This window comes from Salmo salar, chromosome ssa20, assembly GCF_905237065.1.
Source record: "Salmo salar chromosome ssa20, Ssal_v3.1, whole genome shotgun sequence".
NCBI lineage: Eukaryota > Metazoa > Chordata > Actinopteri > Salmoniformes > Salmonidae > Salmo > Salmo salar.
In genome coordinates, this window is record NC_059461.1 from 22,566,775 (window position 1) to 22,842,935 (window position 276,161).

Below are 276,161 nucleotides of genomic sequence, written 5' to 3' on the forward strand. Positions count from 1 at the left end.
TTGTTTCTCCTTGGTCTGTCCATCTAGCAGTGTTGAATAAGTAATGGGGCTATTATCAACTGTGCTCAGGGTGAGTATAAGTTCTTATCCAACACATTAACATGTTATAATATGGAACATTTTATTCTGCTGCTTAGTGTCACTATAAATGACAATAATTTAATTTAATTTATAGTTAGACAAGGATGGCACATAAAACAGGTGTATCGCTGCAGGTCACTGCATTAGTGCCCTTGACTTGGCTGTCTCTCTGTCTGTCAAAGAAGGTGACATGGTGTTAAACATTTGACCTGCACCCTGATAGTGCTTGGTGCTGTAACTATGCCCCACTTTGGCAGATATGTTAACTGTGTGTGTGCGACTGTCATGTATGTGCCCTGACTTGACATTTGTGATGGCAGTGTCAAGAAAAAAGAAAATAAATGGATGTGGATGAATTTGAGTGTTTTAAATCAAACACTGGTGAATTCAGGTTTCTTTTTTACTCTAGTATACGTTGGAATTGTAGTTCCCATCCTTTATTACAGTTAAAAACCCAAACAACACTGACTTGAGTGTAATTGTAGTAGGCTGTATTGTTGTTACTGCATGCCTCAATCTCTGCCAGTGCGTTCTATTTGAAAGACTGAGGCTATAGCAAACCATGTGATCACCTTGTGGGTGGGGGAAATCCCTTCTGTCAAGGTTCAAAGACAGTCAAAATGAGTCACACTCATTTGATTCCCTGATTCTGGACATTCTGAAAATATACACTTAAACACTGCTATACACTGACAGACTTACCATCACACACTACTAATTTGACCTACAGTTTTATCAGGGCATTATAATAGCCTTAATTCTGTTCTTTTTTTCACCTAAGTGGTTAACTCTACAGTAACCTACAGTATTTGGCAGAATATGAAAGATTTGTGTGTATTGGGTATATGTTGTGAAATTGTTAGATATTACTTGTTAGATATTACTGCACTGTCGGAGCTAGAAACACAAGCATTTTGCTACACCCACAATAACATCTGCTAAACACCTGTATGTGACCAATAAAATTGTATTTTATTTTAGGTGACCAATATGATGTCATCCATCTGTCTTCTATCAGCAGATGTGTGTTTGTGTGTGTGTGTACGTACGTGCGTGCAGCAGATTCAGTCATTCATTATTCAATTAATTTCTGCACATCCCATTCAATATGTTGGATGAGTTGAAATAGTCATTTGATTAAATGTCATTTGATTAAATGGCATGTTTGATGATAAATGTAATATATTGCAATAACAGCAATACAATGGGTTTCCATAAATTATGATTGGGGAGATGAAAGTGTAGCCTACTAATGCATTAGTAGGCTGTGCGCTTTTGGCACACAGATATTTGAATAGTAGTATAACAGCCTCTCTCTCATTGGTTAGTACCTACTACAAGGCGTGGCAAGCAAGCCAGTCTTTAACGCGCGGTTTTGTTGGTGGAAACTGCAATGGGGGAGGAACCTATGCGAGATAGCTTTAAATCCCTCACAGCAATGACAGACTTATTTCCAGAAAGTATGGGAAAGCAAATTCAGATGTTCTCCACGAATTGATTAAACTCTAGGAAGAATATTGCTATTTTTACGCACAGATTAGTTTATTTTTTTTTCACTAGAATCAGATAAAAACAGTTGGACATTTTTAATGATGGGGGAATGTGCCATTGACGCACATAATCTTATCTCCATTTCTTTGCAGAAAATCCATAACTCCAGGACGCAGAGAGGAGGTATCAAGCTCCACAAGAACCTGCTAGTTACCTACGTCCTGGCGAACGCTAGAGACTTTTACATGAGCGTGGAGTTCGCAGGAATGTACAGCACACAGCAGAACGGGGAGATGAGGACTGTCTCTGATGAAAAGCAGGACTCATTTGAATTGACCAAGAACTGCGACGAAATAGCTGGTGAGTTTTGCTGCAACTACAGCGGGGATTCGTTGGACACTTACCACTGCGCAGCGCCACAGTCGGCTGGTTACCCAGCAATGGTGCCCGAAACGCACACTCAAACGGTACCTGCCTGTCCCATGGCTCCTGTGCGTCATTGTGACTCTAACCTGATGGACTCGGAAGTCAGCTGGGACTGTTATTCGGAACCTTACACATCCAAACGGGACATTCTTCTTTCAAACACACCCAACAATCAAAAGACTGTATTGGACTTGGACACACATGTAGTGACTACTGTCGATTATGGATATCTCCCCGCTGACCACTGCGCGTCTTTGAAACAACATGGTCAGTGCCTACAAAGTTCACCTAAGAAACGAAAAATTGACTCAAGTTATGTTTCTGATTCCGATTATCTGTCTGATTGTTTGCCCATGTCATGCAAACAGATTAGGTCTGAGGACGTTTATTGTTGTAGTTCCGAACAGCTGGACACAAATAACATCTCCAATCTCATGTCGGTGTTAGACTCGGGGTTTAATGAGCTGTTGAACTGGCAAACGGACTTGGAACAAGTAGGCCTAGTTAATGGACAAACAAACTGTTGCAAACAAGCATTGGCGGGCAGCGGTGCATGGACGAGAGCAATTGAAGCTTTTTGATCGACACACTTACTTTTTCTACACTCTATTTCTGGTCTCAAATAAAATATGTATTTTACACACTTAACTCTTCTCCTCTCATTTTAAAAGCTGTTGAACTCAATTTCACTTTTGCGGAGAGGGCCCTTTCTTGATCCTGCACCAGCATGTTGCCTTCATGTGATCAGCACGAATGTGTGACGCAGAACGAGCTCCACCATGCGACAATAGAACATAATTACACCTATTTTGCACACAGAATGTATAGATATCACTGCCGTGAAATGATAATAAAATTACCAGGTGTATTGTGCATTTTATAGGGCAATATAAGCTGTTTTAATTAGGCCTTTGAACACCAAGACCATATGTCTTACATCATTTCTGTGGCATGCCATCAAACTTAATGATGTCCCTACACAAAACAAGGTAGTATGTATGTATGTATGCATCAAGACCGTATGATTGAATATGGGCAACAGTGTATCCAGCAGTAGACATAGGCTATATAGTTTCCAATCATGGCCGGAGGGGGGCGTAGAGATGTCCGACATTACTCAGTAACTTCTCAACTGCTGTAACTTTAGGCGTGGGCTATGTCCTTGACATGACAGCTCGAGGTGTTTCTTTACACTAACAACAACCAAAGCCTCGCGGGGCCATTTTTATGCAATTATGTTGGGTCTTCTTTTGAGAGTCGTGGTGAGTCAAACGTTTTTATAATTCATAAATGCGCAGTTGTGCACCCCTAACTGAGAGCTGCGCATTCACTATTACTGCTGTAAATGTATGTATGTTTGTGGTGGGGGGAAATAACGTTTCAAGGTTCATGGCTATATCAGATCAATACTGATAACAATTCATTGAGGGACAGTGGGTTAAACTATTATGCAATATTTTAATATAGACTACAGCTTGCTTTTTATTTGTGTTTGCAGTGGTGGAAAAAGTACTCAACTGTCATACCTTGAGTAAAAGTAAAGATTCCTTAATAGAAAATTACTGAAGTAAAAGTGAGTCAATTAGTATTAAGTAAAAGTCTTAAAGTGTCTGGTTTTAAATGTAGTTAAGTACAGTGGTGGGAAAAGTAAGCTAGTTGTCATACTTGAGTAAAAGTAAATGCCGTGAATCAAATTCCTTATATTTAGCAAACCAGATGCACTGTTTTATTTTTTTCTTATTTTTATTTACTGACAGCCAGGGGCACACTAAACACTCAGACATAATTTACAAATGTAGTATTTGTGTTTAGTGAGTCTGCCAGATCAGAGGCAGTAGCAATGACAACGGGTTATATTGATAGTCTAAGTACTCAATTGGACCATATTGCTGACCTTCCTGAGCATTAGAAATGTAAATGAGTATTTCTGTGTGTCAGGGAAAATGTATGTGATTAAAGAATACATATTTTCTTAAGGAAATGTATTGTAGTAAAATTTTTCTAAAATGTAATTATTCAACAAAATTACAGACCCCCCCCCCCCCCCCCCCCTTCCAAGGAGTGTACAAAACATTAGGAACACATTCCTACTATTGAGTTGCACCCCCTTTTGCCCTCAGAACAGTCTCTGTTTGTTGGGGCTTAGATTATACAAGATGTCGGAAGTGTTCCACAGGGATGCTGGCCCATGTTGACTCCAATGCTTCCCACAGTTGTGTCAAGTTGGCTGGATGTCCCTTGGGTGGTGGGCCATTCTTGATACACATGGGAAACTGTTGAGCGTGAAAAACAGCAGCGTTGCAGTTCTTGACACACTCAAACTGGTGCACCTGGACCAACTACAATACCCCCATTCAAAGGCACTTAAATATTTTGACTTGTCCATTCACCCCCTAAATGGCACACATAGAGCTACTTGGAACCCTACTAATTCCCCGACTGGTCTACCACCATCGTATCGACGCCACCGCACGAAGAAGCAAAAACAGACTTACCCCCATCACGACGTCCCCCGGTCTGCTAACTGCTTGCTTGCTAACCCGGTCTGCTAATTGCTAGCTTGTTTAACCCCGGCCTACTAACTGTTAGCATCGGCCTGCTAACTGTCTGAATCGCCGTCTCCCCAGTCAGCCCAACCAATCACTGGACCCATATGTTCACTTGGCTACGCATGCCTCTCTCTAATATCAATATGCCTCGTCCATTACTGTCCTGGTTAGTGATTACTGTCTTATTTCCCTGTAGAGCCTCTAGCCCTGCTCAATATGCCTTAACCAACCATGTTGTTCCACCTCCTACATATGCGATGACATCACCTGGTTTAAACGTCTCTAGAGACTCTCTCTCATCATTACTCAATGCCTAGGTTTACCTCCAATGTACTCACATCCTACCTTACCTTTGTCTGTACACTATGCCTTGAATCTATGCTATCGTGCCCAGAAACCTGCTCCTTTTACTCTCTGTTCCGAACGTGCTAGACGGCCAGTTCGTATAGCCTTTAGCCGTACCCTTATCCTACTTCTCCTCTGTTCCTCTGGTGATGTCGAGGTTAATCCAGGTCCTGCAGTGCCTAGCTCCACTCCCACTCCCCAGGTGCTCTCATTTGTTGACTTCTGTAACCGTAAAAGCCTTGGTTTCATGCATGTTAACATTACAAGCCTACTCCCTAAGTTTGTTTTACTCACTGCTTTAGCACACTCTGCCAACCCAGGTGTCTTAGCCGTGTCTAAATCCTGGTTTAGGAAAACCACCAAAAACCCTAAAATCTCCATCGCTAACTATAACATTTTCCGCCAAGAGCAGGCGGTGTTGCAATCTACTGCAAAGACAGCCTGAAGAGTTCTGTATTACTATCCAAGTCTGTACCCAAACAATTCAAGCTTCTACTTCTAAAAATGCACCTTTACAGAAACAAGTCTCTCACTGTTGCCGCTTGCTATAGACCTCCCTCTGCCCCAGCTGTGCCCTCGATACCATATGTGAATTGATTGCCCCCCATCTATCTTCTGAGCTCGTGCTACTAGGTGACCTAAACTGGGACATGCTTAACACCCCGGCCATCCTACAATCTAAACTTGATGCCCTCAATCTCACACAAATTATCAATGAACCTACCAGGTACAACCCCAAATCCGTAAACACGGGCACCCTCATAGATGTCATCCTAACTCGCCCTCCAAATACACCTCTGCTGTTTTCAATCAAGATCTCAGTGATCACTGCCTCATTGCCTGCATCCGTAATGGGTCTGCGACTAAACGACCACCCCTCATCACTGTCAAACGCTCCCTAAAACACTTCTGCGAGCAGGCCTTTCTAATCGACCTGGCCGGGGTATCCTGGAATGACATTGACCTCATCCCGTCAGTAGATGATGCCTGGCTGTTCTTTAAAAGTGCCTTCCTCACCATCTTAAATAAGCAGGCCCCATTCAAAAAATGTAGAACTAGGAATAGATATAGTCTTTGGTTCACTCCAGACCTGTCTGCCCTTGACCAGCACAAAAACATCCTGTTGCGTTCTGCATTAGCATCGACTAGCCCCCGTGATATACAACTTTTCAGGGACGTTAGGAACAAATATACACAGGCAGTTAGGAAAGCTAAGGCTAGCTTTTTCAAACAGAAATTTGCATTCTGTAGTACTAACTCAAAACAGTTCTGGGACACTGTAAAGTCCATGGAGAATAAGAGCACCTCCTCCCAGCTGCCCACTGCTCTGAGGCTAGGAAACACTGTTACCACTGATAAATCCACTATAATTGAGAATTTCAATAAGCATTTCTCTACGGCTGGCCATGCTTTCCACCTGGCTACCCCTACCCCAGTCAACTGCCCGGCACCCTCCACAGCAAGCTGCCAAAGCCCCCACCATTTCTCCTTCACCCAAATCCAGATAGCTGATGTTCTGAAAAATCTGGACCCCTACAAATCAGCTGGGCTAGACAATCTGGACCCTCTCCTTCTAAAACGATCTGCCGAAATTGTTGCAACCCCTATTACTAGCCTGTTCAACCTCTTTCGTATCATTTGAGATTCCCAAAGATTGGAAAGCTGCCGCGGTCATCCCCCTCTTCAAAGGGGGTGACACTCTCGACCCAAACTGCTACAGACCTATATCTATCCTACCCTGTCTTTCTAAGGTCTTCGAAAACCAAGTTAACAAACAGATTACCGACCATTTCAAATCCCACCGTATCTTCTCCGCTGTGCAATATGGTTTCCGAGCTGGTCAAGGGTGCACCTCAGCCACGCTCAAGGTCCTAAATGACGACATAACCGCCATCGATAAGAGACATTACTGTGCAGCCGTATTCATCAACCTGGCCAAGGCTTTCGACTCTGTCAATCACCACATTCTTATTGGCAGACTCAACAGCCTTGGTTTCTCAAATGATTGCCTCACCTGGTTCACCAACTACTTCTCTGATAGAGTTCAGTGTGTCAAATCGGAGGGCCTGTTGTCCGGATCTCTGGCAGTCTCTATGGGGGTACCACAGGGTTCAATTCTCGGGCCGACCTCTTCTCTGTGTACATCAATGATGTTGCTCTTGCTGCTGGTGATTCTCTGATCCACCTCTACGCAGACGACACCATTCTGTATACTTCTGGCACCTCTTTGGACACTGTGTTAACTAACCTCCAGACGAGCTTCAATGCCATACAACTCTCCTTCCGTGGCTTCCAACTGCTCTTAAACGCAAGTAAAACTAAATGCATGCTAATCAATCGATCACTGCACGCATCTGCTCGCCCGTCTAGCATCACTACTCTGGACGGCTCTGACTTAGAATACGTGGACAACTACAAATACCTAGGTGTCTGGTTAGACTGTAAACTCTCCTTCCAGACTCACATTAAGCATCTCTAATCCAAAATTAAATCTAAAATCGGCTTCCTATTTCGCAACAAGGCATCCTTCACTCATGCTGTCAAACATACCCTCATAAAACTGACCATCCTTCCGATCCTCGACTTCGGTGATGTCATCTATAAAGTAGCCTCAAACTATCTACTCAACAAATTGGATGCAGTCTTATCACAGTGCCATCCGTTTTGTCACCAAAGCCCCATACACTACCTACCATTGCGACCTGTACGCTCTCGTTGGTTGGCCCTCGCTTCATACTCGTCGCCAAACCCACTGGCTACAGGTTATCTACAAGTCTCTGCTAGGTAAAGCCCCGGCTTATCTCAGCTCACTGGTCACCATAGCAGCACCCACTCGTAGCATGCGCTCCAGCAGGTATATCTCACTGGTCACCCCCAAAGCCAATTCCTCCTTTGGTCGTCTTTCCTTCCAGTTCTCTGCTGCCAATGACTGGAACGAACTGCAAAAATCTCTGAAGCTGGAGACTCATATCTCCCTCACTAGCTTTAAGCACCAGCTGTCAGAGCAGCTCATAGATTACTGCACCTGTACATAGCCCATCTGTAAGCAGCCCATCTATCTACCTACCTCATCCCTATACTGTATTTATTTATCTTGCTCCTTTGCACCCCAGTATCCCTACTTGCACGTTCATCTTCTGCACATATACCATTCCAGGGTTTAATTGCTATATTGTAATTACTTCGCCACCATGGCCTATTTATTGCCTTAACTCCCTTATCTTACCTTGTTTGCACTCTCTGTATATAGACTTTTTGTTTTCTTTTGTTCTATTGTATTATTGACTATGTTTTGTTTATTCCATGTGTAACTCTGTGTTGTATGTGTCAAATTGCTATGCTTTATCTTGGCCAGGTCGTAGTTGCAAATGAGAACTTGTTCTCAACTAGCCTACCTGGTTAAATAAAGGTGAAATCAAATAAAATGTCTCAATTGACTCAAGGCTTAAAACTCCTTCTTTAACCTGTCTCCTCACCTTTATCTATACTTATTTGAAGTCATTTAAACAGGTGACATCAATAAGGGATCATAACTTTCACCAGGATTCACCTGGTCAGTTTTGTACGCTCAGTATATATTCTAACCTGAAGAAGCTGTCAGGAAACTTGACAGCCAAGCACAGTCCAAACAAATAGTGTAACAACATACTAAACTTGACCGAGTTGCTTTGGTCTCAAGTTTCTTAGTCATAACATTTGCTCATACATTGCTCTAACAATCTATTGTTTGCTTTGGTTTTTGGATTCATACAGAATTATACTGATCACACCTGTAAATGCATGTTAATCACTTTGTTTACCCTTAATATGGTGTCTGCTTTATTATGTTCTGGTTTCCGTTGCAACGGCCCAGACCCTTTGGGCTCTATTTTCAGCTGGCGTCAACAAGCCAGCGCAATTGCAAATGCCAGACGGCATCCCAAGCCGCGTCCTAAGAGCATGCACAGGCCAGCTGACTGGAGTGTTTACGGACATAATCAATCTTTCACTATCCCAGTCTGTTGTCCCCACTTGCTTCAAAATGTCCACCATTGTTCCTGTACCCAAGAAAGTGAAGGTAACTGAACTAAATGACTATCACTCCATAGCAATCACTTCTGTAATCATGAAGTGCTTTGAGAGGCTAGTTCAGAACCATATCACCTCCAACTTACCCGACACCCTAGACCCACTACAATTTGCATACGGCTCCAACAGATCCACGGACGACGCAATTGCCATTGCACTGCACACTTCCTTATCCCACATGGACAAGAGGAGGACTACTAACGGAGGGCTGAGCATGCCCCCATCCACATCTACAGGGCTTTAGTGGAGCGGGTCGAGAGCTGCAAGTTCCTCTGTGTCCACATCACTAAGAAATTATCATGGTCCACACACACCAACACAGTCATGAAGAAGGCACGGCAATGCCTCTTCCCCCTCAGGAAACCGAAAAGATTCGGCATGGGACCTTAGATCCTCAAGCATCACCGCTTGGTATGGGATCCGACCTCAAGGCACTACAGAGCTCAGTACATCACTGGGGTGAGGCCGAGCTTCATTGGCATCCAGGATCTCTATACCAAGCGGTTTCAGAGGAACACACTATTTATATATGTACTGCTGTACTACATTTTGAAAATTATTTTAGACTTTTTGATTGTGTATTTGTTTGACATTTACTGCTGTGATTGATAGGAACTTGGAACATAAGAATCTCGCTGCACCCGCCATAACACCTGCTAAACGTGTACGCAACCAATAATATTTTATTTGGATAAAAATGTTGATCCGTTTAAGCTCTTCTATTTTCAAACCCTAGCGCCAGGATTTGTAATTTCTGTCTTATGTGAGCTCGCTCGCTCTGAGGTGGGAGGGGTGGCAATATCTGAGTTGTGCCCTTAAAAACGTGCACCAAAGTGCCAATTTCAGTATGCACTGGTGGGGATATTTAAGACCAACCAAAAGCTGGTCTTAGCGGTAACCCAGTTGGTTATGGCATGGATTTTGACATCGGAAGCGCAGCCTATCCAGCCGTGACACACAGTACCCATATGCACATGGAATTAGAGATGCACTACATGACCATAAGTATGTGCACACCTGCTCGTTGAACATCTCATTTCAAAATCATGGGCATTAATATGGATTTGGTCCCCCCTTTGCTGCTGTAACGGCCTACACTCTTCTAGGAAGGCTTTTCACTAGATGTTGCAACATTGCTGCGGGGACTTGCTTCCGTTCAGCCACAAGAGCATTAGTGAGGTCAGCACTGATGTTGGGCAATTAGGCCTGTCTCGCTGTTGGGATGAATTGGAACACCAAAGGTATTCGATTGGGTTGAGGTCAGGGCTCTGTGCAGGCCAGTCAAATTCTTCCACACCGATCTCGACAAACCATTTCTGTATGGACCTCGCTTTGTGCAAAGGGGCATTGTCATGCTGAAACAGGAAAGGGCCTTCCCCAAACTGTTGCCACAAAGTTGGAAGCACAGAATCGTCTAGAATATCATTGTATGCTGTAGCGTTAAGATTTCCCTTCACTGGAACTAAGGGTCCTAGCCCGAACCATGAAAAACAGCCCCAGACCATTATTCCTCCGCCACCCAACTTTACAGTTTGCACTATGCATTGGGGCAGGTAGAGTTCTCCTGTCATCCGCCAAACTCAGATTAGTCCGTCAGACTTCCAGATGGTGAAGTGTGATTCATCACTCCAGAGAACGTGTTTCCACTGCTCCAGAGTCCACCACTCCATCATTGAGCATGTTGATCTTAGGCTTGTGTGCAGCTTCTCTGCAATGGAAACCAATTTCATGAAGCTCCCGACGAACAGTTCTTGTATGGATGTTGCTTCCAGAGGTGTTTGTAACTCGGTAGTTAGTGTTGTAACAGAGGACAGACGATTTTCAGCACTCACCGTTCTCGTTCTGTGAGCTTGTGTGGCCTACCACTTCGTGGCTGAGCAGTTGTTGCTCCTAGACGTTTCCACTTCACAATAACAGCACTTACAGTTGACCGGGGTAGCATTAGCAGGGCAGAAATTGTACAAACTGACTTGTTGGAAAGGTGGCACCCTATAACGGTGCCATGTTGAAAGTCACTGCGCTCTTCAGTACGGCGATTCTACTGCCAATTTTGATCTATGGAGATTGCATAGCTGTGTGCTTGATTTTTATACACCTGTCAGCAACGGGAGTGGCTGAAATAGCCAAATCCACTCATTTGAAGGGGTATCCACATATACTTGTATATAGTTTGCTTTTTGTGCCCGTCAACCTTGTATTAAAAAACAAAGCATAGCCTCCTCTCCTCTTATTGAAGGCAGTTTTTTTGTCATGCCCAATGCATTGGCCAAGTAGTCAAGACTATTGATAAAGGGTTTGGCTTGTGAGGCCGCTTTGAAATATACATTTGTCACCAAAGCTTTATTAAAAGATCAAGTTTGGCAGCAGCGAACAGTGAGAGGACATCCCGGCTATTATATTATTTTAGCCAGCTCCTGGTATTATTTTGGATGTGCGTAAAATTCCCTCCATGTAGGCTATATGCCCATCATTGAATGAGAGATGAGATGTGACAGTCCTATTTCGAAACATGTACCTTATTTGTCTGTAACAATTGCTTGTTTTCCTTTTCGTTTGATTAACAAACAAACCCTTAGTAGGATACCCTTGCCCTGCTATTACAAAAGCTGGTTCTACAGCAATGGATCTGGTGTCATTCTTATGCTGGCCATACGTTAGCCTGCAAGTAGCCTATCCATAAAGGGTTTCTAAATGGTCTACTCTTGAGGCTTTTGCCGACATGCTTTTGCATTATTCACAATTCACATAGGTCTACCTGCTGTGCATACTCCATTCGGCTTGTATCCATCCCCATTTCCAAAGAGCGCTTCTTGTCCGGTTACCAAAGATGCGCTCCTCCAAACAGGCCTAGGCTATATCTTGCTTATTTAGAATGTGCCTCACACATACGGTACAATTTACGGGAACCTTGTCCTTTTTGTTTGAGGAGAAGTGCGATTCGTAAAGGCCTATACTTGTTGAAGCCAATTACAACAATGTTGACTATCAGCACTCTAAACATATTGAGAAAACCAAGGTTATTATAGCCATTTATGTGTTGTAGGCCTGTAGTTTGCCAAAAAACAATAACTTTTTGCCACTGGGGGACAGTAATACATAAGTTTATGGGCCAGAACTGTAGACTTGGATAGACATAGCATCTCTGTATCTGTATCATGATGGCATCTGTGAGAGCATGGGCAGCACCATTGAGGCCATCATCTTGAGATAGCCAATGTTCTTCTTCTCAAGTAAAATTCATTGGCTGATCCCTCCGATGACACAGCTGTCACGACTCCAACCGAGTCATTAGGTCATGCCAACCAGGTCATCGGGAAGGATCAGTCAAGGAAGTTGGAAGTCCCACCCAGTTGACTAAATCAAAATGGCGAAAGTCCTGAATGGAGCTGCCCATGCTAACACAGGCTTTTGGCCACTACAGGACTCCATACAACTTTATGGCCAGGACATAAATAATAAATCAATCGATTTAAAGAATAAGCGCCTAGACTGGTGCAATAAATATAGTGGAAGGAAACTCTCTTGCCCATGTTTACACCAATCTAAAGCTTTGTTCTAACATCTACTTTGTTAAAAATCAAGTACCTTTATCTGACAGAAAGGGAGAGGAAAAAACAACAAATGAAGTCATGGCACATTTGACATGTTACGTTTATGTAATATTAAACATGTATCACTGACTAACCCCTTTAAAAAGGGTTCATAAAAACAGCTGCAACAACAGCAAAAACATAAGCAATACAATATTTCTTCACAAAACTATCAGTTCACAGACAGACAGCCAGCTTGTGTGTGTGTGTGTGTGTGTGTGTGTGTGTGTGTGTGTGTGTGTGTGTGTGTGTGTGTGTGTGTGTGTGTGTGTGTGTGTGTGTGTTTCTCTTCAACCAAACAAGATTTTCTGGCTTATCTTCAAGAAGACTCTGCGTTTCAGAGAGGTGGTCATTCAGTTTCTCAAGCCTGATGACAGTTGCCCACAGACAGAGAATATTCTCTCCACAAACACTTAGGATGCAGTGGCAGAAACCAGATTCAGTGCCACAGGGCACAGTTTGCCTGGCAGAACTTGAGGTGACTCTGTAAACATGCCCCCCTTTACGTCTTCCAGGTATTTCCGCAGCTTACATGGGACACTTAATGCGCTGCCAGGTTGACCCTCCGGCTGGACAGTGACCTCAGACACAATCTTCGATGCGAGGAAGCTATATTTCTGAAGCACAGTGGTAGAGATACTATCTGGATTAATTGTGCTGGCATCTTCCTGGGGTCCTGCTCCACGGCTGTACTCACAGATTTTCTGAAGTACAAAATCATCTGCTTCCCTAATCAGGGGCTCCATCTCTGTTGAGCGACGTGCCAGAGACACACTTGGGTCCATCAGGCAAGCTGCTGCAGGGGTTGGATCAAAGTTGGCTGTCAGTGGATTCAATAAGCATGTGAAGCGCTCACACAGTGACTTCAGGAGGACCTGTGCCAACTGTTTTGCAACAGTAGTTGACAGCAAGTGTGCCTCAAGGTTGAGAAGGCACACCACCACATCAGACAGCGACTGGCTGTCAGTTTGAAGGTGGTCAGTGTGGATTGAGAACGGCTCCAGCCTTCTTCACAAGCTGCTATAGCTTGGCCCAGTCACTGGTCAGCAAGTTGGTCGATGTGGATTGCGAACAGCTCCAGCAACTTCACAAGCTGTTCTAGCTTGGCCCAGTTACACTCCATGCTCGCCCTTGGATTCTTCCATGTTAGCTAGTGATAGTGATGCACAAGCTAGGCCTATTTCAAACATTGGCATCTACTGGCAGCATTTACCCACCAGATTCAGAAGCTCGAAAACCCCATTAGAAAATAAGCTTAAATTAGATTTCTGTCCAAAGTAAAAAAAGGTATGATGGTTTTTATTTTGTTTTAGTTCGTTTTGCAGTCAAATATAATCATTTTAGCTTTTCAAATGTTTTAATTTAAAAAAATTATTTCAGTTTACTAAATTGTTTTTCCAGTGTTGGTTTTTATGTTACTTTCAATATTCGTTTACTATAATAACCTTGGAGCAAAAACATGATTTTTTTTTTTACTGTTGCTGTCACAACTCCGGACCTATAGCACTACCCCCAGCACTTAGATTTACCACTGCGTTAGAGGGCTCTATTTTAACAGACCTAGAGTATGTATCATGGTGTTGACAGTTGCTAGCCAGTAGGCCTACCAATCAGCTCTGTGGTGTTCACCTAACATTGCTGATATATTTTATATGCTAATGGGATTATCAACTTAATATTTCAGGAACTTAAACTAAATATCAACCTAGATACTGTACAGTATGTGTGGTATTTCAGTATGTCATATTAAATGCAAAACACATTCTTTATTAGAAATGCAATGACACAGAATGCATTTTTTCAGCTAAGGCCGGGCTTGGTGAAGCCATGTCGCCTGGTCAAGCCGATGTCAGTGACCATCCTCCCAGAGAGGTCCTCGCATCACCAGGACAATTTGCCCAAGCTGCCCGTGCCTCCACTAAGGCAGACATTTGAGCGCTACCTGTTGATGCTGGAGCCCCTGCTCAGTGAGGAGGAGATGGATCACACACGCAAGCTGGTCAAGGAGTTCCTCATTCCTGAGGGAGTGGGAGACAGGTTGCAGAGGAGCCTGGAGCGCAGAGCTAGCAACAAAGAAAACTGGGTGGGTACTGTCATAGAACAGAACCGGTCACATAGAGCAGAGATGGGTACTTAGTAGGGCAGAGCACTGGGTTGATCTGGGTTGATTGGCAGGAACAGATACCTGTATTATATCCTTTATTCACCTACAGTATATGTCATGTTGATGGTCTATAGCATTATCATGGCTGTTTGTGGATGTTTATGCAGCTCACAGAGTGGTGGATGCAGTCAGCCTATCTGGATTCCCGGATGCCTGTGGCAGTCTATTCCAGCCCTGGGGTGGTCCTGCCCCGCATGACCTTCCAAGATCGCCAAGGACAAATGAGGTGAGCAACAAGGAACCATGCGTGTCTGAGACCACTGTACCAGCCATTGCTGCGAGATTATACAGTAGATGCCCACCCTCCCTCCAGCACTAAAACATTTTAGGGCTGTCTATACCGATCAGTGAAAAGGACATTTTATAGGCTTACTGCTTAGTAGAAAAGTTCGTAGAAAGTGATTGACTTCAGTGTTGTAATCCGCCATAGCTCTGTTGAACTTGAGAATAAGCTTGAGATTCAGTTGACCTTTAGACAGACTCCCCTTTCATGCTGGCTATTTTAAGCACATTGGCTGCTCATAGCATTGCTCAGCTTTTTTGGACCGCGGTGACCCACGTACGCAATCAACATTGCAGACAGTGCCAAACACATGAAATAGAAGATGACACTAGAGCAGACTTCCATGTTCATATGAAAAGTCAATGATTCAACAATATACTGTACCGTAATGTACACCATCTTATTTGCTAGACTAGAGTGACACAGACAGAGATATAGAATCAAAATGGATAGATATCATGGTTCTGAGTTGGATATGCTAAGAAAGTCTGGTTGGAGATATGAGGACATGGAAAACAATGGTGTACTAAAGTGTATTGGAGTTAATTATGTGAATAGAACATGAGATGCTGGAGAGGTAAAAGGCTGAATCTCAGTTGGATGAGGAAATACCATATAAGGTATCATACTTAATTAATCAATAGGGCGACAGGTAGCCTAGCGGTTAAGAGCATTGGGCCAGTAAGCGAAAGGTCGCTGGTTTGAATCCCTGAGCCGACTAGTTGAAAAATCTGACGATGTGCCCTTGAGCAAGGCACGTAACCCTAATTGCTCCTGTAAATCACTCTGGATAAGCGTGTCTACTAAAATGTAAATCAATGTTTTCTGCTCAGGTTTGCTGCTAAATTGATTTCAGGAGTTTTGGACTTCAAACAAATGATTGACAAGTGAGTAATATTGATATAGAAAATATGATCTATCTTAATGATATACATCTAATATATATTTGTCACCCAAGTTGACTCTCTAACTCTGTGTCACAGTGAGACCCTACCTATTGAGTATTTGGGTGGGAAGCCTCTGTGTATGGACCAGTACTACCAGATCCTGTCCTCCTGTCGTATCCCTGGACCAAAGAGAGACACTGTGGTCAACCATGCTATCGGGAAAGTGGCCCCTACTCACATCACTGTGGTCCATAACTTCCAGGTACACTAGGGTGTGCTATTGCTTTGCTTTTCTCTCTTTGACGCTGCTTTATGTTGCTACAACACAAGAGAGGAAATCAGTAACATTGTTGCATTGTTAGTTTATTGTCTGTAACCCACTTAACCAGAAGCTCAAATGCTGATGGACCTTCTCCCTCTGTCCTTAGTTCTTTGTCCTGGATGTGTATAACAGTGATGGCTCCCCACTGACGGTGGACCAGATTTACATGCAACTGGAGAAAATCTGGAACTCGTCCCTGCAGAGCAACAAGGAGCCTATCGGCATCCTGACTTCCCAGCACCGCAACACCTGGGGCAAGGCCTACAACAACCTCATCAAGGGTGAGGCCAGGGAGAGCCTTGAATGCTAGAGAAGGGTCTTTGGAGCGCATGGAGTGACCCACCAAATAAACAAAACCCCAGTCATAACCCAGTCTTGAGCCATAACGTAAGAGTGACTGGATGCAACCTATCATTTTGCACACACTGTTTTAGACATATTGGTCGATGCTTTTCCTCAAGGTCCTCGTAGCTCGCTCATTGTATCGTTTTCTTCCTTAGACAAGACAAATAAGGAGTCTGTCCGTGCTATCCAGAAGAGCATATTCACAGTGTGTCTAGATGCCCCCATGCCACAGATGTCTGAGCAGCGCTACCAGAGCCGCGTCGCTGCCCAGATGCTGCATGGTGGAGGGAGTCGCTGGAACAGCGGCAACCGCTGGTTTGATAAGACGTTACAGGTGAGCTCCGAGACTAAAGCTGTAGAACAAAGGTTGTATCCTCACCGATATATGTTCATATTTTTATTCACAAGTCTCTTGCATTATTCTACAGTATTCATAAATATATTTTAAGTCTTATTATTATAACGTGTATTATTTCATCCCCAGTTTATTGTGGGTGAAGATGGTACCTGTGGTCTGGTGTATGAGCATGCCCCAGCTGAAGGCCCACCCATTGTGTTCCTAGTGGACTATTTGGTTGAGTACATGTAAGGCATAACAAAATATGTTTATTTCATTCATTGATTAATGGTACACAGTACTACCAAGGTCATTGTGTACTACAGATAAAAAGGTTTGCGCTGGTTGCTTTGGTTGCATTGGCCATTTTTCCAACCAGAGCAGGTGCATTATGCCTGAGTGTAGCAAGCATTTTGAAGATTCACTATTTGTCATGTTTAGATAGTGCCTGATCCATTTGAAAATGATTTGTACTACCATTTGAAGCCCACTGATCATGGCCAAGCTGGAATCATGATCCTGGCCTGCTACTGAATGTGACTCTGCCTCTCTTGAAGTATAATGTTTTGTGTTGTTTAAACAGGGGAAGGATGGAGGTAGTACGCGCTCCCATGATCCCTCTGCCCATGCCTCCCAAACTGCGTTTCAATATCACACCTGAGGTCAAGAAGGATATTGAGTCGGCCAAACAGAATATGAACATGCAAGTAGAGTCTGTTTGTGTTCCTAGCAGTTTCCATTCAAACATATCTTTGAAGTGTTTCTCACTCTTTGGCTACTCTTTCATTCACCAGAATGTCACATGATTTGGATGTGAATGTGGTCTACTTTGCTGACTATGGGAGAAATGTTCCAAAGGCTCACAAGATGAGTCCAGATGCCTTTATACAAATGGCTCTACAGCTTGCCTACTTCAGGTGGGTTTCATGAACAAAACAGTCAACATCTGAAACAGCAGTCGGGTTACCTTAATCTATCACTTTGAGACATATTGATGAGACATTGTTCTTTCATGTTTCAGAATGTATCAGATGTGCTGTTCCACCTATGAGAGTGCGTCCCTGCGTATGTTTGCACTTGGTCGAACAGACACAATCCGCTCCTGCTCCAATGAGTCTCTCAAGTTTGTCCAGGCAATGGAGGACCTAGCTAAACCGGTAGGTCAAGTCTGAAACCTGAACGTTGACACTAAATAAACAATAAACCCTGACTGTCACTCTACTGTAATGATGTCTGTTTATCCCATATGTTGACAGAACACAGAGAAGGTTTCTCTATTGGACAAGGCATGCCAAGCCCATGTAGAATACACACGCATGGTGAGGACTTGATGGAAATGAACATTTACTGTATTAATCCATGCTTGTCCCCACTCACTGCAATGTACATTTATTTTGTGTATGTCAAAATGAGCAGGCAATTCATGGCCAGGCCATAGACAGACATCTCCTCGGCCTGAAGCTGCAGGCGATTGAAGAACTGACGTCCATGCCAGAGATATTCATGGACACAGCCTATGCTGTGGCTGAGCATCCCAATCTCTCCACCAGCCAGGTATGAAGGCTGTTTATGTGAGCTATTTAGCATCCCAAAATACAACATATAACAGGACAAATTGTAGACAGTGGTTTGGTAATAATTTGTTTATTAGGTTTGGCCCACATTTGTACAGCTAAAGGTAATGTTTCACTGTCGCTCTTCTCCAGGCTGGTGCCAAGACAGACTGTGTGATGTGCTTCGGTCCACTGGTGCCAGATGGCTACGGAGTGTGTTACAACCCCATGGCAGACCACATCAACATTGCCATTACAGCCTTCAACAGCTGTGAAGAGACACATGCTGCCAACTTTGGCCGGGCTATGAAGAAGGCTCTGAGAGACATGAGGTCTCTGCTGGAGGAGACGGCTAAGGCCAAGCAATGAGTCCCCACAGGGGACATGGTGGCTCTTTATGGCTGTGTGGAACTGAACCTGTGCTGGAGGTAGTGGGGGAAACTGAAGCCACCCGGGTATATCTAGTGCTGTAACATGGAGAGAAGAGAAGCACTTTGCAATGCGTTAGGTGGGCCTTGGGAAGATTTTGGGCCCTTCAGGTAGATGTGATGGAGGGAAAATCCTGTAGGAGAGACAGTCCTGTAATAAGCAAAATAATATCAAGACTGTAAAGCAAGTATGATTGATGGAAAGTTATACATTTCATGTTGAATGAAATCCTTTTCCAAATAGAAAGCGCCATATGTCAAAGAAAGATCCACACCAGATCATGGCAGTGACTATACTCTATTACAGGTGAACTATCTTAATTTGACCAGTTTCTCACAGCAGGACAATAATCCTGCAGCAACAGGAAATGTGAATTATTATGTGTGTTATTTATTGGACATTTTTGTAGGGATTGATGAATTATTTTGTTAGAATAAATCAAGTCTGACATTTTTAAAGTGGAAATTGAAAACTTTAGAAAATGTTCTGCGACAACAGAGTGATTGAATTAAGAGATTACATCTGTCTGTTTTAGTTATATTTAAGTCATGCAGTATGTTGGCGCTGTCTTAACATTTATTTTTGTGGGATTCTATAGATGTGTTTTATTCAGTTTGTTTATTTACAAATTTGTTATTTCATATTCATAAAATAAGTTCTTTAAGTTCTGAAAATATGTGCCATACTATACCAAATGTGCCATAATAATGAGTTGCTGAGTGGTTCTGCTGTGATTTACTTTGGTAAATGTTTTCTATACAACAACAAAAAATAACAAACAAAATAAGACGGACTGCTGTCATTTATTTTAATGTTCCAAAATTCTGACAATACTGATTAAACTAAGGACAAATTGTTCTCCAGTAACAGCCTAAATTCCTGTCTTGTTAAATACTGTATAATAGAAATGCGAGCCACAGATCAAGGCTCCACGAATGAGTATTCAGCTCGGAAGCTTCCGTTGCTATGCAGGTACTCGCCATGAAATTCTATCTCTGCCATGTTTCCAGCTGATCGCCAGTCAAAAAGCTGTTGGCCCTTGAACACGTTGGTCTTCAAGACGTCTACATCTCGTATCTAATGGAGATGGTATTAGAGGCATAATGTTATCTACAATGGCATACATGTCAAGATTCATGGTTTAATGTATACTCAACTAGTTTGCATTGATGAATATACTGAAAAGCAAGGGAGAACAATCTCCCTCCTCCCTGACCATAATGAAGGTGGACTGGGCTGCTGTGCTGTTGACCACAGGGCCCATGCTCAGAGCCCGGATCCTAATCTTCACTGAGGGTGGGGCGTTGATGAGGACTCGACAGGTGTGACTGCCCAACGCTGAGGTCATCGTTGGATTCTCAATGACCCCGCTGGGAGCAAACAGCTGGACATCACAGTCTGTAGGAGCAACAGTAAGAAGCATGTGGGTATGTACTCAATTAACCAAATAATATGTCCTTCTAAAAATCTATTGTTCCAGCTCTGTAACACCATGCCACTCTGCCTTTTGTTCCAGCCAATACAGTAGCAGCTCAGTGTTACCCTGGTGGTGACTCTTCTTGTTGTTCTTCTGACTGCTGTAAGTGAGCAGCACTCCGTTTCCGGGGGACAAGAGATGCTGGCGTACCAGCAGGACGTTGGTCCTGGAGGTCAGTTCAGTGTCCTCAAGCTGGTCACACTTCCTGACCAGTACCAGCCTGTCATAGAACGCCACATACTCCCCTAAGTACGCACACACACACACACACACACACACACAGGGTTATTGTTGTCCATTTCGGTTGCCATAGATAGACAGTACAAAGGGTATTATAGCATTTCTCACTTTTCTTGCAGCTTAGGGAGCTGGACTCTACTTTCAAGTGGATGACCTCATCCAGGGGCCGACCTATTGACAGGATGCAGCGACCTGTCTCATGTCTCAAGTCCACTGTGCCTGACTCCTCCAGCAGAAGCTGCCCACACAGACCTAGATGGCGACACACAGTAGATAACTATTACGTTAGCTGATGGAGCTCTCTCAATGCTTTGTCTATGCCTTTTCTGATGAGCGCTAAAGAAGCAGAGAGTTCTGCCACCTTACCGGTTTTAGGTGTCACAGTGGGCATGGCGGTGGTGGTCTGTGGTGTGGTCAGTTCTGTTGCAGTCAGGGTTGTCTGGGTCAGGCTGAGAGTAGGAGACAGGAGTGGCTCCTCATCCGTGGGAGTGACTTCCATGCCCTGGGGACTGGGTAACTGGTCCCTGGTCTCTAGTGAGGGGGCGTTGGTGGTGTGTGTGTGGGTGAGGGGACTAGTCTTCTGTAAGACCCTGCAGTCGTCCATCTGGCAGCCCCGGATGGTGATGGGCTTGGGCATGTGCATGCAGAGCAGTGGGCTGAGGGGCTCAGGCTTAGTGGGTCCCATGCAGGACACTGCTCTAGACTGGATCCCATACCCACACGGCACTGAACACTGAGAGACAACAGAAAAGTTAGTCAACAGTACATCTACATAATTTATAAATCACCCATGTATGAAAACACCACTGACCACTGTACCTACCTGATTCCAGTCTTTCACGTCCCATCTGAAGGTGCACACCTGCACCAGACAGGGTACTGTGGTAGCAGGTTTAACGGCTGCATGGCACCTCTCCTCAGACACCTCCCTGTCCTCCCCATGGATATACTCAACACAGGAGACATGCCTCCTGGCTACCCCCAGATCACAAGACGTAGAACAGGCCCCCGTCCTCAGCACTCTCCACCTGGACAGTATTATCTCAAGTTCAAGTGTATTTACACCCAGCAATACATACAGAAATCTCTATATGGCACTGTCTGTTGACACTCACATTCAAGACAAACTGAAATCCATGGGTGGTGAATTCCACATTTAGAATCTCTTTTTTTACCTTGGTCTTCCAGCCAGTGTTCAGTGTCTGTGTTTACCGTTTACCTGGCTGGGCAGGTGTTGGAGTTGCATGGTTTACCTGACTGGGCAGCTGTTGGAGTTGCATGGTTTACCTGGCTGGACAGCTGTTGGAGTTGCATGTGACCACTGCTATGGGTTTGGTCATGTTACTGCACTCTGTATTGTTCACAACCACCTCCTCATCTCCCTCGGTCTCCTGGGAGCAGTATAGCACCCTATGGGCAACGCCTCCTCCACACGACACACTGCACACTCCCTGCTTGTAGCGCCACCTGCATGGGAAACACACTGCTGTTACCCTGCTATGACAGAGCTATCATTCTTGTACTTGAAAGGATGAACTCACATGGGAGGGCAAGGAGAAGGGTTGCAGGACTCTGTGTGAGGCTCTGGTTTGCTGGAGGCATCACAGTAGACCTCAGGCACTGCTAGCCTGGTCTGGTGGTCCAGACATGAAAACCACACCTGCAGGGTACCTACACATGTATAAGGCTTGTGTTGACCAAGGTACCACACTGTCTTTGTAAAAATGGAAGGGATTATCTGGTCTAACTTACCATTTCCGCAGGTCTTTGAGCATTGGCCTATCACAGGGCTCCAAACATACACTGTTAGGTACCTGGAGCGGTACCTTAAACCAGGGGATTTGTTAAGTGTTGGTTGATCCTGGTAAAGACAAATGAATGGATGTCAAACTTCCATCTTCTCCAGTATGATGTCTTAGAATTCGGTGTGCACATTTATGAGATGTATTATAGATCTCTGCAGTACCTGTCCCTTAGACTCCCAGCCAATTGGGCAGACATCGATCACACAAGACACTAAGACAGGTGGTTTGAAGAGCCCTGAACACAAGCTATGGTCCACCTCAACATCATGACCACCTTCGTACCGCACACATGTCACAATGCGTTTAGCCGCGCCGGGCCCACACACCGCTGAACACTCCCCGGCTTCTGACGCATTCCACCTGTCACACACATCCACCATTTTTTTTTAATGTCAATACTGTACTGGGCCATTAACCTACATGGTGCAACTTGGACCTTGTTTGCTTCATGTACATATTGTATTTGATCATAAATATGTATACCTTGCAGGGCAGGGTTGAAAGTTGCATGTATCCACTGATTGTGTGGCAGAGGGTTGTGGACATTCAGAAACTGCCACCTGTAGGACATCTGCTCCTTGCTTTTGAACACATCTCACAGGGCGTACTTTCTCTCCACCACCACACAAGGCACTGCAGGGCCCAAACTCTCCCATCTCCCAGCTGGAGAACACAACACAGGACATTGGTCAATCAGTTTGATGAAAGTTCAAGCGTTCTAGGTGTGACAGTGTGCAGTGAATGTAGAGTGGACCTGGGGGGACAGGCTGGGAGGTGACAGGTTGTCTGCTGAAGCAGGAGAAGGGGAGCTGAATCACAGTAGACCTCCTCCAGATGCTCCTTGGTGTCTTCATCCATACAGACATACATAGATTTCTGTATGCCTACAAGAAGAAGAGAGAACAGTGGCTCTATAAGAACAGTGACATTTGGAAAGCCCTAAAGTACTACCACAACAAACAAACAAAATATATTTATTCAACAATCATTTGTATAAATGATTAAAAATTCAAAGTGACTCTTACCAGAGCCACAGGTGACAGAGCAGGATGTTGTAACAACAGTCCACTTGCCCCTGGGTATCTCTTTTATAAAAGCATTATTACTAATGGGAGTATAAAAGTGGTAGGTGATGTTTGGATTGGTTTGTTCTCCATATTCTTTTCCATATTTCCGATAGACCTGTAGGAGCAAAAAACAAATGTCATTATTCATTTCTATTTTGAGGAGTCAGCAAAGTTCTATATGTGTGTGTACATAGTGAATGGAGATACTGTTCCTCTTCTATATGTGTCTCTCACAGTTATCCCCTCTGATATTTGGAGTGTCTGTTGCCATATCTAGGAATGTCTCTCTCCCTGCTGACCTGTATGTGTGTCTCCTCTGTAACAGTTCCAGGCAGCAGCAGCTCCTCCATGAGAGGCAGGAGGTCAGGGGTCAGGTACAGACGATAAACCAGACGACCGTCCTCCAGAGGAGAGGGGTGAGTGATGTTTAACGCAATGCTGCCACTCCCAGACACAACATACTGATTCCCAATCAACACCGCTATGGGTAAAAACACCAGACACCTTGCTTATTGTCCTTTATATTATTTGGGGTTTCTTTTCAAACCACCCAAGGTCACCCCAGATACTCACCCAGGTGAGTGAAGACAGGTGCCCTGTTGACAATGTGAACCTGAGTGGCGTTTACTGGCAGGGTCAGGAATGTGACGTACTCTGAGAATCAATTAAGCAGGGAAAATCTAATTGAATTACTGGAATGAGATGGAGGTAGAAATGATCACTCTCCAGACTGAAGAATGGGGATATTTGAGCAGTTACCTCTGGCCTGACCACCACTGTAAGACTGAGAGGTGAGACTGCAAGAGGAGCCATCCCCTCCACACACCCCACACACATCCTCCACCTTCCCAGACTTCAACACTCCATCACAGCCAAACAGCTAGTGGAAGAAATTATTGCCCATTAGCTTATGAGGACATGTCACGTCTAATAATAATTTCTCAAAGCATCACTAGAACTCTCTAAGGTGGAGAAACCGAAGCAGGCCTTTACCTGGCACGTCCCTCCTAGACAAGCTGTCGTGGCACCAAGGGGAGCTGGACTGTCTGGTTCACAACGAGTCCCATCCACAAACTGAGACCCGCGGCTCACAATGAAGTTCTCTCCCTTACACTGGCACATGTACCTGCACTGTTCATCCCCTGGTCATGGGGGGAAATAAGAGGGATACAGTGGAGTCAGTAATGTAGTAGTTTGTCCTTTGTTTATTGCCCTCCATCCCAATGACCCAACCATTCCCCATTGGCAAGGTGTCTTGGCCCACCTGTGACAAAGCCTACAGCGGGGATCCAGGTGTAGAGGGAGGCCGTGTTGGGGGACAGGTACAGGGGCTGTAGATCTGTCTGGGAGCACTGCTCTGCCATGAAGGCCAGCTGGGTCCTTTCACACTGCTACTCAGACAGCATAGTGTGAGGGGAAGAATGCCGAACATTGCTTGTTGTGTTCACACCCTATGTTTCAGTTAACATCCTTTTGACGAGCAATTGAACTTTCGATCATAATAATCTTTTGAAGAGAAGCCACATTTCTATTTCCAATTCAACTTCCCTCATTCTACTCAAAGCATGTGTATGAAGTGATTTCAGTGCTAACAGAAACTGTATTTGAATTACTTAGTTTAGGATATATATTTTTTTCTGTAATATTTTTTCATTGGTAATGCATACATTTTATCATATAATTCATAATTTGAATAGAATTTTATGAATATTGCATTCAGTTTTAATTTAATATTCAAATTCAATATTTATATATTCATCTTCAATATGGTAGATATTGCATTCATTGTCTGTGCATCAAGTTTACAAACTTTTATTTAAAGTCTATCAAAGTTTCATATATTCAACTTCTCGGATACATTCAGATGCAGTGTCACGACTTCCGCCGAAGTCGGTCCCTCTCCTTGTTCGTTCGGCGGTCGACGTCACCGGTCTTCTAGCCATCGCCGATCCACCTTTCATTTTCCATTTGTTTTGTCTTTGTTTTCTACACACCTGGTTTCATTCCCCAATTACATGTCCATGTATTTAACCCTCTGTTTCCCCAATGTATTTGTGTGTGATTGTTTCTATGTTCATTTGGTACGTTATGGCTGGTTTTCAACGGGTGCTGTTTTCATCCGTGCGTAATTGATCACCGTTTGTTGGTCAAGTGTATTGTTACCTTGTGCCTTTATTTTGAGTAAGTATGTTGCGCACTCATTCTGCTCTCCTACGCCTGACTTCCTGCACCAGCTACACCTACCTTCTGACATTCAGTTTTCAAATTCAGATCTCTCAATTCAAAACCTGAGACAGCCTCCTGGTACTTCGCAAGCCAGGAAAGGTAGAGGAGAAAATCTATAATCAAACGCTCTCTGTGTTTAAACAGAAATGACATGGGACTGCCAAGCAGAAGAAATATCAGCCCATGGAGAGAAGCACGAGATTGAATTTTACTCAACTTTCTAGAGCAGTGGTCACCAACCGGTCAATCGCGATCAACTGGTCAATCTCCAAAGCATTCCTAGTCAATCGGCAAACATTTCTGTAAAAAACCCGACAATATTTTTTTTTCATTAATCTCGGGCTGTTGGCGGTAAGTGCACCTGATTCAGCTGCCCTGTGTTCTGCGTAGACGAACTGTTGCCTTTTTGAACCATTTCATGTGTCTGGAGGTACCACCTCTGCCTTCCCGGCAGGCCGGAGAGCAAATCAAGTGCACTTAGGTCTACCGCTGGCCAAACGGATGGCTCAGATTATGGTATCCGCAGTAACATAACAGGCATAAAAGAAAGCTACAACAAAGTTGATACTGTGAGATTTCAAAGCGTTTAAAAGCTGCTGTTTTTATGAGTGAGTTCATGTTTATGTTCTTACGCTTCGAACACACTGACAGCGTCATTGCATTTTGGTACACCAGAATTACATTCATTTCCAATGAAACGCTGCGTTTGCCTTGCAGCATTGTGTTGCAGTGCATTCGGTGTGTTGCGTACGTGAAACTGTATGCATAGACGGCTTGACGGAAATGGGAGCAGAAGGTGAATGTTGAACTTTTGTTGCATACATATCCAGCTGGTGCTGCATACTATTTTGCGCAATGACGCTGTCGGTGTGTTTGAATTGAAGCGTTACGCTTCGATCACACCGACAGCATCATTGACCACTGTTCTAGAGTTTTCCCTGTTAACACTATCAATGTTTCCCTTTACTGTGGCAATTGTGATCGAATCAACGCAATATTAGCCACTTTCAATGCAAAATACTGAAACAAAATGAACTATGCAAGAGATTTTGTTGAAGGCAGAACGCATTGGAGTAGGACTCAGCCCGTACTCTACACAGATTGGTGCGGCATAACCATTCATAGCTGCAGTAGGCTTATATGCAAATGGACCATTGCCATATATGGATCTGTGCCATTTATTTTGAACTGGACTGTGTTTACAGCATGAGCGGTCGTGAGTAGATGCGCTTGTTTTGAGATTAAAGCGAGAGCTGCATGTAGCCACGTGTGCACATTTTGTTCACATCCTTTGCTAGTTAGTGAGTTATTATCTCAGTTATAGATCATTTGTAGTCAGCAATAGGGGAGTGATTACTTCCTACAAGAGCACAAAACATGTACATTTCTAGACATCTTTGAAAAGCAAGTCAGGTAAAGAGCTTTTTCTGTCTTAAAGGGGCAGTGTTGTATTTTGAGACAGGCTTGAATAAGCTAAATAGCCAATAGGCAGAGGGTAGCATAATTTGTCTGATTCTCTATATTAATGGTATGAGAATAATAATGCATCTTATTTTGTAAAGTGGTTTCTTGCATCAGAAAAGGACAAGTGGATAAATGGGTTAATGTCAAGCCCTGCATGTTTTTTTTTCAAAAGTCTCATGAAATGTAGGCCTACATTGAACACCACACATTGGCTGCTACTGTAGGCTGAATGATAGAACAGCTATTTCCATGTTAAAATGAGAAGCATTTTTCTCCATCATTTTGATCAAATAGTCACAGTAGCCTACTTGACCACTGTTAAAACTGTGACTTAAAGCAGGTGCTGCCTCAGTGTTCACGTAAACGCGACCTGGAAGTTGTACAGAATTTTCACAACGTTGAAGTTTGCGCTCAGGAGACCTGAAATTTGCTTAGTGACAAAAAAATTGAGGGAACATTGGAAGGGAGTGTCACAAAAACCGCAGTTTGGCCCCGACAAGAATATAGTGGAATAGCCCTGTCATAGCCCTTCTAAGGATAGCCTTTCCATTCCTTATTTAATCTTACTCTGACTGGGTTCAAACCAGGTCTCCTGCATGTCACAAGACTGTGTTAGCCCACTTAGCTAAAGCCCACAGGAATGAGTTCAGGAAGCTAACTCAAGTCTCCAGCAAGCTTACTCATCAAAAGAGCGTGGTTCATTGAACCATCTTGGTTATATTTTACCCCCCTTTGACCTCATACTTAGAGATCACGGCACCAATTGAACTAACTGGTTTCGAAATCAGGCCTACTGCACAACAAAACTTTCTGCGGAAAAAAAAAAGAAGCAGACAGATCTGTGCAACGCATTTAATGAGAGTGCAACAGAGGTGGTTTGGTGATCCATGAATATGATGAGCAACCTTGCCTGAGACCTGAAGACGTGTTAGTTTGACTGATGGGGTTCTATCCCAGGTCTCCTGTGCGCCAAATTCATAGGAAATAAAATGCATTCCACTGTCAGTTTACCACTATCTGTGCTCCTCTACCGTTCGTGGCTGGCAAAGTACCAGGAAGTTGTCTCTGGTTTTGAATCTGAATTTAGAGAACTGAATTTTGGGAATGTTAGTTTGTAAACTTGATACATAGAAAATGAATGCAATATCTACCATATTGAAACGGAATATATAAATATATAAATATTGAATTTGAATATTAAATAGAAATTGAATTGAAAAACTGTATGCTATATACTACATTCAATTAATTTTCAAATCATGAAATATGAATTCCATGATACAATTTGTGCATTACAAATAAAACAATGTTACATTGAAATTCAATATAAGTAAAAAAATAAAAATGTTAGCACTGAAATCGCTCCATACATGTGCATACATACACTTACAGTACTCACTGCACAGAATAAATGGTGCAACAATTTACCTTGTAAAAATGACCTACGGAGGCCACTGTAAACATAAACATGACCTGTGGAGTTTTACCTGCTGGTGACAAAGTTCAGCCTCTGTATCCCTGCCCTTGCAATCATTCCCACCAAATGCAGGTCTGGAAATTAAAACATTTTTTAAATGAAAATTATGAAGACATCCATCAAGAATGATAAACTGTTTGGCTAATCTCATTTGCCAGAAATGTACCACTTGAACTTGAGGAGTCATGAGAACTAGTGTTGTAATTGGGCCTGACTGTTGTTTCTTGTTACCGTGGGTTGTTGCATTGCCTGGTCCGGGAAGTAACGCCCCCACCACATATCCGTGAGCATGGGGAGAACTGGGACCAGCTGGACCAGGACCCGTGCACCACCACAGAGGAAGAGGGGCTGAGCTGGTCTGGGGACACACAGCGGCCCTTCAGGCACCACTAGAGGATGTACAGGGTTAGAGGTCAGGGCTGCTTTCATTTCAACCCAAATGTTGCATACTTTGACCAAACATAGTCATAGTGATTGAATGTGACTAGTGATAACATAAGGCTGTACCTGGTTGGGTGCACACTCTGTCCCATCCAACAGAGGCACCAGCAGGCGTTTACATGAGCTGTTGTCATCAGGTTTGATGTGGCAGGAGAGAACACGGCACACAGGCTGACAGGAGTAAAGAATTAACCAGACAGAGCTATAGATACTGTCAACATCCTGTATAACCAGTCTTATTTCTACAGAATAACCATGATAGTATAATCACAGAAGTGGCTACCATTAATGTCATAATGTGTCCCTTACCAGGTCAGTGTTGGTGAAGGAGCACGCCCTGGCGGTGCTACCAAACGCTATCCGGCACTGGTCGTCCACGCCATAGTAAAGGCCTGGCTTCCAGTCTTGCAGAGAGCCAACCAGGACAGGCAAGTCTTTCACACACTCAGCCTTGCCTTCACTGGAATAGCATTACAAACACATATCTTACTCTCATCACCAGCCTTCTACAATACTCACTGTTGTGTACAGTAACACTGACCATTATTACATTTCTGCAGAGTAATCTACTTATGATGAACAGTTCATTATTAAGAGTCCATGTGAGAAACAGCTGGCATGCTTACCTGAAGAATGTGTACAGCTGCTGTCTGCTGCACTGGGACCAGGTGAGATCCACACTGTTGTAGCCTCCATCAGAGGCCATCATATAGCCACTGCTGCTGCATGTGTTACCGGTCCCATCATGGTTTATACCAAAGCTGGGGGAAAGAAGTGAAGATTACTAACTGTAGCTCATCCCATGCTATTGACAATGTCTTACCTGTGGCCTATCTCATGCCACTCGGTCTTACCTGTGGCCAAAGCTTTTGATAGTTGCTTAAATAAAATTCAGTTTTTAATGGTGAGCGAGTGTTGTGCCTTTTTCCTTTTCAAATTACCTGTGGCCTATCTCATGAGCGATGGTGATGCCCAGATCAAAGCCTGTGTCCTCTGTGATTACACAACTCCATTGGCTAGAACATGCCCCGCCTAGCTGGGCCACGCCCCTCACCTGCTTGTTCCCATTGGGCAGCTCCAGATCAAATCTGGTTGAGGACAAACAAATTACAGTAAAGTAAAACCACAAGATTTACAATTATATAAATGTTCTAACTTCAGATTGAACTTGAAAAAAATAGCACAGGATAAAGTACAATGACCTACCTTGTGATGTATAACACAAGGTCAGCATGCAGGGGGTCTGTGTCATTAGAGGGGATGACCCTTCTGGCCCACTCACACACACTCCTCAGAGACGAGGAGATGTTGGTGGAGATGTTAATCTCTGGCTGAAAGTGAGAACATGGCACTCTGAGAGGGAAGTGTTCTTCTGGCTCCTCAGCCAGGCCTCCATGGCAGACTAGCCCACCCAGGTGTGTGTGGTGTGGGGTGGACAGACATTGTCAGACACTGACCTCTGGTTCTGAGAGGATGATCATGCGGACCAGATGCACTCTCATGTTGGCTCCCAGTGTCATGTCCCTCAGCAGCTCTGAGGCCTGTGGGAACATAACAGGACACACCAACACTGGATGACCACTTTCAATAATCATTTAGATGCCTGACGCAAACAATAACAAACAGACAAAGACAGGCAGGCAGGCAAACGGGCAGGCAGACAGACTCACAATGTTGAGGTTGGTAAGTATGTATCTCTCTGTGTCCTGCCTGTGAACCAGCTGCACGTCAGGCGCCACCACCACTAGCAGCTCCAGGTGGGTCACCTCAGGCATTATAGCTGACCTTCGGCTACGCAACCTCTTCACTGTCAGGATGAAGACAAAAAGAGCAGTATGCTAATAGAATGTGCGAGGATGAAGTATGAAACATTAAATACAATGCTATAATGCTTGAACACTGACTGTGAGAGTGTCTGGGAGGGCCTCTGGCAGTAAATGGCTGGTGGAACACCAGATGAGGTGTTCCTGGACTGGAACAGTTTCTGGCTTCAGTCAGATGAATGTGTTTTTGAAGCACTGGCTGAATGTATAGTCTCTCCTTCTCTTTACCTGCAACAACCAGGCCTTGCTGTTGGAAATAAAACAACATTTGCAATCCAAATTCATTTAAGAGAATTCTGAATGTTAAAGACAGAATAACAGTATAAATAAATAAGTAAACTGTAGAATTGTTTGTCTTAACTTGGAAAACATACCATTTTCCTGGCACAGATGGTGAGAAATCCTTTAGTTGAAGGAGGATGTAGAACTTTGGCCTGCTGACAACACATGGCATGCCTTTTCCTTATGATGTTGAGAGTGGTGTTCCGAGCTGTCTCTAATGTGGACTGACAGGAGAAGGACTGCTTCCTCTCCCCGAGCCCCAGCACAAAGCGCTTCCCTTCGGTCTCGAAGGAGCATCGCCAGGGGCCAGTGTGGAGCTCCGTAGAGGCACAGTCTGTCCAGATGAGCTGAAACTCAGGCACTGGGGTGAGAAAGGTTACAATACTGTACAGTGGGAAGAAAAAGTATGTGAACCCTTTAGAGTTATCTGGATTTCTGCATAAATTGGTCATAAAATGTTATCTGATCTTTATTTAAGTCCCAACAATAGAGCAACACAGTCTGCTTAAACTAATAACACAAACAATTATAATTGCTCATGTCTTTATTGAACACGCCATGTAACCATTCACAGTGCAGGTTAGAAAAGTATGTGAAGCCTTGGATTTAATAACTGGTTGACCCTCCTTTGGCAGCAATAACCTCAACCAAACGTGTTCTGTAGTTGCGGCTCAGACCTGCACAACGGTCAGGAGGAATTATTTGACCATTCCTCTTTACAAAACTGTTTCATTTCCACAATATTCTTGGGATGTCTGGTGTGAACCGCTCTCTTGAGGTCTTGCCACAGCATCTCAATCGGGTTGAGGTCAGGACTGACTGGGCCAGTCCAGAAGGTATATTTTCTTCTGTTCAAGCCATTCTGTTGTTGATTTACTTCTGTCTTTTGGGTTGTTGTCCTGTTGCATCACCTAACTTCTGTTGAGCTTTAATTGGCAGACAAATGGCCTTACATTCTCCTGCTAAATGTCTTGATAAACTTTGGGATTCATTTTTCCGTCGATGATAGCAAGCTGTCCAGGCGCTGAGGCAGCAAAGCAGCCCCAAACCATGATGCTCCCTCCACCATAGTTTACAGTTGGGATGAGGTTTTGATGTTGGTGTGATGTGACTTTTTTTCTCCACACATTGTGTTGTGTGTTCTTTCCAAACAACACAACTTTAGTTTCGTCTGTCCACAGAATATTTTGCCAGTAGCTCTGTGGAATATCCAGGTGCTCTCTTGCGAACTTCAGACGTGCAGCAATGTTATTGTTGGACAGCAGTGTCTTCTTCCATGGTGTCCTCCCATGAACACCATTCTTGTTTAGTGTTTTACGTATTGTAGACTCGCCAACAGAGATGTTAGCATCTCCAGAGATTTCTGTAAGTCTTTAGCTGACACTCTAGGATTCTTCTTAACCTCATTGAGCATTCTGCGCTGTGCTCTTGCAGTCATCTTTGCAGGACAGGCGCTCCTAGGGAGAGTAGCAACAGTGCTGAAATTTCTCCATTTATAGACAATTTGTCTTACCGTGGACTGACTTTTAGAGATACTTTTGTAACCCTTTCCAGCTTTATGCAGGGCAACAATTCTTAATCTTACTGTAGGTCTTCTGAGATGTCTTTTGTTTGAGGCATGGTCAGCATCCGGCAATGCTTCTTGTGAATAGGAAACTCAAATTTTGTGTGTGTTTTTTTTATGGGGCAGTGCAGCTCTAATCAAAATCTCCAATCTTGTGTCATTGATTTGACTCCAGGTTAGTTGACTCCTGACTCCAATTAGCTTTTGGGGAAGTCATTAGTCTAGAGGTTCACATACTTTTTCCAACCCACACTGTGAATGTTTAAATTATGTATTCAATATAGACAAGAAAAATACAATCATTTGTGTGTTATTAGTTTAAGCACACTGTGTTTGTCTATTGTTGTGACTTAGCTGAAGATCTGATCAATTGTTATGTCAAATGTATGCAGAAATCCAGAGAATTCCAAAGGGTTCACATACATTTTCTTGCCATGTATGTGAATTATTGTATCCACCATAATGGTTCAGTAGCTCACTGTAACCGTATGGAAACTGTGTCATTATTCAGTCATACCTGAGGTAGCAGAGTCAGTACCAAAATAAAACACCATGTCCTTTTGATCCAAGGAGTGCAGAAATAGCTGGAGAGGGGATACAAATTAAATGTTGGGGTCATTTTGTGAGCAGCAACATGAGGATTAGATTCACTAATCCATTCCTGGTTTGTATACAGTATGACAGATTACAGCAGGCCTATGTCCATGAGGAGCACAATCAACTGAACAACAATAATATCTCTACAGAACCCCTGAAAAATGTAACTTTTAAGTGTATCATACAACTGAGATCCTGTGAAACCTGTGATCTGCCTCTGTAGGTAGAGATTTCCGCAGGACGATAAACAGCGCAAGTTGAGGAGGTCAATGTACTTTGCAGATGTCACAAACAGAAGAATCACCAACCACATCCCTGTGTTTTCCACTTACCTCCTCCAATGGAGATCTCATTAGTATTGCTGTGGAGCCTGGCAGCACTGACAGCAGACAGAGCAGCGCCAAGGCTGCCATGTTTCCCCTCTCCTCTCCCTGTGGGACCACACCACACACTACCTGGCCTTGCTATATATCTATCAGAGTAAGAGGACCAAGATCTTCCTTCCAGGCGAGTCTGATAAGACCCAGCCAAATGGGGAAGTGGCAAACAAGTTTACTAAAACATCAGGGGCAGTAGTTGATAAGTGACAGACTTCATTTGTTGATTTTCACTGTGGGAGTAGGTGAAAAGAGCAATGCCAGCTGATTGGTTGGTTGGTGAACAGTGATGTTTATTCTATTGGTCACTGGATGTCACATTTCTCCACAAACTCACTCCTTGCTTGTTTCATGTACAGTATTTTGTTAGTGACGTAGTACTTACTGTAAGACGAAACGTTCCATGAGAGTTAATACATGGAAATGCCATTATGTGCAATGGTTATAAATAACCTTTTGAACTTGACAACTTGTTGATTATACCAATTTCCAGCAATGACTTTCTAAGTGTGTAAATCAAAGAAAAAATAAATTGTTAATTTGGCCTTGTCATTTTCACAGAAGCTCTAAACTGAATTTATACAAGTTCACACATACAGTATCATAAATGCTGCAGGTCATTTTTGTAAGTGTAATATAGTACCACCAGAGGACAGACAAGGCCCACTGTAACATTACAGATGTACTTTAGAAGGACTGAATGCTGCTTAGATTTTATTTAACTAGGCAAGTCAGTTAAGAACAAATTCTTATTTACAATGACAGCCTACCGGGAACAGTGGGTTAGCTGCCTTTTTCAGGGGCAGAACGACAGATTTTTACCTTGTCAGCTCAGGGATTTGATGCAGCAACCTTTCGTTTACTGGCCCAATGCTCTAACCACTAGGCAACCTGCTGACCCCTGTAGATGTGATGTCCACCAGCCTGGTCTCATAGACTAGATAATACCTAACAAAGTAAATTAAAATGAGTATGATCTGTTTGGTATGGTTACATAAGACAGGTTACTTAAGGTCAAAATCGAAAGGAGGGTGGTTGGTCAGGCTAGATGGGTGGTGTATAATGTGAATGTCTAGCAACCCGAAGGTTGCGTGTTCATATCTCGTCACAGACAACTTTAGCTAATTAGCAGCTTTGCAACTACTTAGCATGTTAGCTAATCCTAGCCTTAACCTAACTCCTAACCTTAAGCCCTAGCTAAAGTTAGCCTCCAGATATTGTAATTTGTAACGTATCATAAGTACTGCAAATTCTTAACATATGTTACGAATTACAATATGTAAATATCATAACAAATGGATGATGGACATCTACAAATTAATACATACCAAACGTAACATATCATACAAATGGATGATGGACATCTACAAATTAATACATACCAAACGTAACATATCATACCAAATGGATGATGGACATCTACAAATTAATACATACCAAACGTAACATATCATACCAAATGGATGATGGACATCTACAAATTAATACATACCAAACGTAACATATCATACCAAATGGATGATGGACATCTACAAATTAATACATACCAAATGTAACATATCATACCAAATGGATGATGGACATCTACAAATTAATACATACCAAACGTAACATATCATACCAAATGGATGATGGACATCTACAAATTAATACATACCAAACGTATCATATCATACCAAATGGATGATGGACATCTACAAATTAGTACATACCAAATGTAACATATCATACTCATTTGAGTGCATCTCTCTCTCTGTCCCTCCCTCTCCACAGTGGGCATAGTTTATCTCTATAAAGCTGGTCCCATCTGCCATTAGTCGGCTAGATATCTGCCTGTTGTCAGTCTGAATTAACAGCTGGGTATCAGGCCGTATACCAACAGAGCTGCTATATTGAAACCTGCTTCCCCCTTGGAATTGCTGCCACCTGCTGAGAGATTATCCTGCTGGTTTGGAAAATGGTGCTGTAGGCCAGGGGTTTTCAAACCTCAACTGTTCCATGTATTTGAACTATTTCACTTTTAACTATTCCACAGCTAGCACACCTGATTCCACCTGTCAACTATTCATCAAGCCCGTGAATAGGTGAATCAGGTGAGCTAGTTCAGGAAAAATAAGAACAAGTTAAACCTCTGGGGGTCCCCGAAGAGAGGTTTGAAAACCACACAGGCTACCTGTAAACCAGACACTGAAAAAGGATAGAAACAGGTTGACAACTTTAAGTTAACTGTGCTGAAGGAGTATTTCCCAGTATGTATGGTTTCCCTCTCAGACTGGATCTCCAACATTATGCAGAGTGGATATGGCCTGAATACAGTACCACCATGAGATACCTGTTTATTGGTTGTCCTTATTCACTCACTTGAAATCTGTGGCATCCAGCAAGTGCCTACTAATGTTTCTACCTCATAGTACATTAGCTTCATTATATGCCCTTACTGTACACTTAACATATACACTGTGGCTCACCACTGTTCTAATCTAAAACATCCTTTCCTAGTCAACTCTTTATGTATTTCCCTTTGAAATTACCAAATGTTCATGATAATTAATTAACTTTGTCCTGCTAAAGTAAATTGGCCTGGAGTCATGAAGTTCAATCTAACATACAAGATTGTAATTATTTGCCTTTCTCCTGGTGTTTTTAATTTCAGTATTTGCTGGTCTTTATTGATCTGCAGGCATTGCTGTGCTGATGGAGTAAGTCTGTCACTTGTGATTAATCAAATCTGCATTCCTTTGGAAAGTTTTCTCCTTGACTATTTATGAAAGTGCCATAATGATTGATCTGATGCTTAGAAAATGGTAGAGCAGCGCTTAAAAACATCAGCACTAATACCCTCAAAACATCCTTTTTGGATGTTTCCATTAATTGTTTTTGGGGCTTCGTTTTTTGCAGGAAGGTTGCTGTCTTTTCACAGTTCTAATGTAATAAAGCATCTGTAAAATCTGGCTTCACAGAGGGAATCTGTGCAATATTTCCCTCTATTGAAGGATCTTTTATTGCATCCCCCATGCTGTGCCAGGCATGGAAATTCAAGTCAATCAGTTACCATTTAGACAGGTTTAGCCATATACTGCTTCAATAGAACATCCAACAGATTGGGCTGGAAAATTATTACATTATTATTGTTGGGTTAAGATATTCACTATAATATACTATATGGACATGAAGAGTGTTGATAGTAGAGGTCGACCGATTATGATTTTTCAACGCTGATATTATTGGAGATAAAAAAAAAAGCTATCGATTAATCGGCCGATTTTTATATATATATTTGTAATAATGACAATTACAACAATACTGAATGAACACTTTTTTTATTTTAACTTAATATAATACATCAATAAAATCAATTTAGTCTCAAATAAATAATGAAACCTGTTCAATTTGGTTTAAATAATGCAAAAACAAAGTGTTGGAGAAGAAAGTAAAAGTGCAATATTTGCTGTGTTGGAAAAGAAAGTAAAAGTGCAATATTTGCCATGTAAAAAAGCTAACGTTTAAGTTCCTTGCTCAGAACATGAGAACATTTGAAAGCTGGTGGTTCCTTTTAACATGAGTCTTCAATATTCCCAGGTAAGATGTTTTAGGTTGTAGTTATTATAAGACTATTTCTCTCTATACCATTTGTTTCATATACCTTTGACCATTGGATGTTCTTATAGGCACTATAATATTGCCAGCCTAATCTCGGGAGTTGATAGGCTTGAAGTCATAAACAGCGCAATGCTTGAAGCACAGCGAAGAGCTGCTGGCAAATGCAGGAAAGTGCTGTTTGAATGAATGCTTACGAGCCTGCTGCTGCCTACCGCCGCTCAGTCAGACTGCTCTATCAAATATCAAATCATAGACTTAATTATAATATAATAACACACAGAAATATGAGTCTTAGGTCATTAATATCGTCAAATCCGGAAACTTTCATTTCAAAAACAAAACGTTTACTCTCAGTGAAATACGGAACTGTTCCATATTTTATCTAACGGGTGGCATCCCTAAGTCTAAATATTGCTGTTACATTGCACAACCTTCAACGTTATGTCATTATTATGTACAATTCTGGCAAATTAATTATGGTCTTTGTTAGGAAGAAATGGTCTTCACACAGTTCGCTACGAGCCAGGCAGCCCAAACTGCTGCATAAACCCTGACTCTGTTTGCACAGAACGCAAGAGAAGTGACACAATTTCCCTAGTTAAAAGAAATTCATGTAAGCAGGCAATATTAACTAAATATGCAGGTTTAAAAATATATACATGTGTATTGATTTTAAGAAAGGCATTGATGTTTATGGTTAGGTACACATTGGTGCAACGACAGTGCTTTTTTCGCAAATGCGCTTGTTAAATCATCACCCATTTGGCAAAGTAGGCTGTGATTCGATGATAAATTAACAGGCACCGCATCGATTATATGCAACGCAGGACAAGCTAGATAAACTAGTAATATCATCAACCATGTGTAGTTAACTAGTGATTATGTTAAGATTGATTGTTTTTTATAAGATAGGTTTAATGCTAGCTAGCAACTTACCTTGGCTCTTTGCTGTACTCACGTAAAAGGTAGTCAGCCTGCCACGCAGTCTCCTCATAGAGTGCAATGTAATCGGCCATAATCGGTGTCCAAAAAATGCCGATTACCGATTGTTATGAAAACTTGAAATCGGCCCTAATTAATCGGCCATTCCGATTAATCGGTCGACCTCTAGTTGATAGCGGTGGATATGATAACACAAATACTCTATATTAGTTGCCTTGCATAAAGTCTAGAGATTGGAGCACAGTTCAGATCTTGTGTGCTACACAACATGTCTCTCAGTATTAACATGGAATAATTCTTTCAAATTGCAACATTAGGTCATTATTTAAAATTATTCATGACCATATCAGTCATAATACAAAGATGCTGTGAGTTTCAATGAGAAAGAACCAAAAGTGGAAAATACTACAATATAATGTCAAAATGGTACTACTACTACTATTATCTTTATCTTTACAGCCTTCCCTGTAGCTCAGTTGGTAGAGCATGGTGTTTGCAACACCAGGGTTGTGGGTTCGATTCCCACGGGGGGCCAGCACAGAAAAAAATTTATGAAATTGTATGAAATGTATGCATTCACTACTGTAAGTCGCTCTGGATAAGAGCATCTGCTAAATGACTAAAATGTAAAATGTAAATCTTCGAAGTTTACCAATACATTGGCCTAAAGGTGCATTTATGCATTAGGAAAGTGAGTGCGAAAGGAGCCTCAAATGTTTGGTGAGGGTGATGGCTCATGAGGATGCAGGGCAGGGAGGGAGACCTTGGCAAGTGCTGAGAGACAGGCTGCACTGGCCTGGTTAAACACTCCCAACACACAGACTGGCAAAGTTATATGTTTGCCAAGTATTGGGCACAGTCAGGAACAAGGCGCACACATTCGCCCATCTGTCACCAAACACCTTATAGCATACTGCCCAGTGCACAGGCAGTTTATTATACTCAATCTATTCCTCTGAGAGTATACCTGCTATTTGTGCAATGTAAGAGACTGCGGGACTCCTCTTGTGAACACTAATAGGCTGTCCCGAGCCCCTGTCAGATACAATCGGGTTACTCTCTGTTGTGAATGTTAAGAGGATATGTACTGACTGCATCCAGCTTTCAGCCTTTCGTCAACCCAGTCCCCGTTCACTTAAAACCAAACAATTCATTTCAAATAAACATTTTGCCTGTAGCCCGCTGACAGATATGGAAATTGAAACTGATGGGGAGGTCTGTCCTGTTTATGTGTTTAGGGATTTTATCTGACCAGGGGTGCATTTCTGTGGCCCTAGAAAAATAATTTTACATTACTTTTTCATAAAATACTGAAAAACAACAACAAACCCAACTGCCAGAAAGACATCTCTCCTCTAACTGTCCTTTATTTTCTTACAATTCCCAATCAGGGGCGTCAGGCACCAATTATTTTAGAGGGAGGACAAAGTACACACATCTCAACCGGGGCGGACTGGGAACAGTCAATTAAGTTGCAGCAGTTTTTTCACCAGTAACCTAACGCAGCGCTCTAACCCATTAGTGGAAACCAAGACTGTTCTCAGGGCGGGTCTGACTAGCAGAAGTTACTTTTTGTAGCAGGTTAGGAGAATTTAAACGGGCAGGTTAGGATAATTAATGTGGCAGGTTAGGAGAATTAGGTTAAGGTTAGGAAAAGGGTTAGTGTTAGCTAAAATTGTCCCCAACCTGACTTGAACATATTGTAAACTGTCATGGTCAAAACATATAGATTCAATAGTTGTAAAGATGGGGAGAGGTCTGTCCATAATAAAGAGATGCTCTGCTTTTTTGACACCACAGTCCAAAAAGCAAGTCCTGCAGGCTCTAGTTTTGTCGTATCTTGATGATTGTCCAGTCGTGTGGTCGAGTGCTCTAAGGAAAGACCTAGTTAAGCTGCAGCTGGCCCAGAACAGAGTGGCATGTCTTGCTCTTCATTGTAATCAGAGAGCTAATATAAATACTATGCATGCCAGTCTCTCTTGTCTAAGAGTTGAGGAGAGACTGACTGCGTCACTTCTTTTTATAAGAAACATTAATGCCTTAAAAATTCCAAATTGTTTGCATAGTCAACTTACACACAGCTCTGACACACACACACACTTACCCCACCAGACATGCCACATGTGGTCTTTTCACAGTCCCCAAATCCAAAACAAATTCAAGAAAGCGTACAGTATTAAATAGAGCCATTATTGCATGGAACTCACATCTCATATCACTCAAATGAACAGCAAACATGGTTTCAAAAAACTAATAAAGCAATACCTCACGGCGCAACGCCTCTCCCTTATTTGACCTAGATAGTTTGTGTGTAGTTACTGATATGTACGTTACATGTGCCTTTTTAAATTGTTTTTGATGTAGTTCTATCCTTGAGCTTTTCTTGTCTGTTAATGTTCTGTATTATGTCATGTTTCATGTTTTGTGTGTACCCCAGGAGGAGCAGCTGCTGCTTTTGCAACAGCTAATGGGGTTCCTAATAAAAAACCAAAATACATATCTAGCTACAACCAGGCCTGCCCTGAGAACAGTCTTGGTTTTCACTGATGTGATGTTGCTAATGCAGCAGGCGTAAAACAAACGGATCCCCTGGTCTGATAGCTTCAAACTGATTGGCTGAACGAATGTATTGTCGGCTGCATCTCCCGATCTGAAATACCTCACCATCAAATGCCGACCACATTACCTACCAAGATAATTGTCTTCGGTCATTATCACTGCCGTGTATATTCCCCCCAAGCCGACACCGTGACGGCTCTCAAGGAACTACACTGGACTATGTGCAAACTGGAAACCGCATATCCTGAGGCCGCATTTATTGTAGCTGTGGACTTTAATAAAGGAAATCTGAGGAAAATGCTGCCACGAAGTTTATCAACACATCTCCTGTGTTACACGCACATCACATACCTTCGATAATCAGATCATGCCTCCATTCTTCTCCTCCCCACCTATAGGCAGAAACTTAAACAGGAAGCATCTGTGATAAGGACTGTTCAACGCTGGTCTGACCAATCAGAATCTATGCTTAAAGATTGTTTTGATCACACGGACTGGGAAATGTTCCGGGTCGCCTTTGAGAATACTATCAACGTACACTGAAGCTGTGATTGGGTTCATCAGGAAGTGCATGAAGGATGTTGTTCCCACAGTGACAATAAGAACTTATCCAAACCAAATATGTAGGATGGATGGCAGCATTGGCGCAAAACTGAAAGCGGGAACCACTGCATTTAACCATGGCAAGGTGACTGGGAACATAGACGTGCACAAACTGAACAGCTATGACCTCCGTAAGGCAATCATAGAGGCAAAACGACAGTACGGGGACAAAATGGATTCGCAATTCAATGGCTCAGACACGAGACCTACTGTATGTGTCAGGGAATCCAGACAATCATGGAATATAAAGGGAAAGCCAGCCACGTAAGGACACTGACACCTCGCTCCAGATGAGCTGCCGACACGGGCCTTCTTCGCTCCCTAGGACTGCGTGCTCTCGTTCTCCGTGGTCAACGTGAGTAAGTCATTAAAGCGTGTTAATCCTTGCAAGGCTGCCGGCCCGGACGGCATCCTAAACCGCATCCTCAGAGCATGTGCAGAGCAGCTGGCTGGAGTGTTTCCGGACATATTCAATCTCTCCATATACCAGTCTGTTGTCCCCACTTGCTTCAAGATGCACACCATTGTTTCTGAACCCAAGAAGGCAAAGGTAACTGAACTAAATGACTATCGCCCCATAGCACTCACTTCTGTGATCATGAAGTGCTTTGAAACGCTAGTTTAAAGACCATATCACCTCCACCTTACCCTAAAACCTAGACCCACTACAATTTTCATACTGCCCAAACAGATCGACCGACGACACAATCGCCATTGCACTGCACACTGCCTTATCCCACCTGGACAAGATAAATACCTACGTAAGAATGCTGTTCATCGACTACAGCTCAGCCTGAACCCCTCCCTGTGTTACTGGATCCTGGACTTCCTGACGGGCTGACCCCAAGTGGTGTAGGTAGGCAACAACACATCTTGCACAATGCTGGGGCCCCACAGGAGTGTATGCTCAGCTCCCTCCTGTACTCCCTGTTAACCCATGACTGCGTGGAACCACACATCTCCAACTCAATCATCAAGTTTGCTGTCGTCACAACAGTGGTAAGCCTGATTAATGCAATGCTCTACTTTCCGGCTACCCGGATAAAGCACTAAATAAACTTCAGTTAGTGCTAAATACGGCTGCTAGAATCCTGACTAGAACCAAAAAATTGGATCATATTACTCCAGTGCTAGCCTCCCTACACTGGCTTCCTGTTAAGGCAAGGGCTGATTTCAAGGTTTTACTGCTAACCTACAAAGCATTACATAGGCTTGCTCCTACCTATCTTTCCGATTTGGTCCTGCCGTACATACCTACACGTACGCTACGGTCACAAGACGGAGGCCTCCTAATTGTCCCTAGAATTTCTAAGCAAACGGCTGGAGGTAGGGCTTTCTCCTATAGAGCTCCATTTTTATGGAATGGTCTGCCTACCAACGTGAGAGACGCAGACTCAGTCTCAACCTTTAAGTCTTTACTGAAGACTTATCTCTTCAGTAGGTCCTATGATTAAGTATAGTCTGGCCCAGGAGTGTGAAGGTGAACGGAAAGGCTGGAGCAACGAACCGCCCTTGCTGTCTCTGCCTTGCCGGTTCCCCTCTTTCCACTGGGATTCTCTGCCTCTAACCCTTTTACAGGGGCTGAGTCACTGGCTTACTGGTGTTCTTCCATGCCGTCCATGGGAGGGGTGCGTCACTTGAGTGGGTTGAGTCACTGACGTGGTCTTCCTGTCTGGGTTGGCGCCCCCCCTTGGGTTGTGCCATGGCGGAGATCGTTGTGGGCTATACTCTGCCTTGTCTTAGGACGGTAAGTTGGTGGTTGGAGACATCCCTCTAGTGGTGTGGGGGCTGTGCTTTAGCAAAGTGGGTGGGGTTATATCCTGCCTGTTTGGCCCTGTCCGGGGGTATCATCAGATGGGGCCACAGTGTCTTCTGATCCCTCCTGTCTCAGCCTCCAGTATTTATGCTGCAGTAGTTTATGTGTCGGGGGGCTAGGGTCAGTCTGTTACATCTGGAGTATTTCTCTTGTCTTATCCGGTGTCCTGTGTGAATTGAAATATGCTCTCTCTAATTCTCTCTTTCTGTCTTTCTCTCGGAGGACCTGAGCCCTAGGACCATGCCTCAGGACTACCTGGTATGATGACTCCTTGCTGTCCCCAGTCCACCTGGCCGTGCTGCTGCTCCAGTTTCAACTGTTCTGCCTGCGGCTATGGAACCCTGACCTGTTCACCGGACGTGCTTGTTGCACCCTCGACAACTACTATGATTATTATTATTTGACCATGCTGGTCATTTATGAACATTTTAACATCTTGACCATGTTCTGTTATAATATCCACCCTGCACAGCCAGAAGAGGACTGGCCACCCCTCATAGCCTGGTTTCTCTCTAGGTTTCTTCCTAGGGTTTTGGCCTTTCTAGGGAGTTTTTCCTAGGGAGTTTTTCCTAGCCACCGTGCTTCTTTCACATGCTTTGCTTGCTGTTTGGGGTTTTAGGCTGGGTTTCTGTACAGCACTTTGAGATATCAGCTGATGTACGAAGGGCTATATAAAAATACATTTGATTGATTGATTTGATTTGATTACAAACAATGAGACGACAGCCCACAGGGAGGAGGTGAGAGCCCTGGTGGAGAGGTGCCAGGAAAATAACCTCTCCCTCAACGTCAACAAAACGAAGGAGCTGATCGTAGACTGCAGAGAGTGCACGCTCCCATCCACATTGACCAGGCTGTGGAGGAGAGGGTCAAAAGCTTGAAGTTCCTTGGCGTGCACATCACTGACGACCTGAAATGGTCCCTTCACACAGACAGTGTGGTGAAGAAGGCACAGCAGCGCCTCATCAAACTCAGGAGGTTGAAGAAATCCGGCTTGGCCCCTAAGACCCTTACAAACATCTACAGATGCACCATTGAGAGCATCCTGCTGTATCACTGCCTGGTACAGCAATTTGCACTGTCCGCAACCGCAAGGCTCTTCAGAGGGTGGTGTGGTCAGCCCAAAGCATCATTGGGGGCACACTGCCTGCCCTCCAGGACATCTACAGCACCCGGTGTCACAGGAGGACCAAGAAGATCATCAAGGACCTCAGCCACCTGAGCCACAGCCTGTTCACCCTGCTAGCATCTAGAAGGAGGAGACAGTACAGGTGCATCAAAACTGGGACCGAAAGACTGATAAACAGCTTCTATCTCCAGACCATCAGACTTTGAAACTGTCACCACTAGCCGGCCTCCGCCCAATACCCTGCCCTGAACCTTAGTCATTGTTACTAGCCTGCACTGCTTTGCCCTATGAACATACAGTCATTGAACACTGGACACTTTAATGTGTACATGCTGTTTTACCCACTTTACATGTATATACTGTATTCTAGTCATGGCTCATCCTATATAACTACTGCTGTACACACCTTTGCTATTCATATATTGTCCATACTGTTTATACACACTAAACGCATTGTATTAAATCAAGTCAAAGTTTATTTGTCGCGTAAACAGATTGCCAGATGTTATCGCAAATGCAGCGAAATGCTTGTGTTCCTAGCTCAATAATACCTAGAAAACAATACGCAAATAATCAAAAGGATGCTGGGCCATGTTGACCCCAATGCTTCCCACAGCTGTGTCAAGTTGGATGGATGTCCTTTGGGTAGTGGACCATTGTTGATACACACGGGAAACTGTTTGTAACGGCTGTCGTAGAGAGGGGACCAAAGCGCAGCGTGTTGATTGCTCATGATGAATATGTATTTTAACTCCGAACACTAAAGAAAAAATAACAAAGAGAAAACGAAAGCGCACAGTTCTGTCAGGTACAGAAAACTAAACAGAAGACAACTACCCACAAACACAGATGGAAAGAAACCCTACTTAAGTATGATCTCCAATTAGAGACAACGAGGACCAGCTGCATCTAATTGGAGATCATCCCCCCCAAAAAACATAGAAATAGAAAACTAGAACTCAAACATAGAAATACAAAACATAGAAAAACACAAAACACCCCCTGTCACGTCCTGACCTACTCCACCATAGAAAATAACATCTTACTATGGTCAGGACGTGACACTGTTGAGCATGAAAAACCCAGCAGCGTTGCAGTTCTTGACACAAACCGGTGCACCTAACACCTACTACCATACCCATTCAAAGGCACTTAAATATTTTGTCTTGCCCATTCACCCTCTGAATGGCACACATACACACAATCCATATCTCATTTGTCTCAAGCCTTAAAAATCCTTCTTTAACCTGTCTCCTCCCCTTCATCTACACTGACTGAAGTGGATTGAACAAGTGACATCAATAAGGGAGCATCGCTTTCATCTGGACTCAAATCAAATCAAAATGTATTTGTCACATGCACCAAATACAAGTGAAATGCTCACTTACAAGCCCTTAACCAACAATGCCGTTTTAAGAAAATACCAACAAAAAAAAGAAAGAGATAAGAATAAAAAATAATTAAAGAGCAACAGTAAATAACATTAGCGGGGCTATATACAGGGGGTACCGGTACAGAGTCAATGTGCGGGGGAACCGGTGTCGAGGTAATTGAGGTAATATGTACATGTAGGTAGAGTTATTAAAGTGACTATGCATAGATAATAACAGAGAGTAGAAGCAGCAAAGAAAAGGGTGGGGTGGGCAATGAAAATAGTCCAGGTTGCCATTTTTGATTAGCTGTTCATCAGTCTTATGGCTTGGGGGGTAGAAGCTGTTTAGAAGCCTCTTGGACCTAGAGTTGGTGCTCTGATAACGCTTGCCATGCGGTAGCAGAGAGAACATTCAATGACTTGGGTGGCTGGAGTCTTTGACAATTTTTAGGGCCTTCTGACACCGCCTGGTATAGAGGTCCTGTATGGCAGGAAGCTTGGCCCCGGTGATGTACTGGGCCGTACGCACTACCCTCTGTAGTGCCTTGTGGTCAGAGGCCGAGCAGTTGCCATACCAGGCAGTGATGCAACCAGTCAGGATGCTGTCGATGGTGCAGCTGTAAAACCGTTTGAGGATCTGAGGACCCATGCCAAATCTTTTCAGTCTCCTAAGGGGGAATAGGTTTTGTCATACCCTCCTCACGACAGTCTTGGTGTGCTTGGACCATGTTAGTTTGTTGGTGATGTGGACGGCAAGAAATTTGAAGCTCTCAACCTGCTCCACTACAGCCTCGTCGATGAGAACAGGGGCGTGCTCGGTCCTCCTTTCCCTTTGTCTTGATCACATTGAGGGTAAGGTTGTTGTCCTTGCACCACACGGTCAGGTCTCTGACCTCCTCCCTATAGACGGTCTCATCGTTGTCGGTGATCAGGCCTACCACTGTTGTGTCATCTGCAAACTTAATGATGGTGTTGGAGTCATGCCTGGCTGTGCAGTCATGAGTGAACAGGGAGTACAGGAGGGGACTGAGCACGCACCCCTGAGGGGCCCGTGTTGAGGATCAGCGTGGAGGATGTGTTGTTACCTACCCTTACCACCTGGGGGAGGCCCGTCAGGAAGTCCAGGATCCAGTTGCAGAGGGAGGTGTTTAGTCCCAGGGTCCTTAGCTTGGTGATGAGCTTTGAGGGCACTATGGTGTTGAACGCTGAGCTGTAGTCAATGAATAGCATTCTCACATAGGTGTTCCTTTTGTCCAGGTGGGAAAGGGCAGTGTGGAGTGCAATAGAGATTGCATCATCTGTGGATCTCTTAGGGCAGTATGCAAATTGGAGTGGGTCTAGGGTTTCTGGGATGATGGTGTTGATGTGAGCCATGACCAGCCTTTCAAAGCATTTCATGGCTACAGACATGAGTGCAATGGGTAGGTAGTCATTTAGGCAGGTTACCTTAGTGTTCTTGGGCACAGGGACTATGGTTGTCTGCTTGAAACATGTTGATATTACAGACTCAGAGAGGGAGAGGATGAAAATGTCAGTGAAGACACTTGCATTGTTCAGAATATTAGGGATCAATTAAAGAAAGCCATGTAAATACTAGGGCCGGGACAATACCAGTATCGTGATACTTGTTCGTGTCATGGCAAGGAAACAAAACATGAAGCGGATTTAACTTCTTTAGGAAAACAGACCTAATTTTAAAAACAAACATTTATGTTGTCATCCAGAATCACATTTATTTATTTTCCAAGCTATAGCACACATGATTTTACATCCTGCAGTTTTTTTAAAGGGCCAAAGAGTTTGGCCTGCTTCCTGTTTTTATTTTTGCTATGGAAAAAACATTGCGATACTGGTATCATCCAGGCCCAAGTAAATACAAGCATATTCATCACCTTTTCAGCACCAATTGGTAGATTTAAAAATACTCTAAATTTGTATATTATTTAGGGTTAGGAAAGTATTTATGAATAATAAACTTTAAGGACCAAATATATTGGTGAATAAAAAATACAATGGTTTAATTCATCCTGAAAGTTGTCATATTCAATTGTTTAATCCATGAAATATTGGAAGGTGAGAAAAGTGTACAATAGGGGTTGAACAGTAGTCCTATAAATCTACCCTAATAATCCTCACTAATCATGGAACTGTGCTGACAATGGTCCAGTCGTCGTGAACCGTGCACCAGGCTCCAGGTTTAAACTGCTATGTATGGTATGTGTTGCATAATGATTCAAATAGGCTACATGTCCTGAATTTTTCCACAAATTGTAACGTGTTAGCCATATAATCCACTATTGCTAGCGAACTTCGGGAACAATCACACAAATGTGACAGAGGAAAGAAAGATAAACGATGTAATGGAATGATGAACATTTTAAAGAAAGACTAAAGTGACAGACATAAATGTATGTGGGTATAACTGATGTTAGCTACTGATAGTGGCTAATATTCAGCACAATACAAATTGTAAAAAGTAGTCTGGGCATATAATTAAAACATTCTAGAAATCATAAATCGACTCGGGAGGTTTGGCGCTATGCTATCATTTGCACATCAGTTTGCTGCCATATGACTGGTTTCACAATAATTGTAATTTATATTTACAATCCCCTTATCCAAACGGCTTCAATTTACCTAACTCTCATCAATGGCTCTTATCAATTTGTAAACTACAGTGCATGGAGAATGGTGTTATTTCTATCGGGAAAATTAAAGTAGTGTTGTTCCACTTGGAACCGACAGGTTTCTCGAACATATTCACCTTTTCATCGTGCATAAAATGAGGGAATTAAGTCAAAATCAGGATATGGCGTATCTGTAGAAACACCTTCATTTCTTTGATCTCCACCCAAAACAAATATCAGGTGAATAGCATGCTATTCTCATGTTTAAGTTCAAGGTCAGAATACTCGTAGAGAGAAAAGTGCATAAAAAGGGAATTAGGACCATTTATGCATGCTTAACTCGTCAGAATTACCCCCAAAGAGCTTTGAGTCTGTAGCGTCTTGTCTGTAGTGTGGCGGAAAGAAGCGCAGGAAGCAGCGAACACTGTGTGGTAATTTTAATGGAACCACCTGTACAAAATAAAAGGTCTCCCAACAACAGGGAAAAATACAATAGACAAACGCAGTCGACACACAGAAAAACAATCCCGCACAATAGGGTGCGGGCCAGCTGAACTAAATAGCCCTCTTAATTGCCTAACTCAGGGCAGGTGAGAAAACATAAAAAAAAGGGAAAAACAAAAAGGGAATCGGTGGTAGCTAATAGGCCGGTGACGACGACCGCCGAGCGCCACCCGAGCAGGAGGGGGCGCCACCGTCGGTAGGAATCGTGACAGAGTCACCATCATTAAGTATTCACCGCCAAGTCAGTCATTGTGAGTCATCCCAGGTTTCAAAATCTCTAAAGTAGAAATAAGTCAGAGAGTCAGAATGTGTCAATTAAAATTGTATTATTGAATAAAAAAAATGTATATACACTAGTTTTTCATTTGCATGTATATATTGTTTTCCTTAAGGCCCCCACTATTAGCAAGATTGTCACGTTTGTGTGTAGAGAAGGACCAAGGCGCAGCGTGCTCTGAGTTCCACATTATTTTAGTGAAACTTTACAACCAACAACAACAAAAAAGAAACAACCAACAAACAACCAACAAACCGTGACGACAGAAGTTGCTTAAAAATACACAGTATTTGTTATTGACTGCAGTAGTAAAATAATCGCTTTCATTCAGACAATATTGTCTCAAAATAAGATCCCACAAACAGGTGGGAATTGGCTGCCTAAATATGATCCCCAATCAGAGACAACGACATACTCTGATTGGGAACCATATCAGGCCAACATACAAATACAAAACTAGAGGACCCACCCTAGTCACACCCTGACCTAACCAAAATAGAGAATAAAAAGGATCTCTAAGGCCAAGGCGTGACAGTACCCCCCCCAAAGGTGCGGACTCCGGCCGCAAAACCTAACTCTATATGGGAGGGTCCGAATGGGCATCTAACCTTGGTGGTGGCTCCGGTGCGGGATGTAGACCCCGCTCGCGGATCTGCCATCTGCGGTTGCGACTCTGGTGTGAGGATCGTCGCCGGAGGCTCCGGACCGTGGGTCATCCCCGGAGGAACCGGACCGTGGGTCGTCGCCGGAGGAACCGGACCGTGGATCATCGCCGGAGGCTCCGGACCGTGGGTCGTCGCCGGAGGAACCGGACCGTGGGCCGTCGCCGGAGGAACCGGACCGTGGGCCGTCGCCGGAGGAACCGGACCGTGGGCCGTCGCCGGGGACTCCGGACCGTGGGACGTCGCCGGGGACTCCGGACCGTGGGCCTCGCAGGGGACTCCGGACCGTGGGCCGTCGCAGGAGCTTCCGGACCGTGGGCTGTCGCCGGAAACTCTGGACTGTGAAAGCGGACTGGAGGCCTGGTGCGTGGAGTTGGAACAGGTGGCGCCAGACTGGTGACACGCACTTCAGGACGAGTGCGAGGAGCAGGCACAGGACGTACTGGACTGGGGAGGCGCACTGGAGGCCTGATGCGTGGGGCCGGTACAGGTGGCACCGGACTAGTGAGACGCACTTCAGGGTGAGTGCGGGGAGGATGTACAGGATGTACTGGACCGTGGAGGCGCACTGGAGGTCTGGAGCGTAAAGCTGGCACAACGCGCCCTGGACAGATGACCAACTTCGCACGGCAAGTGCGGGGGGCTGGCACAGGACGCACTGGGCTGTGGAGGTGCACTGGAGACACGGTGCGTAGAACCGGCACACATGGTACCGGAACGGTGACACACACCTCAGGACGAGTGCATGGAGGAGACACAGGACGTACCGGACTGGGGAGGTGCACTGGAGGCTAGATGCGTGAAACTGGTGCATATGACACCGGACTGGTGTCACGCTCCTCAGCACGCCCGCTCTGCAGCGCTCTCAACGCTCCCTGTTGAGAAGCCTTTTTGTCCTAGATTTGGCACTCCGGTACCGCTTGCCATGCGGGAGAAGAGAGAACAGTCTATGACTGGGGTGGCTGGGGTCTTTGACAATTTTTAGGGCCTTCCTCTGACACCGCCTGGTGTAGAGGTCCTGGATGGCAGGCAGCTTAGCCCCAGTGATGTACTGGGCCACACGCACTACCCTCTGTAGTGCCTTGTGGTAAGAGGCCGAGCAATTGCTGGACCAGGCAGTGATGCAACCAGTCAGGATGCTCTCGATGTTGCAGCTGTAGAACCTTTTGAGGATCTCAGGACCCATGCCAAATCTTTTTAGTTTCCTGAGGGGGAATAGGCTTTGTCGTGCCCTCTTCACGTGCCCTCTTTTCTCCCAGATTTGAAGGGTGCTTTCTCCCAACTGCTGTTTTCAGATCTCTCCACAAGTTTTCAATGGGATCTAGATCTGGACTCATTGCTGGCGACTTCAGAACAGTCCAGTGTTTTGTCTTGAACCATTTCTGGGTGCTCTTTGAAGTGTGTTTGGGGTCATTGTCCTGCTGGGAGACCCATGACCTTTGACAGAGACCAAGCTTTCTGGCACTGGGTCCGACATTGCGCTCCAAAATGCCTTGGTATTATCCTGATTTCATGATGCCATGTACACGTTCAAAGCACCTAGTGCCAGAGGCAGCAAAGCAACCCAAAACATGAACCCCTTCCATGTTTGATTGTAGGGAAAGTGTATTTTCTTTGAAGGCTTCATTTTGTTTTCTGTAAACATAAAGATGGTGTGCTTTACCAAAAAGCTCTAATTTGGTCTCATTTGTCCACAGGATAAGGATTTTGGCATGTTCAGGTGTGTTTTGGCAAATTGCAGTCAAGCTTTCTTATGTCTCTCTCTCAGCAGTGGGGTCCTCCTGGGTCCCTTACCTTATAACCCTCTTTCATTGAGTTGGAGACGGAAGGTGCGAGTTGAAACTGTCGTACCATGTGTCTGAAGGTCAGCTTGAATCTGTGTGGCAGTTGATCGAGGAGCTTTCTCCACCATTCAAACAATCTTCTGCTTGGCTACAGTGGCATGGGCCTTTAACTTCTTGTTAACATTATGTACAGTGGAAACAGGAACATCAAGGTCTCTGGAGATGGACTTTTAGCCTTGAGATTTTCAATGCTTGGCTACAATCTTGTGTCTGACCTCCACAGATAATTCTCTGGTTTTCTTTCTTTGCACTATACAGTGACACAAACAGGAGAATAAGTCCTTTTCTCTAATCAAACTGGTTGAATAAGTGATTTTCATATTGCAGGCACCTGCAACTCACCACATGTGAGTTCAATTCCAAAGTAAAGGAGAATCACCTGCATGAAACTGCATAACCTGCATACCTACTTCTAGAAGGTGCCAATAATATTGTCTGGGCCATTTTATGATTTCTTTGTGGAATAAGCTAACATTTAGTAAATTATTCTGATTTTTTGGTTTTGTTCAACTGCGACTCTGGTGTGAGGATCGTCGCCGGAGGCTCCGGACCGTGGGTCATCGCCGGAGGAACCGGACCGTGGGTCGTCGCCGGAGGAACCGGACCGTGGGTCGTCGCAGGAGGCTCCGGACCGTGGGTCGTCGCCGGAGGAACCGGACCGTGGGTCGTCGCCGGAGGAACCGGACCGTGGGCCGTCGCCGGAGGAACCGGACTGTGGGTCGTCGCCGGAGGAACCGGACCAAAGACATACATATGTGGATACCAAAATATTTTTTAATTTCAACACAACAGTTTTCTGGAAGAAATGGTGCAAAATTTGCAAGGGTGACAATAATTTTTTTTAGGTACTCTTTGCCTGGTCCAGTCAGAGTGTACCCCTTCTGCAAAATACCATTGACAGATCTTTTTGTAAATAATGATGATAAAACGTGTGATAAAAATGAAGAAATAACAAACCTGAGGGGGCACCTGCCCTTGTGCCCCCTATGGACATGACGTCACTAACTCTAATGACAAAGTCCCTCATCCAGAACATCACAGCACACCACTAGAGATGGCTCTCTCAAGGTGATGTTATTTAAAAGGAATCCCAGCTCCACTGCCGTTGTGCCTTTGACCAAGGCACTTAACCCCAAAATTGCTCTAACTGCACTGCTGCTGACTCTGTTCCCCATTGGTGTGTGTGCTGGTTAATTAAGGCAGAGAACGAATCTCTGTTTCTAACCAAATGGAAAATAAAGTATTGTAACGACCCTGGGTTTATAAGCGCGGAAATCGACTCTGCCGCTCGAGCATGCTTTTGCGGCACAGTCGATAGCGCGCCGGACTTCGGGCTTGAAGGTCGAGGGTTCGAGACCTGCTCCCTGCCTGCTGTTTCATTACAGTATCTATCCTGTTCTATTCTCTTACACTTAATTGCTGTTCATCTTGAATAATTTCACAATACCTCTGATTTACAGTTCGAGACAGACTATCGAAAATTGCACAGGAAATAAACGGTTAATAGCACATGTTGTCCTGAGATCCAGGACTGCGATGTCAGGCGCCTCTGAATCTAGCTGACGCCAGTGGAAGAGACCGGCGGGAGAAGCGCGCTCTTTAGACTACAGAAGCCTCGCGGGAAAAGCAGATAATTCATCCATTTACAGTTAATTCCGGATGCCTGTCTGAAAATGAAGGTGAGTGTTTCAAAAGAAATCTGTCATCATGTCTTTCTCTTACAAGGGTATTATTTGTCATAGATAGTGAAAGTAGCTTTAGAAGTAAACGAATGACAGGTAACAAACCGAAGAGCTCAGCCTTCACCGTCGCCATATCCATTTCTGTTTGTGTTGCTAAGCAATAGCTCTGAATCCGTCTCTGCTACTGGTATCCTACTTTAGCAAACTGGTAGCCTACTTTTTGACTGTTTCGTTATTGAGTTGTTATTTTGTTCTAAGAAACATCACACAGCCTGGGTATAGTAGAAATATTGTAGTGAACTCAAACCAAAATGCAATGAGGAGTAAAATTATTATATGTAATTTCGATATGTTATTTTCTTTGAGCCTGGCATAATGTCTTAATGTTTTTGGATAATTGATATGCTAGATTGAATGACATAGAGCAATTCCAAGGTAATGCTGAGACTTAGATTTTTCACTTTAAAATGTAGGCTATGTCAAACAAAAAAACTATGATTGCAAAGTTAAAGAAACCATACAACTCTATGCACAATGGACTACTTTTATTAATTACCACTGAACATTTTACCAAAGCACATGTACTTGAACAGTGCAGATGCAAAGTTTGGTAACAGAATGAAGATTTGTGCTGTTTGTTCCGTCATTCCATTACCAAACTTTGCATCTGCACTGCAAGAGCATTGTGAAGACTGCATACAGGAGCAGGGCTTTTCTCTCAACCCAATGAAGTCAAGCAAGTTGCTGTTTCAGTATTGTCTGTGAATGCTTGAGGAGAACTCGGCATTGAGAAGTGCTCAGCATTTGACACTGTCATTGGTGTGGAGTGGGTGAGATTCCAGGGATTAAGGCTTGCTGATGTTCACAGTAATCTTGCCCTCCTGGCACTGCCCTGACCTTGCAACTGCTGGTTTTTTTTTACAGTGTCTGGGTTACTCGGGACCATGGAGCTGAGCAAACACAAGACGATGATTACCGTCACCACAATCACATGCATAGAGAAGACAGTTCTGGCCAAGAACAGAACAAACACAGGCATAGACCCTAATGCTTAGTGAGGAAAGGTGCCGTATTGTCCTGTACTGTACTGAGACTCAGCCAGCTACTGAGGTAGCATCTATGAATGCCATCTCAGGCCTGTGACACAGAGCAATTCCATTATTCATCTCCTGGCCGCTGTGAAGCCAGGAAGGAGGGAGAATTATGAGTCAGAATGGAAGAGAAAAGAGAACTGTCACTCTATAAATCCCTCAGCCTGTAAACTCACTGGGACATTTTTATTTTCTCTCTAATTTTCGGTATTTTGCATTTTAAATGACAGTTTAAGTCGCAAAGACCTTTTGACTTTGTATTTTCTGCTGCTGTGTCTGAAGGAAGTCCTGCTGGGATCTGAGTTCAAGCCTGGGGTATAATTGAAAAGGGAGCGCATCTAAGGCTGAGCCCTGTTCATTGTATTTCTTTTTTACCCACCCCCTTATCTCAGCTGTCAAGAGGGAGGATTCTCTTATAAGTTACCCGAAGCCACAGAGACAGTGGTGGGAAAAGAGGGTGGGAGGAAGATAAAGGCGGAAAAGGAGGGGTGAAAGGAACAGTGAGCTGAGTGTGAGGGAGTGTGTACACACAACCCAGAGACTGAGTGACTCCTGTAACCAAGGACAAAGGTAGCAACGCATCACAACGTCACTCTCGCCCACTGAACATTCTAAAGAAAGGGGAGGCGAGCACTCAGACTCTGAATCAACAGTCTCCCATTATTCAGTTCTGAGCCCCTGGGGGTTGGAGTGATTGCCCTGGAGTGCTGAAGTCTGGGCACATCTTGGCCACATCCAAAGTGGACTGCACTGAACAGAAGCCTGGTGGGTGGATGGAGTTAAATTCTCTGCCAGAGTTTACTGTTCTCTTATTTCAGTGGTATAATTGCATTGCTTTCTTTAACTGGCCCATATTTGCATCTGTTTGACCAGCGAGGACTGAGGAGAAGACTGAGAGGGGTGTTCAGTGTGTGTCAAGGTGGAGCTGGAGGAGGCGTGGAGGAGTAACCCAAGGCAGTGAGGACAAAGGTACCCACCATGGGAAAATCAAACAGCAAGCTCAAGCAGGAGGTGGTGGAGGAACTCACCAGGAAGACCTACTGTGAGTGGCCTTTTTTTTATGTTATATCTTTTTTCAACTGGACTGAGATAGGATGTGGATTGTATAAAATGCAAATATTTCATGTTGGGATAACAAAATCATTGTAACATGGATTAATAAATAACCTATAATAATACATGCCTATTTCATAACTATGTAACAGCATTAAAACAGCATTATAAGAGCACTGAACCAAGTCTGATTTAGTGCTGGTGAATTTTCTAGTGTATTTTATGATGAGCAATATTGAATAAAATACTAAATGTGTACCTCATATGACCTGGTTTCCATGTAGCCTGTATAAGACATCTAGGCTTCTGTTTCTCTTAATCCTCAGAAACAACAGCACAAATTAAAGGCCCAATGCAGCTGTTTTATATCAATATTAAATCATTTCTGGGTAACAATTAAGTACCCTACTGTAATAGATGTATATTAACATGGGCAAAAATAGCTTTTTAAAAACTATTTCTCAAGCAAGAATTTTGCTAGGACTGTCTGGCAGTGGTCTGCGTGGGGAGGGGAAAACTGAAAACTAGCTGTTATTGGCAGAGAGGTTTGGAACCGCATGGTGATGTCACCATGGAAACTCCAGCCCATGCAAACCTGCTGATTAGAAGGTCCTGTGTAGATTGTATTTTTAACAAGCAACAATCAGGAAATAACACTTATCACATTTTTCACACTTTTACAGTATTTGTTTCATCAGCTGTTACAATATGATAAAAAACATAGGAAAACAGAAATTTTACTGCCCTGGGCCTTTAAATGTCATCCTCTGTGGATATAGCCTAGGCTTCATATTTTTGGCTTGCATAAATATTTCTATGGTGTCACAAATTGTGATTAGTTCAGGTCTTTGGATTCAGTCCACTGGGAAGGAGAGATATATGAATATGCAGATGGAGTTAAGACTTTGGATCAGCAATCAAGCTGGTGGTGGTTTGCCAAAAGTTAGCAAATATGGGCTTGATGGAGCTTTCATACATTGCCATTAGTATGCACATTTAGGCTAAGGTTCTCAAGTAGCAGGCGAAATAACACTATTTTCATCGTGTGCAATAGGTCACTTAGCCTAAGTCAGGCAAAGTGGACTGGAGGCATTTGCATCAATAACAAGATAATCACAATTATGTTAATTAGGATCTCTAATCACAGAATGAACATATCCACATACTGTTGAAGTCGGAAGTTTACATACACCTTAATCATCTCAACTCAACATCATTTCAACTCAGTTTTTCACAATTCCTGACATTTATTTAATCCTAGTAAAAATGTCCTGTCTTAGGTCAGTTAGGATCACCACTTTATTTTAAGAATGTGAAATCTCAGGATAATAGTAGAGAGAATGATTTATTTCAGCTTTGATTTCTTTCATCACATTCCCAGTGGGTCAGAAGTTTACATGAAAATGTTATATAGGATTGAGGTCAGGGCTTTGTGATGGCCACTCCAATACCTTGACTTTGTTGTCCTTAAGCCATTTTGCCACAACTTTGGAAGTATGCTTGGGGTCATTGTCTATTTGGAAGACCCATTTGCGACCAAGCTTTAACTTCCCGACTTATGTCTTGAGATGTTGCTTCAATGTATCCACATCATTTTCCTAGCTCATGATGCCATCTATTTTGTGAAGTGCACCAGTCCCTCCTGCAGCAAAGCAACCCCACAACATGATGTTGCCACCCCCGTTCTTCACGGTTGGGATGGTGTTCTTTGGCTTTGTCGTGTCTTTGGGGTACCATTAAACTGAAGACATGTTTATCAATGAACTCCCTGTAATTATTATCACGCGATCAAACTGATTAATCGTTTAATTGTAATTAACTAGGAGATCGGGGCACCAAGGAAAATATTCAGATTACGAAGTTATAATTTTCCTAATATAACTTTCCTATATTTTAACATTATATATTATATTATATTATAGTATAGGCCGATTATCTTCTGGTTTAAATGGTATATTTTACCTCGCGTCCAGTCTCATTCCAAACGTCGTAAATTGTTGTATCTGCACGAACCCAGTCTTTACTAAGAGTCATCCATACATCAATTGTCTTAAAATCATTTATTTACTAAACTAATTAATTCACAGAAAGTATACAAACAGTAATTATCATCACAAAGAATTGGTAGAGTAATGTGCCCTAGTGGGCTAAACCAGGCATGGCTGGTGTCTTGTTAACAATGGGTCATAAACTGTTCAGCTGAGGAGGTACACAGAGTTCATTAATATTAACAATTGACAATTGAACGCTCACTCATTCGGGAACAATTGCAATCAATATATATTTACGCTCAGTGTGTCGTCGGGATCCTTGTTGGAGCGTCGTTCTGTTTGAGAGTTTTCTCTCTCTCTCTCTCTCTCTCTCTTTCTCTCTCGGTTAGAATGAATCTTTCAAAGCGACATAATTTACTTAGCTGCAGACTAATAATTAATATCAAAGACTTGTTCTTATTCTGTCAGTATCAATAGTCTAAAAGTTAACCACGTGGTATAGTTCACTTTCAGTAGAGTACTTGGATGGTCAAACCTATTGGCCAACTCGCAATGGAGTGGAGGCCGGGTCTGTTAGACTAGTAAGTCAGGGGGGGTTTTATAGTGAACAGAGAACATGACGCCTGGTCCTGTCTGTGTCCCTGGGGGCGTGCCGATGACTGAGTTAAGCTTGGTACAGGAATACAACTCCATCACATTAACATCAGTACATAGATTCTCAATGTATTACAAAAGCTTTATCCTTATTAATACATTCTATACAACCATGTGGATGCAATTCTCATCACTGAGGCTATTATATAAACCGTTTTATGGTAATATGGCTATATTGTCTCTTCTGAGTATCACAAAATTGTACCAAGCGGACCAGTTCGTAGCTGGATTCTTCACCAATCTTCCATACCTTCTCCAGAACACAAATGTCGCTTGGCTCCCCAATTCTGTGAGTTGGAAGAATTTCCTGTGTCTCTCTATGGGCCATGTGGCAAGAGATTCTCCTCGTAGAGTTTTTACAACCCTTTCACACAGGGCCTGGGTGGGGGAAGGTAGGTTGGGGGATGGTGCAAAGGGGGGAGGGGGTCAACTGTCCTCCCTGTACTCAAAGAGGCCAACGTCATGACAGCTTGCAAGCTTCCCCCTTTTTCCTCCAAACATAACAATGGTCATAATGGCCAAACAGTTCTATTTTTGTTTCATCAGACCAGAGGACATTTCTCCAAAAAGTACAATCTTTATCCCCATGTGCAGTTGCAAACCAAAGTCTGGCTTTTTTTATGGTGGTTTTGGAGCAGTGGCTTCTTCCTTGCTGAGCAGCCTTTTAGGTTATGTCGATATAGGACTCATTTTACTGTGGATATATGATACTTTTGTACCTGTTTCCTCCAGCATCTTCACAAGGTCCTTTGCTGTTGTTCTATGATTGATTTGAACTTTTCGCACCAAAGGACGTTCATCTCTAGGAGACAGAATGCGTCTCCTTCTTGAGCGGTATGACGGCTGCGTGTTCCCATGGTGTTTATACTTGCGTACTATTGTTTGTACAGATGAACGTGGTACCTTCAGGCATTTGGAAATTGCTCCCAAGGATGAACCAGACTTGTGGAGGTCTACAAATTATTTTCTGAGGTCTTGGCTGATTTCTTTTGATTTTCCCATGATGTCAAGCAAGAGGCACTGAGTTTGAAGGTAGGCCTTGAAATACATCCACATGTACACCTACAATTGACTCAAATGATGTCAATTAGCCTATCAGAAGCTTCTAAAGCCATGACATCATTTTCTGGAATTTTCCAAGCTGTTTAAAGGCACAGTCAACTTAGTGTATGTAAACTTCTGACCCACTGGAATTGTGATACAGTGAATTATAAGTGAAATAATCTGTCTGTAAACAATTGTTGGAAAAATGACTTGTGTCATGCACAAAGTAGATGTCCTAACCGACTTGTCAAAACTATAGTTTGTTAACAAGACATTTGTGGAGTGGTTGAAAAATTTGTTTTAATGACTCCAACATAAGTGTATGTAAACTTCCGACTTCAACTGTAGCCATTTAAATGAAGCCGTCCATTTTGCATATAAATATTGCTTTTTGTTCCTTCAGCATTTAGAACACTAGAGTTGAAACATTCCATTTGTGCTCACAGTATTGAATCTAGTGGGGTGGTGGTTAGCTTGTAGCATTGCATGCCAGGTGTTGGGTGGGAGTTGACAGCCAATGGCTGCTTAATGACAGTTCTGTTCACGCAGTGGGCTTCACCACACCACAACCAGGGAAGGCTGCTGTGGCAGGAGATTGAAGAGCTGAGGAAGATTTGGCTTCGTGCTGGGATGGGCTGTTTGCTGCTCTCCTTTATCCAGCTCTCTCTTCTGTTTTCTCCTCTCTCTCTCTCCCTCCACATCCCCTAATTGCCCTATTTGAGCAGGGAATGGAACAGTATAATTAGGATCTCATCTCCTTAGCTTTGCACAGAGGGGCACCCAGCCTTTTCTCCCAGCATGCCCACTCCCTTACCCCGCTCTCGTCTAATTTAGACACCCTATCATTTCTCCCCTCATTCCATCTCCTTTTCTTTCTGATTCTTCTTCTCCCTCTCCTGTTGAGAGGCTTAAATATTCTTCCTCTAACTTATAAATAATATCCTTTCTTCCTTTCTCATTGGAAGTTGTTTTCCTTGATCAATTTTGAGCCCAGGAAGTTGTAGGCCTGTTTTCAGTGCCATAATAAAAGATTAAAAGAAGCTGGCTTACCCTACTGTCCTGTCCAAGGCACACACCCAAATTAGAGGAGGAGCACCGTCTGTGCGTTAACAATTTCAGGATGCAGTTCTGGAGATTGTGTTTTTTTTTTGCATCTAAGGTAATTTGACAGCCAGTCAAGTAAATCTCATAAGCAACGTTTTTACTCCTATTGCCAACCTCACTTTGATCCAATGTCAAGTTTGAGACATTCTCTTTTGACACTTCAAAGTAAAAGCCTATCTATAATTATACCAGTCTTACACATTTGATTGTGCGGGCAGAAAGCAGAGATACTTCCTCTGCTTGCCATTTTCTATTAGCTATTTCAATTTGCCAATTTAACAAGCATTTAATATTGCATGTTATGGCTTAAAACATACCCATATTTTAATGTAGGGGGCCACAGTTTAGCCTACTGTACCTAAAACTGAACAAGCCTAAATGGTTTTCCAAATGACTGGTCTGATATCATATGGAAAGAGGAATCCCAGTCAAATAACTTGAGGATGTAATAGGTGTTTTTGTTAGCCGTCAGACTCAGCTCAGAGGTTTATACTGACAGAGTGCAAGCTGGATGTGAGTAGGCCTGCAGGGCAAATGAGCTGCTAGCCCTGGCCTCACTGCTCTCCTCCCTCCTCATAGGCTGATTGTATTACTGCCCATTGCCTTTGACTGAGTTACATAATCAAACTTGATTAAATCTCAGCCATGGTGAATTGCCTAGATTTTTGGACGGCATTGACTTTTGAGGCCAATTTAATGGCTTGCCTGACAGTCGTGAGATTGACTCTATAATTTATGAATGTGTCACATGATAATTCTCTGTGAAGCGCTGAGCAAAGCAGTTATGTACATGTGGGCATAGGCTATACCCTCAGTGGAAATTGGTTGCATCATGTCTCTTTACTGCTCTTATACCTACTGCACCAGTCAGCCACAATACTGGACAATGATTCTGGTTCTAAATAGGCTAATAAAAATATTGTAACTAGTCTGTTAAAACCTCTACGGGATCGGTGTCCCCTCTACGGGATGGCTGAGCTAACGTGCGCTAATGTGATTAGCATGACGTTGTAAGGAACAAGAACATTTCCCAGGACATAGACATGTCTTATATGGGCAGAAAGATCAAATGTAGCATAGTTTTGTTTGATAAAACCTATTTTTATATTCAAATGTAGGAACTGGGTTCTACAGTTTGAACCCCTGCTGTGTCTGCACATGTCTTTTCTGTAGGGAAGCTAATTATCCATCATTTATGACATTCCTGGTAGTGTAATTTTTTTAATTTATTACCATATAATTTTTGTATGTTATCTATAGTTATGTACTTGAAAATGCATCAATTGACCAATTCGGCACATTTGGGTAGACTTGATACAACATTTTGAACAGTATGGTTCATTGGATCAGTCTAAAACTTTGCACATACACTGCTGGCATCTAGTGGCCAAAATCGAAATTGCGCCTAGACTCCTAAGTGATATAATGGCCTTTCTCTTGCATTTCAATTGGAACAAAAAAATAGAAAACACATCTTTTTCTTTGTTTTATTTTTTACCTGATCTAATGTCTTATATTCTCCTACATTCATTTCACATTTCCACAAATTCAAAAAGTTTCCTTTCTACTGGTATCAATAATATGCATGTCCTTGCTTCAGGTCCTGAGCTACAGGCAGTTAGATTTGCGTGTCATTTTAGGCGACAATGTGGAAAAAAGGGTCCAATATTTAAAAGGTTATTAAGAGAGAACAAATCGCCTGGCTGAGTCATTCTCACGAAACTGACAATTGACTCCATTATGCTCAAGTGTAATTTTTCCATAACTTTTCTTTTAGAATCATTGAGATTAGGATCAGTACTTATCTATTTAATAATAATAATAATAATAATGTTTTTTTTTATCAGATATTATGTATTTTACCACCATTTCCACATCTACCAACACAAAAATGGTCATTACCGCAACAGTTTTCAAAGTCCCAAAAAGTAATAAACAAATCAATTTCTAATATTTTTTTACATTGCTCCCCTAATGAGAATAAAAATATAAAAAATGTATTTCGTATTTTATCTCATTGCCATAACACACAACCTTTTTTTTTTTACTTTGTTTTGGTCATAATAATTTTTGTATACATGTCATTTTTTTATTTTTTATTATATGTAGACACATTTGAATAAAGAACAAAAGTCACATTAAGCAAAATTGTTAAAGTACAGTGCATTTGGCAAGTATTCAGACCGCTTGACTTTTTCCACATTTTGTTACGTTTCAGCCTTATTCTAAAATGTATTAAATTGTTTTCCCCCCTCATCATTCTACACACAATACCCCATAATGACAAAGTAAAAATAGGTTTTTAGAAATTAAAAAAATGGAAATATCACATTTACATAAGTATTTTAGACCCTTTACTCAGTACTTTGTTTAAGCACCTTTGGTAGCGATTACAGTCTCGAGTCTACTTGGGTATGACGCTACAAGCTTTACACACCTGTATTTGGGGAATTTCTCCCATTCGTCTCTGCAGAGCCTTTCAAACTGTCAGGTTGGATGGGGAGCGTCGCTGCACAGCTATTTTCAGGTCTCTCCGGAGATGTTTGATCGGGTTCAAGTCCAGGTTCTGGCTGGGTCACTCAAGGACATTCAGAGACTAGTCCCGAAGCCACTCCTGTGTTGTCTTGGCTGTGTGCTTAGGGTCGTTGTCCTGTTGGAAGGTGAAACTTCGCCCCAGTCTGAGGTCCTGAGCGCTCTGGAGCAGATTTTCATCAAGGTTCTCTCTGTACATTTTTATCAAGGTTCTCTCTGTTCATCTTTCCCTCGATCCTGTCTCCCAGCCCCTGCTGCTGAAAAACATCCCCACAGCATGATGCTGCCACCACCGTGCACCATAGGGATTGTGCCAGGTTCCTCCAGATGTGACGCTTGGCATTCAGGCCAAAGAGTTCAATCTTAGTTTCATCAGAGCAAAGAATCTTGTTTCTCATGGTCTGAGAGTCCCTTATGTGCCTTTTGGCAAACTTCAAGTGGGCTTTCATGTGCCTTTTACTGAGGAGTAGCTTCCGTCTGGCCACTCTACCATAAAGGCCTGATTGGTGGTGCTGCAGAGATGGGAAAACCTTCCAGAAGGACAACCATCTCCACAGAGGAACTCTGGAGCTCTTTCAGAGTGACCATCGGGTCACCTCCCTGACCAAGGCCCTTCTACCGGGATTAATCAGTTTGGCCGGACAGCCAGCTCTAGGAAGAGTCTGGGGGGTTCCAAACTTCTTCCATTTAAGAATGATGGAGTCCACTGTGTTCTTGGGGACCTTGAATGCTTCAGACATTTTTTGGTACCCTTCCCCAGATCTGTGCCTCGACACAATCCCACCCACTTTGCCAAAGCACATCCCCTACACCACTAGAGGGATGTCTCCAACCACCAACTTACCGTCCTAAGACAAGGCCGAGTATAGCCCACAACGATCTCCGCCATGGCACAACCCAAGGGGGGGCGCCAACCCAGACAGGAAGACCACGTCAGTGACTCAACCCACTCAAGTGACGCACCCCTCCCATGGACGGCATGGAAGAACACCAGTAAGCCAGTGACTCAGCCCCTGTAAAAGGGTTAGAGGCAGAGAATCCCAGTGGAAAGAGGGGAACCGGCAAGGCAGAGACAGCAAGGGCGGTTCGTTGCTCCAGCCTTTCCGTTCACCTTCACACTCCTGGGCCAGACTATACTTAATCATAGGACCTACTGAAGAGATAAGTCTTCAGTAAAGACTTAAAGGTTGAGACTGAGTCTGCGTCTCTCACATTGGTAGGCAGACCATTCCATAAAAATGGAGCTCTATAGGAGAAAGCCCTACCTCCAGCCGTTTGCTTAGAAATTCTAGGGACAATTAGGAGGCCTGCGTCTTGTGACCATAGCGTACGTGTAGGTATGTACGGCAGGACCAAATCGGAAAGATAGGTAGGAGCAAGCCCATGTAATGCTTTGTAGGTTAGCAGTAAAACCTTGAAATCAGCCCTTGCCTTAACAGGAAGCCAGTGTAGGGAGGCTAGCACTGGAGTAATATGATCAAATTTTTTGGTTCTAGTCAGGATTCTAGCAGCCGTATTTAGCACTAACTGAAGTTTGTTTAGTGCTTTATCCGGGTAGCCGGAAAGTAGAGCATTGCAGTAGTCCAGCCTAGAAGTAACAAAAGCATGGATTAATTGTTCTGCGTCATTTTTGGACAGAAAGTTTCTGATTTTTGCAATGTTACGTAGATGGAAAAAAGCTGTCCTTGAAACAGTCTTGATATGTTCTTCAAAAGAGAGATCAGGGTCCAGAGTAACGCCGAGGTCCTTCACAGTTTTATTTGAGACGACTGTACAACCATCCAGATGAATTGTCAGATTCAACAGAAGATCTCTTTGTTTCTTGGGACCTAGAACAAGCATCTCTGTTTTGTCCGAGTTTAAAAGTAGAAAGTTTGCAGCCATCCACTTCTTTATGTCTGAAACACAGGCTTCTAGCGAGGGCAATTTTGGGGCTTCACCATGTTTCATTGAAATGTACAGCTGTGTGTCGTCCGCATAGCAGTGAAATTTAACATTATGTTTTCGAATGACATCCCCAAGAGGTAAAATATATAGTGAAAACAATAGTGGTCCTAAAACGGAACCTTGAGGAACACCGAAATTTACAATTGATTTGTCAGAGGACAAACCATTCACAGAGACAAACTGATATCTTTCCGACAGATAAGATTTAAACCAGGCCAGAACTTGTCCATGTAGACCAATTTGGGTTTCCAATCTCTCCAAAAGAATGTGGTGATCGATGGTATCAAAAGCGGCACTAAGATCTAGGAGCACGAGGACAGATGCAGAGCCTCGGTCTGACGTCATTAAAAGGTCATTTACCACCTTCACAAGTGCAGTCTCAGTGCTATGATGGGGTCTAAAACCAGACTGAAGCGTTTCGTATACATTGTTTGTCTTCAGGAAGGCAGTGAGTTGCTGTGCAACAGCTTTTTCAAAAAAATTTGAGAGGAATGGAAGATTCGATATAGGCCGATAGTTTTTTATAATTTCGGGGTCAAGATTCGGCTTTTTCAAGAGAGGCTTTATTACTGCCACTTTTAGTGAGCTTGGTACACATCCGGTGGATAGAGAGCCGTTTATTATGTTCAACATAGGAGTGCCAAGCACAGGAAGCAGCTCTTTCAGTAGTTTAGTTGGAATAGGGTCCAGTATGCAGCTTGAGGGTTTGGAGGCCATGATTATTTTCATCATTGTGTCAAGAGATATAGTACTAAAACACTTTAGTATCTCCCTTGATCCTAGGTCCTGGCAGAGTTGTGTAGACTCAGGACAATGGAGCTTTGGAGGAATACCCAGATTTAAAGAGGAGTCCGTAATTTGCTTTCTAATGATCATGATCTTTTCCTCAAAGAAGTTCATAAATTTATTACTGCTGAAGTGAAAGCCATCCTCCATTTGCGAAGGCTGCTTTTTAGTTAGCTTTGCGACAGTATCAAAAAGAAATTTCGGATTGTTCTTATTTTCCTCAATTAAGTTGGAAAAATATAATGATCGAGCAGCAGTGAGGGCTCTTCGATACTGCACGGTACTGTTTTTCCAAGCTAGTCGGAAGACTTCCAGTTTGGTGTGGCGCCATTTCCGTTCCAATTTTCTGGAAGCTTGCTTCAGAGCTCGTGTATTTTCTGTATACACCCCATATTTCTTGATAAACCCTACTTAATCAAATAACTGTTTTTATAAAAATGTTTTTCATGAAATTAGATGGTATTTGAAGGAAACCAGATCAAAGTATTATGACCAAAGTATGAAAAATGACTTGCTTTTACATTATTTACATTTACGTCATTTAGCAGACACTCTTATCCAGAGCGACTTACAAATTGGTGCATTCACCATTGATAACATTTGATCATAAAGTTACTGGTCCCCTCCTCCATGTCAAACACATAGATTCATTATTGAGGGGACAAGGTGACATCACCTTAACTCTCATTTAATTACACCAATGGTAACATGATATTCTCTTACTTAATTGAAATAAGTACTGCCTTGTAACCAACATCGGAGAAAACGTGTTTCCAGAGGGACGTGGTTTATATAGCTAGATAGCTACTCTACCGGTGCCAGAATTTGACTGTAGGATGTCAGCAAAACCCTATTCATCTATAGCAAAGATACTTACAATAAGCTCCCTGCCAACTAAGCCTGTCTTTTCAAACTTCCTGGTAGTTAGCCATGAGAGAGAAAGTACTTTTCAGAATGACTATTCAGGACCTTCCGATTTAAGTAGTGGTCCTAGTAAATAAACAAAATTACCAACACAGCACATCCAAATTAAGGTTCTCATTTCCGAAACAGACCTAAAAATGGTGGGTAATGAGACATTTGTGTTTCGGTAATGAGACCTCCTAAACTCAATCTGCAAATAATAGAAGACAGATGAGTCAGCAAACAATTGACCACATCACTGAAGCCCATTCATGCCACCATGTTGGTAAGTTAATGGTTCTCTGACTTTTCCCCAATTTCAGATTTTTTGCCATTTTGATAATGAGAAGGCCAAGTGGGGTAAAGGGGTTGTTTGAGAATAAGATCCTCACTCTGAAGGCATATAAGTAAATAGATTAATTTGTGCTTACCTAAGGACTACTCCTCTAGATGATGCATCATGGGTGAATAACATTTTATTTAAAAACTGGTTGGAGTTTTACGGGAACTTAAGCGTTGAGATACGTCCACAGACAGTGTTTTTATAAATATTATAGTTTAATGTAAACGTAAACTAGTATTCTGTTTTTATGATTTATGGAAAAACTAAAGCAACATATTTTGTGTTTTATTCAAACAAGTTAGGTTTTTCTACGATGAAATTGTCACCAGATCTCAACCCAATTGTACACTTATGGGAGATTCTGGAGCGGTGCCAAAGACAGCGTTTTCCACTGCCATCATCAACAAAACACCAAATTATGGAATTTTTCATGGAAGAATGGTGTTGCATCCCTCCAATAGAGTTCCAGACACTTGTAGAATATTTGCCAATGTGCATTGAAGCAACGCCCTATTAAGACACTTTATGTTGGTGTTTCCTTTATTTTGGCAGTTACCTGTATTTATTAAGCAAAATACCCAAGAAAACAACACTGCATCAGGCAATGTAAATAAATAGCCTATCCTTTGCTCTACATGACAAGCTTCATTAAAATGTTGAATTAACTACTTAGTGGTGAAATGGCACTGTCTAGGTTACTGTTGAATGAAAGAGGAAAATTAAGAGAATGGTTTCTTTTTTTTTTGGTCTTTAAAATGAGGCAATCTTTCCCCAAATGATATTTGTTTGAGCGTGTAGGCGGAAAGGCGGACACCTACTCTCAATTATATCATCCCTCTCCCTTTCCACTGGGAACTCATTCACTCACTGGCATGAGCTTGTACTTGGAAGGTTACAGGTATTCCTGGACATGACCTTTGCACATTCACTGTGTAAGGTTCAGGTAATATGATAGTTGTGACTATTCAAACCTATGAATTATTCCCTCCACAGACTGGATAAAGTCTTGCAGGACTCTATATATGAGTTTTTTTTTTCATCCAACCAAGATGGTGACAACAACATTATGACCTGTGGCAGAGGGAACAGCAAAATATAGCCCGTGAACATTTAGTTTGTTGTATTGTGTGTAGTGCCTTAAGTAGCATCCTGTATAGAGAAAGCTACCTGTCTGTCCGAAGAACCACTGCTATGAGCAGTGTACCTTCAGAACGACGTCACAGGACCCCCAGGTTTTCAGCCCTTGTTTTAGAGAGTATGCCCCAGGGTTCAGATTGTGAAAGGAGAACCATGAGGGAGTAGTTGATTAGATACTGGCAGATAATAATGCTGCTTGTGTGGGCATGATAACATGTCTCGTTACCCAAGCCACTCACCTTCCTGCTGAGTGACCTCTCTCTCTCTCACACACACAATGTGCTAAATTGACCTTTGAAATAATAATAATGATGTGGTCTTTGGGAGCAATGCAGCAGATTTGTGAATTCCATAGCTTCAGGTGTGATGAATCATTCGGTTTGTTACCAATATGTACGGAATTACACATTATTCCTCAGGGTGGTTACAAATTGAGAAACCCCAGTGCAATCATAATTTAAATAGACAGCACTATTAATAATATGCTTTCAAGCCAGATACACTGTCAGTCCAACCTGTACAGTCATGGGAATCTGTGATTTTCAACTGCCAATGGATTTGCCAAGTCATCTTAATGGTCTGAATCATAGTACATTAGTTTGTCTCTTGCTAAAAACAGTTTCTTTTTTTCTTACAGTTACAGAGAAAGAGGTGCAACAGTGGTAAGTACATCATTTTAAATGACCCTCCAAATCTCCTTCTCCACACTTTTTATTTTACCCCTCTTCTCCCAAAAATTATTCTAACCTATGCATTGCCCCTAGTCCTCAAATAGACTCAAATAGAACTGTAGCTGCCCATGTGGGTGATATTGACTGAGTCACCTGCAACATATGTTGTCTACTACATTTGGCAGATGTTCTTGTGTTAATGCCAGGTGCTCCAGGGGCCAGCTAAAGGCTGACTGCAGTCTGCAGGGCCACTGTGACTGGTCTGAACCTGGAGAGTAGGTCTGCTGCTCTGGGGGCTGAGAGCAGTGACTAGGGTGTGAGCTGGCTGGGCTGGTGGCCAGGAGCTTCCTGGGTTGTTGACTCATGTCTGACTGATGCTCCAACTCTGCAGCTGGGTATTAAGGCTTTTCTACAGAGGGAGTATTTCACTTTATATAGCCCTCTGATTAAATCCTCAATTTGATAGATCCGTGGCACACAGATATTGCTTCTGAGGTGGAATCCATGGGAAAAGTATTTAAGTAGGCTAGATAGTATAGTTCTACTGCAAAGTTAATTTCTCACACATTGCCTTGGAGACAGATGAGTTCTGAAAATAGAATGACTTTGAAGCCTGATAATAGTGAGACAGAGTGACTTTGGAGTCTGTCTGATAACACTGATACAAACACCTCCGGGATCTAATCCCTGCGCCTCCCAAGCCTTCTGGGGCTATTTTCAAGAAGGACTTCTGATAACAACAAAAAAATCGCTAGGTGCAAAGAGCATTCTACACTCTTTTGTGTTACTATAGCTCATAGCATTCCCTCCATGAGATTGTGGGCATATCATCAGATTGCACCTTAAATGTGTTTCAGAGAGGGTAGCCGTATTATCATGTATTGCTCTCTGGCCTCCCACTACTCTCAGACTGCACTTAACCTACTGGCTTTGTGACTAAATAGGCCTACATGAACACAGACACCTCTCAAACCAGCCATGTCACAGATTTCCTACATAGTCAGGGATTGGTGATATTGTTGAGGAGGGAAATCAAATCAAAGTTTATTGGTCGCATGCACAGTTTAGCAGATTGTCATGAATACGCAGGGAGTCAGGAAGCAGGTGCAGAAGGAGAGTTTAATAACAATGATGAAAGGCAAATTAACAAAACAGGAGATGGGTACTGAACACGAAAGCAAACCAATACTGCCTGATGACTGAGGCTACTGAGGGCCAAATAAAGGGAGAGTAATCAAGGTGATGATGAAGTCCAGGTGTGTGTAATAATGGGGAGCAGGTAGGCGTAATGATGGTTGCCAACATCGGGGGTTAGTAGACCGGCGACGTCGAGCGCTGGAGTAGGCGTGACACATGTTATAGCGTGAGCAGCAAAAAGCTTATGTTACTAGCTCCTAACAATGCAGTAAAATGTCAAACAAGTACACATATAAATAAAAATGCACGATCACCCCAATTAAATATAATATATACTGAGTGTATAAAACATTATGAACACGTGCTCTTTCCATGACAAAGACTGGCCAGGTGAATCCAGGGAAAAGCTATGATCCCTTATTGATGTCACTTGTTAAATCCACTTTAATCAGTGTAGATGAAGGGGAGGAAAAAGGCTAAAGAAGGATTTTTAAGCCTTGAGACAATTGAGAAATGGATTGTGTATGTGTGCCATTCAGAGGGTGAATGGGCAAGACAAAATATTTAAGTGCCTTTGAACAGGGTATGGTAGCAGGCACTGGTTTGTGTCAAGAACTGCAACGCTGCTGGGTTTTTCACGCACATCAGTTTCCAGTGTGTATCAAGAATGGTCCGCCACTCAAAGGACATCCAGCCAACTTGACACAACTATGGGAAGCATTGGAGTCAACATGGGCCAGCATCTCTATGGAACGCTTGAGACACCTTGTAAAGGCCATGCCCTGATGAATTGAGGCTGTTCTGAGGGCAAAAAGGGGGTGCAAGTCAATATTAGGAAGGTGTTATTAATATTTTGTACACTCAATGTATATGTCATTTAGCAGACGCTTTAAAGCGACTTAGTCATGATTGCATACATTTTACGTATGGATGGTGCCGGGAATAGAACCCACTACCCTGGCATTACAAGCACCCTGCTCTACCAACTGAGCTACAAAGAACCTGATATGCTTACCAACCTGGCTCAAAGGTTGCTGCTGCCCCCTGGGGAAATGGCATGTGGAAGTGTAACCTGGATAGTGTTTGTCTATGGCCTAATACTAACCCCCCCCAATTATATATATTTTTTTATAAAACCATTATCAACAATATCTATTTTCCAGTCACAAAACTAAAACCATTAAATTGCCAAAAGTCTCTGACTTGACCAAACTAAGGGACAACCTGTAACCTCTCCGGTTCTAAACTGAGAGACCAACTCCATTTGCTCGGCCCATGGTCACAAGCACCAAGCCCCATCTGATATGTAGACAACAATGAGAGACTTGGAGCACTCAATGGAGGGGAACTGTTGGCCATATCCTCCTCACTTAACAGAAGACACACTAGGCTTACATCCTGCAGGAACTGTCAACCGCTCCTCAACAACAGGAAGTGACAACACCGGTGGATCTGGCTTCTCCAAGCTCCTGATTGTCATCACAAGACACAGCCGTGTCAACCTGCAAAACCCAGACCGGTCTTCCAGCGAATCCTCACAACATGACTGGAAATAATCTCCTCCGTACCATAGCTCCATGAGAAATGTGTCAGCTAAATCAAAACCTGACACCCAAACAACCTTACGGTCAGCCTGTTGAGGAACCACAACCTCCATTACTTTGGCAAAGAATGTGTCAGCTAAAGGAACAAAACTGACAAACTCTGACTTCAACAGATCACTCGGGGGAACCAACTTATTTCGCAGACACAACCTAGTGGCTCAGTAGCACTCAACCCAACAAAGAACGTCTCCCCTAAATGTACACCTGAATGAACCTCAAGGGTGCCCTACATCACATATCTCTGCCCAGGTCTCAGCTAGAGACACACAAGAATCACCTTCCTCACTAGGGAGAACCATTTCCTGGGAACCACTAGTTTAGAAGAGAAGTCCCCACACAAATCATCCTCCTCCCTATCTGGTTTGCATTCTTCTGACCCTAAGTAACTGCACACACTGGGGATACCTCAAAACGCTCCTTGAGAGACTCCACCCCTTACACACCTGACCTTTCACTGGGGTTAAACTAGCTCATCTAGCTCAAACCTGATCACTTGGGGAAACTAGCCCATTGCTCTGATCACTGGTGAAATCTAGTTTATTAACAAGACTGTCAACACAAACTTTCTACCCTCTATACTGTCCTTCATTTATCTGCTCTTTCAAGAGTGCTATTTCCTGTTCTAGCCTCGCAATTTGCAACAAGTCTTCCTTCTGAATGCTATCCACCAGAACCGCACTACTGCCACCGCACTTCTTGTTAGCATGAGAGAACCTCAATCTGAAAACCTCAACCAACTATCCTTTGCACAAAACACTGCTGGCTCAAATGCCCCCATGGACAAAATCAGTACGCTAATCAGAACAAATAAATCCACTCACAAAAGTCACAGTTAGCACTAGCTCACCGCTAACCAACCAATACATCCACGCACTCCAAGCCCATAGAGATAACCACTTCTATCAGGCAAAAACCTAACCAGCACGCCATGCTCAAATTCTACAAACCATAGCCACAGTTAGCCACTAGCCTAGCAGTAACACAACTTGATTTACCAAAGCTACACACTATAGCAACCTTTAGCCACTACCCTAGTGCTAACACAAACACATGTGCCACATAGCCCTCCAGACTACAAACTGGGAAATGTAATCCTGCAAATAGCGCCAAAACAGCTATCAAAACCATAGCCAAAAACATTCAACACAAAATGTTCCAGCCCACGGGCAAAACACCTCATCATCCCTACCGTAGTTAATGATTACCAGCTGCAAACTACATTCGCAGGCGTGACCACACCAAATATTTCTGTTGACCAACACCATCAGCTATCTTGGTAGCCAGCAACCTGAAGCTCACACCTGCACTGCTGACAACATCACCTAGCATGCTAGCTTGACACAAACACCTGCTACAAACTTTATCAACAGATGCACAGCCACACCATACCAGTTCAAACCACCCGGACTAACACCACAAATGCCAACATGTGTTAATATTTATCCCGGACTAGCCCACATCTGTTAGGACACCAATCACTAGCCTACAGATATTGTTGCACTCACTTTGTCGAGGGGTCTTAGGACTAGTTATGTGGTCTGTAACCTGAATGAATATGTGCATTTATGTGAGAAAAAATATTCAATTTTATTTGGAATGGCAAGCCAGACAAAATTAAAAAGGCCTATTTATATAATTAATATGAATTCGGAGGGCAGAAATGATTCAATACTAAAGTATTAGACCTCTCACTAAAGGCGTCAGTCATACAAAAGTTATACTTAAATCCGAACTGGTTCTCTAGCAAATTAGTAAGAATGTCTCACCCCATGTTCAATAATGGCCTTTTTCCCTTTATTCAGATTTCAACTGCTCACTTTCAGTTATTTGATAATGAAATAATCTCCAAAAAAGAGTTATTTTTTAAACAAGCCATAGAAAGTTGGTTGGAATTGAAGTTTAATCCACCAGAAAAGACAGAACAAATAATACAACAAATATTGTGGTTAAACTCAAATACACTAATTGATTTTTTTTTAAACTATTTTTTGATAAAATGTTTAAAGAAATGTATAATCTTTGTAGATTATATCATAAATAGGATTTGTGGAGTTGTGTCACACATGCAGCTAACACAAATATATGGAAATGTCTGCTCTACCCAAAATTACAACCAACTAATTGCAGCATTACCCACAAAAATGGAAGAGGCAAGTGGAAGGGGGAAAAGTAAGGAACTTGTCTGTCGGCCCTGCATTAAAGACCAAAATTGGTTAAAGAAAATTGTGATAAATAAAAATATATCCCAGTTTAATTTAAGGACCCAAAAATTGACAGCTGTGCCATTTAGATTGCGAAATAGTTGGGAGGAGATTTTCGATGTGCTGATTCCATGGCACATGGTTTATGAATTGACACGCAAAACGACACCGGTTTCAAAACCTTTTATTTATTTTTTTTACTTTCAATTTCAATTATTATAGAAAATTCTTGCAACCAATATAATGTTTTATATATAGAGGATACAATCTTCCCAGCTCTGCAGATTTTGCTGTGACGAGGCAGAGTCATTAGATCATTTATATTGGTACTGTCCATATGTAGCTTGTTTTTGGTCACAGGTCCAGGAATGGCTGAAGAATTGCAACATTTACCTGGAGCTAATGCTGCAGATACACTGTAGCAATACTGGGTGATTTGAAAAGTCAGTCAATTAATCAATAATATAATAATACTTTAAGCAAAAATGTTAATCTTTAATTTACAATCTGTAGAAACTATGAGAATAGAAAGGTTCAGAACTTTTTTGAAGCATCATAGCACAGTTGAAAAATATATGGATGGTGATAAGAGACAGATGGGAGGGGTTGAATGGAGCTGAAGGGCGGGACTGATATCAACAAGATAACAAATGTAAAATATACTGTGTCTGTAAAATGTATATAGGTTCAAAACTTTTGAACAGTTAAAAATATATGGCAAATAGAAATCAAACTGGATGGACATCAGAAATAGAGGAAGACCAGGACTAAAAACAAACAAAACTATTGTAAAATGGATTGTGACTGTAAAATGTATATTGCATGTATAAGCTGGAAGTAGAAGCTTAAGTGTTATTGTTTATTAGTTTACTCCAATTAGGGGAGAGGTGGTAGGGTTTGTGGGAAATAATAAAGGAAAATATATTTTATAAAGATATACACTGCTCAAAAAAATAAAGGGAACACTTAAACAACACAATGTAACTCCAAGTCAATCACACTTCTGTGAAATCAAACTGTGCACTTAGGAAGCAACACTGATTGACAATAAATTTCACATGCTGTTGTGCAAATGGAATAGACAACAGGTGGAAATGATAGGCAATTAGCAAGACACCCCCAATAAAGGAGTGGTTCTGCAGGTGGGGACCACAGACCACTTCTCAGTTCCTATGCTTCCTGGCTGATGTTTTGGTCACTTTTGAATGCTGGCGGTGCTTTCACTCTAGTGGTAGCATGAGACGGAGTCTACAACCCACACAAGTGGCTCAGGTAGTGCAGCTCATCCAGGATGGCACATCAATGCGAGCTGTGGCAAGAAGGTTTGCTGTGTCTGTCAGCGTAGTGTCCAGAGCATGGAGGCGCTACCAGGTGACAGGCCAGTACATCAGGAGACGTGGAGGAGGTCGTAGGAGGGCAACAACCCAGCAGCAGGACCGCTACCTCCGCCTTTGTGCAAGGAGGAGCAGGAGGAGCACTGCCAGAGCCCTGCAAAATCACCTCCAGCAAGCCACAAATGTGCATGTGTCTGCTCAAACGGTCAGAAACAGACTCCATGAGGGTGGTATGAGGGCCTGACGTCCACAGGTGGGGGTTGTGCTTACAGCCCAACACCGTGCAGGACGTTTGGCATTTGCCAGAGAAGACCAAGATTGGCAAATTCGCCACTGGCGCCCTGTGCTCTTCACAGATGAAAGCAGGTTCACACTGAGCACGTGACAGACGTGACAGAGTCTGGAGATGCCGTGGAGAACGTTCTGCTGCCTGCAACATCCTCCAGTATGACCGGTTTGGCGGTGGGTCAGTCATGGTGTGGGCTGGCATTTCTTTGGCCGCACAGCCCTCCATGTGCTCGCCAGAGGTAGCCTGACTGCCATTAGGTACCGAGATGAGATCCTCAGACCCCTTGTGAGACCATATGCTGGTGCGGTTGGCCCTGGGTTCCTCCTAATGCAAGACAATGCTAGACCTCATGTGGCTGGAGTGTGTCAGCAGTTCCTGCAAGAGGAAGGCATTGATGCTATGGACTGGCCCGCCCGTTCCCCAGACCTGAATCCAATTGAGCACATCTGGGACATCATGTCTTGCTCCATCCACCAACGCCACGTTGCACCACAGACTGTCCAGGAGTTGGTGGATGCTTTAGTCCAGGTCTGGGAGGAGATCCCTCAGGAGACCATCCGCCACCTCATCAGGAGCATGCCCAGGCGTTGTAGGGAGGTCATACAGGCACGTGGAGGCCACACACACTACTGAGCCTCATTTTGACTTGTTTTAAGGACATTACATCAAAGTTGGATCAGCCTGTAGTGTGGTTTTCCACTTTCAATTTGAGTGTGACTCCAAATCCAGACCTCCATGGGTTGATAAATTGGATTTCCATTGATTAAAAAAGTATTTAATAAGATTATTTCTTTCATTCAGATCTAGGATGTGTTGTTTAAGTGTTCCCTTTATTTTTTTGAGCAGTATATATATACACACACACACACACACACACACACACACACACACACACACACACACACACACACACACACACACACGTATTTATGTTTATATACAGTTGAAGTCGGAAGTTTACATACACTTAGGTTGGAGTTATTAAAACTCGTTTTTCAACCAATCCACAAATGTCTTGTTAACAAACTATAGTTTTGGCAAGTCGGTTAGGACATCTACTTTGTGCATGACACAAGTAATTTTTCCAACAATTGTTTACAGACAGATTATTTCACTTATAATTCACTGTATCACAATTCCAGTGGGTCAGAAGTTTACATACACTAAGTTGACTGTGCCTTTAAACAGCTTGGAAAATTCCAGAAAATGATGTCATGGCTTTAGAAGCTTCTGATAGGCTAATTGACATCATTTGAGTCAATTGGAGGTGTACCTGTGGATGTATTTCAACGCCTACCTTCAAACTCAGTGCCTCTTTGCTTGACAACATGGGAAAATCAAAAGAAATCAGCCAAGACCTAAGAAAAAAAATTGTAGACCTCCACAACTCTGGTTCATCCTTGGGAGTAATTTCCAAATGCCTGAAGGTACCACGTTCATCTGTACAAACAATAGTACGCAAGTATAAACACCATGGGAACACGCAGCTGTCATACTGCTCAGGATAGAGACGCGTTCTGTCTCCTAGAAATGAACGTACTTTGGTGCGAAAAGTTCAAATCAATCCAAGAACAACAGCAAAGGACCTTTGGTACAAAAGTATCTATATCCACAGTAAAACGAGTCCTATATCAACATAACCTGAAAGGCCTCTCAGCAAGGAAGAAGCCACTGCTCCAAAACCACCATTAAAAAAGCCAGACTACAGTTTGCAACTGCACATGGGGACAAAGATCGTACTTTTTGGAGAAACGCCCTCTGGTCTGATGAAATAAAAATAGAACTGTTTGGCCATAATGACCATCGTTATGTTTGAAGGAATAAGGGGGAGGCTTGCAAGCCAAAGAACACCATCCCAACCGAGAAGCACAGGGGTGGCAACATCATGTGGGGACCGCTTTGCTGCAGGAGGGACTGGTGCACTTCACAAAATAGATGGCATCATGAGGTGGGAAAATTATGTGGATATATTGAAGCAACATCAAGACATCAGTCAGGAAGTTAAAGCTTGGTCGCAAATGGGTCTTCCAAATGGACAATGACCCCAAGCTTGCTTCCAAAGTTGTGGCAAAATGGCTTAAGGACAACAAAGTCAATGTATTGAAGTGGCCATCATAAAGCCCTGCCCTCAATCCTATAGAAAATGTGTGGGCAGAAATGAAAAAGTGTGTGCGAGCAAGGAGGCCTAGAAACCTGACTCAGTTACACCAGCTCTGTCAGGAGGAATAACCCTAACCCTAACTTATTGTAGGAAGCTTGTGGAAGGCTACCCAAAACATTTGACCCAAGTTAAACAGTTTAAAGGCAATGCTACCAAATACTAATTGTGTGTATGTAAACTTCTGACCCACTGGGAATGTGATGAAAGAAATAAAAGCTGAAATAAATCATTCTCTCTACTATTATTATGACATTTCACATCCTTAAAATAAAGTGGTGATCCTAACTGACCTAAGACAGGGAATTTTTACTATGATTAAATGTCAGGAATGGTTGAAAAACTGAGTTTAAATGTATTTGGCTAAGCTGTGTGTAAACGTCTGACTTCAACTGTATATATAAACATACATACATTTGTATGTATGTATATGTTTATATATATACAAACACACACATGTACGTGTATATATATTATATATGTGTATGTCTATTTTTTACCTTCATTTATCCATGAAGGTCAGTTAAGAACAAATTCTTATTTTCAATGACGGCCTAGGAACAGTGGGTTAACTGCCTTGTTCAGGGGCAGAACGGCAGATTTTTACCTTGTCAGCTCGGGGATTCAATCTTGCAACATTTCGGTTACTAGTCCAATGCTCTAACCATTAGGCTACCTACTGGTAAATAGTACCCGCAAAACACCAGTCTCAACGTCAACTGTGAAAGGGCAACTCTGGGATGCTGGCCTTCTAGGCAGAGTTGCAAAGAAAAAGGCATATCTCAGACTGGCCAACAAAAATAAAAGATTAACATGGGTAAAAGAACACAGACACTGGACAGAGGAACATCCCGGAGTCGCCTCTTCACTTTGACATTGAGACTGGTGTTTTGCGGTTATTATTTAATGAAGCTGACTTGTGAGGCGTCTGTTTCTCAAACTTGACACTCTAATGTACTTGTTCTCTTGCTAAGTTGTGCATCGGGGCCTCCCACTCCTCTTTTTTATTCTGGTTAGGGCCAGTTTGTGCTGTTCTGTGAAGGGAGTAGTACACAGCAATTTCTCACATGGAATAGCCTTCATTTCTCAGAACAAGAATAGACTGATGAGTTTCAGAAGAAAGGTCTTTGTTTCTGGCCATTTTGAGCCTGATATCGAACCCACAAATTGCTTCTGTAATCAGCACAACAGTTTTCAGCTGTGCTAACATCATTGTAAAAGGGTTTTCTAATGATCAATTAGCCTTTTTAAAATGATGAACTTGGATTAGCTAACATAACGTGCCATTGTAACACAGGGGTGATGGTTGCTGATAATGGGCCTATGTACGCCTATGTAGATATTCCATTAAAAATCAGCCGTTTCCAACTACAAAGGGATAACGAATCCAGTTGTTTGTGTCATCCGTTTCGGGGAAAGTACCCGCGTAATTGCGCACCCAACTCACTCAGGTACTTCGCTATATCACATTTGACATTGTCCATAAGCTTGAGTTCATTTGCACACAAAAAATCATACAATGATGAAAAGACCTGTGTGTTGTCCTTGTTAATGCAGACAGAGAAGAGCTCCAATTTCTTAATCATAGCCTCATTTTTGTCCCGCACATTGAACATAGTTGTGGAGACTTCCTGTAATCCTAGATTCAGATCATTCAGACGAGAAAAAACATCACCCAGATAAGCCAGTTGTGTGAGAAACTCGTCATCATGCAAGCGGTCAGACAAGTGAAAATTATGGTCAGTAAAAAAAACTTTTAGCTCGTCTCTCAATAAAAAAAACAACCTTTCAATACTTCTGTATGTTGTAAAAGCGTTACATGGTCGCTGCCCATATCATTGCATAGTGCAGTAAATACACGAGAGTTCAGGGGCCTTGCTTTAACAAAGTTAACCATTTTCACTGTAGTGTCCAAAATGTATTTCAAGCTGTCAGGCATTCCCTTGGCAGCAAGAGCCTCGGTGGATGCTGCAGTGTACCCAAGTGGCGTCTGGAGCAACTGCTTGCAATGCGCGTTACCACTCCACTATGTCTCCCTGTCATGGCTTTTGCGCCATCAGTACAGATACCAACACATCTTGACCACCAAAGTCCATTTGATGTCACAAAGCTATCCAGTACTTTCAAAATATCCTCTCCTGTTGTCCTGTTTCCCAGTGGTTTGTGTAACCAATGTGAAATGGCTAGTTAGTTAGCGGTGGTGCGCGCTAATAGCATTTCAATCAGTGACGTCACTCGCTCTGAGACTTGAAGTAGGGTTTCCCCTTGCGTTGCAAGGGCCGCGGCTTTTGTGGCGCGATGGGTAACGATGCTTCGTGGGTGTCAGTTGTTGATGTGTGCAAGGGTCCCTGGTTCGAGCCCAGGTTGGGGCGAAGAGAGGGACGGAACCTACACTGTTACATTTGCAGAAGAGGATGTCTTCCTTAATTGACCCCCCTTTAAAGTAACGGACATATACCAGGAGCTGTGCCAGGCACGCCACATCTGTTGACTCATCCAGCTGTAACGCATAGTATTCACTGGCTTGTATGCGAAGCAGTAATTGTTTCAAAACATATCCTGCCATGTCACTGATGCGTCGTGAAACAGTGTAGTTTGATGAAGGCATTGTCTGTATAGTTTTTTTGGCCTTTTCCCCCAGCATTGTCCCAGCCATATCTGTGGCAGCAGGAAGAATTAAGTCCTCCACAATAGAATGGGGCTTGCCAGTCCTAGCCACTCGGTAGCTCACCATATAAGACACTTCTAGCCACCTTATTAATAGTACCTGTTGCTTTTATACATGTCTTACTACTCAAAAGTCATCTTAATTCTCGCTCAAAAAACTCCTGTGGCTTATTTTTCAAATTGCCATGTTTTGTTTCTAAATGTCTGCACAGGAGTGAAGGTTTCATCGAGTTGTGAGATGAACACATATATAACACACTGTGGCTGAGGAAAGGCACTACTCCCAATATACAGTACTATTCAAAAGTTTGGGGTCACTTAGAAATGTCCTTGTTTTTGAAAGAAAAGCATTTTTTGTCTATTAAAATAACAACAAATTGATCAGAAATGCAGTGTAGACATTGTTAATGTTGTAAATGACTATTGTAGCTGGAAATGGCAGATTTTTTTTAATCTACATAGCCATACAGATCTACATAGGCGTACAGAGGCCTATACCCAGGTATTCCAGTTTGGGAATACCTGATCTAAAATATTGTGTGCTACAATGTAAGGCTGCTTGTTTCCAAATTATAACTGTTTTACTCAGGAAATGTTGTCTGCTGAACTGTTTTGTTTCCTTGCCACAATACCTCTTGAGTATCACGATACTGGTATTGTGACAACCCTAAAACATATACTTTCTTGAAGTTTTAACAGGTTAGATAAAAAAATACCCAATTATGGTCTCCCCATCATCATTGACACAAAAAAGGGTGGACATTTATGCTGTACTGTATTATTGGTAAACTCCTTATTGTGGATGTGTTGAGTGCTTGGTCTTGGAACCATCAGATCCTCCTCTCCACCCTCTCATGGCTGGGCTTCTCAGGCTCTGCACACTTTTTGGATTGCATCCTACCTGGCAGGCCGCTCCGACCAGGTGACGTGGAAAGGATCTGTGTCTGCACCACACACTCTCCCTACTGGTGTCCCCCAGGGCTTGGTTCTAGGCCCTCTCCTCTTCGCTCTATACACATTACATTTACATTTTAGTCATTTAGCAGACACTCGTATCCAGAGCAACTTACAGTAGTGAATGCATACATATTTTTTTTATTTTTATCTTTTCCCATACTGGTCCCCCGTGGGAAACGAACCCACAACCCTGGCGTTACAAACACCATGCTCTACCAACTGAGCCACACGGGACCGTGTAACTCACTGACCGTGTAACAAGTAACTAGTTTCCATCATTTACTCACATGGTCTCTCCTGCGGATGACACTCAACTACTTTTCTCCTTCCCCTCTTCTGACACCCGTGGCAACATGCATCACTGCGTGCCTGGCAGATATCTCAGATTGGATGTCGCCCCCACCACCTCAAGCGTTACCTCAACAAGACGGAGCTGCTCTTCCTCTCAGGGAAGGCCTGCCCACTAAAAGTCCTCTCCATCACGGTTGACTACTCTACAGTGTCGCCCTTCCAGAGTGCAAATAACCTTGGCTTGACCCTGGACAACACCCTGTCTATCTCTGCAAACATCAAAGCAGTGACTCGCTCCTGCAGGTTCATGCTCTACAACATCCATAGAGTACGACCCTACATCACACAGGAAGCGGAGCAGGTCTTAATCCAGGCACTTGTCATCTCCCATCGGACTACTGCAACTTGACTAGGCTCCCCTCTTGTGCCATCAAACCTCTGCAACTTATCCAGAACACTGCAAGTCCGCCTGATTTTCAACCTTCCCATGTTCTCCCATGTCACCTCGACTAGGCTCCCCGCTTGTGCCATCAAACCTCTGCAACTTATCCAGAACACTGCAAGTCCGCCTGATTTTCAACCTTCCCATGTTCTCCCATGTCACCTCGCTGCCCGCACACTCCACTGGCTTCCAGTTGAATCTCGCATCCACTAAAATACCATGGTGCATGCCTACAGAGCAGCAAGAGGAATTGCCCTACCTTCAGGCTATGCTCAAACCTTACACCCAAAACCAAGCACTCCGCTCTGCCACCTCTGGTCTCTTGCTCAGCCCAGTCCAAGCTCTTCTCTGTCTTGGCAATCAAATCAAATACAGAAACCCAGCCTAAAACTCCAAACAGCAACCAATGCAGGTGTAGAAGCACGGTGGCTAGGAAAAACTCCCTAGAAAGGCCAAAACCTAGAGAGGAACCAGGCTATGAGGGTTGGCCAGTCCTCTTCTGGCTGTGCCGGGTGGAGATTATAACAGAACATGGCCAAGATGTTCAAATGTTCATAAATGACCAGCATGGTCAAATAATAATAATCACAGTAGTTGTCGAGGGTGCAACAGGTCAGCACCTCAGGAGTAAATGTCAGTTGGCTTTTCATAGCCAATCATTGAGAGTATCTCTACCGCTCCTGCTGTCTCTAGAGAGCTGAAAACCGCAGGTCTGGGACAGGTAGCACGTCCAATGGTGGAACCAGCTTCCCGCTGAAGCTAGGACAGCAGAGTCCCTGCCCATCTTCCGAAATCACCTGAAACCCTACCTCTTCAAAGAGTATCTTAAATAATACCCATCCTCACCTCGAACCCCCCCCCAAAATAAATAAATAACATATAATTCCTGAAGCAACACTTGCACTTGACTGCCCCCTTTCTAGCTCTGACTTTGCTGAGAACTACTTTATTGTGGAAAAGTGTACTTGCTATGCATGTGATATGTGGTTGTCTTACGATGGATGCACTAACTGTAAGTCACTCTGGATAAGCGAGTCTGCTAAATGACTAAAATGTAAAAACGAAACAATGGAGGAGGTGTCACAAGGGTATTTGTGTCACATGACACTTTTATTCTGAAGTTTTGCCTGGCAAGCTGTGAAAATTGCAGGTAAACAGTGAATTAAAATATTTTGTTAGGTCGCTAAACCATTCGGGCTCCCGAGTGGCGCTGCGGTCTAATGCACTGCATCTTAGTGCTAGAGGCATCACTACAGACCCTGGTTCAATTCCAGTCTGTATCACAACTGGCCATGATTGGGAGTCCCATAGGGTGGCTCACAATTGGCCCAGCGCTGTCCTGGTTAGTGTTTGGCCCGCGGTAGGTCGTCATTGTAAATAAGAATTTGTTCTTACTGACTTGCCTAGTTAAATAACAGTTTAAAATTGCAATCACATTGTTGGACATGTTATGATACCCACCTTTTCTCCTTCTGATAGGTCCCGGCATCCGTTCATGACCAGGGGATCAGTCTGGCACCCAACTGTGCACTTTGTCTATCAGAAAAACAGGGTCAAAGATTGTCATCATCCCTCAATTATAAATATAGCTCGAGAATTAACAACCTTGTTTGGAAGCTAATTCTATGCTTGACAGATGTTGACTGATTTGCTCCAGATTGGATTCGATTCAGGCCGGTGACACCATACAACCTACTGTGACATGTTTTGCCATGGCCCTGGGTTGGTTTGAGTTGGTTGCTGCTAGTTAGTACACTGCTGTAGTCAGACATGAGTTGTTATCTAGTACTACCATAGGTCCATTCAATATTTATTTGTGCCCTAGTCATGGGTTGCACCTTGGAGGCTAATGTGACTGTTTCATCTAAATTACACAAATTTACAGTGACATGGAAATACGATGACATTGCCAAAGTAGGCAAATAATTAGTAGCAAACAACTTTGCCATATTATGACGTCAAATTTCCAAAGTTAAATCTAGAATTGGCTTCCTATTTCGCAACAAAGCATCCTTCACTCATGCTGCCAAACATACCCTCGTAAAACTGACCATCCTACCGATCCTCGACTTTGGCGATGACATTTACAAAATAGCCTCCAATACCCTACCCAATAAACTGGATGCAGTCTATCACAGTGCCATCCATTTTGTCACCAAAGCCCCATATACTACCCACCACTGCGACCTGTACGCTCTCGTTGGCTGGCCCTCGCTTCATACTCGTCGCCAAACCCACTGGCTCCAGGTCATCTACAAGACCCTGCTAGGTAAAGTCCCCCCTTATCTCAGCTCACTGGTCACCATAGCAGCACCCACCTGTAGCACGCGCTCCAGCAGGTATATCTCTCTAGTCACCCCCAAAGCCAATTCCTCCATTGGCCGTCTCTCCTTCCAGTTCTCTGCTGCCAATGACTGGAACGAACTACAAAAATCTCTGAAACTGGAAACACTTATCTCCCTCACTAGCTTTAAGCACCAGCTGTCAGAGCAGCTCAAAGATCACTGCACCTGTACATAGCCCATCTATAATTTAGCCCTAACAACTACCTCTTCCCCTACTGTATTTATTTATTTTTCTCCTTTGCACCCCATTATTTCTATTTCTACTTTGCACTTTCTTCCACCACAAATCTACCATTCCAGTGTTTTACTTGCTATATTGTATTTAATTTGCCACCATGGCCTTTTTTTGTCTTTAACTCCCGTATCTCACCTCATTTGCTCACATTGTATATAGACTTATTTTTCTACTGTATTATTGACTGTATGTTTGTTTACTCCATGTGTAACTCTGTTGTTGTATGTGTCGAACTGCTTTGCTTTATCTTGGCCAATTGTAAATGAGAACTTGTTCTCAACTTGCCTACCTGGTTAAATAAAGGTGAAATAAATAAATGTAAAAAAAAAAATACTTTACTGTTACTAGCAAAATTCGTCAAAAATAGCCAGCAATGCTAATGTTAGCTAGCTAAAAAAAATGTGGTCCCTTCAATCTTAGTTGGCTGGCTAAAGTTATATTGCATCTACAGTCAATCTGGCGACATCACAATCATGACAAAACGTTGTCCTACTAATTATTTGCCTTCTTTTGAAATGGTATCGTGTTTCCAAGCCAAATCCGAGTTGTATTGAGGTAGGCTAACGTTATCTAGCTAGCAGTGATAATGATTATCAAATATACATAACCAGCAGTCTATGGCCTAGCTAGCTACTACCGGTATGCTCACAACTGGGCTCCTTCCACAGGGCATGCAAATCATTTGGATGTGCATCCTGCTGGAAACATGCATTGCATAGTTAATCTGTATAGGGCTTTTCAGTCTAAAACATCTGTGATCCTTTGAACGTGTTGGGGCGATGAAACAGCGGAGCCACATTGAATGAAGGGAAGCGAAGTGGGCAGAGGGGCGATTTGCACGTGGAGCTTGGCAAAAGAGGACATGATTTGTTTACATAATTGTAATCCAAACCCAACCTACTTTTACTTGTTGTGACGCGCTGAGGTTCCAAACTCCGTGTTAGACGAGACTGACTTTATGACCAAAATTATCCTCTTTACACTTTGTAGTCATTTTTGACACTAGAATACATGTTTCTGACTCAAATTGATGCCTCAGGCCGTTTTCAAAGGGATTCGTTGGTGTTTAGGGGCAGCTGCTCTTTAAGCAATTTGAAGCACACAGGGAATTGGGTCATTTCCTCTGCCATGCAATGCTATAACTGTCAACTCATCTAAAAGCAAAATAATGATGCAGCTGCCTGATTATTCTGTTTTTATTTTTGTAGTAAATTAGTGGATGAAAGATAAATAGTTGCATACATCTTACCCCCAAGCTAGATCTAGCTATACAACATATGATGATTTACTGTAGCTTGTAGCACTTTGTAAATGCTGCCTTTCCCTATTTGTCTCATGTGCCAGGTCTTTAACATTATTTCATCTGCCTTGGCTTTGTGTCAAAACTTGATCCTTGTACGAGAGAGAGAAGTCAGTGCCTCGTGAGCCAGTCAATCAGTGTGTTGATGCACTGCCCTCTCTGATAGGGTCAGGGAGCAAGGGCTCATCCACATCCCTGTCCACACGCAGCAGAAAGACAACGCTCGGCTGGCTCTGTGCTTCAGCACGTGGCTACAGAGTCGGCCAGTCTCAGGGCCTGCCTAGGTGCACTGGGGCAGAATAACACCCTGGCTGTGCACTCCATCCAAGTCAGTCAGCCTTCCATCCAGTCTTTTACATAAAACGTTGCATGACTCCTCAATGGAAGATCAGCCGCAATCACCATGGTTGAGTGTGAAAGATGAGAGGCAGTTTAAACAGGGGAAAAGCCAGATGGTGTGTAATTAGTGGAGGAGCCACTGACAGACATAGAAAAAATAGCAAGGTTAGATAAATAGACTCTTAAACACGACCCTAGGCAACACATTGACTAGGGTTTCAATGATGGACTCTTTTGGCATAGAGGAACTACATCACTGCCTAAGTCGATAAGAAAAAAATAATAATACATCTGGGTGCTCTCAGACATGCCAGAATGCTGCGATTGAAAACCAAAGTTTGCAAGCAAAGCCTTTGCAGTGGTTTTAGTTAAGGTACTTGATGCAAACTAGCCACTTGCGAAATGCACACATTAAAAACAACATCTGTGATCTCCATCTTGCTAGCTACTATTTAGTATTTTGTTCAAGTGGATAAAGTAGTGACGTAGGCAGTGACGTAGTTCCTCTATGCCTAAAGAGTCCGTCATTGAAACCAGACCCTAGTCACTGTGTTGCCTACGGTCGGGTTTTCGAAACTCTTAGATAAATGCTGGTGCTGTTAAATGTCTCCTCCATATTGATCAATGCTAATCTATTCAGGGGGAAATGTCATTAGCATGCTTAGTGCTCACCTGCAATCAATAACACAGGGACATAGCCAAGTATCCCTGCCAACTGGACAACAACAAGGGAAAATAGCTAAATAGCCTTGTCCACAACACTGTTTATAGCCATCCACCATGATGACAGATTACAGCGTGTTGGTAGAAAGCTGCTAGTCATGTACAGTATATCCCCAGGTTGCCTCACTAACTATGACATAAAGTCACTGGTCTACTGGTTTAGGCTATTTTCATGTGAGTAAGAACAATTATCCTGAAAGGCTTGGGAGCTCGGCTACATGTCCATGCACAACTGCACATATGCTAGTGAGTTAGCCAGGGTCACATCGAACCTAGAGAAAGATGCTTCACATTTAGTTAGATTGGGATCATCCTGCCCAATTACTAGTCAATGGTTACTAAGCAACTGATTTGAATCTAAAGGCCTGTGTGTTTTTGCACGAGTCCCCCAATGAATATACAGTACTGAAATGATTTCCCTCTCACAGAGACAATGGGAATTTCACAAATGAGTCAGACAAAATCTATTTCACTTGAAATGGGTCATATTGGGATTATGATGTGCTTTGTATTACCTGCCCGCTGAACGGCAATTAGACTTGATTCCTCATTGTTCTTCAATGGGCTTTCGTTTCCTCTGCATATCTCCACATCCGGATATGCAAATAGGAGGATTATGGCCTTCTCTTCAACATTTTCTCAGCCCATCTTTAGAGATTCGCTGTGTCTGTCTGTCCTATTCTAGGCTATGCAGGAGTGTGTTTTATCTGCAAGTCAGATTAAAAGTATGAGTTTCAGAGTGAGGAGCCAAAGGAAGGAGTGAGTGTAGGGAGGATCTGTCCTAGCTTCATTCTTCATTCCTCTCAGTCTGGCCTTCATTACAGCAGATCCTCATCAGGACCAGTCTGTGTCTGTTGTCAATCACACAGAGACATGGGAAGTTATGGGAACTCGCAAAAGACCTGTCTACCTCTGAACATCACTGTCTAACACTGGGTCAGACGTCATGTGGATGCACATTTTAGTCCACCAAACTGATAATACCTGATAATACCCCCATGCTTTTACCTGAGAGCGATGGAGAGCGAAATATACACTTATCTCCTTAAACTAGCCTACCCATCTCTGATTCCTTCTTCGAATCTCCCTCTCCCTCTCTGTCTCCCTCTCTGTACAGACCCATTAAAGGCTTGTTATTTTACTCTGATAACACTGTTTCTTTATTGAGTTGTACAACGAGACTGTCTACCTTTGAGGGACGGGGCTTGAAATTGGTTCTATAAATAGCTGTGATGTTATGTCATTCTGGACATATCATCTCATCTCTAGAGGCTAGAAGCTCACTGGTTGATTTATCATTTATGCACATTATCAAAAGACAAGAAAGTAATTTGATTTTAATTAAACTCCCTCTGCCTATTATATTTGATTAGAGACATTATCTTATCTCCTAGCAAGATAAATAGCTTTGGGTTAAACCTTTTTATACAACATGCTGTTTTAAAGTAGATCAATGCTGCTTGCCTGTGAAGAGCTGCATCTGAAGCTCAGTGTTATTGAACAATGTCATATTATATTCAATAGGCTAATTGTATCCCTATCATGTTAACTTTCTCTTGTGTTCTCTTTGCCTTCCTCTATCATCATCATCATCATCATCTCCTGCAGGTACAAAGGCTTTATAAAGGACTGTCCAAGCGGTCAGCTGGATGCTGTGGGCTTTCAAAAGATCTACAAGCAGTTCTTCCCTTTTGGTGACCCCACCAAGTTTGCTTCTTTTGTCTTCAACGTCTTTGATGAAAACAAGGTTTTTTTATTTTTTATTATTTGTACCTCCATACAATTACATGTGCTTTTTCTGTGATTTTAATTACATTTCCAGTCACTGTCATGTTCGAGGAGTAAATGCTTACATACTGTATAGTAAAAAGGTTTAGGATGCTGTTTCTGGTAGATGGGTGAGATAAATCTGTGATTATCTAACAGTTTCCAGTCTCTGTGGTGCCTTGAGGGTCATAGCACTGTGTAACAGTCTCTAATCAGAAGTGGAATCTGAGCACAGAAAGGGTCCCTTTTGTGGGGTCAATCAGATGTGAGATGGGTTGACAAAGCACATGTCAGAGGTTCCTGGAAATGAGAGGGAAATGGACTTTGAACAAAGGTTTTTGTGATTCACAACAAGGCATTGCAATTCTTGTTTCATCCCCATGGTCTGTAGGCTTTGAGAGGAACCCCAAACGTTGTGTGAGTGTGTGGCTTGTTAATGAAACACGCTAGCTCGGCCTGGCATTATGTTATCAATATTCAATATTAATCATTCATAAAGCAGCATCCTCGTTTAGTTATCAAGGTCATCTGTTGTGTTGTTAAGAGCAGCCCTCGCAGGCTGGTCGATGACCCCTGGCGGCCATAGCCACGCACTGGTTCTGATGTTTATGTATGAGTTTAATTTGTGCTAAGCACCCTGTAGTTAGAGAGAATGCATTGGTTCTAATAGTATTTGTAATCAGTGTAATTTTTCAGTTCTATGTCTGTTTTACAACAGCTGGCTGGCTGGCTGGTCCCTTGTCTGGTGGAGATAGAATCAGTCTGAGAGTCTTTTAAATGCTGTTGTTGGGTCTCAGATCCCATATCTCTCCTTTAGCAGGCCTGGCTCAGGTCTGGGGTATATAACCTAGGATGTAATTTTGCCTACAACAGTATCTCATGAAAATTAAATCAGAAAAGGTCTACTGGTATCTTCAAAATAAATATTTAGTTCCCCTCTTCTCACTATCATGTAGTAGCAGGCATTGCTGTGTATTGTATGTAATCACAAGCGCGTACAGTCAGGATGCTCGCTGCATTTTGGCAAATTTTGGGAAAATATCAAGCAGCTGATTGTTTCGCAATATTTTAAAATACAATCGCGGGGAAAACAAAGTTTGGAAAAGCAAATGGTTTCTGTTGCAAATAGTATATTCTAATCCGTCTGTAGTTAGGCTACCAAAAGATCTTACCTGCTCATCGAACATCTCATTCCAAAATCATGGGCATTAATATGAAGTTGGTCCCCTCCTTTGCTACTATAACAGCCTCCACTCTTCTGGGAAGGCTTTCCACTGAATGTTGTAACATTGCTGGGGGAACTTGCTTCCATTCAGCCACTAGAGCATTAGTGAGGTCAGGCACTGATGTTGGGCGATTAGGCCTGGCTCGCAGTCGGCATTCCAATTCATCCCAATGGTGTTCAATGGGGTTGAGGTCAGGGCTCTGTGCAGGCCAGTCAAGTTCTTCCACACCGATCTCGAAAGAACATTTCTGTATGGACCTCACTTTGTGCACGGGGGCATTGTCATGCTAAAACAGGAAAGGGCCTTCCCCAAATGGTTTCCACAAAGTTAGAAGCACAGAATTATGTAGAACGTCATTGTATACTGTAGCGTTAAGATTTCCCTTCACTGGAACTAAGGGTCCTATCCCGAACCATGAAAACAGCCCCAGACCATTATTTCTCCTCCACCAGTCAGATGGTGAAGCATGATTCAACACTCCAGAGAACGTGTTCCCACTGCTCCAGAGTCCAATGCGGCGAGCTTTACACCACTCCAGTCGACGCTTGGCATTGCGCATGGTGATCTTAGGCTTATGTGCGGCTGCTCGGTCATGGAAACCCATTTCATGAAACTCCCGACGAACAGTTCTTGTGCTGACGTTGCTTCCAGAGGCAGTTTCGGTAGTGAGTGTTGCAACCGAGAACAGATGTTTTTACGCGCTACGCGCTTCAGCACTCAGCGATCCCATTCTGTGAGCTTGTGTGGCCTACCACTTTGCGGCTGAACCGTTGTTGCTCCTAGATGTTTCCACTTCACAATAACAGGACTTACAGTTGAACGAGGCAGCTTTAACAGGGCTGATGAACTGACTTGTTGGAAAGGTAGCATCCTATGACGGTGCCACGTTGAATGTCACAGCTCTTCAGTAAGGCCATTCTACTGAAAGTGTTTGTCTATAGAGATTGCATGGTCAGCTCGATTTTAGACACCTGTCAGCAACAGGTGTGGCTGAAACAGCCGAATCCACTAATTTGAAGGGGTGTCCACACTTTTATATATATAGTGTACCTGGCAGCATGCATCCATCTTGCTAATGACCAGAGTTGACATGCTTTAGCCTCGGGGAGAGCCAGGTGCAGAGCAGAAATAGCAGCAGACATGGAGCACAAGCCTGACCCACTTTTCAGCAGTAGACCAAACAAAGTGTTTTGGGGAGTTAGTATGAAAGAAGATATTTGTCTTGTGTCTAACCCCCCCCCCCCCCCACTCTCTCTCTCTCTGTTTTTGAATAGGACGGACACATAGAGTTTTCAGAGTTCATCCAGGCCCTGTCGGTGACTTCGCGGGGGACACTGGATGAGAAGCTCAGATGTAAGGAGAGATGACCCCTTCACATCAGGCAGTGCACTTTGACATTTCAGTAACAGGATCTGAGTCTTTGTGATCGTATTGTTATGCATGTACAGAACAAAAAGACTGACAGGCTCACAGAACACTACAAATAAGAGATTGTTAAGTATTGTCGTGCACTAAGTTCAATGGTGTTGCCTACGATGTGGGCCCTGGGTTTGGATTACCTTTAGAAAAGATTTGGGAGAAATTGTTCTGACTCTGTGAGAAATTAGCCTTTTGAAGTATCTTGCATTATTTGAATTTTATATGACTCTTTTTTACATTTACTTATTCATTCTATCTCAGAACCCTCATCCCACTCCACTCTCCCACATACAGCCACTCGTGTTTAATACCTTAGTAAAAGGTCAAGGCTACATACATTCATCCATCCCCATCTACCTGTACACAATCCCAAAACAACTTTATTTACAGTCAGTACTGGGCCTTCACCATCTGTTTTTTTTGCTGTATTTAGGGGCTTTCAAATTGTATGATCTTGATAACGATGGCTACGTCACACGAGATGAGATGTTAAACATCGTAGATGCCATATATCTGATGGTGGTAAGTTATACAATACCAAAATGTTCCAGTGTCAAAAAGGCTAATGGTAGAATTCACATACAGTATTTTACATTGACCTGAAATATTGCAAGACAATATATTTGCCTTTGTGTTCCAGGGGAACACTGTAGAGTTACCAGAAGAAGAGAATACACCTGAGAAGAGAGTGGACCGTATTTTTTCCATGATGGACAAGGTATATCTCTATTCCACAAATAAAACACTGTAGTGTAGCTATTTGTTGACCTCTGGTTTGTTGGTAGCTATTTTGCTCTTAGTTGTAGAACTTATAGATCACTTTGTTTCTCAAGTCAGTGGCGGTACTATTGTAATGAGCTGACTAGCAACTCCACAGAAAATAGCATGTGTATTGTGTTCCTACTGTGTCCCTGTGCTGTAGTGCAGTGAGGCGGGCCGTCTAGAGTTTAGACCTCTTAGCCGTAGCCATCCCAGCATCACTAACAATTCCTGCAGTCTATAAACACCACAGATATCCCCTCCACCACCACAGCCCAGTGCTAATGCCCACTCAGCTCACTCAGGCCCTCCTCGTCCTTGGCTCAGTGAACGATGAGATGGAGCCTGCTTGGGCATGTTTGTCAGTTCCATACCCATTGCAAGGATCAGCCTATATGACTGGCTTCAGAGCACAGCAGCAGTGCTCAGTCATTTGTATGGGCGGAGGGAAGTGAGCTGACCATTCAAGTGCACTGAACTAGATCAGCCAAGCCATGTAGAAAAGACCCTGGTATATAACATTAATGGGGACCGAGTGGCGCAGTGGTCTAAGGCATTGCATCGCAGTGCTAGAGGCGTCACTACAGACCCGGGTTCGGTCCCGGGCTGTATGACAACCGGCCGTGATCGGGAGTCTCATAGGGCGGTGCGCAATTGGTCCAGCATCGTCCGGGTTAGGGGAGGGTTTGGCCGGGGTAGGCCGTCATTGTAAATAAGAATTTGTTCTTAACTGACTTGCCTAGTTAAATAAAGGTCAAATAAAATAATCATGATTTGTTTGCCCCCTGCTGGTAAGATAGAGTAAAAGCAGCCTGATCTGCGATGGAGATGCTGTTCCGTTGTACTATATCTTCTCCTGTGTTCTTATTCCAGAATGCTGATGGCAAGTTGACCCTGCAGGAGTTTCAGGAGGGTTCCAAGGCAGACCCCTCCATTGTGCAGGCACTGTCACTGTACGATGGGCTGGTATAGGGCCTAAAGTGTTTAAAGGTGAGTGGAGCAGTGATCATGCAGCATTGAATTCAATACCCCAGTGGTGGAAATGTCATAAGGTTGTACAGTATGTATCATATAATCAAAATCATGTTTTATAATAAGATAAACAAAGAATTGTGTGGTCAATTGATCTGTTTGAGGATGACAATGTGTGTTATTGAGAATACTACAGTTTACGAAGTGCAGTATAGTATAGAGGTCAGAGACTCGGTCTGAAAACAATGCAAAGCCGCCATTGTCAGACCACAGTTTGTCCTTATGCATTATTCAAGTGCCCTCTGCTGATTGCTGGCAATGAAACAGCCATGCAGTGCTCCGAGAGGAGAAAGGGCAGTTAGCTGGTCTCTCCTCCCCTCTGTCTAATGTATTCCACAGCCCAGTATTGCTGTAGCTGACGTTCTGCTCAACATGTGATAGTGTGTTTCAGCTCAATATAGACACATACATGGGACAGCTTGGGTTTAAAGTAGCACTGCATTTACTTGTTAGTTCTGTGTCTCTTTTGTCAATAGGATCTTGCACTGTTTGTGTCCATGTCTGATTTCGTTGCCACATTGAACTCAGTGGTGATTATTATTACAGATTCTCAGATTCGCAGAGTCCAACATAGTGCCATCACACCTGCTATGAGAAAAAAGCATCTACAAGCATCAACATCCCTCCATGCACTATCCAGAAGGAGACGTGGGGTGAGGAGAAAGACAAGGACTTGTGTAATACTGCTGCCGTCAATTGCACATATTCATCTGCACTCTAAGCATTGAAAACAACTCTGAGCCCTCTGATATACAAAAATTTAAAATAAAAAAGGACAAGAGGGGAATATACACTGAACTTATACTTACAAGCAAGGCAGTTGTTTTTCCTTGTGGACTGTACTGGAGGATACCCTTTGAGGTGTGTGTGAACTGTGAACGGCGCTCTACAGAGTCAGAGTGGTGTGACTGACACGTGGAGAGCTGTCACGTGGCTACCTGAAAGACTACAGCAGGAGACATCAGCAGGCACTGATTGTTTTTGAGAGTGTTGAGGGAGATCAACTTATTTATAAATCCATGTATATAGGATATACTATAAATAGTCTTGTTATTATGTGTTGCTTTGCTACGTTTGTTGGAGTGCTGTTCATTAACATGAAATTAAGCTTAATCGTTTTTTAATCAGTTTTAATTAATGGAATGCTTTTTTTCATCCTGCTTCCTGCACAAACCGCTTCCTTTGTTTTCTTTTATATTTTTATTTGAGGAGTAAGTGTTCAGGGAGGGGCTTTCAATTGTGAGGCTTAATTTATTATGTTTGGGTTATGTGCCTCCTATTGTGTTGGATGTATGTTCCGTTTCCCATCAGCACTACTGTCAAGGCACTGTAATGTCTCAATGCCACATCCTGAATGACATGATCAAGCAACACAGTGTAATTCCTCACAGTTGACATATCTCAACTGAGGCTCATTATTTCCTTTGACGTCGTCTTACTCCACCCTGTGTATACACAAGGCTTCAGCTATTGAGAACAAACAGACATACATTCTCGTTGTAAAGCTTTTTGCAGGCTGTCTGTTTGAACCTGTCCTTTTTGTGTCTGTCCTGTGTGTTCAACAGAAGCCATAAATCCCAGCATGTGATGATGCCTTTTCCTGTTCAGTCTCGGTCATTTCAGTCTTAACATTAGGCATTTGTCAGCTTCACTGATTTAGCCTTACTCAAGTGATAAAGATAATTTTCCCCTGTGCTGTCATTTACATTGAACAACACAGAGCACAGAGTAAAATGCATTTTAAATCTGCAAAATGTAACTTTTTGGGCGACCCGACCAAATTGTGAGTTATAGACCTGTTATTCCCATTGAAATGAAGTCTAAGAAGCTGTAGACCTGTTCTATGTGCGCTATTTCTATGCTTCCTGTTCGTAAGTTTCGTTTTCGCATCTTTTACTTTCGGTTTTGTACACCATCTTCAAACACCTGAAAATACAATATTTTGGGTTATTGAAAATATATTTTACAGCGGTTTAGATGGTATGATGATTCTCTACACTATACTTGCTTGTTTTGTCACATAAACTGAAATTAGGCGAACTATTACAATTTTAGCAACCAGGAAATGCCGGAGCGATTTCTGCATAGTGGACCTTTAAATGGCTGCCTTTACATTCTGTGTGATAGAAATTCTGTTTTTGTAAATTCAACCTCAAAGCTCTCTAAACTCAACTTGTTTCCCGAAATGGTGTCTCGGTTCCCTCAAATACCCTTTTATTCAAAAGGGATACAGGAACAAAACTCAGCCAGAAAAAGGTTGAAGTAATTGTTCAATGGAGATTCAGACTTTTGTTCAACTTAAACATGAATTACCCTGTTATAATGAATTAAGGATTACATTGACTGTAACTTGTTCATTAAACAGTGCTTTAAGACAGTTCATACTGTAGATATGAGTAAAGACAGGCCTTAGTGTTGCTTTCTACTTCAAATCCATAATCTACTGCTACACCATAGGTTTGCAGTGTAAGTTTTTATGTCCTGACCTAACTTCAAGTATTCCTACAGCACACTTAGAAGAGACCATTAAGAAGTAGTGAGATTTTCTTGGTGTCTGATATGTGCCATCCCTGTGCGGTTGAAAAACTCATAGTGGCTGTGTAGAGGCTAGCCAGGCCCTCAGCAAGTTCCACTGGGCCATTAATCTGTTTAACATTGTCTGTCCATTCTTATCCAACTGGTCTGGATGCAGGAGATATAAGAGCCATTAGAACTGGAGTTACTACATGCCAAAGGGGGACCAAAGTGGGCCAAGCTCATACAGTAAGTCTAAATAATGACCTGGTTGGTTTAGAAGGAGAACATTTCTTTATCATTGCAGTAAACATCTTTAATTCATTGTGTTCTGGCATTGGTGTTGCAGCAGCATCCCATAAAAGGTATTTTTTTGTCTTTGATATGCTTTCTTGGGTAAGCAGAATTGTGGAATAGGAGACTGAAATCATGATTCCTTTAGGCACAAAAGTGTGACTCTAAAGTCTCTGTCAATTTCTTGAGGAAAGGTTATTTCCTGTCTCTGACACCAATGGTTCTTTTTTGGGGTCAATAAAATGTTTTCATTCTAGCAGACCCTTTCCTTCCTCTTGTATGGTTGCCTTCTCTCCTCGCCAAACGTCCGATATGCTGCATCAATCTCTTGGCTTGCATGGCTTGACACTTCTTTGCGCTCAAATAAAACTCAGTAAGAAATCTTAAAATAGATAAATCCCTGAGAGCAACTGCCTCACCATGTGATGTAATCGAAGTATCCGTTCTTATCAGGATCTGTAATCCGACGAGAAAGGGACGCTTGGCTTCCTCAGCCTTTCCTCTGAAAAAGCATCTGGCATTTCTGTCTCATGTCAAGCCACCGACTCCATTTATGCACCAGCGGGATATATTTCTATACATATTTCTATATACATATATTTTGGTGTATTTTTTTCCAGAGACAACTAATCTCATGCTATTCTACACATTTTGCAATGAGGCTGAGAGAATTTGGCACTTTAAAGCTAATTTCCTGCAATTCTACACATATTGCCATGGGGCAGAGAGGAAAATATGCAGTTTTATACAGTAACTAATTTCATACTATTCTATTCATTTTGGAATGAGGCTGGGAGAATTTTTGCATTTTTGAAGCAATTTTTCTGCTATTCTACACGTTTTGCAATGCTGCTGAGAGAAAAGGTTGCAGTTTTACAACTGATTTCCTGTTATTCAATTTTTTTTTACATGGCTTATGATGTGTTCATATCTTACCTGGGGAGGGGGGAGCAACCATAGAGATCCTATTAAATTACTAGAAGGGCTATGTTATAAACCTTCAAATTTCCAAAATGGGGTGAAAATGGCAGCCATATCGGTCAGGGAGAAATCAAAACCAGTCTAATTGGAATGAATGGCACTAGAGGCATAATCCTGATTTTTCTTATGCAGGAAAATAAAACAAAGGCATGTATCAGAAATGGTGTAATTTAATTATTGTTAACCTACAATATTGTCATATAATCCTAAATACAGTTTATACAGGATTTGTACACATTTTCTGTATAAATAGCCTCTATAATATATGTAAACAGACCATAAATGTCTAAATGTTTTGTTTCTTGGAAAGCTGAGTGCTATTACATGATACAATACCAGTGCTTGTTGCGTTTACAATATTTTAAATCCTATCATCTACTGATTTCAGTCAGTGTATGGCTGTGGATTGACTGCTTTGTTTGAATGGAATGTTGGCATATTAGCAGTTAATTTGTAAAATTAAACAAATCATTCCTCTGGCTGGCTTGCAAGCTAACAAACATACAGTGCAGATAAATTCTTCAAATAAATAATTTTACACACCATGGTTGACCAACTCCCTGATTATATTATAATATTTTTTTATATATTTTTTTTCTGGGGGGGGGGGGGGGGCTCAGAGCCTGTGGACCCCCGTTAGGGGATGCAAGGTGCGTGATATGCCAGCTAAACATAAACACTGCTGTTATAATAAAGCTCAAGCCATTTCGACAATGCTGAGTCGTGAAAACAATTATTCTCCACTGTAAAATTGCTTAAAAGTTGAGCACAATTGCACCTCTAGCTTGGCATAAGGTTGACCGGATCCAGCCATGAGTACCCGGCCAGGAGAATGTGGATGGGGTTGGGCTGGAAGTGATAGCCGGGTCAAGTTACACAAAAAAAATATGCTTGTTCCTACTCAGGACCCTTTTAACACCCATCCCTGCCCCCGTTCCGAGCGCTCAGCATACACTACCATTTCTCCAGAGGAGCTGCTTTCTTCAATCTGTCCAAATTTTTGTACATGGATGTTACTCGGGACCAAATAACGTGCTACACCATCTAGTCTAGATCTACATGTAGGCTATTTCAGTTGAGGCACAACATTTTTCAAAGATTTTTAGTTTGGTTGTCTTTGGGAATAATTCGATTTCTATAGATAATTTTTTTGGGGGGATGCGCCAAAACGTATTTTTTTTATGTGTTAGTGTTTTAACTGGTTTGTTACATTTATGAAATCAAACACAGATGCAGTAAATTGAGAATGACCGCTATTATGTTGAAGTGCCTTGTCTTGGCGCTCTTTATTTGCGGGCACAAAGTCCTGACCGACCCGCGAGTTGAGGGTGGCCAGGAGCACTTTGATTCCATGGACAGTGACAGCGCTTCAACCCTGGCATTTGTGTTCGATGTTACTGGCTCAATGTATGACGACCTCAAACAGGTGATAGATGGTGCCTCTCGGATCCTGGAAAAGACCCTCAACCGGAGGACAAGACCCATCAAAAACTTTGTCCTCGTGCCATTTCATGACCCAGGTAAAAAAATTATGAAAAGTTGCATAACCCTAATTATTTCTTACAAGAGTAAGACATTTAGCATTTTTTTTAAAACAAATGACAATAGTCATACATTATTTACATTAAACAATTGACATTAAACAATAAGGCCTCAATCAGATCAAACATTAAAGGAACTGTCCAGTGTTTCCAGATTTCTATGAAATATGACATAATTAATTACAATAGGAGTGATGGGCCAGCTCAACTTCTTCAGGCGGATGACATCATCCTCTATGAGGAAATAGCAAGCATTTTTAAAACTTCTGTTTAAGATACAAATTTAAGGTGGGTTTTTTAAAACTGTTTTTTATTTATTTATGCTTTGGCCAAAAATACAAGTATAGGATGAGTCCCCAAGCGTCCCTCTTCCACTCAACCTCTATGGGAAAGCTGGAGCTTGAAAAAAAGAGAGTGCCCTAATGGGGGAGGGTGTTTGAGCCCTGATGAGAAGCATATGCTGTCTGCTTGTGTGTAATTACCCCAATCACCCCCATCCACCCCTCCGGAAAGCCTACCAGCCCCAGTAACCAACCCTGGGTGGAAGGGCTGGAGGCTGAGAAGGGGATGGTGTGCTCGGCTAGCTACACTAACGCCACACATTTTATCTGTGTTTAATTTAGTGTGCCCTTGGGGACTTTGTAAGCCTCCTGAGAGTGCAAAGAAACAGGGTGACAAAGAGGCGTGACAGTGTCTATGTTGTATGGGCGCTTATGACTGAAGTGGGGACAAAGCCTTAAAAAGCCTGACAAAAAAATGACAGAGGGAGAGAGAGGGATCAATAAATACTCACCAGGTAGTCTGGCAGTCTGACATGCCCACGTATTATCAATGTCTAATAGTTATATTTGGTAAGAAATGTGATGGCAAAGCTTGAAGCACACACACACACACACACACACACACACACACACACACACACACACACACACACACACACACACACACACACACACACACAAAAACACACCCACACTGCCCCTAACCCAATCTACGGGCCTCTCCCTCACACTAGAGTAAAAGACTGTTCTATATGGCAAGGTATTCTATATGACAGACAATATATTCTCTGTGTGTTGATTAATGTTTACTGCTCCATCGACCAGCCCCTGAAGGATTCCAAATAATTGTCAGATCTTAACAGGCTGTTATTAGTCACGTTGGGGTCCACTGCAGTATGAGAGAGGTTCAGGTTACCCAACAGAGAGTGCTGACTTCAGCACTAAACACAACTAATGATTACTCAGTCATCATGGGCATTTTGAAGAGATGGTGCAATACCACCACAGACATGCTATATTTAAGCAATAAGGCACAAGGGGGTGTGGTATATGGCCAATATACCATGGCTAAGGGCTGTTCTTAAGAACGACACAACGCGGAGTGCCTGGATACAGCTGTTAGCCGTGGTATATTAGCCATATACCACAAACCCCTGGGGTACCTTATTGCTGTTATAAACTGGTTACCAATGTAATTAAAAAGGTAAAAATTCATTTTTGGTCATAGCTGCGGTATACCATGGCTTTCAGCCAATCATCATTCAGGGCTCAAACCACCCAGTTTATAATATAGCATCTAGCATGTACTGTATGTGATACTTAATTGTCCACCAGTAATGATTTAGGGGACTACAGACATTCTTACTGGCATAGGCCCTCGGATCCTCAAAAAGTTCTATAGCTGAACCATCAAGAGCATCTTGACTGGCTGCATCACCGTTCGGTATGGCAAATGCACCGCCCTTGACCTCAAAGTGCTACAGAGGCTGGTGCAGACAGCCCAATACATTACTGGGGCCAAGCTCCCTGCCATCCAGGACCTTTATGTCAGGTGGTGTCAGAGGAAGGCTTGAAACATTTCCTAAAACTCCAGCCACCAAAGCCATAGACTGTTCACTCTGCTACCCAGGGGCGGAAATCCCGGGGGGGACGGGGGACACGACCCCCCCATCCTGGGAAAAATATGATTTGTCCCCCCCCAATATATCACTGAAACATAACTATGTAATTTAAATAATATTAATAATACGCAATGAAAGCAGTTGTGCTGATTATAGACACTTAATAGCGCGTTTTTAAGTTTCAAAAGATTGCGACCCCCCCACCCTTTTCCTCACAATGGTTTGATCCACTGGCAAGGTAACAGAGGGGTCGTGTCTACTGTCTGAAAGGCACTCAATGAACGTAACTGATGTAAAGTTAATCCAGTCAATCGCGCACACACACTAGCTGAATATGCAGAGCTAGCGTGCAAATATTAACTATTAAGCTAGCTAGTACCTATTCCATTTATGTGGCCTCGTCAAAGATGGAATCTTTGCTATCTTCAATTTATTCTGAGATCAGCATGCAGATGATGTAAGTTAGTGCTTCAAAGTCCCTGTGATAAGGTTAGCGATAAACTGAAGTCCAATCTGAACAGAACTACACTCTTCTTCTACCATTGTCTTAAATATATTTAATGGTCTCGTTGCAAAAGCAAAATTGTCGCAAGGGAACTTTTATTTATTTATTTTATTTAACCCGGGTAGCAAAGATTATAGCAAACACCACTGAAACGGAATTGGTGCTCGCTTGCTTTGCAAATTCAGCTATTGTTGGAAGCCAGCCAATATGAAACAAACTATTAAAATTACAAAAGGTTTCACATTTGCTAGCTACCTTTTAGATCGAAGCCCAAATAGAATGATAAAAGATAAGATGATAGAAGCCCATCTCCTACTGTAAATAACCTACACACTGTGTGTGTGTGTGTAGCCAGCCAGCCAGGTAGAAAAATGGCAGAAAAATAAAAGACGGACATCAGAGTATTTTTCAGCACACCAAAACGCAAAGTAAGAACCCTAGTAGCCTAATATCTCAAAGACCAGTTGATAAAATGTTCATAAGAAAGAAATGAAATTCTAATGGAAATGTTTCACAATGATGTCATTAGGCAGAGCAGGCAACAGATGGCACACAGACAGCAGAGTTGGGGACAGATATGCAGGGACAGACTGGCAGAGACGGAGTCTCAGCTAAGTTTGTTGAGTCTTTGTTTGGCAACATTATGAAAGGTTCTCAATTTTTTTGACTTGTAAAATAGGAACATAATTGGAAAATGCCATGGATACCCCCACTCTCAACTTAAACTGGTGACTGAACTAAGATTTGTTAAAGGCAATGGTATTGCTGTTGTGAGTAGTTGTGTAGTTTTGGGTACCGGTAGTTAGGAGTAGGGCAAACACCTTATTTCTTTGGTTCCTCAATATACATTTACCATATTACAATGTAGGCTATGTGTTACAGCACTACTTTTGGTGTCCCCCTCAGGAATTGCTCTTGAGAAAATGTCATGTAATTGTCCCCCCCAAAGTTGATATCAGATTTTCGCCCCTGCTGCTACCGTCCAGCAAATGGTACCTGAGCATTGCCTCGCAGACCAACAGGCTTTGTGACAGCTTCTACCCCCAAGCCATAAGACTGCTAAATAGCCAGTGCTAAATAGTCAATTAATGGTACCCGAACTATCTGCAATGATTCTATCTTGCACTGACCCTACGCAAAGCATATACACAGTCACTCACACACACTACATTGATACTCCAACACAACACAAACACACATACATACACATCACACACACACACACACACACACACACACACACACACACACACACACACACACACACACACACACACACACACACACACACACACACACACACACACACACAGACACACACACAAACACACATTGGCACACACACACACACACACAAACACACACACACACACTTTTACACATCATTTGCTGCTGCTACTCTGTTCTTTATTTTAATCGTATTATTATCTATCCTGATGCCTAGTCACTTTACCCTGCCTTCATGTACATATCTACCATAAATGACTTACTATTATTATCTATCCTGATGCCTAGTCACTTTACCCTGCCTTCATGTATATACAGTTGAAGTCGGAAGTTTACATACACTTATGTTGGAGTCATTAAAACTTGTTTTTCAACCACTCCACAAATTTCTTGTTAACAAACTATAGTTTTGTCAAGTTGGTTAGTACATCTACTTTGTGCATGACACAAATACTTTTTCCAACAATTGTTTACAGACAGATTTCTTTACTTATAATTCACTGTATCACAATTTCAGTGGTTCAGAGGTTTACATACACTAAATTGACTGTGCCTTGAAACAGCTTGGAAAATGATGTCATGGCTTTAGAAGCTTCTGATAGGGTAATTGACATAATTTGAGTCAATTGGAGGTGTACCTGTGGATGTATTTCAAGGCCTACCTTCAACCTCATTGCCTTTTAGCTTGACATCATGGGAAAATCAAAAGAAATCAGTCAAGACCTAAGAAAAAAAGTTGTAGACCTCCACAAGTCTGGTTCATCCTTGGGAACAATTTCCAAATGCCTGAAGGTACCACGTTCATCTGTACAAACAATAGTATGCAAGTATAAACACCATGGGACAATGCAGCCGTCATACCGCTCAGGAAGGAGACGCATTCTGTCTCCTAGAGATGAACGTACTTTGGTGCGAAACGTGTAAGTCAATCCCAGAACAACAGCAAAGGACCTTGTGAAGATGCTGGAGGAACAGGTACAAAAGTATCTACATCCACAGTAAAACGAGTCCTATATCAACATAACCTGAAAGGCCTCTCAGCAAGAAAGAAACCAGTGCTCCAAAACCGCCATAAAAAAGCCAGACTACAGTTTGCAACTGCACATGGGGACAAAGATTGTACTTTTTAGAGAAAAGTCCTCTGGTCTGATGAAACAAAAATAGAACTGTTTGGCCATGATGACCATCGTTATGTTTGGAGTAAAAAGGGGGATGTTTGCAAGCCGAAGAACACCAACCCAACTGTGAAGCTCGGGGGTGGCAGCATCATGTTGTGGGGGTGCTTTGCTGCAGGAGGGACTGGTGCACTTCACAAAATAGATGGCATCATGAGGGAAGAAAATGATGTGGATATATTGAAACAACATCTCAAGACATCAGTCAGGAAGTTAAAGCTTGGTCGCAAATGGGTCTTCTAAATGGACAATGACCCCAAGCATATTTCCAAAGTTGGGACAAAATGGCTTAAGGACAACAAAGTCAAGGTATTGGAGTGGCCATCACAAAGCCCTGACCTTAATCCTATAGAAAATTTGTGGGCAGAACTGAAAAAGCGTGTGCGAGCAAGGATGCCTACAAACCTGACTCAGTTACACCAGTTCTGTCAGGAGGAATGGGCCAAAATTCATCCAACTTATTTTGGGAAGCTTGTGGATGGCTACCCAAAAACGTTTGACCCAAGTTAAACAATTTAAAGGCAATGCTACCAAATACTAATTGAGTGAATGTGCATTTCTGACCCACTGGGAATGTGATGAAAGAAATAAAAGCTGAAATAAATAATTCTCTGTTATTATTCTGACATTTCACATTCTTAAAATAAAGTGGTGATCCTAACTGACCTAAGACAGGGAGTTTTTACTAGGATTAAATGTCAGAAATTGTGAAAAACTGAGTTTAAATGCGTTTGGCTAAGGTGTATGTAAACTTCTGACTTCAACTGTATCTACCTCAAATACCTTATTATTATTATCTATCCTGATGCCTAGTCACTTTACCCTGCCTTCATGCACATATCTACCTCAAATACCTCATACCCAAGCACATAGATCTGATACTGGTACTCCCTGTATATAGCTTAATTCTTGTGTATTTTATTTTATTCCTCATGTTAGTATTTTATTTTTGTGCATTGTTTGGAAGAGCTCGTAAGCAAGCATTTCACAGTAAAGGCTACACCAGTTGTATTCAGCGCATGTGACAAATACCATTTTAATTGGATTTGAGCAGCATGAACTGCTGTTGAAATTATAAGTGTAGTTCCTCCATTTGGCTATTAACTCCAGAAATCATGGATGACTGAGGACTTGAATTACTGTATGTGGCAACTACAACATCCTTTTCCCAATATGTTCATTTTGATTATGTTCCAAGAGCTACTAAACAAAATAGGAAAGACCTGTAGTTTTTATAGTAGATCATCAAGCACCCTATCATTTTTCAGTGCAACTGACTTAGCTTTTTAGATGATCTGTTAATAACATCCACATTATGTTTTCTCCTAGACATTGGCCCTGTGTCCATCACCACTGACCCAAAGAAGTTCCAGCAGGATCTGCAGGAGCTGTTTGTCCAAGTGTGTACCAGAACCAAAGCCTGATACAACGTTATAGCTATACCATCTCTGCCAGAACATCCGCCAGGCTCCATATGATAGGCTGTACATACTTTATATCAATCTGTAGACCAGGAAGGGTATGGGCTATACAGGATATGTAGATATGCAGACTACTTAGAATATAACGCCAATAGTCTCTACAGTCAATACAGTATAGGTTTCTCAACTAAATAGGATTAGGGTTAGGCTATACAGCACAGGTCTTTAGACTATGCATAGTGATGCATTTCCTGTTCCTATTGTGGCCCTCATTGATTGCGTTGGATCAATGGTCTGTGTGTTGTCTTCTCTCAGGGAGGTGGAGACTGTCCAGAGATGAGTATAGGAGCCATAAAGAAGGCCCTGGAGGTTTCCCTACCAGGCTCCTTTATCTACGTGTTCACTGACGCCAGAGCCAAGGACTACCGCCTCAAACGGGATGTACTGCAGCTGGTGCAGCTCCGACAGTCACAGGTAATGATTGCCCTCTAGAAAATGCTGGGTTGTTTGGTTTACCCAACTGCTAGGTTGCAGGTGTTGGGTCACTTAGTGTGGTTGTTTTCTTTAACCTTCAAAAGTCTAGCCACATAGAAATGCATTCAATAACTCATTCATAAATGTCTGAAAAGACTGTAAAAAAAGTAATTTTAAGGAAAAAGGTTTTGAAGTGTCTGTCCTATATCTAGGAGATAGAAATATTTTTGTTTTTTGGACACATATTTAACACCTTATTTTTGTTGGCACAAAACTATCTCCATACTTCCATGAATTTGTATGAGTTACCTTCAAACGAGTCCCGTAACTCTCGTAGGGGTTGTAGAGCAAAACAGAGAACACCATCGTGCTCGTGAGAGTCTCATCTTTCCATAGAGTTTTCGTGAGAAGACCGATTTTTGGTATGTCTCATGGTCTGACAAACACCGCTGTAGCTCGACCACCTTCCACTTTCCACCGCAGATGCTAGCTTAAACTGACATATTTTGATAGGGATTTTTTTATTATGTTACTTAGATTGATGCACGGGTGCGTCAATAGACTCTTAAGGATTAAAAAGAGCAAGGTTAGGTTGTTGAGTTATTGGTGCTGGGATATTGAGATATGACCCAGCAGGTCAGATCAGAAGACTGGAGGCGTAGTTTAGTAGGGGCGTGGCTTTCAGATAGTTATTTTTAGTCACCCGTGAGAGTAAATGTAATTCCTGTTCATCTGTTCTGTTGTATAATTATCATATGTTAAGGTTGGACATTGGCATTTTTATGGCTTCAATTAGGCTTAGGGAGCAGTTTAAATGTACACAATTGTTACCCGAACGAAAATGGGGGAGTGTCAAGCTTTTTACGTTTCAGTCAGGGGGAGGATATAGTATTTTTTTATTTAGTCCAGGGGAGGGTCATGCAATTTGCAATTCATTAAATTTCATATTGGTCACGGTTTGATAATGAGTTGCTTATTATAGTATCTAATGTGTGCCCGATGATGCCCCTCATCCCTGATTCTCTGCTCAGCGCGCAATATCAAGTGTGCCTAGTGTGGTCACAATAAAATGATCCATAGGTAATACTATAGGCTATAGGCCTAGACTATACGAAGAGCACGCACGGAGAAGCGCAGGGCAAAGTTATATTTCTAAAAAAATGTACTTCCTTCCCGAGTTTTTACACTGCTGAGATGGTGTATATGAAACTAGGCTACACTGTATTACACACTGCAATGGATAGACATTCCCAATCATGAGCCCTGGCCTTCCCCTGCTCTTGCTGATGTAAACCCTTTTGTGCTGCCTAACCAATGATTGTGCTGTGTACGGTGGCACTTCAGGAGGTGAGTCAAACGTTTCTTCACAAAATTATGTTTTATTTGTCCCAAAAATGCTAAATATATGCTTTACGTGCGGAATAGGCCTACTACTTTCCTGTTCAGTTTAAGAGGGAGAGCGCGAATATGAAAAGGAGGACCGGAAGTAAGCTTGCTACTGCTATAATTGATTTTATTGATGTTTCGTTGTCCATAATGAAATTATTTATAAGAGTTATATTGACCTCCCAATAAGCCATATTCAAGTAATTTACATAATTTACATTACTATGAAGGGGCAGCCGTGGAGATGGACAGCGAATGGGTGCTGAAAGTAGGCTAATTTGAGAAGGCCTAATTCATTTAAGCAATCTTAATTTTAATTAGACTTTAGGCTACTAACAACAAGTGCGCGGGAGCCTATTTAGTCATATCAAGAAATAAAAGGTAGGCCTACCTGTTTGACAGATAAAATTATAGTCTACTATCCATAGATTTTGTCAACCAATTCCTTCAGTCATCATGCACTCCATAAATATTTCAGTGTCAGTGAAGAGCTTGGTGTGTTAAGTTTAAAACAGGGCTCAAATTGAGGGGTAATGTGAGGGTATTGTGGTCTTTGTTAAAGAAAATGTATAAAAGCATAGGCCTACCCCTTGTTAGTTTAAGATAAAAAAATAAATAAATAATGGACCTGATTATATAAAGTGATCTATAACGACATTTTAGTCCGCAATGCTTTAAGCTAGAACAAGCTGTAAAAATGCCAGGTAAAGACGTGACTCCGATGCATATGATGTATCTTTGGTTTGTCTCTATGACATTCAGAGGCTGCGCTACAGCCTTTTGTAGCCAAGGAGACAAAAAATGTACTTTACTTGGGAAGTAATGTGTGATTTTGCCACTACACAATTGACGTTCGACATTTCAACAGGCTATTAAACAACATACTAACTCTAAATCAGTCAGGAGCAAGCCAGGTAGCCTAAGAAGGAACGGAACTGAATTATTTAGGCTATATTATTCTTATTTCAAGGCTATAGTCTGCCATTTAAGATATCAATTGTGAAGCATTTGTGACACTCTACAGGCTGGCAGGAACACTCAGCATGTCAGCAACACATCAACAACAGCACTTCAAAAACATGCCTATAAATGTTGCATTAAGGCTGTATAAAATTAAATTAATTACTTAGAATTAAATAATAATGAAACAGAAAATGCCTTATTAGACTATACAATTCACTTTTAGATACACGAGTTTGGCCAGTCTTTGGTTTGAGGATCATGCGGTGAGCTATGCATGCCTAGTTTGTTAATGTAGCCTAGCAGATGCTCTCATATTCCCATGCCCTAATCACTGCCAACACAAATCTATTTTATAACAGAAATATCATGGAATAAAAAATAATACATTACAAAATGATAGATTCCCAAAATAAAAAAGTTACAATGGCATATAGGCCTACAGTACCTGATGATACGCGGCTGTGTGTTAAACAACAACTAGCTTTTTCTTGAATTAATTGATGATCAGATACTTTAGTTGTAACTGGTTCTGTTGCTCTCAATTTTTACAGTTGATAGACAACTTTAGCACTGTTTCAAACTTAGACTATCCTCTTTTTTAACAATAGCCTGCATAGAAATCAAAATGTCTGTGGTGCTGCAGCATACACTCATTCATTGTCATGCTCTGTTGTGGTATTAAAAAATATTCTACTTGTCTCCGGTCATGTAAAATGACAGAATTGCATGAAATACGTTTCTAAAATAAAATACATTCTTGGATCGCTAATAACATGATAGATTCATGTAGTGTTTTTATTATAATGGATATCTTTTCACCCATACCCTTGTCCGCGATGGTCTGCGCATCCACAACCTTCTGGCTACTCTGCCATGTAATGCTTACAAAACGAAGAACAGTTTCTAAAAGTGGAAATCTAACGCTCTGGGCTGGGTTTCCCAAAAACATTGTAGCACTAAGATAGTCTTCCGTCCATTTAGTGTCAATGGAATTAAGATGATCTTAGTGCTACGATGCTTTTGGGAAACCCTGGTCTGTCCTAGGAGTGAGGGTAAACGATAGGCATGTTCTCTGCTATCTTTTTAAGTGTTCAAGGAGGGTCGGGTTAAAGTATATTTTACTGAATGTAGGGCCATCCATTTTCATTTCAGAGAGATCCAATTTTCTCCAGGCACCCCTCATAAATAACGTACAGTCTCTTACAGAAGTCTACGTGTTCAATAAAAGCCTATATAAATCCCATTGTTGGGGTGCAATAAGGTGGCAGACCCTTATTATAATATTCTAGAAGAATGTGGAAAATTCCCCCCAGAAATGATACATTTGCAGTATATACAATTAACATAATGAACAGGAATTACATTTACTATCACAAGGTGGCCAATAAGATATATCAGAGAGCTACGCGCCAAACATTCCTACGGATTACGTTCAAAAAATCCAAGCTAGTAGTTCAATCCAGCATGAAGGTAATAAATACCCAAATGATGGTTAAATTAACCCATGTTTGGGTAATCACACAGCCCAACTAGCTCAGTCAAAATAACCCAGGATGTGTTCCGTCCAATATTTCCCCAGAGCTGGGTTACCAAAAAACCCAAATTAAGTTTTTTTTAGAGTGTGATGGCAATGTATGATAACAGTAATCTCATGAAAGTTCAGTAGTGATAACCATCCACCGCTGTCTTCTGTGTGCACCCAGGTTGTGTTTGTGCTGACTGGGGACTGTGGAGACCGCTCTCAGCCTGGGTATAGAGCCTATGAGGAGATCGCTGCCACAAGTTCTGGACAGATCTTCCACCTGGACAAGCAGCAGGTCAATGAGGTGAGAATCAGAAGAGGAGAGTCATCAAACTCATTTATATACAGTACCAATCAAAAGTTTGGACACACCTACACTTCAACATTCTACATTCTACATTGTAGAATAATAGTGAAGACATCAAAACTATGAAACATATGGAATAATGTAGTAACCAAAAAGTGTTAAACAAATCAAAATATACTGCTCAAAAAAATAAAGGGAACACTTAAACAACACATCCTAGATCTGAATGAATGAAATAATCTTATTAAATACTTTTTTCTTTACTTAGTTGAATGTGCTGACAACAAAATCACACAAAAATAATCAATGGAAATCCAATTTATCAACCCATGGAGGTCTGGATTTGGAGTCACACTCAAAATCAAAGTGGAAAACCACACTACGGGCTGATCCAACTTTGATGTAATGTCCTTAAAACAAGTCAAAATGAGGCTCAGTAGTGTGTGTGGCCTCCACGTGCCTGTATAACCTCCCTACAACGCCTGGGCATGCTCCTGATGAGGTGGCGGATGGTCTCCTGAGGGATCTCCTCCCAGACCTGGACTAAAGCATCCACCAACTCCTGGACAGTCTGTGGTGCAACGTGGCGTTGGTGGATGGAGCGAGACATGATGTCCCAGATGTGCTCAATTGGATTCAGATCTGGGGAACGGGCGGGCCAGTCCATAGCATCAATGCCTTCCTCTTGCAGGAACTGCAGACACACTCCAGCCACATGAGGTCTAGCATTGTCTTGCATTAGGAGGAACCCAGGGCCAACCGCACCAGCATTTGGTCTCACAAGGGGTCTGAGGATCTCATCTCGGTACCTAATGGCAGTCAGGCTACCTTTGGCGAGCACATGGAGGGCTGTGCGGCCCCCCAAAGAAATGCCACCACACACCATGACTGACCCACCGCCAAACCGGTCATGCTGGAGGATGTTGCAGGCAGCAGAACGTTCTCCACGGCGTCTCCAGACTCTGTCACGTCTGTCATGTGCTCAGTGTGAACCTGCTTTCATCTGTGAAGAGCACAGGGCGCCGGTGGCGAATTTGCCAATCTTGGTGTTCTCTGGCAAATGCCAAACGTCCTGCACGGTGTTGGGCTGTAAGCACAACCCCCACCTGTGGACGTCGGGCCCTCATACCACCCTCATGGAGTCTGTTTCTGACCATTTGAGCAGACACATGCACATTTGTGGCCTGCTGGAGGTCATTTTGCAGGGCTCTGGCAGTGCTCCTCCTTGCACAAAGGCGGAGGTAGCGGTCCTGCTGCTGGGTTGTTGCCCTCCTACGGCCTCCTCCACGTCTCCTGATGTACTGGCCTGTCTCCTGGTATTGCCTCCATGCTCTGGACACTATGCTGACAGACACAGCAAACCTTCTTGCCACAGCTCGCATTGATGTGCCATCCTGGATGAGCTGCACTACCTGAGCCACTTGTGTGGGTTGTAGACTCCATCTCATGCTACCACTAGAGTGAAAGCACCGCCAGCATTCAAAAGTGACCAAAACATCAGCCAAGAAGCATAGGAACTGAGAAGTGGTCTGTGGTCCCCACCTGCAGAACCACTCCTTTATAGGGGGTGTCTTGCTAATTGCCTATAATTTCCACCTGTTGTCTATTCCATTTGCACAACAGCATGTGAAATGTATTGTCAATCAGTGTTGCTTCCTAAGTCGACAGTTTGATTTCACAGAAGTGTGATTGACTTGGAGTTACATTGTGTTGTTTAAGTGTTCCCTTTATTTTTTTGAGCAGTGTATATTTTATATTTTAGATTCTTCAAAGTAGCAACCCTTTGCCTTGATTAGAGCTTTGCACACTCTTGGGATTCTCTCAACCAGCTTCACCTGGAATGCTTTTCCAACAGTCTTGAAGGAGTTCCCACTTATGCTGAGCACTTGTTGGCTGCTTTTCACTCTGCGGTCCAACTCATCCCAAACCATCTCAATTGAGGTCGGGTGATTTTGGAGGCCAGGTCATCTGATTCAGCACTCCATCGCTCTCCTTCTTGGTCAAATAGCCCTTACACAGCCTGGAGGTATGTTGGGTCATTGTCCTGTTGAAAAACAAATGCTAGTCCCACTAAGCGCAAACCAGATGGGATGGCGTATCGCTGCAGTATGCTGTGGTAGCCATGCTGGTTAAGTGTGCCTTGAATTCTAAATAAATCACTGACAGTGTCACCAGCAAAGCACCCCCACACCATCACACCTCCTCCTCCATGCTTCTCGGTGGGTACCACACATGCAGAGATCATCCGTTCACCTACTCTGCGTCTCACAAAGACAAGGTGGTTGGAACCAAAAATCTAAAATGTTGACTTATCAGACCAAAGGACAGATTTCCACCGGTCTAATGTCCATTGCTCGTGTTTCTTTGCCCAATCTAGTCTCTTCTTCTTATTGGTGTCCTTTAGTAGTGGTTTCTTTGTAGCAATTCGACCATGAAGGCCTGATTCACGCAGTCTCCTCTGAACAGTTGATGTTAAGATGTGTTACTTGAACTCTGTAAAGCATTTATTTGGGCTGCAATTTCTGAGGCTGGTAACTCTAATGAACTTATCCTCTGCAGCAGAGGTAACTGAGTCTTCCTTTCCTGTGGCGGTCCTCATGAGAGCCAGTTTCATCATAGCACTTGATGGTTTTTGCAACTGCACTTTGATGGTTTTTGCAACTGCACTTGAAGAATCTTTCAAAGTTCTTGACATTTTCTGGATTGACTGACCTCATGTCTTATAGTAATGATGGACTGTCATTTCTCTTTGCTTATTTGAGCTGCTCTTGTCATAATATAGACTTGGTCTTTTACCAAATAAGGCTATCTTCTGTGTTCCTCCCCTACCTTGTCACAACACAACTGATTGACTCAAACACATTAAGAAGGAAATAAATTCCACAAATTAACTTTTAATTGAAATGCATTCCAGGTTCCAAGCAGGTTGTTGAGAGAATGCCAAGAGTGTGCAAAGCTGTCATCAAGGCAAAGGGAGACTACTTTGAAGAATCTCAAATATAAAATATATTTGGATTTGTTTAACACTTTTTTGGTTACTACATGATTCCATATGTGTTATTTCATAATTTTGCTGTCTTCACTATTATTCTACAATGTAGAAAATAGTAAAATTAAAAAAAAATCTTGAATGAGTAGGTGTGTCCAAACTTTTGACTGGTACTGTATATTTTTTCAATCACACTCATGAGGGTGTGCTGAGTCAATGGTCAACCATAAGTGTGATTTTTCTGTAAGAATTATAGGCTTTTAGTCTCTTCAGGACATATGTTTAAAAAATGCAGGCGGGTTCAAATGAACACATGATGTATAGAGAATATTTTATATGTAAAAGCAGTCAAAAGAATAGCGATATGAACCCGATATCACTCATACATGTAATCATAGTGTATTTTATTGACACACATCAAATATTTTTGTAGTGCATATTAATCGTACCAGGAACTATATAATAGTGGTGAGTGATTACTTTATCTCAGCATGTAACTGAACCACAAATCTTGGAAACCTAAGTCAACGGAGCTCAATAACTCGCAGTCAAACTTAAAACAAGACAGAGTTTCCTTTGGGAGAGACACTGGTATCCTGCATGTCATCAGAGGAGATGGCTGGGCTGAGGAGAGGGCAGCTCTACACTTGAGCCAAGTATTACTGTTCACTGGAAGATGGCCCACTGAACCCCTGAACCCAGCTCTCTGTGTGTTTTTATGTGTTTCTGCTTTCTTTCAAATCATATCGGTCTTTATGTATTCATATGTATGTATGTATGTATGTATGTATGTATGTATGTATGTATGTATGTATGTATGTATGTATGTATGTATGTATGTATGTATGTATGTATGTATGTATGTATGTATGTATGTATGTATGTATGTATGGTGTATGTATGTGTGTGGGATCTGGTTCTATTAACACTTCATAACCTTCACAGTTCATTGAGGAGTGTTTGAATGTCAGATCCACATTGCAGGGCATTGCTGTGCTACTGTATAATGGTTAATAATGAAGAGCTGAGGGACCACATTCACACCACCAACAGAAACCAGTCCTCTCATCGTGGGCCCCAGCTGGCCAGAGTGTGGATAGTGCTAGACCAGGTTGGATTGCCTTTACATGTTTTAAAGTGACCACTCTCACCTTTCAAATGTTATGCTAATTGACAAGCTCTCCACTCATTTAGCATGAATCAACAGAACTACAATCCTATTTCAGATGTACAGTACTCCTGGGTGACATGGTATTACTGAATTAATTTCAATCCTTTCATCCTTAGAAACTGCATACCTCAAATCTAACTAAAATCTCCCCTCTTAATATCAGTTTAATAAACTGTGGCCAAATCAAATATACACAATCTTTTGTGGTCTCGGGCAGCGATGTGGAGAGAAAACAGACTGCTTATTTTACTCTCTAATACCAGGATATGATCTGTCATGGCTTCCCTCTTTCTTTCCAACACAGCTGCCCTCTTGAGCTGACTCCAAATCCACACACAACAGCTCATTGTGAAACCTTGTGTGTGACACTCCTTAAACTCTTAATACTTAACTTGTTGTAATCACTGGAGCAATCTGTCAGCAAGCCCTCGGGCAGAAAAAGAACACTAATGCGCTGTTTAATTAATAAATCCTCTTAAGGATCTGCCCCTTTTTTTCAATTTTTGCCTACAATGACATACCCAAATCTAACTGCCTGTAGCTCAGGCCCTGAAGCAAGGATATGCATATTCTTGGTACCATTTGAAAGGAAACACTTTGAAGTTTGTGGAAATGTGAAAGGAATGTAGGAGAATAACACACAATAGATCTGGTAAAAGCTAATACAAAGGAAAAAACAACCGTTCTTTTGTATGTTTTTTTGTACCATCATCTTTGAAATGCAAGAGAAAGGCCATAATGTATTATTCCAGCCCAGGTGCACTATACATTTTGGCCACTAGATGGCAGCAGTGTATGTGTAAAGTTTTAGACTGATCCAATTAACCATTGCATTTCTGTTCAAAATGTTGTATCAAGACTGCCCAAATATACCTAATTTGTTCATTAATAACTTTTTATGTTCAAAATTGTGCAATCTCCTCAAACGATAACATGGTATTCTTTCACAGTAATAGCTACTGTAAATTGGACAGTGCAGTTAGATGAACAAGAATTTAAGCTTTCTGCCAATATCAGATATGTCTATGTCCCGGGAAATGTTCTTGTTACTTACAACCTCATGCTAATTGCATTAGCCTATGTTAGCTCAACCGTCCCGTGGAAGGGATACCTATCCCGAAGAATTAAACTTGGAATCTGGTTGTAATGGTCATGGAGGCCATCCTCAATTTTCAGTGTGTGAGGGATGTGAGAGGGCTGAGAACCTGGCCAAGAGAAATCTTTCTGGGCTCTGGGAGGTTTCATCTATGCTCTAATCCGTGCTTATGGATGATGTCTGTTCTGTTGCATGAGCCGGCCATGAGCTCATAGGTTATTGCTGTCCATCTATAAACTACTCTAGGCTGTTTATGATCACCTTGTCAGCAGCCTGGATAATGCATGTTCGTGTCTCTGTGTTTCAATTCCACACGCACTCCTCACTGAAGTGGCTGGACTTCCTTCCATAAAAGAACCACTAGTAACATTGGCCCAATGGTTTCCTCATCAGGTGGGCCCAGTAGTGAGTTAAAGGGACTGGGGATTTGTTAAAATATCAATTAAATCCAGTTAACCCGTATCCTCTGTCGTGTTCCTGATGTTAGTGAATAAAGCCAGTCTCTGTAGTCTAGACCTGCTCTCAGAGACATGAAGACAGATGTGGTAGACTCTTGCTTGTTGTCTGGGGGAAAGGCAAGGCAGGTGTTTTGAGGTTCCAATCCAATAGGAGAACGGGGGTCCATCTGGGACTGATTTGGCCTAATAGCCTGGTTCCTGGCACCCCGTCTCCTTTCTCACAGTGATGGTGGTAGCGGCATACCCCAGAGCCGGAGTTGGGAGACCCCTGTGTGCAAGGAGGGCTGTGGTCTATAGGTTCCCCAACCACTATGAGAGAAACATTCAAGTGGTCTGCTGGGGGGTTTCAAAGGGGCATGAGGAGGAGGAATCCCTGTAGAAAACAACCTAGCTGGAAGATGAAAAGAACAGTGTATCTCCTCAGCCTTAGCTGACCTTCCTCTGGCCATCCTCTTTGCTCTAGTCTTAAAATAGCAGAGGTGCTTCTTCCTGACACAATACCACGTGCCTGTTCAGCCGAGACACGGCAGATGAGGTTTCAAAGACTCGTAGATCCTCTGGATTCCCCATGGCTCAGGCTGTTGCAGCAGCAGAACGCAGCATGTTCCTCGAGGCACACCTTGGCCAGACCAAACAGCATCAGGTCTATCTCTGTGTCTCCCCTGTTCCCCATGTCCCACACTAACAAATAATGGTTCTACATTGTACCAGATAGGGGTTCTTTGGCTTGTAACCACAGCAAAACCCTTTTTGGTGCTATATAGAATGCTTTTTTGAAGGTTCAATAAAAAAACATGCTCATAAGGTTCTAAATGGAACCTGTATGGTGCTACAAAGAACCCTTTCCTAAGGTTCTATAAACAACCATTTAAAAAGGTTCTATGTAACACCAAAAAAACGGTTCCGCTGTGGTTACAACCCTTTTTAATGTTTTTTTTTTATGGAACCTTTTCTCAATCTGAAAGGTTCTTTGTAGATCCTTTTGAAAAACAATACTGGTCAGCCAAGTTATATTGATAACATTTCATAGGTGTTATTATTGCGTTAATTGACAAGTTGAAACAAGTGCGCTACATCTGGAACAGCTGGGGGTCCCCTGAGGAGAGAATTGAAAACCACTGACTGATTTAGTCAACTGTTCTCAATTGACTTAAGGCCATGCATTCGTTTTTCACAAGACACCATCACTGGCCATAGTCATATGTAATTCATAATGGCATAACACAACATATTAAATAAACTGGAATGTTCTCATGGTTGCACAAAAAGCGCTGTGCGTACACCCCCAAATATTCGAATGAGCTGCCTCCCATACATGTTAATTATCACAAAAAGAGCTGTGAAGAACCTTTGATGAGCTCAAAGGGTTATTTGAGTCATTAGGTTTCCACATAGAACCATCACCCATCCCAGAGAACCCTTGAGGAACCCTAATGTTTTAGTGTGTGAGTCTTTGGGGAGATCTCCCTAGGTGCTTGAGATTAAATATACACCGGTTTGAGGCAGATGTACAGTAGGTCACTCTATAGCAGTTTCCATCTCTGCTGGGGATGGCAGAACATGTGGCAGAAATTACAGCTGTTTCCAGTTGTAAACTCAGAGAGGAACCAGCTGCTGTCAGCACCCAGTTGGCTGGCTTTGCTCACTCCAATCTTCTCCATTATTCTTAAATATATTAAGATGTGTTGAATAAGCCCCATTTCTCAGAGGGGCCACTGAAGCAATGTTTTCTGTTTGTTTTATTATAGACACAATGCAACCATAATGTCTGTACTCACGATTATGGGGTCAAAACAAATACAAGACCACAGTTGCTTGTTAAGCACTTGAAAGATGGAAAAAATGATGATCCGGTCAGAAGAAATAGATTCAGTTATACAACCGGTTCTTCTCTTCTTTTCCTGTAAAGGGGAAAGGACACCTTGTTTTGTCTTCTGAATCCTAACCACCAGCATGATTTCACCTAGAGGGTTGAGTATATAATCAAACATTGAAATTCTACCTGTCAAATATTCTACAGTAATAGTCAAGGGGGAAAAGTATACTCAGTGATGATTACTCCTGAAATTGATTGTAATAAAGCCCCCCAGGCTTATTTCAGACTCAGCGGAAGCCAGGCATTGGTTCATCTGTTCTCCGAGAACAAGATAATGACCCTCATATCAGAGTGAAGCCTCCACAATCCCATCAACCCAAGACCAGACCAGTCCTCGCAGGCCATGTCTGCTATTTAAAGCCCAACCAATTTGCAGGGTTGGGGAGTAACAGATTACATGTAGCCTAATGGACTACAAAAAAAATCTGATTACATATACTTTTGAAAAAGTAGATGATTACTTCTAGAATTACTTAAAAATTCAGAAAGGATGTTTGCAGGAATTTATTTTGATGAAGTTATTGAAAAAAATATTGGCCTCCTTTCTGTTTTCTCAATGATATTCAAATCAGCTTAGAAAAAAAATGGCTGCTTTAAATTTGTTCTGACTGAGAGAGTGTGACCAGAAATCAGAGACCACTACGATGACACATAATGCGTTTGATGGATCTCAGGAAAAGAGCAGGAATAGGCTTTTGTAAACCACATTACAAGCAATGTCATCCAATGGTGCGACTGCAAACAGAGCAAAACGAGATTTTATATTGGACAAATTCAGGTAGGTCCCTCCCGGTTTCTTTCCTTCATCTTCCATTTAAGAAACGTTTTGCAACAGAATCGGCTGCAAATTATCAAATCAAATTATATTCGTCACAATACACATATTAAGCAGATGTTATTGCGGTGTAGATTAGGGTGACCAGACGTCCCCGTTTTCCGGGGACAGTCCCCGTTTTTGGTGGCCTGTCCCCGGAAATGTCCCCGTTTTTAACTGTGCGTTAAAAACAGATCGCAAAGTGAAATAGTTGACTTGGCAAGACCGGAGTTGACGTCTCAATCGCGTTGTGCTTGTTTAGGCCAACAGAGGGGGCTGCTCGCTATAGCAGCTTCATTCACTCTTCTTCTGCTAACTACTTGCTCGCGATAGTTTTAGAGAAAACTGCGGTGGAAAACTCGGCCAGAAGCTAGCAAGTATCAAGTGAATCCACAACATCACCAAAAACGTATTTTCAAGCCAGGTAAGTTACAATCGTTTGAGATACTAGCTAGTGATGTTATGTCACAATTTATTAAATAGATAGATGATCTGCTCTATACGTTTTTAAATAGGTTATGCTAGCTAACGTTAGCTATGTAGACTAAGTTAGCTAGCTAGGTTAGCTAGCTACTGTTATGGTAGCTAGGTTAAAAAACGTTCACATGTAAACATGCAGTGGACGGGCTATTTTGAAAATATGATTAAATTAAATTAATGCACAATTAATTCAGAGAATATTTTTGTAGATTACAATTGTAATGGTTTGGCATTATAATAAGTAGTGTGAAAATATATTTAGAAATGTTCATGGATAATATTAGCAGTGGAGAGGAAGAAGAGTGAAGGAGACATGAGTGAAGGTAAAGATATGGTTACAGAGCCTGCCAATGTATTATTCCAAACAATGTTTTTCAGATAAAATACAAAAATGAGGCAAGCAATGGGAATCTGTTAAAATACTTTGGTTATCTAATAGTATGCTATTTATTAATACAGATTGGAGAGGAAGGAGAAGGAAAAATTAAGGGAGTAAAGAATGAAGCAAGGAGAGTGTAGAAGAGTGAGGTGGAAAGGTGAAGAGAAGGAAAGGAAGACGAGTGAAGAAAAGAGGAGGAGAAGAAAAAGTTAAGAGTAAGAAGAGTGACACAGGGAGAATGAAGAAGAGCAGACAGAGGAGATACAATTACTCTTTCCAAGAAACGGAAATGCACTTTTTATGAAAAACATGATGAGAGAATTTCCTCTCTGTCAATTGGCAGCCGGAGAAGAACGGCAGTGGTAGAACATCAGCAGATGAAAAAGCATAAAGCCTCTCTGATTGCCCGTGTTGGTATGCCCTCTGTCACTACATTCTTCAAGAAGGTAGAGCCTTCCCAAGAAGAATATGGTTAAGCTGTGCAGGAGGGTGTCTTTGCATACCCACACTATGCGACACAATCATAGTTACAGCTCTATGGACCGCACAGCACAACTGACACGGAAGCTTTATGAACCAAAGTTTACATGTGCTAGGACAAAATGTGACGCCATAGTGAGTAACGTGTTAGCACCATGGGCAACTACTTTGGTAACACAGGTCCTAGAGCAGGTTGAATTTGTGTCCCTGTCCATTGATGCGTCCAATCATGGACATGTAAAGCTGCTGCCAATAGTAGTCAGATATTGTAAGATATATGATAGCAGCACATCTGTGGAAACAAAACGGCTTGATTTTGTTGAATTGAATGGAGAAACAGCAGAGGAAATTGCAGCTGAGGTCCTGGTGGTCATCCAAAAATGTAACCTGGAAAACATTCTCTGCTGACAACAAATACCAACTTTGGACGACTGAATAGGTTGCGGAGGGCCATTGTCCATACCAAAGTTAAAAATGCTCTGCAGCGGGAGGCGATTGGCTTAGGTTGTCCTGCCCACATCATTCATAACACGGCCAGAACAGCCTTGGATATGATGAGTAACTGCTCACAAAGATATTTGGATATGTTCATATTTTCACCGTCAGAGTTGAAAGACTGAAGGGCTTTTGTGAGTTTGTTGGCCAGGAGTACCATGACATTTTAGGACACAGCCATGTTTGCTGGATGTCCATGCTCCCTGCTCTAGAAAGAGTGCTGAAAATGTATGTGCCATTGAAATCCTTTTTTATTTCTGAAGACAAGTGCCTTGTTGTCCTGCGAACAATGTTCGAAGATCCACTAACTGAACTATGGCTGGCCTTTGTCCATGGAAACCTGACCGTATTCAGTGACACGATCAAGATGCTTGGAGGCCAGGACCACTGTGCTGTGGACTCTGCTGCAATTCTGAGAAACGTTAAGGCAAAATTGACTGCAAGACGTGATGACAACTTCATTCCCTTTCTCAAAACATCTCAATCATTCTTCACTATGGCTGTGAACTATTGCAAGCATGGGGAAAGCACACAGATAATCTAAAAGATTTACAGGCAACCTCTGCGTGAAGAGATCCAGAAGGCAGCAGCCACACTGCAGGAAAAATGCCCCAATGTGACCATCAATGAGGATGCATTGTGTGACGAGGTTACTGGCCTGCAAGAGTTCCTAAAGGGGGATCGCTTGAAGAATGGAAAACATCTGAGACACCGCTTAGTCAGAGATGGAGCACCCTGGTTACCCACTTCAAAGAGAACGACATCCCGCACACTAACCTGGCTAGATTAGCATCTGTTGTCATGTGCTTACCTGGAAGTAATGCACCAGTTGAGAGAGTGTTCTCCCAAATGAATGATCTATGGACAGCAGCAAGAAATAGGTTCACTGTTCCTACCATCAAGGCCATGCTTACAAACGTCAACCTCCCCTGCCAGGAGTTCATGGAGAAGCTGGCCAAAGACAGCAATCTTGAAGAAAATACATTCTTCTGAGAAATATACAGATTAGTTTGGTATAAGTAAATTGTGTACCGTAATTTCCGGACTATAAGCCGCTACTTTTTTCCCATGCTTTGAACGTCGCGGCTTAAACAATGACGCGGCTAATATATGGATTTTTCCCGCTTTCAAATTAAAAAACAAAACACATTCTGTGACGTGCTCAGTTTTTTGGCGGCATGAAGCTTTCATTAGACCAATGAAATTGCCGAACGGGTTAAGGTCAAACAACTTTTTTGTTTACTGTTTAGATTAAATCGAGCGCTCTCAAACTTCCCATCATTCTGATTACGGTAGTCATTTTGTCACCCTCATCATGGCAAAGACACGGAGAAATGCATATGATGCAGCTTTCAAGTTGAAGGCGATTGATCTGGCTGTTGGAAAAGGAAATAGAGCTGCTGCACGGGAGCTTGGTCTGGAGCAATGACTTTCTTGGTAGGCTACTGTTTACTGCAAATTTTTTATTTTTTGTTACAAGCCGTGTTTCGTTAAAGCCTATTTATTTTTGTTACAAGCCGTGTTTCGTTAAAGCCTGTGTAAAGTTCATTTGTTTCAATGTACCGGTAGGCACCTGCGGCTTATAGACATGTGCGGCTTATTTATGTTCAAAATAATATATATATATTTTTTAATTCAGTGGGTGCGGCTTATATTCAGGTGCGCTTAATAGTCCGGAAATTACGGTAGTTACCAATCTCATCAGCATCTTATTTCTTTATTTTGTTGTTAAGTATTTCACACATACTATTGTCTATTTTTTTCAATTTTGCTCATGTTCTCTTCTGCTCTTATTCTACCAGGACCACTGAATGGCTGTTCAGATCGGACAGTTCTGTCTTGTCTGTAGTGTTTCTGTAATATAGTTGTTTTCTCTATCACAGTGTGCCTGTTAGACTAAATACATGAAACCGGAATTGTCCCGCTTTTTTATTGCATAGATAATAACATTGGATATTTTAATGATATATTGACCGCCGAACTGGAAATGTCCCCGGTTTTAATTTCAGAAATATGGTCACCTTAGTGTAGATAAATGTGGGTTGTTCCTAGCTCCAACAGTGCAATAGTATCTAACAATTCACAGCAATACACAAACATCTAAAAGTAATAGAATGGAGTTAAGAAATATGTAAATATTAGGACGCACAATGTCGGAGTCGAGATATCAAAGTGTACAACAAAAACGTAAACAATACATTTTTCACATGCAAATACCACTTTTGGGAGTGCTCAAAGCATTTATTTTTCAACTCGAAGCAATGAGCCCAATCAGTCCATCATAAACCACAGAGTAGGCTAATTAGTCCATCGTTTTTGGGTTATACTCAGGTAAAACAATTTGACTAATCTATATTTTCCATATTTCTAAGTTCTATTTTTGAAGACAAGGGGTATTATATTAATTGGAATGACTGAAAATATGACTGACTGTTGTTTTTTATGTAAAGATATAGCCTCATCATATTATTATCTGTAGTAGAAAGCAGTGAAGCCTGCATAACCAACCCATTAAGTAAAATGCAACGTCCATTTATGGACAGCTATGTAAACGGTAACACTAAGGTAACCTACCTAAATGACTACTGACCCGTAGCACTCACGTCTGTAGCCATGAAGTGCTTTGAAAGGCTGGTCATGGCTCACATCAACACCATTATCCCAGAAACCCTAGACCCACTCCAATTTGCATACCACCCTAACAGATCCACAGATGATGCAATCTCTATTGCACTCCACACTGCCCTTTCCCACCTGGACAAAAGGAACACCTATGTGAGAATGCTGTTCATTGACTACAGCTCAGCGTTCAACACCATAGTGCCCTCAAAGCTCGTCAATAAGCTAAGGACCCTGGGACTAAACACCTCCCTCTGCAACTGGATCCTGGACTTCCTGACAGGCCGCCCCCAGGTGGTGAGGGTAGGTAGCAACACATCTGCCACGCTGATCCTCAACACAGGGGCCCCTCAGGGGTGCGTGCTCAGTCCCCTCCTGTACTCCCTGTTCACTCATGACTGCACGGCCAGGCACAACTCCAACACCATCAATAAGTTTGCCGATGACACAACGGTGGTAGGCCTGATCACCGACAACGACGAGACAGCCTACAGAGACCTGGCCGTGTGGTGCCAGGACAACAACCTCTCCCTCAACGTGATCAAGACAAAGGAGATGATTGTGGACTACAGGAAAAAGAGGACTGAGCACGCCCCCATTCTCATCGACGGGGCTGTAGTGGAGCAGGTTGAGAGCTTCAAGTTCCTTGGTGTCCACATCACCAACAAATTAACATGGTCCAAGCACACCAAGACAGTCGTGAGGAGGGCACGACAAAACCTATTCCCCATTAGGAGACTGAAAAGATTTGGCATGGGTCCTCAGATCCTCAAAAGCTTCTACAGCTGCACCATCTAGAGCATCCTGACTGGTTGCATCACTGCCTGGTATGGAAACTGCTCGGCGTCCGACCACAAGGCACTACAGAGGGTAGTGCGTACGGCCCAGTACATCACTGGGGCCAAGCTTCCTGCTATCCAGGACCTCTATACAAGGTGGCATCAGAGGAAGGCCCTAAAAATTGTCAGACTCCAGCCACCCTAGTCATAGACTGTTCTCTCTGCTACCTCAAGGCAAGCGGTACCGGAGCGCCAAGTCTAGGTCCAAGAGGCTTCTAAACAGCATCTACCCCCAAGCCATAAGACTTCTGAACATCTAATCAAATGGCTACCCAGACTATTTGCATTGCCCCCCCCCCTTTTAGACCGCTGCTACTCTGTTGTTATCATCTATGTATATTCACTTTAATAACTCACATGTACATATTACCTCAATTTCCTCGACTAACTGGTGCCCCCCACATTGACTCTGTACCGGTACCTCCTGTGTATATTCTCACTATTGTTATTTTACTGCTGCTCTTTAATTACTCGTTACTTTTATTTCTATTCTTATTCGCATTTTTTCAAATTTATTTTATTTAAACTGCTTTGTTGGTTAGGGGCTCGTAAGTAAGCATTTCACTGTAAGGTGAATACCTGTTGTATTCCGTGCATTTGATTTGATTTGCATGTTATCAGAAAACACACAATTTGATTTAACATTGATGTATCCTGCAATAGATACATTTTTATCTTCATTCGAATGCCTCTTAAGCAGGTTGATTTTTATTGGGATGAGTCTTGTCCTTGAAGCAGAACTGACTGAGGCTTTTTGGTCTTAATTTAAGGTTAGGGTTAGGCATTAGGGTTAGGCATTGTGGTTTGGGTTAAGGTGAGGGTTAGGTTTAGGTTTAATATCAGATTTTATGACTTTGTGGCTGTGTCAGCTTCTAACCTGCACCTCTTAAGGGGAAAGAAATCTAAAAGTAACTGAAACTAATGAGATTATATGACTGAGTTTGGGTAATCCAAAAGTTACTGATACATTTTTTTGGACATGTAATGGATTACATTCAGAAAGGAATATACCCAATCCTGCCAATATGACAGATTACAGACAGTACAAAAGTTCAGCCATATATATAGCCTGAATTGATCCTGCACATTGGATCTGTTAATAATCTGGAATAGATCTCAGGACAGGGGAACCAATGCCATGATTCATTAAAAGAGGTGTGCACAAGCATTGCCCTTTCTGTCAGACAGTGTGTTACCTTCCACTGTGAGAGAAACTCCTCTTGGGAATTCATGCTTAAGAGTGCAGAAAACTGTATATTATCTTTTTGACAGTTGAGCTGTTTCACTTTCCTTTTGTTTATGGAAGATCCCTTTGAGACATAAGATGGTCCAAAGACAAAGACCAGCTTGCAGTGTTGAAGCAGACAGTTTCAGAATCAGAGAGAGGTCACATGCATATCCTTCCTGTCCTTTCCCTCTAATTGGGTTTCTCGTAGAGATCTTTGCTAGAAAGTCTAAGTCCCAGACCACCCCTGTCTAGTCTGTCCTCTAGCTGTGTGCTGTGTGGGGTGTGCTGCTATCTTGCTGAGATAAAGTCTTCTCTCCTGCCAGGTCTTGAAGTGGGTGGAGGAGACAGTGCAGGCCCTGAAGGTTCACCTGCTCTCCTCCAATCATGACAGCGCTCAGGAGAACCAGTGGGAGGTGCCCTTTGACCCCAGCCTGAAGGAGGTCACTGTGTCACTTAGTGGACCAGCCCCTCAGATCGAGCTCAGGGATCCCCTTGGTACATCATGCTTTCATTATGTATTTTTGCTGTATAGATAGCAAATAACGTTGTCAATACTTGAGAGTAATACTATATATCCATCAGTGGAGAATGCTGAGGGGAGGACGGCTCATAATGGCTGGAATGGAGCTCGTGGATTCCACTCCAGCCATTACCATGAGCCTGTTCTCCCCGATTAAAGTGCCACCAACCTCCTGTGATATCCATTTTGCTGAACATTTAATGTTATTTAAAATGTTGCAATGATATTGTTGTGTCTCAATTGCTTAGGTCACACTGTTAGAGTGGAGCAGGGCCTCACAGAGCTGCTGAATATCCCAAACTCTGCCCGTGTTGTCAACCTGAAGTTCCCCCGACCTGGAGCCTGGACACTGAAGGTACTGTACCGTAGATCCTCCTGACGTGATCATCCTGCATTGAGAATGAGATAACTGCTTTAGTCACCTCTGAGACAAAATACAACAACTGAATGTCCTGTATGTCCAGGTGGGCTGCGGTGGCCGCCACACTCTGAGAGTTACAGGGGTCAGCAATCTGGACTTCCGGGCTGGGTTCTCCAGTATACCAGTGTCTGAGTTCAACCATACCAGGGAGAGACCCATCAAAGGTAATGTGTGCATGCAATTTTATATCTTTGTATGTATACGTGATTGCATTGAATAACGTTGGGCTCCCCTCCCCTTCTAAAGGAGTTCCAGCCCATGTGCTGCTGAAGTGTACAGGACTGAAGCCCCCAGGTCAGCTGAGTCACATGGAGTTAGTGTCAGGGTCAGGACGCTCCCTACGCACCCTCCCCGTGCCTCTGCCCTCTGACAGGGGCAGCCGAGGACTCTGGATGGTCCCAGAATTTCGCACTCCTTCCCAAAGCTTCTTCCTCAAGGTGACAGGGAAGGATGGGGAAGGGTACCGCTTCCAGAGGTTGTCTAGTGTCTCCTACACAAACATCATCCCAGGTAAGAGACCCCTCTCCTCAGTCTCCTCCCTAGTGTCTCCAAGACAGACCTCGTCCTTTGTGTGACCTCTTCCCTCCTCTCTTTTTTGTCATGACAAAGATCCCCCAGCGGTGAGCATGCCCAAGGTGGTGAACGGCTTTTATATGCTGCCCGCTATGATTGGCTGTTCGGTAGAGAGCGACGTTCCCTATAGGCTGAGGTTCACCAGGAGTGGAGTTGCTATTGGGGAGGAGAAGTTGTTCCAGTGAGTCTCCGTCTGTTCTGTTTGTTGAACACACTATAACACTTCACTTGCCCTCCTTTTTGGATGGAACAGCCATATGCACTCAATACCCGCTGTAAAACAGCTAATTAGGTCATGGGGTATGACACAGTGCACTGTTTGCAGTTACCAGCTCTGCAAGACATTATTGCCGATAGACTCGGTTGCCTTTTATTGCTGCATCAATCAGGAGACGGGTATACACAGTAGATTTTGTGTACATTACGCATTCGATTGTGTCATCTTGGAAAATTAACAAAGCATTATTTCTTTCTCCCTCTGTTTTGAATTACATACATGAAATAATGCCGACCTCTGACGAGAGGTATTCGCTGTGTCTCTGTGCCAGAGAGGATCATCTGTCAGTGGTGTAAGACGGTATCCTGTTCCCATCATCACTCACCTGCCAGCTAACTGTTCATGTGTCTCAGGTTCTCTGGCAAAGCATTTTGGGAAATTCCACATGCCTCAGGTGAGGATGAGGGTCCGTACGAGTGCATCGCTCAGAGCAGCGCAGGACTGGGACGAGCGCTTACACAGCTGACCGTGAGAGGTATGTCAGAACACACACACACACACAGTCACAGATCACTTGCATTACTGTAGCTAGTCAAAGCTTTCCAAAATACTTATCTTATTTATATATTGCTGATTTAAATACCACTTTGAAACAAAACATGTCATTCCAAATGTTTACATTGACAATAAAATGAACTGTTTTGTCCCTGCTCATAGTGTGTTGTTTGTCTCACTGTGTTGACTCTGTGTTTCCCATGAGACAGAGCCTACTCCGGTGCTGAAGGCCCCACTGAACGTGAGCTCTACTGTGGGGGCTGTGGCTGTGATGGCCTGCCAGGTGGAGGGCTCCATGCGCCACAACCTGACCTGGCAGCGGGCAGGCCTCACTATCTTGGCCCACTCCGGGAGGGTCAGGGTCCTGCCCAACTCCTTCCTGGAGATCAATGAGGTGCAGCCCCAGGATGCCGGCCAGTACCAGTGTGTGGCCACCAATGCCAACGGAGACAACCGAGTCACAGTGTGGCTGCTCGTCCCAGGTACTGTAGCTCACCGCACTCCAACCACACTGTACTGATCATCTGCTTAAACACTAAACACACCAGGGCATCCTCCATACCTCCTCCAGGCCTCTGGCATCTGCTTTCCATTACTTCCTTAGTAGCATGACTTATCCACTTCTCCAGAAACGCTCCCAGTCAGAACATGTTTGAAATCAGCCCAATTGATGCAAGTCGAAAATTGCAGCTTCTATGATGGGCATGGACTCAGATGCTTGTAATGCGTTTGCAAAGGACAAACAAATTTGAAACATGCCTCTGACTGTGATCCGCTGTGATCATGATGTCAGGCTCTCCCGGTCAATCACGCTCTGCCCCCAGACTAGCAGGGGTTTACCACTGCTTAGACATGATCAGCTCTGCCTGTAATAAATCATTACTCATACAAACATGACTGGGACATGAGTCATCAGCTCTTTCCTATGGATCCTCTCTGTCTCTCTGCAGAGGCCCCTTCTGTGATAGTCAGACCCCAGAGACAAGCCTTCTCCAGGGGTTCTGAGGTCCGCCTCGTCTGCACAGCGTCCGGCTCCCCCCCTCCGCAGCTCTTCTGGAGTCATGGAAACATGTTCCTCACTAATCGGCCAAGGTAAAGGAACTCTCAGCCCACTCAACACCTACACGACAGCAGCTGCAGAGAGATGTTTGATTCTATTTTAACAGCCTACCATGAATATAACAATGTCACATCTTGTTTGCTTAATTTTACAGTTACAGCTAACCACAAACATGTTATTCCATATTTTTGGTAAATTTACGTGATATGGCTGCCAATAAATACATTTTCAAAAGAGATTGGACATACTTGGACATCTAGTGATGAAATTCACCAAGATACCTGTATTTGTAATCATCTAAATCAATAAAAATGAATTCCCATGACTGATGTCTGTCTTACATAATACAGGATGAGTATATCCAACCATGGAGGTCTAACAATCAGAGATGCTCTCCCCGAGGATGCTGGGAACTACACCTGCCTGGCAACCAACGAGGCTGGAACCGCCACTCAGACTGTGTCTCTCAATTATGCAGGTGGGTAGAGATGTGTATCAGTTCCAGTCCTCACGTTGAGTGAGAGAGCACTATAAAGGCTATGATGTGGGCTTTCCATTTAAAGACTAGTTCTTTACCACTTTTACCACACGCATATATTTTCAGTTCAGTCACTTTTGAATGGTTTCTGTGTGAGAACTTTTGTTGAGTGCTGTTTGAATGTATGTGTTTGGGCTATGTTCTCTAGCTGTGAGGAGAGCTTAGATTGACAGTGGCATATTTCCCTGTCTTTCACAGTGGGTTATAGCTTCCCTGTGTTGGCAGGGTTGACACTCCTCAGGATGTATTTTTAGCCTTGCTGTTATTGAGTGCTTGACAGAGGGCACAACACTGATGGACCATGGCAGCTTCTCCCTGGTGTGTGCTTGTATTATACTCACTTTTGTCTGGGAGTGTCATTTTGAACAACACTGATCTGTCAAGACACCGTGAAGCTGGCTCTGGCAGGATGCACCATCACATCCTTTCAACTGTCTCTCTCTCTGGGCTCCTGTAGAGCTTGTCCCTGTCACGTCTCTGCAGACGTACGAAGCGTGTGAAATGTCAGACAGCGATACTTCTATTTTTACCTCCTGTCTGAGCCGCTGCCCAGTCAATTGACTGAATTAAATTCACAATGATTTGCTATTCTGACCACGTATAGCGTTGTGAGCATCTCTGCCGATTTGGCGGATAATACAAACGTTTTGATCATGTTTATTATTTAATCTTTATCTTGGTTCACCCTTCCTCCATACAGAGGAACCCAGTATCTGGGTGGTGAAACAGGTTGTGATGGTGGCAGTTGGAGGTGATGCGACCCTGGAGTGCCGAGCCACCGGAGTTCCTCTTCCTCTGGTCAAATGGTCCAAAGGTAAAACACTGATCACTATCTAGTGTAATAGTACACTAGATAGGATCATATCTAATCACTTGTTTTAATCTGTTATGATAAATGACATTCATTAGGTCGATGTTTGTCTGTGTGTCATTTTCTTGTCGTTTCTCAGGTGATCTACAGGTGGGCTCAGTTCCTTTTGCTGAGCAGGACGTGCATCACGGGACGCTGCAGATCCGAAGGGTGCAGGAGATGGATGCTGGGGAGTACAGCTGTGTGGCCAGTAACCCTGCTGGAACCTCGTCTGCTACTGTTATTCTGGAGGTCGGAGGTGAGGGCAGCCATTTTAGGCTTACTGAATGAATGCCACTTTCAGATAACCAGTAATAATGGTAAGACATTGCATCCTTTATCTAAACCAAGTAGGTGTAATACAGAATATTGATGTGTTTTGAACAGAGTAGCTCTATGTCCTTTTTATACACTGTATGTGATTATCGAGAACTTCACGTTGATCTCCCACTCTTTCTCCCACAGCGGCCCCTCTATTCTCAGAAACCCCAGTTGACATGACAGTGGATGTGGGGGAGAATGTCACGCTGCCCTGTGTCGCCCGTGGTTTCCCCTTGCCTACAGTTAGCTGGCGTCTAAAGGATGGTAGAGCCATCATCTCTAAAGCATACAGCAGCGGTGGCACGGTGCAACTAGAAACAGGGCATCTCCTGATCCAGGGTGAGTCTTATGTCCCTTTCCCACTATTCTTCTTTACACTATTACACTATCCCGCTATCCCAGTAATGAGTTCCTTACCAAAACAGCAGGCACCAAAGAGACCACAGCCCTCCATTGGCACCAAGTGGGTGACTGGCATGGCTGACATTCTTTGGGTTCATAAACATAGAAGAGGTGGAGCACCTCAGGTTAGGATAAATCTGGCACTGCAGAATGAATAGAGCGTCTCCCCTTTCTCCCTCAGCGAGGGGAACTGAGGCGCTTTGAGGGCCTTAGAGAATTGACAGAGACTTTTATGTCAAGTTAGGGGTGAGTGAAGTTCAACTGTATAATGTGGATATAATATATTTTGGACCATGCCTTGGTCAGAGAGGGAGGAAGGGAGGGAGAGAGAAGGAAAGAGAGAGAGTTGTTGGTATATCTATCCACAGCTCAGATCCTAAATGTTTATAGGCTGGGTTCTTTTTTGTTGGGGAGGGAGAAACAGTACTATTTGCACGGTGAAGCGGACTTCCATCACTGGCCCCATCTGTGTCTGTACTGATCTGATTTTCTTAAATGGCAGCAGATGTTTCTGTCTTTACCTGGCGTTGTTTAAAGAAAGAGAGTCCAGTGGTCTCTTTATTAATGCCTCAGATATGTAGGCTACATATTGGACACGCATTTTCACCGTTTACTCTTCACGTGAGTTGACATCAGCCATTTAGACACTTGCAATGTAATCATGTTTTCATCTGTCATCACGTGGTCTAAGTAAAATATACTGTTTAGGACATGTCGTAGAGGCAGCTGTACTTCAGTGTGTCTAATTGTATTGATACATTTTTTTAATGAATCCTAATGACATTATAAATAAACCAAGAGAATGCCAGTAGATGATTGAGCCAGAGTTGATTTAATCTTACAATGAAAACGATGTCTAGCTAGTATGAACTTGTCTATTCTTAATTCCATTACTTGCACACGTAACCTGAGGTTTGCGTGGAGATGCCATCCTGTACAGTGGAATCTGTATTTATTTGATCACGGTAACGGTATTCTCAGAGTAACTATGCATCTGTCCACAGATATCTGGTTGGATGATGAAGGCCTGTATGTCTGTGAGGCCAAGAATCAGTTCGGAACCATCAGGACTGAGGCCAGAGTCAGTGTCAGTGGTCTGGGTATGAACTCATGTTTGTGTTCAGTCTTACCTTTCTCTGCTGATAGATAACACCAGTATCCATTGCTGCCTCTCCCCATAATAGTTTCAGTTTGATCCTGCATTATTTTATCAGCTGCTGCTTTGTATTTCGGTCTGTCTACTCATGTAATGATATCCCCCTGTTTTGTCCAACAGAGCCCCCTCTTTTGGCACATGGTGCCCCAGTCATCACCACTGGGATTGGTCAGTCCCTGAGCATACCCTGCATGCTTTTGGATGGAATACCCCTGCCAGAGAGACACTGGACCCACAATGGAAACCAAGTGAGGATGACCTGTCCTGAATAATCCTACATTACTACCTCTCAGAATGTGTGTTTATCATTGCCTAACATTATCCATTGCTGTTCCCTAGCTGCAGCTGAGTGGCAGGAAGTTCCTGAGGAGCGATGGCAGCCTGTACATAGAGAGGGCACTCCCAGAGGATGCTGGGATGTATGTTTGCACTGCGGTGAACGTAGCCGGGTCGGTCAACACATCAGTCAGCCTGGAAGTCCATGGTGAGAGGAGATACGGTTTACAGAATGGTCAAGGGGCTACGGCAGATCCTCTATAGTCGTGGACCATCTAATTAGCTTAGGAAAGTGCTGACTATTAGTATGGGAATACAACATCTTGAGCAACTTGTAACTTGAGCACCCTGCGGTGTTATTGTTGAGAGAATGTTTCATATACTGCATGCTTTGATTAAGTAATTTTGTCCATAGACAACAATGACAGACATCCAGATTAGGGTTCATCGACAAGTTGTAATGAAGACGTTTTGAGCTAAGTCCAGTGATAATTCTGCTCGCCTTGTTGTCCACGCTCAGTAGACAGCTGTCCTTGTGACCTACTTTCCCAGTGCCCCCAGAGATCCGCGCTGGTCCATACCACTACATAGCCAACGAGGGCGTGGCCATCTCCCTGTCATGTGAGTCCAGTGGAGTTCCCAAGCCAACTGTTGTCTGGTCCAAGGTAGGATGCTTTCTGCTCTGAAGCTGTTTTTACTTTAATGATGGTTTTGGCTCCATCATACGTGTGACAAATGGCCTTTGACAAATCGCATAATTTAGCACAAGGGAATCTAGTGGGGATTGCAATCACAGCCCATCCATCTTAAGATGAATGGCCACTAACATCATGTAAATAACCTTTAAACTAATATAACACTTGTGTATATATTATAAGGCTGCCTGTGTCAAGGAATGTTTATTCATAGCCTCGTTCCATACGTTCTCAGATTAATACACTAGAGTCAAGTAAATTTATATTCTTGTCAGGTGAAAGTGAGTCTGCAAAAGCCATTTTGTGTTCAAAGAAGAAGGGGAAGTAGTACCCTGTGTGCGTGTGTGTGCGTGTCTGAGAGAGAGAATTTAGTTTGGGAAGGGAAGGGGGCTCGGCTCTGTAGTTATAGCAGGCATCAGAAGTGAATTTTGGGCATTGAACCTTTGGCCTAGTTATGTGTCCCAGTGCTGTTGAGTGTGTATCTGGGCCTCACTGTGCCTGCTCTTCCCTCAGGGAAGGGAGCCCCTGCCCAGAGACAGGTCCTCCCCCCAGTCAGACCCTGATGGCTTCCTCCATATCCTCAACCCCACTGCAGAAGATGCAGGCATATATATTTGCACAGCCACCAGTGCAGTGGGCTACACCAGCCGTGAGATCAAGCTTAGTGTCAACAGTAAGGGCTGCACATTAACTTACAGCAAAGGCTGTCCAGTGCGAGATGTCAATGGCCTCTCTCCAAAGTGTTTCATTGACAGAGGAAGTACTGTGTAAAAGAAATAATCATAAGGCATTTGACATGTTTAGATTACAAAAAACGTTGTATGCTTAAGAGCAGACCTGCCTCTGTAAAAATATAATGTTTCCCTTTCCCTTAGCCAAGCCTAAGATCGTAGGTGTGAGTGGTGAGGAGAACACGGTGAAAATGGCTGCTGAGGTGGGCTCTGAGGTCATCCTCCCTTGTGAGGTCCAGGGCAGTCCCTCTCCTCTGGTCACATGGAGCAGGAACGGCCAGCCCATCCCTCCAGTCACTGCCTGGTAAGAGGAAGACCCATGGTTACATAAGAATGTAGCAACAATGCAGTGAAATGGTAAATAGGCAATAAAAGGCAAGTTTCTCACCATACCAAGGTGATTACCTTACCCCTGACTTAACTGACCAACCTTTTACAAGGGACGCTGATTGAATCCGGCTGCTATCTAAAGCAGCCGTTAACTGTTGGAGCTCATTTAGTGGTGCCTTTTGAAGCAGCAGAGGCAGCAGCCTGGCGCTGGGCTGTGTGTTGCGTGTGTGTAGTCGTATGGAACAACTTCTCTGAGGAAGAACATATGGTAACACATGACTCTCTCATCCCTGAATCTGTGGTCACTCAGCACAGGCTTCACTGTCTGGGGGAGTCTGTCTATAGGCCACAGACTAGAGACAGTGAAACCCACCGGCCATGACCAGTCCCTATGTCTCTGGAGGATCTGTGTGACAGTGTTGAAAGCTGTGGTAGTGGTGGAATGAGGATGCTTATGTGGGGCCAGGAAGGAGTGGGGGACAGGGAGGGAGAGGGGTGTGCTGATGGGAAGTAGGGGAGAAGACTGACAGGCGAAGAGAAAAAAGTACAGCCTGTTTGACGTTTGGCTCCCCTGTGGATCTTCTGCCATAAAATAGCATGTCTTCTCCTTACTCTTTACCAGCCCTGGCTGTCTGATGAGAATAACACAGCTTCACCAACAACCCCATCAGCCCTCAGCACTGGAGCGGACAGACGCAGTCTCTCCATCCAGGAGTCTATCTGCCCCCCATCCTTTGGCCCAGCCGGTGTGAGCAGGGAGAAACTGATTGTTTTGAATAACTCAGTCAGTGGGTGTTCTGAGTGTCTGCTGCCGTAGCCCTGTTCTTCTCCACAGCAGGGGGGGATGAGGGGAGGAGAGAGTCTAGCCCGGCCCAGCCCACACTGGGTCAGTCGGGGAGGCTAGGGAGCTGCACTCAGACCTCTCTGATAAGCCCAATTTTGTCCCAGTCAGCATGTATACACAGATGAGGCTGTATGTTGGGTCCATGTCTCCAGTTTGTGCTCAGCTCCCTGCTCCCTACTAAGGTGACTTAGAACTGCTTTACTTCTCAGTAGAGACTGACCGCTGCTGAGCCAGTCATTCCGTTTCTATGATGTATGCTACTGGTTGGGTTTGAAGCAGTAGGGGGGCAGAGTGTTTCAGCCACATGTGCAGTGTTGAAATATAGGGCTGTTTGTGGTTCCAGATCAGTTCCAAACATGTTATTGATATAATTTGAGTTGCTTAGCAGAGAAACGTATACATCTCAGAGCATTGTTTACATTTGTGCATATAATCCATTTGTGCAGCTGGGTGTAGTTCTGCTAGGGATCTCAGTTCAGTTGAGAAGTTCAGTTACTATTATGCAATATGAAAGGATTATAAAAGCCAGAACTACACAGGCATGTACAGCACACACACTCACACATATTCACAAAAATGTAAACAGGGTTGAGGATTTTCTTTGTGACTCCACTGTGAGTAACAGTGTTATACTCAGCCTGACCTCTGACCTCTCTCCGTGTCCAGGTTCACCGTGCTGCCTTCTGGCTCTCTGAAGATCACCGATGTCCGACTGATTGATAGTAAACTTTACACCTGCTCAGCAGAAAACCCAGCCGGCAACGTGTCCCTCAACTACAATTTACACATACAAGGTATCTCGTTATGGATTCTCACTTTGTAGGTGCTATGTGAACTTGAGATCTGACAACCTGTTTCACTTCACTGTTCAAGATGATGTCATGCATCTAATAGATATCATGAGACACAAACCTTGTTTGTTTCTTTCCCAGTTAAGCCCAAGATCCAGGCAGCTCCGTCCCTGCTGAAGGCGCTGATAGGCCAGACGGTGGTGCTGCCGTGTGTGGTTCAGGGGGAGCCCAGCCCTAAGATCAGCTGGTTCCACAACGGACGTCCTGTCGGGGCGAGGGACACTGCAGCCCTCAGAATCCACAGGGCCAGCCTCGCTGACCAGGGCACCTACAGCTGTGTGGCCAAGAACACTGCTGGACAGGATACCATGGAGGTCAAACTGGAGGTGCTAGGTGAGGCATCTGATTCATCAATCTCCTAATATACTGTACATCTATTTATTTATCCATTCATCAGATCAACCCATCCATGCACTCTGCGAACAATTTCCACAGACTGATACACAATAGTGTCATTGTAAATAGTGTTGAAAAAGGTTCACACAGAACTGACCGTAACGGTATACCTAAAACAGATATTTTCCAGTTTTACATTGAGGAAAACACCGTCTCAGCTTAACCCAATGAGTCCCATCGTAACGCCGGCATGTTTTGGACTTCTAACCCCTTTTTAACATTGAGTTTGAGCTTCTGGGTCGTACCATTGGATTTGTCTATTTATTCTGCATCCGTAGATACCAAGTCTCTGTGATTAACGGAGGCTGAGCTAGAGCGGTGTTTGTGTGACATGGGTGGATCCCGAAGGGGCCCGGGGCCGGGTCTTTTTTAGAAAAACGTCTGTAGAGTCCGAATGGTTTGAGCTACAAACTACAAACTATCTATGAAAAGCTGAGACGAACACGCACATGTTTTGCTCTATGATGTTCACAAACTACACGAGCCTTCAGAAGGTAAGGCGTTCTTCTACATGGGAAATCCCAGGACATAGCAGAGGTGGGACCAAGTCATTGTTTTAAAATTCACAAGTAAGTCTCAAGTCTTAGCACTCAAGTCCCAAGTCAAGTCCCAAGTCAAGACATGCAAGTCTCAAGTCCTAAACTTTGAGTTTCGAGTCCTAAACAAGTCACATTTGGTGAAGAGAATACCCCCCCCCCCCCTAGTGATCGACTATTGAGGATCGCTATGGGGTGCAATCGGGCGATGTAGGCTTGTACACAATCAAACAACTTTAACACACACACTCTCTCTCTCTCTCGCTCTCTCGCTCTCTCTCTCTCTCTCTGGTTACAGTAGGCTAACATATGTCAATGGTTTTAGGAACAGCGGTAACATCAGGCAGGATTTAGACTACCAACTGCCTAGCCAGTTGTAGCTCAATCTTGGGTGCAATGATCACGTTCCCGCACTGACTGACTGTGTGGAGGCTTATTGATTTAACGTTACGTTAGCCTACATGCTACACTCGTCAAGTAATAAGATATATAGCTGTCGGTAATATTAGCCACGACTTACCATTCTTTGTGCAGCTTCAAATGTCGAACAAAGTTGGAAATTGTTGCGTCTCTGTCTGTAATTTTCTTCCCACATGTTTTGCAAGTTGCAATCCGTTTTTTGTTGATACAGCGTGGTCTTTATATCCGAAAATAATAATTTTGGGTATCATCTTTCCAAGGGCTCCATCTGAATTCACCCGCCGACGTTCCTCTGCACTGCCACGCACAACTTTTTCTCAGCTGGCACAATTTGATTGGCTGCTGTCCGATTCAAACTGTAATCCATGAAATGAAGAGTTGATGCGCTGCACACTTTTTTTAATAGCATCATTTTTAATATTTGGGCTTGGGGAGGGTGTCAGGTCGAGTCAAAAGGCTCAAGTCCAAGTCAAGTCACGAGTCATTGGTGTTAAAGTTAAAGTCGAGTTGCAAGTCATCAAGTCATGTGACTCGAGTCCACACTTCTGGGACATAGTGTCCATAATGCTGTAATTAGCTCACATAGTTGCTGTCACAACCTGCAGACAGTTGTGAGCAAACCATTTCTGTATTTACAGCATTCATATACATTCATTTTTATCAGGTTTTTGCTTTGGCGGACCTTCATTTTTTTTATTTACATTTGTCAAAAAAACTCATGAATGCAACTGTTTATGTCAAATGGTAAAACACATCATTGTGAGGCTGAATATAAGGGCTGGACATGTCGATAAATGAAAGTCAGATAAATGAAAAGCCCATTTTTGCTGGGCTCTCGGGACTGATATGGTTAAAGACAGACTAGACAAGGACTGTTGTCTTTGGAGGTGCTTTCTCTGGAAGCAGCATCATATGGTCAGAATGTAAGTGCAGCTCATGGGGATGTGCAGGGGTGTCATGCACCCCCAAAATCTGAGGGGGCACAAAGTACTTTATGGCTGGGTGGCGGTCTGGAGGGGGGCTAGGCCCCCCATTTGTAAATGTGAGAATTTACCTTTTTTTAACCTTTTTCCTGCAATCTTGGCTTATTTTTCTGCATATCTAAGCATTCCTCTTGAGTTGTCTCCATCTGCATCTTTGCTCAAATCTGTGTAAAAGATTGAAAGGAATGTTAGTCTTATTAAGTACATTTAGTTACTGCTCTCTTTTCTAAAGTCTAACAACCTTGCCAGCTAAGATAGTTAGACAAGCTAACTACTCTAACTTGATTGATAGGCTGAAATAGCTTATTGTCAGCTAGTTGTGAAGTTGTCAGATGGGAACATATCTGGGCTAGCTAAATCCAACTTCATAAAATTGCTAGGTGGCTATAAGTACAGTATTACAGAGAGAAAACAAATATATATATTTTTTATCCAAGACAAATGTGACCCTGTACCCCTTATGGACATGACGCCTCTGGGGATGTGTGCAACTTACTCCTCAGCCTGAAGTGTCCCACTTGCTCCAGCGAATTGCTAGCTTTTCACTTGGATCTGACTGGTAAGATGCTTTAGGAGGGTGGTCACGTGTGCTAACAAGGCAGAGGTCCAGGGTTCGAGCTTCGTGTGAGCTGAATCCGGAGGAAGTGGTACTCGCTAAGCAAGCAGCGTGAGGTCCTTTAAACAAGCAGCCCTATAAACTCCATTCTATTTGACAAGAGCATGGGTCAGTAGGTTAGTGGGTGTTGATTGAGGGGATATTTGACCTTAGAGGTCAGCTTAAGCTGAGGGAAGGATTAGAGGAAGTCAGAGCTGGAGGTTAACGAGTGAGTAGGGGTCAAAGGAGACATGACTCACATTGTCAGGGTCAGTAGCACAACATCTTCACCCCAACGCTAGGATTAACCCTAGCACTCATGTCTTACCTAATACTACTCTAGCTGAACATTAACACGAAAATCAAGCCTATATCTTATAGAAATCTCAACCTAACTTTGACACATTATTTACAGTAGCCTTTATAACCCATGACGCTAAATAAACCCTTTGTCTTATTCCCTGTGCTGTCCTAATGCTATATCCTTTACACAGAGGCCCCGTCCTTCGCTGAGCCTGGAGATGTCATCATGGAGAAAGTGTCTAACAGCAAGGTCACCATCCCCTGCCCCGCCGAAGGTAGGATAAGATTTATTTATGTATGTTTTCTGGGGTGATTTGCAATAGAGGGAAACACGTCTGGTGTCAGAAGAAATACACAATTTACACAGCCTGACCAAAGTGAACAGATCCGGTGAATCTTTTCCTGGTAATGTTTGGATGGAACTGTTTTGTTTCATCATTCCCAGAGCTAGCTCCATATTAAATGTAGGACAAGGTGTGGATTTATCTAGCTACCTTCAAGGCATTGCTCTGCTTTCTCCATAGGACTTCATTTGTCTTTGGAAACAAATGTGTGTTTCAATACCCCTGCTATCTCAATGGTGTGCTGTCATTCTATTGAATACTGTTTCTGTCTCTATTTTCACATCTTGGTGAAGGGGGAGGTAGCACGCAGCATGGCTGAGAAAGTGTGTGTGTTTGTTTGAGCATTCTTTCTTATGCGTGGGCCCATTGAACTTCTTGTTGACAGGGTATTTAAATAGGTGTTCAAATCAAATGTGATTTGTCACATGCAGGTGTATACTAACGGTGAAATGCTTACTTACGGGCCCTTCCGAATGCATAGTGGAAAAAAGAGAAATAATATAAATATAATAACATGAGGAATAAAATACAACGAGTAATGTTAACTTGGCTATATACACAGGGCACCAGTATCGAGTTGTTTGTATGGAGCCGTGCCATGGTAACGGGCATGTTTGAGAAGGTGAGGAGTGGGCTAATACGGACATACAGCAGCTGGAACATCATTCTGCCTGAAGATGTGGCTCAGCGGGCCACATCTGCTTTCCTCTCCGCTCTGCGAGGGGGCCTGCTGGGAGAGGAATCCTAATTACAGACTGCTGCTGGCAGATAATAGACAGAGATATCTGGGGTACTACTCTACTGACTAGGCTGGCTCCACTGGCCCTCCTGGTAGAGCTTAGACAAGCAGCCACACTGTTACCATTACATGGTAACACCCCAAAGAACTCAAAACAACCCCAAACAACCCCCCAAAAAACAAACAACCCCAAACATGAACCCAAAAGAACCTTAAAGTACCCAAAAGAACCCCAAAGTACCCTAAACAACCCCAAACAGGTACCCCAAAACAACCCAAACGTACCCTATACAACCCAAAACAACTAAAAAGAACCCAAAAGTACCCATAAGTAACCCCCCCCAAAAACAACATACCCTAAACAACCATAAACAAGTACCCAAAACAACCCAAAAGTACCGCAAAGTACACAAAATACCCAAAAGAACACACAAGCACCCAAAAAGTACCCAAAGGTACTCAAAAGAACCCTAACATATGCAAAACAACCCCAAACAGGAACTCCAAACAGCCCAAAAGTACACAAAACAACAAAAACAACCACAAATGGGTACCCAAAACAACCCAAAAGTACACAAAACAACCACAAACGGGTACCCCAAATCATCCAAAAGAACTACAAACGGGCAGCCAAAACAACACAAAACCACCCAAATTATAAATTCAGGTTTATGTTTCAGACAGGTCAATAATGGCTTGCTTGATTGGGCTGGTTCACCTCTACAGGCTACAGGGACCCATTTGATTACACATTAGAGATAATCCAGGTCCCTCAAACATCATCAGTGATGTTTCCTGTAAACTGTGACACAGTCCTGGTCTCCTGCCATGAATGGAGCGGTCTACAGAGAACAATAGTAATGCCGTCTTTTTGTAGGTACTAACTTCGATGGCTTGTTTGTCAAAGCCTACGGGGAAATTAATGTTTTTTTTTTGGGGGGGGGTGGATAAATGCCGAAAATAAGGCCAAAACAAGCACATAATAATTAAGAAAGTTGACTGACTGATATTCAGGGCTGGTCCAGGCATAAGCGACATAAGCGGTCCCCGACCGAAAATGGAACTCATTCGGGGTCTCAACTTACTATTGCGAGTAAGAATAGTAGAATACCCCAGGTACAATTTACAAATGTGGTTGTGTCAGAAGTTTTTCCCTTGTTATGTCAGTCACTGACAGTCACTGAATTAGCCATGTCAGCTAACAATTTTTGATTGGTAGTTAGTTGATTGAAGTAATCATGACCGAATACTGACCGGGCACGCAGGGCACGTGCCCAGGGGCCCCGACCTTCAGGGGGCCCCTATTGATTTTGTTAGTCATTCTCACTTAGATATCAAATTAACATGGCATTAAGTCATTACAAAAATGTGTTTGATTGCAGGAAATTAGCTTCAAAACTGCATAAATGTCTGTCTGCCCTATTGCAAAATGTATAGAATTGCAGAAAATGTGATGTAAAACTTTACAAAAATGATCTCTGCCCCATGGCAAAAACAAATTATTGAGCCGATGGTCGGGGGGCCGGAACATAATTACAAATCATTTGTAGACTGCAAATTGACCGCAAGAAGACCAAAAATATATAATGTTTGACTAAAACATCTAATTTCAAACATTGATCTTGTCGTGTCTCTCTATTATGCGTGGGAGTATTTGAGAACAGATTTCTTAAATTAAAATCACATGGCGCTGATTTCCTGGTGGGTTTTTTTGTAGACTTTTATGTCCCAACAATAAAAATTCAGCATACACATTTTGATTTATTTCTGCTCAGAAAATGTTTGGGGGGGGAAATAAAACCCTGGGGAACCCTGTCATAGAACAATACATATAAAATCTTCTAAGCCTGTGTTAATCTCAGACCTTATTTTCGCAGTTTATCCCATAACCCAATTTTTCCCCATCATTTCCCCCATAGGAATGGCTGAACGAACCAGATGTAACTCGTTTCTGGTTTTTGGGACTACAAGCTGGCAAGCTCTATTGGCTCAAGTAATAGCTCTATCGACTCAGAAGAAGCTAGGCTATCATTCTGTGATAACACACTGACCTTATCTATTTCGTACCCAGAGTAATACACAGAGCATTCAAACTACTGGAGAAAACCCCTCACAATGATCTCAAATTGTGTTTTTGCACAATAAAATTAAACACAGACTACCCCTTCCTCATCTGGAGACTATCGGGTATGTTGTGGTGGACTGTCATTAAAATTGCTTCACGGGAACCTGGTACAATTAAGTTTGTAGTGTGGCTAGCAACTAGATGGCTCTGAATGCACTGTCATGCAGTCAAATCTACTGCTAACTACTTATGGACCTAACTAGTTCACTCTAGTTGTATCCTGATGTCGACAGCAGATGATAGTTGTATTCATAATATACTGTAGCTAATTTAGCTAGCAAACAAACATTTTGAGAAAACAAGTTATATTAACCAGCTAGAGAGCTAGCTAGCATTAGCAATGTTTGGTGGTCAATTCCGGATTCGAAAAATACTCCAACAACCTCTGCATTTCAGGAATCACAATAGCAAGTACGCCTGGTGCATTCACTGTTATTTAGACATTTAATCAATTGAGCTACGTTTTCTATGAAAACTCTGTTTTGTCTCATTGGTTTTTATGTGCTTGAAACATAAGCTTGTCCGAGGTGTCGGACTCAACGACAGCTGCTATCCATTGGAGATCTGCGATTGGTTGCCCAAAATTCTGGGTCTTGATTTAGCGAAGGGTCAATTGATTGAACTGAAACTGAATTGACCCCAACCCTGTCCCTGACACCCACACACACAAATGTCCCTATCTGCGCTCACTCACATACACATTTACCAGAGTAGGCAAATAATTATATCCACACGTTCATACACTACATGACCAAAAGTATGTGACACCTGCTCGTCGAACATCTCATTCCAAGATCCACCCCTTTTTTAAATTTTTGCCTAAAATGACATACTCAAATCTAACTGCCTGTAGCTCAGGACCTGAAGTAAGGATATGCATATTCTTGATACCATTTGAAAGGAAACACTTTGATGTTTGTGGAAATGTGAAATTAATGTAGGAGAATATAACACATTAGAGCTGGTAAAAGATAATACATAGAAAAAAACATGTGTTCTTTTGTATTTTTTTGTACCATCGTCTTTGAAATGCAAGAGAAAGGCCATAATGAATTATTCTGGCCCAGGCACAATTTAGACTTTGGCCACTAGATGGCAGCAGTGTATGGGCAAAGTTTTAGACTGATTCAATGAACCATTGCATTTCTATTCACAATGTAGTTTCAAGACTGCCCAAATGTGCCTAATTGGTTTATTCATACATTTTCAAGTTCATAATTGTACACTCTCCTCAAACAATAGCATGGTATTATTTCACTGTAATAGCTACTGTAAATTGGACAGTGCACTTAGATTAACAAGAATGTAAGCTTTCTGCCCATATCAGATATGTCTATGTCCTGGGATTTTTTGGTGTTTCTTACAACCTCAGGCTAATGTGATTGGCATATGTTAGCTCAACCGTCCCAAGGTCGGGACACCGATCCTGTAGAGGATTTTATAAATTATGGTAGGGCAGACATTTGACGTACTGACTTGTTGGAAAGGTGGCATCCTTTGACGGTGCCACGTTGAAAGTCACTAAGCTCCTCAGTAAGGCCATTCTACTGTCAATGTTTGTCTATGGATTTTATACACATACTTTTGTATATGTAGTGCAGCTTGTTTTTGCCAATATCTACTATTTCAGTCATACTGTACTTTGCTTTTATTATTTCTTCTATCCTGACGATATAGAATCCTGACCTGAACCCAATATATCACATACCAAACTGAAACGTGAACCTGAACTGATCATTTTGGTCGTTTTGTGTTGTTGTTTTGGCTACCAGTTTGTGGTTCTTTTAAGTACTTTTGGGTTCTTTCGGGTACCTGTTTGTGTTTTTCTGTGGTTGTTTTGTGTACTTTGGGATGTTATTTCTGAGACTTTTGGGTTGTTTAGGTTACCTGGTTTGGGGTTATTTGTTGATGTTTGTGTTTGTTTTGGGTTGTTTTGGGTACTTTTGGAGTCACACTTTATTTGGATAGTCCGGATAGTCCATTTATAGTTGATCTACAGATGGTTATACTATCAACAAACAATCTCATATTAAGCAACTGCTTACAAAGGTTACGGTTAGGGTTAGGTTTAGAATAAGGGTAAGGGTTAAGTTTAGGGTTAGGATAAGAGATAAGGTTAGGGCTATGGTTAGGGTTAGTAGATAATTAGTTGAAATGTTACTGATAGTCTGTAGTTAGGGTTACAGATGGACTATCCAAGTGAAGTGTTGCCCCTGTTTCGGAGTGGTTTTGGGTTGTTTTTCGATAACTGTTTGTAGTTGTTTTGGGTACTTTGGGGTTATTTTAGGTACTTTCCGGTACCTGTTTGGGATTGTTTGGGGTGACTAGTTAGACCTGTTAAGGGTCCCTCACAGATGGTCACAGCTCTAGGCAGCAGCACTAGGAGTCTGGCCAAGGAAACAATAGCTTGTTCATCACCCATTGTTTTATATAAATGTGTCTGTCTGCATGGATGTTGAATGGGAAGATGAAAGGAGATTCTACCATCAGGAAAAAAAATTTTTTACCAACAGGAACACTTAATGCCCAGTAATAGTGGAAGACAAGTACTTGTTTAAAAAACACATGGAAGAGACAATCGAAGGAAACGTAGTTAACCCTGCAGATAAATACAAGAAACAGATTTTAATGAGATGTTTTTACTTTTAAACAGAACATCTGTATGCATTTTCTCACAGCAATGAGATAATAAAATTGAGTCAGTGTTCTAAAGTGTAAACATGTGCTCTGCGTGGGACTGGGTGATAACATTACCTTTGGTTCCTCTCTGTGGTTCCTCTTTGTCCCCTGAGTTTAGTATTTTTGGACGGGGGATGAAATATGTGTTTAGTTTCCAGTACAGCCTCCTCTCTCTCTGGTGTTTGGATATGTTCTGTAAATAGAGATGGTACAGGGGTTTACTTCCTTCTCTGCTCTTAATGCAAAAAGCTGGACTGGATGTCCTCACACCTACAGTTGGAGTCAGAAGTTAACATACACCTTAGCCAAATACATTTAAACTCCGTTTTTCACAATTCCTGACATTTTATCCAAGTAAAAATTCCCTGTCTTAGGTCAGTTAGGATCACTACTTTGTCAGAATAATAGTAGAGAGAATGATTTATTTCAGCTTTTATTTCTTTCATCACATTCCCAGTGGGTCAGAAGCTTACATACACTCAATTAGTATATGGTAGCATTGCCTTTAAATTGTTTAACTTGGGTCAAACGTTTCAGGTAGCCTTCCACAAGCTTCCCACAATAAGTTGGGGGAATTTTGGCCCATTCTTCCAGACAGAGCTGGTGTACCTGAGTCAGGTTTGTAGGCCTCCTTGCTCGCAAACACTCTTTCGGTTTTGCCCACAAATTTTCCATAGGAATTTAGGTCAGGGCTTTGTGATGGCCACTCAATACCTTGACTTTGTTGTACTTTTGACTTTGTTGTACTATTTTGACTTTGTTGTACCATTTTGCCACAACTTTGGAAGTATGCTTGGGGTCATTGTCCATTTGGAAGACCCATTTGCGAGCAAGCTTTAACTTCCTGACTGATGTCTTGAGATGTTGCTTCAATATATCCACATCATTTTCCTGCCTCATGATGCCATCTATTTTGTGAAGTGCACCAGTCCCTCCTGCAGCAAAGCAACCCCACAACCATGATGCTGCCACCCCCGTGCTTCACGGTTGGGATGGTGTTCTTCACCTTGCAAGCCTCCCCCTTTATCCTCCAAACATAACGATGGTCATTATGGCCAAACAGTTCTATTTTTGTTTCATAAGACCAGAGGACATTTCTTCAAAAAGTACGATCTTTGTCCCCATGTGCAGTTGCAAACCGTAGTCTGGCTTTTTTATGCCGGTTTTGGAGCAGTGGCTTCTTCCTTGCTGAGCGGCCTTTCAGGTTATGTCGATATAGGACTCGTTTTACTGTGGATATAGATACTTTTGTACCTGTTTTCTCCAGCATCTTCACAAGGTTCTTTGCTGCTGTTCTGGGATTTATTTGCACTTTTCGCACCACAGTATGTTCATCTCTAGGAGACAGAACACGTCTCCTTGCTGAACAGTATGACGGCTGCGTGGTCCCATGGTGTTTATACTTGTGTACTATTGTTTGTACAGATGAACGTGGTACCTTCAGGCGTTTGGAAATTGCTCCCAAGGATGAACCAGACTTGTGGAGGTCTACAATCTTTTTTCTGAGGTCTTGGCTGATTTCTTTTGATTTTTCCATGATGTCAAGCAAAGAGGCACTGAGTTTGAAGGTAGGCCTTAAAATTAATCCACAGGTACACCTCCAATTGACTCAAATGATGTCAATTAGCCTATCAGAAGCTTCTAAAGCCATGACATCATTTTCGGGAATTTTCCAAGCTGTTTAAAGGCACAGTCAACTTAGTGTATGTGAACTTCTGACCCAATGGAATTGTGATACAGTGAAATAATCTGTCTGTAAACAATTGTTGGAAAAAGTATTTGTGTCATGCACAAAGTAGATGTCCTAACCGATTTGCCAAAACTATTGTTTGTTAACAGGAAATTTCTGGAGTAGTTGAAAAATTAGTTTTAATGACTCCAACCTAAGTGTATGTAAACTTCCGACTTACAACTGTATGTATGTATGTCCTGTCTTTCTTATGTAAGAGATACCTCAGACTGGCTGATATGGGGTAATGGTGTGCCCACCAAACACCATTCAGTCCCCCTGCTCCACCACTTACTCCATCTCAGACTCCTTTCTCTGCTCCCGGCCATTTTTCCCATTGTAAAGCTCCAAACACATCTGTTTCAGTCACCGATACATCACATCAAGGCTTTGAACTACTGGCCCAACCACTATTCTTACTGCCCAGGATCCTCACCTATGATTTTGGTAGTAAATCATGACACCAGTACTTTAAATCAGGCATCTACCAATATCTTGTGTTTGGCTTTTGTGTACTACTTTCTAGCCTTGAAGTATCCTAGCCCACGGACCAATAGGGCTCTCAGTCTCAGTAACAATTTGGCAACGTTTCCCCTGCTGTCCTGCTGTCCAACAGATAAATATAGGGCCTGCTTTTTCCAGTCTGGGACTCTTGCCCATTCAGCCCTCCTGTGGGGGAGCACAGGGACAGAAGTAACTTTTGTTTCTGTCAGTTATGATCGATAAATCCCTCCTCAGACCACCTTACAACACTACTCACACCACCTCTCTGTTCTCTCTACACCCACAGGCTCACCCTTTCCAAAGGTTCGCTGGTTCAAGAACGGTCTTGGGATATTCCCTGACCAATCAGAGTTCTCTGTGGCAGAAGATGGCTCTCTTGTGATTGGCTCTGCATCTGCCAGTCACAGCGGGGACTTCAAGTGTGTGGCCAGCAATGATGCAGGCTCTGTTGAGCGGAAAACACGGCTGAAAGTGAATGGTGAGACCTCATAAACTCGATCTTTATACAGACCTGATGTCAGTTCAGATCACAATAAAATGTGATCGACCGCCTTGATTCGGTCTTATGTAGCAAAATTTGAAATTGTGTTTTTTACATTGGATAAAAGCAGAGACACCGAGCTACAAAATGGTATATCACACACTGCATTTGAGGAACAAGGGGAAAGTAATTCTGCTTTGAAAGTTGATAAACTTGTAACCTCACGTTTGAGAAAATGGCCTTTCAATGTTTTGGTACTACTATTGGAGAGTTCTTCTTTGTCTACACCCATTCAGCATCGTTCACACCCTCTTAAGCTTTCACCACACCCATCTCTTTAAACATTGATCTGAGCATTCTGTCCTAACGACAACAGTCAAGCACCCAAGCAACCTGGCTAACGTTGGCTAGCTTGCTAGCTACTTCCAGACACAAATGAGAGAACAGCTCACTGACCATTTTATTCACCCTAGCAGAGCTGGATAGGTGTTGAGCATTCATAAATTTGTCAGTTATTCTGCGCTCTGGCACATTCAGACGAGAGTGCTCTGAAATCGGGGTAGATAGCCAGAGCGAATTTACCAGCTACGTCTATCAACAGTTGTCGCAATGACATTCTATTGAAATGCTTTTGTTAAGTCTTTTGTTAAGACGTGTAGCTAGCTAGGTAAACAATAAACCATAATCCCAACACATGATGTTACTACCTTGCATTAATCTGCAGGTAGCTAACCAACCAGGTTCAATGTTAGCTAGCTAACATTAGGCTATAACTAGCAAAGCAAATGGCTCTGAGATTCGAATAATAAGATCATACACGTCACGTTAGCTAGCGAGCCAGCCAGCTAACGTTTGCTAGCTACCTAACAGTACACAGTACACTTTAACTTGAAAAAAAAAAAATGCATGAAATGAAAATGTATGCATTCACTACTGTAAGTCGCTCTGGATAAGAGCGTCTGCTAAATTACTAAAATGTAAATTTAAAATGAAATGAAAAAATTACTTTCTGTCAAAATTAGAAATGTGTAATCTGAAAATGTAACTAGCAAGACTATCTTACCCATTTACATCATAGATGGATGCTTCTCCCTGTCACGGATGCCATGGTTGCCCTTAGTTTGAATATGTAATCCGGAGACAGGTGTTTTCTCCATCTCCTTAGCTATCATACTCTAATTCCACTGATTTAAAAACTCGGTCCTCCAGAAAGTGAAGAGGAACACTAATGCAGTTCTACTACGTGATACATAAAAAAGCAGCATTAGACAGGATTACCTACACATACTGACCAGCTCAAATAGACAGAAGTGTGCTATATGGCAGACCAATCCGAACTCATCTCTCGGCATGTGCAGCCAACTCATTATCTCTACCAATTATGGCTAGCGGGAAGGTTGCTTCTATTTCTGTAGCTAAACCAACTAGGCTCGTAATTTAACATTTTTCTTTGTATCTATAGATGGCATACAAGTCTTTTATTAAGGCACATGAAAGTTCACATGTTCCAGAAGGCATTTCTGCCCAAAAAACACATTTTGATAAAAAAGTTGACATTCAAATGGCTCTCCTGAGAGGTAGTGACCCGCGACATACGCCTAGTTTACTGAAACTAGTCACAAATGTATTAATAAGGGGACTTCTAGATGATGTCTGTCTCCTGTATTCCTCCAGTTCCCCCCGAGATCCAGGATGATGGACAGCCCCTGAACCTGACTGTCACCCTGAAGCAGCCCCTCACTCTCGGCTGTGATGCCTTTGGTATCCCCTCCCCCACAATCACCTGGACTAAAGACGGACTTAATGTGAGCGACCTACCAGTCATTCAAATAAGCTTCTTAAAAAACACAAAGAAATAATGTATTGGTTGTATATTGTATGTTACCATCTCAGTTAACACTTCTCGGGAGAGAGAATATTGTTGTAATGTTACCTGTAATGTTCCCCTAATGTTTGAGTGTCCAGTTTTTTGTTAGTTAGGGGAACATTCTATCTATGTTAAGTAAAACTTTCTGAAAACCTTTTTAGCATGTTTTAATTAATGTTCTAGACGCGTTTTATTGCACATTGCAAGAACATTCATGAGTTCAGTTTTCTGAGGGTTAGGACAATATTCCATCAACGTCACATCAAAAATACACAGAACATGGTTGCCATGTTCTCAGAATGTACGATATTAATGTTCTACACACGTGCCCCAAAAAAATCATTACACATCACATCTTGTTACTTTTGCAGAGCCAATCAAGGCCCATGTTCTGTGTATGTTTGGTGGGACTTTGATGGAATATTCTCAGAACCCACAGAAAACTGGACACTTGAATGTTCTTTAACATTAATATCTGAGAGCATGGTAACCATGTTCTTGGTAAGTTCTATTTGACATTAAGGAAATGGTCTCTTGGAAACATTCCTTGCACATCACAGGAACATTCCTATGAAAATGTTAGTTAATGACCTAATGAGACTCATAAGGGAACATTTTCTAAAGTTGTGGGAATGTTTGTTGTTAGCTGGGATACTTCTACTGCTAACTGTCAATGACAATCATGTTATTTGTATCTTGCAACACAGTGACACCAAGTGGTAGTTTAGTTTATCACAGTCCAATATTGATCATACAGTAACAAGCACTAATTATGTGTATAGGTGGTGGACTCCCTTGGAGTGTACCTTCAGAATGGGAAGAGACTTCTGAGAATCTACCGGGTCCAGGAAGAGCATGGTGGCCAGTTCACCTGCACAGCTAGTAACACAGCCGGGCAGGCCCGAAGGGACTACAACATTGTAGTACAAGGTGATCCTTCATAGTGCTTCAAATCAAGTTGTGGTCCTACCGCTCCCATTGATTTTACATTTTAAATTTAAGGAAAGTAAACAAGCAGGCTTTACAGGTCCAAGGCAGAGTTGTATGCTTTCTTAAGCCTAAGTGTGTGTGTGTGTGTGTGTGTGTGTGTGTGTGTGTGTGTGTGTGTGTGTGTGTGTGTGTGTGTGTGTGTGTGTGTGTGTGTGTGTGTGTGTGTGTGTGTGTGTGTCAGCCCCACCAATAATCTCGGGGACGTCCAGGGTACAAGACCTGTCAGTGGTTGCAGGACAGGAGGTGGAGTTCCAGTGTCGAGTCGGTGGGCGCCCAGCCCCCAAAGTGGAATGGAGCCGGGATGGAGAGTGAGTATTCCATTATAGTTGTATGAGTTTGATATCAGATTTTGTGTGGGGATGAATCAGTACACATTCCGGCTTTGGTGTATTGATCCCTATTCCTCCTCTCCAGGGTGCTGTCCAAGGATGGTGACCCCCATGTGGAGTTCCATGAGCAGGGCCAGGTGATGAAGGTGAATGTGGTCAGACTGAGGGACCAGGGCTTGTACCAGTGTCTGGCCAGTAACAGCGCTGGGACACAGATGCGCCAGTTCAGACTCATAGTGCTAGGTATCCCCTCTCTCATGTCTCCTTCTCAATGAACTCACACATACAACACACACTTCCAAAAATCTCATTAAAATCTCAATGTTTATCAATGAAGCAGATTTATCAATGAAGCAGATTCACCTTCTGTACAACAGTATACCTTGAGAAAGTCACCTTCTCTTTCTCTATCCTCATTCTCCCCTCTCTCCCCCTGTTTCTCTAGCTCCCCCCACCATCAGGGGCCCCAGTGAGACCTCAGAGGTGTCTGTGGTGTTGGGTTTCCCCACTGTTCTGCCTTGTGATGTAGAAGGTTCTCCCATGCCCAGTATCACGTGGCTGAAGGACAACCAGGCCATCGTGTCCAGTGCCCAGCTCACCTACTCCCGGGGTGGGCAGGCACTGCGGCTGGGGACAGTACACGGAGACAGTGCTGGTATTTACACCTGCCGAGCCTCAAACCCTGCAGGCACCACTCTCAAACACTACTCACTCAGTGTGCTTGGTAAGTGAACCAGACAGGGAGAGGGTTGATTCCAGTGTACAGAATAAAATGTAGTCTAACATCAACCAAATGAAATGTAAATGCGGATTTTGAATGTCTGTTTCATTTGATCAGTTCCACCCCAGCTTGAAGGCAACTCTACATCTCTGAGTTTCGGCGGCCGAGATGAGAGAGTGCGTATCAATGGCTCATTAACCCTGTCCTGTCTGGCTAAAGGCTTCCCTGAACCCAAGACCCAGTGGTTCAAAGATGGACTGGTTGGTTTGTGTTTCTGTCTGTCTAGCTGTTTCTCATCATTTAATTTAGCGCCATAGATGTCTATTTCTGCTAATATGAAAACGTGATGGTGTTGTACCTTCTGTTTCTAGTTGTTGACTAGGAACTCCCACACTGGTATTCGTGAGAGTGGTCAGTTTCTTCACATAGACAATGCCATACTCTCCCATGAGGGACAATACACCTGTGTGGTCACCAACACTGCAGGAGAGGACAAGAGAGACTTCCATGTCACCATTCAGGGTGTGTCCACGCATGGAATTGACACTGTCTGCCCTTGGCAAGATTCGTTCAGTCACACTATGCAACCTAATCTCATAGGACTCTTGTGATACTAACTGAACATAATTTTTCTCTCTCTCTCTCCAGTTCCTCCCATCTTCCATCGGGTGAGTAACGGTGCAGCGGCCTGGGGTCTGAGAGGAGAGGATGAAGAAGAGGAGGGAGGGGACAGAGATGATGAGATAACTGAGAAGAGAGAGGTGGTCCTGGGGCATCCCATCAGCCTGTCCTGTGAGAGTAACGCCATCCCCCCGCCCCGTCTCAGCTGGTACAGAGAGGGACATACGCTCTCCACTGCTGACGGAGTGGTATTGCTGCCAGGTGAGAGGGGTCAATGCCCTCTAGGTCTAGGATATGAAACCGGTACAACGACCAGTATGGCACTACTGCAGCATCAGCTCCACTGTGACCCAATGGGATGCTGTGTTATGTTGTTGTTCTCTAGGTGGGCAGGTGCTCCAGATCCCTCGGGTCCAGCTGGAGGATGCTGGAAAATATACATGTCAGGCGGTGAACGAAGCAGGAGAGGACCGCATGCACTTTGACCTGGATGTGCTGGGTTGGCATGTTTTCTTACTACTTCCTGTCATTCTGTCAACTCATTTTTCAGCGATAGCCTAACAACTATTAAATGTATTAAAGGGCCAAGGAGTCATTTCCTAATGTTTCTCTATGTTGACGTCCTGTTTGCCCAGTTCCCCCAGTGATAACTGGCGAGTTGGATGAGTTCATGCAGGAGATAGGAGCGGTAGTGAACAGTACAGTGGCTCTCCACTGTGACGTGACGGGTCATCCAGCACCAGCAATCTCCTGGCTGAGGGATGGCACACCACTGCAATCCGGACAACACCACAGCATCAGCAAGGACGGGAGACAACTACAGGTCAGAATCCCATTATGACATGGTTGGAACAAAGTGTCGTGTCTTTGGGCATCATTAACTTGAAGATATGTTTATCAAATAACTCTCTGTAATTATTATTACGCGATTAACTGATTAATTGTGTAACTGTAATTAACTAGGAGGTCGGGGCACCAAGGAAAATATTCAGATTACAAAGTTATAATTTTCCTAATATAACTTTCCAGATATCATAATATCTGACCGATTATCTTCTGATTAATGATGTATTATTACCTCGCGTCAAGTCTCATTCCAAACGTCGTAAATTGTTGTTATCTGCACGAACCCAGTCTTCACTAAGTCATCCATACATCAATTGTCTTAAAATCATTTATTTACTAAACTAAGTAATTCACAGAAAGCATACAAACAGTAGGTATCATTACAAAGAAATGGTAGAGTAATGTGCCCTAGTGGGCTAAACCTGCATAGCGGCTTGTTAAACAAACAAGGGGAGTGGGGGCAGCGGAGAAGGCACAACAGAGTTGATAAATATTAACAATTGATATGCTAAACCTTTGCACATGAACGCTCACTCATTCGGGAACAATTGCAATCAATATATATTTATGCTCAGTGTGTCGTCGGGATCCTTGTTGGAGAGTTCCCTCTCTCTCTCTCTCTCCCTTGGTTAGAATGGATTTTTCAAAGCAACATTCATTAACGTCGTTATAGAATGTAGGTTTCGTCAGTCTTCGTGTTCAATGATACCGAATTTCTAGCTGCAGACTAGTAATTAATATCAAAGACTTGTTATTATTCTGTCGTTATCGATAGTCTAAAAGTTTAACTATGTGGTATGGTTAAAGTTCAGTAGAGGGATGCATGGTTATACCTATTGGCCAACTCGTAATGGAGTGGAGGCCTGCTCTAAAGAAAGAAATTCTGGGTGGGGGTTTTATACTGAACATAGAAAAGCTGTCACATGACGCCTTGTCCTGTCTGTGTCCCTGGGGGCGTGCCGATGACTGAGTTAAGCATTGAACAGAAATACAATTCTGTCACATTAACATCAGTACATAGCATCTCAACATATTCCAAATAGCTTTATCCTTATTAATACATTTTATACAACCATTAGATGTAAGTCTCATCGCTGAGGCTAGTATATAAACCTTAGTATGGTAATATGGCAATATTGTCTCTATGAGTTTCATAAAATTGTACCAAGCGGACCAGTTCGTAGCTGGATTCTTCACCGATCTTTTATACCTTCTCCAGAACATAAATGTCGTTCGGTTCCCCCATTCTGTGAGGTGGAAGAGTCCTTTGTTCTCTCTATGAAACCATTCTGTCTCAAAACTGTGGCCTGTGAGGCAGGACATTCCCTTTGGAATTTACGACCGCCTTTTGACCACAGCAGCCTGGGGAGGTAGGTAGGGGGATGGTGCATAGAAAAGGCCTGGGGGGGGTTTAACTGTGCTCGCTGTACCCAAAGAGGGCAATGTCATGACAAAAGCAATGCACGCCTCCTTGCCCCCCCCCCCCCCGTGCTGGTGTCACTAATACCAGCACAGTGTCACTAATATAATACAATACAGGGACCTCTGTCACGTGATAGTTTGTGGCCTTTTGTGTCTTTATGTGCTGTACTGTGTGTTTTTCATTGATTTTATGTTTATTTTTATTGTAGTACTTTGAGTTTTTGAAAATACCTAAACATGTTGTTTTTTTTATAAGAGGTGTAGGTCTATAGTGTTATGTTATTCTGTCTTTCAGGTCCTCAGTGTGCAGGTATCAGACATGGCTGGATACCTTTGTGTGGCTGAAAACAAGGTTGGAGCAGTGGAAAAGCTCTTCAGTCTAACAGTGCAAGGTCAGATGGAATATAAATGTGATTCACATCCCACATTGAGAGGTTTCTTTCAATTCACACAGGAAGGACATGGTTACTGGTTTCATGTGAATGTGTGTGTGTTATTGTGAATGTATGTGACGTGATAGTTGATTCCTGTTCCTCTCCAGTTCCCCCAAGGATGGTGGCTGGCAGGGAGGAGGAGGTGAGTGTGATCGAGGGACACATGGTGTCCCTGCTGTGTGATGTCCAGGCGTACCCTCCTCCAGAGATCACATGGACCAGAGATGGACAGATCCTCCAGTTTAGCATGGGAATCCACATCCTGCCAGGTCAGAGCTAGCTCCTAAACACACTGCCCAGAGCCCATAGCACGCTTCATAACTCCGTGTACTCAAATGTCTGATGAAATCACTGTACATAAACTATGCATTGTAATCTATGTATTGTCTGTACTGTAGGAGGTCAGATGCTGCAGCTGCCCCGGGCCAGACTAGAGGATGCAGGACAGTACGTGTGCACTGCCACCAACTCAGCAGGCCAGGACCAGAAGAGCATCCTGCTTAGTGTTTATGGTGAGAAACACTACGCTAGTATTGTGATGCCCTCATCAGTGTCACACTTCACCTGCTGCATATCTGGATTAGGATTAACAATGACTATTTTATTACTGCTGTGGCTTACAGTCCTGCCCACGCTGAAGCCCCTCCTTGACTCTGAGTCAGAGGTTGTGACCCCTCAGATGGGCTCGTCTGTCACTCTGCGCTGTGAGGCTCGGGGGATCCCGGAGCCTGAGGTCACATGGTACAGGAACGGGCTACAGCTGGCAGCTGGGAATGGACTGAAGGTGGACCAGCAGACACTGGAGATCATGGGAGTGCAGGTGAACACACTGTCATCACCTTCAGTTTGTGCTACTCTAACTGTCTCAAGCATTAGCACTGATAGCTGAGGGCATGACATTAACCCTGTTTTAAGTATCAAAGTGAAACACTGTTGTTCTGTTTCACACTATCTATGGTTCATGGTCCATAGATGGCTGATGGTGGAATCTACACCTGCAAGGTGTCAAATGTGGCTGGACAGGTGGACAGGACCTTCCGCTTGACTGTCCAAGGTGAGACTTGCCTCCCATGTACCCTCCGATTTAGATCTGTTTCTTACATATGATAATACTGGCATATCAGATGTCACAGTATAATGAATCTCATTGTCTCTATGATGTTCCTCTCCTCAGTTCCCCCTGTCCTGGATGGGCCTCTTCATGAGTCTCTCACTCAAAACCTGGGCTCCCATGTCACCTTGTTGTGTGAAGCTACAGGGGTCCCAGTACCTAGCATCACCTGGCTGAAGGATGGCACCCCTATTGGTAAGAGGGTGAAGTTTCAATAATGAACTGTGAAAATACAGTTTTGACAATATCACATTTTGACACTTGTATTAATGCTATTGAATTAATGAGACCTCCAGCTGCTGGTTTAGTCTGACCTGTTTTTTTCCTGCCCAGAGAGCAGTCTGCAGTGGAAGTGGTCGGTACGAGGCAACAGACTGGATCTGGGTCCTCTCACCCTCTCTCATGCTGGGACCTACACCTGTGTGGCCAAGAACAGGGAGGGACAGACTCAGAAGGATTACACTCTCACAGTGCAAGGTAGGCTACAGGCTGTCCACTACACAATCTCCCTCCTTTGCAAATTAGATTAAACCCAAGAGAATCACATTTTGTAAGAGATTCACAACCCTCTGCATGGCCTCTGTTCCACTATGAGTCAGCGCTGTGAGTCATAGTGCTGACCTTTTGTTTCAGTGTCGCCCACGATCCTGGACTCTGGCCACTCGTCTGACCTGAGTGCCCCAGTGGGCGATGAGCTGACTCTGGAGTGCAGAGCGACAGGGACACCTGCACCCCACCTCAGCTGGCTGAAGAATGGAGCCACTCTCGAAGATTCAGACCCCCAAAAAATAGAGTGAGTCCATCTCGCTTACAGTGCAGGCTCCAGCCCAGGTCTGTGTATCAGTGTTATGCTCTTAGTAATTACTGATATGTTTGTCTCCTGTGTTACAGCATAGCCCCTGATGGGAGCACTCTAACCCTGCTAAGGCTCAGGCCTGAGGACTCTGGGACGTACACCTGTCTGGCTGTTAGCCCTGCTGGCCAGGAGAACAAGATCTACACCCTCTTTGTACTGGGTCTGTTGTCTTTTATCTACCTGTTGATCAAAATATGTCCTAACTTAATTGGTACTGATCTTCCCAGAAGCTATTTAGATTCTAAGTAACAATGATTTTGTAATGCCCCTCAGTACCCCCCTCTATCTTGGGCGAGACTAGCGCCCCCAGAGAGGTGCAGACCACTCAGGACAGTGTGGTGACACTGGAGTGCCAGGCAGCGGGAAACCCTCCACCTCAGATCAGCTGGCTGAGAAATGGACGCCCCCTGCTCCTGTCTCCCCGTACCCGCCTTCTCTCAGCAGACACTGTACTTAGGTAAGATTCTACACATGTCAAATGTCAAGTTTGGTTCCTCTCTCACAAAAATGCCTTAATGAAGGATAATGTTTTAGAAAGTGTGTTGGAGCTGTGTATATGCCCTGTGTGTGTGTAGGATTTCTCCAGTGCAGCTGGCAGACTCTGGGATCTATACATGTGTGGCACGCAGTCGCGCTGGCCTCGCCGAGCTCAACTTTGACGTACAGGTTCAAGGTACTAACACCCCATCTCCTTTTGATGCGTACACTACAGATCTGAAGGAGCTGTATCTGTGTGTACTGATATATGTGTATCTGTCTCTGTGTCAGTGCCTCCAGGTGTGGAGCCTGTGGAGTCAGTCACAGTGGTGCGGGGGTCCTTGGTGACACTGACCTGTGAGGCGCGGGGTGTCCCTCCTCCCTCCCTGACCTGGCTGAAGGATGGCCAGCCCCTGTCCCTGCACCGTAACCTGCTGTTGGATGGCCAGGAGACACGGCTGCAGCTGCCTGATGTGGGGCTCTCTGACAGAGGCCTCTACAGCTGTGTCGCCAGCAACCAGGCTGGCAGCAGCACCAAGAGCTTCAACCTCACTGTGTTGGGTGAGCAGATAGAACAAACATTCTCCATTCACCCAAACATAACCTACAAACGGATAAAAAGTTAAAACTCCACTGAAGCAATAGGAAAGGGATGTCATGTTAGTATTTATTTTGTGTTTTAACACTGGTGTCGTTTTGTCCGATTCAGAGCCTCCAAAGATCTCCATCTCCAGTTCTCCAGAAGAGTTGATGGTAGCTGTGAACACTGCTCTGGAGCTGGAGTGTACTGCCGAGGGCATCCCTCCTCCTACCCTCAGCTGGCTCAAGGATGGGCGCCCCTTACAGGGAGATAGTGAGAGAGTGCAGGAGGATGGACACTTTCTTAGGATTGCCCAAGTGCAGGTGAGTCACAAACCCAATGACACAGCATTTAGTTGACATTCAGACCTTATTGCTGTGTTATGATAAACACCAGATAATAATCAGTGATATCTTGGTGGTTAGGTAGAGGATGCAGGTCTTTATACCTGTCTGGCTACCAGCCCAGCGGGCGAGGATGGAAAGAACCACTGGGTCCGGGTTCAAGGTGATGCATGCGTTTACTAGCCATACTTGTTGGTCCTGCCAAAAGGTTGGATTCTGATTATCAACGGTTGTGTCTTCCTGTTCCAGTTCCCCCAACTCTTCTTGGCTCTGATGATGAAAGATTGTTGTCAGTCCCAGCCAAAGGACACCTGACTATGGAGTGCCAGGCTGACCTTGACCCTCCACCTGACATAGAATGGTACAAGGACGACGTGAGACTACAGGTCAGACTGGACGTCAGGGTGGCAGGAATCACAATACATGGTGTTATATAATCTTATTGACTCTTGTCTCTCTTTCTGTCTCCCTCTCTCTCCCTTTCTCTCCTGGTTCCAGCTGGGGGGTCGCATCCAGAGGCTTGCCGGGGGTCAGTACCTGGAGATCCAGAATGTTAGGCCTCAGGACAGTGGCCAGTACAGCTGTGTGGTCACCAACATGGCCGGAAGCACCAGCCTTTCCTACACTGTGGAGATCCTCTGTGAGTTTGAGATGAGTTAAACAGAGGATTGGGATACATTTAATTTACATTGAACAAAAATATAAACGCAACATGCAACAATTTCAACAATTTTACTGAGTTACAGTTCATAGGGAAATGAGTCAGTTTAAATAAATTCATTAGGCCATAATCTGTGGATTTCACATGACTGGTCACAGATACTTAAAGAAATGTTTAGGGACATGGATCAGAAAACCAGTCAGTATCTGGTGTGATTACCATTTGCCTCATGCAGCGTGACACATCTCCAGGATGTTGATTGTGGAATGTTGTCCCATTTCATTTCAATGGCTGTGCGAAGTTGCTGGATATTGGCGGGAACTGGAACACACTGTATTACACGTCGATCCAGAGCATCCCAAAAATGCTCAATGAGTGACATGTCTGTTGAGTATGCAGGCTATGGAGGAACTGGGACATTTTCAGCTTTCATAAATTGTGTACAGATCCTTGCGACATGGGGCCATGCTGAAACATGAGGGGATGGCGTCGGATGAATGGCACAACAATGGGCCTCAGGACCTTGTCACGGTATCTCTGCATTTAAATTGCCATTGATAAAATGCAATTGTGTTCATTGTTCGTAGCTTATGCCTGCCCCTACCATAACCCCACCGGCACCATGGGGCACTCTGTTCACAACGTTGACATCAGCAAACCTTACACGTGGTATGCGGTTGTGAGGCCTGTTGGACATACGGCTTATGGTAGAGTAATGAACATTAAATTCTCTGTCAACAGCTCTGGTGGACATTTTACTGCAGTCAGCATGCCAATTGCACGCTCTCTCAAACCTTGACACATCTGTGGCATTGTGTTGTGTGACAAAAGTGCACATTTTAGAGTGGCCTTTTATTGTCCCCAGCACAAGGTGCACCTGTGTAATGATCATGCTGTTTAATCAGCTTCTTGATATGTCACACCTGTCAGGTGGATGGATTATTTTGGCGAGGGAGAAATGCTCACTAACAGGGATGTAAACAAATTTCTGCACAAAATTTGAGCGAAATAAGCTTTTTGTGCATATGGAACATTTCTGGGATCTTTTATTTCAGCTCATGAAACATAGGACCAACACTGTACATTTTGCATTTATATCTTTGTTCAGTATAATTAAAATATATAGATATGTGTATATAAAGTATATGCAATCTCCGTAGACAAACATTGGCAGTAGAATGGCCTTACTGACTTTTAACGTGGCACCATCATAGGATGCCACTTTTCCAACAAATCAGTTCGTAAAATTATTGCCCTGCTAGAGCTACCCCAATCAACTGTGGGTGCTGTTATTGTGAAGTGAAACTGTCTAGGAGCAACAACGACTCAGCCGCAAAGTGCTAGGCCACATAAGCTCACTCTTGGCATTCTCTCAACCAGCTTCGCCTGGAATGCTTTTCCATCAGTCTTAAAGGAGTTCCCACATTTGTTTAGCACTTGTTGGCAGCTTTTCTTTCACTCTGCAGTCCAACTCATCCCAAACCATCTCAATTGGGTTGAGGTTGGGTGACTGTGGAGGCCAGGTCATCTGATGCAGCACTCCATCACATACATTTACATTTTAGTCATTTAGCAGACGCTCTTATCCAGAGCGACTTACAGTAGTGAATGCATACATTTCATACATTTTTTTATTTTTTGGGAATCGAAATACAGTACAGACAATCGGAAACCGTGGGAATCGAACCCACAACCCTGGCATTGAAAACACCATGCTCTACCAACTGAGCCACACGGGATCACTCTCCTTCTTGGTCAAATAGCCCTTACACAGCCTGGAGGTGTGTTGGGTCAATGTCCTGTTGAAAAACAAATCATAGTCCCACTAAGCGCAAACCAGATGGGATGGGATGGCGTATCGCAGCAGAATGCTGTGGTAGCCATGCTGGTTAAGTGTGCCTTGAATTCTAAATAAATCACAGACAGTGTTGCCAGCAAAGCACCCTCACACCATCACACCTCCTCCTCCATGCTTCAGGGTGGGAACTACACATGCAGAGATCATCCGTTCCCCTACTCTGCGTCTCACATAGACATGCAGGTTGGAACCAAAAATGTCAAATTTGGACTCATCAGATTAAACCTTAATTCATTTGAATGTGTGTTTTCTTTTCTTTTTCCCCTCAGTGCCACCAGTCATCAGAGAGAGCAGCTCTGAGGTCACTGCACATATCAGTCAGGATGCAGTCCTGCCTTGTGAAGTAGAGGGGGAAACCTCACCTAGGGTCATGTGGAGGAAAAATGGCATCCCTATAGATTCTGACAATAACAAGTAAGGGCTTACTGCTTTTTGTTCCAGCCAATTAACTTAGGCTATAGAGGTTGTTGGGATACTGTCTTTATACAGATGGGTAGATAGCCCAGTTAGCTGATTGATTGCGTGTGTCCCAGGTACATCATGCTGTCTGAAGGCTCTCTGCGTGTAAAGGCTGTTCAGCTGAGTGACGCTGGGCGCTACTACTGCACCGTGTCCAATCAGGCCGGATCAGATCACAGTGGGATGGACTTACGTGTGTTAGGTAAATACAACTCAGAGAATTACAGAATCACACCATAACACAGTATATTTACGTTTTTACATGGACATTTAGTAGACATTATCCAAAGTGATTTTCAGCACCTTACAGTCAAATGGGTTTGTATGTCATTCCTTATGACTCCATGTTGTGTCCCTGTAGTGGGTCCCTCGATCAGCCCTGGTCCTTTCAATGTGACGGTGACCACAGGGGTGAGAGCCGTACTGAGCTGTGAGACCACAGGTATACCGGCCCCTAAAGTCACCTGGAAGAGGAACGGCACTCCACTAGACCCCAACCAGCAGCCTGGCACATACAAGTAAATGAAGCAGAATGACCTCTCCTGTATGAATTAATGGACATAATCCAAATGGATTCATTCTGAAGTATTGCCTTTAACTTTTTTTTTCTTTTTTTTTCTTAAGGTTACTCTCCTCTGGATCTCTGACAATTTCCTCTCCATCCAATCAGGATGAGGGATACTTTGAATGCACAGCAGCCAATGAGGTTGGAGAGGAGCGCCAGGTCATTGAGGTCATCCTACAAGGTATTGTTGCTTTGAGGTCCTACTCAGACGTTTGTAGACTGCCCTTTCATCTCACATACAGCAGAACAGACTGAGATTTCTCCTCTCTGTCCCTCAGTCGCTCCGACCATTGAAGATGACATTACAACAGTCACTGCCATCAAAATGGCCCCTGTGGTGCTGCCATGCCATGCACAGGGCATCCCAGAGCCCACTGTCAGCTGGACCAAGAGTGGAGCCAAGCTGGGCTCACGGGGAGGGAGTTACCGGGTCCTGCCCACAGGTAGGTACACTTGCTGCTCAGAGGGTACAATGGTGCTGTTGCCATCAGTGATCCTATCATGTTAGTACTTTGGTGTTCATTGTTGTGTTACTGTACTCTTTGGATCCAGGAGTTCTGGAGATCACAGCTGCTACCCCCAGTCATGCAGGGAGGTACACATGCTCTGCCCGGAACCCTGCAGGAGTGACCCACAAACACATCACTCTCACAGTGCAAGGTGGGTCCTCAGGTGGATTGTTGTTAAGGTTATAAAGTAATGGTTCATGTTTTTGCTTTGTAACTCTCTTATGTCTTCATTTTACAGTTGAATAATCTGTGTGTGATAAACCATGTTAATGGGTTTGCCCTCTCCCACTCAGAGCCCCCTGAGATCAGGCCTATGACAGAGGAAGTACAAGTAGTGTTGCATCATGGGACGGTTCTGCCTTGCGAGGTGCAGGGTTTCCCTCGACCCTCCATCACATGGCAACGGGAGGGTGTTCCCATATCAGCTGGTGAGAATGCCCTCTTTGGACACTTGATCAGAAATCAAGCCATTATATAACACAATTGTCATTTATAGTCTGCTGTTTCTGAATAGGGATGTCTTCCTTCCATGGCTCTTCAGGTCACAAACTGGCTCTCCTCTCAAACGGAGCTCTGAAGTTCTCTCGGGTCACTCTGGATGATGCGGGCACCTACCAGTGTCTGGCACAGAACGAAGCTGGCACAGCAATAGGAAGGACACGTCTAGTACTGCAAGGTAACACACTACATTTCTACAGAGCACAGACATGTTGTTCAAACAGCACGGAGGCACTTGTTGATACTTAGATGAGTGTGTGGGCCTCAATAGTGAAAGGTACTATGTGTCTTCGTGTTGCTCCAGTTCCCCCAGTGCTGAGAGTTCCTCGTGAGGAGTACACAGCAGTCCTGGGCCAGCCAGTGAGCCTGGAGTGTTTGGCAGACGGACAGCCCCAGCCGGAGGTGTCCTGGCAAAGGGAGCGCAGGCCACTCACAGAGGGGGCACACGTACAGCTCTTTGCCAATGGCACCCTGAGGATCGCAGCCACACAACGCAGTGATGATGGCCTGTATACCTGCTCAGCCAAAAACCTCGCTGGCAGGGCCAGCCATGACATGAGGCTTGTCATAATGAGTGAGTGTGATATGAGGTCAATATGATATTAAATCAAGGTTAAACCTGACAGTGTCTCATGGAACAGAGTTACTGATCTGCCAGTAATAAACTGACTCGGTCTTTCTTCTAGTCCCGCCCATGATTCCTGTTGGTCAGCCGGAGTTGTCCGTCATCCAGGGCTTCCAGGCCTTGTTGCCCTGTGCGGCTCAGGGTTCACCAGAGCCCAGGGTGTCATGGAAGAAGGATGGTAACATCGTTCCCAGCCTGCCTGGCAAATTCACCGTGCTGCGGTCAGGAGAGCTGATCATTGAGAGGGCAGAGGTCAGAGACACATTTCTGTTTTACATTGCATTATAATGAAGGTGGTTCAGGTGAAGGTCCTGATCAACGTTTTGGCCCTTGTAGCCAGATGATGGTGGTGTGTTCACCTGTGTGGCCACCAACACAGCAGGCACTGTGAGACAGGACACCCGCCTGTCCGTCAACATGAGACCCGCCTTCAAGGAGTTACCTGCTGACGTGACCATGAACAAAGGTCAAAGTCTCAGCTTGTCTTGCCACGCCCAGGGCACCCCTACCCCTGTCGTCTCCTGGACCGCTAACAACAGCCCCTATCCAGGTACACCACTGCCCTCCACTGGCCCCATGTTCTGTTATGATCGATATGATGTAGTCGTAGGTACTGTATATAGTAATAGTCATCTTGATTACTCCAAACATGTCTCTCTCTCTCTCAGTTTCCAGTGTGGACGAGGCAGGCAGAAGCTCCTTGGTGATAGAGAATGTGACCTTGAGGGATGCAGGAACCTATGTGTGCCTAGCAGAGAACAGTGTGGGCACCATCAGAGCACTCTCATTTGTCCGCATCAGAGGTGAGTACTTTCAACACCTCATGACCTTTTGTATTAGTATTGTTTTATATTCCTTGACAGGGGCACACTGTTCGTAATGGATGTGTTATGGTCATGTCTCCTTAGAACCACCGGTGTTGAAGGGAGAGGCCCACACCTCTCAGACTGTGGCACAGAGTGGCACTGCCATGCTGGACTGTCCTGTCCATGGAGACCCCAGTCCGGTCCTCCGCTGGGTCCATGACGGTAGACCCCTTCTCCGCTCCCTTCGCCTGCAACCCCTCCATAATGGCTCCTTGGCCATCTACAGCATCACAGTAAACACAACCCTGGACCTGTCCCACCTGTCCTATCAGTTTCCCTCAGAAATCTATTTATCCAGTGTTAGTTTAATTTGAGAGTTCATATCTTGAGAGTAAAAAATGGCTATAAAAACAAAAAGAGAGTAGGCTTACACAAGAAATGAGAGTGAGAGGATGGACCACTGACTGCAGTCAATCTATACTCCATTTGCAGTCCTGAGTCATGGAACATTGTGTGACCTAACTGCAGTGTGCCAGTCTGGCCAGTCAGATTGTAGTGAGCTCATTCTAAAAAGCCAACAGTATTAGCTGGAGAGGGAGCTCAGAAATGGATGTTCCCAGGCTCGCTCACTGTTGTGTTCTGTGTCTATAATTTTTTTAACTCTGTAATCGATTCTGTAATTGTACACCCTGCAGCTAAAACTTTCACAAAGACAAATGGTTCCCCTTCCTACAGAGTGCTCTAATGTGATACTTCCTCTCTCTGCTGTCATAACGACACTTACTGCAAACAAGCTAATGGAAAAACCTTAAATTCCCTTTTAGAAAATGTCAGCTTTTAAATGCCCCAATGAGGGATGAAAGTGCCATTAAATATCTGAAATAACATAAAAATTATAAAAGCACTCCGTGGAATGTAAGGCAAATCTGTTTACCACTGGAGAAATGTCACTAAATGACATTATGTTATTTGGAAGAGTGAAAGGATGAGGGTCCTGAACAGCATATCAATTCTCATATTTCAGAAGAACAGTGATAACGTGCTTGTGTTAAAAGTGTTTATGCCCTAACATGTATATCTGTCCCCATCTGTGTCAGAGAGAAGATGCAGGGGAGTACCAGTGTGTAGCTGAGAGTGAGGCTGGAGTCGCTGAGAGGACCATTTCTCTCAAAGTACAGAGTGAGTGATGTGGAGCATGAACACAGTCACACAACCTCCATTTCCAAATGCTGGCCTTCATTCAAACAATCTGGAATCAACATGCAGCCCAGGGTACCAAGCTCCCCATCAGAGCCTGGAGTTAGGTCACCTGCAGAAAAAAAGGCTGATATGGAGGATGTAATTCTGGGAGAAGTGGAGTAAAGTCCCCCTAATTAGCCATCCAGACTGAATGGTGGAACATGATTGAAATAATCTATATTTGAGTAGCCTATAATATCTGGTGCAGAGAAGGACATTCTGTGTATGTAACCATAACCTCTGTTGCTAACATGGCTTTTCAAGAGAATGAGCAATCTGCAGATAATTACATTTTAATGCCAACTCTTGATACATGTCCCAAACAAAAGCCTCCTTCGAGACAGAAACTCAGTTCTCTTAGTCCAGGTATTAGAAAACATTGTACCATGAAACCTTTTCAAACCATTAATCAGGCTTAAATGCTCTGGGACCCTCGTTCCAAGCCTCGAGGAATATTGGGAGGTCATCTGAAAATTCGTAGAACATTTATTGAATGACTCTAATCTTGATTTGTTTCTGTTTCTCTGAGAAATGTCTGAAGAAATGTTCTCCTATTTCTACCTTTGGATATTCCATATTCAGGAAGGACAGGGGAGAGGGCTGAGGGGGTGGATAACTTTAAATGCAATAGTATCATATGGAAACATGTCAATGACCTTGAATGTCTTCCTCTCCCCTCATACTTCTCTCACTTATTGGATTATATCGACCACCAACATCTGATATTTATTTATTTATTTATTTCACCTTTATTTAACCAGGTAGGCTAGTTGAGAACAAGTTCTCATTTGCGACCTGGCCAAGATAAAGCATAGCAATTCGACACATACAACAACACAGAGTTACACATGGAGTAAACAAAACATACAGTCAATAATACGGTAGAAAAAAAGAACAAAAAGTCTATATACAGTGAGTGCAAATGAGGTAAGATAAGGGAGTTAAGGCAATAAATAGGCCATGGTGGCGAAGTAATTACAATATAGCAATTAAACACTGGAATGGAAGATGTGCAGAAGATGAATGTGCAAGTAGAGATACTGGGGTTCAAAGGAGCAAGATAAATAAATAAATAAATACAGTATGGGGATGAGGTATATAGATGGGCTGTTTACAGATGGGCTATGTACAGGTGCAGTGATCTGTGAGCTGCTCTGACAGCTGGTGCTTAAAGCTAGTGAGGGAGATGTGAGTCTCCAGCTACTGTGATTTTTGCAGTTCATTCCAGTCATTGGCAGCAGATATCTCGTTTTATGACCATCTAAATGCCATGCTTAAAGAATGTGATCATCTTCATGAGCAATTTCAATATAAACTGGAAAAACAAAACTTGCAGGAGAAAACTCAGAGATCACAGACTATTTCAAATAATACAAGGTCCAACCAGAGGAACACAGTCATCTCAGACTCAAATTGATCTGGTGTTTACTAACAGACCTGATCGAATGACTAAGTCCACTAACTTACTAACTGGCATATCTGACCACAATGTTACATTGGTGGTTAGAAAGATCACTAAAAATAGATTTAAGAACCATATTAATGTGCAACAGTACGATAAAAATATCCCGAAAAGTGAGCAGAGTCAAAGTCAAATTGACTGGTCTGACATGTTAAGCAATCCAGAGTCTGGATACAGAACATTTCTGTCAGCCATTGATAAAGTGGATACCTCTTTTACTAGGAAATTTCACGTTAAGCCAAGGAAAGCTTCTCTGCCATGGCTCAACGAGGACCTCTGGAGGCAGACTGGAGAACGGGATCTTTCCTTGAAAAAAGCACTGAAGTCTGGTCAGAATGATGGCAGACGTATATTTACAGCACTGAGAAATAAGGTGATAAGGATTATAAAAAAGCAAAAGCAGAGTTCTTTCTTAGAGTGATCAATGAAGCAAGAAGAAATGGAAAAGTGATTTGGGAAAATTTCAACAAACTAACAGGGAGAGGACCTGGGGGAAAAAACATCCTGAATTAAAGGTTAATGGGATTCTAATTCAAGACTCTGTCAGGGCTCAAAGATTTTCAACCAAGACCACAGTTCTCACTCCCATAGATAATAATAAACCAATATTCAGAATTCCTGAAATCTCAGCATCAGCAGTGGACAGTATTATTATCATTTCAGGAGCTCTAGAACAGAATATGTATTTAGTCTAGACAATGTATTCCTGAAGAGACACAAATATTCTCTGATTGCCCCTATTGTACATCTAGTTAACCTGTGCATCAAATATTGGTTCTTCCCCAATGCTTGGAAGTCTGCTGCAGTGATACCTGTTTAAAATCTGGTGACCCAACACTGGTGGAAAATGACCGTCCTATAAGCATTCTTCCAGTGCTATCAAAAGTAGCTGAAAGATGGGTGGCTGATCATCTGACTGATCACCTCATTCAGGGCAACTCCATACATCAAATTACATTTGGATTCAGAACTAACCATTCTACCGAAACAGACAATTGCTATTTTCTGGAGTGCATTAAATCTAAACTGGACGTAGGTGGTGAAGTCAGTGCAGTCTTCTTGGATCTTAAAAAGGCCTTTTGATACTGTGAATCATGAGGTCCTCCTATCCAAACTATCCTCCCTTAATGTGTCCACTGAAGTTATTAGTTGGCTGTTTTCCTATCTGACAAACAGAAGTCAAAGGGTTCGTTTGGGGGACACTGTCGGACTCTCTTTACTATAATATTGGGGTCCCACAAGGGTCAATATTAGGCCCCCTTCTGTTTACTATCTATATAAATGATCTCCTACTTGCTTGCCCACAAGTTAACATGCAGATGTATGCAGACAATACAGTTATGTATGTACACTCAAAAACTAGAAAACTAGTTAACTTCTCTAGGGCCAGTGGGACGATTTCGTCCCACCTACGTAACAGCCAGTGGAATCCCGTGGCGCGTTATTCAAATACCTTAGAAATGCTATTACTTACATTTTTCAAACATATGACTATTTTACACCATTTTAAAGACAAGACTCTCGTTAATCTAACCACACTGTCCGATTTCAAAAAGGCTTTACAACGAAAACAAAACATTAGATTATGTCAGCAGAGTACCCAGCCAGAAATAATCAGACACCCATTTTTCAAGCTAGCATATAATGTCACATAAACCCAAACCACAGCTAAATGCAGCACTAACCTTTGCTGATCTTCATCAGATGACACACCTAGGACATTATGTTATACAATACATGTTCAATCAAGTTCATATTTATATCAAAATCCAGCTTTTTACATTAGCATGTGACGTTCAGAACTAGCATACCCCCACAAACTTCCGGTGAATTTACTAAATTACTCACTGAATTTACTAAATTACGTTCACAAAAAACATAATTATTTTAAGAATTATAGATACAGAACTCCTCTATGCACTCGCTATGTCCGATTTTAAAATAGCTTTTCGGTGAAAGCACATTTTGCAATATTCTGAGTAGATAGCCCGGCATCACAGGGCTAGCTATTTAGACACCCACCAAGTTTAGCACTCACCAAAATCAGATTTACTATAAGAAAAATGTTATTACCTTTGCTGTTCTTCGTCAGAATGCACTCCCAGGACTTCTACTTCAATAACAAATGTTGGTTTGGTTCAAGATAATCCATAGTTATATCCAAATAGCGGCGTTTTGTTCGTGCGTTCAAGACACGATCCGAAGTGTAAATAAGGGTCACGCGCACGACGCATTTCGTGACAAAAAATGTCTAAATTTTCCATTACCGTACTTCGAAGCATGTCAACCGCTGTTTAAAATCCATTTTTATGCCATTTTTCTCGTAAAAAAGCGATAATATTCCGACCGGGAAAGCGTGTTTACGTTCAAAGAGAGAGAAAATAAAAGCATGGGATCCCCTCGTGCACGAGCCTGAGTCTCATAGTACTCTGACCGGCCACTATCCAAACGCGCTAATGTTTTTCAGCCAGGGGCTGCCTCGATATCATTCAGCTTTTTCCCGGGTTCTGAGAGCCTATGGGAGCCGTAGGAAGTGTCACGTTACAGCAAAGATCCTCAGTTTTCAATAAACAGAGCCAAGAAGAACAAGAACTTGTCAGAGAGGGCACTTCCTGTAAGGAATCTTCTCAGGTTTTTGCCTGCCATATGAGTTCTGTTATACTCACAGACACCATTCAAACAGTTTTAGAAACTTTAGGGTGTTTTCTATCCAAAGCCAATAATTATATGCATATTCTAGTTACTGGGCAGGAGTAGTAACCAGATTAAATCGGGTACGTTTTTTTATCCGGCCGTGTCAATACTGCCCCCTAGCCCTAACAGGTTAACAAGTTAACTGACACTACGGTACATGTTTCTAAAAGGATTACAAATTGTTGCCTGCATTTAAATATCGACAAGACTGTTTGTATGTACTTATCTAAGAAATCCATTGATTCTTCCCAACAAGCTGTTCTTGTTAATGGGGAGAATCTGGAATTTCGGCATCATTTTGGACTTCAACTTGACATTTAAGAAACGTGAAGAAGATGGTTAACACAATCAAGTTTGGATTATCCAACTTTAGGTTTATAAAGACCTTTCCTTCCACAGGAGGCCGCCAAACTATATATGCTATGATCTTCTCACATCTGAGATATTGCCTCACATGCTGGTCCCAAGCAGGAGCTACTATTCTGAAACCAATTGCGTCACTCTACAAACAAACACTTAAGATTTATGATAACAAACCAAACAGTTACCACCATTGTCATATAATTTACAAACATAATTTATTTAGTCTGGATAGCTTTAAGCAGTATGTAGATGCAAGCCTTGTCTTTAAGACCTGCATGATTTTGCCCCTCCACTCCTATGCCGGCATACAGTATAATGCTCAAGGAAAGCACCTCCTGGATAACACGGGCAGTAAGAGGGGATTGTGTCCCTTTTTTGACACAGTAAAATCGGTCAATCAGCCTTCTCTGTTAGAGCTATAATATACTGGAATGCAATGCCCGTGGACTTGAGGAGCTCCACTGATTATTGTATTTTTAAATTGAAAACATGGCTCAAATCTATCCAAACCTGTTCAGAGTTATCTGTGGTTCTTCATATGTAAGATGATAGTGTTGTTAGAATTATATATTTTTGGATGTAATGTATTTGTATTGTTTTAGTCAGTATTTGTATAGTGGCTGTGTAAAGGCCCTTACCATTACACAGGCCCAAATTAGCTTTTGGCTAACCCTGGCATATTTACATGATGTTGCATTATTGTAATATTCATGTTGATTGTCCCCTATAAATAAATAAATAAAATAATTATAATATTCCTACAATTAGATCCTCTTGATCCATTAGATCAAATGAATAAGAAAACACACAATAGTAATTATGGATTGTTTATTTAATTCTCTATATGGATGATCCCTCCCTCCCTACTCTCCCTCCCTCTCCTGCCACAGTCAATGGAGGTTATTCTAACTGGGAGGATTGGGGCCCATGCAGCACCACCTGTGGTCGAGGGAATCAGGAGCGAATCAGGTTATGCGACAATCCAGAGCCGGCCAATGGGGGGAAATCATGTGACGCTCCCAGTAGGGACTCCAGGAGATGTCAGACTGGACTTTGTCCAGGTATGGCTGATTGAACTGTTCTCCTGTCACTCCAAACGGATGCAGCTGAATTTAACAATGAAATTATGTATGTACATAGAAGATGTAGTACTACAGCTACTCTTAAATAATGTGTAACTTAATACTTCTCTCTCTCTCTCTCTGTGTTTGTTGACTGAAGGGGAGGCCCCTCGTAAGGCCAGGGGGAGTCTGATAGGGGTGGTGAATGATAGGGAATTTGGGGTGTCGTTCCTGGAGGCTAACATCACAGAGAACCCGGAAGAGGGCACCAGCACCATGCAGGCCCACCTGGATAACATCCCTCCTAGTGTGGGTGAGTGCGAGAGATGTCTTACAGTAACCAGTAGGATCCTCTCAGAAGCACATCTAAATGCAAAAATCAAGCACTTGCTGTAAAGTTATTTCCCATAATCAAGCATTTGCTGTAAAGTTATTTACCATAATCAAGTACTTCATGTAAAGTTATTTCCCATAATCAAGCACATAGATCACTCAGCCACTGATCATTGCTGTATCCTGACCTATCATACTTTGCTCAGAGGTATTTCCATAGAGGCTGTGGTCTAACTACTGATGTTTTGCAGGTCCATTGCTACGGGTGTTGGTGTCTGTGTTTGCTCCCATCTACTGGACCACAGTGCTGCAGACTGGAGCAGCCAGGAACGGCTACTCCCTGACCCAGGGCCTGTTCAGACAGGAGTCACAGCTGGAGTTTGACACAGGTCAGCACTGAAGAACAGATACAGTAACATCCTGTAAATTAACCTGAACTAAGGTTTACTCTACTGTAAATGTAGTCCTATAACTGTGGTTGTCTCTTGTAAGCGGAATTGTCCCTTTAAATCTGTACATTGTAAGAGAACCAGCAGAGGGCGTAGTTCTCCATGACTGCAGGTTTTTGTTTTTACTAGGATCTGGTTTCAATGACGGACTCCTTTGGCAACTTCAATAAGAACCCCCAAAAATATTGGGTGGGTCCTCTTCAGACAGACAACTCTCCCAAGTGACTGTTTTATAATGTATCCCAGATGTATTTGAATGTTGTGTTTGTGTTCGTAACCAGGAGAGATCCTTCGGTTGACCCATGTAGCCAGAGGTCTGGACTCAGAGGGGGCTCTCCTAATAGACATTGTTATCAACGGCTTTGTCCCTCCAACATTATCAACCTCCCATCTCAATCTGCAGGTGTGTAATGACTAACACTGTCATCCTAAGGCCAGCTGAAGTCCCTGACTGTGACTAACCATAAGTCTTAATTAAATCTCTTAATTAAATCTCTATATAATCTATCTCTAATATGATGATTGCTTTGTGTCATGCAGGAGTTTGATGAGTCATACGTGCAAACGGGACCAGGGCAGCTGTACTCATGGTCGTCCCAGGCCCACCAGAGAACAGGCGGTCCCATGGTGCTGCGCTGTAACCACTCCATCATCTACGAGGGCCGAGAGGAGCGTCAGGGGCCACTGCTGCAGCTCATCAAGGTGTCCCAGATGAATGGCATCTACAGCGTGTTCACTCTCAGTCTGGACTTCCAGATCACAGCCTCCCTACTCCTACCTGGTCAGTGGAAATACAAAACAGATTACCACAAGGCAGGCTAACACAATACAGACTTACACAATACAGACTAACAGACAGTCAGACACTTGACTTTTAACCTCCCTGGGCAAGGTGGGACGTTTGCGTCCCACCTACGTAACAGCCAGTGGAATCGCGTGGCGCGAAATACAAATACCTCAAAAATGCTATAACTTCAATTTCTCAAACATATGACTATATTACACCATTTTAAAGACAAGACTCTCGTTAATCTAACCACATTGTCCGATTTCAAAAAGGCTTTACAGCGAAAGCAAAACATTAGATTATGTCAGGAGAGTACCCTGCCAAAAATAATCACACAGCCATTTTCAAAGCAAGCATATATGTCACAAAAACCAAAACCACAGCTAAATGCAGCACTAACCTTTGATGATCTTCATCAGATGACACTCCTAGGACATTATGTTATACAATACATGCATGTTTTGTTCAATCAAGTTCATATTTATATCAAAAACCAGCTTTTTACATTAGCACGTGATGTTCAGAACTAGCATACCCACCGCAAACTTCCGGTGAATTTACTAAATTACTCACGATAAACGTTCACAAAATACATAACAGTTATTTTAAGAATTATAGATACAGAACTCCTTTATGCAATCGCGGTGTCAGATTTTAAAATTGCTTTTCGGCGAAAGCACATTTTGCAATATTCTGAGTACATAGCTCAGCCATCACGGCTAGCTAATTTGACACCCACCAAGTTTGGCCCTCACCAAACTCAGATTTACTATAAGAAAAATTGGACTACCTTTGGTGTTCTTCGTCAGAATGCACTCCCAGGACTTCTACTTCAACAACAAATGTTGTTTTGGTTCCAAATAATCCATAGTTATATTCAAATACCTCCGTTTTGTTCGTGCGTTCAGGTCAGTATCCGAAGGGTGACGCGCGAGTGCATTTCGTGACAAGAACATTTCAAAATATTCCATTATCGTACTTCGAAGCATGTCAAACGCTGTTTAACCTGTTTAGGATAGGGGGCAGTATTGACACGGCTGGATAAAAAACGTACCCGATTTAATCTGGTTACCACTCCTACCCAGTAACTAGAATATGCATATACTTATTACATATGGATAGAAAACACCCTAAAGTTTCTAAAACTGTTTGAATGGTGTCTGTGAGTATAACAGAACTCATTTGGCAGGCAAAAACCTGACAAGGTTTCAGGCAGGAAGTGGCCTGTCTGACAAGGTGTCGTTCTTCTTGTCTCTGTTTATTGAAGAGTGAGGATCTTAGCTGTCCCGTGACACTTCCTACGGTTGCCATAGGGTCTCAGAAGGCTGCAAAAAGCGGAATCGTGGCTTTGCAGGCTCTGGCTGAAACAAAGTAGCGCGTTTGGGTAGTGGCTGGTTACAGTACTGTGAGACTCAGGCGCGTGCCCGCGTCGACCGAAAGCTTTGTTTACTTTCCTCAGTTTAGCTAAATGGACATTCCCGGTCGGAATATTATCGCTTTTTTACGAGAAAAATGGCATAAAAATGGATTTTAAACAGCGGTTGACATGCCTCGAAGTACGGTAATGGAATATTTAGATTTTTTTTGTCACGAATTGCACCATGCGCACGACCCTGATTTACCATTTCAGATAGTGTCTGGGACGCACGAACAAAACGCCGCTATTCGGATATAACGATGGATTATTTTGGACCAAACCAACATTTGTTATTGAAGTAGCAGTCCTGGGAGTGCATTCTGACGAAGACAACAAAAGGTAATCAAACTTTTATAATAGTAAATATGATTATGGTGAGTGCTAAACTTGCCGGGTGTCTAAATAGCTAGCCCGTGATGCCTGGGCTATGTACTTAGAATATTGCAAAATGTGCTTTCACCAAAAAGCTATTTTAAAATCGGACATATCGAGTGCATAGAGGAGGTCTGTATCTATAATTCTTAAAATAATTGTTATGCTTTTTGTGAACGTTTATCGTGAGTAATTTAGTAAAATGTTACCGAATTCCTCCGGAAGTTTGCGGGGGTTATGCTAGTTCTGAACGTCACATGCTAATGTAAAAAGCTGGTTTTTGATATAAATATGAACTTGATTGAACAAAACATGCATGTATTGTATAACATAATGTCCTAGGGTTGTCATCTGATGAAGATCATCAAAGGTTTGTGCTGCATTTAGCTGTGGTTTGGGTTTATGTGACATTATATGCTAGCTTGAAAAATGGGTGTCTGATTATTTCTGGCTGGGTACTCTGCTGACATAATCTAATGTTTTGCTTTCGTTGTAAAGCCTTTTTGAAATCGGACAGTGTGGTTAGATTAACGAGAGTCTTGTCTTTAAATAGCTGTAAAATAGTCATATGTTTGAGAAATTGAAGTAATAGGATTTTGAAGGTTTTGAAAATCGCGCCACAGGCTTCAAGTGGCTGTTACGTAGGTGGGACGAATTCGTCCCGCCTAGCCCATAGAGGTTAAAATCAATTTTTATGCTATTTTTCTCGTAAAATAGCGATAATATTCCAACCGGGCGACGTTGTATTCATTCAAAGGCTGAAAGAAAAAAATTGAGAATTCTCATGAACGCGCATCTCCAGTGTCGCTGTTCCCAGCCTGACCACTCACAAACAGAGCTGCTGTACTTAGCCCAGAGTCTGCAGACACCCCATTACACTTTCTGGCGCCTTCTGAGAGCCAATGGAAGCCTTAGAAAATGTCACGTTACAGCAGAGATGCTGTATTTTCGATAGAGATGCCACAGAAGGAGAACAAATTGTCAGACAGGGCACTTCCTGTATGGAATCTTCTCAGGTTTTGGCCTGCCATATGAGTTCTGTTATACTCACAGACACCATTCAAACAGTTTTAGAAACTTTAGTGTTTTCTATCCAAATCTACTAATTATATGCATATTCTCGTTTCTGGGCAAGAGTAGTAACCAGTTTAAATCGGGTACGTTTTTTTATCCGGCCGTGCAAATACTGCCCCCTAGCCCCAACAGGTTAATTTTAACTGATGCACTGTAGCAAACACATTCATTTTTAAGATGTCATTTTCATTATTTAAAGTTGTGGTACAGTAACATCATCTGCTCATGGATTGAATGTGCTCCTCTGTCTTTAGATGGGGATGGAAAAACGTGCCCGGAAGGTTTTGTCCTGGATACAGCCTCTTACTGTACTGGTACGTTTTGTATACCTTTTCCTCCTTCAATTTCTTTCGTCGATCGACCAATGTTATTTTGTAGTTTGCATTTCAATTAACTCATTAATGCATATTATCATTATAAACTGTATCTGAATGCTTAGATGAGGATGAATGTGCTGCCGAGTCGCCTTGCTCTCATTCCTGCAACAATGTGATGGGTGGCTTCTCCTGTGCCTGTCCCTCTGGCTTCACCATCTCCCCAGAAACCAACACATGTCAAGGTCAGCCACAGGAAACTCTAACTGAATGCTGCATACTTTATCACACCGTTATACCGTATACTGTATCTCCTAATTAGATACAACGTTACAGAAAGTGATCGGTCTGTAAAGGGATCTGGTATCATGGTGATTTGTATGCTATATTTAGAAGGTAATCTATTGTGAAATTTGTTTAAAAAAATGTTGGGGGATAAATTGTCAACAGAATCAGTTAGCTAGCACACACACTATTTGGTTCCGGGGTGATATTATCGCTATGAAAGTATACATCCTACTGCTGTATTGCAGACAGTGTCCTTGTGTTTGACCTCACATGTGGTATCTCTACAGATATTGATGAATGTGCCCAGGGCTCCCACATGTGCCACTACAACCAGCAGTGTGTGAACACGGTTGGCACATACCACTGCCAGGCTAAATGTGGCCCAGGGTTCAAGCCCAGCGCCATGGGAACCAGCTGTGAAGGCAAGTCTATTCACAACAAATACACTTTTGGGGGGGGGATTCTCTTTCAGTCATTCATCAACTGAATAGAATACATTCTAGTCTCCATCCTATAATAGGGTGTTGACAATAAGGCATATTAGTAACAGAGTTTGACCTGTGGTGTGAGTTTCAGATGTGGATGAGTGCCAGGAGTCATCTCTCTCCCCGTGTCAGCAGCAGTGTCTGAACAGCCTGGGCTCCTTCCGCTGTGTCTGCAACCCTGGCTACCAGCTGTCTGGCCAGCGCTGTCTGGGTCAGTGGACCCTGTGACTCACTGATGATATTTTCAACAGAATCAAATCTTTCATACCAGTATCATATGGAAGCAGTGATTTAAATTGTGGGATCTCTAACCCTTTATGTTTGTTTGTATACAGACATCAACGAGTGCAGCAGGAATGTGTGCCCAGCTCACCAGCAGTGCCGCAACACAGAGGGAGGCTACCAGTGTTTCGACAGCTGCCCAGCTGGCATGAGAATGGGAGAGAATGGGGCCTGCGTGGGTATGATGCCATTTATACTTCACCCATCTTTTACTTTGAATGTTGTTGCACGCAGGTACAGGTTTGTGGTGTGAGAATGCTGATCCTACCATTACAGTATGCCCTGTGTTTACCAACATTGTGGTTCACAGATGTGGACGAATGCCAGGATGGAAGCCACTTGTGCCGTTACAGCCAGATGTGTCAGAACACCATAGGAGGGTACGGCTGTGTCTGCCCCAGAGGTTATCAGTCCCAGGGGGTGGGCCGTCCATGCCTGGGTAAGACACTTCATTTTGGCATAGACATGTATTGCTTCACTAAACAATATGCTACTGTCCAATAAAATCTTGTTATAAGTAGTGTCTGAGTCTTGTTTTGCCTTTCAGACATTGATGAGTGCCTACAGACGCCAAGCCCCTGTGCCCACCAGTGCCGTAACGTGCCAGGCAGCTTCCGGTGCCTCTGCCCACCAGGCACTGTGTTAACGGGGGATGGGCGCTCTTGTGCTGGTCTAGAGAGAGGACAGGTCTTCTCCAACGGTAGCCGCGTCAGGGCAAGACTGCGCCCACAGCTGGTGTCATCGCTGGGTAGGCCCATTCTCTCTCGGCATCATGGGGTATCCCGCATCACCAGACAGAGCTGCCCCATAGGCTATACCAACAGCGATGGCACATGTGTCGGTGAGTCGTCCCCCCCCCCCCCCGAAGTAGTAGGAGTCCCGTTCAGTCATATAATTGGCATCTGTGTTTGTGGACAAGATGGAGATAAAGCTTTGCAGCTTCTCATTTTCCTTGAATGTCTGTAAGCAAAGGCCACAAGCAAGAGAGTTGAGTCTGGTGCGTCTTGCTCACCTCATTGTGTCATCGGTCTCTGTACAGATGTGGATGAGTGCTTGCTGAGGAACCCATGCCAACATGATTGTCGGAACACAATAGGCAGTTTCCAGTGCCTCTGTCCTACAGGCTACCAGCTGTTACCCAACAGCAGGAGCTGCAGAGGTATGGAGAAAACAAACAATACACATAAACACTACATAAACCACCCACCACGATTAGGTTTACATTGCCAAGAACACGCACAGATACTGAGTTTCCTTTCTGATGCTTGCAGACATTGATGAGTGTGCAGTACAAGGCATCCAGTGTGGACACAACCAGATGTGCTTCAACACTCGTGGAGGATATCAGTGTTTGGACACGCCCTGCCCTGCATCCTATCAGAAAGGAAGAAGTCCAGGGTATGGAGCTTCAGTAAAACACCACTGTGTGTTTGCAATGTGTGGTTAGACAGATCGTTTCCTGGGTATTTTTGTAATCAAATTGTATTAGTCACATGCACCAAATACAACAGGTGTAGACCTTACAGTGAAATGCTTACTTACGAGCCCCTAACCAACAATGCAGTACAAATAAGAATAAGAAATAAAAGTAACAAGTAATTAAAGAGCAGCAGTAAAATAACAATAGCGAAAATATACACAGGGGGGTACCGGTACAGAGTCAATGTGCGGTGGCACCGGTTAGTCGGGGTAATTGAGGTAATATGTACATGTAGGTAGAGTTATTAAAGGAACTATGCATAAATGATAACAACAGAGAGTAGCAGCGGTGTAAAGGGGGGGGCAATGCAAATAGTCCAGGGTAGCCATTTGAGTAGATGTTCAAGAGTCTTATGGCTTGGGGGTAGAAGCTGTTTAGAAGCCTCTTGGACCTAGACTTGGCGCTCCGGTACCGCTTGCCGTGCGGTAGCAGAGAGAACAGTCTATGACTAGGGTGGCTGGAGTCTTTGACAATTTTTAGGGCCTTCCTCGGACACCGCCTGGTATAGAAGTCCTGGATGGCAGGAAGCTTTGCCCCAGTGATGTACTGGGCCGTACGCACTTCCCTCTGTAGTGCCTTGCGGTCGGAGGGCGAGCAGTTGCCATACAGTCAGGATGCTCTTGATGGTGCAGCTGCAGAACCTTTTGAGGATCTGAGGACCCATGCCAAATTCTTAGGTTTTGTTGTGCCCTCTTCACAACTGTCTTGGTGTGCTTGGACCATGTTAATTTGTTGGTGATGTGGACACCAAGGATCTGGAAGCTCTCAACCTGCTCCACTACAGCCCCGTCGATGAGAATGGGGGCGCGCTCGGTCCTCTTTTTCCTGTAGTCCACAATCATCTCCTTTGTCTTGATCACGTTGAGGGAGAGGTTGTTGTCCTGGCACCACACGGCCAGGTCTCTGACCTCCTCCCTATAGGCTGTCTCATCGTTGTCGTGATCAGGCCTACCACTGTTGTGTTATCAGCAAATGTAATGATGGTGTTGGAGTAGTGCCTGGCCATGCAGTCATGAGTGAACAGGGAGTACAGGAGGAGAATGAGCACGCACCCCTGAGGGGCCCCTGTGTTGAGGATCAACGTGGCGGATGTGTTGTTACCGACCCTTACCTCCTGGCGACGGTCCATCAGGAAGTCCAGGATCCATCATTTAGGCAGGTTACCTTAGTGTTCTTGGGCACAGGGACTATAGTGGTCTACTTGAAACATGTTGGTATTACAGACTTGGACAGGGAGAGGTTGAAAATGTCAGTGAAGACACTTGCCAGTTGGTCAGCGCATGCTCGCAGTACACGTCCTGGTAATCTGTCAGGCCCTGCGGCCTTGTGAATGTTGACCTGTTTAAAGGTCTTACTCACATCGGCTTCAGGGAACAGCAGTCTTCCGGAACAGCTGGTGATCTCATGCATGTTTCAGTGTTATTTGCCTCGAAGCGAGCATAGAAGTAGTTTAGCTCGTCTGGTAGGCTTGTGTTACTGGGCAGCTCTCAGCTGTACTTCACTTTGTAGTCTGTAATGGTTTGCAAGCCCTGCCACATCCAACGAGCGTCAGTGCCGGTGTAGTACGATTCGATCTTAGTCCTGTATTGATGCTTTGCCTGTTTGATGGTTTGTCGGAAAGCATAGCAGGATTTCTTATAAGCTTCCGGGTTAGAGTCCCGCTCCTTGAAAGCGGTAGCTCTAGCCTTTAGCTCAGTGCGGGTGTTGCCTGTTATCCATGGCTTCTGGTTGGGGTATGTACGTACGGTCACGGTGGGGATGACGTCATCCATATACTTATTGATGAAGCCAATGACTTATGTGGTGTACTCCTCAATGCCATCGGACGAGTCCCGGAACATATTCCAGTCTGTTCCAGCAAAACAGTCCTGTAGCTTAGCATCTGCTTCATCTGACCACTTTTTTTAATTGATTGAGTCACTGGTGCTTCCTGCTTTAATGTTTGCTTGTAAGCAGCAATCAGGAGAATAGAATTATGGTCAGATTTGCCAAATGGAGGGCGAGGGAGAGCTTTGTACATGTCTCTGTGTGTGGACTAAAGGTGGTCATGTTGTACTTACCTTAGTTACATCTTCACACCACCATAAAGTAATTGTTGTTGTGGTTGTGTTGTTCATTAGATATAGTATGTCAATGACCTTTGGAGCCAGCTGATAACAGACGGTATCAATACCTCTGAAAGTGTAACAGTTGACTCTTCTCTCTCCATGGCAGGACGTGCTACAGACCCTGCTCTCGGGACTGTGGCTCTGGGGGTTCCCCTCTGCTACTGCAGTACAAGCTGTTGACCCTCCCCCTGGGCATCCCAGCCAATCACAACGTGGTGCGCCTGTCTGCCTTCTCGGAGGGGGGGGTGTTGCAGGAGATAACATCCTTCACCATTCTGGAGCAGGGCAGTGAGGGGGGGGAGGGGGCAGGGGGGCAGATGTTTGGCATCAGGGACGAGGCAGGCAGGGGCATCATCTTCACCCTGCGGCCCCTGCAGAGGTCAGGCCTGGTGCGTCTGGGGGTGCAGGCCACCACCCTCTCCACACAGGGCCGCATCACATACCAGAGCATCTTCATCATCTACATCTCCATCTCTAGATACCCCTACTGAGATGAGCCCCCCCCAGCTGGAGGCTGGAACTGACTGTGTGTGCCCCTGAGAGGCCACTGACCCCTCCTTCACCAACCTCTGTAGAATCAGGCCCACAGCCTGGAGGCCTGTGAGACAGAGCGTGCTAACCAAGCCAAGAAAGCACTAATCATGAGACAAGGCAAACAGTATTAACACTAAGGATTTCATGGATATTTGGACCCCCATCTCTGGTGCAGTAAGTAAACTGTATTGAAATGGATCTTAAACTGTGGGGACACAATTTTGCCAAAATCTGTTATTGTAAAGAAATTGACCTTTTATAAGATTTGTTGGATTCATTACAATGAACACTCCAAATATGGTCCTGTAGCATTAGAATGGTGTGTAGTTATTTACATTGTGATAATGCTACAGGTGTGGCAATATTATTTTATCCCAAGTGTTTTTCTATCATTTTTCAAGTAATTGTTGTCTCTTGAACCAGCTATAAGGTGCTATTCTGAAGGTACTTGACAGCTTTGTTGAATCAGTAAGGCAAATGGTGTTTGCATTGCAAGAACAAATTGATAAGAAAACATTGCTTCACCTGGCCTGGACTAAACCATCTTAAGCAGGAAGTACAAGACCGTTTGAGATTGATTGCACTTATCGGAATCTGTTTTGAATGGAGTTGGCCTCAGGTAGTAGGGCCACAATATGGACATCAGAGAAAATGTCCCTTTCTGCTTAAACCGGTTTAGTCATTAGACTGTAGTATTCTGATTTAGCCATCCATCTTTCTAAATGTGTTTCAAAGGTGCAGGGTTAAAAACCATGGAGGGGAGGAAGTAGCAAAGACATTGTGCTGAACTAGAACTGCTCATTTGTAAACCAAAAGCATACTCAATTAGTATTATACATGAAAACACACCCCAAAATCAAAGATAATTTGCAAGTGGAGAACCACATTTAGTGGGTGTTTGCAGGGGTGGACTGCGACAAGCAATCAGAGCATCAATTTCCTGTTATAAGGTACATGCAGCTATGTGATACATTCACCACAACACTTATTCCATTGTTCACCCCCTTAGACCATTAATGTATTTTGCAAAAAGGAACATTCATAACTTATATACAGCGATTAAGATATTCGTAACATAATTTCTGACATCAACCCAAAGTTTTGAACTGTTGTAAATGTATCCTACACAAAAAAAAAAAAAAACGTTTTGCGGAATACTGTGGAATGGAATTACAAACATGACAAGAGGAACTGATGATGCACTACCCAATTTCAAAATGGCACCTTGTGCACTCTACTATGACAACTTTCAAGAGTAAGTTTAAAGCCAGGCTGAGTTCTTAACAACAAAAAAAGAAAACGTTTGGTTGTCAGTTCTGTTCCCTGAACGGGTTCCAACTCCTGTCTCTAACCTGACAAGCTATTTAATGAAATATGTTACCTAATCATTTTGTAGCCATTAGTTCAGTGGCTCGTTGACAAATTTTATAGAAATTATGCAATTGGTGATTTTGGACCATTGCTGATGCCCTCGACAACCCTCAGCAGCCAGTACCTAATACAGTACATATTTCAGTAGGCCCTATACCACAATAAACTATTTTGTCCCTTAAACCTAAGAATTGAATACTTCACCAGCTACAGTACCAGTCAAAAGTTTGGACACACCTACTAATTCAAGGGTTTTTCTTTATTTCGACTATTTTCTACATTGTAAAATAATAATGAAGACATCAGTACTATGAAATAACCCATATGGAATCATCTACAGTGAGGGGGGAAAAGTATTTGATCCCCTGCTGATTTTGTACGTTTGCCCACTGACAAAGAAATGAGCAGTCTATAATTTTAATGGTAGGTTTATTTGAACAGTGAGAGTCAGAATAACAACAACAAAAAATCCAGAAAAACGCATGTCAAAAATGTTATAAAATGATTTGCATTTTAATGAGGGAAATAAGTATTTGACCCCTCTGCAAAACATGACTTAGTACTTGGTGGCAAAACCCTTGTTGGCAATCAGAGGTCAGATGTTTCTTGTAGTTGGCCACCAGGTTTGCACACCTCTCAGGAGGGATTTTGTCCCACTCCTCTTTGCAGATCTTCTCCAAGTCATTAAGGTTTCGAGGCTGACGTTTGGCAACTCGAACCTTAAGCTCCCTCCACAGATTTTCTATGGGATTAAGGTCTGGAGACTGGCTAGGCCACTCCAGGACCTTTAATGTGCTTCTTCTTGAGCCACTCCTTTGTTGCCTTGGCCGTGTGTTTTGGGTCATTGTCATGACCCCAAAACAATCTTGTCCCTGACATCCTTGGAGAGCTCTTTGGTCTTGGCTATGGTGGAGAGTTTGGAATCTGATTGATTGCTTCTGTGGACAGGTGTCTCTGATACAGGTAACAAGCTGCGGTTAGGAGCACTCCCTTTAAGAGTGTGCTCCTAATCTCAGCTCGTTACCTGTATAAAAGACACCTGGGAGACAGAAATCTTTCTGATTGAGAGGGGGTCAAATACACTGCTCAAAAAAATAAAGGGAACACCTAAACAACACATCCTAGATCTGAATGAAAGAAATAATCTTATTTAATACTTTTTTCTTTACATAGTTGAATGTGCTGACAACAAAATCACACAATAATCAATGGAAATCCAATTTATCAACCCATGGAGGTCTGGATTTGGAGTCACACTCAAAATGAAAGTGGAAAACCACACTACAGGCTGATCCAACTTTGATGTAATGTCCTTAAAACAAGTCAAAATGAGGCTCAGTAGTGTGTGTGGCCTCCACGTGCCTGTATGACCTCCCTACAACGCCTGGGCATGCTCCTGATGAGGTGGCGGATGGTCTCCTGAGGGATCTCCTCCCAGACCTGGACTAAAGCATCCGCCAACTCCTGGACAGTCTGTGGTGCAACGTGGCGTTGGTGGATGGAGCGAGACATGATGTGCTCAATTGGATTCAGGTCTGGGGAACGGGCGGGCCAGTCCATAGCATCAATGCCTTCCTCTTGCAGGAACTGCTGACACACTCCAGCCACATGAGGTCTAGCATTGTCTTGCATTAGGAGGAACCCAGGGCCAACCGCACCAGCATATGGTCTCACAAGGGGTCTGAGGATCTCATCTCGGTACTTAATGGCAGTCAGGCTACCTCTGGCGAGCACATGGAGGGCTGTGCGGCCCCCAAAGAAATGCCACCCCACACCATGACTGACCCACCGCCAAACCGGTCATGCTGGAGGATGTTGCAGGCAGCAGAACGTTCTCCACGGCGTCTCCAGACTCTGTCACGTCTGTCACGTGCTCAGTGTGAACCTGCTTTCATCTGTGAAGAGCACAAGGCGCCAGTGGCGAATTTGCCAATCTTGGTTTTCTCTGGCAAATGCCAAACGTCCTGCATGGTGTTGGGCTGTAAGCACAACCCCCACCTGTGGACGTCGGGCCCTCATACCACCCTCATGGAGTCTGTTTCTGACCGTTTGAGCAGACATATGCACATTTGTGGCCTGCTGGAGGTCATTTTGCAGGGCTCTGACAGTGCTTCTCCTGCTCCTCCTTGCACAAAGGCGGAGGTAGCGGTCCTGCTGCTGGGTTGTTGCCCTCCTACGGCCTCCTCCACGTCTCCTGATGTACTGGCCTGTCTCCTGGTAGCGCCTCCATGCTCTGGACACTACGCTGACAGACACAGCAAACCTTCTTGCCACAGCTCGCATTGATGTGCCATCCTGGATGAGCTGCACTACCTGAGCCACTTGTGTGGGTTGTAGACTCTGTCTCATGCTACCACTAGAGTGAAAGCACCGCCAGCATTCAAAAGTGACCAAAACATCAGCCAGGAAGCATAGGAACTGAGAAGTGGTCTGTGGTCCCCACCTGCAGAACCACTCCTTTATTGGGGGTGTCTTGCTAATTGCCTATAATTTCCACCTGTTGTCTATTCCATTTGCACAACAGCATGTTAAATTTATTGTCAATCAGTGTTGCTTCCTAAGTGGACAGTTTGATTTCACAGAAGTGTGATTGACTTGGAGTTACATTGTGTTGTTTAAGTGTTCACTTTATTTTTTTGAGCAGTGTACTTATTTCCCTCATTAAAATGCAAATCAATTTATAACATTTTTTACGTGTTTTTCTGGATTTCTTTGTTGTTATTTTGTCTCTCACTGTTCAAAAAAACGTACCATTAAAATGATAGACTGATCATTTCTTTGTCAGTGGGCAAACGTACAAAATCAGCACGGGATCAAATACTTTTTTCCCCTCACTGTAGTAACCAAAAAAGTGTTAAACAAATCAAAATATGTTTTATATTTGAGATTCTTCAAAGTATCCACCCTTTGCCTTTGACAGCTTTACACACTCTTGGCATTCTCTCAAGCAGCTTCATGAGGAATGCTTTTCCAACAGTCTTAGCACTTGTTGGCTGCTTTTCCTTCACTCTGCGGTCCAACTCATCCCAAACCATCTCAATTGGGTTGAAATCGGGTGATTGTGGAGGCCAGGTTATCTGATGCAGCACTCCATCACTCTCCTTCTTGGTAAAATAGCACTTACACAGCCTGGAGTTGTGTTTTGGGTCATTGTCCTGTTGAAAAACAAATGATAGTCCCACTAAGCGCAAACCAGATGGGATGGTGTATCACTACAGAATGCTGTGGTAGCCATGCTGGTTAAGTGTGCCTTGAATTCTAAAATTCAAGGCACAAAATCACTAGACAGTGTCACCAGCAAAGCACCACCACACCTCCTCCTCCATGCTTCACGGTGGATCCACACATGTGGAGATCATCCGTTTACCTACTCTGCTTTCTCACAAAGACAAGGCGGTTGGAACCAAAAATCTCAAATTTGGATTTATCAGACCAAAGGACGGATTTCCACCGGTCTAATGTTTCTTGGCCCAAGCAAGTCTCTTATTATTATTGATGTCCTTTAGTAGTGGTGTCTTTGCAGCAATTCAACCATGAAGGCCTGATTCACACAGTCTCCTCTGAACAATTGTGTCTGTTACTTGAACTCTGTGAAGCATTTATTTGGGCTGCAGTTAACTCTAATGAACTTATCCTCTGCAGCAGAAGTAACTATGGGTCTTCCTTTCCTGTGGCTATCCTCATGAGAGCCAGTTTCATTATAGCGCTTGATGTTTTTTGCGACTGCACTTGAAGAAACTTTCAAAGTTCTTGAAATGTTCTGGATTGACTGACCTTAATGTCTTAAAGTAATGATGGACTGTTGTTTCTCTTTGCTTATTTGAGCTGTTCTTGCCATAATATGGACTTGGTCTTTTACCAAATAGGGCTATTTTCTGTATACCACACCTACCTTGTCACAAGACAACTGATTGGCTCAAACAGATTTATAGGGAAAGAAATTCTACAAATTAACTTTTAACAAGGCACACCTGTTAATTGAAATGCATTCCAGGTGACTACCTCATGAAGCTGGTTGGAGAACTTTGAAGAATCTCAAAAAATATATATATTTAATTTGTTAACAATTTTCCGGTTACTACATGATTCCATATGTGTTATTTCATAGTTTTGATGTCTTCACTATTATTCTACAATGTAGAAAATAGTAAAAATAAAGAAAAACCCTTGAATGAGTAGGTGTGTCCAAACGTTCGACTGGTACTGTATAAGTTGATCCCCTCATCAGGCGGTTTGTTATGATGGAATGCAGTGTATATAAGACAGGATTCAAGACATATTTTATATTTAACAATATGGCATACTATTAGCATTATAATCACTATAAACCAGCAAACGATCCCTTTAGGAATATTATAGATACATTGTTGTATTGTTTGAAAATAAAATATAGAAATTAAGGATGCAAATACTGACCAAAAACAGTTTTATATGAATAGTGTTTTTGGCACATTTTGGGAAAATGTGGCTAATATTTTACAAAGATTATGTATTTTGGAAACCGGGCTAAATTGGTTTTGTTATCTGCATAATTTTAATAAATGTTTTTTGTATTATCATTAGACATATTCCACCTATTACAGTTTTGTTCTGATTGTTTAGGCACCATCTTTTAAACTATAGGCTATTTTTGCAAAACTCTACACACAAAACCTTACACCAAACCAGTAAAACATTATACATCTCTTACAAAAGCAAACAATTCTTGCAAAACTCTTCGAACTCTTTTAAAAAATGTGTGTTTTTGCGTCAATACAGTACACACAAACCATAATTTAAATAAGCACACTAAGCACCAATTACCCACTGATTGTATAAATGAAAAACACTTGTGGCTTTTTCTTTTTCTGTGTGCAGGGTATAGCAGTTTGCAATAACGTTTTGTCATACATGTAGTAAACACACATACACACAGGTATCCAAATGTGTAAAGTATGGATGTGCATTCCGAACATAAACACACCATCAATACAAATAAGGGGGAAAAGTTTTGTTTTTTTCTCAATGTTCTAACACTCCTCAAACAGCAAAAGCGCAGTAGAAGAAAACAAACATTTGTGCTAGAAAAAAATAACATGTTATTTTGGGGCTACATCTTACCTTTGTGGGTCTGGCCATAAGACTTCATCCACATAACATGCGATGTTGTCTTGAGCTAGGCAGCGTGGAAAGTATCACCTGGAGTGGCGTATCCAGGCTTGGCATGACCCCTGATCGATGTCTCCACAAGCCTCCTCCACTGCCTGTAGAAGGGATATGCGTTGTTGGGGATGGTGATAATACACCTTCCAACGCCATGCAGAGAAGAATTCTTCAATAGGATTCAAGAACGGAGAGTATGGGGGGAGATTGAGTGCGATGAAAAGTGGGTGACCAGTGAACCAATTGCGGACCACAGCAGCTCGGTGGAAACTAACATTGTCCCAGATGATAGCGTACCTGGGCTGCTCTGGCCCCTGGTCATTAGGGATTAGTCTGTTGTGGAGGGTGTCCAGAAATGTGATAATGTGTGCAGTGTTGTATGGGCCTAGGATTGCATGATGGTAAAGGACGCCGTTTTGACTAATAGCCGCACACATTATGTTAATACCACATTGTCCCGGGACGTTGGTTATGGCACGGTGTCCGATGATATTTCTGCCGTGGCTCCTTGTTTTTGCAAGGTTGAAACCTGCCTCGTCCACAAACATTAGCTCATGATGTACTGCATCTGCTTCTAGCTCCATGACTCTCTGAAAGAGACAAGACAAAACAATGTAGCACAGTATGAAAAGACAGGGATCAGTCAATATGATGTAGTACAATACACTTCCAGATCCAGTACCAATGATAGGATAGTATAGATACATATTCATATCTCAGTTGTTTTACACGGTCTGAGTTTCTTTTGAAAGGGACTCTGTACATCTGCTTCATCCTAATTCTAATGAATTTCAGTAGACGAGACAGAGACTCACTCTTGACATTTTGGAATATGGTGTTATCTGCCATTATGTGGTCCTGCAGTTCTCTGAGTCTGATGCAGTTATTTGCAATGACCATATTTACAATGTGGGTCTCCTGCTCTGGGGTGAACAGTCAACCTCTTCCAACAGATACTGGTTTTCTTGCAGTTCTGTAAAAACATTTGAATGGTTTTAGTGATAGATCCTTCTCATGAAGGTTCAGTGCATATTACTGTACCAGTAAGACTACAGCACTTACAGTTACTTACCGGTTCTCATTTCGAAATATCCAGATGATACCTGCAACAGTATAGAGGCTCAGATTTGGTTGAACTCATTGCCCAGCCTCCCTCATGCTCATCCCATGGTTGACAACATGATCAACCACAGTCGCTCTGATTTCATCAGTTATTGTTTTCCTGACTCCTCTTCCCCATCCTCTCCTTCTCCCTGTCCTACTTCACCTCCTCTTTCTCCTCCTCTTACTTCTTCACCTCCTCGTTCTCTAGTTCTCATCCTTCTTACTTTCTGTCCAATATTGGCCTCCATTGTTGTCCAAACCAAATGTTTACTGTGGCCTATTTATAGTGCTCAAGCTCTGATTTGTAAGTGAACTCATTATCTAAAAGTGTTTTCACATGTATCAATGTGGAAAGGCAATTGGCGAAATAGTGTAGCAATGTAGAGACTAATGTTTACAGTTTTGCTAGAAGTGTGTTATTAAATTGCAAACTGAGTGTAAAGCAGCGAGTTGTTTACAGTTTTGCAAAAAGTGTGTTATAAAATTACAAACTGAGTAATGCAGCGAACGTGCATTCCGTTTGGCACCGTTGGTAAATGCATTGGCTACAAGTGTCAATGATTTCAGAGATGGTGCTTCAAGAATCACTGTTAGTGTCTAAGCATTTAGAAAAAAACTGTATTGAAAGAGTTCTGGCAGTGTCAGACCAATCCAATCAAAAACATTGGAGCTGTTTGGCTTCTATATTGGCAAATGTGTACCCTATGTTTAAATCAGCAATAGCTGGTTTTCATTCAATGTGGTTTTCAGTACATTTATCTATATGAGGCCCGATTCAGACTTAGGAAATGTACACCTTTCCTACGCATGCCTTTCCTACACACTGCTCAGTAGTTGTTATTCAGACTTACCTTATGCAGGTGTTTAACGGGCTTTGCAGGCGTGGCTCCCTGGGCTGAATACATTTTATTCAACTGCTGAAAACCCTCCCACTTGCTAGTCAACAGATTTTCTCATGGAGTTTTCATTCAGTTGAGTTTTCACTACATTTATCTAAAGCCATCCCTTTAAAATTAGGCACACCATTAATAAAAAAAATCCTCATACTCACTAGAATATATGGAGAGCATAGTTCAGAATATTAGAGATCAATTAAAGAAAGCCATGTAAATACTAGGGCCGGGACAATACCAGTATCGTGATACTTGTTCGTATCATGGCAAGGAAACAAAACACGAAGTGGATTTAACTTCTTTAGGAAAACAGACCTAATTTTGGAACAAACATTATGTTGTCATCCAGAATCACATTTATTTGTTTTCCAAGCTATAGCACACATGATTTTACATCCTGCAGTTTTTTTTAAAGGGCCAAAGAGTTGGTCTGCTTCCTGTTTCATTTTTGCCATGGAAAAAACATTGCGATACTGGTATCGTCCAGGCCCAAGTAAATACAAGCATATTCATCTAATTTTCAGCACCAAGTGGTAGATTAAAAAAATACTCTGAATTTGTAAACTCAGGAAAAAAAAAGAAACGTCCTCTCACTGTCAACTGCGTTTATTTTCAGCAAACTTAACATCTGTAAATATTTGTATGAACATAAGATTCAACAACTGAGACATGAACTGAACAAGTTCCACAGACATGTGACTAACAGAAATGGAATAATGTGTCCCTGAACAGAGGGGGGGGGTCAAAATCAAAAGTAAGTCAGTATCTGGTGTGGCCACCAGCTGCATTAAGTACTGCAGTGCATCTCCTCGTGGACTGCACCAGATTTGCCAGTTCTTGCTGTGAGATGTTACCCCACTCTCCACCAAGGCACCTGCAAGTTTATGGACATTTCTGGATGGAATGGCCCTAGCCCTCACCCTCCGACCCAACAGGTCCCAGACGTGCTCAATGGGATTGAGATCCGGGCTCTTCGCTGGCAATGGCAGAACACTGACATTCCTGTCTTGCAGGAAATCACGCACAGAACGAGCAGTATGGCTGGTGGCATTATCATGCTGGAGGGTCATATCAGGATGAGCCTGCAGGAAGGGTACCACATGAGGGAGGAGGATGTGCGTTCCTGGTGTAACTCAGGCAGTTGTTGTTGCCATCCTGTACCTGTCCCGCAGGTGTGATGTTCGGATGTACCGATTGGGGTGGTTAATTTCTTTGTCTCTCCTCATTTGATAGTAAACTTATCACACAAGTCAGAGTTATACTTAAACTAAATCTTTAATCATTTAATAAGGGGGCAGGTCAATACAACGCACGCATATAAAGTGAATTGATTGAGTGCTCTACGATAATGATGGCTGGTCGACGATTCACGCTCAGATGATTCATTGAGAGCCACGAGACAAAAGTACAAAGGTCTTTTTATAGCCAAGATACACCCCTTTTAACCTACATGACGAACAACAGATATATAGAATGGGTCTCAAGGTTAAGATTTGTGTGAAAGATACTGTCTGCTATTTTATTATAGGTATCTGCTGTGTCAACAGTTTTCATTGTGTAGAGACCAGTGTCTGGCCCCGTATAGAACAAACATTAACTCATGCTCTGGAATGCTCTTTAGGTTTTGTCACCCAAAAAACATGGTAAATCTCCTGTCAGTGTTATCTCCCAGAGGCCCATCCTCAGTAGAACACACACACACAATATATAGAATACTCTGTTGAATAAAACAACCATTTCATGCAATAAAAGTATTATAACAATCTTAAAATTTTTCCACCATATGTTCCTGTGCAGGTGTTGTTACACGTGGTCTGCCACTGCGAGGACGATCACCTGTCCGTCCTGTCTCCCTGTAGCGCTGTCTTAGGCGTCTCACCGTACGGACATTGCAATTTATTGCCCTCACCACGACTGCCATAACTGTGACCTTAATTGCCTACCGTCTGTAAGCTGTTAGTGTCTTAACGACCGTTCCACAGGTGCATGCATATTCATTAATTGTATATGGTTCATTGAACAAGCATGGGAAACAGTGTTTAAACCCTTTACAATGAAGATATGTGAAGTTATTTGGATTTTTACGAATTAACTTTGAAAGACAAGGTCCTGAAAAGGGGACGTTTCTTTTTTTGCTGAGTTTTTATATTATTTAGCGTTAGGAAAGTATTTATGAATAATAATAAAACTTTAAGCACGAAATATATTGGTGAATAAAAAATACAATGGTTTGGTTCATCCTGAAAGTTGCCATATTCAAATTGTTCAATCCATGAAATATTGGAAGGTGAGAAAAGTGTACAATGGGGTTGAACAGTAGTCCTATAAATCTACCCTAATAATCCTCACTAATCATGGAACTGTGCTGACAATGGTCCAGTCGTCGTGAACTGTGCACCAGGCTCCAGGTTTTAACCTCTCTGGGCTAGGCGGGACAAATTCGTCCCACCTACGTAACAGCCAGTTGAATCCTGTGGCGCGATTTTCAAAACCTTTGAAATGCTATTACTTCAATTTCTCAAACATATGACTATTTTACAGCTATTTAAAGACAAGACTCTCGTTAATCTAACCACACTGTCCGATTTCAAAAAGGCTTTACAACGAAAGCAAAACATTAGATTATGTCAGCAGAGTACCAAGCCAGAAATAATCAGACACCCATTTTTCAAGCTAGCATATAATGTCACAAAAACCCAGAAGACAGCTAAATGCAGCACTAACCTTTGATGATCTTCGTCAGATGACAACCCTAGGACATTATGTTATACAATACCTGCATGTTTTGTTCAATCAAGTTCATATTTATATCAAAAACCAGCTTTTTACATTAGCATGTGACGTTCAGAACTAGCATACCCCCCGCAAACTTCCGGGGAATTCGCTAACAATTTACTAAATTACTCACGATAAATGTTCACAAAAAGCATAACAATTATTTTAAGAATTATAGATACAGAACTCCTCTATGCACTCGATATGTCCGATTTTAAAATAGCTTTTTGGTGAAAGCACATTTTGCAATATTCTAAGTACATAGCCCAGGCATCACAGGCTAGCTATTTAGACACCGACCAAGTTTAGTACTCACCAATATCAGGTTTACTATTATAAAAGTTTAATTACCTTTTGTTGTCTTCGTCAGAATGCACTCCCAGGACTGCTACTTCAATAACAAATGTTGGTTTGGTCCAAAATAATCCATCGTTATATCCGAATAGCGGCGTTTTGTTCGTGCGTCCCAGACACTATCTGAAATGGTAAATCAGGGTCGTGCGCATGGCGCAATTCGTGACAAAAAAAATCTAAATATTCCATTACCGTACTTCGAAGCATGTCAACCGCTGTTTAAAATCCATTTTTATGCCATTTTTCTCGTAAAAAAGCGATAATATTCCGACCGGGAATGTCCATTTAGCTAAACAGAGGAAAGTAAACAAAGCTTTCGGTCGACGCGGGCACGAGCCTGAGTCTCACAGTACTGTAACCAGCCACTACCCAAACGCGCTACTTTTTTTCAGCCAGAGCCTGCAAAGCCACGATTCCGCTTTTTGCCGCCTTCTGAGACCCTATGGCAGCCGTAGGAAGTGTCACGGGACAGCTAAGATCCTCACTCTTCAATAAACAGAGACAAGAAGAACGACACCTTGTCAGACAGGCCACTTCCTGCCTGAAACCTTGTCAGGTTTTTGCCTGCCAAATGAGTTCTGTTATACTCACAGACACCATTCAAACAGTTTTAGAAACTTTAGGGTGTTTTCTATCCATATGTAATAAGTATATGCATATTCTAGTTACTGGGTAGGAGTGGTAACCAGATTAAATCGGGTACGTTTTTTATCCGGCGGTGTAAATACTGCCCCCTAGCCCTAACAGGTTTTAAACTGCTATGTGTTGCATAATGATTCAAATAGGCTACATAACCTAAATTATTGCACAAGTTATCCATATGATCCACTATTGCTACCGAACTTCAGGAACAATCACACAAATGTGACAGAGGAAAGAAAAGTAAACGATGTAATGGAATGATGAACAACAATAAAATCTAGTGACAGACAAATGTATGTGGGTATAACTGACGTTGGCTACTGATAGTGGCTAATATTTAGCACAATACAAATTGTAAAAAGTAGTCTGTGCATATAATTAAAACATTCTAGAAATCATAAATCAACTTGGTAGGTTTTGGCGCTATACTATCATTTGCGCATGGCTACAGAAGCCTATAGCTTGGGTCAAATATAATACCTGCAAGTTATAAGGCCAGCATTTCATAAACTCCGATGTGGAAAAGTTTTGTTGATATGCTTCAGTTTGCTGCCATATGACTGGTTTCAGAATAATTGTAATATATATTTACAATCCCCTTATCCAAACAGCTTCAATTTACTTAACTCATCAATAGCTCTTATCAATTTGTAAACTACAGTGCATGGAGAATGGTGTTATTTCTATCGGGAAAATTAAAGTAGTGCTGTTCCACTTGGAACCGACAGGTTTCTCGAACATATTCACCTTTTCATCGTGCATAAAGATGGTGGAATTAAGTCAAGGTCAGAATATGGCGTATCTGTAGAAACACCTTAATTTCTTTGATCTCCACCCAAAACAAATATCAGGTGAATAGCATGCTATTCTCATGTTTAAGTTCAAGGTCAGAATACTCGTAGAGAGAAAAGTGCATAAAAAGGGAATTAGGACCATTTATGCATGCTTAACTCGTCAGAATTACCCCCAAAGAGCTTTGAATCTTGAGTCACCATCATTAAGTATTCACCGCCAAGTCAGTCATTGTGAGTCATCCCAGGTTTCAAAATCTATAAAGTAGAAATAAGTCAGAGTCAAAATGTGTCAATTAAAACTTTTATTGTATAAAAAAAATTATATACACTAGTTTTTCATTTGCTAGTATATATTGTTTTTCCTTAAGGTCTCAGTATTAAAAAGATAATTACCATTTTGCACAAAAAAAAGAGACAGGCCCATTGGGCTAAAAATGGACCAGCCCATCTGGCATCGAACCACAGGAACAATCACACGAACGTGACAGAGGAAAGAAAGATGTAATGGAATGAGGCAAAATGTATGGAAACTAACACTAAAGTGACAGTTATAAATGCATGTGGGTATAAACTGATGGTGAATACACATTAGCAGTTTTTGTTTGCTGGTAAATCCATTTTTTCCTTGAGACCGAATTGTGATGGCCAGTCCACCTCCGGGTGTTTGAAACAGGAAGAGAGGAATCAGATGAATATATTTTCAATGTTTTTTCAATTCAAAGTCACTTAACAAATAATGATACACTCTCACAAACAGTAATAGTACACACCCATATACACAAATGTCAAATTGAAATGAATGTTACTAATTATTCAGTAAATTATTGATAATTGCTGAATAATTGGCTTTAAACTTTACATCCTTTAATATAACGGCACCTTTTTTATACACAAGGGGAGGTCCTTGGGACAAGTTAAAAACAGGTTTGTCAAATAAATGACAGAGTTAACCAAAGTGTCAAAACTGAGAATCTAAGCCATTTTTGTCTGATATTTACTACCTTAACATATGGAATTGTTTAAAGATAGCTAGATGGTCCATGTAATTACTGTTTTATTTTAGGACTCCTGGGGGTATAACAAACAAATATGTATTTATTTGTATTGTTATGAAACATTGAACTCATAGCAGCGCACTGAATAACACAAATACATAGCAAAAAAGATAGGCCAAAAATAAATCAGAAGGAAGTATGGTTTGGAGTGTCTGAAATGCATCAGATAGGTATTGGAAAGCTCAGGAAAACATCAGGGACGATCATAATGCAGTAATTGTCCATTCACTCCCATTCATTTCATCGCGCAGTCATTTTCTGCTGAGTTAGGAGGTGGTTGACCTTTACCTTCTAACGAGTCGTCAAGGCTTGGCTAGAGCAAAACAGACTATTATGCATATGTCAAGAAACGAAAATGACAAAAGAATGTCAAAATCAGATTTGCATCATCAAAGCAACAGTCCAGATTTCCTTAAAGTGTTGTCAACATTTTGAACCAGCTCCTTTTCATATTCCCACAGCTTTTTGTCCACAAGCAGCTGATCTTTAGTGAGGCTCCCTTGCAGGGGAACTCTGACGTGTACTAGCCGACACACATCAGGTGGTACCCAGAAGGTCTCCCCTAAAGTCTTCAACACAGAGTGAACAGATGTCTGTACTACATGTCTAGGGTTGACAATCAGTTTGGTAGGGTTGATAACAGCTTCTCTCGAGGGTTCTCTGTAAATATGCTCCAGGATATTAATCCCTGGAATGTCCCTCCATTGTGGCAGTTTGAACTTGCCACTGTCTTCATAATGGTTTTTGGGGAATATGTGATTCTCGATGACGAAGACTCCTACTCTGGGGTGCTGGTGTTGAAGGTCCTCCAGCAGTAGATGCAAATTGGCATGTTGGTAAGGCATCACGATCTCATCAATGTCATGAAGAAGTACATACTTCGACTGGTACATGTATCTATAGATGCATTCATTCAGAGTGGTCAGCTGCCCATAGTAGTGGAGATCTCCTTTGTGCTCCTCAAACCTCCAGCCTTTGGATGGGTTGAGGAACTGATCAATCGGCCATTCTACTATTTCCAGTATACCCTCTTCCCTGTAGTGAACTAACACTGGTTCCAAGTCCTGACCACAGCTGGTGTTATAGATAACCACTTTCTGCACCCCAAGGAGTTTGTACATCTCCATAGTTTGGACAAACTGCAGGACATTGTTGTAGCCCCCGAAAAGGTTGGAGATGCACACTGTAAAGTTGTATGGAAATCTCTTCTCCTCTCTCAGATCATTGTTTTGTATGGACAGGAAGTGCTGGTTTTGGGTGGCTTTGATATCTGAATGTATTGATATAGTGACATGTGTCACATTATACATAGATGGACTCTGGCACAGCACATCTGTGGTCACAAAGGGGAATCCAAAATGGTCGCTGTGCATCTCCACCTGTGCCACTGAGGCAGGAAAGCAGCCATGTCCACCACATAAAAAACAATGAAGTGGCTGGAGATCATCTCTTCTGATTATACTAATGATGCGGATTGCTCCATCCACTCTGTGGTCTTTGTAGGCAGACACCATTAAATGCGTTGTGTCTTTAATCTGAGTTATTGTTTGATCACTTATGAGAATTTGCCAATGTATTTTTGCAGGGTATTTGTTTGTATTCAATTTGATATATATGGACCATGTCCAATATAAACATACCACTGCAAAGAATATTAGAAGACCAAATTTAAATTTCAGCATACTGTAGGCTATGTCCATCAAAATCCAGCTCTGTGATTCCAGACCAGACCTATTGGGGGAAGACATCGTTTATTGTTTAGAGCTCAAGTTCTCTTTTTTTTTATATATATACAGTAGCTAACCAATGCAACTTTGTCCTTGTTTTTTTATTTGCGGACTCGGATGTGAATATTTTAACACTGCAACATCCATATTAAAAAAATGTAGAATTTTCCAAATTAGGCTTTTTTCGATGGGATGCGCATCAACAGAATGTTTTCACTCCAGTGCAGTAATAATACGAGCGCTTTATTTCCAGATGAAGTTAACTATGAGGAAACACTGGTAATTATAATAACAGATTTTAAACGTAATAAGGTAGTTGTGCGCTACATATGCTTTTTTATCAGCGTAGCCTAACATAAATTCGAGGAATCAATGTATTTACAATTGTGTTGATCAAATTAACCAAAACAATCAAACATACAAAATGTCCCATTTAATAATAAATGCGTAGGCCACATACCTTATTCATTGATGTTTCTTAGCAGGTGACACACGCTTTCATATTTCAACGTCTCCACATGGTGGACTCCGAGCTAGTGATGGGTCGTTCTCGAACGAACGGCTCTTTTTCAATGGATCAAGAACCGAATCGCATCTGTGAAAGAGCCGTTCAATTGGCTCCCTGATTTTATAGGCTACTGCTTGAATAATCTTCCTTTTTTTGCAGGCGATCTAATAATTCCGTCTGGTTAAAATTGATTTGAACTCACATATCACGATCTGACATAATGGTAGTCCACTTTTTAGGCTTTACATTCGAGATGTGCTATTTTTCATTTTAAGCACTCGTCACCAGTGGATCCATATGACCAGGGCTGGCCGTCGTTATCGCACACACAGAATCATTTACAGTACTTTCCCATGTAGCCTACCTTAAATAATCATTAAAATAACGGGTGACAAGAAGTAGGCATACTACTGGCTTGATGCTTTAAAAGCTTATTGCCTCTAATTGGCAGCTGTAGTTTCGCCGGTAGGGAGAAGGGCGGTTGAAGGGGGTGGGATGTGTGAGGAAAATCTACCAATGCAGGTGCTTCTACACCTGCATTGCTTGCTGTTTGGGGTTTTAGGCTGGGTTTCTGTACAGCACTTTGAGATATCAGCTGATGTAAGAAGGGCTATATAAATACATTTGATTTGAAAACTGCACGTGAACGGCAGGAGCACAGCTGCAGCTTGACAAAGCGGGATATCTCCGGCGCCGCGTGAATGAGGAAATGGCCAACATAGCTGACACACAGCGCGCGACCACTCTGGAGGGACTCCAGTCTCCCAAGTGCTCATTGCTAACTGGGAGGCTAGGCACTGAACAAAGAGCCATTTGGGCGCCAAATTAACAGCTATTTTAGGTGAATGGATCCAAAAGTCCGGCTCATCAAAAAGACTCGGAATACCCATCGCTACTCAGGGCCGGCCCTAGCAACTAAGACATAAGCGACCGTTTTCGATTTACTGTTGAGAGTTAGAAAAGTAGATTCTTATTGCCAGCAGTAATATTCTTATGACATTGACAGCAGTAAGATTTAAGTTCGAGTTCCAAAAAGACAAAGCATGTAGTTTTCAAATGATGCCACGTTCTATTATTTGTGTGTGTGTGTGTGCGAGCGCTCAGAGTTTAACAGGTCCCTAACCTTAACTACTAACCTTACGTTAGCCATCTAGCTAATGTTAGCGTTAGCTACCTAGCCCCCTAGCTAACGTTAGCCACAACAAATTGGAATTCGTAACATATCATACTGTAAATGTGTAACATATTGTACAAATTTCAATTCGTAACATATACGAAATGGATGATGGACATCGACAAATGAATACATACCATACCAAAGGTAACATATCATACTCACTTGAGTGTCCCGGATTTTCATTTACTATGTTACATCTACCCCAGTCCAGGTTGGTTTTTCTCTTTTTTTTGTCAGTCACTGGCAGTTACTCAATTTGCCTATGTCAGCTAACATTGTTTAGATTAGTAAATGAGTCTAACCGGTTATCTAAACTCACAGTAACATGGTCGAATAACCGACCGGGGCTCGCAGGGCATGTGCCCAGGGGCCCTGATCTCCATGGGGCCCATATTGATGTTAGTCACTCTCACTCAGATATCACATTAACATGGCATGTCATGGCCAAATGTGTTGAATTGCAGGAAATGAGCTATAAAACATATTTTTTTTCTCTCAGCTGTCAAGAGGGTGGCTACCCATTTTTTTAAATTTAGCTTAGGTCCCCCAAAAGGCTATGGCTGGGTCTGGGTGAACTAACCTGTTTATGGTATGGTCTATCTATGGTATTGAACTCACTGCATGATAACTTAAGCAGAGATAATACACAGTTGATACACTCATTAAATCCCTCCCCTCACAGCACTACCCATCTTGGTTTGAGTAAATGACAGAGCAACTTCCAAGATGGTGTAGCAGTCAGGCGTCTTTGTCTTCGTCTTGTCATGTCCCGTGTATATATCTTTTTATATATTTTTTCTTCGCATATATTTCTTTATATCTTATCTTTCTTAACCTCAACTTCAACATACTCTCCTGCAACCCACCTCACCCAATGTGGTATGGATGTTCTATTTTCTTTACTTTAGAACCGGAACCCCCAACAGAAGCTAGCCAGCTAACTAGTGTAGGGGGTGGGTCCCAAAGACCCTCCCCATTATTGATTAAGGGGACCATAAGATTCATATGTTTTGCTGCAGGCCTTATAATAAGATACTGTTGCTATGTGTCTAAAACCTCTGCCACTATACGTTGCACAAGCTATCTATATTAGTCTTTGTAGTTAAGCCCTGGCTGTCGCGAGAGTGTGCTTGCAGGCTAGGTCTGAGGCAGACCAAAACTAGATAAAGAGAAGTAACCACTGTCTGGTTTTGACATTTTGATCTTGTGTGACAGTAGACAATGCTAATAAATTCAGAGAAGCTACTGTACTAGGTTGCCTTATTGATACACACATGCATTGACGTAGGTGATCATACCACTAGGGAGTGATCACATGTATAAAATCAGCTGTGCCCTTAGGTGGGGTGCAAAACTTACTCGGAAACATGCGTGCTATGTTCCCGTTGTCAACTTCTGTCTGCAATTGCATTAATAAATTAATGATTGATTTACTTAATTAAAGATATTGTCTGATTGCTGATTTCATCAATAAGCAAATGATTGACAAGGAACAGGGAACGAACACCGACTCTAGCTAGTAGTCAGCTAGCCACTGCTAGCGTTCATCAGCTAACCTTTAGCCCGGACAACTCCTGCCAGTCTGCACAGCGCGATTCAATCCAGAGCATATCGGACTTCTTTTTCTCCATATCTCCGGATTCCTACGACAAGCTCTGAACATTTTCACCTGGATCATCGCAGCTAGCTAGCTGCTATCCGAGTGACTACGTCTGGCTAACGTCTCTGTCCCGAAGCAAGCACCAATAAGCCTGGAGCTAGCCTATGCTAGACCCATCTCCCGGCTAGTTGAAGAGGTCCATCAGTCACTTCTTGGGCTACAATACCTATTTTGCCAATTGGCCTGGACCCATTTTACTGCCGATACTGCCCCGCCGATCCATCACGACTGGACTATCACGACCGGACGTAATCCTCCCAAAGTGTTTTTTTTTCAACAGGCTCCTCCGTCGCGACGTACCCTGAATGCCCATCTGCTAGCCTGCTAGCCGTGGCCCACTAGCTGTCTAGAGCATATCGGACTGTTAGCTGAAGAGGACTGTCAGCCAATTTCTTGGGCTACTGTACCTATTTTGCCAATTGGCCTGGACCATTTTACTACACGGAGCCCTGCCGATCCATCACGACTGGTCTGCCGATGTAACAGCGCGAGGGGGATACAACAGTCTCTTCCGTCGCGACGTCCCTCTAAGGCCCTTCTGCTAGCCCCGGCCCGCTAGTTGTCTGAATCGCCGTGTCTCCAGCCCGCCTAGCTACTCACTCGACTCTATGATCACTCGTCTATGCATGCCTCTCCCGAATGTCAATATGCCTTGTCCATTGCTGTTTTGGTTAGTGATTATTGTCTTATTCACTGTAGAGCCTCCAGCCCTGCTCAATATGCCTTAGATAACTGTTTTGTTCCACCTCCCACACATGCGGTGACCTGCTTTAAATAGTGTCTCTAGAGACAATACCTCTCTCATCGTCACTCAATGCCTAGGTTTACCTCCACTGTATTCACATCCTACCATACTTTTGTCGGTACATTATGCCTTGAATCTATTCTACCACGCCCAGAAACCTGCTCCTTTTACTCTCTGTTCCGAATGTACTAGACGACCAGTTCTTATAGCCTTTAGCCGTACCCTTATCCTACTCCACCTCTGCTCCTCTGGTGATGTAGAGGTTAATCCAGGCCCTGCAGTGCCTTGCTCCACTCCCATTCCCCAGGCGCTCTCATTTGTTGACTTCTGTAACCGTAAAAGCCTTGGTTTCATGCATGTTAACATTACAAGCCTCCTCCCTAAGTTTGTTTTATTCACTGCTTTAGCACACTCTGGATGCCCTAGTCGTGTCTGAATCCTGGCTTTGGAAGGCCACCGTAAACCCTAAAATGTCCATTCCTAACTATAACATTTCCCGACAAGATAGAACTGCCAAAGGGGGAGGAGTTGCAATCTACTGCAGAGATAGCCTGCAGAGTTCTGTCCTACTATCCAGGTCTGTGCCCAAACAATTTGAGCTTCTACTTTTAAAAATCCACCAGAAACAAGTCTCTCTCTGTTGCTGCTTGCTATAGACCACCTACTGCCCCCAACTGTGCCCTGGACACCATATGTGAATTGATTGCCCGCTATCTATCTTCAGAGCTCGTGCTGTTAGGTGACCTAAACTGGGACATGGCGACAGTTTCATTCCTCTGAGATTAGGGAAACCTTGAGGGGTACTCCCTCTCATATCATAAATGCTCAGAGTTCTAGCTAGGTCAGGTCAACCACAGTTTAATGGTTCTTGGTGTTTACTTCATCACTATCAAACGCTCCCTAAAACACTTCAGCGAGCAGGCCTTTCTAATCGACCTGGCCCGGATATCCTGGAAGGATATTAACCTCATTCCATCAGTATAGGATTCCTGGTTATTCTTTAAAAGTGCTTTCCTCACCATCTTAAATAAGCATGCCCTATTCAACAACAAAAAATAACCAGGAACAGATTATTGAGGTCCGGTTCTGGTTCACTCCAGACCGGACTGCCCTTGACCAGCACAAAAACATCCTGTGGTGTACTTCATTAGCATCGAATAGCCCCCGCGATATGCAACTTTTCAGGGAAGATAGGAACAAATATACACAGGCAGTTAGGAAAGCAAAGGCTAGCTTTTTCAAAAAGAAATTTGCATCCTGTAGAACAACCTCCAAAAAGTTCTGGGACACTGTAAATTCCATGGAGAATAAGAGCACCTCCTCCCAGCTGCTCACTGCACTGAGACTGTCACCGCCGATTAATCCATGATAATTGTGAATTTCCATAAGCATTTTTCTACGGATGGCCATGCTTTCCACCTGGCTACCCCTACCCCGGTCAACAGCCCAGCACCCCTCACAGCAACTTGCCCAAGCCTCCCCCATTTCTCCACCCAAATCCAGATAGCTGATGTTCTGAAAGTGCTGCAAAATCTCAACCCCTACAAATCATCCGGGCTAGACAACCTGGACCCTCTCTTTCTAAAATGATCCTCCGAAATTGTTGCAACCCCTATTACTAACCTCTCTTTCGTATTGTCTGAGATCCCCAAAGATTGGAAAGCTGCCGCGGTCATCCCCCTCTTCAAAGGTGGAGACACTCTAGATCCAAACTGCTACAGACCTATATCTATCCTGCCCTGCCTTTCTAAGGTCTTCGAAAGCCAAGTTAACAAACAGATCACCAACCATTTCGAATCCCACCGTACCTTCTCCGCTATGCAATCTGATTTCCGAGCTGGTCATGGGTGCACCTCAGCCACGCTCAAGGTCCTAAATGATATCATAACTGCCATCGATAAGAAACAATACTGTGCATCTGTATTCATCGACCTGGCCAAGGCTTTCGACTCTGTCAATCACCACATTCTTATCGGTAGACTCAACAGCCTTGGTTTCTCAAATGACTGCCTCGCCTGGTTCACCAACTACTTCTCAGATATAGTTCAGTGTGTCAAATCGGAGGGCCTGTTGTCCGGACCTCTTGCAGTCTCTATGGGGGTGCCACAGGGTTAAATTCTCAGGCCGACTCTTTTCTCTGTATGCATCAATGATGTCGCTCTTGTTGCTGGTGATTCTCTGATCCACATCTATGCAGACGACACCATTCTGTATACTTCTGGCCCTTCTTTGGACACTGTGTTAACTAACCTCCAGATAAGCTTCAATGCCATAACTCTCCTTCCGTGGCCTCCAACTGCTCTTAAATGCAAGTAAAACTAAATGCATGCTCTTCAACAGATCACTGCCCACACCTGCACCCTCGTCCAGCATCACTCCTCTGGACGGTTCTGACTTAGAATATGTGGACAACTACAAATACCTAGGTGTCTGGTTAGACTGTAATCTCTCCTTTCAGACTCACATTAAGCATCTCCAATCTAAAATTAAATCTAGAATCGGCTTCCTTTTTCGCAACAAGGCATCCTTCACTCATGCTGCCAAACATACCCTCATAAAACTGACTATCCTACTGATCCTTGACTTCGGCGATGTCATTTACAAAATAGCCTCTAACACTGTACTCAGCAAATTGGATGCAGTCTATCACAGTGCCATCTGTTTTGCCACCAAAGCCCCATATACTACCCACCACTGCGACCTGTATGCTCTCGTTGGCTGGCCCTCGCTTCATATTCGTCGCCAAACCCACTGGCTCCAGGTCATCTATAAGTCTTTGCTGGGTAAAGCCCCGCCTTAGCTCACTGGTCACAATAGCAGCACCCACCCATAGCACGCGCTCCAGCAGGTATATTTCACTGGGCACCCCCAAAGCCAATTCCCCCTTTGCCACCTTTCACTCCAGTTCTCTGCTGCCAATGACTGGAACGAATTGCAAAAATCACTGAAGCTGGAGACTCATATCTCCCTCACTAACCTTAAGCACCAGCTGTCAGAGCAGCTCACAGATCACTGCACCTGTACATAGCCCATCTGTAAACAGCCCATCCAACTACCTCATCCCCATACTGTTATTTTAATTTTTTTTGCTCCTTTGTACCCCAGTATCTCTACTTGCACATTCATCTTCTGCACATCTATCACTCCAGTGTTTAATTGCTAAATTGTAATTATTTTGCCACTATGGCCTATTTATTGACTTACCCCTCTTATCTTACCTCATTTGCACACACATAGTTTATTCCATGTGTAACTCTGTGTTGTTGTTTGTGTCGCACTGCTTTGCTTTATCTTGGCCAGGTCGCAGTTTTAAATGAGAACTTGTTCTCAACTAGCCTACCTGGTTAAATAAAGGTGTGCCTTTTTTTTCATTTTAAATAAGAGACATAGAGCTCCTCCCAACCACCTTTTTTAAAAGTGAACAGCCTCTCTGCAATGATGATAGTTGTTATCCATTCAGTATACAGGCCATACTAAGCCTGACTCATGGCTCACATCCCATCGTACTTTCCAGTACAATCTGTCAAAGCAGGATTGAATAGCAACTCTGAAAAGATTCTGCACAGCTTGCATTTGTTACAGGGTTAATAGTGGACTTTGCAGTGATCATGCTTGAGAATAAGCCAAGAGCATAGAATGAGCCCTTGCCTGTTTCACTTTTTCAACACCACCTGCAAGTAAAATACAACTGGTGCTCTCTTATCTGTATGTGCCCTGACAATATAGTCGCGAATATGTACCCTATGCAAACTTTGCTATTGGTAGCTCTTGAAAGAGACAGGTGGAAAGGGTGAGAAGCAGGTGAAAGAGAGTTTAAAGTACACTGGTGATTATGGATGGTGTGTAAGCCAGCCATGACACAACCCTGTCACCCACAAAGGTCTTTGCTGAGATCTGGAAACACTATCACCATTGAACTCAAGAACACACACACTGACTGTAGTATTTCTATGATGAGATCCCTGAGCACTGTCAGAATGACCTAAGCAATTACCTTGGACCTGCTCATTCAAAGACTTTCATCTGTAAAACTTGATGAAAGCAGATTTGTATTAGATGTAGGATCAGCTTACCCTCCCCAAATTCTAGAGGGAAAACACAAAACTGACATCAATGTTGAGGGGGAAATTCACCCTACTGTACTCATTGGTGCCCCAGTTTATCTGACTGTTTGAACTTTGTACCCAGATTACCCCACAGGCTTTAAAAGGTGAACCTACCATCCACTGTGGAGTACTAAAAGTCAAAGTCCTAGAATTATGTTTTTTGTTTCTAAGCCTTTTTGAAGTGTTTGATATGTGAATCAGGAGAGTTCATAACAGGGAGAAATTCTGTGTTATTGTGTTGTGTGAAGAAAACTTAGTGAAGGGAGGAGTTGAGGAGCTGTTTGGATCACGGAACCTCTGTAATGCCACTCAACCAGGCCCAACTGCATGCCAACTGTTGCTTTCTACACTCCAATGCAATTTTCACAAAAGAAAGTCCCGCTCTATGGGTGCATTAACACCCCCCAAACATTTCCTGTTGTGTTCTTTTTGATGAACATACAATACCTATTATTTGTATAGTGGATTACTATGGTGCATTTCACAGAACTGTCAACACACTACATTGCAGTTTCTCGATTGCTTAGACACAATTCCTGGAACAACTCACCATTTCCTCAAATCGTCACACACAATTTTAAAAACTCACATGGATGGATTAATTCAAAACACTGCTACCAAAATGTTTAGAATAGGTTCAGAGAAATCATTTGGAACTTTGTAAAATCAGAGCACTGACTATCCAGATAAGCCTTTCAGAACACCCTGGTGAGAGAAATTCAAAACAGTACTGTAATAAATACCTCTTACATTAGTGGATAAGGGAATACTACTGTAAATTCTGTTTTGGGCAAAAACCTGACCTTTGAAATGTCACACTGACAAAACATGTAAGGAAGAGTCCATGCACAGTAAAATACCCAATTTCCAAAAGCTTTATTTTCAAGTGCAGCAAATGTGCAGGTTACTCAGCTTCAGCATCAGCGTTCATCATCTCGTCTCAGGTCTGGGTCAGGCCTTATGTTTGCTCTTCCCAGGCAGCATGGGAAAAATGCCCTTGTGTGCCTTAGAAAACCCTGGATAGACTCCACAGACACATCATCACAGGTGTCCACCATTGCCTCCAGGAGGTTTTGCTGTGCGTAGGGGTTGCGGTCATACACTCTCCACTGCCATGCTGAGAGAAATTCCTCAATTGGATTCAGAAATGGGGAGTATGCTGACAAAAAAAATAACGGTGAACCTGGGGTTGTCATTGAACCAGGCGCGAACCAGAGCAGCTCGATGGAAACTCACGTTATCCGAAATGACAACATATTGGGCTTGCTCTGGTTGCCCTGGCTCACCTTCCTGTTGAAGAATATTATTGTGCAGCTGATCTAGAAATTGAAGTAGTTGTGTCGTGTTGCATGGACCCACTTTGACTTGGCGGTGGAGGACGCCACGATTGCTGATGGCTGCACATAGTGTGACGTTGCCTCCCCTCTGGCCAGAAACTTGTATGATGGCACGGTGACCAATGATGTTGTGCCCCCTTTTGCGCCTTTTTGTTAGTTTGAAACCTGCCTCGTCGATGAAGATGTACTCCTGTGGCTCAGCTATGGCATCCAGCTCCAAGATTCTCTACATAAGTAAAAAGAAAAAAAAGGTTATTTGAACAATCCAGTCAATGGTGGGAATACTGATGCTGTCAATTCCTTGGAAGACTACCTGGTCTTCAACTGTTTGGGTTTCAATTTCCCTCAAACGGAAGGCATTACTGGAAATCACCATATTCACCAGGGCTCCTGCTCAGCTGTGAGAAGTCTCTGCTTACCTCCAATAGATGGCAGCCTCTTAGTTCTGCAAAAATGAAATTTGTCCATTACTGACCTATGGTCATCCATTACTGTGGTAAAAACTACACTGAGCAGTGCTACAAAAACAATAACAGAGTTACACATGAACAAACGTACAGTCAATTGTTGTGAGTCTGGAAGGAGAGTTTACAGTCTAACTAGACACCTAGGTATTTGTAGTTGTCCACATATTCTAAGTCAGAACCATCCAGAGTAGTGATGCTAGTCGGGCGGGCAGGTGCGGGCAACAATCGATTGAAGAGCATGCATTTAGTTTTACTAGCATTTATCTGGATAGTCAGTGCTGTGATTTTACAAAGTTCCAAATTATTTCTCTGAAAACCTATTCTAAACATTTTGGTAGTAGTGTTTTGAATTAATCCTTCCAGTGTGTAACAAACAATCATGTAGTCAATGTAATTGGCATTCACATAACTCTTATAGATTTTCGACGTGGACGGGGATAATGGAAATTTAATCAAAAGTTACTGGAGGACAACTTATTTTTAACTAAGACAAATAATTTATAACTGAATTTTTCCAGTATAATATAGGTTCAGCAAATCCCCTTATTGTTTGGGATACCTGTGGCGGATGAATCAGAATTAGTTGGGTAACATAGATAATTAAGATGTTTTATTTGCATAATATGCTTATGTGAGATACTTGTCATTAGAATGTATCCTTTTGGACTCTGGTGTTGACTGTTGCACGTCTTCCCTTAGCTGGGGCTCAGTCACTTGGGGCCCAGAGAGGGGAGAGGTCAGGCTTGTCTTTCACATGTCCCTGGTGCTATGCAGAATATCAGAAAGGGAAGAGGACAGAATGGAACATTGTCTACATATGTGTGTGTGTCTTACTGAGGATGGGCCTCTATGAGATAGCACTGACAGAGGAGATTTACGATGTCTTTTGATAATAACGCCTAAAGAGCATTCCAGAGGACATGAGCTAATGGTTCTGTTCTATACCGTACCAGGGAGAGACGGTTCCAGTTTGGAGTAGGAGGACCAGACACTGGTCTATACAATGAAAACTCTTGACACAGCAGTTGCTGTCTGCTATGTTTTATAGATATCTTTCATACAAAACTTAACCTTGTGACCCATTCTATGTATCTGTGGTTCGTCATGTACGGTGAGAGCGGTGTATCTTGGGTATAAAAGATCTTTGTACTTTTGTGTAGTCACTTTTCAATGGTTCATTAGAGATAGCGCATCATTGAAAGTCAAAGTGCTTTTGCAAAAGCTCTTATTATTAAAGGTGTAGATTAACCTGTTAGGGCTAGGGGGCAGTATTGACACGGCCGGATAAAAAACGTACCTGATTTAATCTGGTTACTACTCCTGCCCAGTAACTAGAATATGCATATAATTATTGGCTTTGGATAGAAAACACCCTAAAGTTTCTAAAACTGTTTGAATGGTGTCTGTGAGTATAACAGAACTCATATGGCAGGCCAAAACCTGAGAAGATTCCATGCAGGAAGTGGCCTGTCTGACAAGTTGTTGTTCATCTTGGCTCTTTTTATTGAAGACTGAGGATCTTTGCTATAACGTGACACTTCCTACGGCTCCCATAGGCTCTCAGAGCCCGGGAAAAAGCTGAACGATATCGAGGCAGCCTCTGGCTGAAACACATTATCGCGTTTGGCAAGTGGCCGATCAGAGTACTATGGGCTTAGGCGCGTGCACGAGTCGACCCCGTGCTTTATTTTCTTTCCTCTTTTTACCTAAACGCAGATTCCCGGTTGGAATATTATCGCTTTTTTACGAGAAAAATTGCATAAAAATTGATTTTAAACAGCGGTTGACATGCTTCGAAGTACGGTAATGGAATATTTCAATTTTTTTTGTCACGAAATGCTCCATGCTCGTCACCCTTATTTACCCTTTCGGATAGTGTCTTGAACGCACGAACAAAACGCCGCTATTTGGATATAACAATGGATTATTTGGGACCAAACCAACATTTGTTATTGAAGGAGAAGTCCTGGGAGTGCATTCTGACGAAGAACAGCAAAGGTAATAACATTTTTCTTATAGTAAATCTGACTTTGGTGAGTGCTAAACTTGCTGGGTGTCTAAATAGCTAGCCCTGTGATGCCGGGCTATCTACTGAGAATATTGCAAAATGTGCTTTCACCGAAAAGCTATTTTAACCTCTCTGGGCTAGGCGGGACGAATTCGTCCCACCTACGCAACAGCCAGTTGAATCCCGTGGTGCGATTTTCAAATACCTTAGAAATGCTATTACTTCAATTTCTCAAACATATGACTATTTTACAGCATTTTAAAGACAAGACTCTCGTTAATCTAACCACACTGTCCGATTTCAAAAAGGCTTTACAACGAAAGCAAAACATTAGATTATGTCAGCAGAGTACCCAGCCAGAAATAATCAGACACCCATTTTTCAAGCTAGCATATAATGTCACATAAACCCAGAAGACAGCTAAATGCAGCACTAACCTTTGATGATCTTCATCAGATGACAATCCTAGGACATTATTTTATACAATACATGCATGTTTTGTTCAATCAAGTTCATAATTATATCAAAAACCAGCTTTTTACATTAGCATGTGACGTTCAGAACTAGCATACCCCCCGCAAACTTCCGGGGAATTTACTAACAATTTACTAAATTACTCACGATAAACGTTCACAAAAAACATAACAATTATTTTAAGAATTATAGATACAGAACTCCTTTGTGCAATCGAGGTGTCCGATTTTAAAATAGCTTTTCGGTGAAAGCACATTTTGCAATATTCTCAGTAGATAGCCCAGCCATCACGGCAAGCCATTTAGACACCGACCAAGTTTAGCCCTGACCAAAGTCAGATTTACTATTACAAAAGTTTGATTACCTTTGTTGTCTTCGTCAGAATGCACTCCCAGGACTTCTACTTCAATAAAAAATGTTGGTTTGGTCCAAAATAATCCATCGTTATATCCAAATAGCGGCGTTTTGTTCGTGCGTTCCAGACACTATCCGAAATGGTAAATCAGGGTTACGAGCATGGCGCAATTTGTGACAAAAAAATTCGAAATATTCCATTACCGTACTTCGAAGCATGTCAACCGCTGTTTAAAATCAATTTTTATGCAATTTTTCTCGTAAAAAAGCGATAATATTCCGACCGGGAATCTCCGTTTAGGTAAACAGAGGAAAGAAAACAAAGCTTTCGGTCGACACGGGCACGAGCCTGAGTCTCACGGTACTGTAACCAGCCACTACCCAAACGCGCTACTTTTTTTCAGCCAGAGCCTGCAAAGCCACGATTCAGCTTTTTGCCGCCTTCTGAGAGCCTATGGCAGCCGTAGGAAGTGTCACGTAACAGCAGAGATCCTTTGTAATGGATAGAGATGGCAAAGAAGGCCAAGAAATGGTCAGACAGGGTACTTCCTGTACAGAATCTTCTCAGGTTTTGACCTGCCATTTGAGTTCTGTTATACTCACAGACACCATTCAAACAGTTTTAGAAACTTTGGAGTGTTTTCTATCCAAAGCCAATAATTATATGCATATTCTAGTTACTGGGCAGGAGTAGTAACCAGATTAAATCGGGTACGTTTTTTATCCAGCCGTGTCAATACTGCCCCCTAGCCCTAACAGGTTAAAATCAGACATATCGAGTGCATAGAGTAGTTCTGTATCTATAATTCTTAAAATAATTGTTTCGTTTTTTGTGAACGTTTATCGTGAGTAATTTAGTAAATTCACCGGCAGTGTTCGGTGGGAATGCTAGTCACATGCTAGTCACATGCTAATGTAAAAAGCTGGTTTTTGATATAAATATGAACTTGATTGAACAAAACATGCATGTATTGTATAACATAATGTCCTAGGGTTGTCATCTGATGAAGATCATCAAAGGTTAGTGCTGCATTTAGCTGTGGTTTGGGTTTATGTGACATTATATGCTAGCTTGAAAAATGGGTGTCTGATTATTTCTGGCTGGGTACTCTGCTGACATAATCTAATGTTTTGCTTTCGTTGTAAAGCCTTTTTGAAATCGGACAGTGTGGTTAGATTAACGAGAGTCCTGTCTTTAAAATGGTGTAAAATAGTCATATGTTTGAAAAATTGAATTTTTAGCATTTTTGAGGTATTTGAATATCGCTCCACAGGATTACACTGGCTGTTGAGTAGGTGGGACGCAAGCGTCCCACCTAGCCCATAGAGATTAAGTATAACTCTGACTGGTGTGTGACGTTTGTAACTCTCCTCATTTGGTAATGCAGAAATTAGCCACCACATACCTTCAGGGGTCATTCAATTCAATATTCATCAATAATAAAAAAGCAGTTTCTGGCTAAAGAAACAAGACTAACAAGGGAAATCCATGAACTAATAGTACAGGTAGATATCAATAAAAACGATACTACAGAGATACAAAATAAGTTAGAGGAAAAACAAAAAGGACTTGAGGAACGATCTAATGTAATCTATTACAAAAATAAAGCAAACTGGATTGCAATATGGAGAAAAATGCACAAAATGATTCCTGAATCTCCAATACAGGAACGCTAACAAAAATAATTTGCAGAAACTCGTTGCTGAAGACAGAGTCATCTATGATTCTCCGAATGATTATTTTAAAAGAGGAAGCTAATTATTTTAGGCAGATGTTCTCTTTTCTGTCTCATCCTCTCCCACTGAATGAAGATTACGGTAAGGAATTCTTTCCAAATAATATAAAATATGGAAAATTAACAAATCTACAGAAAGATCAGTGCGAAGGCCAAATTACAGAGGAATAACTTTTTGAGGCTATTAAATCCTTTCAGTCTGTAAAAACCCCAGGGCTTGATGGCATACCGGTAGAGGTATATCAAGTATTTTTTGATATACTAAAAGCTCCATTGTTAGATTGTTTTAACTACTCCTATAGAAATGGTAGTCTGTCAGGTACTCAGCAGGGATGTCTGATTTTTCTATTATTAAAACAAGACCCAGATGGCAAATATAAAGACCCAGTCTATCTAAAAAACTGGAGGCCCCTTACACTTCAATGTTGTGATGCAAAATACTAGCGAAATGCATAGCACTCAGAATTAGATTTAGACTAAGTACACAACCCTGAGGGGCCTCAGTGTTAAGGATCAACGTGGCAGACGTGTTGTTGCCTACAATTACCACCTGGGGGCGGCCTGTCAAGAAGTCCAGGATCAACTTGCAAAGGGAGGTGTTTAGCCCCAGAGTCCTTAGCTTAGTGATGAGCTTTGTGGGCACTATGGTGTTGAACGCTGAGCTGTTGTCAATGAAAAGCATTCTCACATAGGTGTTCCTTTTGTCCACGTGAGAAAGGGCAGTGTGGAGTGCAATTGAGATCTGTTGTGGCGGTATGCGAACTGGAGTGGGTCTAGGGTGTCCGGGAGGATTCTGTTGATGTGAGCCAATGACCAGGTCTTTCAAAGCACTTCATGGCTACAGATGTGAGTGTCACGGGGCGGTAATCATTTAGGCAGGTTACCTTCTCTCCCTTGGGCACAGGGACTATGGTGGTCTCCTTGAAACATGAAGGTATTACAGACTCGGTCAGGGAGAGGTTGAAAATGTCAGTGAAGACACTTGACAGTTGGTACGAGCATGCTTTGAGTACACGTCCTTGTAATCCGTCTGGCCCAGCGGCTTTGTGAATGTTGACCTGTTTAAAGGTTTTTATCACACAGTCATCCAGAACAGCTGGTGCTCTTGTGCATGCTTCGGTGTTGCTTGCCTCGAAGCGAGCATAAAAGGCATTTAGCTGGTAGGCTCGCGTCATTGGGCAGCTTGCGTCTGGGTTTCCCTTTGTAGTCCTTAATAGTTTTCAAGCCCTGCCACATCCGACGAGTGTAGTAGGATTCAATCTTAATCCTGTATTGACGCTTTGCTTGTTTGATGGTTCGTCTGAGGGCATAGCAGGATTTCCTATAAGCGTCCGGATTAGTCTCCCGCTCCTTCAAAGCGGCAGCTCTAGCCTTTAGCTCGATGCTGATGTTGCCTGTAATCCATGGCTTCTGGTTGGGAAATGTACATACAGTCACTGTGGGGATGATGTCATTGATGCACTCATTGATAAAGCCGATGACTATTCCTCAATACCATCAGATGACATATTCCAGTCTGTGCTAGCAAAACAGTCCTGTAGTGTAGCATCCGTGTCATCTGACTCTGACTCATCATCTCTGCATGTCTGTCAGACATATCAGTGTGGATGACGGATCACCAGCTCAAGCTGAACCTCGGCAAGACGGAGCTGCTCTTCCTCCCGGGGAAGGACTGCCCATTCCATGATCTCACCATCACGGTTGACAACTCCCTTGTGTCCTCCTCCCAGAGTGCTAAGAACCATGGCGTGATCCTGGACAACACCCTGTCGTTCTCCACTAACATCAAGGCGGTGACCCGATCCTGTAGGTTCATGCTCTACAACATTCGCAGAGTACGACCCTGCCTCACACAGGAAGCGGCGCAGGTCCTAATCCAGGCACTTGTCATCTCCCGTCTGGATTACTGCAACTCGCTGTTGGCTGGGCTCCCTGCCTGTGCCATTAAACCCCTACAACTCATCCAGAACGCCGCAGCCCGTCTGGTGTTCAACCTTCCCAAGTTCTCTCACGTCACCCCGCTCCTCCGCTCTCTCCACTGGCTTCCAGTTGAAGCTCGCATCCGCTACAAGACCATGGTGATTGCCTACGGAGCTGTGAAGGGAACGGCACCTCCATACCTTCAGGCTCTGATCAGGCCCTACACCCAAACAAGGGCACTGCGTTCATCCACCACTGGCCTGCTGGCCCCCCTACCTCTGAGGAAGCACAGTTCCCGCTCAGCCCAGTCAAAACTGTTCGCTGCTCTGGCACCCCAATGGTGGACCAAGCTCCCTCACGACGCCAGGACAGCGGAGTCAATCACCACCTTCCGGAGACACCTGAAACCCCACCTCTTTAAGGAATACCTAGGATAGGATAAAGTAATCCTTCTAACCCCCCCCTTAAAAGATTTAGATGCACTATTGTAAAGTGGTTGTTCCACTGGATATCATAAGGTGAATGCACCATTTTGTAAGTCGCTCTGGATAAGATCGTCTGCTAAATGACTTAAATGTAATGTAAATGTAATCTGACCACTTCCGTATTGAGCGAGTCACTGGTACTTCCTGCTTTAGTTTTTGCTTGTAAGCAGGAATCAGGAGGATAGAATTATGGTCAGATTTGCCAAATGGAGGGCGGGGGAGAGCTTTGTTTGCATCTCTGTGTGTGGAGTAAAGGTGGTCTAGGATTCTTTTCCCCCCTGGTTGCACATGTGACATTCTGGTTAAAATTTGGTAAAACTGATTTAAGTTTGCCTGCATTAATGTCCTCGGCCACTAGGAGCGCCACTTCTGGGTGAGCATTTTCTTCTTTGCTTATGGCCTTATAGAGTTGGTTGAGAGTAGTCTTAGTGCCAGCTTCGCTTTGTGGTGGTAAATAGATGGCGATGAATAATACAGATGAGAACTCTCTTGGTAGATATTGTGGTTGACAGCTTATCATAAGGTACTCTACCTCAGGAGAGCAATACCTCGAGACTTCTTTAATATTAGACATCGCACACCAGCTGTTATTGACAAAAAGACACACACTCCCACCCCTCGTCTTACCAGAGGTAGCGTCTCTGTTCTGCCGGGGCATGGAAAATCTCACCAGCTCTATATTGTCTGTTTCTTCGTTCAGCCACGCCTCGGTGAAACATAGGATGTTGCAGTTTTTAATTTCCCGTTGGTAGGATAATCTTAATATTAGGTCATAAATTGTATTTTCTAACGATTGCACGTTAGCAAGAAGAATGGAAGGCATTGAGAGTTTACTCGCTCGCCTCCGGATTCTCAGAAAGATCCCCGATTTGCGTCCCTTTTTCCGGTGTCTTTTCTTCACGCAAAAGGCGTGGATCTGGGCCTGTTCCAGTGAAAGCAGGATATCCTTCTCGTCGGACTTGTTAACTTCTTACATCTAGGGGTTCCGCTAGCGGAACGCCTCGCCAATATCCAATGGAAGAGCGTGGCGCGAAATACAAAAACCTCAAAAATGCAATAATTTCAATTTTTCAAACATACGACTATTTTACACCATTTTATAGATAACTCTAGTTAATCTAACCACATTGTCCGATTTCAAAAAGGCTTTACAGCGAAAGCAAAACATTAGATTATGTTAGGAGAGTACATAGCCAAAAATAATCACACAGCCATTTTCCAAGCAAGCATATATGTCACAAAACCCCAAAACACAGCTAAATGAAGCACTAACCTTTGATGATCTTCATCAGATGACACTCCTAGGACATTATGTTATACAATACATGCATGTTTTGTTCAATCAAGTTTATATTTATATCAAAAAACAGCTTTTTACATTGGCGTGTGATGTTCAGAAAATGTATTCCCACCAAAAACCTCCGGTGAATTTACTAAATTACTCATCATAAACATTGACAAAATACATAACAATTATTTTAAGAATTATAGATACAGAACTCCTTTATGCAATCGCTATGTCAGATTTTAAAATAGCTTTTCGGCGAAAGCACATTTTGCAATATTCTGAGTACATAGCTCAGCCATCACGGTGAGCTATTCAGACACCCGCCAAGTTCGGGGCTCACTAAACTCAGAATTAGTATAAGAAAAATTGTATTACCTTTGCTGATCTTCGTCAGAATGCACTCCCAGGACTGCTACTTCCACAAGAAATGTTGTTTTTGTTCCAAATAATCCATAGTTATGTCCAAATACCTCCGTTTTGTTCATGCGTTCAGGTCACTATCCAAAGGGTAACGCGCGAGCGTAATTCGAGACCAAAAAATTCTAAATGTTCCATTACCGTACTTCGAAGCATGTCAAACGCTGTTTAAAATCAATTTTTATGGTATTTTTCTCGTAAAATAGCGATAATATTCCAACCGGACAATAGTGTATTCATTCAAAGAGGAAAAGAAAAAATAGCATGGTCTCGTGAACGCGCATATCCAATCTCTTTGTCACCAGGCAGACCACTGAGAAACTGAGCTACTATACTCTGCCCAGAGACAGGAGAAGGCTCAATCTGCTTTCTGAAGGCTTTAGAGAGCCAATGGAAGCATTAGAAAGTGCTACGTAACCCCACAGATACTGTAGTTTTGATAGAGAATCAAAAGAAGAACTACAAATTCTCAGACAGCCCACTTCCTGCATGGAATTTTCTCAGGTTTTAGCCTGCCATATGAGTTCTGTTATACTCACAGACACCATTCAAACAGTTTTAGAATCTTCAGAGTGATATTTGACTCTGGGCCCGAGAAGTAGGCCGTTTAATTTGGGTACGTTTTTCATCCGGCCATGAAAATACTGCCTCCTATAGCGAAGAGGTTAACCTCTATGGGCTAGGCGGGACGAATTCGTCCCACCTACGTAACAGCCACTTTAAGCCTGTGGCGCGATTTTCAAAACCTTAAAAATCCTATTACTTCAATTTCTCAAACATATGACTATTTCACAGCTATTTAAAGACAAGACTCTCGTTAATCTAACCACACTGTCCGATTTCAAAAAGGCTTTACAACGAAAGCAAAACATTAGATTATGTCAGCAGAGTACCAAGCCAGAAATAATCAGACACCCATTTTTCAAGCTAGCATATAATGTCACATAAACCCAGAAGACAGCTAAATGCAGTACTAACCTTTGATGATCTTCATCAGATGACAACCCTAGGACATTATGTTATACAATACATGCATGTTTTGTTCAATCAAGTTCATATTTATATCAAAAACCAGCTTTTTACATTAGCATGTGACGTTCAGAACTAGCATACCCCCGCAAACTTCCGGAGGAATTCGCTAACATTTTACTAAATTACTCACGATAAATGTTCACAAAAAGCATAACAATTATTTTAAGAATTATAGATACAGACCTCCTCTATGCACTCGATATGTCCGATTTTAAAATAGCTTTTTGGTGAAAGCACATTTTGCAATATTCTAAGTACATAGCCCAGGCATCACGGGCTAGCTATTTAGACACCCGGCAAGTTTAGCACTCACCATAATCATATTTACTATTATAAAAGTTTGATTACCTTTTGTTGTCTTCGTCAGAATGCACTCCCAGGACTGCTACTTCAATAACAAATGTTGGTTTGGTCCAAAATAATCCATCGTTATATCCGAATAGCGGCGTTTTGTTCGTGCGTCCCAGACACTATCTGAAATGGTAAATCAGGGTCGTGCGCATGGCGCAATTCGTGACAAAAAAAATCTAAATATTCCATTACCGTACTTCGAGGCATGTCAACCGCTGTTTAAAATCCATTTTTATGCCATTTGTCTCGTAAAAAAGCGATAATATTCCGACCGGGAATGTCCATTTAGCTAAACTGAGGCAAGTAAACAAAGCTTTCAGTCGACGCGGGCATGCGCCTGAGTCTCACAGTACTGTAACCAGCCACTACCCAAACGCGCTACTTTGTTTCAGCCAGAGCCTGCAAAGCCACGATTCAGCTTTTTGCCGCCTTCTGAGACCCTATGGCAGCCGTAGGAAGTGTCACGGGACAGCTAAGATCCTCACTCTTCAATAAACAGAGACAAGAAGAACGACACCTTGTCAGACAGGCCACTTCCTGCCTGAAACCTTGTCAGGTTTTTGCCTGCCAAATGAGTTCTGTTATACTCACAGACACCATTCAAACAGTTTTAGAAACTTTAGGGTGTTTTCTATCCATATGTAATAAGTATATGCATATTCTAGTTACTGGGTAGGAGTGGTAACCAGATTAAATCGGGTATGTTTTTTATCCAGCCGTGTCAATACTGCCCCCTATCCTAAACAGGTTAAAGGAAAAAATGTCTTCCAGTCCATGGTGAGTAATCGCTTTTCTGATGTCCTGAAGTTATTTTCGGTCATAAGAGACGGTAGCAGCAACATTATGTACACAATAAGTTAAAAAAGAAGTTGCAAAAAAATTACAAAATTGCACAATTGGTTGGGAGATGGTAAAACGTCAATCATGGTCTTCGGCGTCATCTGTTATCCCACCCAATCCATCTCCGTTTCCTGCACCTCAGACCCAGCCAAGGTACCGGCATCTGGGAAAAGGAAGTCGTCATCAGTAATTCCAAGCTTCCTCAAGAATGCTACACATCTTTTCATGAAGTTTGTAAACAGTACGTGGCAATGCGCACAAGGACTGGTTCGAGCAGATGCCGCCTGAGAGTGCTCCAAGCCGAGACAAACTACACAAAGATTGTGACCATCTTTCAGAGAAATTATATAACCGCATGACTGGGGGCATCGTCATCTCGGTCATTTTCTTAGCCATCTTACTCATTGAACCAGAAAATGTAAGAATAACGAATTGTTTATGATTAGAAAACTTATGAGAGCAAGTACAGATTATGATGTCCGGGGGGTGAGCACGCTCTACCACTAGGGGACAGTTTAGTTGGCGCAATGTAAGACAGTCTCATTTTCCAATTGTTTGTTTTAGTAGCGTTAATTGTTCCTGTTCACACAGAAGTGAAGCACAGAATAATTGAAGGAATGAATCCCAGCCTTATCAGCTGTTGAAGGTGGGGCTTCCAGCTCAGTGTGGATTTCATTGTACTGTGTGATTGTAGATCCTTCAACCGAAGTCGCGAGAGTGTGACTCCCTGTAGTATGCTGTACCGAAGTTGACTGACTGAAGGGGAACTTTAGTTATTGATTAGGAGAAAGTATGCCATCCCATCTGGCTTAGTGGAACTATCATTTGCTTTTCAACAGGACAATGAAACAACACACCTCCAGGCTGTGTAAGGGCTATTTGACCAAGAAGGAGAGTGATGGAGTGCTGCATCAGATGACCTGGCCTCCACAATCACCCGACCTCAACCCAATTGAGATGGTTTGGGATGAGTTGGACTGCAGAGTGAAGGAAAAGCAGCCATCAAGTGCTCAGCATATGTGAGAACTCCTTCAAGACTGTTGGAAAAGCATTCCTCATGAAGCTGGTTGAGAGAATGCCAAGAGTGTGCAAAGCTGCCATCAAGGCAAAGGGTGGCTACTTTGAAGAATCTCAAATATAAAATATATTTTGATTTGTTTAACACTTTTTTGGTTACTACATGATTCCATATGCACTATTTCATAGTTTGATGTCTTCACTACTATTCTACAATGTAGAAAATAGTAAAAATAAAGAAAAACCCTTGAAAGAGTAGGTGTGCCCAAACTTTTGACTGGTACTGTACATTCTGTCATTGGAATCCTCAAAAATAGCGAAATGAGTAATGTCGTCTGCTTCAGACCATCATAATACCGCATCAGTCTTTGGCCTTCATTGTATGGGCAGATTGAGTAATACTCTCTCAACCATGATGACATTATGTGCTAGAGGACTTCAGTGGAGGGTAGGCACTTTAGCCACAGAATGAGCAACCCTTTAGATAGATCGCCCAACAGTACTGTTACAAAATACATTGAGGATACTGTATGTAATGCAGTTAGGGGATGACCACTAACCACCAGTATACATTCAGTATACATTCACCACCAGTATACATTCTGCTGGTGTTGCATCTGATTTACAAAACTGGGAAATGCAATGTTTGCCGTAAGTCTCGACATTAATGTCAATGTTGTGCAAGTGGAAATCTTGAGTAATTTCCAATGTTCTTCCGTATTCAATTAATCAGTCAACAAAATGCTTACCCGCTTCATGATTCCTGTCCAGCCCCTTAAAGTACAATATGCTCTGAGGCTCTAACGAGGGTTAATAAATACAAAACTGTTGGAAACATGTTTTTAGAACCATTAACAAGATTTGTTTGCAAGTGTTTTGTCAACGTTACGCTCACTTGTGAAGCCAAATTTATGAAGTCATACATTTCCAGATGACACATTAATTTCCCACTGCCCAGTTACTAAGACATTAGCGAATGTGTTGATTAACATATGCATGTTCTTACACAGACCATTTCCACTGGCCCGCCAATTAGGCATAAAGGATGAGATGGTAAGGTTTACTGGTCACTATGGCAGCTACAAAAAACAATCCTCCTACTGGGTCAATGTGAAAACCTTGAACGTCATCACACCATCCATCCTTGAACGTGTGCACCCATAAATTGCAGTGATGCACGCACAGATTTCAAATTTGCTATTGTAATTGTGTGATACATTAAATATAAATTATTATGTAACATAGCCTATAGTCTTCTCATTCATCCTTGTTAATAATAATCTAACAAGCTAACTTTGGGTAAAAACTTTGGATAAAAACAGTAGAGCTGCAACAGATAAGCTTTCATTGGAAGTCTCAATCAAACATGCCCCCTGTGTAGTACTGGTAAATATTTTTTATTTCAGTTTCCTTGGGACAATGTTCCCTTCCAACATGGGAGTACATTATTAATGAGTTTCAGCATCTACCTTTTGTTGGCCTATATTACCACTTCATCTGTCTGCGTTTATTGAATATGTAGCCGATGACATCATATTCCACTGTTGAGAGGGGGCCCCCAGCTTGGCTTAAAAACCACCCACCATGTACCCACCAACTCCCCCCACCCCATTCATCTACCCACCCATATCCATGTTTCCCCATCCAATTCAACCCTCATCTATTTACGAGAGCATCACTTTCCACCCTGCTATCCCTCTCACCCTTTACCTGTCTGCAGGGACAAGACTTCCCAGATGCTGAGCAATAACTGCTGGCTGGCACAGACAGGTGAAGTACTGGAAATGAATGATTCAACTTTTTGGCCCAATACAACCATCATCAACTTACAACACTCACCTTACAAGGATTTAAAGGTGTGGGTGACCAGAAGTGGTGATGTCAAAGAGTAGGGGCCGAGTCAACATTTCCTGAGATGTACATCCAAAAACGATTCAGGTTGGATCACACTCAGGGATCTGTTCTCTTTCCTTTGCACAGAATACCCAGATGAAAGTATCTTCCTTGGATTCAAGCTGATCTCAAAGCAGGGCTATGAACTTGGAAGAGCTCTTGTGTGGGCTAGACGCTGACTTCATTCCCCCCAAAGCTAACCACATGAGCCCCATCCATCTTGTCCCCCTTCCCTTCCCTTCCCTCCCATCCAGCCAGAGCTGCTTCCTAACATTACAATCAGGGACTGCAGTTGGGAGAAAAAGAGACTCGCATCAAATCCATACAATATTCAGTAAGAAATTACAAACATATACAGTACCAGTCAAAAGTTTGGACACACCTACTCATTCAAATGTTTTTCTTTATTTTTACTATTTTCTACATTGTAAACTTAACAAAAAAAGAAATGTCCTCTCACTGTCAACTGTTTATTTTCAGCAAACTTAACATGTGTAAATATTTGTATGAACATAACATTCAACATCTGAGACATAAACTGAACAAGTTCCACAAACATGTGACTGACAGAAATGGAATAATGTGTTCCTGAACAAAGGGGGAGTCAAAATCAAAAGTAACAGTCAGTATCTGGTGTGGCCACCAGCTGCATAAAGTACTGCAGTGCATCTCCTCCTCATGGACTGCACCAGATTTGCCAGTTCTTGCTGTGAGATGTTACCCCACTCTTCCACCAAGGCACCTGCAAGTTCCCGGATATTTCTGGGGGGGATGGCCCTAGCCCTCACCCTCTGGCCCTAGCCCTCAGGACCCAGACGTGCTCAATGGGATTGAGATCTGGGCTCTTCGCTGGCCATGGCAGAACACTGACATTCCTGTCTTGCAGGAAATCACGCACAGAACGAGCAGTATGGCTGGTGGCATTGTAGTGCTGGAGGGTCATGTCAGGATGAGCCTGCAGGAAGGGTACCACATGAGGGAGGAGGATGTCTTCCCTGTAACGCACAGCATTGAGATTGCCTGCAATGACAACAAGCTCAGTCCAATGATGCTGTGACACACCGCGCCAGACCATGACGGACCCTCCATCTCCAAATCGATCCCGCTCCAGAGTACAGGCCTCGGTGTATCACCCCTGGTGAGACAAAACTGCGACTCCTCAGTAAAGAGCACTTTTTGCCAGTCCTGTCTGTTACAGCAACGGTGGGTTTGTGCCCATAGGCGACGTTGTTGCCGGTGATGTCTGGTGAGGACCTGCCTTACAACAGGCCTACAAGCCCTCAGTCCAGCCTCTCTTAGCCTATTGCGGGCAGTCTGAGCACTGATGGAGGGATTGTGCGTTCCTGGTGTAACTCTGGCAATTGTTGTTGCCATCCTGTACCTGTCCCACAGGTGTGAAGTTCGGATGTACAGGTGTTGTTACACGTGGTCTGCCACTGCGAGTACAATCAGCTGTCCGTCCTGTCTCCCTGTAGCACTGTCAGTACGAACATTGCAATTTCTTGCCCTGGCCACATCTGCAATCCTCATGCCTCCTTGTAGCATGCCTAAGGCAAGTTCATGCAGATGAGCAGGGACCCTAGGAATCTTTCTTTTGGTATTTTTCAGTCAGTAGAAAGGCCTCTTTAGTGTCCTAAGTTTTCATAACTGTGGCCTTAATTGCCTACCGTCTGTAAGCTGTTAGTGTCTTAACAACCGTTCCACAGGTGCATGTTCATTCATTGTTTATGGTTCATTGAACAAGCATGGGAAACAGTGTTTAAACCCTTTACAATGAAGATCTGTGATGTTGGATTTTTATGAATTATCTTTGAAAGACAGGGTCCTGAAAAAGGAACATTTCTTTTTTTGCTGAGTTTAGAATAACAGTGAAGACATCAAATCTATGACATAACACATATGGAATCATGTAGTAACCAAAAAAAGTGTTAAACAAATCAAAATATATTTTATATTTGAGATTCTTCAAAGTAGCCACCCTTTGTCTTGATGACAGCTTTGCACACTCTTGGCATTCTCTCAATCAGCTTCATGTGGTAGTCACCTGAGAGAGAATACAGTAGATGGCACACGTCAAACGTTTGATTTATGACCCTATGTCCGGGTGATGTGTGTATGCCCATATTTGGGCATCCGGTCAGGACATCCTGGCGGGAAGTTATCACGTGGTTATGCCCATATAAGGGCATCCTGTTCCTGTTGTCACGTGTTAGAGTGTGTGTTAATTTATGCATATATTGCATCTATTCCTTTGAAGTTGTCATGATGATTGATGTGTAGGGACCTCGTTGAACTGGGGGGTTTGAACATTTCAAAGATGATGGCCCCCCACCACCTATTTTATTGCCAATAAGGCTGTTGTCTATGAAACAGGAATGTCCGGGGGTATTGTGGGGGGCAGACACATTATAAATAAGACCCAGAACAACACATGCGGCCATGATAAACCACTAAAGAAATTAAACAAGATTTAAAAAATAAACCCAGAACATTAATCAGAAAATTATGTCTCCTAGGCCAATTCTGGGGGTACTATGTGCCTCGTGTCAGGAACCCAATGACAAAAGCATCGAGGACATTTTGTGTGAGGCCCTTGAATGTTTTAAAGGAGTTTTGGATACGAGTGATGTAAATATGGCTTACATATTCCAACCTGAGGATTCAACTGTGAAGATTTTCACAGACAGCGGCCCCAGGCCCCTTTATCAAGCAAAACCCCGGGAGTTTTTCTCCTGCGCTGCGTATGAGAGATTGGCTTAAGATACGGCTAGCGCTATGTCAAATTGAACAGTCCCTGAGTGGTACATCCCTACCCGGCTACGCTTTGGAAGAGTTGCTGTGCGGGTGCGATGATTTGAAAGCCATAAGAAAAGAATCTCTTCAATGGCGTATAGCCCCGACTCCAAAGTGACAATTTTAGCATGTGAACAATATGATAGTACAAATGCGACAAAATCTGTCAGTTCATATGTATTTTCCAAAGCCTACAATGATGTAAACAATTTTATGCCTGTGTTTAGCTTTAAATGGTGTGATTACCATATATTCATAACCATGATGAAAAAGCTGGACAGTCTTTTCCAAAATCGTGAACAATTACGTCGCTGGCCGCTTCTATCCTTAAGACATACTCAGGGTCTACATGCAAGTCGTTTGATCTATCCATGGAGTGAAAACTTACGGAGCGGGGCTTGTGTGGGATATCCTGCGATCAAGTGAGCCTGTCTTGATGACGGGGAATTGGAAACGGACGGGTGTATAAACCTATAACCGGGCCCTTTATCTGTAAGAAAGGAATAGTAAAATTGTTTAATTAATTATAACATGTTTTAAAAGGCCTGTACTAAATATTTTGAATTAAATAAATGGTTTTAAAATTGTATCTCACCTTTAACGAAGGGACATGTGTCTGTGTTTCAAAACAAAGGGTTTTCGGTGGTGTGTGTTCAACAATGCCTTGGCATTTGCACTTAAGGCTCTATCTCTCTCTCTCTCTCTGTCCAGATATCTGTCTACCCCATCAAAAATTGTGTGAGGTTGTATGGGGGCTGTGTGTGTGCGACTCTTCAATTGCGTTTGAAACAATAACGGAACGTTCGATTCATTAACACACAAGCCTTTCAAATCCGATTTTATATCACCCCAGAGGATGTGGGGGCTCAAAAGTCAAAACCCACAGCCGGAATATATCATGTCTCGACTTACTCCTGGGGATACCCCCAAGCTGTTTCCCCCTGAGGTGCTATGAAGCATAAAGGCAATACAGCCAGACAGAATATTTCGAGACACCAAAGAGCGGGAGAGATTCATGACATGGTACGAGACAGTATGTCATAGCACTTTTGATTTCCACAAAGAAATGGAGTCATACTGTGACAACGATGTAGTTATACTTTGTGAAGGATGCCTCAGATTCAGAGAAGAGGTCATCAAAGATGCAGGCATTGACCCCTGGAGTTGTACAACTATTGCATTGGCATGCATGAAAACTTATCGTACACACTTTTTACCTCCAGCATCTATCGCTCTTCCATCGCCAGACAACTACTGACGCCAATTCAAGTCATACTCTAGTGGGTCCATTCAATGGTTGGAGTACTTGGCCCAGGATAAAGACATTTTTATTCAACATGCTTTGAATAGGGGTGAGAAGGCGTTTGGGCCTTATCATGTAGATGGATACACACAGATTGACGGTGTTGAGACCGTGTTTGAGTACACCGGTTGTTTCTTCCACTGTTGTAAGTCTTGCTTTGTGCCCCAGGCCATGTGTGTCCTAACCCAAAATACTTTTGGGGAAATGTACCAAGAGTTCCAAGACAAATTGGAATCTTTACAGGCTACTTACGGGTTGAATGTGAATGTGATGTGGGAGCATGAGTGGACCACACTCAAAAAGTCTGATCCTCATGTTCGAGCTTTGACACATCAGAACCCTTGGAACCACGACAGGCCTTGCATGGAGGCCGTACCAATGCTTTGACATTGCGATGTGTAGCGCAACCTGACGAGACAATAGGATATGTAGATTTTACATCCCTTTATCCTCATGTAATGAGTTCCTCATGCTATCCTATGGGCATCCTGAAATTATTCACCGCGACTTTGACTTACCCCAAAACTATTTTGGTCTGATCAAAGCAACTGTCTACCCTCCTAGGGGTTTGTTTATACCAGTGTTGCCTTACAAGGGACCTCAAGGAAAACTTTTCTTTCCCCTTTGTCGCACCTGCAGTGAAAACAACAACCAGGGAAAGCCTTGTGATCACTCAGATCAAGAAAGAGCCCTGACAGGTGTATGGGTCACAGTTGAATTCTCTAAGGCTCTAGAGATAGGGTATCGCGTGGCCAAAATCTTTGAAGTGTGGAACGTTTCCAGGAAATCAGACACTCTTTTTAAAGAGTACATCAAGACCTTCTTGAGATGCAAGGAAATGGCTTCAGGCTATCCTGCATCGGTCACAGATCAAGAGAGCAAAGACAAGTACATTCAAGACTATCACAACAGAGAAGGCATACTTCTTGATCCAGACAGAATAGAGGTCAACAAAACCAAAAGAAATGTGTCGAAATTGTACTTAAACTCTCTTTGGGGGAAGCTTTCCCAGAGAAGCAATATGCTAACAACGACGATCATTAAAGACCCCGAAGAATTTTTGGAATTAGTTTTTTCGGACCAATACGAAATGTCACATTTTTCATTCTTGAGTCAAGACATTGCCCTGGTGCAATGGAGACGTAACAAGAAGTGGGTTCTACCCCCGCGTAATATAAATGTGTTTCTTGCAGCATTTACCACGGCCTATGGCCGACTTGAACTGTATGCAATTATGGAGCAGCTTCAGAGGTGGGTTCTTTACCACGACACAGACTCTGTGGTCTATGTAAGCAAACAGGGTGATTGGAACCCCCCACTTAGCAACTATCTGGGTGGTTTAACGAGTGAACTCGAAGATGGTGACCATATCACAGAATGGTCCTCCTGTGGTCCCAAAAGCTATGGTTTTATGTCTAAAGACAATCACGTGGTGTTGAAAGCCGAAGGCGTGACTCAAAACTATGAAAATGCCCTGCGTGTAAACTTGGAATCAATCACACGCTTGGTCGAGGGGTTCATAAACGACCGGAATAGTGACTTGGAGATTTTTAGCTCCTACAAAAAAATTGTTAGGGATAAAAAGGGCTTCCATCTAAGGAATGCCCCACTTACTAAAAGATTCAGGGTAGACTATGACAAGAGATTGCTTTTACCTGACGGGACCACATTGCCCTTTGGCTACTGACTTATGTTACAAGCCCCTTGTGTCTTAAAGCTTAAGATATAATGGCTGCTGTAGAAGGTTTTGATCCCCGGTTGCAACTACCATTTATGTCCTTAATCGCAGGCCCATTCAATAGTGGTAAAACTTGTTTTGTAAAAAGTATTTTAGAGAATTCTGAATATGTATTATCTCAGAAACCTGACAATATTGTGTGGTGTTATTCGTGTTATCAACCTTTGTATGATGAACTGTTGAAGAAAATAAAAATCATGTTTGTTGAAGGAATACCAGAATCCCTGTCTGATGATGAACTTCTCCCTCCTCAGAAAAACAATCTGCTGGTTTTGGACGATATGCTATTTGCATGTAGCGAACATCCTGAAATTACATGGTTTTGTTCAAAAAACCTAGAGACAAACTTCAAATTAACACTCTAGCTCAGCAGATGTACCCGGGAAGGAAATTGTACTTTATGGAGAGCTATGAGGACGCTACCAAAGCTCCCTTTTCTTATTTAAAATCAAATACTCCAGAACACCTGAGGCTCCGAACCGGCTTGTTCCCGTGGGAGTGGCCGGCTGCGTACATTCCTAAAAAGTAACTGCTATGTCTCTGCGTTTAAAAAGAAACCTTCCCCTCTTGAGAAACCTAGTTGGGGCTACTGCTAAAGAACAGAAGGCCATCTTGGGTCACTGTTCTTCAGACCTCATATTATCCCTATGTGAGATTGCTTTGAATCTTCTCAAAGGACGCATTCCACTCACCCTGACCCAATTAAAAAAAATAAAGAGACAAAAGACCGTGATCAAACTCTTTGCCAATAAAAGGGCCAGTCTTCAAAAGAAAAGACATAGCATACAACAGTCTGGGAGTTTTCTTCTGCCTTTACTAACTATAGCTGTGCCCTTCATCACCAGCCTTATTGCAGCCAGACATGGGGGTTGAACACAGAGTGTGATGGCAAATAAAATGTACTTGGTGCCTCAACAAGAGTTGGATAGATTTAAAAAACAAGTGCAGGGTCCTGAAAATATCAGACAAACAGCGGAAAATGATTTGGATACGACCATGAAGGATATTTTGAACCGAAAAGGTTTGAACCCCTATGATAAGGTCCAAAATACACAAACCTCTTGCAAAGGTATTTGGACTTGGTAAAACCAGTTGAGAGACCAGCCATTTAACGCTTTCCCTACCGAACCCTTTAAAAGATGATGCGCCTAGAGAGAACCAAGCCCCTGTAATGCCTGTACCTGCGATCTTACCGGCTGAAGATCAAATGCCTGTTGAAGATAACGTTATGCATGACATATTGACTCATGTTCCGGCACGTAACAGGAAAATTGTTAGATACATTATGAACAAGATAAAAGACTCAAAGGGGACCGCTACTTGGAATGACAAATGAGAGTTTATCCTTCAGGGCGCTGTTGTCAAGGGTTCCCATATGATGGACTTGCTTAAAAGTACCACGGCAGCCCACAAGGTTGCTGATGACAGAAGATCTCCCGGGTGGCGTCAGTTTCTTAAGGCCCTGGCAATCCTCAACATTCCCCTCTCGGGTGTACCCAACTATAAGCTTCGTCAACAGATTCAAACTTTAAAACAAAAACCTTCAACGAGCTACAGCACCCCTAAAGATGTTCCAACAACCCCTCCCCCCTTTGAAAGGGATGATGATAACTCATTTACCCCCCTGAACGTCTCCGTACCTTTTCCCAATCCCAATCTCTCAGGGTGGTTATACTTTTGAATGACTTTTGAATGACTATGATTAAATTCAATACATTTTATTAGAAAAATTAAGCAATTTAACATTTGTGGCATTCTTGAAACATTTGACGTGAGCATACGCCTTGATTACACGGTCTTAAAGGACACATATTTGAACACTTTTGATATTTTCGAACAAAACAAGCTACAACGTTATCATTACTTCTTAAATCATCATTATAAAGAGACATAACATCTTGAAAAGAAACTCCACGGGCTTTTTGGCATAGGTATAATACACAGTGTTGACCACATATAGTGGAAAGATTATCTTGTACTTGTTTGATGCTGTAGTAGATCTTTGATCCATTTTTGGTCAAAAACGGTTTAAACTTTGGTATCAGGGCGTGGTTAACCTGTTGGGGCTAGGGGGCAGTATTTTCACGGCTGGATAAAAAAACGTACCCGATTTAATCTGGTTACTAATCCTACCCAGTAACTAGAATATGCATATACTTATTATATATGGATAGAAAACACCCTAAAGTTTCTAAAACTGTTTGAATGGTGTCTGTGAGTATAACAGAACTCATTTGGCAGGCAAAACCCTGAGACATTTTCTGACAGGAAGTGGATACCTGATGTGTTGAATGACCTTTAAGCCTATGCCATTGAAACACACAGGGGTTGATTAATGTTTTGGCACTTCCTATTGCTTCCACTAGATGTCACCAGCCTTTACAAAGTGTTTTGAGTCTTTTACTGTGAGATCTGACCGAACAAGAGCCATGGAACGGTGATGGCCGATTAGACTCTGGCGCGCGAGTTCATGTTGGGTACCCTCGTTCCAATACGTTATAAAAGAGAATGCATTCGTCCACCTTGAATATTATTCATGTTCTGGTTAAAAAAGGCACTAATGATTTATGCTATACAACGTTTGACATGTTTGAACGAACGTAAATATATTTTTTCCCCTCGTTCATGACGAGAAGTCCGGCTGGCTTAGATCATGTGCTAACAACACGGAGCTTTTTGGATATAAATGATGAGCTTTTTTGAACAAAACTACATTCGTTATGGACCTGGGATGCCTGGAAGTGACATCTGATGAAGAGAATCAAAGGTAATGGATTATTTACATAGTATTTTCGATTTTAGATCTCTCCAACATGGCCGTTTGTCTGTATCGCAAAGCATATTTTTCTGGGCGCAGTGCTCAGATTATTGCAAAGTGTGATTTCCCAGTAAGGTTATTTTTAAATCTGGCAAGTTGATTGCGTTCAAGAGATGTAAATCTATAATTCTTTAAATGACAATATAATATTTTACCAATGTTTTCTAATTTTAATGATTTAATTTGTGGTGCTGACTTGACTGCCGGTTATTGGAGGGAAACGATTTCCTCAACATCAATGCCATAGTAAAATGCTGTTTTTGGATATAAATATGAACTTGATAGAACTAAAAATGCATGCATTGTCTAACATAATGTCCTAGGAGTGTCATCTGATGGAGATTGTAAAAGGTTAGTGCATCATTTTAGCTGGTTTTATGGTTTGGTGACGCCTGTCTTTGAATTGACAAAACATTACACACAGCTATTGTCAATGTACTCTCCTAACATAATCTAACTTTATGCTTTCGCCGTAAAACCTTTTTGAAATCGGACAACGTGGTTAGATTAAGGAGATGTTTATCTTTCAAAGGGTGTAAGATAGTTGTATGTTTGAAAAATTTGAATTTTGACATTTATTTGGTTTCAAATTTGCCGCTCTTGAAATGCACCTGCTGTTGATAGGGTGCACCACGGGTGGCACGCTAGCGTCCCACATAGCCCCAAGAAGTTAATGCAGCAGCCGCGTACTTAGTTTTCTTCGGGGGCTGACCCTTCTGAGGATGACCCTTCTTGGGGTTCCTTTGAATCATAATCCTCAGGATTCGTATATATTATGCACTTCCTTAGCCGAACATTGCTCTGCCGCTGTTGGCTCTGTACGAAAAGAGCGTCCAACAACTCTAACATTTTCAATTCCCTTAGATCCCAACTTTTAAAAGGAATAAGTATGCGTAAACTAAAATCCCCAGTCAGGCCACCATCACGAATGTTTTGGTTGCGGATTGCCTCATTGCTGATTATAGAACTCCACGCACCCACATGGTAGTCCATTCTTTCTTTGTATTTTCACCCTGTGAAATATTCTTCCTGAGGAGTCAGGGGCACCCTCCCAATGGGTCTCGTAGCCCATGAACAAGCTATACCCCTTCGTGATAACTCTCAGTTCGGGACACACCACCTTGCGAAAAACCGTCCAGTCTTCAAGCCTGTAGTCCACTCCTAAATCCTGGTCTGTATTTTCTTCTTCTTCGGCTACGGTATAGAGTTTCACTCTACAGGCCGGGTAATCAAACAGATAACCCCATTGCTGTCCATTAGAAATCATCACTTGATCTTTCAGCGCAGTTGCGGGCGGTATTTGGGTTCTATACATATTTAGAAACCGCTTTTTTGGTGCATCGTATATTGATGCTTAATACTCTGACCTTTCTCTATGTTTCAACCGAGGTCCTGCTTCGTTGTTACGGTCATCACTGCTGTATCACTGATCACAAAATCCATCCGTCGAAAAACCAGCTATCATGTACCGAACTGAACATAGAAATAATCACGCACAACAAACATGGGGGAAACAGAGGGTTAAGTACATGAACATGTAATGGGATAATGAAAACCAGGTGTGTGGAAAATAAAGACAAAACCAATGGAAAATGAAAGATGGATCAGCGATGGCTAGAAGACCGGTGACGTCGACCACTTAACGCCGCCCGAACAAGGAGAGGGACCGACCTCGGCAGAAGTCGTGACACGAGGTCCCTACACATCAATCATCATGACAACTTCGATGGAATATATGCATAAATTAACACACACTCTAACACGTGACAACAGGAACAGGATGCCCTTATATGGGCATAACCACGTGATATCTTCCCGCCAGGATGTCCTGACCGGATGCCCAAATATGGGCATGCACACATCACCCGGACATAGGGTCAGAAATCAAACGTTTGACGCGTGTCGTCTACTGTATTCTCTCTCACCTGGAATGCATTTCAATTAACAGGTGTGCCTTATTAAAAGTTAATTTGTGGAATTTCTTTCCTTCTTAACCTCTTGGGGCTAGGTGGGACGCTAGCGTGCCACCCGTGGTGCACTCCATCAACAGCAGGTGCATTTCAAGAGCGGCAAATTTGAATCCAAATAAATGTCAAAATTCAAATTTTTCAAAAATACAACTATGTTACACCATTTGAAAGATAAACATCTCCTTAATCTAACCACGTTTTACGATTTCAAAAAGGTTTTACGGCGAAAGCATAAATTTAGAGTATGTTAGGACAGTACATTTACAAGAGTTGTGTGTAATGTTTTGTCAAGTCAAAGACAGGGTCACCAAAACCATAAAACCAGCTAAAATGATACACTAACCTTTTACAATCTCCATCAGATGACACTCCTAGGACATTATGTTAGACAATGCATGCATTTTTAGTTCTATCAAGTTGATATTTATATCCAAAAACAGCGTTTTACTATGGCATTGATGTTGAGGAAATCGTTTCCCTCCAATAACCGGCAGTCAAGTCAGCGTCACAAATTAAATAATTAAAATTAGAAAACATTGGTAAAATATTATATTGTCATTTAAAGAATTATAGATTTACATCTTTTGAACGCAATCAACTTGCCAGATTTAAAAATAACCTTACTGGGAAATCACACTTTGCAATAATCTGAGCACTGTGCCCAGAAAAATACGCGTTGCGATACAGACTAGACGCGTCATGTTGGGGAGATCTAAAATCGAAAATACTATGTAAATAATCCATTACCTTTGATTCTCTTCATCAGATGTCACTTCCAGGTATCACAGGTCCATAACGAATGTAGTTTTGTTCAAAAAAGCTCATCATTTATGTCCAAAAATCTCCGTCTCGTTAGCACATGATGTAAGCCAGCCGGACTTCTCGTCATGAACGAGGGGAAAAAATATATTTCCGTTCGTTCAAACATGTCAAACGTTGTATAGCATAAATCATTAGGGCCTTTTTAACCAGAACATGAATAATATTCAAGGTGGACGAATGCATAGTCTTTTATAACGTATTGGAACGAGGGTACCCAACATGAAGTAGCGCCAGGTGTCTAATGGGACATCACCGTTCCATGGCTCTTGTTCGGTCAGATCTCCCTCCAGAAGACTCAAAACACTTTGTAAAGGCTGGTGACATCTAGTGGAAGCAATAGGAAGTGCCAAAATATTCCTAAACCCCTGTGTTTTTCAATGGGATAGGTTTAAAGTCAATACAACACATCAGGTATCCACTTCCTGTCAGAAAATGTCTCAGGGTTTTGCCTGCCAAATGAGTTCTGTTATACTCACAGACACCATTCAAACAGTTTTGGAAACTTTAGAGTGTTTTCTATCCATATATAATAAGTATATGCATATTCTAGTTACTGGGTAGGATTAGTAACCAGATTAAATCGGGTACATTTTTTTTATCCAGACGTGCAAATGCTGCCCCCTAGACCCAACAGGTTAATGCGTTTGAGCCAATCAGTTGTGTTGTGACAAGGTAGGTGTGGTATACAAAAGATAGCCCTATTTGGGTAAAAGACCAAGTCCATATTATGGCAAGAACAGTTCAAATAAGCAAAGAGAAACAACAGTCCATCATCGCTTTAAGACATGAAGGTCAGTCAATCAGAACATTTCAAGAACTTTTAAAGTGTCTTCAAGTGCAGTCGCTAAAACCATCAAGGGATATGATGAAACTGACTATCATGAAGACCACCACAGGAAAGGATGACCCAGAATTACCTCTGCTGCAGAGGATAAGTTCATTAGAGTTCCCAGCCTCAGAAATTGCAGCCCAAATAAATGCTTCACAGATTTCAAGTAACAGACACATCTCAACATCAACTGTTCAGAGGAGACTGAGTGAAGCAGGCCTTCATGGTCGAATTGCTGCAAAGAAACCACTACTAATGGACACCAATAATAAGAAGAGAGTTGCTTGGGCCAAGAAACATGAGCAATGGACATTAGACTGATGGAAATCTGTCCTTTGGTCTGATTTTGTGTCCAAATTAGTGAGACGCAGAGCAGGTAACAAACCTATACAAGCTACTGGGGAATCCACGCCAGCCTACTTTTTATTTTTCTTCCACCCCAATAGCCGGACTCTCGACAGCCAACTGGCCGGTGCTCAGCATGGATCCATCCCCGAATGGGTCTCCCCCTTCCCTGGAGAACAGAGCTGTTCTCGAACCAACCAACCAGCCGTGGAGATACGTCACTCGCTGTGGAAGTCGAAGAAAGCGTCCTCTGGGACCAGGGATCTCCTTGGAGATGTTAAGCCCGGAACTGACACAGACCAGAAACGGCTTTGCTGCCCTGGATCCAGAGGTTCCGGCGCCTTCTTCCCATTCGACATTGGATCTGGAGGTACCTGCGTCTTCGTCCTCTGTTCTGTCTCCCTCTCTGGTAGTTTCTACCTCAGGTTCAAATCCTCAGAGCTCCCACCTTTATCAGACTGCCTGAGAGACTGGCCCATTCAACATCATCAGCTGTCATCATCGGCAGCTCTATGGTGAGAAACATCACGGTTCCCAATGCAAAAACCCTGTGCTACCCAGGAGCACGAGCACAGGACATCACAAGGCTGCTTCCGACTGTTCTACGGCAAATGCCAGTGGCTGACACTGTCCTAGTCCATGTGGGGTCAAATGACATTCGGAGGGCTAGCTCGGAACATCTGAAAATTGATTTTATAGAACTGATTTTAGCATTAAAAGACTCCAAAAAACGGCCAATCATTTCAGATCCAGTACCATCGTTGGGCAGCAGGTGTGAAAGATTCAGCAGGCTACTGGCATTACACATCTGTCTAAAAGATTACTGTAGTTCTGTTGGAATCACTTTTATAGATAACTTTGACACCTTCTGGAAACAGAAGATACTCTACAGGAATGATGGAGTCCATCCAAATTATGTTGGCTCCGCGCATTTCAAGGCTGCGTTGAAACAATGACTTATCAATGACCCAGGACCAGCTCAGTTAATCCCTACCATTGTGACAATGAGTCGTCATAATACTGCATCAAATGTACATTATCCTAGCGGCGTTGGCAGACACAATGTAAGTAACTTAAATTATGTCCCCCTAATTGCCCTGAATACCTCTGTTGATCCTACAACTATTGTACACAGTAATCATGAGCCTATGAACCAGAGTTATACTGTTTGCACAGTAGGAAGTCTATTTCTGTTAAGCTTCCCAGTAAAGCTTTAAAAACAATCAAGCAACCCAGAAAAGTGTTAAAAATTGCCCATATTAACATATGCAGCCTGGGAAACAAGGTCCATGAAGTCAATCATTTGTTTGTAACATTCATATGAAACTTTTGGGGAACTGTGCGGGGATCTTGGAGGGTTCGGGTTCACGTATTTTGGCCTGGTGGGAGATCTGTGAACGTGCCCTTGAGCAGGGCATTGACCCTGGATGCTTCTGTGTGTCGCTCTGAATGGGAGTCTGTTGGATGACTGGTATGATGTAGTTGTTGAGCGGCTTCACTGCAAGTATATTGTATGTTTCAGATATTCAATAAAAAGTCCAAAATAAAATAAAAACATTCATAGGAAACTCTGAAACCCACTTAGATAATACCTTTGATGATAGAGTGGTAGCAATACATCGTTATAACATCGACCGAAAATACAGTAATGCCAGTGGGGGCGGTGTTGCGGTCTATATTCAGAACAACATTCCTGTAAAGCTTCGAGACGATCTCATATTAAATACTGTTGAAGTAATATGGCTACAGGTTCATCTGCCTCACCCATTCTGGTGGGAAGCTGCTATAGACCACCAAGTGCTAACAGTCAGTATCTGGATAATATGTGTGAAATGCTTGATCATGTATGTGATATCAACAGAGAAGTATATTTTCTGGGTGATTTAAATATTGACTGGCTCTCATCAAGCTGCCCACTCAAGAAAAAACTTCAAACTGTAACCAGTGCCTGCAACCTTGTTCAGGTTGTCAGTCAACCTACCAGGGTAGTTACAAACAGCACAGGAATGAAATCATCAACATGTACTGATCACATCTTTACTAATGCTAAAGAAATCTTCGTTAAAGCTGTATTCAAATCCATCAGATGTAGCAATCACAATATAGTAGCCATATCTAGGAAAACCAAAGTTCCAAAGACTGGGCCTAATATAGTGTATAAGAGGTCATACAATAACTTTTGTAGTGATTCATATGTTGATGATGTAAAGAATAGGATGTCATGAGGAGCAACCAGACGCTGCACTTAATACGTTTATGAAATTGCTTATTCCTGTTACTAATAAGCACGCACCCATTAAGGAAATGACTGTAAAAACTGTTAAATCCACTTGGATTGATGAGGAATTGAAAAATGTTATGGTTGAGGGGGATGAGGCAAAAGGTATGGCAAATAAGTCTGGCAGCCCAACTGACTGGCAAACGTACTGCAAATTAGGAACTAATTTATTATTTATTTACTAAACTAAATAAAATCAACTATACTATGAAACAAAAATAAATGATATAAAGAATGATAGTAAAAAGCTCTGGACCACCTTAAATGAAATTTTGGGAAAAAAGGCTAACTCGGCTCTATCATTCATTGAATCAAGTGGCTCATTCGTCACAAACCCAATGATATTGGCAACTACTTTAATGGCTTTTTTATTGGCAAGATAAGCAAACTTAGGTATGACATGCCAGCAACAAATGCTGACGCGACAAACAAAAGTATATCTGTCCAAATTACAAAAGACAAGAATTGTATTTTTGAATTCCGTAATGTCAGTGTGGATGAGGTGAAAAAAGTATTGTTGTCTATCAACAATGACAAGCCACTGGGCTCTGACACAGGTATAAATACACAGTGGATAATGGGAAGATGGGCGACACCTGGAGGGGGGTGGATGACATGCACAAAGACAGGTGAAACAGATCAGGGTGTGACATATTTATTTAAAACCTGTTGGGGCTAGGGGGCAGTATTTGCATGGCCGGATAAAAAACGTACCCGATTTAATCTGGTTACTACTCCTGCCCAGTAACTAGAATCTGCATATAATTAGTAGATTTGGATAGAAAACACTCTAAAGTTTCTAAAACTCATTGAATGGTGTCTGTGAGTATAACAGAACTCATATGGCAGGCAAAAACCTGAGAAGATTCCATGCAGGAAGTGGAAATCTGATTTGTGGAATCACCTTCAACACTTTGCCTATGAAACACACCGTGAGTTAGGATCCATTTAGCACTTCCTAAGGCTTCCACTAGATGTCAACAGTCTTTACAAAGGGGTTTGAGTCTTCTCCAGTAAAAACTGACCGAATAAGAGGCCTGGAAAGTTGGACCATTACAACTATTCCTGGAAGTGCCTTCTGATGAAGATAATCAAAGGTAAGTGAATATTTACAATAATATATTTGATTTTAGATGACTCCAAGATGGCGCTAACCTGTGTCGCCTAGTCTATTTTTCTGAGCATATGTAACGGCTGTCAGGAGAGAGAGTAGACCAAGGCGCAGCAGAGTTAGTGTTCATCATGATTTTAATTAACGTAAGAACACTATACAAAACTGAACAAAAACACGACAGCAAAGCAGTCCTGTTAGGAAATAATCTAACAGAAACAATTACCCACAAAACCCCAACGGAAAAACAGGCACTTATGTGTGACTCCCAATCAGCAACAACCAACAACAGCTGTGCCTGATTGGAAGCCATACGGCCAAAATCAATGAAACAGACAACATAGAAAATGAACATAGAACGCCCACCCAATGTAACACCCTGACCTAACCAAAATAAAGAACAAAAAAAAAGCTCTCTATGGCCAGGGCGTTACAGCATAGCACCTCGTTTATTGCAAAGTGTGATTTCCCAGTAAAGTTATTTTTAAATCTGGCAATGCGGTTGCATTCACGAGATGTTAATCTATAATTCTTAAAATGACAATATTATATTTAATCAATGTTTTCGAATAGTAATTTTGTAAATTGTAGCGCTGATTCACCGGAAGCATTTGAGGGAAAATATTTTCTGAACGTCATGCGCCGATGTAAAATGCTGTTTTTATATATAAATATGAACTTTATCGAACAAAAAATGCATGTATTGTGTAACATGATGTCCTAGGAGTGTCATCTGATGAAGATTGTCAAAGGTTAGTGCTGCATTTAGCTGTGTTTTGGCTATTTGTGATGCATGCTAGTTGCTTTGAAAATGGCAGTGTGATTATTTTTGGCAGGGTACTCTCCTAACATAATCTAATGTTTTGCTTTTGCTGTAAAGCCTTTTTGAAATTGGACAACGTGGTTCGATTCAGGAGAGGTGTATCTATAAAATGGTGTAAAATAGTCATATGTTTGAGAAATTGAAGTTATAGCATTTATGAGGTATTTGTATTTCGCGCGACGCGATTCCACTGGCTGTTGACTAGGGTGGGACGCAAACGTCCCAGGTTCCCAGACAGGTTAACACTTTTTTGGTTACTAGATGATTCCATATGTGCTATTTCATAGTTTTGATGTCTTCAGTATTATTCTACAATGTAGAAAATAGTAAAAAATAAAGAAAAACACTTATATGAGCAGATGTGTCCAGACTTTTGACTGGTACTGTATATAAAGTGTTATTTCATTTAAACTATACTCTGCTACCGTTTTGGATATGATTCTAGTTCGTGTCAGTCATAATTATACAGGAATTTCATAAACATGTTAGCCATACCAGATCAATGTTGTTGCTCATCAATTTCACAAAATTCAGCAAATTAAATCAAGTGATAGAGAAATAATCTTCTCTCTAATGGAGGAAAAAACTGAGGACCTTACAAATACAGAAATCACATGAGTGCTCTAACTCAACTTATGTAACCATTCAAAAGAGGGGAGCTTCACCTGTTTTCCGGAAGCGAGGAATATGAAAATGAAGTAGAAAAATTATTGCAGATGTAGGATCTTAATTTGAACACCCTGTTGCAGGAGAACTTTCCTGCAATGCAGGAAATGTTAAACTTGAAGTGTATTTGAGGTTTAAAAAAGCTTCTGAAATTTGTAATTTCCACATACAAATTTCAGAGTTGATTTTCCCTTACGAAAAATGAATCAACCCCTACAAAAATGTCCATTAATTATAATCCACATAATAATTCACATTAGCTGTTGCTGCAGGATTATTTTCCTGCTGTAGATAACTGGCTCAAATTAAGATCTTATATCTGTAGATCAAGATGAAAGTAATTTTCACAGAGAATGTCAAAACATATGATGTATCTTTACTAACCCAGCAGCATTAACCTCTATGGGCTAGGTGGGACGCAAGCGTCCCACCCGTGGTGCACTCCATCAACAGCAGGTGCATTTCAAGAGCGGCAAATTTGAATCCAAATAAATGTCAAAATTCAAATTTTTCAAACATACAACTATTTTACACCCTTTGAAAGATAAACATCTCCTTAATCTAACCACGTTTTACGATTTCAAAAAGGTTTTACGGCGAAAGCATAAATTTAGAGTATGTTAGGACAGTACATTTACAAGAGTTGTGTGTAATGTTGTGCCAATTCAAAGACAGGCGTCACCAAAACCATAAATCAGCTAAAATGATGCACTAACCTTTTACAATCTCCAACAGATGACACTCCTAGGACATTGTGTTAGACAATGCATGCATTTTTAGTTCTATCAAGTTCATATTTATATCCAAAAACAGCCTTTTACTGTGGCGTTGATGTTCAGGAAATCGTTTCCCTTCAATAACCGGCAGTCAAGTCAGCACCACAAATTAAATAATTAAAATTAGAAAACATTGGTAAAATATTATATTGTCATTTAAAGAATTATAGATTTACATCTCTTGAACGCAATCAACTTGCCAGATTTAAAAATAACCTTACTGGGAAATCACACTTTGCAATAATCTGAGCACTGCGCCCAGAAAAATACGCGTTGCGATACAGACTAGCCGCCATGTTGGGGAGATCTAAAATCGAAAATACTATGTAAATAATCCATTACCTTTGATTCTCTTCATCAGATGTCACTTCCAGGTATCACAGGTCCATAACGAATGTAGTTTTGTTCAAAAAAGCTCATCATTTATGTCCAAAAATCTGAGTCTTGTTAGCACATGATCTAAGCCCGCCGGACTTCACTTCATGAACGAGGGGAAAAAATATATTTACGTTCGTTCAAACATGTCAAACGTTGTATAGCATAAATCATTAGGGCCTTTTTTAACCAGAACATGAATAATATTCAAGGTGGACGAATGCATTCTCTTTTATAACGTATTGGAACGAGGGTACCCAACATGAACTCGCGCGCCAGGTGTCTAATGGGCCATCATCGTTCCATGGCTCTTGTTCGGTCAGATCTCCCTCCAGAAGACTCAAAACACTTTGTAAAGGCTGGTGACATCTAGTGGAAGCAATAGGAAGTGCCAAAATATTCCTCAGCCCCTGTGTTTTTCAATGGCATAGGTTTAAAGGTAATACAACACATCAGGTATCCACTTCCTGTCAGAAAATGTCTCAGGGTTTTACCTGCCAAATGAGTTCTGTTATACTCACAGACACCATTCAAACAGTTTTAGAAACTTTAGGGTGTTTTCTATCCATATATAATAAGTATATGCATATTCTAGTTACTGGGTAGGATTAGTAACCAGATTAAATCGGGTACATTTTTTTATCCAGCCGTGCAAATACTGCCCCCTAGCCCCAACAGGTTATCATAGTTAATGCTAGCCGTCATTATAAATAAGAATTTGTTCTTAACTGACTTGCCTAGTTAAATAAAGGTTAAAAAAAATATATATATATATATATACACACACATCTTTTTTTAACATAGTTTAATGAATGTTATTCTGCAGCCTTCTGCACCGTTAGCAGGAGTTAAGTTTCCCTTCTCCAGTCCCACAGTTGTCCAGTAAATCAGTAGGCTGAGATTTACAGCCTCTTTGGGCAGGTAATTGTCAGTACTGCACCGGTGATTATGCTGTTCACTGCTGGAACAGTGTCTACTTTCTCACGCCAAGGCCACCAGCAACAAGGTGAGAACACCCTCGTCTATTACCTTGGTCTAATATCACAGGAGACACAAGACACAGGTCACATAACATGTGAAAATAAGACCATGTTGTGTCTAGTGGATCACTCTGGGCCTATGCATGATAACCATCAGAGTGCCAGTTGTGAGAGACAGTTAACCAGTGGACATTTTGATACAAATAATGTGGTATATGGATTCTACCACAACATATGCATAATATATACAGTAGCAGACACGTGATGATAAAAGGTAGAAACCCCAATGTATTTGGTTGTTTCAGGCTCAGAAACAGCAAGACTGCTTAGCCACTCTTCCTTCCCATTGCTGAACCAGATGCCATGCTAGCCCCTGCCTGTAATCAGACACTTGTAAATTAACTTTTTCAACAAATGTTCAGGTGGTTCAGAAGTGTTTTGGACAGCTGTCCAACTATACTCTGCCAGACTACTGGGTCAAAATAGCAAAGGACTCAATGACATTGTATGCATCTAGATAGGGTATATTCCAAATAGCGCAAGACATAAATAAGATCATGGTATCTACATGGTCATAATTACATGTTCATGGCCTAACTACCTCCTATAACTACATCTCCTATAAAGTTCTAGAACACCAGTTCACAAGGCAGTTGAACTCAACATTTGTTCAGCATGAGTAGAAAAATTCTCTGTGTAATGAGCAACCTATAGAGGGTCAGAGTTTACTGGGTCATTTTATGCTTGACCGTCTAATACATTTCTTTCCTAAATGGAAACAAGTGTATGTAACGGTCGTCGTGAACACAGGATAAAAACGCAGCGGGAATATGAATGCTCATCTTTTTAATATTAGGAAAAGTGAACACTTACAAAATAAACAAAACAACAACTACACAGTTCCATAAGGCAAAGTAGCTATACAGAAAACATCTACCCACAAAACCCAAAGGAAAAACAGGCTGCCTAAGTATGACTCCCAATCAGCAACAACGATATACAGCTGTTCCTGATTGAGAGCCATACCGGCCGAAACAAAGAAATCCCAAACATAGAAACACGGACATAGAATACCCACCCAAATCACACCCTGACCAAACCTAAGTAGAGACATCAAAAGGCTCTCTCAGGTCAGGGCGTGACAGTACCCCCCCCCAAAGGTGCAGACTCCGGCCGCAAAACCTGAAACTATAGGGGAGGGTCTGGGTGGGCATTTCTCTGCGGTGGAGGCTCTGGAGCGGGACGCAGACCCCGCTCTACCACTGGCTCACCCCACTTCAATGGCTCCCCTAGAGCGTGATCTCCTGCCGCCGACCATGGACTGGGGACCCTTGCAGCGGGCCCCGGACTGGAGGGCGACCCTGGCTGCGCCGGAGGACTGGCGGGTGACCCTGGCTGCGCCCATCTGGCAGGCGACCCTGGCTGCGCCCGGCTGGCGGACGACCCTGGCTGTGCCCGGCTGGCGGGCGACTCTGGCTGCACCCGGACAGGCGGGCGACTCTGGCTGCACCCGGACAGGCGGGCGACTCTGGCTGCACCCGGACAGGCGGGCGACTCTGGCTGCACCCGGACAGGCGGGCGGCTCTGGCGGCTCCGGACAGGCGGGCGGCTCTGGCGGCTCCGGACAGGCGGGCGGCTCTGGCGGCTCCGGACAGGCGGGCGGCTCTGGCGGCTCCGGACAGGCGGGCGGCTCTGGCGGCTCCGGACAGGCGGGCGGCTCTGGCGGCTCCGGACAGGCGGGCGGCTCCGGACAAGCGGGCGGCTCTGGCGGCTCCGGACAGGCGGGCGGCTCTGGCGGCTCCGGACTGGCGGGCGGCTCTGGCGGCTCCGGACTGGCGGGCGGCTCTGGTGGCTCCGGACTGGCAGGCGGCTCTGGTGGCTCCGGACTGGCGGGCGGCTCTGGCACAGGATTCACCAGGCTGGGGAGACATGAAGGAGGCCTGGCTCTGGGCGCAGGCACAGGACTCACCAGGCTGGGGAGACATGCAGGAGGCCTGGCTCTGGGCGCAGGCACAGGAAGCCTGATGCGTGGGGCTGGTAATGGAGGTACCAGACTGGATACACGCACCTCAGGGCTAGTGCGAGGAGCAGGAACAGGGCGTACTGGATTGTGAGGTCGCACTGGAGATCTGGTGCGTAGGCTTGTTACCCATCTTCCAGGCTGAATAACCAACCTAGCCCGGCGTGGGTGGAGCGCAGGCACAGGACGAACTGATTCCTCCCAGCGCTCCGGAGACATAGTATGCAGCGTCGGCGCAGGATAACCTGGACCGAGACAGCGCACCGGAGACCAGATGCGCTGAGCTGGAACACTCCGCCCCGGCTCAATGCCCACTCTCGCCTGGCAGATGTTAGGAGCTGGGATGTAGCGCACCGGGCGCTCAACGCGTACTGGGGACACCGTGCCTGACCAGTATTACGCTGCCTCCTGTAAGCACGGGAAGTTGGCTCAGAATTCCTTCCTAACTCAGGCCAACTTCTCGTGTGCCCCCCAATTTTTTTGGGGGGGGGGCTGCCTCCCGTGCCTGTTGCGCTGTCTTGCCTCATATCGCCGCCTCTCAGCTTTAGCTGCCTCCAGTTCTTCTTTCGGGCGACAATATTCCCCAGCTTGTCTGAACCCTCTGCTCCTTGTTGCCACGCTGCTTGGTCCTCTTATGGTGGGTAGATCTGTAACGGTCGTCGTGAACACAGGACAAAAACGCAGCGGGAATATGAATGCTCATCTTTTTAATATTAAGAAAAGTGAACACTTACAAAATAAACAAAACAACGACTAAACAGTTCCATAAGGCAAAGTAGCTATACAGAAAACATCTACCCACAAAACCCAAAGGAAAAACAGGCTGCCTAAGTATGACTCCCAATCAGCAACAACGATATACAGCTGTTCCTGATTGAGAGCCATACCCGGCCAAAACAAAGAAATCCCAAACATAGAAACACGGACATAGAATGCCCACCCAAATCGCACCCTGACCAAACCTAAATAGAGACATCAAAAGGCTCTCTCAGGTCAGGGCGTGACAGTGTACAGGTGTTAGAAGCCATAACCTGAAGCTGACACACACATTCCATGTTGTACACTGAGAACACTGCCTGATCACTTAGGCCCACTGAGCCTTTAGCAGATGGAAGAGTTATGGCTCTAAACCCCGCTTTACCCATGACAGAAATAGCTATGAGTGTGTGTGTGTGTGAAACCTTGCCACTGTCCTGACCCTCACACTCCTCCTAGGGACCATGCAATGGGTGGCTTGGTGACCTTGAATGACCTACTGCTCACTCTGACAGCCTAACTGTATATTATGAACCCACAGAACAAGGTAGTAACTGGCACGAATCTTCGGTTTAATGCACACTGTCAGTTGTACAGTATAGCGCTCTAGCTCCAGAACAGCCGGACATTATCGACCACTATGCAGAGCCATACAACCGGATATCAACTGACCAACAGGACCAGATACAGTAAGCTTTAACCACACAACACATGTGACCTATAACTGCAACAATACTTAGCTGTCTCAAAATAGAAAGAGTTGCATTTTACTGCTTAACTATTGTTTCAATATACAATGGCACATCAAAAAGGAGTCTAATACCACAACTAAAAGTTGGCCAATGTCATAATACGGAAGCGAGTGCACTATTTTACCCCAATGTCGACTGGATAGTCCTCCATTACAGGAATACGCGTCGGTTTGTTTGCGAGAAATCAATGCATTCTAGGAAATCTGATTACAACTCTTCCCCTTATTTTGCAACAACTTGGAGAAAAGTAAGTGCCAGCATACCACAGTAAAATATTGTTTGTCTTGGCAAAGCAGTCATTCATTATTCACCAATCCTCTATAATTTTCTCCGTTTTTTGGCTCCATTTGAGCGATTTAAGACTTTACGAGTGTCTAGGATGCATGGGATAAGAGCTGAGCTTCCTGGAAATGAGAGTGCTGGTGGCTGGGCTCCAGAAGAGCAGTGCCTTCAGCAGCGTGACCCCAGGGAGGGTCTGGTGGTGGGGGCCTGACAACCATTCATCACGGCCAGTGCCCTGGAACAGACGGTGAGGCACGCCTGGAGTGTGGCCTGCCTGAAACCAGTGACCATTACAGCCATGGATATTTACAGACATGGTTTAAGCAACTTGAAATGTAATACACACTTATATTTAGCCTCTCCCCTTTTTGACTTTTACAACACAAATTGGACCTGTCAACCTCTTCTGACTGTTGCATGAAATACTGCTGTGGATGGTTATAAAATATAGCAAACAACCTCTTCTCACTGTAGCCATTTTGGACATACAGTATACCGTAGAAAGTCTATATAATGTAGTCTAACAACAATATGGACTGTATAATACACTGCTATCAGCTGTGGTGGACTACGGTCTATTAATAAAGGTGTTTAGGGAAATGTGATCATATTGCACTGGGGTGTGTACAGTAGTACTCTATCTTGGAGGGTCTGTGGAGAACAGGCATGATGAGAAGAGAGAGTCATAACCGTTCATCTAAATATACCAAGGTCAGTCAGATACAGATTTACAAGACTAACTCTTGAGAATGAGAGAGAGGACTCATGGTGTGCATTCTCAGTGGCTAAAGCCTGATACAAACCATTCAAGGGATCATTGCGAGGTTGAGTCAAGAAGAAATTCATGATTTCACAAACAGTCAGTGGAGGTCATCACGGTAAATGGCACTGTGTTGAAACCTTCAATAGCACATAATTAGAGGCCCCCACAGCCACAGCAGAGACCAGCCATAAGTTACAGAAGGCAGCTGTTTTAAAACAGCTTTCACAACTCTGCTGTGATAGTCCCACAATGGCATTCGCCTCACTGGCCTGAGGACAGCAGCTGCAGGTGTCAAGGCGCCTTAAGAGAGATTTACCCTTAATTGGGACCAATGGAAACTGTGAAGTTGTAGAGATATTGCTCCGGTCGTATAGATGGCATCATTTGCTTTTATATGCCTTGATTATTAAAGACGCATGATCAATTTTAAAGGTCTTGATCTTTTGCTCACTGAGTGGAAAGGAAGATTTACAGTTTTGAAAGTCATTGGCTCATAAATCAAAGGCAGTCTTTTAAACGAGCAATAGATTAACCGTTAGATAGATTAATACAATTTATTAGCATGAAAAGTGGTGTTCCTGTCATTGCAGACATGTTTCAATAATATTTACACAAAGTATTTTAGGCCTCACTTTTCTTACGCAGGAGCTACAAGAACTGCTTGTCACATAAGGTGCCAATATGAAAAATATTTGTATTTCCAAACGTGTGTGTGGGTTAGAGAGTGAGGAGGGCACAGAGTGAGACATATACAGTACAGATAGAGTGAGCAACAGTGTGGCTATAGGCAATGACCTGACTGACAAGGTCCTCTACTTGGCAAAGGAAACTGTAGTAATATGTTCTAAACTCCAAACAAACAGGTCAAGTGCTTTGCCCTGACCTTCAAACTGCTCAAATGAGCATTCCACTGTCATGACCTCATACGAGGCAGCAAGGGCTGAGGGTAGTAAACACCACAGCAACTGTCTCCGTGGACATGACTTTTCCAGTCGTGCTCCTGTCTCCACTCTCAAGGACCATCAATGAGGGTGTGAAAGAAAGCCTGTGGATGCACCCACAGGCATTCCACTGTACTTTACTCTGCACTGCAGACTCTGGGCTAACTTTACTTTACTGACTTTATAGTCCCCATGGGAAATGTTGTTGAGGTATCATGTACACGTTTAAAGTGGTGTTTAAATACAGTAGAAAACAAATTGACAATGCAAAATTCATAACAGTTACATGCCAACAAAAAAAGACAAGCCTGCTGGCTTCACTGGGTCGATAGGAACATTAGCCCGAGCTGTTCAGATACTGTAGGATATCACACCTGGCACAAATGATTGTCTATTTCAGTTTTTCCTGCCGGGGGGTGCCCTATACCTTCACCCAGAGAGAACTAGTTCCAAGTCCGAATACAGGGGGTGGCTTGGGTCTAAAATGATTTTGTGAGCCTTGCTGAGGGTCCTGACATGAATGATCTCATCAAAGCCTGTCTGTTTGGCTCCAAGTACCTTACTGTGGTCATAATCCTTCTCAGCATATTTTTCTGGTTGATAGTGCCATTGCCAAACCAACAAACAATACAAAAAGTTAAAATACTCTCAATGAAAGATTTGTAAAATAGAGTCAGTACAGTACAATAAAATATCCCAGCTTTTTGAGAAAGTACAGTCTGACTCTTTTTGTAGATCAGGTCTGCACATTTACTCCACTGAAGCTTATTGTCCAATATTTGTATTCCTCTACAATCTCTATGTTCTGACCTCTGATAGATGTTGCAGAGGTAGGTGTTGTTCACCTCCTGAAGTCTATGCACATCTCTTTAGTCTTGTTGGTATTGAGGAAGTGTGATACCTCACAGCACTCTACAAAGTCATTTAGGATTGGGCCATGGTGTTCTTTGTCATCATGCAACAGGCTGATCAAGGCAGCGTCATCAGAGAACTTAACTAAGTGTCTGTCAGAATGGGAACTAGTACAACTATTAATGTACAAGATGTACAGGAGTGGGGACAAAACACATCTCTGAGGAGAGCCTGTGTTGGTGGTGCATATGTCCGACACGTGGGGACCCACCGTGACCCGCTGGGACCTCTGGTTCAGGAAGTCCAACAGCCACAAAACCAGCCCCCCATCTAAGGAGAAGTCCCTTATGAATCTCTGTGCCAGAATGTAAAAGTGGATTGTGTTGAAGACAGAAGAAAAGTCAACAAACAGTACCCTGATTTGGGATTTGGCACCCTCCTAGATGTCTAAAAACCATGTTGAGGAGAGTAAGAATGGCATCATCAACTCCTCTGCTGGGCTAATAGGCAAACTGAAACGGGTCGAGGAACTTCTGGGTGACTTTTCACAATTTCCTCAAAGCATTTCATTACTAAGGATGTCAAGGCAACAGGGTGGTAGTCTTTCAGCACAGAGGGATTAGATGCTTTAGGAATGGGTATAATTATTGAGTTTTTCCACAATACTGGCACGTGTTGCTGGTCGATTGAGGATTGGAAAACGTCTGTAAAAACACCAGCTAATTGTTCAGCACAGTGCTTTAACACATGTCCACTTATTTTGTCTGGGCCTGGGCTTTTGTATGCATCCCCTGAACAACTTCAAAACATAAGCCTGTTTAACAAAAACCCTCTTAAACATTTGTAATGATGCTTCCATTTGTTTTACCTCTGACACAAAGTCGTTTGTTTCAAATCTTGAGTAGAAAACATTTAGTTCATTAGCCATGTTCTGGCCCTCATGTCTCCCAAGGTCAGCATTGGTTTTCCCCTGCCTACAGCCATGGCACTAGCCATGGCTGTAATCCCTTACCAGGCCACCCTTGAGTTTCCTGTTGAGAGGGTCCTCTCCACCTTTGCTTGTGTGCCTCCTTGTCCACCAGATCTGTCTTTTGATCTCACGTTGTACATCTCTTAAAGCCTATCTATCACCCTCAGTATAAACTGCCTTCATTCTATTAAGTAGTGATTTTAGATTTTTTGATACCCAAGGCTTATTGTTAGGGAAGATTTTACAGGTCTTAGTAGGCACAACTGGTTCAACACAGGAACACTGAAACAACATCTGCGAGTTCATTAAAATCAGAGTTGCTGTCCTCAAATACCTCCCACATAGTACAGTCAAAACACCCTTGGAGACGAGCTAAGGGGTTAAATGCTACAGTATCAAATTCAAATCAAATTTATTTTTATATAGCCCTTCGTACATCAGCTGATATTCTCAAAGTGCTGTACAGAAACCCAGCCTAAAACCCCAAACAGCAAGCAAAGCATGTGAAAGAAGCACGGTGGCTAGGAAAAACTCCCTAGGAAAAACTCCCTAGAAAGGCCAAAAACCTAGGAAGAAACCTAGAGAGGAACAGTACAGTCTACATGTACTGTAAGGACTACTTTACACTGGGTGCTCTTATAAAACAATAACAAAGCCCTGATTGTACATGATGTAATACGTGACAGATAACAGGCAAACAAGCAGGAAGATAAATCAACAATTGATGCCACTTCACCCAATGAAAGTGAGAGTATACTGTCAGGGTGTTTCTGTCTGCAGAGCTCCTACTCTTGTGGAGAGAGAGGTTTTAAGGACACTGCCAAGAGAAAGCCAGTGGAAAGAGCTGACACATCATTGGAAGCTAAATATCGTCTGCCACCGCATGGAAGGTATGACTGGTAAATATGAGGTAACTGTGCCTTTCTTTTTTTGTGCCTTTCCACTTTCAAGTGGTGAAGAGAGTAATGTGAGACATAAGTACAGTACACACTACTCTCATGAGGGAAATATTTTTGGGGCGACACATTCTGGAACAATCATGAGCACGCATTGGAAAATCATTACTTTAGAGTTAAGCTACTGTATGGGCACAAAATAATGTTCAGTTATACAAGGACTTGCATATTAATCCACATTAAATACATGTTTACATTCCTTAAGCTTTACTGATATTATGGTTGATTTAGAAGCCTAAATATAGCAATTAAATTACATCCCAGGGATTTGTTTTGATTCAGTGTTGTGACTAGAGAAGCACACTGCACATGTGCAGAACAATAATGCTGGGTTCAGGAACATACTGTCTGGAAAAGCAGTCTCTCTGTTGGTTGGCTTCAGAGTAGCAGCCTATATTAGGAAGTCTACCTATATGTGAATTCAATCAACAGGCCCCCTATTGTTTAAACTGGAGCAAGCTGCCAGGTTGGCTAAGTAAAACCAATTAAATGTTTCATTAGATATCGGTACTGGATGAATGCAACTTTTGAGCTCTCAGCAAGATTTTTATGTCTGAACATCAAGTCCACAGAAATGACGTGACGTTTACAGGGACATCTGTCAGAAGACGTTAGAAATGAAATAGCCATTTCTCATTCTGCCACTAGGAGGAAATTAAACACTTCACTCTCTTTAAGGCGTAAAGTACACATTAACTCCAGGGAGTCAGTTACAGAGGGACAGCATTTAAAAACTGAACAGGGCACTGTTGAGCATCTCATTGGCCTCAGCTTCACACAGTGTTGTGTTTGATATGGGTTGAATGGATGGGTGTCCTGTTGGTGATATAATCAGTTCATATCCTCAGTGGGAGAAGAACCCATTCAACCTGAGTCATCACTACTATGCAGTTGCATTTGTAACTGTCACTGAAGAACTTTGGAAGAGTAAAAGAAAGTGCTTCAAGTACTGCCAAGCCAAACACAGAACTCTGATTTTCAGAGCCAGAGGAGCAGGAGGAATGGTGGGCCTGTGGGTGTGGAGGAGCAGGAGGAATAGTGGGCCTGTGGTTGTGGAGGAGCAACTCAACGGGCGCAAAGAGACTGCAGAGGTGTGGCCAAAATATGAGCTCAGCAGAGCCTGTTGGACCATGGAGCCGAGGGGATAGGTGTGTGTGTGTGTGTGTGTGTGTGTGTGTGTGTGTGTGTGTGTGTGTGTGTGTGTGTGTGTGTGTGTTGGGGCTAATTTCCATCATATTCTGTCCCTCTGTTGTCCCTTAAGTGCATTTGAGTGAGCGATGGTCAGGTCCAGAGCCATAACCAGTAAGGTTCACCGTACTTCTGCTCTTAGGCATCCCTTCTTTTTACTTTAATTCAAGCCAACTATTGTAACCTGAGAAATAGACTCCTTGCTTGAAGCTCTAAATGGTTTTGAATTATCATTCATGCATATGATATGGAAAATGTATCAAATCATTTTGCATTACTCAATGCTCAAGTTAACATTTTCCACAAGTGTGCATTAGATGATACGATAGAGTATAGTGATATCATTTTATATCAAACCATCCCTTCAGATTACAGGAAATTCAGCCTGAAGTAGAAATTACTCCTTTTTCAAATTGCTTTGGGAAAAGTGTATGGAAATAATGTTCTAGTCTGTGGCTATTGAATCCAGGCACACCACTTTTAACACATTATCTCATAATGCAGTGGAAAATAGCAAATTCCCACTTTGTGGTTCCTCTGGTTTCACCCTCCAAATTGCATCTGGCCCTGGAGTCTTGATGGGGGAAAGGAGAAGTCCATGCTTTCATCTGGAAAGTATTACTGGGGTTTGCAGAACATGGGAAACAATAACACCGGGAATATTCCTATTCTATCCATAGTGCTCTGTGAGCAGGACAAGATATGCTGCAGTCAGCAAGTTTCCCCCCACCACAGCCACCGCTTGGCCCCCAGCCTCAACCCCTCTTTTTCTACCATACACACTGTACTGTACTGTATATAGTGGGCTATTGTTTAGCAGGGCCTGGGGGAGAGAGGAGAGGAAACTCCAAGTACTGTTGTGTGATCTACAGAGGAACACAGCTCCCACAGGAAACACCTCTATCACCTGGCCAGACATGCAGGCAGCAGGCCCTGCATCAGATATAAAACACACGAATAGAAATAACATTGCTTTTGATTCATTCTAATCCACTTTATTTGAGGCTGTTCTACTATAGATTGGAATTGTATCAAAGCCCATGTCTGATTCAACTAACTCTCTCCCCAGTTGAATCACATTTCCCGTAAATGAAAGTGGTCAGTTATGAAGGGAACCGCTTGACATTCTGTGGTGCTGGACAGGAGTGGTAATTGCTCTGAGGATAACCTGTAGTTCCCCACAATCAGACAGGGACTCCCTGATGTTGAATATGGAAATATACTGAGGCTACAGGGTCAACAACTACTTCCTTTTCCAAAGCCCTTCTGAGCAGAGTGATGTCCTTCTGCTTTCCTCATCTGGGCAACCAAAGCCTTCCAGCAACTGATTAACTAGTGATTTCATAGAGGAAATCATCACGACTTATTTGTAAGCTCATGTCAAACACAATCACAATGGGCACACATACAGTACAAGAAAAAGCCCAGCCAACATAGACTTCTCTTTCTGGTGAATGTCAAGTGTGGAGAAACTTCCTGTAAAAGTAAGAATACAGAACAACAAACAACAATGTCTCCATCACAGTCTAACAATCCCAGTGTACAAGTGCAACATTACACATTCTACAGGCACATGGTCCTCTACCTCAGCTCTGGAGGTATTGGTGATTAAATGCTCTCGACCATCAGATTGTCAATAGAGGTTGTCCATGCTGTAAAGCTCTCTGTCAGTGCCGGACAGGCTCTGGTCTGGGGATGAACCCCATGGAGAAAAGCGTCTTACTCCAGGGGTGGAGCAGTCGAAGAGCAGGGTGGCCTGAGAATAATCTACCAGAGCTCTGGTCTGTTTATTTGAGCTCTAATGATCCAAGACAAACAGGCTGAGCTTTCAGAGAGCGGGTGGGCTCAGTGTGATGTGCCTGTGTGTGACTGCGGTAGTAGTGCCCCTACTGTAACTCTGCCCACAAAGGGCCAGAATGACGCCAGTGAACCACCAGGAGGGGAAGGCTACATGGAGCCTACATAAACATGGTTATAGAGAGCAATAACACTGTCCAGCTGAGAGGACTGGACCTGGCCAGGTCAAAGGTCACCAGTGTTTCTGGATGTCAAGGTCTCCATGGGAGATAGTGAAATCAGTCATCAGCGTCTCTGCTCTTTGATGCATCTCTGCACAAGGCGACAGGGCTTCTGGGACCACAGAAAGGCCTGTGTTCTTGGGCAGGGACACACAAATACAGATGCCGTTCTCAAACACCGGTGTGGAAAACACCACACTTCAGTGATTTGGACAGAATACACTGGACAGAATACTCCCCGGCATTTAGGGTCAGTATCTGCGTCTTGGAAATATACTCATTAAGCAAGAATTTAACTGAATAAAAATGATGGATGGCTAGCAGACTGATGTGGAATGGACAGTAAGTGAAGACACATCAGACATACATCATTAAAGAAAGTCTCCTGGCTGACATTTTTGTCAGATATTTGGCATAAGCATGATTACAGTCGGTCTAACATTTTCCACTTTCATTCCAATCAAGGAGAAAAAGGAATCCCCTAGCTAACTGATGTTTGAGTATTGACTTTTAGATGACTGTACATGCATTAAACAGTTTTATAAACTGGGTGGTTCGAGCCCTGAATGCTGATTGGCTGACAGCCGTGGAATATCAGACCATATGCCACTGGTATGACAAAACTTGTATTTTTACTGCTCTAATTATGTTGGTAACCAGTTTATAATAGCAATAAGGCACCTCGGGGGGTTGATATATGGCCAATATACCACGGCTAAGGGCTGTATCCAGGCACTCCACGTTGTGTCGTGCTTAAGAACAGCCCTTATCTGTGATATATTGGCCATATACCACACCGCCTCATGCCTTATTGCTTAAGAATATCATTGATGGTGACAGAAGAATGTAGAGTATATGAGACAGTGATAACAGGACAGTGCAGAAATCAAAAGTGATAGAACTGCTTAGTGATGGATCAAAATCTACAGAATGGGTACCAGTCAAGGGGAGAGTTTAGTATTTTCTTTATGGTCATGTAGTTTGTAATTGATGACATTTCAATATTTCTCAGTGTTAATTGGTTATTAGGCTATATATCGATGTGTGCCTGATGCCACCCCTCATCTCTGATTCTCTGCTGGGCACGCAATATCAAGCGCGCCTATAGGCTATTTAGTGTAGTCTCAATCAAATGATCCATAGCCTATAGGCTACGAAGTGCATGCTTGGAGAAGCACAGAGCAAAGTTATATTTCTAAGATGGCTGCTGGGATGCTGTAAATAAAACTAGGCTGCATTACACACTGAAATGGATATTCCAACCCTGAGCCCCGGCCTGCTCTGCTCTTGTTGATCAAAACCTTTTGTTGCCTAACCAATGCTGTGTAGGCCTACAGTGACAGTTCAGGAGGATTAGGCCTAGTCAAAAAATGCAATATCTTGCGTGCGGACTAGCCTATAGCCTATGCTCTGTTCAGTTTGAGAAGGAGAGAGCGAAGATGAGAAGGAGGACCGGAAGCCAACTTTGATAGCTTGCGACTACTATAATTTATTTGAATAAAAACAATATGTTTCTTGCCCATGATGTATTTATCAGAGTTATTGACCTCACAACTTTTGGTTTCATGCATGTTAACATTAGAAGCCTCCTCCCTAAGTTTGTTTTATTCACTGCTTTAGCACACTCTGCCAACCTGGATGTCCTAGCCGTGTCTGAATCCTGGCTTAGGAAGACCACCAAAAACTCAGAAATCTCCATCCCTAACTACAAAATTTTCAGACAAGATAGAACAGCCAAATGGGGCGGTGTTGCAATCTACTGCAGAGATTGCCTGCAGAGTTCTGTCCTACTATCCAGGTCTGTACCCAAACAATTTGAACTTCTACTTTTAAAAATCCAACTCTCTAAAAACAAGTCTCTCACCGTTGCCGCTTGCTATAGACTACCCTCTGCCCCCAGCTGTGCTCTGGACACCATATGTGAACTGATTGCCCCCATCTATCTTCAGAGCTCGTGCTGCTAGGTGACCTAAACTGGGACATGCTTAACACCCCGGCCATCCTACAATCTAAGCTTGATGCCCTCAATCTCACACAAATTATCAATGAACCTACCAGGTACAACCCCAAAGTCGTAAACACGGGCACCCTCATAGATATCATCCTAACCAACTTGCCCTCCAAATACACCTCTGCTGTTTTCAACCAAGATCTCAGCGATCACTGCTTCATTGCCTGCATCCGTAATGGGTCAGCGGTCAAATGACCTCCACTCATCACTGCCAAACGCTCCCTGAAACACTTCAGCAAGCAGGCCTTTTTAATCAACCTGGCCCGGGTATCCTGGAAGGATATTGACCTCATCCCGTCAGTAGAGGATGCCTGGTTATTTTTTTTAAATGCCTTTCTCACCATCTTAAATAAGCATGCCCCATTCAAGAAATGTAGAACTAGGAATAGATATAGCCCTTGGTTCTCTCCAGACCTGTCTGCCCTTGACCAGCACAAAAACATCCTGTTGCATTCTGCATTAGCATCGAATAGCCCCCGTGATATACAACTTTTCAGGGAAGTTAGGAACAAATATACACAGGCAGTTAGAAAAGCCAAGGTTAGCTTTTTCAAGCAGAAATTTGCTTCCTGCAATACAAAATCAAAAAAGTTCTGGGACACTGTAAAGTCCATGGAGAATAAGAGCACCTCCTCCCAGCTGCCCACTGCACTGAAGATAGGAAACTCTGTCACCACCGATAAATCCACTATAATTGAGAATTTCAATAAGCATTTTTCTACGGCTGGACATGCTATCCACCTGGCTACCACTACCCCGGTCAACAGCACTGCACCCCTCACAGCAACTCGCCCAAGCCTTCCCCATTTCTCCTTCTCCCAAATCCAGTCAGCTGATGTTCTGAAAGAGCTGCAAAATCTGGACCCCCACAAATCAGCCGGGCTAGACAATCTGGACCCTTTCTTTCTAAAATTATCTGCCGAAATTGTTGCAACCCCTATTACTAGCCTGTTCAACCTCTCTTTCATGTCGTCTGAGATTCCCAAAGATTGGAAAGCAGCTGCGGTCATCCCCCTCTTCAAAGGAGGGACACTCTTGACCCAAACTGCTACAGACCTATATCTATCCTACCCTGTCTATCTAAGGTCTTCAAAAGCCAAGTTAACAAACAGATTACCAACCATTTCGAATCCCACAGTACCTTCTCCGCTATGCAATCTGTGCACCTCAGTGCACCGCAATCTGTGCTCCCACCATACCTTCTCCGCTATGCAATGGGTGCACCTCAGCCATGCTCAAGGTCCTAAACGATATCTTAACCAGCATCGATAAGAAACAAAACTGTGCAGCCGTATTCATTGACCTGGCCAAGGCTTTCGACTCTGTCAATCACCACATCCTCATCGGCAAACTAAACAGCCTTGGTTTCTCAAATGATTGCCTCGCCTGGTTCACCAACTACTTCTCTGATAGAGTTCAGTGTGTCAAATCGGAGGGCCTGTTGTCCGGGCCTCTGGCAGTCTCTATGGGGGTGCCACAGGGTTCAATTCTTGGGCCGACTCTCTTCTCTGTATACATCAATGATGTCACTCTTGCTGCTGGCGAGTCTCTGATCCACGTCTACGCAGACGACACCATTCTGTATACTTCTGGCCCTTCTTTAGACACTGTGTTAACAACCCTCCAGACGAGCTTCAATGCCATACAACTCTCCTTCCCTGGCCTCCAAATGCTCTTAAATACAAGTAAAACTAAATGCATGCTCTTCAACCGATCGCTGACTGCACCTGTCCGCCCGTCCAGCATCACTACTCTGGACGGTTCTGACTTAGAATATGTGGACAACTACAAATACCTAGGTGTTTGGTTAGACTGTAAACTCTCCTTCCAGACTCACATCAAACATCTCCAATCCAAAGTTAAATCTAAAATTGGCTTCCTATTTCGCAACAAGGCATCCTTCACTCATGCTGCCAAACATACCCTCGTAAAACTGACCATCCTACCGATCCTCGACTTCGGCGATGTCATTTACAAAATAGCCTCCAATACCCTACTCAATAAATTGGATGCAGTCTATCCCAGTGCCATCCGTTTTGTCACCAAAGCCCCATATACTACCCACCACTGCGACCTGTACGCTCTCGTTGGCTGGCCCTCGCATCATACTCATCACTAAACCCACTGGCTCCAGGTCATCTACAAGACCCTGCTAGGTACAATCCCCCCCTATCTCAGCTCGCTGGTCACCAGCCACCCGTAGCACGCGCTCCAGCAGGTATATCTCACTGGTCACCCCCGAAGCCAATTCCTCCTTTGGCCGCCTCTCCTTCCAGTTCTCTGCTGCCAATGACTGGAATGAACTACAAAAATCTCTGAAACTGGAAACACTTATCTCCCTCACTAGATTTACGCACCAGCTGTCAGAACAGCTCACAGCTCACAGATCACTGCACCTGTACATAGCCCATCTATAAATAGCCCAAACAACTACCCCTTCCCCTACTGTATTTATTTATTTATTTTGCTCCTTTGCACCCCAGTATTTCTACTTTGCACATTCATCTACTGCAAATCTACCATTCCAGTGTTTTACTTGCTATACTGTATTTACTTCATGGCCTATTTATTGCCTTTACCTCCCTTATCTCAGCTCATTTGCTCACATTGTATATAGACTTATTTTTCTACTGTATTATTGACTGTATGTTTGTTTTACTCCATGTGTAACTCTGTGTTGTTGTATGTGTCAAACTGCTGTGCTTTATCTTGGCCAGGTTGCAGTTGTAAATGAGAACTTGTTCTCAACTTGCCTACCTGGTTAAATAAAGGTGGAAAAATAAAATTAAAATTAAAAAAACAATAAGCCAGATTTGAGTAACTTACATTGTGGTACTGCAAATTGAAGCAGCATTCAAACAGTCAATATGTTGACCCTTTTATTTCAAGACCTCTGCAATCCGCACTGGCATGCTGTCAATTATCTTCTGGGCCACATCCTGACTGATGGCAGCCCATTCTTGCATAATCAATGCTTGGAGTTTGTCAGAATTTGTGGGTTTTTGTTTGTCCACCCGCCTCTTGAGGATTGAGCACAAGTTTTCAATGGGATTAAGGTCTGGGGAGTTTCCTGGCCATGGACCCAAAATATTGATGTTTTGTTCCCCGAGCCACTTAGTTATCACTTTTGCCTTATGGCAAGGTGCTCCATCATGCTGGAAAATACATTGTTTGTCACCAAACTGTTCCTGGATGGTTGGGAGAAGTTGCTCTTGGAGGATGTGTTGGTACCATTCTTTATTCATGGCTGTGTTCTTAGGCAAAATTGTGAGTGAGCCCACTCCCTTGGCTGAGAAGCAACCCCACACATGAATGGTCTCAGGATGCTTTACTGTTGGCATGACACAGGACTGATGGTAGCGCTCACCTTGTCTTCTCCGGACAAGCTTTTTTCCAGATGTCCCAAACAATCGGAAAGGGGATTCATCAGAGAAAATGACTTTACCCCAGTCCTCAGCAGTCCAATCCCTGTACCTTTTGCAGATGATCAGTCTGTCCCTTATGTTTTTCCTGGAGAGAAGTGGCTTCTTTGCTGCCCTTCTTGACACCAGGCCATCCTCCAAAAGTCTTCGCCTCACTGTGCCTGCAGATGCACTCACACCTGCCTGCTGCCATTCCTGAGCAAGCTCTGTACTAGTGGTGCCCCGATCCCGGAGCTGAATCAACTTTAGGAGATAGTCCAGCAAGCGCCAGGACCATCTTGGGCACCCTGAAGCCTTCTTCACAACAATTGAACCACTCTCCTTGAAGTTCTTGATGATCCGATAAATGGTTGATTTAGGTGCAATCTTACTGGCAGCAATATCCTTGCTTGTGAAGCCCTTTTTGTGCAAAGCAATGATGACGGCACATGTTTCCTTGCAGGTAACCATGGTTGACAGAGGAAGAACAATATTTCCAAGCACCACCCTCCTTTTGAAGCTTCCAGTCTGTTATTCAAACTCAATCAGCATGACAGAGTGATCTCCAGCCTTGTCCTCGTCAACACTCACAGAGAATCACTGACATGATGTCAGCTGGTAATTTTGTGGCAGGGCTGAAATGCAGTGGAAATGTTTTTTTCAGGATTCAGTTCATTTGCAATCCATCTGATCACTCTACATAACATTCTGGAGTATATGCAAATTGCCATCATACAAACTGAGGCAGCAGACTTTGTGAAAATTAATATTTGTGTAATTCTCAAAACTTTTGGCCATGACTGTATAACAGTGCTTTGGTCCGCGATACTTTATGCTACAAACAAGCTGTAAATACCTGGGAACGACATGACTCCGATGCATATGGGGATACATTGTTTAGTTTCTTTGACATTCAGAGGCTGAGGTACAACCTTCTATGGCTGAGGATACAAAAAAACGTACCTTGCTTTGGAAGTAATCTAATTCTGTCACTATCAATTGATTAAGCTATTTACTATCTGTGCAATAGAAGACGTTTAAACTCAGACAGCTTTTAGGGAAACACTTGTGACCTTCTCTCATTGGGTTAACTATGGGCTAGGTGGGACGTGACTGTCCCACTCTATTCAACAGCCAGTGGAACAGCGTGGCGCAAAATACAAATACCTCAAAAATGCAATAAATTCAATTTTTCAAACATACAACTATTTTACACCATTTTAAAGATAAGACTCTCGTTAATCTAACCACATTGTCCGATTTCAAAAAGGCTTTACAGCGAATGCAAAACATTAGATTATGTTAGGAGAGTACATAGCCAAAAAGAATCACACAGCCATTTTCCAAGCAAGCATATATGTCACAAAAACCCAAAACACAGCTAAATGAAGCACTAACCTTTGATGATCTTCATCAGATGACACTCCTAGGACATTATGTTATACAATACATGCATGTTTTGTTCAATCAAGTTCATATTTATATCAAAAAACTGCTTTTTACATTGGCATGTGATGTTCAGAAAATGTATTCCCTTCGAAAACTTCCAATGAATTTACAAAATGTTCTAAATATCCAGTATCCAAATTTATCAGATGTAGCAATCATAATATCGTAGCCATATATAGGAAAACCAAAGTTCTAAAGGCTGGGCCTAATATAGTGTATAAGAGGTCATACAATACGTTTTGTAATGATTCCTATGTTGAAGATTCAAACAATATTTGCTAGTCTGTGATGTGTAACGAGGAGCAACCAGATGCTGCACTTGACTCATTTCTGAAATGGCTTATTCCAGTTACTAATAAGCATGCATCCACTAAGAAAATGACTGTGAAAACTGGGGCTGGTACCGTGTGGCTCAGTTGGTAGAGCATGGTGTTTGCAACGGCAGGGTTGTGGGTTCGTTTCCCACGGGGGACCAGTACGGAAGAAAAAAAAAATGTATGAAATGTATGCATTCACTACTGTAAGTCGCTCTGGATAAGAGCGTCTGCTAAATGACTAAAATGTAAATGTAAAACTGTTAAATCCCAGCAGATTGATGAGGAATTGAAAAATGGTATGGTTGAGAGGGATGAGGCAAAATGAATGGCAAGTATGTCTGGCTGCAGAGCCGATTGGCAAACATACTGTAAATTGAAAAATCATGTGACTAAACTGAACAGAAACAAGAAACTGTAATATGAAACAATGATAAATTCTAGAAAGAATGATAGTAAAAAGCTTTGGATTAGCGTAAATGAAATTTGGGGCGAAAAGGCAAACTCGGGTCTATCATTCATTGAATCAGATACTTTCTTGATTTTTTAATTGGCAAGATTAGCATATGCATGACATGCCAACAACTAATTCTGAACCTACACATGCATGCATAACTGACCAAATTATCAAAGACAAGCATTGTTATTGTTGTCTATCTATTGTTGTCTATCAACTTGAGGATTGCAGCATATGATATTGCCACTCCTATTTGCCATCGTTTCAATCTAACCCTGCAGAAAGGTGTGTGCCCTCAGGCCTGCAAAGCAAAATTCATTACACTACCCAAGAATGGTAAAGCATCCTGTACAGGCTCAAACAGCTGACCAATCAGCCTGTTACAAATCCTTAGCAAACTTTTGGAAAGAAATGTGGTTGATCAGATACAATGCTATTTCACAGTAAACAAATTAACTATAGATTTTTAGCACGTTTACAGTGGGGGGAAAAAGTATTTGATCCTGTGCTGATTTTGTACGTTTGCCCACTGACAAAGAAAGGAACGTCTATCATTTTAATGGTAGGTTTATTTGAACAGTGAGAGACAGAATAACAACAAAAATATCCAGAAAAACGCATGTCAGAAATGTTATAAATTGATTTGCATTTTAATGAGGGAAATAAGTATCATTTTCTGGAATTTTCCAAGCTGTTTAAAGGCACAGTCAAATTAGTGTATGTAAACTTCTGACCCACTGGAATTGTGATACAGTGAATTATAAGTGAAATAATCTGTCTGTAAACAATTGTTGGAAAAAATACTTGTCATGCACAAAGTAGATTGCCAAAACTATAGTTTGTTAACAACAAATATGTGGAGTGGTTGAAAAACGAGTTTTAATGACTCCAACCTAATTGTATGTAAACTTTTGACCACAACTGTGTAGTCTTGAGTCATCACCATACATACTCAGAGCCAGTGGCAGGTTATTAGTAAAGATTGAAAAAAGTAAGGGGCCTAGACAGCTGCCCTGGGGAATGCCCGACTACCTGGATTATGTTATAGAGGCTTCCATTAAGAACACCTTCTGTCTTCTGTTAGGCAGGTTCATTAAATCTCAATCCATAATTAGCAGGGGATGTAAAGTCATAACCCATACGTTTTTCCAGCAACAGATTATGAGAGATAATGTCAAATGCTTCCCTGAAGTCAAACAAAACAGCTCCCACAATATTTTTATTATCACTTTCTCTCAGCCAATCATTATTATTTATGTAGGTGACGTACATGTTGAATGCCCTTTGCTATACAGTGGGGGGGAGAAGTATTTGATCCCCGGCTGATTTTGTACGTTTGCCCACTTACAAAGAAATGATCAGTCTATAATTTTAATAGTAGGTTTATTTGAACAGTGAGAGACAGAATAACAACAAAAAAATCCAGAAAATCCATGTCAAAAATGTTATAAAATGATTTGCATCATTTGAGTCAATTGGAGGTGTACCTGTGGATGTATTTCAAGGCCTACCTTCAAACTCAGTGCCTCTTTGCTTGACATCATGGGAAAATCAAAAGAAATCAGGCAAGACCTCAAAACAAAAATTGTAGACCTCTACAAGTGTGGTTCATCCTTGGGAGCAATTTCCAAATGCCTGAAGGTACCGCGTTCATCTGTACAAACAATAGTACGCAAGTATAAATACCATGGGACCACGCAGCCGCCATACCACTCAGGAAGGAGACGCATTGTGTCTCCTAGAGATGAACGTACTTTGGTGCGAAAAGTGCAAATCAATCCCAGAACAACAGCAAAGGACCTTGTGAAGATGCTGGAGGAAACAGGTACAAAATTATCTATATCCACAGTAAAACGAGTCCTATATCGACATAACCTGAAAGGCTGCTCAGCAAGGAAGAAGCCACTGCTCCAAAACCACCATAAAAAAGCCAGACTACGGTTTACAACTGCACATGGGGACAAAGATCAGCTTTGCTGCAGGAGGGACTGGTGCACTTCACAAAATAGATGGCATCATGACGAGGGAAAATAAGGTGGATATATTGAAGCAACATCTCAAGACATCAGTCAGGAAGTTAAAGCTTGGTCGCAAATGGGTCAATGCTACCAAATACTAATTGAGTGTATGTAAACTTCTGACCCACTGGGAATGTGATGAAAGAAATAAAAGCTGAAATAAATCATTCTCTCTGCTATTATTCTGACATTTGTCAGTGTCGGTATAGTGGAGATGAGGAATAGAGTCAAGCGCAGGACACCGAACTGAGTAAAAATAACGTATTTTACTCTAGAAAAGCTCATCAGTCAAAATCCACGCAGGGATAAAACAATATAGACAAAACACAACTAACACGACAAACAGGAAAAATATTAACGCACAAAACATCATGAGAACCAGAGGGTTTAAATAGGGAAATAATCATAACGAAATGGGAACCAGGTGTGAACAATCAAGACATAACAAATGGACAAAGAAACATGGATCGGTGGCAGCTAGAAAGCCGGTGACGATGACCGCTGAACAAGGAGAGGCACCAACTTCGGCGGAAGTCATGACAGTACCCCGACCCCCCGACGCGTGGCTCCAGCAGAACGACGACACCGGCTTCGGGGACGACCCGGAGGACAAGGCGCAGGGCGATCTGGGCGGCGACGGTGAAAATCCTGCAGCAAGGAAGGGTCCAGTATGTCCTTCGCTGACACCCAGCATCTCTCCTCCGGACCGTACCCCTCCCAATCCACAAGGTACTGAAGGCCCCTAGCCCAATGCCTGGAGTCCATGATTGTTCTCACAGTATACGCCGGGGCCCCCTCGATGTCCAGAGGGGGCGGGGGAACCTCCTGTACCTCAGATTGCTGGAGAGGACCAGCCACCACTGGCCTGATGAGAGACACATGGAACGAGGGATTAATACGATAATTAGTGGGAAGCTGTAACCTATAACATACCTCGTTCAGTTTCCTCAGGACTTTAAATGGCCCCACAAACCACGGACCCAGCTTCCGGCAGGGCAGGTGAAGGGGCAGGTTTCGGGTCGAGAGCCAGACCCGGTCTCCCGGTACATATACCGGGGCCTCATTACAGTGGCGATCGGCGCTCGCCTTCTGTCGCCTGATGGCCCGTTGCAGGCGTACATGGGCAGCATTCCAGGTTTCCTCCGAGTGCCTAAACCAATCATCCACCGCAGGTACCTCGATCTGGCTCTGACGCCACAGTGCCAGAACCGGCTGATAACCTAGTACACACTGAAACGGAGACAGGTTAGTGGGGGAGTGGCGGAGGGAATTTTGGGCCATCTCTGCCCAGGGGATAAACACCGACCACTCCCCCGGCGGGTCCTGGCAATAAGACCGCAGAAACCTACCCACATCCTGGTTAACTCTCTCCACCTGCCCATTACTTTCGGAAATAAAAGCTGAAATAAATCATTCTCTCTGCTATTATTCTGACATTTGTCAGTGTCAGTATAGTGGAGATGAGGAATAGAGTCAAGCGCAGGACACCGAACTGAGTAAAAATAACGTATTTTACTCTAGAAAAGCTCATCAGTCAAAATCCACGCAGGGATAAAACAATATAGACAAAACACAACTAACACGACAAACAGGAAAAATATTAACGCACAAAACATCATTAGAACCAGAGGGTTTAAATAGGGAAATAATCATAACGAAATGGGAACCAGGTGTGAACTATCAAGACATAACAAATGGACAAAGAAACATGGATCGGTGGCAGCTAGAAAGCCAGTGACGATGACCGCCGAACGCCGCCCAAACAAGGAGAGGCACCAACTTCGGCGGAAGTCGTGACAACATTTTACATTCTTAAAATAAAGTGGTGTTCCTAACTGACCTAAGACAGGGAATTTTTACTAGGATTAAATATCAGGAATATTGAAAAACTGAGTTTAAATGTATTTGGCTAAGGTGTATGTAAACTTCCGACTTCAACGGTAGTTCTTGCATAGTTTGGAGCTGTACTTTGGGTCATTGTCCTGTTGTAGGAGGAAATTGTCTCCAATTAAGCACCGTCCACAGGGTATGGCATGGCGTTGCAAAATGGACTGATAGCCTTCATAATTCAAGATCCCTTTACCCGGTACAAATCTCCCACTTTACCACCACCAAAGCACCCCCAGACCATCACATTGCCTCCACCATGCTTGACATATGGCGTCAAGCACTCCTCCAGTATCTTTTCATTTTTTCTGTGTCTCAGAATGTTCTTCTTTGCGATCCGAACACTTAGATTTGTCTGTCCATAACACTTTTTTCCAATCTTCCAATCTGTCCAGTGTCTGTGTTCCTTTGCCCATCTAATTATTTTATTTTTATTGGCCAGTCTGAGATATGGCTTTTTCTTTGCAACTCTGCCTAGAAGGCCTGCATCCCGGAGTCGCCTCTTCACTGTTGACGTTGAGACTGGTGTTTGAGGGTACTATTTAATGAAGTTGAGGACTTGTCTGTTTCTCAAACTAGACCCTCTAATGTACTTGTCCTCTTGCTCAGTTGTTCACTGGGGCCTCCCACTCCTCTTTCTATTCTGGTTAGAGCCAATTTGCGCTGTTTTGTGAAGGAAGTAGTACACAGTGTTGTACGAGATCTTCAGTTTCTTGGAAATTTCTCGCATGGAATAGCCTTCATTTCTCAGAACAAGAATAGACTGACGAGTTTCAGAAGAAAGTTATTTGTTTCTGGCCAATTTGAGCCTGTACTCGAACCCACAAATGCTGATGCTCCAGACACTCAACTAATCCAAAGAAGGCCAGTTGTATTGCTTCGTTAATCAGCACAACAGTTTTAAGCTGTGCTAATATAATTGCAAAAGGGTTTTCTAATGATCAATTAGCCTTTTAAAATGATAAACTTGGATTAGCTAATACAACGTGCCATTGGAACACAGTAGAGATGGTTGCTGATAATGGGCCTCTGTACGCCTATGTAGATATTCCATATAAAATCAGCCGGTTCCAGCTACAATAGTCATTTATTACATTAACAATGTCTACACTGTATTTCTGATCAATCTGATGTAATTTTAATGGACAAAAAATTTGCTTTTCTTTCAAAAACAAGGACATTTCTAAGTGACCCCAAACTTTTGAATGGTAGTGTATATATATTTTGCTGAAGGGAGGGCCATCCATTTTCATTTCAAATAGGTCCGATTTTCTCCATGTTACCCTTATTATAAATAACGTTCATTCCCTTAGATATGTGCTGTCAGTGCTGAGTATGGTAGATCCACGAGAATCTCCTAATAGTTAGTTAGCTCCAGCTTAGTTTTCTCCAGCTGCTCTGGACTCAATCTGGTAACAGGAAATTACTTCAGACTGCTTTCAGACTTGGATGAAACTGAATGAAGTGCAGACACTGATTCTGACCCAGCTTGCTCATAGCATTGCTGCTGTGGTTTATTAGATCTATATTCCAAAATGTTACCACAACATGCAAAATGAAACACTTGGGCGACATTGATATTACCGATATTCTGTCTGATATTGCTTCATGTAACTCTTCAGCTGGATCTCTATTATTAAGCAGTGAGGTGTTTTGGAGATTTTAAGGATTGGAGCTTTGCTCACCTAGGTACATAAACAGAGGAGAAATGAGGTATGGATGAACATGGGTCAGGAGTCCCCCATAGTGCTGTTCCTACTGTTCACTAGGCTGTCCCCAGGATATCACTCATTAAAGTCAGCAGACCTGAATCTAAATACATGCCAACAGAACACACCTTGTTCTCCACAGTCAAGCAGCTGAGGCAGCAGGGAAATGCGCTTCAAGTCACATGTTAGCACCATTACAAGCCACAACTGACTTGAAGGCCAGCTTGTTCAAAACTGTTTTCAGAATGATGTTGTTATCCGCATAAAGGTTGTGTAACATTACTGACTAAAGGTATTTGAGTATTTAAACATAATTATTTAAGGTTCTGTAAAACGGAGCTGGACATGAATATGTTGTTCAGGATTTTAGGATAACTGAACAGCAGGGGTCACTGATTTGCCTGACTGGAGGTGTAACTAGTAAACTGGAGGTAGTGTTTTACTTCACTCCTGACCAACATAGGCTGCGTTTAGATAGGCAGCCCAATTATGGTTTTGTTTTCTATAACTGGTATGTTGACCAATCAGATCAGCTCTGAAAAAGATCTGATGTGAAAAGATCTGATGTGATTGGTCCAAAAAAACTATTTGTAAACAGCCTCATGCAAGGGACTGTTTTTAGGTGGAGGGAAAGTATGTCAAATATTCTGCCAGTATCCAAATAGGTAATTAACCACATAATTTTTAGGTGTGAGATGAAGTCTCCTGATAACTGACCACTAAACTGGAAGCTGTAGTATTTATCAGGACCACTCCTGTTGAAAAACACTCTCCAGCATTACCAGGCCTTCCCCATGAGGTCCCATGTCATCAGGTATTCCAGAGGGAATTCCCTTTACTATAATATTTATTTGGTCCAGCTGCCATTGCCTTTTCATCTCCTCATTCAGTCATTATACAATGGGTGGATCTAGTCCTGGACACTGATTGGTTAAAACCGCATTCCAGCTGGTGTCTATTCCACAAGTTACCACCGGCTAAAGCTATGACGTTGAAATGCCTATTACTCCATTCCATCTCACTGAGCGAACTACTGTCTCATCAGCCTAGCCAGACAGTTTATAAACTTGATCTCTAATGTTAAAAGCATCTAGACATTTTCTCCCATTTATTTTAGACTAGCAATTGGTTTTCAATGTCTCTCTGACGTTTGAAACATTGTTTCAATATTGAAATTCGATCTCCAACCGTCCCATAGTAGTGAACGTGTAGAGGTCGGGAGTCGGGACGAGACAGACAGGCAGGCAGGCAGCTTTTCTAAGCCACTCGAAATCATGAATCAGCATAATTTTTAAGAACATATACAAAGAAATGTCAATAGAAAACAGGTACAATTAAATGCAGCTAGTTTGCAGTGTTTACAGCTTCAGTTTGAAGTGATTGTGTTAGCTGTGTTGTTGGCTAGCTCCTCTGTACCGCAGTGTCCTGACATTTTCTATGCCAGGTGAAATCTCCAGTGGTGGAAAAAGTACCCAATTGTGATACTTGAGTAAAAGTATAGATACCTTAAAGTTACTCAAGTAAAAGTGAAAGTCACCCAGTAAAATACTACTTGAGTAAAAGTCAAAAAGTTTTTTTAAATATACTTAAGTATCAAAAGTAAATGTAATTGCTAAAATAGACTTAAGTATGAAAAGTAGAAGTAAAAGTATAAATAATTTCAAAATCCTTATAAAATAAGCAAAGCAGAAGGCACCATTTTCTTGTTTTAAAAATGTACGGATAGCCAGGGTCACACTCCAACACTCAGACATTATTTACAAAAGATGCATTTGTGTTTAGTGAGTCCCCCAGATCATAGGCAGTAGGGATGACCACATGTTCTCTTGAAAAGTGTGCGAATTTCACAATTTTCCTGTCCTGCTAAGCATTCAAAATGCAGCAAGTACTTTGGGTTGTCAGGGAAAATTTTATGGATTAAGAAGTACAATATTTTCTTTAGGAATTTAGTGAAGTAAAAGTAAAAGTTGTCAAAAATATAAATAGTAAAGTACAGATACCACAAAAAAATTACTTAAGTAGTACTTTAAAAATATTTTTAGAAAATATTAGCTAATTCTTATGAATATATACAAATAAATGTCACTAGAAAACAGCTTGAACAACTGCAAATGCAGATAGTTTGCTGTTTTTCTGGCTGCACTGTTTGACGTGACTGTAAGTTAGCCATAGTTGGCTATCTAGCAAGCAAGGGATAAGAACGTTGCCAGCCAGTATGGCAGTAGAACATTTAGAATGAACGACTGGATCGCGTCCATAGATACAGAAGAAAAATACATAACGACTGGGTCGCGTCGTCTCTGGGAACCGATTGAACGAACGACCAGTCCGCTTGTTAGAAACCCTAGATTTGTATCAGGACTATATCTCGTGGAAGGACAAAATAGTATGAAAAATAATGTTTTTAATGAAAATATGTCAATCATTATTTGAATATGATGGTAACCCGTTGTATAAAAGTGATAATTCCCTCGAAGCCGGTGTTTGGAGGATATATTGGCACAGTTTGCCAGCTCTCGACATCGTCTCAGGCCTACAGTAACAACACCCGTGCCAATATATCCTCCAAACACCGGCTTCTCTTGCATTATCAATTCATTATCTGTTTAGGTGAGGCAGTCCAGAGATATGGAACTTCTTGCTTTTTTGTTGCTATTTGGTTCTGAAACGATGACCTTGGTTCTTCATGACATGGAGCACCTGTTAAAATCTTTACCTGACCTTGTTTTCTTGGATGCCTTCCCAGTGACATACAAAAGTCAGTCTTGTAAAATACATGTCTGGAAACCATAAGATATGGCTTTAGAAATCTGAGGCATACCAATGTAACCTTGAACTTTAAATGGCATGGCTATTAGGTTTGGGACACATAGTGTAATAAATGTAGAGGATAGCTGTACTAGGTTAGATGAGCTTGTTCCTCTGTAATCCTGGAGAAATACATCACAAAGTGCCTCAGGGTGACTATTCTCCATATATCTGGCCAAGGTTTCTGTCAAGCTGAATGGAATTTAAAATCTGCTGCAGTTGAACAACAGCAGTGTAACTTGTATAAAAATATAAGAAACCTTGGCTGCACTGGAAATATAAGAAACACACCCAGCCAGCAAGGCACAGGGTTAGTATTTAGTCCGGGGACACCAGGTGGCTAGATCCCCTAAACTCTAAACTTGAAGTTTGCAGCTTCAATACTTGTGGGGATGAATCGATAAATCAGCTGGGAATCAGCTGGGATTTATGAGCAAGTAAAGTGGAGAATCGGTCACACAGGCCTATGTTCCTATAGTCACTCACACTTTAAACTTCAGACTCATAAAGTCTAAATAAAATCCCATTCCTCTGAATTCTCACACATTCCACATTTAGTGGTTTCATTCTGAGGCTTTTAACAGTCAGGGTGATTCTGACAGAATCCTGAGCCAGACCCACTGATCATAAAACTGAACTCAACTTCTATCCAATAGGAACACACCAGGGCCCAGTTTAAAGGAATAATCCACCCCAAAACTATATTTTGATATTTTTTTCATTAGTCCACTGTTGATACAGTCCTTAAATGTTGTGCATGTCAGCAATCACATTTTCAAGATATGGGACATTCAAAAAGCTAATAGTCACTTCCCACATCAAAACAGCAAAACACATCCTCATGATGATGTGGCAACTGACAATTTGCTTTATGAAAGTCCTATATCTTTAAAACATGATTACTGACATGCAAAACATTTCGAGACTGTATCAACAGTGGACTAATTAAATAAATATCAAACAGTTGTTTTTTTGTGGATTATTCCTTTAACAATCACATCCGGCATTGCATACTGTGCTTTCCCCTGCGTCACTGAGAAAGAGGGAGCGAAAGGGTCCAAAGTGGGATTACTCATATGATCAATGTGAAACGATCTGACAACAAAATACAAACAAAACAACAACAGCATGTGTAAATCTAAATGTTATGTGAACGCATAGGCTTCTACCGTGCGTCGGCGTACAAACAGTGAGATCATTGACCCCCTGCCCCCTTCTTCGAAAAGCAGACCATGACTCACTTAGAGATGTGACCTGCGGTTGAGTCAGTCTCACCCCAGAACAGTTCATCTTCCCAGCGATTCCAGCTGTCTACAGATCCAAAACACCAGACTTCCTCAGGCACACTGCCAGATGCACAGCCAATAGAACCATCCATTTATTCATGAAAGGAAACATCACAAAGTTAAAAAGTAAATGAGAGGATGGAAAATAATAAAGTGTTAGTGTTACATGGAAAGGTCCCCATTCTTGGTGAGCAACCAGGGAGAGTACTGTATACAAGAGATTGTAGTTACAGATTGCCTGTTCTGCAGATCAGAACAGGTGAGACACAGATCAATAATTCTCCCAGACACTATAATTCTCTATATGATACTGTAGTTGTAAATGACGGATGATGAGCTGTTTATCTGACTGTTCACTTTAGCTCTGGGGCTTATGTGTGAGTGGAGTGGAACCGTCCGTAGTGTGAGTGTACTGTAAGTAAACAAAAGTAATCCAGAAATCAATATTATTTCCTGATAAAAATTCCCCCAACGGCTTCACCCATCTACATGTCATACTCCAACCAGAAACAAAGCATTTGTGTTTAGTGAGTCGCCAGATCAGAGGCAGTAGGGATGACCAGGGATGTTCTCTTGATAAGTGTGTGAATTGGACCATTTTTGTCCTGCTAAGCATTCAAAACTTTTGGGTGTCAGGGAATATGTATGGAGTAAAAAGTACATAATTTTCTGTAGGAATGTAGTAAAGTAAAAGTAGTCAAAAATATAAATAGTCAAGTAAAGTACAGGTACCCCCAAAAAACGACTTAAGTTGTACTTTAAAGTATTTTTACGTAAGTACTTTACACCACTGTGTGTGTGTGTGTGTGTGTGTGTGTGCGTGTGCGTGTGGTCTCAGTAGGGAGCTCACATCAGGCACTCACCGTACAGCTGAATCACAGAGACGTCAGCCTCATCTCTATTCCTTCTCTTTCATTGGTGTAAAATGATGTCTTTCTTTCTGAACTGTATCTTATCTATTTTTCGATGTAGGTGACCCTGAAGGCATACATACCTACTGTATGCTACAGTACTGCATGGCATGACTTTGCAGTTGGAATAAGGTCACTGCTGTTTTCAGCCTTTGTTCCATTTACAATACATACAGCTAAGTAAAACAAAGCATTTCAACAGTAACTGGGAGCTTGTACTCATGAACACTGGAAAGCCAGTTAATCCATTTGCAGTTGGTCATACTGAACTGATCACAGTGATACGGATAAAAACAATGCAATGTCACTGAGTCGGTTTTCTTATTACTGTGCATTGTTAATCTTCCCATGGCCTGTCTATAGTTTACTGCTTAGTACCATAAGATGATACAGTACATCCCTCGCCTAACAGAGGGATAAAACCAGATAGAAACATCTAGGAGATGGACTTCAGCCCTGGGCTTCAGCAGGACTTCAGAACTTCATGTCACAGTTACCAGGATGCAGTAATGATTGAAACAACATAGAGTACATTACCTCAAATGCCCTGCCGTGATAAAAGAAACAGCTGCAGCTTGATCCTTGCCATAGAGAAAATGCATACCAAAATCTTAAGGGATTCCTTTCGGCAGTTCTGCAACTTATATGTTTTAGGATGAAATAGAGAGGCCTTACTTAAGATAAAGGGCCTGATGCACTTAGAGCTGGGATCATCAACTAGCCTTAGCCGCAGGACAATTTTTTCTTGAGCGGATGGTCCGGGGACCAGAACATAATTACAAATAATTTGTAGACCTCAAATTATCCGCAAGAAGCCCAAACAGATATTATATTTGACTAAAACATAACAATTTCAAAACTTGCTTACATTTGTATAGGATCACGTCTCTCTATTATGCATGGGAATACTTGGGAACAGATGTCCAAAATTAAAATCACTTGTAGCTGATTTCCTGGTGTTTTTACAGTCTTTTATGTCCACCAATTAAAAAAATAAAATAATCACCTGTGGCCCGCCAGTTGGGGAACCCTGATTTAGAGTAACAGCAAGACAGTTTACAATTTAGTAATGTAGCAGATGCTCTTGCAAGTGCCTTGCTCTAGGTCACAGACTTTTCACCTTGTCGGCTCAGGGATTCAAACCAGCAACCTTTCAGTTACTGGCCCAATGCTCTTATCTGCTAGGCTACATGCTGCAAGATCTATCCAGCCTGAAACAAAGAGCCACATAAAATCATCTACTGATCCATTACCATTTCATGTGTTCATATTTCTATTACTTCACTTTCCACCACAAACACTCCAGTTTAATGTGAACCATAATTGCTTTGCACAATGTGTTCTGTATGAGACACTCTTTTCCATCCTTAAATATATGCGGTTACATTTAGCAAGGGAGTCTTTGATTGGCTGTGACAACTCACAGAGCCTGTCTCCCAGACCTCTTCTTTGTATTGGCCTCTCTTTACAATGGCTGTCTGTGGATAGGGAGGGCAGCTAATTGCATTTTTATGTCTCTGCATCCAGTATAAAGGAAGTTGGAAGTAGCTTTGTGAGCCAATGCTAACTGGCGTTAGCGCAATATCCGGAAGTCTATGGTAACTGCTTCTACTAGCATGCTAGTAGTTATGATAGACTGTGCGCTAACGCTAGTTAGCAACCTCCTTCGGACTGCATGCAGAGACATAAAAATGGTATCCATGAGTTCATCTGTCTCTGGGGAAGTAGATAAAGGGCTTCATTGACAAAATCCTGAAGTATAGTTTTAACGACCAGCCTGGCACCTTTCAAAATTTAGCCTTTACCCTATCTCATCATGTGCATTTGCTTTCATATGTGACAAAACACAAAATGAGTTAGAGAAAAAAAGAACCATGCACGCTTGGCACATAGTTAGAAGAGTTGGAGAAAATAAGTTTCATGTACAGCTAGTTTACATCATATTATGTATAAGGACTTTAACCTCTATGGGCTAGGTGGGACGCTTGCGTCCCACCTACTCAACAGCCAGTTGAATCCTGTGGCGCGTTATTCAAATACCTTAGATATGATTTTACTTCAATTTTTCAAAAATATGACTATTTTACACCATTTTAAAGATAAGACTCTCGTTAATCTAACCACACTGTCCGATTTCAAAAAGGCTTTACAACGAAAGCAAAACATTAGATTATGTCAGCAGAGTACCGAGCCGGAAATAATCAGACACCCATTTTTCAAGCTAGCATATAATGTCACATAAACCCAAACCACAGCTACTCACAGACACCATTCAAACAGTTTTAGAAACTTTAGGGTGTTTTCTATCCAAAGCCAATAATTATATGCATATTCTAGTTACTGGGCAGGAGTAGTAACCAGATTAAATCGAGTACGTTTTTTCATCCAGCCGTGTCAATACTGCCCCCTAGCCCTAACAGGTTAATGATATCAGGAACAAATGTTACGATTTCAAACGAAAGCTGTGGTATTTACAGTCATACAGAGGTTGAAAGCCGATAAGTGACTTTTAGATTTTTGGATGGCTTTAAAAATACTTGCCAGAAAAACATTCCTAAATATTGTTGACTAAAGCAGTATTTAGGACTGCGATAAAACAAAATGTCTTATTTAATATTGGAGAAAACGGAAGAAGGTCTAGACACAGATGGAGAGTGGAGAGCACATCAACTAAGACAAGGTGCAGCCAAATTAGACACCAGAAATAATATCTAGAATCTTCTGTTTCTAGTACTAATGAGAGACAACACTGACAAAGCTCACATATGGAATTGTTTTTAGATGGTAATACCATGGATCGTTTAGCGACTTGATTTGGAATTTTAGGACCCCTTTAGGTATTAAAAAAATATTTTATATAGCCAATAGAAACACATTGAATAACACATTGAATGGCAAAAAAGACAATTAAAAAAATAAATAATGACGTATAATGTTTTGAAGTGTCTGTCCTACATCTAGGAGATATAAGAAAGCTCAGGAAATATATATATATATTTGGACACATATTTAACTTTTTTTTTTACACATGTTGGCTCAAAACTACCTCCATACTTCCATTCATTTGTATGGGTTACCTTCAGACAAGCATAACAGAGAAGACCATCGTGTTTGTGAGAGTCTCCCCTTTCCGTAGTGGGGTCATATTCATTTGTAGCTCATACGGTTCGAACGCTACAGACAGAAGTTGGCACATCAGCATTGGCCACTTCAGACGAGTCCCGTGACACTATCGTGTTCATGAGAGTCTTCCCATTTCCATTGGCCAAACTGTTCGGCAGCTACAGAAGTTTTCTTGAGAAGACCAATTTTAGGGATGTCTCATGGTCTGACAAACACCTAGCTCTAGCTCTGCCACCTTTTACCGCAGATGCGGAAGGTCTACATAGGCGGATGTGGTGGATTGAGATGCAAAAAACCTGATATCTCTAGCTTAAACTGAGTTTTATGGGGATTTTTTTATTATGTTACGCACAGGTGTGTCAATAAACTCTTAAGGATTAATATCCGGTATCCAACACTGTTAATGGACTTCTTCAGGGATACATACAGCGCATTCGGAAAGTATTCAGACCCCTTCCCTTTTTCCACATTTTGTTAAATTACAGCCTTATTCTAAAATAACATTTTCCTCATTAATCTACACACAATACCCCATAATGACAAAGCAAAAACAGGTTTTTAGACATTTTAAAACAGAAATACCTTATTTGAATGAGTATTCAGACCCTTTGCTATGAGACTCGAAATTGAGCTCAGGTGCGTCCTGTTTCCATTGATCATCCTTGAGGTGTTTCTACAACTTAATTGGAGTCCACCTGTGGTAAATTAAATTAATTGGACATGATTTGGAGAGGCACACACCTGTCTATATAAGGTCCCACAGTTGACAGTGCATTTCAGAGCACACTCCAAACCATGAGGTCGAAGGAATTGTCCGTAGAGCTCCGAGACAGGATTGTGTCGAGGCACAGATCTGGGTAAGGGTACCAAAACATTTCTGAAGCACTGAAGGTCCCCCAAAACACAGCGATCTCCATGATTCTTAACCTATTTGGGCTAGGGGGCAGAATTGACACGGCCGGATAAAAAAACGTACCCGATTTAATCTGGTTACTACTCCTGCCCAGTAACTAGAATATGCATATAATTATTGGCTTTGGATAGAAAACACCCTAAAGTTTCTAAAACTGTTTGAATGGTGTCTGTGAGTATAACAGAACTCATATGGCAGGCCAAAACCTGAGAAGATTCCATGCAGGAAGTGGCCTGTCTGACAAGTTGTGTTTAATCTTGGCTCTTTTTATTGAAGACTCAGGATCTTTGCAATAACGTGACACTTCCTACGGCTCCCATAGGCTCTCAGAGCCCGGGAAAAAGCTGAACGATATCGAGGCAGCCTCTGGCTGAAACACATTATCGCTTTTGGCAAGTGGCCGATCAGAGTACTATGGCCTTAGGCACGTGCCCGAGTCGACCGAATGCTTTATTTTCTTTCGTCTGTTTACCTAAACGCAGATTCCCGGTCGGAATATTATCGCTTTTTTATGAGAAAAATGGCATAAAAAATTATTTTAAACAGCGGTTGACATGCTTCGAAGTACGGTAATGGAATATTTAGAATTTTTTTGTCACGAATTGCGCCATGCTCGTCACCCTTATTTACCCTTTCGGATAGTGTCTTGAACTCACGAACAAAACGCCGCTGTTTGGATATAACGATGGATTATTTTGGACCAAACCAACATTTGTTATTGAAGTAGAAGTCCTGGGAGTGCATTCTGACGAAGACAACAAAGGTAATAACATTTTTCTTATAGTAAATCTGACTTTGATGAGTGCTAAACTTGCTGGGTGTCTAAATAGCTAGCCCTGTGATGCCGGGCTATCTACTGAGAATATTGCAAAATGTGCTTTCACCGAAAAGCTATTTTAAAATCGGACATATCGAGTGCATAGAGGAGTTCTGTATCTATAATTCTTAAAATAATTGTTATGCTTTTTGTGAATGTTTATCGTGAGTAATTTAGTAAATTCACCGGCAGTGTTTGGTGGGAATGCTAGTCACATGCTAGTCACATGCTAATGTAAAAAGCTGGTTTTTGATATAAATATGAACTTGATTGAACAAAACATGCATGTATTGTATAACATAATGTCCTAGGGTTGTCATCTGATGAAGATCATCAAAGGTTAGTGCTACATTTAGCTGTGGTTTGGGTTTATGTGACATTATATGCTAGCTTGAAAAATGGGTGTCTGATTATTTCTGGCTGGGTACTCTGCTGACATAATCTAATGTTTTGCTTTCGTTGTAAAGCCTTTTTGAAATCGCACAGTGTGGTTAGATTAACGAGAGTCTTAACTTTAAAATGGTGTAAAATAGTCATATGTTTGAAAAATTGAAGTTTTTGCATTTTTGAGACATTTGAATAAGGCACCACGGGATTACACTGGCTGTTGAGTAGGTGGGACACAAGCATCCCACCTAGCCCATAGAGGTTAAAATGAAGAAGTTTGGAACCACCAAGACTCTTCCTAGAGCTGGCCACTCGGCCAAACTGACCAATCGGGGGAGAAAGGCCTCGGTTCAGGAGATGACAAAGAACCCGATGGTCACTCCGACAAAGCTCCAGAGTTCCTTTGTGGAGATGGGAGAACCTTCCAGAAGGACAACCATCTATTCAGCACTCCACCAATCAGGCCTTTATGGTAGATTGGCCAGACGGAAGCCCTTCCTCAGTAAAAGGCACATGACAACCTGCTTGGAGTTTGTCAATAGTCAAAGGACTCTCAGACCATGAGAAACAAGATTCTTTGCTCTGATGAAACCAAGATTGAACTCTTTGGCCTGAATGCCAAGCGTCACATCTGGATAAAACCTGGAACCATCCCTACGGTGAAGCATGGTGGTGGCAGCATCATGCTGTGGGGATGTTTTTCAGCAGCAGGGACTGTTCCCTTTATTTTTTTGAGCAGTATATATATTTTTTAAATATACATTTTCAAAAAAATCTAAAAACCTGTTTTTGCTTTGTCATTATGGGGTATTGTGTGTAGATTGAGGGGAAAAAACAATTGTATCATTTTTAGAATACAACTAGTAACGTGGAAAAAGTCAAGGAGTCTGAATACTTTTTGAATGCATTGTATGTTAGGAGGTCCATGTGCTTTACAGAGGTAGGACACATTTGGTTTACACCTGCTTGTCCTCACAATGGCACCCATGCTGATGGGCATCTCATCGGTGGATTGAGCTGAGCTAGAACAACTCATTTGTCTGCAGCTTCCTCTTCCGTTCTTTCCCAGATTAACTCCTGCTCTGACGGATGCCGTTAATAACCAAACAGCTTTCTCAACACACTCATTCACAAACAAAGAAGCCCATCTGTGAATCATTTCCAGTAAGAACCCACTCTTCCTTGATTCATCCCATGTGTGCATATTTGTTTTAGAATGCATTGATTGTTCACTATTTCAATATGAGTAACATGTTCCTCTGACATTTTTATTGGATTTTCTTCTTACACCTGTTGTAGATTAGAGATGGAAATAGAATTGATTAACAGTGTAACACCACTGTAATTCTGGAGGAAGACCTGGGAGTCACTCTATTGCTGAACACCTGCTCTACATCTCCAGTTAAAGATGGGTTCATACACCATCAAACTGTATTGTCAGATGCAGGTGCTATTCTAATGAGCAGGAAGAGGAGAGGTAAAGAGACTGACTGACACATTCTGGAGACAGATTTCCATCATGTGGTGAAACGTATGTTCGTGTTTTAATAAAAAGTTACTTTGATCAAAGCTTGCTCCAAGAGATTAGCTTGTAAAATAGTAGTGATGTAAAATAACATTTGTCTTGGTTCCTTTGTCTTCTTCTCTTCCCCAGGCCCTTTGTTTCCGCACAGACAGTTGTATATTCTCAGTACAAGTAAAGATGCCTGAGATTTTTCCATTGACATTCGGAGGAAAGAGAAGGGTCATTCTTGGAAGTGACATTCATTGAAGTGATCAATAATGATGAACACAGTCAGTATTGTAAAAGACTTGCTCTAGCTCAGTGAGGGATGGCACTTGGAATTTTATGAGGATACTTAGTTTGGTAGATGGATCTCATGCAGTCTTCAAGTGAGTGAGAAGAAACCCTCTTAAATTAGTTGGTTTCTGTGAGCTGCAATCCAATGGGCACAGACGTCATTTCAACTTGTAGTTTTGATTTACATTTGGTTGAGTTGTCAATTAAAGTGAATTCAATGTGAAATCAACAAAACATTTCACTATGTCATTTGATTTAGGTTCAAACTTGGGTGAAAAAAATACGAAATTCCCTTACATTGATGACTTTTTGCAAATCTAATCAGTTTTCCCATGTTGATTCAACATCATCGCATTGAATTTTGGAAACAAAGTTGATTCAACCAGTTTTTGCCCAGTGGGAAGCTTTCCAGCCAAAGCCTAACTGCTACTTTCTCTTAATGGCTTTGCGATATTGTCATTTATTTTCAATACCTTTGAATCCACAATATGCATTTATTTTATATACTAAACATTTTCCAGGGATTGTTCCAGCTAAGTAAAGCTAAAGCCAAGAACACCAGAGCACTCTCTTTACCTTTTCCAAATAGCTTTTCCTGTCTTATCTTAAAATGCATAAGTGCAAACTATTTA

The 276,161-nt window shown here is 42.7% G+C and overlaps 6 protein-coding genes and 1 non-coding gene across 7 annotated transcripts; 4 read left to right on the forward strand and 3 right to left on the reverse strand.

Moving 5' to 3' along the window:
• The first annotated feature begins 1,495 nt into the window (after window positions 1-1,495).
• On the forward strand, window positions 1,496-2,646 carry LOC106579905 (immediate early response gene 5-like protein). Its single transcript, XM_014160259.2, has one exon. It carries the CDS (start codon window positions 1,671-1,673, stop codon window positions 2,577-2,579), a length of 909 nt encoding a protein of 302 aa, XP_014015734.1. The 5' UTR covers window positions 1,496-1,670; the 3' UTR covers window positions 2,580-2,646.
• A 129-nt stretch (window positions 2,647-2,775) lies between these two features.
• Window positions 2,776-19,733, forward strand: LOC106579903 (carnitine O-acetyltransferase). The gene is made up of 14 exons (XM_014160258.2): window positions 2,776-3,260; window positions 14,355-14,633; window positions 14,822-14,940; window positions 15,831-15,884; window positions 15,981-16,146; window positions 16,313-16,487; window positions 16,707-16,885; window positions 17,036-17,136; window positions 17,472-17,591; window positions 17,683-17,805; window positions 17,910-18,045; window positions 18,145-18,207; window positions 18,305-18,442; window positions 18,595-19,733. The coding sequence occupies exons 1-14, from the start codon at window positions 3,234-3,236 to the stop codon at window positions 18,808-18,810; spliced, it is 1,896 nt and encodes a 631-aa protein (XP_014015733.1). The 5' UTR covers window positions 2,776-3,233; the 3' UTR covers window positions 18,811-19,733.
• On the reverse strand, window positions 19,655-33,934 carry adamts13 (ADAM metallopeptidase with thrombospondin type 1 motif, 13). The gene is made up of 31 exons (XM_014160257.2): window positions 33,666-33,934; window positions 33,254-33,320; window positions 31,265-31,533; window positions 30,972-31,137; window positions 30,738-30,874; window positions 30,525-30,608; window positions 30,274-30,398; window positions 30,009-30,155; window positions 29,694-29,828; window positions 29,377-29,527; window positions 29,134-29,238; window positions 28,858-29,015; window positions 28,637-28,700; window positions 24,724-24,850; window positions 24,453-24,601; window positions 24,219-24,339; window positions 24,033-24,113; window positions 23,759-23,940; window positions 23,418-23,574; window positions 23,147-23,276; window positions 22,876-23,055; window positions 22,554-22,752; window positions 22,340-22,448; window positions 22,129-22,258; window positions 21,875-22,054; window positions 21,411-21,615; window positions 20,954-21,320; window positions 20,696-20,839; window positions 20,413-20,592; window positions 20,087-20,268; window positions 19,655-19,947 (listed from the first exon to the last, which is right to left on the reverse strand). The coding sequence occupies exons 1-31, from the start codon at window positions 33,744-33,746 to the stop codon at window positions 19,792-19,794; spliced, it is 4,668 nt and encodes a 1,555-aa protein (XP_014015732.1). The 5' UTR covers window positions 33,747-33,934; the 3' UTR covers window positions 19,655-19,791.
• A 19,023-nt stretch (window positions 33,935-52,957) lies between these two features.
• On the forward strand, window positions 52,958-94,403 carry LOC106579901 (neuronal calcium sensor 1). The gene is made up of 10 exons (XM_014160255.2): window positions 52,958-53,324; window positions 54,252-55,183; window positions 55,292-55,460; window positions 68,550-68,574; window positions 88,214-88,352; window positions 90,873-90,951; window positions 91,451-91,539; window positions 91,658-91,735; window positions 92,650-92,766; window positions 93,355-94,403. Exons 3-9 carry the CDS (start codon window positions 55,397-55,399, stop codon window positions 92,746-92,748), a joined length of 573 nt encoding a protein of 190 aa, XP_014015730.1. The 5' UTR covers window positions 52,958-53,324; window positions 54,252-55,183; window positions 55,292-55,396; the 3' UTR covers window positions 92,749-92,766; window positions 93,355-94,403.
• On the reverse strand, window positions 81,091-81,166 carry trnat-ugu (transfer RNA threonine (anticodon UGU)). Its single transcript has one exon. It is a non-coding gene; the product is annotated as a tRNA-Thr (tRNA).
• Window positions 94,404-97,542: 3,139 nt separating the features above from the next.
• Window positions 97,543-180,874, forward strand: LOC106579900 (hemicentin-1). Its single transcript, XM_014160253.2, has 81 exons — window positions 97,543-98,117; window positions 104,278-104,348; window positions 104,685-104,843; window positions 108,896-109,018; window positions 124,269-124,440; window positions 124,714-124,820; window positions 124,930-125,050; window positions 125,133-125,396; window positions 125,496-125,640; window positions 126,090-126,211; window positions 126,441-126,713; window positions 127,182-127,323; window positions 127,642-127,769; window positions 128,530-128,643; window positions 128,780-128,938; window positions 129,145-129,339; window positions 130,407-130,502; window positions 130,679-130,806; window positions 130,898-131,042; window positions 131,387-131,499; window positions 132,043-132,202; window positions 132,405-132,564; window positions 134,101-134,228; window positions 134,367-134,618; window positions 137,710-137,793; window positions 145,925-146,116; window positions 147,794-147,924; window positions 148,769-148,916; window positions 149,158-149,284; window positions 149,391-149,548; window positions 149,751-150,029; window positions 150,144-150,286; window positions 150,398-150,548; window positions 150,675-150,908; window positions 151,033-151,146; window positions 151,283-151,470; window positions 153,211-153,307; window positions 153,457-153,618; window positions 153,748-153,861; window positions 153,973-154,169; window positions 154,322-154,403; window positions 154,524-154,655; window positions 154,794-154,937; window positions 155,094-155,253; window positions 155,352-155,476; window positions 155,590-155,773; window positions 155,892-155,989; window positions 156,085-156,354; window positions 156,503-156,696; window positions 156,799-156,880; window positions 156,967-157,103; window positions 157,216-157,357; window positions 159,506-159,650; window positions 159,770-159,897; window positions 160,057-160,213; window positions 160,320-160,441; window positions 160,539-160,703; window positions 160,813-160,920; window positions 161,063-161,197; window positions 161,311-161,445; window positions 161,572-161,841; window positions 161,954-162,144; window positions 162,229-162,442; window positions 162,561-162,695; window positions 162,801-162,991; window positions 163,796-163,877; window positions 169,347-169,517; window positions 169,678-169,830; window positions 170,102-170,239; window positions 170,581-170,702; window positions 170,840-171,080; window positions 174,204-174,263; window positions 174,389-174,508; window positions 174,839-174,973; window positions 175,128-175,247; window positions 175,372-175,497; window positions 175,629-175,757; window positions 175,866-176,159; window positions 176,358-176,477; window positions 176,590-176,716; window positions 179,013-180,874. Exons 1-81 carry the CDS (start codon window positions 97,844-97,846, stop codon window positions 179,395-179,397), a joined length of 12,639 nt encoding a protein of 4,212 aa, XP_014015728.2. The 5' UTR covers window positions 97,543-97,843; the 3' UTR covers window positions 179,398-180,874.
• An 11,928-nt stretch (window positions 180,875-192,802) lies between these two features.
• LOC106579899 (uncharacterized) lies at window positions 192,803-196,222 on the reverse strand. The gene is made up of 2 exons (XM_014160251.2): window positions 195,758-196,222; window positions 192,803-195,301 (listed from the first exon to the last, which is right to left on the reverse strand). The coding sequence occupies exon 2, from the start codon at window positions 195,268-195,270 to the stop codon at window positions 193,960-193,962; it is 1,311 nt and encodes a 436-aa protein (XP_014015726.1). The 5' UTR covers window positions 195,271-195,301; window positions 195,758-196,222; the 3' UTR covers window positions 192,803-193,959.
• Window positions 196,223-276,161: the final 79,939 nt, after the last annotated feature.

What these genes read in the sequence shown, in the direction of transcription:
- LOC106579903 (XM_014160258.2), top strand. Translation starts at nt 3,234, where the DNA reads ATGTTGGGTCTTCTTTTGAGAGTCGTG. An exon ending in GGTTTGATAAGACGTTACAG is followed by an intron (nt 16,886 to 17,035) that starts GTGAGCTCCGAG and finishes TTTCATCCCCAG; the next exon opens with TTTATTGTGGGTGAAGATGG. An exon ending in TGGAGGACCTAGCTAAACCG is followed by an intron (nt 18,046 to 18,144) that starts GTAGGTCAAGTC and finishes ATATGTTGACAG; the next exon opens with AACACAGAGAAGGTTTCTCT.
- LOC106579900 (XM_014160253.2), top strand. Translation starts at nt 97,844, where the DNA reads ATGACCGCTATTATGTTGAAGTGCCTTGTCTTGGCGCTCTTTATTTGC. An exon ending in AGTCAGCCTGGAAGTCCATG is followed by an intron (nt 131,043 to 131,386) that starts GTGAGAGGAGAT and finishes CTACTTTCCCAG; the next exon opens with TGCCCCCAGAGATCCGCGCT. An exon ending in CTTCCATGTCACCATTCAGG is followed by an intron (nt 150,549 to 150,674) that starts GTGTGTCCACGC and finishes CTCTCTCTCCAG; the next exon opens with TTCCTCCCATCTTCCATCGG.
- adamts13 (XM_014160257.2), bottom strand. Translation starts at nt 33,746, where the DNA reads ATGGCAGCCTTGGCGCTGCTCTGTCTGCTGTCAGTGCTGCCAGGCTCC. An exon ending in ACCTGTCTTCACTCACCTGG is followed by an intron (nt 23,941 to 24,032) that starts GTGAGTATCTGG and finishes TTTTACCCATAG; the next exon opens with CGGTGTTGATTGGGAATCAG. An exon ending in CTCTGTCACCTGTGGCTCTG is followed by an intron (nt 23,277 to 23,417) that starts GTAAGAGTCACT and finishes TTCTTCTTGTAG; the next exon opens with GCATACAGAAATCTATGTAT.
- LOC106579899 (XM_014160251.2), bottom strand. Translation starts at nt 195,270, where the DNA reads ATGGACATAGCCTACAGTATGCTGAAATTTAAATTTGGTCTTCTAATA.
- LOC106579905 (XM_014160259.2), top strand. Translation starts at nt 1,671, where the DNA reads ATGATGGGGGAATGTGCCATTGACGCACATAATCTTATCTCCATTTCT.
- LOC106579901 (XM_014160255.2), top strand. Translation starts at nt 55,397, where the DNA reads ATGGGAAAATCAAACAGCAAGCTCAAGCAGGAGGTGGTGGAGGAACTC. An exon ending in ACGTCTTTGATGAAAACAAG is followed by an intron (nt 88,353 to 90,872) that starts GTTTTTTTATTT and finishes GTTTTTGAATAG; the next exon opens with GACGGACACATAGAGTTTTC. An exon ending in ACTGGATGAGAAGCTCAGAT is followed by an intron (nt 90,952 to 91,450) that starts GTAAGGAGAGAT and finishes TGCTGTATTTAG; the next exon opens with GGGCTTTCAAATTGTATGAT.